Here is a 281,279-nt window from a genome sequence, read left to right as displayed (position 1 = left end):
TTTTATCCACATCGCCCAGCACTACCTACAGGGGAACAACACAGTGCCAGTTTACCATTCAAACAGGCTTCAACTGTTAATATTACAGTGGCTGGCGAGCAGGAAAGATACACTTTTCCACTCAAGCCATTTCTACGCACATAAATGTACCTGCTGGGACGCTGTATGGAGGACAAAGACGGCAGGGCAGGTAAGCCGCCAGTAGCAACAGAGTAGTGAACCAGAAGCAGCACTGACAGAGACACCAGTATAGCAGAATTGATGACCACCGCTCCCCCAACAAAGCCAAAAACAAAAAGCAGCATACGCCCGGGGCTCATGGCCCCACGTCTCAATCGTGTCAAAACGTCTGAGGGAGACGAAGCAGTGAAACGCAGCGATGGGCACCACAGAACAGATTTAACCAAAGTTGGACCCAAAATCAAACACTGTTAGCTGTTGTATAGCCTTGTAGCTAGGAGCCAGAGCAGAAAAGAACTCAGTTGTGAGGGAGACAGTGAATGGAAGCAGGCAGCAGTAACAATAACAGAAATTCGGGAGCAGAAACTAAGCTAAGCAGAGCAGCAGACAGAGAGAAGAAAATCCTCCATGGAGAGCAAGGAGAGGCTGGTTAACTCCACCACTGTCTTCCTCTGGTGAACCTGTTTTTGTTCCTCTATCCCTTTTCCTGTCCTTTGCCGAGCTGTGACACAGCAGGCACTGTGCAGTACAGAATGATCTGACGTTTCTCTCTCCCTCTCTCCCTCCCGCTCTTTCCCCCTCTCTCCATCTCCCTCTCTCTCGTCGGATGCTGATGCAGCTTGCTCCATATGCCTCACTTCAGGCAGCAGCTTCCTGGCTGCGCTACTCCCAAAATTATACGTTTTTGTCTGAACGTGGGTGTGAGACTTTACTAGTGACTTTAAAGCAAAAATAGGTTATGTGTACACAAGAGACTGAGCCATGAGGGGAATGTGATTATTTTTCCTCTCTCATAATATGATGTAAAACAGCAGGCACCAGGGTACTTCCGGGTGGCACAAAAGTGACTGACTACTGCTGACCGGAACTGAAAAAAAAAAAAATGAATACAGCAGAGCCTGTGGGAAACCAAAGGGATGTTGTAAACATCTGTACAGAGATCACAAGACTGCTTAGTAGCCAAGTAGCCACTTCTAAAGAGGGGCAGAATGGAATGTTAGCAAAAACTTTGGGGCGCTCCCATGTTCATCAGCATGTCTTAAAATGTTAAATGAAAACTAGAATGGAAAGTAGCTCACTATAGTTTGACAGTCATAAAATAGGGCCCTGCGCCACATACAGTCTGGTCGCTAATGGCTGCAGGCTGAAAAGTATGAGCTGTGAGTGATTGTTTTTTGTGATCAGGAATGAATGGCTTTGATCTCGCTTAACGATGACATCATTTTCCACGGAAATCGTATGATCATGATCAGCTGTTTGTGACTTGCGTCAACAATTTCTGTTATTTTGACTTCAAAATGGCGCCGCGAGAGTGGCTGCCTTTCCAGCAGCTCCTATATTTTGTTGTTCTACTTCTTCCTTTCATAATTTTGCTGCTGTGAATTGGGAATTTCTCCATTGCGAGACTAATAAAGGTTTTCGTTTTTCGTTAAACAGCACATTGACACAATATGAAGAGCTGACCTCTTGTTGGGCCTTACCGCATTCTCACAGATGTGCCTGCTCCTGAATCGGAGGGCTCTGCTGTTACTGTATGCTGGTGTCTCGTTCGCTCCAAGTGATCCATGTAGCTATGGATCATCTGCAAGGTGAGGTCAAATAAGTTTTCATCATCAATATGATCATCTGTTAAAATGTGACATGGTTGAAATGTTATATTTTGTAGATGAGGCTCTTGTTCATTGAACCTATTTATTTCCATTGAGGGTGTTTGCTTGCGTAGCATAACATTCCGACAAGCAATGGTTAATTTCTAACTCATTTGAATACAATGTCAAATTAAAACACAAAAACTGTTGGACTGTCACTGTAAGCGTATGAAGACGCACTTGCGTGATGATCTCATGAACTAGAATACCTCCGTGTGTCTCTGGTGGAGAGCACTGTACTCCTTCTTGAGCTCCGCTTCTCTCTCCTCAAATCTGATGACTGCATAAAAGAAAAAGACATTTTTAGAAACCAAAGCGCATATGATTTAACAACTGGTGAAAAGAAGGGAAAGAAGTGTGAAAGTTAAAAACTCAATGTGGCTAAAGTTGACTGCTGCGTTGAAAGCTCATGACCAGAAGGGGCCCCTATATCACTATTTTGCAATACACAACACCTGACTGAGATCAACGAAGCCTATCTTTTTGTATAAGTTAGAACGCTTACAAAACCTGCTAGGAAATGTCACACACACACAATTTTATGAAAATGTGAAATTCATAGAAAACGTGCCATCTAAAGAAATAAAAAATTACTTCAACGTTACACATGCTGGAAAATGGATCTTTCATTAATTGTATACAAATTGTGATTGCCCACCCATCAAGTGTTAAATATATCTATATGGATAAATTTGCCTGTGGTGGTTGTGTGCAAGTCTCAACAGTACCTTCTCTCAGACTCTCCATAAATCTTTTCAAATCATTTAGGCCATAAAAAATGACTAGTCGCTTTTTTAAAATTCATTTCAGCGTTGGAAAAGTTGCTGAAGACCGTATCGCCACAAAGCCGCTAAATTGGCGGCACCGATTACCATATTTTCTGGACACAAAAGTCGCAGTTTTTTTTCATAGGCCGAGGGGAACAATTTATACTCTGGAGCGACTTATGTGTGAAATGATTAACACATGACAATGGTACCTCTACTTATGAAATTAATTGGTTCTGGAAGAAATTCCTTAATGAGAAAATCTTGTACAGACGCGTTTTGCATATAAATGCCCTAATCCGTTCCAAGCCCCCCCCCCCACCGACATTCAGACATAAATGTTTTCTAAAGCATAAACATGCATCAAAATATGTAACAAATACATGTTACAATTATATTATTGCACAAAAGAATCGGGTAAAGAACAACAAAGATGGTCATTTAGCTTTTCACTGTGTCCTCATCTGTTTTTTTTGCCCTCTTTAGTTCATGTTCTCTCCCAAAAGTGGTTTTGCCTGGTATTTTGTAGAGAACTGATCCAAGGATGTTTCCTTTTGTCGGCTTTTAACAATCCTTGGCAAACAGCATAGTGAGCGATCGTTCGACTGGTGAACACATTTAGGTAAAGTACCTCGATTTGTTAAGTTACAGTAAATAAGAGCCTCTACAAAAGACGTTTGCTTTAAGAGCACTAATTGGACTGCACTCCAACAGCATGCTGATTTAGCACACACTGCTCCCAATTCTGCCAGCAAACAGAATGTATGACAAGTGAAACTCCAAATGTGACACAAACGGGAAAAGAAGAAGTGTCACACTGCAATATGCGCGGCAAAATGTTTCCCTTCATTTAAAAAAATAAAAAACTGTTACAATGTCTCGTCGAAACAAACAAGCGGTCACGCGCTGTCAACAAGGCAGTCATGCACGTATCATGAGGGCTTTTGCTTGACGGCCTCTGAAGATTATCTCCCAGTGTTGTGATGTTCTTAAACATGTCTTGTCCTGCATTTCTAATTGGTCAGTTTCCAAATCCGTCTCTTATTTCTGTCTATTGCGTGGTTTGTTTGCTAGTTTGTTTGTTTGACCCAGAATATTTTATTACAGTTCATGAAGTGTCCCGGTTGCAAAAACAATATTCCCCAGTGTTCTTCAAAAACACTGACGACCGTCCATCGTCCCTCTGACATAACAACCTTCCATCGTCACAAGATTAGAAATTGGCCGACAACTGAGCTTGTGTGCGCATCTCTTCCAATACAATACAGTACACTTACTTTGATCTGCATAGCTTCTTGTTTTTAGCTCCAGCTGCCGCGAGTGTGACTCTAGACTCGCCACTCGGCCTTTGAGATCCTTTCTCTCCCCATCCAAGGAGTCTTCATTTGCAATGTATCGCTGCAGATGGAGAAGAAAACAATGATCAGAGAACTGACGTTCATAGAAGCACGATCAATTCCAACGTCATAATTGTTTTTGGGGCAGAAACATTACATCCATTCATCCATCCATCCATCCATCCGCCGTCTATCATTTTTTCCCCATAAGGGTCGCAGGTGAGCTGAAGTTCAGCACTGCGGACCTGTCACCAGCAAGGGAACATATAACACACATTAACACTCACATTTACACCTATGGACAATTGCATGTCTTCAATGAACCTTGCTATCCATGCAAACTCAGACAGAACATGCAAACACCTGACAATAAGCAAGATTCAAACCCAGACAGTCAGAACTGTGAGAAAAGTCGTCACTACTAAAAAACAGTGCTGCCACTATTTTTTTATTATTTATTTATTATTATTATATATATATATATTTTTTTTTTTTAGAAAGAATGAGATCTCGGATACAGGTGGCCAAAATGAGTTTTCTCCGCAGGGTGTCTGGGCTCTCCCATAGAGATAAAGTGAGAAGCTCGGCCATCCGGGAGGGGCTCAGAGTCGAGCCGCTTCTCCTCCACGTCGAGAGGAGCCAGATGAGGTGGCTCGGGCATCTGATTAGGATGCCTCCTGGACGCCTCCCTGGTGAGGTGTGCCGGGCATGTCCCACCGACAGGAGGCCCCGGGCACGACCCAGGACAGGCTGGAGAGACTATGTCTCCCAGTTGGCGTGGGAACACCTCAGGATCCCCCAGGAAGAGCTGGAACAAGTGGCTGGGGAGAGAGAAGTCTGGGCTGCCCTGCTAAAGCTATTGCCCCTGCGACCCAACCCCGGATAAGCGGTAGAAAAACGGATGGATGGATGTATGGATGGTTAGTTCACTTTTTATATGTGGTGAGCAAGCACTGAGAAATTTTTAAAAAAGCAGCTTTAATACTTTCACTCTAGAAATTCCCTCAATGGGACAGCATTTTGCTCCTGTGACTTTAGTTGTACAAACGATTAAGCAGTGGCATGGTTCTGGCTTTCAAAGGCATATTGCTCAACCACTGTGAAATATAGTTGGGTAACCAATGGCAAAGAGAAAGCCTTTGCTTGTGCGTGAGAAAACGGGCCGCGGAGCACCTACTTTCTGTGATCAATGTCATCTAATCTGCCGCCACAACAGGTGGATGATGCCGGTTCCGGTGTGAAAGAAACCCAGCCACACAGCGAGGCCTTGTGTTCGTGTCTGATGTGGATTTGCATGTGTGAGCGACTGTGAGTGGCACATGAGTGGAGCACTGTTAATGTGGTGATAAATTCTAAACTTGGCTGAATGTGGGCACAATCATTTTATAATCAGCAGATTTAAAAAACTAAACTAGTTGCTTCTGGTGCCAACCTTTTACCCATATCGAATTTGTGTGTGTGTGAATGGATGAATGAAAGGGATTGACTTCATGCAAGATGTAAATTGTCACTTTTGAATTTGAAGTGCCTTAAATTACGAGGGCGCTGCCACATCAAATATGGCAGAGACGCTCACAAACACCAACGTATTCTATGTGACGACTTATTAATGCACTACTCTATGTTTGACTCTGGATCGATGTCTCAGCTTAGTTTCAAACTAACAGTCGACATGGTGTCTAATCTATTGCTTTATTTATTGGCTTCTCAATTAAATACAGAACGGACATTAGGTATTTGACCAGCAATAGATGAGCTAAATTGTCGAGCTAACCTCGCTAGCTTAGGTTCACAGAGCTAACTTCACCGTCATCCTCATTGGTTCTTCGGCATTGACCAATATGACAATAGACTGAACGTGGCGTACACAATCACAATGTGGTGTACAGTATTTGAAAAGTGAGAAATATTATAAAGTATATATAGCATTTCGACGCCTGCTACGTTTGCTAACTGTGAAGCTAGTAGCTGACGTCGTGTGAAGGAGTCACAATTGCTAACCTACCTGTCACTCTCAAGTCAAGTCAATTCAAGTCAGCCGTATTGTCAAATATGCTCTATGTACAACATACAGCACAGATGACATTTCTTTCCTCTCAACCCCAGTGCAAACATGCACTGCATTGAAAACACACGCAGCTAAAAATATGGGGAGTGAAACTGAACTGCATAAAAAAAAGACATGAAGACATAAATGTATAAATATAAACAAATAAAACAATAAATAGCAATCAACAGACAACCAAGGGCACTTGTGATTTTTGCGGGTTCAACTCAACTCTCAACTCTCATGCCGTTCAGTGAGGCAACTTCAGAGCAGGCAGGAAGGTTTTAGGCTATTTTAGAGGTACTGCATCTTTTGGCTTATCCTGAGTGGTTTCTTCACATTGTTGGTGTGTCGTTTTTGCGCCAATTTACTACTGCTCCAGCACGGAGGGAGACCAGCTGTAAATCCCCAGATGGGCCTCTGTGTGTGCATGGGTGTGTAGCTCCACTGCCACTCTGACCGCTACCCCCCCAAAATAAACTAAATGTAACATTGTGTAGTATACAATTAAGATATTACTGCTCCATTTGACAGGATATTTATAGCTCTGGATTATATGGTTACTTTATGGCCTATAAAATTTCAGAAAATTAAGAAAATTATCTTTTTTCCCTTGTCCCTGATCAGTTGAAAATCACATGATCGGACCTGAATTCCGATCAAGTGATCGAACTCAAACCTATTCTCCCCTCCACTTCCACTTTGCCAAGCCACGATCATGCGAGGATCAACTCTAACAGAGGAATCATTTCTGTTTATAATCTCACCCCCAACCCCAATTTATATGTATTTATTTATTAATTAGGGTAGCACTCAGAACGTGATCACGGCCCGCATGTGCGTTTTGACTGTCAGAAAAAAAAAGTACTTCAATTTAATATACAATCTGCTCTAGCGGACGACCCATTCCCGCAATTAGTTCGTTAAATCAAGGTACCAATGTATTCAATTTCATCCGATCCATTCTGGTGTACTAGATATTGCAAGTTAATGAATCATGAATTTGGCATCTGAAAGACTAAAAGTGGAACACGACCATATATTTCTCTGAAGGCAGTCCTTCATTAGTTTTCAAGTAACGAGTGGGTCGGTATTAAATCTTGAAAGTTGTGCTGGATGGTCACTCAGGAATTCAGTTCATGCGTGTTGCTTGTAAACATGCAGTCTTGTGACACGGGCCCCTATTGATATCAAGCTCTGACCTCGGGGCGGGTGTCATCTGCAGACAGATGAGGATCACCTGAGTACCTTGCCACAAGCGGCCTCTTTTTGTAAGAATATCACATTGTTGCCCTCACCAACAAAATCTCCCAAAGGGTGTTCCTTTTAAAAGGTCTGCAGCTTTTTTTTTGTGCCACACATCAAACTGTGATGTGTGTTGTGTTTGAGGATATGGCTGACTAAGAATAATGCAGCATCCCCAAAAAATAAAAATAAAAAATAAAACATTTTGTTCTCAATTGTAAACCAAGTTGTCTCCATGTTTTGTTTTTACAGTGAAACTCCTCTACAACGAAACCTACATGGGCGAAAACACCCCCTAGTGTGAAAAAATCTTCATGCATTAACACCATTCCCATTTTCCTGCCTCCCATGCAACGAAAAAAAAACCCTGTTGCGTTATACGAAATCTTTTTCTCTGCTCTTGCCTCGCGACGAGATTCACTACTACAAAGTCTAATCCAACACCGACCTCTACTGCTTCGTTCGGAAACAGCAACAGCAACCACCACACTGGTTTACACATGCGCAGTAGTCCAGGAAGTATTTGTTATTGTTAGTTTCAGACGCAGCAAGAACGTTGCATTGCTAAGATTGCTACAAAAAGCAACTAAGACAAGAAGTGGTCTGACTCTGGCAGAGAGGGTAAAAGTGATCAAAATGAAAGACGGTGGAAACAACATGAAAGACATTATCCAAGAAATTGATGTAAGTGAAAGTGAATGCTGATCGTTAATGTCGCAATTTCTTTCCCTTTTTTTCTTTCTACACTGACTATATGAAGTGTCAAATAAGTGTATGCTCATATTTATGCCCTATTGGAATAAAAATAAAGAGTACTCAATCGTTTGTGTGTGCGTGTGTGTATGTTTACATCTGAGATCAAATTTGCTACAGTGAAAAACCCCTTGTGAAAAATTTCATGCTGCAAACATGATTTCGTTGTAGAGGAGTTTCACTGTATAGCAAAACTCACCATATTACTTTCACCCTGCAGCTCATCATATGACAAAGAAAGTATGATTGCACATAAGACAACTCTCCAGAGAATGAATTTCCCCGTTGACTGTCTCTTCCTCCAACATCGCATGCATAATGCTCCTTTTGTCCCCGAGTTCCAATACACTAACACATGTGGCTCGGGCGAAAGTGCATGAATGCAACCAAACACACAGGGCACCACTGTATCGGCGCTCAATAGACATGCTGAAATGAACTCGCTTTGTTTCTGCAAATGTCTTGGTTGCTGCTGGGGTCCTTCTGGGAAGACCACAACAGGGCACAACTACTGACAAGAGGACGTTCAGTCCTGTGAGTCCGGGGAAACTGCCTCCTGGTAGCGTGGCTTAGATAAGCATTTCAAAAGACTCATGATGGAATCGTGATTTTTGCAACAACCTTCAAAAGCTACATAAGAATTTCATAACCTGCTCATTTCTGACTTTTGGCATTAAATAAAAAATATATAGATAAAGTAAAATGTGTTGTACATACTACAATACAATAGAACTAGCACTGTATTGTACTATAACATCCAGATCCATTAAAACCAAGATCACACTTTATTTGGAATATATATGGTTTTCAGAGTAGAATAAATGTGCCATCAAATCATTTTCTAACTTTACTCACATCTTTTGCAGTATTTCTAACTTTGCATAAGTTGCTCTTATAAGCTTAACTAACCAGCTCACATTCTTTCGAAAGCTCGATACCACCCTGGATCACAAGCGAACCACAAATTCATGAGCCACACTGTGAAATACATTTCAAGCTGTACAGTTACAATTTCGACTGTGAAAATGTTCAAATGTATGTGTCACTGCAGGGCATGTCTTGTCATATCTTGTCCCTTTATAATTTTTGCTGCTGTAAATTGGGAATTTCTCCATTGAGAGACAAATAAAGGTTTTCTTATCTTATATCACAAGACCACAGTCTGAACTGCAAACAGTAGCTAATCTTCACAAAACCCGGTGTGACTTGCATGAACCAAGTCATCAAAAATGCCCCTCATTATAGTGGAGTGGTGTGTGCAGAACAATAGCTTGCATTAAAATAAGTGAGTAACACAAGAAAACGAAGAGCCTCGGAATCATGCCTCCCGTCGAATCTCTCTTTCGTGCTCTGTGCATACATCACATGTAAGCTTAGTGATACCCCCTTCTTCGGATGATTCGAATAAAATTCCGACTGGCATTCCCATTTCTTAAATGTTGTCAGTAATACACCTTTTTGTGGTTTTTTTTCATCGCCATCTCAATCCGTCATCCGCGCGCTTTCTCAGCGTGCGGACTAAAATAGCAACCCGCATGCGCACATAATATTTCCTCTTTTGTTGCCAACACTCATTTAATATGTCTTTTATCAGCGTCCCAAAAATGGGCATCCGTCCAGGACGGACGGATGGACGGTTGATTTGTGCCAGGAATCAATTATGTGACATCATCGGTTGTCGCTTTGTCCAAGAAATTACGTCAATAAGGAAGATCACCGTTTCTGCAATCGTTTGTCCCTCCTTCAGGCATCGCTCCTCTGTCCATCTCCTTGACTCCAAAACGGACTTTCTGGCAGGACGTGCTAACGCGTAAACAGAGGGCACCCAACACGTTGCAAATGGAGAAATAAGATGATCCCTTACATACATGCAATAACATATTTACTTTATAAAGATTGCGCCCATATGTGACGTGTTTTTTGCGCATGTGTCACTTCGGGGACGCATGAGTTAATATTACAAGTTAGACTTTTGCAACGTGAATGAATACAGAAATAGGTGAGATTTAACAAAAATATATACAGATATCTCTGGCTCCTTCTAAGCGATGCGCACCCTTTCACGGTCGCCGGAGAGACAGTACATGGCTGCTGGAGAGGTGCCCTCAGTGGCTAGGCAACATTCTCCTTTCGGAACAGGCAACATTCTTCTTTCAAGCCAGGCAACATTCTCCTTTTGGATCAATAGCCAACGGCTGACGGGGAAATTTTGGCTCATTTCCCCATGTCAAAGCAGCACCTTTGCTCAGTTCAGCAGGCCATTGGCAGATGCTTGCGTTATCCTCACATCCTTTGGCCGTGTTGCTTTGGTGAAAAAAAGTCTTTCGGACATGAAGCAAAAATGCACTTTTGGACAATTTTGAGCCAAAAATTTCCAGTGACCGAATTTTTGGGGTATCCCTAACCATGTCCCCAATGAACTGCCTCCCTTTCAATCATTTACAAGTTTGAAAAGCATGCAAAGGTCCAGGAATGTAAACCTGTTGCTTGTTTTTCTTCGGTTTCAAAAATGAGCTTCCAAAAATTTCCATGAATCTTCAGACATAATCACAAATCAAACAGATGTTTAAATGGAAGGGGTAGAATAGTAAGTGTCGAAATATATCCAACTCCACAATCTGTAGCACCTTAACCTGTCAAAGTTGTCGGCAGTCGATCAAATACAAAGCATGTGTTGAACTGCACTTTACAGAACAATGATTTGTTTGTCTGTTAGGTAGTAGGATATCAGAAACCTGAACTGTGTATCATGTTAAATATGATACCTGATTTTGCACTCTGCAGTAAGTGACCATCTGTTGCAGGTCAGCAGACACCCCTGACTGGACAAAAGAAGTAAGGGAAGTGCTTGTTTTTCCGAAGGATTTCCTGCCTTGCCTTTTCCTTCGCTATTGAGATAAACCTCTAAATTGGAGTTAGTCCGCCGAGTTTGGAGCAGTGACAAGTGGGATTTAACTTGAATAATGCGAATGTTTGATGAAGTTAATATGATTATTTGGTAGAATGTCACTTGCCCCCTAAATGAGATTATTACAACAAAAAAAAGATATACTAATTTAACTATTAGAAAATAAACATAATACTAAAGCTATCTGGGATGTATTAAATAATCTCATCAGTAAAGGCTCTGGAAAGGCCGCCTTATTCTATAGAAAATTACATAAATACTGTTACAGTAATATGAATGATGCTGTTGATAAATTCAATATATACTTGGTAGATGTCAGACCTAATCATGCAAAAAGCATTCCTGATCCTAAGATAAATAGCAACAAGTTATTACTAGAATGTGATGTTATTTTTAGTCGAAGCAAGAGGCAAAATGCCCACCTCCAGAGATGGATAAATATTGGTGGATTTTGTTTCTAAACTCATAGTGCAAAAACACAAAATTAAACAGAAAACTATGTTTAGACTGGCGGGGGCCCATAGAACATGTTGGAAAGAATATTTTGACTTCCCAATTAAGGCCAAGTTGGGGTCAAAACTTTTTTCCCATCATAGCAAGCGTCAAAGTCACTAATGGTATAGTGCAGTGCTTCTCAAATAGTGAAGCACTCTACTATTCAAGGTGTTTGACCGACTTCAAGGTGTTTGACCGGAGAGTGCTGTGGGTTTTCTCGACATGTCCTCTCAAGAACCTCTTTGAAGTCTGGACATCAGAGTGCTTGTGCATTTTTGACTGACCGATGGAAGACCACAACAACAAACAATGGAACAAAACTGATGCTGTTAATTGCATATGTAACCGGGTTTGCAGAGAAAAAAAAAAAGCCAATCGGAATACGTGGTGGTCTACTCACTAACCTACACGAATGCTTTGGTCAACTTTATCATTACCAAGTCCTAAGCGCTGCATGGCGATCCACTCCGAAGGTGATGACCATCCATCCATTTTCCGATCTGCTTTATCCTCACAAGGGTCACGGGGCATGCTGGAGCCTATCCCAGCTGTCTTCAGGCTGTAGGCGGGGGACACCCTGAACCGGTTGCCAAACCAATCGCAGGGCACACATAGACGAACAACCATCCGCACTCACAATCACACCTAGGGACAATTTAGAGTGTTCAATCAGCCTGCCATGCATGTTTTTGGAATGTGGGAAGAAACCAGAGTACCCGGAGAAAACCCACAAAGGCCCCCGGGTGAACATGCAAACTCCACACAGGGAGGCCGGAGCTGGAATTGAACCCGGTACCTCCGCACTGTGAGGATGACGCACTAACCACTGGACCACCAGGCCGCCCTGGCCTATTTTAAAACAGTTTTCCTATATAGGTCGCACTGCATTATAAGGCGCATAGAATAGAAGCTACAATAGTGGCTGCAGTTGCGCTATGCATCCAGTAGATGGTGCTACGCTAAAGGGAATACAATAGAGTACAATAAAATTTTATTTATATCGAGCCTTCACAACCGGCCGGTGCAGCTGTAACAATGAGAACTGATCACAAACACGGACATGAAACATATACATACAAATGGCATTACAAAACAATAAATGAAAGACAAAAGTTATGAGGACAACTGATTCAACAAAAAGGCACAGAAACCTTGTGGGTTCACATCCAAAAGGGGCTAAATCTCCTTAGAAGTCTTGCTTGTCTCCTTCTTCCTTCTTTTAGTCAGTAGTTAACTCTGCTTTTGGTATTATCTTCGATTCACAATGTCTGTGCAGAGCTCACAAAGTAGTTGTCTCTGAGTGTGTGTTGGCGACTGCAGGACCCTTTTACACTACAATTGATTCCTGCTAATAATCACCACGAGATGGCATAGGAACACACTAACACTGAAACAACTCAAGAGACTGTGACGCGATACATAAAGCTTGGTTTGGTACAAAAAGGCACAACATGAAGGGGTGTGTGCTTGTGATATTTTTACTCCCCAATATCTGATTATCTGAAAATAACATCATCGGATAGGTACAACTTTACATAACATAGGAGCTAACGTTAGACTATTGCGAGAGCAGCTTTCCCAGGCATGAAGTATTTCACACTGATGCCAGAAGAACCAAAGATGACGTGAGCCTATCAATCTTACCTGACATTCTGGGGGCCCAAGGTTAACTTTCGCGCTTTCGCAACATGTCATGACAAGACAAATAATCAGAACACTCCTTCGTGACCTGTTGCACTTGTCATTCAACATCTAACTTGCAATGTAGAAGCAACAAATAGGAAAATACAAGAGTCTGTTGGAAAAACACATGCAAAAAGGCATCAAAGGGACAGGCCTTTCAATGTTCATTCCCCAATGTTTTTTCCTGCCCTGAAAAAGCAAGATGGGTTTTCCTGGGATTAATTACAAAGGGTTTGGAAAAATACCAAACCAGATTAAGTGTAACAGCCCCTGCCAGCAGTGGATCAGGGCTGTTCGAAATGCTTGATGATGTTTGTGCGTGGGATGGTCCAAACATGAGGCCCACAGAGGATTAAAAGGAGTGCACGCATACAGTCAGTGTGAGGGGTTAAAACGGAATTGTTAGAGTGTTCTAAGTGCACAAGTTTGTCAATAGCATTCATATCAGTACAACCACAGACGTCTAAGCAACTCATACTAAGATCAGCTGTCGATTCGTGATGAACCCAAGTCTCTCGAGCGGTTCATCTCACTTCGTGATCAGGATTTCCAACAGCATCAAATAACACCCCCTCAGCACCAAACCTGCACACCCATCCTACCCTGGTGCCGCTGCTTCCTGACTGGCCGGCCAACCCTTCACAAGGCATGAGACGCCTACTGCCCCCAAGGAATTTAACCAATGCAACTCAGCAGAACTCGCTTCACCCTGAAGGAACGCACCAAGTGGGTTGCACAGGATCTGTACCCCCCGCCTCCAGTCAAGTCTGACCTTCCCAATGTTGGTCACGGTTTGGGCCTGGATTCACCCTCCTTTTCCATGTCTCCCTCCTGAAGCCAGTCTCATCTAGCACCCTCGGATCTTCTTCCGTACGGCCCCCAGGAGTGTTCCTGTGTCTCGAGGTCCCTCATCCTCGACCTTTGCCTCCTCCGGAACTTCCCTCACAAGCCGAGTAGGGCACCGTGTGGCGCCCCTTGAGGGGGTGGTGCTATTATGACTGGTTTTGGCCGTGTTTTGGGTTGGATCTGTGATGTTGTTGGTTGCTATGGTCCTTCATTTTGTCAAAGAGGATTGGGCATTGGTTGATTTCTCTCAGTATTCAAGCTCAGTTACACGTTGGCAGAACATCAAGCCGCATCCACGGCTTCTGCATCCAGTCCTGCCGTCTGTTGTTACTTGGTGTTCTTGTGCTCGGCATCCAACCCTGCGCTCTGTTGTCACTATGTATTTTTGTATACACACAGGTAAGATCACACTAACATTAATGGAATAAATTCTTCCCAATCAAAAACAATTTAGATGAATAGATCTCAATAGCAACTTCTTCTGTTCTCATTCTGTGTGGACTCCATCTATGCTTGCCGCCACACTATGCCGAAGAAGCTAAAATGTGCAGGAACCGCTTCTATGTCTATTTTTAAAATCTGATTAATTATTTTAATAATCACGATTTCAATCTCAATCAAAATATTTGTGATTGTTATTTTTTATCCCATAATCGTCCAGCCCTAGTCTTAGGTGGGATGGTTACTTGTGAAGCCATCCATTGTATGACGAAGTTTGAAGAACCCTTGAGACTATTCAGAGTTAAGTCACACAAGAATTCGTTTAAAACAAACAACTTCAGCAAACCCCGGATGTAAGAAGGTCTCTCGTCTCTAAACTGCTTAGTCACGAGTGTCCAGAAAAGTGCTGATTGGATGATTCTGGATACTGAATTTACAGAGTTCCACCACCTAATTTTGAAAGTTTCTATTTATACGCGTGAATAGCAGCCAGGACTCGTCATACCACTTAGTGCTTGAATGGCGAATGTCAGACCTTTCATTCTTCATCCAAAGTCTACGCCCCACCATGCTATGCATGCAACCGATTATTGGTGCTTGTATCCTTGATCTCACTCTTTCTTCGTGGTAAGTAAAATAAGATTTGTGGTGAATGTCTTTTTACAAGCGAGTTTGAGTTGCAAATAATGCAAGCACGGGCAACTGAATGTTGCGTCCTGAGCCCTGAAGCCTTACATTTAACTTAAAAGGTGACTTCATATCCATAACAAAAGGGCAATGTGGGAGAATGGTCAAGTATCAAGTGCTGATTGGCTAGGAAACAAAACAAAAGGAAAGCACAGTGGGTCAACAAGTTCTCAGTGTGCCTTTTACTGCCATGGCTTCTGCACAACACCTGCGCACCCTTAGTGTATTTCTTAGGAACAAGGCAAATATGTGTTATAAAGTCATTGCAACACATTTGCACGACTAGAAGGAGGAATTCACTTAAAGGAGCACTTGAGTGGGCTGAACGTTGGAACTTATATAATAGGTCTGTAGGTAAAAATTATGTCAGCACTAAAATCCATCCCCCGAAAATAATCTGTTGTGATTTAAGGACTTTTTTGAGATAAGCTTGACCAGAAATTGTCCCGCCCCCTTTTGGAGCTTAGCTTCCCCCCCCCCCGTCCCCCCCCCCCCCCGCCCCCCATCTCAGCCTATCCACAGTCGCATCAAAATTTTGGACCGCATCACACTCAAAGCAAAGCCAACCTGTAGAAATTAATTTCCTGAAATGTTCTTTTAATTTAGCTAATTTTAAAATTCTCTCAAGAACATTATAGAGGGTGTCACGGTCAACCACTGGTTAGCACATCCGCCTCACAGTGCAGAGGTCAAGCACACCCGTGACCCTCGTGAGGATTAGCAGTACAGATAACTTTTTTTTAAATTACAATATACAATGGTACAATATACAGTGTTTTACTGTGTATAGATTTAATATTAATCCTTCAAAGAATAAATCACTCAAAAGTATTTACTTGGTGACACTTCTACCATGCACATTGCACAATCATACATGCACACACACTCATATTTTTAAATAAATACAAGAGCCCAAATCTTTCAATGCTCATGGTCATTTTCATGTGAAGACACTTTCAAGCTCCGACAATTAAAACATCTGATTAAAAATACCATTCACCATAGCTGATCTATATTCCAACAAGTATTAATGACTAGGGATATTCTGATCAGGATTTTAAGGTGCCGATAACGTTACCGATCATCCAGGAGTGCCATCAGCCGATACCAATCACATGGATTCAGTGTAAAAATTTTTGACAAAATGTGAATTATGTAATATCGGCCACTTTGGCCTGCTTTCTCAATATGTTTACAATGATCTGACAACTTAAATTTAGTTAATAATATTTACCACCGAAGACATTGAATATTAATATATTGCATTACCCAACCGAAAAAGTGTGAATTTGAGAAGATTCTCAAATTTACTTGGCTAGGGAAAGCCCTTAAAATTATTTTTATGGATTATTGTCGAAGAAGTGAAGTATCTCAGCACTAATAGTATTTAGTAATGCCATTATGCAATATTTAACATATCTTTTGCAAAATTTTTAAACTCGCATATTGTTGATGAAAAGCATCTCTAATGGCACTCTTCACTTCATAGATTTTGTATCATAAATAGCAAACACTGAAGCCATCATTGATTAAAAATTGTATTACAAAATTTGCTTTCAATTATTTCTGTACACCCCAGATTTACAAAAAATTGTGTGTGACAGTGTGCATGTGTGTGTGTGTGTGTATGTGTGTCCTTTTTTAAAAATAATTTACTCGACAAATACTCTATAAACTAAACACTAAAGCTAAAACTAGAACTAATAAACTCTTCTAAAATTAAGCATTTTTGAAGAAAAAAAACACTAAACTTTTTTACACTCCAATAGCTAATTGAAACCAAGTGGATTAAAAAAAAGCTAAAATCAAAGCAAAATAAATACTAATTAACCCCCCCCCCCCCAGGTACAGGGAACACAAATTGCAAAATTTGCCAGTAGAGTTTAATGCTTGTTCAATTAAATACTTTGTACGGCTGTCAAATTCTGAAAGTTACACTTTATTTTCCGTATTGTAATTCTAAAATCGGTTTCATTTAAAGTGGAGTGCAGATCTAATCTTAATTTCAACAATTAGTTGGATTATGTGCTTTACACAAATTGTGGCGGCAAATCAGAGTGTGTACCATGGAAACGCACCTCTTCAATGTGCTTTCTCAGCGATTTCTCTCGTTCGTACTGGGTGACAAGTTGCTCGTTGTCCTCCTTCAGCAGCTCGAGCTCCACTTCGTGCTCCTGGTTGACAGCGAACACTGAGTCCAAGTTCTCCAGAACGGCGACGACGAGCGGCATGAGTTCCTTCACCACGTCTTCGTCGTACTTCGCGATGAGCCGCTCGAACTCGCGGTATATGGAACTGGCCAAATCGGAGACCCGCTCGGACATCATGGTCGAGTTGCAGGAGTCGTCCTGGTAGAGGACGACGTCGTCCAACTCCATTTTTTTGGCCGCTACCCGCACACGTCTTCCCCCGGCTAATGTGAACGAGCTAGCCGCGAGTTTCGGATTGACGTCCGGAGCCTGTTCGCCTTGTTCCTCTCGAAGCAGTAAAGCTTGTTTTTAAAGCATAGCTCAAGTGTTCTGTGCTGTAACTTAGGAGAAACAGTCCGCCCTGAGCGCCAATAATGCTTGGCTTGTCCGAGCTTCTCTGCTCAGTGGACGACTTGAAGAGTTTTGCTAGCCTTGTTGTTGTTAGCAGTCCTGAAAAGACTTTACTTGGCTCCTGATTAGTTTCACTGTCCAACAGATGAGCTCCTGCTGTTGCATTGAGGAGAAATCGGAAAGACTAGGACGTAGTGAACTCCGCCGAACCATAAGCATGTACAGACAGTACACATCATGTTTGACGATGATTTTACAATTTAAGAATGCGAATCCACAAGCCCGTTTGACTAATCTGATTTAATTATTGATCGTTCTTTTTCAAGCTAAATTGTGACTGACCCACCGGATGCGCATGTATGTGTAGGAGTTTAAATAGGATTTAATATAATTTTTTAAAACATTTTTTATATTACCATTTAAGAAAATGTAATTTGACGGTACAGAGAACTATGTACAGATACAGACCTCGAAATTCTCAATTTCGTCGAGATAGAAAGTAAGAAGACTGAATTTCCGAGGGCAATGAACATTTCATGTGTTGGGGAAGGTCCCTCGCCGTGACGTCATTCTAAAGCGGGCTGGGAGGATGGAGTCAGAACTGCAGCCGATCCTTAGACATTGTGGAAACATTTATGAATGATTTATGCCTCCACCCTATTGACTCACAGGCTTCGCTTGTTTTAAGGGATTTACTAAACTTTCAGATTTTCTCATTACCTGTATTTCAAATCGTTACGTTCCAAATGCGATTTTAGAGAAATTAATAGCGGCCAGTAAGAGGATGTCAGTACATTCCACAAAAGCTTTTATTGTCATCATGTTATTGAATACGATATATAACTGGAAGATGAAAGCATCAGATGTTTCAAACCTTAATACTGTACTGCCGTTTTGGGAGTGAAAAAAAATCCATGACGTGTCAGTTTGCACTGATTTGAATACAGTCTTTCTCCTACTGTATTTGCACCAACACACGACTGAACATCAGTTGGAGAAATCCTGTGCAAGACTCAGAACATAGGAGGGTTTTTTTCTGTCGAAACAATTTGACAGACTCTTTTTACCATAAAGCATAGGCACTGTTCACCCTGACATCTCAAAAAAGGAAAACACAATTACTAGACAAAGACGTAACATTTAGACTATCAAACAAAAGACATCCCTATTAAGCCGTCATCCTTCATCATTCCAACCAGCGAGGAAGACGAGTGGTCACTTGGCGCGTTAGGCAAGGGCACAGTCTGCCAGCAAAACATCACACACACAAACATATACTACAGAATATATACAGTACAAACGTGTGAAATATTGTACACAAAGCACATTCAAGAGATCATGCCATTAAAACTCACAGAAACACATCGTAGATCTGAAACCATAAAATGATTAAAAGTGCAAAGAAAAAAATATCCAATGTGCCTTTTTCTTAAAACATTTTCCTGTCGGATTGCAACTACAACGGCGTTTCCACAGGTCTGTTGGTAAAAGTGCAACAAAATATTGGCATAGCAACAGGATCGTGGGGCACAGAATCCACTTGGAGAAAGACAAACACCTTATTTACAAATTAAATGGGACATTTGTGATGGTAGTCAAGACAGGCCTGTTTGTGTGGTACATTCAGACAACATTGTGCTGGCTGTGGTTGGAGGATGACGGGCAGAGCGAGTAGGGCTTGTCGCTGGTCAGGCTCTTGAGGGCTCGGAGCACAGCATCTGGCATGTGATCCACGAGCATACTGGGGCTGATTAAAATACTCCTGAAGGCCATTTCATTCGACCACTCGGCACGGTATCGGACCTGGGAGAAACAAGATCTGGGAGAAAAAGAAAATATTTCGAATGTTAAGAATAAATACAATCCATTGCAGGATAACCCTGTTCATATAGTTTTTTTGTTGTTGTTTTTTTTCCTCAATCACTTATGGGCGACCATAGAGCTCATGCTCATGTCAGCTTTCTGAAGCGACACAAAGTCGAAGGAAAAGATATGCTGTCACCAAGTCCTAGTCATTTACACAACCTGCTATAAAAAGAAATGTTGGTGATGAAAATGGCCAATTTTTAAGGAGGGGGAAAAAAAGGAGACTGAATATATTTTCTGTTGACAAGTTTTGAATGAAAAAAAGTAGCAGTGCTCAAGAAATCCAAGGTCATTAGTATCATATTAGTATTTTCCCCAGTGTGGGACAAATAAACGTTATCTTATCAACTCCACATGTCTGCAGGTAAGCAAGATTAATACTTCCTTATAATGTTCAGTTGTATTTAACTTTTTAGTGCAATATGTTTGCATTTAATCTTGAAGAACCATTTGTTTTTCAAATGTTATTTAGGGCAGATTTTTATTGAACCTTTATGTGAAATGCATTTTAATCAAATCATTGAATACAGTTTTTTTTTTAAATGTTCCTACATTTAAGTGCAGTGTTAATGTCCATATCTGCATCCTGTTACAGTGGCTGAGAGTCATATGAAATATACATTTTAGGAATTTTAAAAAAATCTGTAGGCGACAAACCTGCGTGTGGGCCCATCTTCTAGAATATGCAGAACACGTCCAGGTAGGAAGAAAGGCATGTGTGGCACAGTGTGGAGAGGTGAGTCGTCCGACGCCAGGCTTTGATAGGATGACGATTGGTGGATCAAAAGTGATTCTTCACCAAGCAGAGGCAGATTAAGTTCCTCTTCCCTCCTGCTCACCATTTCAGAAGGAGAGTCATCTGGTTCTCCACCAAACAGTTCATACCAGCATCCCTGCAAAAGGATGCGGTACTGCAACACACACACACACACAGCTGACATTGAGACACAACTAATATTAAGGCTGTATTATTGTTTGAATGGCTTCTTACTTTGGGTTTATTGCAATTTGATACTATCTTGAGTATTTTTCGTTTCAGATCCTCCATATTGGGTAGGCTCAATCTATATGAGGGAGGGGGGACAATATGACTTCACAATACAGTAATGACACGAGAGAATCATGTGAAAGGCTACGAAATGTTGAGCTTGTCAGTTGTCTTTGTCTCTACGCATGTAATAGCAGAGCAGTGCTAAATATAGTCCGCATTACACATGCGTCTATAAAAGTAGCGTCTATAAAAATGGACTAAATGAACACGGCGTGTTCATTTAGTCCATTTTGGGAAACTACAACACACAAGCCTGTTGCACCTTCTATGATACACAGTCCATCCAAATAATGATGTAGTGCATTGAAAAAAATGATTCAATCAGTGCAATAAGTCAACTCTTTTCAAAAACCAGTACTGGTGATGGCGACACACTTACCGTGGAACCAGGTCTTTTCCCAGTACAACAGAGACCACAAAGTCCTTGGAGTAATCAGCTAAGGCTTTACTGTATATAAAATGAATACAAAATTGTTGGTAACCTTCCATTCAAGAAAAAAAAAACTGTTTCACAGTAATAACATGAAAACAACCAAAGTAATAATAAATTACATTTTCCTGAAAATTAACCCTTTCATGCACCCTATAACCTGATTACATGATTAGCTGTCCACTGTAGAGGCTGCTGTCCCTGAAAGGGTTAATGAAAATGAACTCATGAAAATCAGTCATTACTTTATTTTTGTGGTCCAATGGCAGTAGAGTGGTACCTCTATTTACGAAATTAATTGAGTCTGGAAGAAATTTCTTCACTAGAAAATTTTGTAAGTCGCGTTTTCCATGTAAATGCCCTAATCCGTTCCAAGGCCCCCCAAAATTCAGACCTAAATGTTTTCTAAAGCATAAAAATGTAACCTCAATCAAAATCTAAATATGTAACAAATAGATGTTACAATTAGATTATTGCGCAATAAATGAGAGTTGTGCATAACGCAAAAAATAAAGAATAAAGAATAAAAATGGTAATTTAACTTTGAACTCCGTCCTCATCGTTTTTTCCCCTCTTAGTTCATGTTCTCTCTCAGAAGTGTTTTTTCCCTGCGGTTTTGTAAAGAACTGATCCAAGGACGTTTGCTTTTGTCAGCTTTTAACAATCCTTCAAAAATGTCCAAGGCAAACATCAGCATAGTGAGCGATCGCCCGACTGGTGAACACTTTTTTCTGGGTGGTTCATATTTAGGTAAAACTACCGGAACACCTCATGGCCCGAAGGGCAAATGATGAGAACGCTGCATAGACATATATCTATTAATCTATCTGCACACAGACACATACTAGAAGTCAGTCTTAGCCAATGGGATGCCAGGAAGATGCTAGGTAATAGCCAATGGCAGAGCAGCTATAAGCATGTTGCATTCAGGAAACTCGGAGTTGCAACTAGGGGACTATACTGTACTGTATTTTTACCGTTCGTATCTTGAAATTTCTTTCATAACAAGAGGCAATATTTTCCTGTTGAGGCATTTCACAACTTGAAAATTTTGTATGAAGATACGTTCGTAAATAGAGGTACCACTATATACGGTAATTAAAAATTAACTGGAAACCTTTAATATTTTCCTGAGCAAACGACTACAGCTGTCTTAGGTTTGATGGACACCTTCTCCAAAAGGCATGTTGCAGCTCCTTCCAAAGACATTCAATATGATAATATATAGATAATTGTGATTCTGGAAACAAACGTCACGAAAAATCTAATCTAATAATTGCGAGCATCCATGCAGTGTACCAAAGTGGATGCTTGGAACTTGAAGACAAAAGGCACAATTATATATATATATATATATTTTTTTTTTTTGCCCTTTCAGGATGGTACGAATGCTCCCTTCATCCTCTACCATTAAATTCAGTCCCAGGGAATCCCACCAGCCTTTCTTACCTCAGGAGTCCCCCTGGTGGAGAAAAGGCATAGCACTGAAGAGTGGGAAAGGAGTTGCGCAATAGGATGGCAAGCACTGCAGCTGCACCCGCGCCCAGGCTGTGACCGGTAATGACCAGTTTGTACTCATGCAAAACAAAACACAAAAAAAAGGCATGTATAAATCATTTTTTTCTTAACATAGGGCAAGAGAGAATATTCTCTTTCTATTTAGCGGGAGTACAGTTGTGAGAAATCAGGGCAGGGGCAAATACATTTTCACAATATTCCACTTACTGGCACAATGGAGAACGCTTGGTTCAGGATTCCATCGTTGACCAGCTTTCTGTAAATGTAAGATGCAGCCTGGCTGATGCCCTGCAAGAACCAGCGAGAAGGACACATTCAAAAACTTGTGAAACCAAAAACAAACAAGAATAAAAGAAAGAACTTTGTTTGGGGAACATGCCTTGTGAGCATAGCAGGCACCAGTCACGCCATCGATGGGCATGTTCTCACATTCGGCAGAAAGGTCTGTCAGGGCATCCTTGAGGGCAGACACAGGGAAATACACATTGGGTCATACTCTTCTATTTACCTGTGATTCTTTTTTAAGTGTCTCGGCTTGCAAACTTGGATGCATATTTCACTGTTCAGACTTATGACGCACACCACAAGTAAACTGCAAAGGAACACGGAAACACTGGGAGGCGTTATTTAACTCATTCACTCCCAAAGACGTTTTTAAACGTCTTCTCAGACTTGGTCCAGAATTAGCTGATACTGAATGAGTTAATGAGAGCACAGCCTGCTTAAAAATCCCGGAACGTGTGCTTTTCCTGAAACTTGCCGAATGTAATTGAAATCAAATAAAGCACACGTGAGGATGCGCCACAAACATTCACAGCTAGGTGGTAGCCATTTGGTACCGGGCTGTTAGACTAATGGTTGAAGACCACTCCTATTCCACTCCTCAGACTATGTCTCAGAAATAGTAAGCCACAATGATGTACGCCAGGGGTGCCTAGTATGTCGATTACGATCGACAGGTGTCTCGCGGACTGCTCGCAAGTGGATCGTGAGTGGTTTTGAGGGGAAAAAAACAATTGTCTGTGTGCGTGTTATTAATATGATATATTGTTGTGTTAGGATGCTAAGGGTGCACTGTGCACTATCAGTCTCACTTCCACAAAAAAATATTTACAAAATAAAATTTAAAAAGCAGGTCACCATTAACCTATGGTGGCGCGTGACCTGCATCACCGGAAGTTGTTAGCGGTCAGCACTCTGGAATTGCAGCTTGCATAGCTGTTGAGCTATATCTTTTATTGTTATTTTTATTCTCATTCAGTTTGTTTCATGTACAATGCACCGAGGGCACTGGCAGAGAATGGCAATCTGGAGGGCAGGGAGAAGCATTTTAAAACGGTACACGTGAGCTATAATCGGTAACACGCTGCAAAAGTCCGTCCCATTCCTCCGCGTCACGTCTCGACGAAGGTCGGCAATGATTTCTTTTTCACGAACCCTGAAGCTCTTGTGTCTACTTTATTTTTCTGTTTCGTTCATTTTAGAGGCCATTATGGCTATTGCTCATCAAAGCATGCATGTGTAAGTGCGTGAGCATGTGCACATGTGTGGTAAGGGGTTGATCGCGGGAGGATGGTTGATCGAAAAGTAGATCTTTGGTCAAAAAAGGTTGGGCATCCCTGGTGCACAGGATATCATCCAAAGATAGTCAACTTGAGACACATGGCACAACTCACCTTCAATGACAATGTTCCTCTGACAGCCACAAGAATAGACTCCCGCTTATGATCCAGCGCCACAAAGAAGGGGATCTCATATATCTAAAACACATTTGTTCAGATGACATAATGAACGGAAGAATTTCAGCAACTGAAGTCAATTCACCTTTGTTCTCGCCATCTTCAAAAAGGATGAAGGGAAACTACCTGATTGTGGAAGCTGACATGAATGAAGTCTCTGTCTTGCAATCCAGTGCTTTGCAGGATGGAAGAAAAATTACAACCCAGGTGGTCTGCCCCAACAATGTCAAACTCGTCAGCACGACTTCTACAGCTAACAACAGAATTAGATTTTGTTTAATACCAAATAATGTCGTCGAAACTTTTGATGTAACTAAAAAGACAACCTAATCATACCAGTCTCCGCTAAGTTTGCAGGGCCCGGTGAGAAGGTTGGAGTAAACGTACAAAGGCCAGCCATAGGCTGCAGCAGCAAAGTGCATAAAGTGTACGGCTTTCTCCAACTCGGACTCCAGATCTTCTTCCTTCCAATTTTCATTAATATTGCAAAATGTATCTCCTTAACATAAGCGGAACTGAATAGTGTCATTGAAGAAGTTACCTGAATATAATCTACTAGGGGGGAAAAACATTTACTTACAATGGGAGATGATGGACTGTGATCAATGGTGACATCTGGATCTCTGCTTCTTTCCATCTTGTCCTGTTCCTGATGTAGCAAAGCCAAACCGGCAGCAATGTCACTGGGAACCAAGTCTGTGTCCTGCAACACACACAAATATTTCAAGGCAGGGCGGGGGGGGGGGGGACAACGACAACAACAACATTTGAAGGTTATGAACAGCGTGCACCAAAGGATTCCGTCATCAAGTCAGGCGCCACAAGAAGGCTCTGCCATACACTGTACACCAGCTTGTAAAACAATCAAATGAATTGTTTTAGATTTGTGTCCTTGAAGTGTTTTTCCCCGTATTAGTCGCAATATTAAAACTCATTCAGTACCAGCCAATTCTAGACCAAGTCTGAAAAGACGTTTAAAAACGTCTTTGGGAGGGAATGAGTTAATGTTGTTATATTTCATTCTTTTTGGATATTTTATCATGTCCAGATTTATATTTTGAGCCCAAACGTGTAAGGACCTGCAGGAAAATGGGCTGCTATGCTGGGATAAGATGATTGACAGGTTGGCTTTATTCGTGTACAAATCCAAAATGTAAATTAAAATAAATACTTGGACAGCAATCTCACATTTAAACGTCATCTTGATAGAGTGAGTACAATCATCAAATTTACAATTGTAAATTTTAGGCATCTTCGAAATCATACGTTGACAGAAGCTGCCAAAATATACACGTTTTTCTTTATAGTAGATCATATTAATTACTGAAAACCCACCTGGGTCACTGCAAATTCTACTATTCTAAACCCGTAATATCTTTATATAAACAAGGGATGACAATTTTGGATTAAAAAAAATAATTCTTCTTCTTCTCCTTTCGGCTTGTCCCTTTTCAGGGGTTGTCATATTAAAAAAAAAATAATAATAATTAAAGCAAAAAAAACAAAACAAGATCATTCCATCATTATACATCCATCTCGTTACCTGTGCGTCTCGCGTCCTAGACGCATGATTTTCCCACGGGACGCAGAGTTCCAAATAATGTGCGTTTTTGGGACGCAAGGAAATTTCTCAGTCAAAACAACAACAAAAAAAATACGGTACATGTTTTTTTTCCAGCAACGATCGCAGTTCGACAATCGCCGCCATTGTTGTTTTAATCTCGTGTTAAGTAATCACACGTGACGAGATTTCGGTTCTCGCGAGACAAGATTGGCGAGATCGGCAGACGATTGCCAAGTTGTGTAACGTTAAAAAAAGTGTTGCGAACAGGTGTTGCGAAAGTTTGTTGCGGTGATATCACAGAGGAATCAGCTAAAGTTGGATAGTTTTTTGCGATGATAAATTGACTTTGAGAAAGCCTTGCATCATTGGAAGCAGAGTAAAAAGAGGAGAATTTATGAACTCAAAGACTCAACCATGGGATCAAATAACCTATTTCTCAGAAAATCTTGTATGCCTGAATTAAAATTTTTGCAGCATTTGTTTATAAGAAATAAACCTATTGTCAATGTATATTGTTGTTGTTTGTGTTATTATCATATGCAATTGAATAAGTAGACCATTTCAGAATTCAAAATTTGGGACTCTCTAAATGCATAATGGGACTCATACTTTTCTGATCACCGAGTCACTGGGACTCGCATGGCTCAAACTGTAAAATTATCACTGTAAATTATACAAGATCATTCCATCATTAGACAATCCTCAATAAATATAGGATACTAAGATGGGGAAAAAATTCAATCCTTTTAAGGATTTATGCCTTCTATATCATATTTTTCACAGATTAGCACCACTTCCACTCTGTAACCTTACACAAAAAAATTACACACAAAAATAATTATAGGAAAAAAGATGATTGACAGGCTAGTTTTACAATCGTATACATTTGGCATGTATAATTCCTGTACCTTGCTTTACCAGATTTGACACAACTAGTAGTGATACTCTTCTTTTTAAGAATCTGGATTTATTTAGTGATCATTTGACAAAAAATGCTAAGACATTGGCAAGAAAGAGTGGGGCTATGCTGGCAAAACACACTATTTGTCTGTCTCTCATATGGAATGAATTCAGATTTTTCCTCAAGTGTCTTTCCTTCATCAGTCATACCACATCCCACTCCTTTGCCCGGTTGTGAACAATCACGCGCGATATGAAAGTTTTGCAGCTTTTGTCTGTATGCCATTTGCTTCCAAGCTTCTAAAAACAGATTCCTCTCAGTTTCATATCACCTCTCTGAAATGTGCTCGCTCGGGGTGACGTTACAAGGAGATGTGAAGGAAGAGACTTACAGAGAAGAAGCCACTGACGAGTTGTGAGATGCTGGAGAATGCCGCTCGGTTGCTTTCGTCCTGCGGCAAACAACAGCACAAAAGTCGGAGCCTGCTCTCCCACACCTTGACAGCGAGCGAGCGCGCCGTGGAAAGGAACTGAGTTCCCCCGCCGCTCTCCAAGTGTCGCACTCCCAGGGGCTCCATGGGAGCAGCTGAAGGCCGAGAGTCGCCCATTGGGTCAAAGACAAATATTACACCCAGAGCCGTGAAGAGCAGGATGATCCAACTATATGAGGAGAAAATCTGTATTCAACATCTCTTAAAACACAACAGAATAAAGCGCGCTCATGTATCCCACCTGGCAACCACTGCTGTGACGACAACCCCCACGGTTGCTGGGTCACAACCTTTACCATCATCAGACACCCACACAGCCCCCAGACAGGCCCACATCAGCTCGGGGAGGTAAAGAAGAGCTCGCAAGTACACCAGCGTAGGCATGCAGCGTCGTGATCCAGGATTTGTTATGGTACCTGAAAACACAAACATTATCGCCATTCATGGAATTAACTTAACAGCGGCAAACCAGCAGCTGGATTTGTGTGTCGTAAGACTGTTATTAAGAAAGGCATAGAACGGAACCACCATTACTTAACACGTGGTTTTTGAAATCGGCTGAACATCTGTGCTCTCTAACCTTTGAATGTGCAGCGTGAAGTTGTTTTATGAGCCTTTAATGGCACTCCTAGGTGGCAATTCACAAACTACCCAGGATGTTAGACATGACGGAACTACCTGTTTAAGACAAATGTATTTTTAATTCTTGTACATCTATTCATTTTCTGCACCGCTTCTCCTCAATAGGATCACCATTTAACTTTAGGCAAGAGGTAGGGGTCGTAGCTGGACTAGTCGCAAGTAAATCACAAGGCATATAAATAGACAAATAACTTCCACTCACATTCACATCGAAGAGGACTATAACAAAGCATGCATGTTTTTTTGAGTCCTTGGAGAAACCATGCCACTGCGCAGCCACATTAACTAAAAATGTCAACTTCTACAGCAGATAAAATCATTCTTATGGTATGGGGTTTACCTTGAGCACTGACATATACAATGGCACATAGTGACAGAATGATGAGTGCCAGCACCACTAAGAGTCCAATAAGGTAGATGTGAAGAACACCTTTCCCGTTACAATCAAATTGACCCTTGTGATAAGAGTACAGGAGGACGGTGCCAATCCACCTAAATGAAAGACAATAGATACAGTGTGGCGTAACAAAAGGGAGAGAAACATGTCAACGACATTCACAATCCCAAAAAGTAGCAGAGTTACAATTAACGACTATGCAATAGAATTGTTGATTTCATGAATAATTTGAGGCTCATACTTACCAAAGTACGCGGATGAATAGTTCGAAAGCTCCAGGGAAAACAAGATCATCACTGGCGATTCCCCACCGACGACCAAAAACCACAATTCCAGGCATTTTGGAATCAAAACGAAGAAATGTTGCCTCGGAGTAATAGACTGCTACAAAATCTCTTGAACGGGCGCTTCGGGTCATTCATGACTCCACTTCCTGAAAGCATATCAAAATTGCCACATTGTACCCTTTCAACGTTGCATCACAAGCTCAAGAATTCTGTCTCAACACGCCATATTACATTCTCGAGTGTTTACCATTGTGACGATAGCCAAAACGTTCCGCTAATCATTTCGATGCACGCCAAATGCTACTAACCGCGTGCTTTACTGACATTAAATAATATTATTAAGGTACTTCATGGAGGTCGGGGGAATTGTTGATGTTACGTGATTAGCTGATTATCTTCTAATGTTAGCCACAAATACTAAAAATAAACCGATTCCACGATAAAAATTTTCGTTGATCACAAAACGGTTAGTTTCGACGTTTTACAAATTATTATTTCGTTGCACGGCCAACGCATTTGTTTCGAGAAATTAATGGGAACAAATTCTAAAATAAACGGACTTGTTTTTCCCACAGCCTGTCCATCCGGATGTATCAACCCTATGCAACAGAGCGTCGCTAGTTCGTTCCGCTTCTAGCTTTTTGTTTTGAGAACGGACAATTACTATTGCGCCATTCAGAAAGCACCGTCTCTTTGGTAGTTACCGACTCCGAGCCTCGGCAGAAAGCCTTTCCTGATATTATATGTTCATATATCTGTTAAAATAGTACCAAGGGTTCCATGGTGTAATGGTTAGCACTCTGGACTCTGAATCCAGCGATCCGAGTTCAAATCTCGGTGGAACCTTGATTTTTAACGTGTCATCGGTGGAATTAGAACTTTTAATTTATGTATCATGTTTAATGTATTGTTATTAAAATTAATAGCATACACGTGTTTAGATACTCATTTTGTCCCCACAGAAATGTCGAAAGTGGTAACTCGTCGGCTCGTTCGTCACTTCCGGTGACGTCAAGATAATCATGGCGGCACACATAGCTCGATGCTGTATTTTTCTTTGCAGTAATGTCCGAACTCGTTTAACCACGATTCCGCAGCAAGTAAAACCAAGGTGTGTTCAGACTAATCAACTTAACAACATTCTCCAGCCGAACGCTGGTTATGCAAACCGAGGGACCGATAACAACCAGGTTAGTCAAATAGCGTGCTACATTGAAATGATGAATGTACATTTCTAATATTTCAATGAGATTGAAACGGGTCATGATGCAAAACAAACGACTGCTTAAATGTGAACCTTTTTTTAGGGTGTTCAAGTACTCGTTCCAGTAGGTAAATATTTGCCAACCAAATCACAATACTTCCTTAAGCCTACTTTGTATTAACACTTTCTTTTCTTAAGACCGTCTGACCGTGTCTTACAGTCGAAGCAGTGGTCCTGGTGGTCAGCATGTCAATAAAGGTATTCCAACAGTCAAACTGAGAACGGTGAATTAGTGTGTGTGTTCCAACTTGACAATGCAATTTCATCCCACAGTCAATACGAAAACAGATATCAGATTCCATGTGTTAACTGCAGACTGGATCCCAGAAGACGTGCGACAGAAAATCTTGGAAAAGGTGTGCCGAAGAACACTTTCACCATATTAATGGCGAACCTGTAAATAAAACTAAAGTGTACAACATTTCAACCTTGTGATGCAGAACAAAAATCGAATCAACAAGGCTGGCGAGTTGATCGTGACCTCTGAGCTGAGCAGGAGCCAACACAGGAACTTCAATGACTGCATACAGAAGATCTCAGCTGTCATTGCAGAAGCTAGCGAGAAGCCACATGAGGCAACGCCAGAAGATATTGCCCTATGGAAATCTAGGTAACAATTTTAAACCATATTTACTCGTATGCTGTAGCGGTCAGTGTTTTTTCATATGCTGTGTTACAAATTATTGTATATGTAGGATTTATTGTTAAATAATATTAGTTTAGGTTTTTGGAGAAGATTTTTGTTTGTCTCCTCAATGTAGCCCACGGGTGTCAATTTTGACAGAATTTTTTTCAGAGCTCTAAAAAATGTTTTTTAACTGTTGTGCATGGTCATTTATAATAATGAATAATAATTATAATTGATTTTATTTATAATGCATTTTCCACAAGTTGCACAAGTGGGCACATTATCTTGTAAATGGGCATCAAGACTTGAAAGAAGTGATTTTACATTGCAGTTTGTGAGTCAGAATGTGCATTTTGTGCCTCATTAAAACACTGAATAGCAAAACTGAGAATCACAGATTTTTCAATTTTATGGTGTCACTAACCAAAAAGCTTCGCGTTGCAACATCGCCTGTGCACGGCAAGTGTGAGGTCGACGCAAGCTTGGTGCTACTTAGTAAAGTACTTTAAATACAACCCATTCAGAAATACAAAGTCAACACACAACTCCCAACATTTTAAGTGCCTCTGATGAACACCAAGTAGAATCCAGCTGTTATAGTAGGCTTTTCCGGACTTATTTTTGAAGCTTGAGGCTTTTGTGCTAATATTGACTGGTGTTTTGGAAGTCATAATAATTTCCTCTACCCTGATTAATGCCCAGGTTTCAAATAAAGAAAAACAATGCTTTGTTACATCAGCAGCGGTTGTGAAAGCGCTATATAATAAAGCTGTATTGTATTGTATTCCCTTTAGCAAAGCTCCATCGAGGGGATGCATAACGCAACTTCAGCCACTATTGTAGCTTCTATTCTAAGATAAGATAGCTTTTATTTGTCCCACATTGGGGAAATTTACAGTCTAGAGCAGCAAGATTGGATAGAAAGAAGAAAGAAGAAAAACAAAGTCTTTGCATTCACATGCACCTTATAATGCGGTGCCCCCTATATATGAACAGTTTTAAAATAGGCCATTCATTGAAGGTGCACCTTATACTCTGAAGTGCCTTAAAGTGCGGAAAATCTAAATGCTAATCAATATTTTGGGAAATACTGTGATTGTCTTTCTTTTGTGATTATGGCCTTATATGGAGAAACTGTTTTTCAGGTTAGACAACAGAAACAAGGAGAGAATCAGACAGAAGAAGATCCATTCTGCTACCAAACAGAGCAGGCGACTGGAGTTCGATTAATGTTCCAGCCCACCTTTATAACGTCAACTTTAATGTATTTATTCTATTTTCTTTATAATAAAATAGTTTTGAAAAAATTGCTTCAATATTCTGTGACCAATCACCATGTCAACAGATTTAAAAAAGAAAAAAAAATTGTGCCAAGGAATCTCAATGTAAATACTGTACTGGAATCGACAAATGCTTTACCGGTACTTTTCACCAGTGTTGAGGGTAATGAGTTACAAAAGTAACACGTCACTCTAATATATTACATTTCGACAAGAAAGTAATAGCAAGTTACTCATCATAATATTTTTAAATATTATTGCAGTTACTGAGTCCCACAACACGTCACAATTTTCTGACCGTAAGACAAAATGAATCACTTACAGCACAGGTGTCAAAGTCAAGGCCCAGGGGCCAGATCTGGCCCGCCACATCATTTTATGTAGCCTGCGAATGCAAATCAAGCATGTCAAGTTCCATGATGCTTGCTAAAGTCTGAACCAAAATTTCAAATTGTCATATGTAATCCACAATAACGGTAATTATTCTTGACTTCTGATTTTAAACCTAGTTATGCATCAATTTGTCGTGCACTGTGTATGTAATATATAGAGGTGATTAAATATTTATATGGTTTCCCAAAATTCATAACGGCCATCCAAGGCAAACCGTAACAACAATGTGGCCTGCGACAAAAATGAATTTGACACCCCTGACTTAAAGTACAGTATAGGGAAAATCAGTCCAGTAGGTCATTGACGATTGATCATGGAAATAAGCCAAGTCAAGTACAACTGTATTGTCAAATGCGCTATATGTGCAACATACAGCACAGATGAAATTTCCTCCCTCTCAAACAGACAACAAGAGGAACCACTGTGGGTGCCCGCGCCGCCATCAAAGGAACCATACCATAATGACCATCCATAACCTACTTGCCTGTACAAGTGCCTGTAGAAGTCACACATTTAACACTGTCTCGCTAGCTAGCTAGCTATCTTGTTTTGTTCGACCAATTATCAAATATGCTTCATCTATCACTATAGACCAATTATTATAATACTTCATCTATTAGTATTATTTGTTGTACCAATGATCAAGTATACTTAAAAACGTTTTTTTTTTTTAAACAAAACAAACGTTCTCGAGTGTGTAAATGAATTGGGGTATGTTGATAATTTTGTGGTGTACCGTCTGGGATCATTTATTTACTGGAGCAAATATCAGTTACAATAATTATATTTAAAAATATACATATTTATTTATATAAATATTAATCAAAGGCAGTGAACTCCCACCCACCACAGAGTCAAAACATTTCACATTACACCCTATATATAGTTGAATATGGTCATGACAAGTTAAATAAATATTAAATCTATTAAGTCCGGGTTTTAAAAAAATTATTAGTTTAGAGTAATTCATTACTCTGCATAGGTGGTAATATTGTAAAGAAACGTTTTCCTTTCAAATGCAAATAGCTATTAATATGAAATCTATAACATTTTGGAAGTACAGTAACTTCCACCAACACTGCTTGTCACTGATATGCTACCTACCGCCAACTCTTTATCAGGTGATGACTTGTTAATACAGTAATAGACATTCGCAAAACATTTGCCAACGGGACCAGAAACTCGAGTAGTATTCACATAACCGTGTTTTATTTATTTATTTGTTTATTTATTTATTTGGTTGGTTTTTTTTTTTTATGTCATGAATGACTGCTTTACTGGATTTCCGTCTGGGTGCTGGATTTAACATTTCTCAAAAATTGTATTCATGAACAACGGGATAATAAAAGTAGTTGTATGTTCACACCACACTAAATTCCACCTGAGTAGTATAAACGTTTTCCATCGGGAAAAAATAATCAGTTAGCAGAGGATGGTTTCGATCCATCGACCTCTGGGTTATGGGCCCAGCACGCTTCCGCTGCGCCACTCTGCTCTGATACCGTCTCGTGCTCAATAACACTTTATAATATAATTCATAAAATATTTAGTAAATTTGAACTGGCCGACGACCTTAATTTCTAGCGCTGAAAATACGTTCAAGCAGTTTGAGAATTTTCAATGGCTCCAAAAAATGTATGTTTAAAAAAAAAAAAAAAAAAAAATAGCCGACCACGAAGGGACTCGAACCCTCAATCTTCTGATCCGAAGTCAGACGCCTTATCCATTAGGCCACGCGGTCATACGACGCATCCAATATTATTTAACCCAAATGTACTAAACATTTATCTTCTGGCTCACGAAAAATATTGTAAAAGTATTAGCGTTTGACAATACTGTATGGATAAATGGATAATACGCGTACGGTGGCGAATTCACGTAGCATTCTAACCCAAACCCGTGTAAGATAACAATACAGTACTGTATAGCATTGCTTCTGAGCGGCTACTTTAAGCTAACATTGAACAGTACGTACGCAGTATACTACCAGTACTTTAACTGTGCATATTACGCCGTCTTGTGACAGTATTTTGGCGTCGTTTGTCCAGTTTGGTCAGACTGAAGCAGTGTAGATCGGCAAATTGATTAAACAAACAAAAAGTTGTGCCAGGTCATGTACCAATGTTTAAACCTAAAGGCGTCTGAGCCACACGTCAGCTTCGATTCGTGTGGACCGAACTCGTTTTAATGAAGTTTAATTGTTTCGTCCCAAAGCATTGTCACTATTTGGAATTGATAAAATAGTTGTTTTGAATCATAGATTTCGTGTATTCTATTAAATTAGTGATATTCCTTTTACCTTCAAGTTTACTAACGTTTTCATGTTGAATTAATCCACAATTTTATGTGGGTTGTTTTTCGAAATCTAAATTAATCGGAACGACTGGATGATTACATACAACAGTGTGCACTGAATAGGACAGTCTCGAAATTCATAATAATTTAATTTACTGTGATTTTAACCACTTGGTAAATTAGGTAATTTGACCCAACAAAGCAAAATGGAAATGATGTCAATCATTTCATAGAGGCAAATTCACCCCTAAAATAATAAGAGGGTTATGAATGACATGTGTCTTCATGCAATACGCAAATACCAAATGCAACACATTAACAAACCATGAATGCAGTGTAAGGCTTTATTATCATAGGTCATTGTTGAGACAGGGTATGAAGCTGACAAGACAAATTTAAAATGAGTCTCAATAATAGTAATAGGATAGTAAACATAAAGCAGTATTAGCAGTATGGTATGACATTGTATTAGTAGAAAATAAATACACTCATAAAATAAGTACACTTCCACAAGCAAAGAGGCACAAAACAATTCCAAATGCATCAGATGAAACAAAAACATTGATAAAAGCTGGTAGTTGGACATTCTAACTGGGTTAACAGTTTACTTAAAATGCACTTGATGCATCACAGTTATCCTATTTTATTGACTGAGGGATTTTCGTACGCTCTGATTTTCTCACCAGAATTCATTAAAACAAAATCCTGTTCTTCACAACTTCATGTTGTGGGTGACACATACGATGTGCCTGAGCCAAGTACAATGCTTTCAAGGTTGATTTTGTGTTCAACATGGTAAAAACAGTCATTAAAGTAAAGCTTTAAACTAGACGCAGGCAATCGTGATCTCAAAAAGGCATTTAATTCATGAAAAGGTTTTTCAAGGTTGGTTAGTCGGGTAGGCTGAAAGTGTAGGATAAACCGCTGGCTTCAACATGCCTATTATCAAATATGTTTTTAGAATAAAATCATATCAAAAGATGTTATGACACCACATGATTCTTTTTTTTAATGCCCCAAACAAATCATTATGTTTCTATTAGTGGTGACCCTAAAGGGACAAGCCAAAAGTCACAACATTACTTGAGCAAAGATTAAATGTGTTCACGACCAACCTGCACAGTAAATATGGTTCACTGGCCAATCGTAAGAACTTGACACTAAACATTCTGATTCAGAATGAATGTAGATAGAGGATCGCCCCCGTTTTTGCCATTTGAGTGGCTATGGGAACAAAATGCTAATTGTCCAATTGTCCAATTTTTTTGTTGCCTATTCGTATTTCATTATAGTCGTCTGCTAACAGTAACAAACGAAGTGCTTCACTATTTTTCCCCCTTTTTTTTAAAGGAATTTCTTTTCAGTCAAATTGAGTCATTCAGTCATGTTGAGAGCATTTTTGATGTGACTTCCCCTTTAATTGAAGACTATAAATTGTCCATAGGTGTGAATGTGAGTTTGAATTGTTTATCTGTACGTGCCCGGCGATTGACTGGCACCCTATCCAGGGTCTACCCTGGCTCTCGCCAAAAGTAAACTGAGATAGGCTCCATCATCTGCAACCCTCACGAGGGCAAGCGATTTGGATAATGGATGGATGAGTATCGTATTTTCCGCACTACAGTATAAGGCTGTTAGAGGAATCTATGAGCAAAATTGTATCATGTTTAAAGTTTCATTTAATTTGGGCACATCTAAATGTTTGGGTGCGTATCCAGCACCCCCAAATGCCTGTGCACAAAGGGCGGAGGGCTGTTGAAGTCCACAATTAGCACGTCAATGCAGGTGGGCAATCAGAGGAGAGAGGGCTAGACTCGGTCACAGATGGGGAATGAATAATTCGGGAACAGCGGTTGAACAACAAAAGACGATTTGAGAACACCCGTCGCGCCCAGGCGACATTGGCCGTCCGCAAAGTCTGCAACATGTTGATTCAATGTAGACCAGACAGAAAGGCGCCAGCATACTGGTGGTTCAAAGCTTAAACACAGGTAACCAATCACGACCGAGGGGCCGGACCGTGGTCGCGGCATGCAAATATCGGGGGCAGTGTTTTTCTTGTATTTTGCATATGTTACAATAAAAGGTGGAACTCGCGGTGGGCGGGGCACTGTGTGTGATCGCGGAGCAACTAAACCGTCGTTCGCTCTCAGAGATCCGCTTCCGTCGATATTGAAGACAATTTTCCCTGTGTGCCGAGTCATTTCTTTAACTTTGTCCGAGAAAACCTCTGACAAAGGCGCACCTAAAAGCATTACATTTTCAGAAAAGCGTGCCCTATAATCCGATGCGCCTTACAAATGGCGTTAGTTAGAGTCTCTTTATAGTCCTCATTTAGTTGTTTCCCTGTTAAGAGTTCCAATGCCATCTAGTGGTGATTATTAACAGGAACCAATTGTAACCTAACAGGGTTCTACCGACACTAATTGACATCTGCATTCGCCAACTCACACTCCAACAGACAACTACTTCGTGAGCTCTGCACAGCCATTATGAAGCAAAGATAATACACCAAGCATAGTTAACTACTGACGAAACGAAAGAAGGAGACAAGCAAGACTTCTACGGAGATTTAGCCCCTTGTGGATAGGAGCCCACGAGGTTTATGTGCCTTTTTGTTGAATCAATTGTCTTCATAACTTTTGTCTTTCATGTATTGTTTTGTAATGCCATTTGTGTTTACATGTTTCATGTCTGTGTTTGTGGCCAGTTATGCATGGCTTGGCTCTATATAAATAAAGCTATATTATATTGTATTGTATTCTCTTTAGCGCAGTTCCATCTAGTGCCGTGGTGGGCAAACTACGGCCCGCGGGCCGAATCCGGCCCGTTGGTCTTTTTAATCCGGCCCGCCGAAGGTTGGTCCACAATTAAGGTTCGATGTGAATGATTGCATTCATTTCAATTGGACTTGTAATGACAGGCATTTCACCGCCAGGTGGCGCATTGACTTGAAGTTGCAGAACACGGGGGGGGGGGGGCAATCTTTTCGACCACCTAGTACCTCTGTATCGCTCTACTTCTACTGGTCTGATCACAACCCATCTGCAGCGATGCACAGGCTAAAATAGGTCATCAACAACACTTTTGTCATTTAAAAAAAGTACATTAATACCGTACTTTCATGCTTTTGTTCTGTTGATGTTTGATATGGACTGTCAACAAATGCAGTTTTTTTTTTTAATGTACCATAGCTCGTGCTGACCTGGCCCTTCTGTCAAATTTTAAAAGTCAATGCGGCCCCCGAGCCAAAAAGTTTGCCCACCCCTGATCTAGTGGATGAATAGCACAACCGCAGGCAGCCGTTATTGGAGCTTCTATTTGACGCGCCTTATAATGCAGTGCGCCCTATATATGACCACAGTTTTGAAATAGAACATTCATTGAGAGTGCGCCTTATAATCCGAAGCACCTTATAGTGCAGAAAATACAGTATGACAATATGACTTGGTGCTTTGTGGATGTTTCACAACGCAGAAGCACTAAACATTGATATTGTACTACAACTGTCCTGTATAACGAGACACGTCACTATTTACTGGATTTGCTAGATTTGCTGGATTTTGTAGATTTGGAAGCTTTAATATCCATCTTGGTCTTCTGGATCCGAGAGAATATCTCCTTGAAGAGCGCTTTGTACTCTGGAGCGTTCTGTCCCAGACGCTTATCAACTGCATCCACTTGCTTGCCGATCATCTCGATGGCTTCTGGTGTGGAGGGGGACTGAGTCGGGGTCGGCGGAGGTGCAGGGACGTGGCCCACAGCACAGTCTTTCATGGAAGGGTCTCGGGAAACAGGTCGGGATGTCTGGACACCCGCGTGGCAAAGGCTTTCTTCGTGGCGCCTGCATTTTCCCAGCAGCTCCTCGTATTTTTCGAGTAATGCGTGGTACTGCTCATCGACCTCCCTGAGGATGGACATCCCTCTCTTCCTCACGCTGTTGGCGTGAAATGCGTAGCTTCCTCTCCTGCGGCCAGATGCATCCCGGGCGACGATGACGTTGAGTGCCGTGTCGCTACAGCTTTTCCTGACTGGGTTTGACTCTGGGAGAGCATCCCCGTCCACACCGGTGCCCCCCTCCGCCTTCTCCCTAACACCCCCTCCTGTGTCGCCAACATCTCCCTCCAGGAAGGTGTCGGTCTCCGGGGTGCTATTGAGGACGGTTTGGGTCAGAGTTACGCCGTCGTCTTCGTTTCCAAGAAGGAAAGTCCGAGTGCGGCGTAGCTGCTGTAGCTCCTGCAGCTCCACTTCCAACTCCCGTACCCTTGCCTGGCAACGCTCGGCATCCTTGGATAAGAATCATAAAAATCACATTGTAAGTTGGTGACTCATCGTAAAGAAATAGCGCAACAATCACCTGCACGCGTGTTTGCAGGCGGGAGAAGTCTGCAAGAAGAAGGTTGCACTCCTTCTCCACACCCTCTCGGCGGCCCCGCTCTGTCCGGATGGCCGCTCGCAGAGCTGATACCGCCTCTCTCAGGTGCTTGTTCTCCTCTTCGAATGGCTGACGCTTCGGTTCCAAAGTAAAGCTTTCAGCCCTGCCCACCACAAATTCATCCTCGTACCTGAGACAATTACAAAAACAAGCTTTGAAGGAGACATATTTGAGGGGAATTGCTTGCTTTGAGTCTCTGGAGTGCCTGTCAACCCATCAAGTGTAAAATTAAAGATGTGAATCCTTCATCTGCCTATTTTGGGCAAGTTAATCTTTCAGAACAGCGGGGAGAATCACATTCTCCATTGAAATGAATGAAATGATTAGTGCAGTGCATCCTATGTGTGAAAACAGTTTTAAAATAGGCCATTCATCGAAGGTGCGGCTTATACTCTGAAGCACCTTATAGTGCAAAAATACAGTAACTATAGCTTCCTCGAGTCACTGTTCTCAATTTTAATCACGGGCTCCTTCCTCACTTTTCTCATTTCTTTGACCGCACTCAAATTGAAAATGCTGAACGGAAGAGCTCATTGCTGCTAACAGACCACAGCGATTGCTAAAAACAACAGCATGCAACCATGTCAAGTCAATACTCAGAATGCCTTACGAGATAAACAACAATGATGAATTTGCAAATAAAGTTTCAACAAAATGTATTCATTTGGCAATGACTTTCACACATAGATGCTAATTGTTAGCTTGTGTGCCTATGGTATTTCTCACTGTATGATATCATTAGGCTAGCTGACACTATGTCGTTGTTTTAAATATACATGTAATTGTTTTTGTTTTATGTTTAGTTTGACAGTTAGCTAAAGTGGCCAAAAGCAGGACATTGTTTGTTTTTTTGAAGGATATCTACTCATGTTATCTGCCAAACTGCTGCTGCTTGTTTTGAAATAGTTGAGTCACATACCACCACACAGATTCAAAATAAAAAAACACAAAAATCGTCCCACCAGAGTAGTGGCTTTGCGCACAGTAAGTAGAAGTGCAGCGAGTTTGGTTGGATGTGCAGGTTCGTGTTAGCTAATAGTGTTAGCTAATAGTGTTAGCTTCTGAGAAGCTTCATAGATTGCTTGTTGAATTCGTCAATGCAGTGGAGCTGCAGGGTGTGTTTACAATGTGCATGCGCGCCACATGCACACTGTTTTATGTTAAATTGTATTATCTGAATTATTTTGGATTTTTGTCTGTGGACAGAACTTTGTTCCCAGCCATGGTTGTTTTGAAGTGATTCCTAAGTATAGCTGAATATGCTTTCATTCTTTTTAAGGGCGTGAACATGTTTTCCACACTCTGGGCTTGTCTTTCACAAGTAGAAGCAAGCAGATGGCCGCTGAGTCAGGCAGAATCAGAGATCGCCCAACATGGGTCAGCCCGCTTACGAGTGCCTTGTCGTATTCGCCATAAGCCGAGCAGTACGGAGGACGGGATGAGGGCTGATTTACTGATCAGGGGCAAGTCAAGATTTATGTTGTCAGGAATCACCAGACAGCAGCGGGACCACCATACCTGGGTGCTGTGCAAAGTTCCCTCAAACAAGGGAAGGAGTGGATGGTCTTGCGTCGTTCCCTCTTTTCCCTTTTGACTCTCAGCTGTTCCACAGACCGCAACTGCTCCACCTGGCCCGAAAGGGACTCCACCTGATTCTGCAACGTCTCGATTGTCCCCGTTAACCTGATCCAAAAGGCAGGACAATTTTTCTTTTTTTTTTAACAAAATGGCGCCACATTTGAGCGAGAGCGGAGGTTTTTACCTCTCTATCTTTTGCTGTGAGGCCTTGCTGTCAATCACGAGTGTTTGGTTGGTGTGTTCAAGCTCTCTTGCGGTGCCATCCAGTTGCTCGTACACTTTGGCGTGCTGTTCATTCATGTCTCGAAGGACTTCCAGTTGTTTTGACAGGTACTGGGCGATAAACACATTAACACACATATTCTTGCCGATTAGGCTTATTCCTGTATATACAGTATTATTGTTTTGTTTTTTTTGGTTCAGATTCCTGTCCCTGCGGTGATGGACACGATTTCAGCTGCCGTACACATGATTCACAAACGGTTAGGGAGAAATAACTGTGGGGTGGAATTTCAAAATTAATCTAAGATGTGCAAAAACCTTCCCAGGATTACTTTAGTTTCATCATTCATTGCTCATATTTTGGGCACGTGTACGTTCATTGCACTTTACCACGTTGGTTCACAGAAATAAAGCCACAACAACTGCCAAAGAAAATGTTTTGGTTCTTGGCTTATTTTGATTCCCATTGTTACCACTTTATCTGTGCGTATTGCATAATCCTAAGTAGATCAGAACGTCATTGTTATAGGTTGGGAACCTTGGATGTCTATTTGGATCTAAAACTAGACTAAAACTTTTTGAGTATTTGTCGATGAAAACCTTTGTTCACACACCGACAACCAACCATCCGCACTCACACTCACACCCATAGACAATTTGGAGTGTTCAATCAGCCTGCCGTGCATGTTTTGGGGATGTGGGAGGAAACCGGAGTACCCGGAGAAAACCCACGCAGGCACGGGCAGAACATGCAAACTCCACACGGGGAGGTCGAACCCTGCACCGCTGCACTGTGAGGTTGACGCGCTTACTGTATTCATTAAAAAAAGATTTCATACAGTAAATCAAAAAATAAAAATGGAAAAAAAATATCGGCAGCCATATTGCGTAAAGATGTTCATACGCTAGAGAAAAGGTTTCCCTGAATGTAGAACAGAGAGAGATGAGTTGGTTCCCGGCGCGATATCGACCAATAGTACCGCCTTTTGTTCCCCCTTTTTGTTTGCTAGTTTTTGTATTCCTCAGTTTTATTTATGACTTAAAATTTTTGAAATGAAGAAGATTATTTTCCCTTCAATTCATTCATATGCCGACCTCTTCCTGCTTTGGGGTCCAACCGCTTCCATAGCATAACACTATAATTGGCTGGCGCTTTGTCCAGGATTTACTACTCAGCCTCTCTCCCTAAATCAGTTGAGTCTCCGGATCACCCGCAACCCTAATGAAGATAAGCACTAAAATGGATGGATACTTGGGGGGTGGGAGGATTTGAGGGACTCGCCCCCTGGTAGGGCAGTGACCCTATGTATGAAGACAGAGTTGCCAGTACTGTATCGCTATCTCTCCTACCTCAATTTCATGCACTTGCTCTTCATTGGTTATGTACATCTGCTGCAACGAATCCTCCAGCTCCTTGTTCCTCTCCAGCAATGTTTTTCCCAGCTCTGCAGCCAGGTGGAGGTCTATAAATGGGAAAGATGAAGGAAGTGTTGAATAAATAATGTGCGCACCAAGAAAGGGCACCAAAGGTGAGAATGGAATAGAGCGATAAAAGATGAAACGATGGAATATTAATAGAAAGTAGGGAAATTCAGGTCGAGAAAAATTATGGGATATGCAAGTGACAAAAAGGATTAGGTGAATAAATGGGGTGTTAAACTCCCGGAAAAAAAAACAACAACAACACTGCAGCAGCTCAATTTTGATGAACTGCAGCCGTGGTTGACAGCATATATTTTTTTCATCGTTCCAGGATGTCTTTGGGTTATTTTGGACAACACCTCAAAGATTATAGGACACTTTTCACATCCTGTTTCTTGTGCAGTGAAACCTCTACTTATGAAATTACTGTAATTGGTTCTGGAAGAAATTTCTTAAATAGAAAATGTTGTAAGTAGAGACGCATTTTGCATGTAAATGCCCTTATCCGTTCGAATTATTATTATATTCGAATATTTTCGTAGCGCTTCAGCAATTGAAATTTGACAGCATTCCTACACAATGTCAAGACTACTTTAACTATTTTGCTCAAATAAAATCTGATATGCTAACTCTGCATTTGCTTCTATTTATTTCTTAAATAAACAAAATTAAAAACAAAAAGCTGCCTCAGATGAGCTCGCACCACAGCCGAGTCAACTAAAGGAGATTTAAAGCAAACAAACAAAGAGGGTCTCAGCATCTATCAGTCCATTTGTAATTTCTCCTTTGCTTGACAGAGGCAAACAGCTGAAAGCATAAGAGCAAGAGAAAAGGCGAAAGACGAAGCAGACCAATCAATACTAATAATTGCATTCGAAAACATTACAATCGATCGTTGCCACACACTCACGTGCGTTTGCTCCAGAGAGGCCTGAAGCGGAAGCCACCGCAGCTCAAAGAGTTACACATTATTGAATCATGCTGAAAATATTCATTTCCTGAACTTTTCCCCTCATTCTTCTGATTGAATAGCTGAATGAAAAACGACAACTCTGAATCGTGTGACGCACATAACATGTATTTCTATTCCCCTGTTGATTTCTTCCAAAAGCATTATTACTTTGGCGCGCAGGTCACCCCGGTGACTGGATTGTGGAAAACAAGACATCTTCCGTTCTTCCTATCTTGTGATGCAGGCATTCATTTTGTGTTATAGATGACGAGTAATTCTGTATACCTCCCCTGATCGTGATGTGTTGAAGCCCAGTACAGTGACATGTAGATGCTCTGTCCTTGCTCAAACATAAACACTTAAACTGGAGCACTGAAAGAGCCTGGGAGGCCTCTTATTTGATTTCAACCAAAGTCGGTTCTCGGCTGGTACAACGGCCAAGCATTTGCTTCCTGGAATTCAGCCAGTCGAGATTCTGGCAGAAACACACACACACACACACACACACACACACACACAGACACACAGACACACACACACACAGACACACACACACACACACACACACACACACACACACACACACACACACACACACACACACACACACACACACACACACACACACACACACACACAATAGGCCCAAACAAAGATGCATGCTAATGACAAGTCCAACACTCTGTTGTTTTCCTGCTTTTAGAGCTGTAACGTGTGCCGCAACAACCTCAGCGATTCCAAAGATAATCAAATGTTTTGCTTCAAGTACTTTAAACACTTTATTGGAGACGTACTATGCAAAAAGGAACCGGTGGATTGAGATTAAAAACACAATCACCATCCACCTAGCAAAAGACATAGTTCCAGTTCATGAAGTCGTAAAAGGATTCAGGCGGGTGATCAGGATGCTGCATTATAGGTATGAAATACTGAGCAGAAAATACTTGAGCCAAGATGCATTCTTCAACTTGTCACAGAAGTACAAAGCGCGAAACAGACCTCTCCATTTGACAGTAAAAACTGATATGTGGTCTGGTCGCACAATGGAGCCCGACTTTGGCATTCGGCAAGGTAAGTCGCCTTAATTTATGTAGCACATACACAATACGCTTCACACAACATCAAAAAGCATTTACAAACAGGTTGATGACATTAAGAAGAAAAGCAGAGAAAACAAAACTATCCTGCCAACGTTACGAAAGGAACGTACAATGACAACAGTTAAAGATGAAGTCAAGTCAAATTTTTTCTTTCCAATAGTATGTTCCAAACACCCCGACTAGCCAAAACATTTTGATCAATATTGGGTTGTGGGATATGAATTAAGCAGCAAAATCTACCCATTTTCTCCCTCTCACGGGGCAGCCATTTTGTCACTTGCTGTCAACTGAAAATGACATCACAACTGCTCAGGGCTCAGGTAACGACTAATCACGGCTCACCTGTTTTCTGGATTTGGTCATGTGACAAATCGTGAGACTGTTCAATTGCACTCAATAACTACAAGTATAGAGCAAAGTGGGGCAGTCAGGGCCTTATCAAAAGCACATATCTACATTTACATCTTACAGCTCCTTTGTGTCTTTTTTGTTTTCATCCAATCACATTTCAATTTACATGTGTCGCCATGTAAATGTAATTTGCCAGATGCCTTCAGAATGCCAAGAACTGGCATTGAACACACACGCACACTTTGAAATGGCTGACTTCGATTAATATAATTTTACATTCACCGCTCTATGCCTTTGTGAAGGCGCAGAGTGACATAAGCATTTTGTTCCATCTTCTGGTTGGAAAAGGGGGGCTCGCTGCATCTGGAAATGTCGCAAGATAAATGCCACGCGGTCAAAGGACAGAACTGACAATGCATCTGTTCCATCACCTAAACACAGCACACTTTGACACACAGCCATTTTATCCCATGTGAGGCTTTTTGGCATCCGCTGATAGTCATTTTGGTGCAGTGCATGAGCCTGTGTAAGATAGATCCATCCCATTGCACAGTTTCTGCATCAGCACTGGTTCACCTTCAGGAATATATTATTCTGATGTCTTGGCACAGTGACTGAGCATGAAAGAGAGACTGGAAATTAGGTAAGTTGGGTTCAGCATCACAGCATGAAGCACTGGCATTGCCTTTTTAACCCTTTTAGGGAAAGCACTTACGACAGTGGACAGATTCTCATGTTATCAGGTTACAGGGTTCATGAAAGGTTTAATATCACTGGTCAACAGCAGATTTTTATCAGAGATGGCTTTATGTGTCCCTCAACATGTTTTTGACTCTGACTTAAAAAATGTCTTGACTCTTTTCGAGCATATTAGGTCTTTCAGACAGATACTTCCATCGCATGAAAACTTGCACGATACCGATTTTATGACCATGCACTGCAATTTATAGCTATGATGTTTCCGAAAAGAAAAAAAAATCCACCTGTTGCTGAAACCAATCTTTAATTACTGGAATAAATATTACTAAATTTCTTTCTTCGGGCCGTAGTTTGCCCACCGCTGTCTTATCCTGACAAGATTCGCGGTGCGTGCTGGAGCCTATCCCAGCTGTCTTCGGGTAGTAGGAGGGGTTGCCAGGCAATCGCAAAACATTGAATTATATTGTGTATGAAATGCGGTATATACAGAAAGCTTCCTTGCCGTGCCTTGAAAAACACTCACACACAAAAATATTAAATGGAAAAAATATTTCGTGTTTGGTCACATCATTTTGGCTGCATTTTTAATGAGAAAAAATGCACACATGAACAAAAAAAAATCATGGCAAATAAACAGCGTGTGTCTTTTTCTGGAATAGTGGTCGCATTTGCACAGAATAAGTGCATTATGCTATACAACCCTGACCAATAGGCTGGACCCGTTGACTTCGGCAAAATGTCATTCGTTAACTAGTTAGCAGAACATGAGTTTATATTTATGTTAAATTTATCTAAATCTACATTTCGAATAAAAAACACAAGATACTGAGACTGGTCACTTCCAGCAAAGCAAATGCTCTCCTTGGCAGACGTTCAATGCTTTGTTGTGGAGGGAGAAAAAAAATACAGCCACGCACGCTGCCTGCTTTTGAGACATGTTTAGGGCTCAACTAAAAAATACTAATTTTGACTACGCCACAAAAAAAAATTTGAATGCAAAAGTTATATTCCATTCGTGCACATGAGAGCCTTTGTATTGCGGGTGCCACTGAGAGATGCACACCGACCGGCGGCCGTTTCCTGCTGGGATGCTGCGGCCAAAGAGGAGGATCTTACCCTGCTCCAAGTCCCGCTGGTCGTACCAAGGCTCTTCCTCCTCGGTAACGAATTCGTCCATTGTTCCTGAGCTTAGCATCGATGAAGACCACGTTTCAAACAATAGAGACTACGACGAGATCCACCGAGGCCATTCAAGACATCAAGCCGGAGCTGCTTATTTCCTTCCTCTCTTCGCTATTTCCTCCGTCACTCCCGCTCTCTCCCTCTCATCCCCCACAGCCCATCCCGTCTGCTGCTGCTGCAGAGACGTGGCAGTGATGTTGCAAGAGGAGCACTTCCTGTCATTGCAGTCAGGCCAGCCTCCACTTAGTTTTCGAGTATCTGTGTTTATACTCGGAATTACGGTAAGCCGCCGAGAACGTTGTGCGGAAGTACATTTCAAAAGCCTGAAATAAATATGGGGACGTCGATGCGGTTAAATTAAGTGGTAATTTAGGAATTATTTTTTGATATCCCTCTGAAATTGTTGACATGAATGTCTTGCGTACATTTTAAAAATAGATTTTATTTTGAAATACAACATTAAATCTGACTACAACTTCCTGCCTGACATCCTGGGACAGTCTCGCGTGTCCAGAAGTACTGTAAAATGTTTGTGTTGTTCGTGTGATAACAGGGGAATTGTTTTAATATCCCTCTGAAATCTGATTGAAATACAGTCAAACACATTTTCAAAAGACTCGTATTTTCAAATGCACCATCAGATCTGAGATATTAATATGGGAGGGTTTTCGTTTTCTGTTCCCCAACAGTGTATGCTCTTGCCTGTGCGTGTGTGTAAGTGCATGTGTGTATACTTAGGCTGAACAATTAATCAAATTCAAATACACATTCAAATTCAAAGATACGTGTTCTGGATTGTGCCTTAAACTGGATTAGGATGTGAGCCATTTGAAACAGTAAAGGGATGGGAAGCAGCCTGGAGAAGACCCACGAATACACAGACCGCAACCTTCAAAATGCTCCCTCCCCACCGACCTGGGGTCACTGTAGCCGACAAAGGAGTTAATTTCGAGGTCGTCCTCTGCTTACGGCAATACTACCCTGAGGAAGTATACCAGCAGTGGCGGTTCTAGATCAATTTCACTGAGGGGGCCTTTTGATAGAGGGGCACATTCAACCCAGGGCAAAAAAAGACAAAGATTTGAAATCTTATTTGACTTTTTATTTCCATCAAACTCTTAAAACTTTGCAGACATAACATTACAGAGACGATGAAAAACAGTATAATAATCACAGTAATACTGAATTAAGTGCTGATAAAAGATTCATATGTTGGAAAACCAATCAATAAGTGATTCAAGATTCAGTGCTATCGACCTCCGAGGCTCAATGCTAAATACACCAAGCTTGCTTAATCTATCATCATTCATAGTGGACCTGAGGTATGTTTTCACAAGATTTAATGTGGAAAAACTCCATTCTGCATTGGCGGGTCATCTTTACTTTTGTTGATGTCTGTGGAGAAAGACAAACTGAATAGATGTAAATGTAATTTCTGCATGGACACGGCATATACAACAACCTGCTACACTTACACTGCTTAGGCACTCAGACACAAACAATTGTCTAAAATGTGTTTGTGAATGCTATTTATTAATTGCATTCATTAATTTATTCTCTTCATGAAAGCTCAGCAGGGCCTGGTTAGTACTTGGATGGGAGACCCCCTGGGATTACCAGGTGCTGTAAGATTTTGCACCCACCTGCACACATTAACACTCTTTCACGTTATTTCGTGCTTTCATTTTTCATTATTTTCACCTCAGCCTTAACTGGGAGACCCACACCATTTAGCTGACTTTTAAAGTTTTTTGCACCTGCACTGGAAAAGTCAACTTTCCCAACAGACATCAAGTACAGTACTGCAGCTGCGTGCTCGCAGCGAAGCGGATGCGAGCCTGACAGGCTCAAAACGCCAAGAGTGCGCGGCCCTCGTCCGTGGAAAAGGGAGGAGGGAACAAATTGCGACAAATTCGCCCGACCTGGAGGTGCTTGTAAACTATAAAGAGGGAAATTTCGACTTCGTCCTTCGCTTACGGCCATACTACCCTGAGAACGCCCGATCTCGTCCGATCTCGGAAGCTAAGCAGGGTCGGGCCTGGTTAGTACTTGGATGGGAGACCGCCTGGGAATACCAGGTGCTGTAAGCTTTTGAACCCACCTCCAATTCACGACACCAATCAACGCCCCTTTCCTATTAATTATCGCTTTCATTTCTCATTCAACTTTCACTTCTGCTACGGTTTGAAATCGTTTCCGTAACATTGATCTGACTGAGCAACGTCTTGTTGTAATACTATTATTTTCCAGAAGAGGGAGCCCTCTGCACGGGGATCGATCATGATCGCACTTGGATGGGAAGCAGCCTGGGATTTCCGCCTGCTGGATGCTTTTGCACCTTCCTATACACATAAACGGTCTTTCACGTTATTTCGTGCTTTCATTTCTCATTATTTTCACCTCAGCCTTAACTGTGAGACCCACAACATTTAGGTGTTTGAATTTCTTCAACAATACACGTGAAGGGCGCTATTCATGCCTGTGATATCGAGTCCTTTTGACAGCCTGAGCGTTCCCTCCTGTGGTTACTTGATGTATTTTCTGTTGTTGACAAAACCAGAGGAGTATGGCAAGCTCAAATGGCTTGCCATAGTGGAGCCCAAAGTGTTCGGACACAACGCTGATCCGTTCCCGTTACCTTGTTGAACGACAATCTTCGTAAGTTGAGGGGTTCATTGTTTTTAATAGATGGCTCTAATTTACTGGCAAAAGGAGAGATGTAATCCTTTGAATGCAGTTTTATTAAAAGGGAAAAAAAAGGTCGTCCACACCGCAGCACGATCGAGAATACCTCGGCAAACAAAAATCACTTCTTGCTTTCCCTAACTTCAACAGCCAATCAGAATCTATCAACATAAAAACATGTCAGTTATTATACAACAGAATCCAATTTAACATGATGCTCAAACATAAAATTATAATTAATATAATACAATTATATTCTTATATATTATATTATTATTATATTATATTTATATAATATAACATAAGCTTACAATCTTATTTGTTTGTACCTTGAACAGGAATTGACCACAAGCACATGTGATGTTAACATAATAATGTTGACTATTTGTTTTTGGTGAAGATGATGTATTATGGAAAAATTGACCATACCATGTAACTTACTTTTAGCATGAGACAGTGTGTCGTGTGTTGGTCAGCTTGGCCTACGGCACATTTGATTTTTCTATTTTACGACCGCCTAAATAAGGTTAATGGTCAAGGTCATTGTTCAGGTAAACCAGGCCAAGAAGACATCCAAGTCTGTTTAAATGTGTTGATTTTAATTCACATAAAGCAGTAAGCATAAAGTTGAATTTTATTGATGAAAAATGACATGAAAATAGAGTTTCATAGGTTGATCTGAAATCAGTTTATGCAAATCAATTATGCACATTTCAAATGACTTTTTATTCTTAAAGGTGGCAAGAGATATGGACAAAAACATTGTTTTATATATCATGGTGGTCTAGTAACTGACACAAATGTTTGTATGATTTTAAAAGTGTTTGCCCACCTTTATTTTTTAAGCTTTCATTTGAAATTGGTTTACGTTCATAACGTGTTGCCGTAATGCAGAGTCCAGTGAAAAAACACTGAAGGCGTTCTGATTTCTTATTTTTATAGATGGTTTCTTGACTTCCTTTTTATTTATTTATTTATTTAACAGATTATGGACATCAATTCAATATTCTTATTGTACGGATAGCGTGAAATGACTTGGAACTGTTAATGTAATAGAACGTCGCCCTCTTGTGGCTGTAGCAGGGTATTGTTTTAAGAGGACGGAAACACGACGAGGATTTCGGCGTTTGAAAGCTAGCTACAACCGCGTGGTATGCCTTTTCAATATTGGACCTTTCCATGTCTCAACTGAAAGCGGCTACTTCTCTTGAGGCAGGACTAAGACGTATCACCGAAGCCTTCCGGACACGTACGGCGTAAGCAAAACCCCACAAACGACCGCGACCCACCAGAACAAGCCGTGTTCCATTGTGTTTTAAAATGGAAGTCAAGGAGCGGAAGTAGTAGCATTTGGGAGTTTGTTGGGGCAAACGACGCGTTGTTGTTGTCCGCACTTAGCTGAAAGCACTTTGTAAATGTAAATTTCGAAGTGAAATGTTTTAAGTTTGAAGACCGCTCTGGGTTTCAAAAAAACAAAAACAACACGAAAACCAAACCATTTGGTTGGTATTATTAGCAGCCGCTTTGTTTATTTCCAGAAATAAAACACTGGTTATCGTGCATGTACTTTCGAAATAAGAGCGTTTTGTTTGATTTTGTAGTTCAAATAAACGCCCGTTTCGAGGAAAGGAGATGCGCAACGCTGTCCTTGCACACACAAAGGGATCTAGTCATCTTGAATTATGGCAAAGAAGGATGCAGAAGAGGTACCCGGTTCTTCTGGCATTAACAGTGGCGCTAGTTTGAGTCTTACTGCCAGCAGAGGTTTGCACGGCCTCGGATGCTTCCCTTCCCCAGCCGCCGCTCGAAGACTGCAGTCCCTCCGAAATCGGGATTTGACACTAGGGGGTGCCCTGAAGAAAACAAAGGTACAGTATCTCGTCAAATACAACGTCATCTGCATAACTGTGGTTTAAAATGGTAAGACGCTTTAAAATATGCACGCAAGCTAAAAACAACGTCCCGATCCGCGAGTAATTTAAGCCTGTAGAGTGACGCTGCAAGAGGTAAAGCACTGCTTTTGTCTAAATTAAGCTCCCCCCATTCACTTCCACATATCGTAGTGCCAAAGCGATATGCAAAAATTCGTTCGTGACATATGTCATGTGTTTTTAAACAGTTACAATTCAGGGGTTTTAATGTGCGATATTGTAAAAATGTTCACTTCACCCTATTTTTTAAGACCCCCATTGAAATTAGCCTGTTTTTAGGGGGTAGTCCCGTCTCACTGACCCAGGACAGAACCACCGGGCTGCTATTGTCTACTTGTGCGGCCGCACTCAATTTGAAAAGTGATCAAATAGTCAACGCATCAATTCTATTTTCACTAATAGAGGCAGAACTTCATCACCACACACATTCAAATCCCGCTGGGCGCCAGGTGAGTTATGAAGGCTGATAATGCTATTCGCGAATGTGGAGACGCTATTAGATAATTCTAATGTGTGTATCCAGCAACACTATACTTAGAATAGTGTTTCAGCTTGTTCACATACATTTTTCCGGAAATACAGTAGCCCACTCACAAAAATGTTGTTGCGCAATTTCACACTTGATAGCTCTGTATGCACTCCAGAGATCTAGTTGTGTTAGAACTTCCAAGTCACAGTCGTCAGGTGCTCGAAAATCCTAGGCAAGATTTTATTTGAACAAATACTGTCATATCTGCCATATTTCATACAGTTGTTTCATGTAACATTTTTTTCTGTTCTCCTCAGAAAACCTTTGAGCCAAACATCAATGCTGTGAGGAAGAGCAAAGATGAGTAAGTTGGATTGTAGCAGAGTCCTATATATGGGTGGTCGAGTGGTTAGCGCATTGACGTCACAATGCAGAGGTTGTGGGTTCGATACCGGCTCCAGTCTGTTTGGAATTTGAAATTTCTCCCCGTTCCTGCGTGGGTTTTCTCCAGGTTCTTCGGTTTCCTCCCACATTCCAAAAACATGCATGGCAGGTTCATGGGACACTCTAAATTGTCCCTAGGTGTGAGCAGGAGTGCGGATGGTTATTCATCTCTGTGTGCCCTGCGATTGGCTGGCCACCTGTTCAGGGTGTCCCCTGCCCACTGCCCGAAGACAGCTAGGAAAGGCTCCAGCACCCCCCACGACCCTTGTGAGGATAAAGTGGGTCAGAAAATGGATGGATGGATGTTCTATAACACTGGTCAGAAGCAAATTTGAATCAAAGATGGCTTCATGTGCCGCTAAACATATTGTTGACGCCGATTAAAAAAAAAAAAAGAAAGAAAATAAAGTCTCTAATTTGTTCCGAGCACATCAGTTTCTTGAGAAATTTTTATTTTTTGTTTTTAAGTTTGGTCGATAAAAGCTTGGGCAATAACGGTTTTTACCATGCATTCTAATTGAAAGCTGTGATTTTTCAGAAACAAAATTCCACCTGTTTCTGAACCTAACCCAAAAATCAATATAATTAAATTGGACTAAATATATTACTATATTATCTGTATATATTAAATGAATTTATTGTAGATGTATTATGATCATTATTGTTATTATGATTATTATTATTATGAAAACCTGATGTGCAAGGGGAAAAAAAACGAGGAAGGATTTGGAATTGGCACCAAAAACTGATCTAGACATTTACTTGCATCTCCGAAAGACAAAAAAAAACAAAATCTAAAAAGTTGTTGACTAATATAAATCGCATTTACCCACCTCAAATACTTTTAATTCCAGATTAAAGGAAGAGGCTCAAGTGATGCCAAAAAGGGAGCGGAAACAGCGGGATAATAGAAGAGGAGAAAACAGAGGCAGGAGGAAAGAGAAGCCGCAGACTATCCAGTGTCACTCCATCTTTGAACAGGGCCCTGCCGACACGCCGCGGAAAACAGGTTCATGTCGATGATATTTTGTGCAACGTTGCGTCTTCGCTTACACCTCAGACATTTTCAATCTCGCAGGCTCGGTTGCTGCTGCGGGAGTTTGTGGTGCCACCGCAATTCCTAATTGTAAAACTGTAAAAAAAGAGCCGCAGGACTTCGATGATGAAGATGAGCTACTCAGAAAACTGCAGAGAGATGATGTGAGTGACCATTTTCATTCTGCATCATGGAAGTCTTTGTTAATCTAACAAAAGAGAAAATCAATTTCTCTACCTCACTTATCAACATTGTTTATTTATTTAAAAAAAATCATTGTCTGTCTGTACATCCGGCAGTTCATAAGTGACCCGAGTTTGAGGAATGACGCCAAGCTGAAACCTATCCAGTTACCTTTGTGTCAGACAAGCACAACCTGTAAGAAAACCAACTGCTATGCAAACACCTTACAGTGGCATGCCCATGACCTCATTTTCCTCTGCTCTTGGCTCGCGTTGTTTTTAAAGCAAGCCAAGAGAAGCCTCTTCTTCTCGCATCGCCATCCAGTGGACCTCAGCTTAAAACAGGCCATAACAGAGACCAGCCATCTTTAGTGGAGATCCTGCAGTGTCTCTGCCTGTCCGGCAAGGAGGAACTCTTCTTCATACAGTTACCCGACTGTATGCCTGTAAGAGAACAAAAAGCAGACCCCAGTCCTGGACCGAGATTTGAGAAAGTTACCAAGGACAAGAAGCCTCTGCATGGGAAAGCACAAGTTGCGCCAACAGTGGGTATTTCACAAATTATTTGTGACACATGTAAGGTTCATGCACAAAAAAAAAAAAAGACCAAATTGACACACCCACCCGCAAAAGTGGCTCACTGACCCATTTTGGGTGGGTGTTTTTCTTGAAATTGGCTATTCACGTTGCCAAACTTTTAGAAAAGACAGACTGGGACTGGGTGACGGGATATCTTTTCCTTCCGCTTTGTGTCACTTCAGAATTATGTTTCGCCGAAAGCACACATGAGCCTCCCTGAGCGTAGCCCATAAATGATATTTTTTTTAAAAAACATGTAAATGAAACACCTAAGGCAATGGCATGGCAAAAAACCGTGTTGGGCTGCACTGCATCATTAAATTTAGATGTCAAGTAGGGGCCACAACATATCATCCTGAAGGCCACAAATCACCCCCCCCCCCCCCCAGTACATGATTTTGAGACCATTCCACTGTCAAAAGTGCAAGAAACTGGCAGGATTTTACAACGACAAGCAGTCAATAGCCTGATACCTTGCATTTGAAATACTTTATAATTCAGGCCAGTCCTCGTCTTAATTCCTCACTAACAGCAAAAATCGGCATATAATTCAAGTCCACTGAAATGTATCTGTGGGGGTTGTTGTTGTTTAACGCATTATATATATACACTATATATATATATATTTTTATTATTAATCATCCAATTAATCAGTAATCTGTATTTTTTTCCTGCCAAAAAATCGGCATATAATTGACATCTACTGAAATGCATTTGTGGGGGTGTGGGGGGTTGTTTTACACATATATTTTTTAATTAATCGGTAATCAATTTTTTTTCTGCCAAATAATCGACATATAATTGACGTCTATGACGAAATGCATTTGTGGGGGGCGTTGTTGTTTTATGCATTATATATATAATTTTTTTTCAATTAATCGTCTGATTAATCGGTTACCATGTGAAAATTGGCATATGATTGATGTCCACTGAAATGCATTTGTGGGAGGTGTTGTTGTTTTATGCATTATATATTTTTTTAATTGTCCGATTAATCGGTGACCTGTTGTTTTGTTTTGTTTTTTGCCAAAAATTGGCCTTGGCCTAAAAAAAAAAAAAATCTCTTTCAGTCAGGTCCTAGTATACAGCATATAATATTTTGTACTCCTCATCCATGAATTGCTGTGTCAGTCCTTGCTTCTTTCCAGGAGTCGCCTTCAGTGAACTGCTCACCTGTTCTGTCCGAATTCCCAGAGGGATTTCTGGGCAAGCTCCGAATACGAAAATCTGGAAAGGTGGAGATGAAGCTGGGTGATATTGTCATGGACATCACTGATGGAACTGCTTTGTCATTCCTCCAGGTAAATAAAAAGGGGTATTAAGGTGATCATGTTCGGTTTTCAATGACACTGTCGGAGAGGTACAAAATAATAGACATGATGGACTTCAAAAAATGAAATAATTTGTGGTTTGCTGTTTTCAGCAACTGGTGTCCGTGAATCTGGCCGACGGTAAGACCGGCGACATGATGGTGTTAGGGAACATCCAACATAAACTGGTCTTATCTCCAAATTTCCAAACATTATTGGAGGAATCAACCCAACAGCAACAAGGATCCTGATCACCTCATCAGCAGATGAGATCACAGACTGCATGACCGAAGTGTATTTTTGTAGTTTTGGATTCATCTTTTTGGCAGCCTACAGTGCTTACCTTCAATAATCAATGTTCCAACGTTAAAAAAATGTGAAAAATGTATTATATGTTGAAAAATGTATAAAGATGTTGAATCGGTCTCAAGTGTTTAAAACTGTTCACTTTTGTATCAAGCGTATTTATTAGAATCTTAATAGTACCGTATTTTCTCTTTCATCTATAACTGCTTCAGACAACAAAGTGCATGCAGAAAAGTGGTGAAGATTGCACGACTGTCTGTGTCCTATGTGTTGTGTTGTGTTATTTTTGTTATTTTGACTTCAAAATGGCACCGCGAGAGTGGCTGCCTTTCCAGCAGCTCCTATATTTTGTTGTTCTACTTCTTCCTTTCATAACTTTGCTGCTGTGAATTGGGAATTTCTCCATTGGGAGACTAATAAAGGTTTTTTCTTTCTTTTCTTATTTTCCGCACTATAAGGCGCACCTAAACGCATTCAATTTTCCCAAAAGCCGACAGTGTGCCCTATAAGCCGATGTGCCTTATACATGGTGTCACAGTCTCTTTATATTCTGCATTGAGTTTTGTATCAAACATATTTATTAGAATATGTATAGTACCGTATTTTCCGCACTATAAGGCGCACCTAAAAGCATTCAATTTTCCCAAAAGCCGACAGTGCGCCCTATAATCCGATGCACCTTATATAAGGTGTCAGTCTCTTTATATTCTGCATTGAGTTGCCCCTGTTAGTGTTCCTCTGCCATCTCATGGTGATTATTAGCAGGAACCAATTGTAACCGAAAAGGGTTCTGCCCGAAGCGCAACCACAGCCACTATTGTTGCTTCTATTCTGTGCGCCTGATAATGCGGTACGCCCTATATAATGAAAACAGTTTCGAAATAGGCCATTCATTGAAGCTGCGCCTTATAATTCGAAATAAATTCGCTTTATCGTGCAGAAAATACGGTAATTGTTTGAAATGAGAATATAAAGTTGTCTAGCTGTGAGCTGTTTTTCCACTCCACTGGTTTTTATTGATATGAAGTTTTGACCATGGTATCGTTTTTCAGGATTGGTATTGAAGTCAAAATGCCAATGCTTTTTTTTTTTTTTTTTTGCTCATTCAAATGTTCAACCGTTAATGTGTTTATGTGGAGTCACATGCGACGGTTTTAAAATATTGACTCCAAACATTCTTAAACTGTTGGGGGGGGGGGGGGGTGTTCTGTGCTGCAGAGGATTCATTTAAAGATGCTTGCTGTACATAATTTCTCACTGTCCAGTACTCCTTTTTAGTGCATATTCCGCAGTGGTTTCTGTCTTGATATTACATTTTTCAGATGTCGTCTTTTGTATTTCACTACCTTTGCTTTGATCAGGTTTTGTACAGATGGTAGTTTTGATTTGTGATAAAAACATTGTAATGGTGGTACAGAACTCTTCCCAGAAACGTAAAATGTTTTTTTTTTTGGTCTGGAACAACAAGCTGAAAAAACTGGAGTGACCGCCAGGGCAAGAACAACCAGTTGCAACAATACTGCTACATCAAACATGGATTTGTAAAATATTCTATGATTGTCTTTTGATGGGCACTTTGTAAATACTGTTTATAATTTTCATTCCAGATTTTTTTTTCAGTGCTACTTTAACGGTTCTTATCCTGATTTGAATTGTTCTCAATTTTTTTTTTCCTCATGCGTTGTGTCAGGGCAATGACATTACAACATCAAGTGTATGTAAATGTTTATTCAATACACAATACAAAAGGTCAAATTCTAAGAGTATGTTCTTAATGGCGGTGACTTAACGTTATTGAAGACTCAAACCCCCCCCACCCAAAAAACTAGAAAACCCTAAAAGACAAATTTCATGAAATGTTGAACATCACTTTTCATCTTTTGGATAAAAGAGAATTAAGGAAAATATAAGCAACAAGCATGTTTTTGTTTTTTTATGGGGGGTGTTGTGTTCCCGCGTGATCAACGGTATGGATGGATGGATGGATGTTAAGAGAGACATTTGATCATTTCTGTCACATCTGCACGAGCTTATGTCACATAAAAACGAGTTCAGAGCAATGATACCGACTTCAGTCAAGTTGCAATTCTTGCACACACTCCCAGTCTACCGAGTCTGGAAAATACCGTCAAGTAAGACCGAACTAGCTGCACCGCATGCCGTATACATCAAAAATAGGAAAATATTCCAAAACCTCCAATCTAACAAAATGACTGTCAGCACTTACAAAACTAAATGCAACTTTCAAATCAATTTTGATCCAATCCCATACATTATTCTTTTTAATATGTATACATTAGTTTTATTTCAAGACTCCATCCGCTTTATCCTCACATGGGTCGCGGGGCGTGCTGGAGCCTATCTTAGCTGTCTTCGGGCAGTAGGCGGGGGACACCCTGAACCGGTTGCCAGCCAATCGCAGGGCACACAGATGAACTACCATCCGCGCTCACACTCACACCTCGGGACAATTTAGTGTTCAATCAGCCTGCCATGCATGTTTTCAGAATGTGGGAGGAAACCGGAGTACCCAGAGAAAACCCACGCAGGTACGGGGAAAACATGCAAACTCCACAAAGGGAGGCCGGAGCTGGAATCAAACCTCTGCACTGTGAGGTCGACGCGCTAACTACTGGACCACCGGGCCGCCCTTATTTCAAGATTCTTTTCTGTAAATTGCTAATTTTCCAAAAACCATCAATCAATATACATTGTTAAATGAATACCTTTGAGCGTGATATTTGTAAAGTCAGAGCGTTTTGTACAACAAGATCATGTTAAATGCTGAATGATGTTTTGGCCATTGAGAGATTATGGCAGCTGCTCTCGATTTAGATTTTGAACCGTTGAATGCACCCTGTAACCTGATAACATAACTGTCCACTGCTGTGCCCGAGAGGGTTCATGTTCCGTGGTGTCCTTCAGGCCAATGTTGGACCATAACAACTAAAGAGACGACCTCGAGCTTTAATTCACTTGATCACTTCAATTACATATCCAAACCTCACAAATTAGTCAACCGACCAAATTAAGTCAAGCCTGTACGGCAAGAGGGTGGATGTTGATAGCCTTTAATTTGTGGAGAACCTGATAACATTTGTGCCAGTCTAAACGAGAGGAGAAAGCAACAGAACACAGATTTGTATCCTCAGAACATCTGTCTAATAGTAGTCTGTAAAACGCGAGACCCCCCCCCCCCACCTCCCAAAAAAAAGATTAAGTCTTTTTTGTCTTTTTGACAACTTTTGTCACGATGCTTTTTGTCTTCTTGACAGTTCTTGACTTGGCTTTGGCGGCGGCGAGCTTCTTTGCTGCCTCTCTCTTTTTCTTCTTGGCCTTTTCGGCTTCGGCGGCCTTTCTTCTCTGGCTCACAAGAGTCTTGTCTCTGAGCAGGTCGCCTCGTCCAATTTCCATCATGTGGTCTTCCCATGACGTGATCTCATTCTTGTAGCGGATTTTATCATCCTCAGCCAGCTGCGTATAAACCTGGAATGGTGAACCAAGTGATATTTAGAAACTGGGCAGTTTGCAAAAATAAAAATAAAAAAAGGATCGTGAGGGCAAAAAAAGCGTATGTCAAGTTATTCAGGCCTACCTGTTTCTGATTGCTGAAAAGTTTCTTCCAATCGCTCAGCAAAGTCTTCATCTTTGCCTAGAACGCAACACATGACATACTTTTTATCTAATATAAATTCATCATGATGTGTCAGGAGGTAAAAAAATAAATAAATGTTGGCCATGGGGGTTTGAGAGGCCTATCGTGAAAAACCTGTTGCCAAGTACAATAGAAGTATCATTGTGGAGAATTAAAAGTAAGCAAACACACATAGATCAAATCGGTTGCACCGTTGATACTAACCTGTGTGTTTTCTCCTTTGGCTTCCACAAAGTGTTCGGACATAAAGATGTTGAATGCCGTGCGAGGACGTTTTGGCTTCCCCATGACGGTTGCTTCCTAGATTACATGAAAAACATTCAAAGTTCAAATCGCCAACCAGCTGTGGGACGATATCATATGTCACACAATAAAAAAATAAAATGGAAACTTGACGTGAATTTCTGACAGCAAGTTGCGAGTTCCCACAAAGCACAGAAATTCCAAATCACTTTGCTACGCTATGTTCGCTCTCCGCGGCATGATGCTCAATTTAGATTTGTTTTTCTTTTATACGACTTATAACGTGAATGCAACGCGCCCGTGATGCGAGGTGCATGCGCGCAAAGCACGACGGTTGAATGAGGTGGACAAAAGAAACAAACAAAAATAAATAAATACAATAACTACATTACATGGCACAGTGTTGATGGATGTCAATATGTATGTAGGGGCTCATCTTATCATCTCATATCGCCAAGATAAATATTTTGGGGAAATGAGACGGCACTCCTCAATATCATTTCATCTCAACCCAACTGTATTTAAAACAACCACCGCTGTATACAAAGTGCTGTACATGGAGCAAATATCATATATATGCAGTAATCCCTCGCGATAACGCGGTTCACCTTCCACGGATTCGCTGTTTCACGGATTTTTTTTAGTGCGGTTGTTTTAATGCTTTCTTTTAAACAGTGAATTGTGTTCTGCATCCTGATTGGCTAAGGGACTGACCGACATGAACAGTCTCCACACCTCGTCTCTGTACCTTTGCAAATTTTTGGTCTTTGGTTTCATTGTATCAGTGGCGGATGCTGGTCTGTCAACGAGGGGAAGCTCAATTTCGGCCTACATGATAAAATGTGTCCGTTTATTTATACGTGAATTCTACTCTCCGTTCCTTTTCAAAAAAAAAAAATGAAAAGGATGCCTTCACCATAAGATCGGTTTAGTTCTTGGTACCTCTAGTAGTATTTGGTCCGCAGACCTGAGGCAGGTGCGTCGGGGCGGAGGAGCTCAGACAGGTAAGGTGGAGCGAGGCCATTTAAAGATTTCAAAACAAATAATAGGATCTTAAAAAGAACTCTAAAATGTATCGGGAGCCAGTGAAGGGATGCCAGAGTAGGAGTAATGTGCACCCTCTGCCGCATACCAATCAAGAGGCGAGCAGCAGCATTCTGGACCAACTGGAGACGCCTAATGGAGGATTTGCTGACTCCAAAGTAAAGAGCATGGAGACGTCTACTAAAGATGACGTCATGGCATTGCCGGATGTCATAAACGAACCGCCTGCGTGGTTGAATGACAACTTTCACCACGTGTCAACTTGATGACAACTGTCAGTCGTCTCCCTGCCGTGCACTCTCCCTCGGCTGCGCTTTTGATGATGTGTAAGGTCGCGTGATGAGCGTTGATACTGCAGACGCATCGCTTACATATCTGATTTACATCCACATACGAAAGATCGCATTTGGATCGCAATAAATAATGGAATTGTACCGTTCACACCGCATGAAAAACAAAATTGCATTTGTCGCATATGGGCAAAAATCAATCAATCATTAAATACATTGAAATTGCGCGGCAATGTCAAGCTAGCCCTTCCTTACCCTCTTCTTGCGGAAGGCCTTCCTTTTGGCCTTCCTCTGCCTCTTCTCGAGCACTTGCTGCTCGAGCTCTGCGGGGGTCAGCTGGGCAAGGTAGTGCTGCAGATTGATCTTAAACTGCTCCTTCTCCCGCAGGAATGCGTCTTCAAACGGCTTCGAGGGAGAGACCAACCAGGTGATTTAGCACTACGTTAGCTCATTTCAGCATTTACACGGTATTAGGACGGAACGATTTTGAAAAACACGCATTTGATTTCCCCTCAATATTGTGATAGTGATTCATCCCCCCGCCCCCAAAAAATCCCTTTTCCCCATATATATTTTTTTAAACAAACACAAGCAATAAATTAATCAGTATTACAATAAACAATATCAGATATTATACGTAACTGTTTTGGTCTTAAGATTTAGTCTTTAGCTAAAATAAATGCAAATGAACCCTGAGTTTTTAACAAGAGACAGTCAGAGTTCTTCACTTACTAAACACTTTGACTTACATTCTTTTAAGCGTTCATGACAACGTCACAAAACTCCACCAAACCCGTATGGTGTCAACATCAATCACTTTTCAGTCACATTTCAGATTACAACAAATCTGGCTGGATCGCTTCCATTTTTCATGTTTCGCGAAAGAATCATATGAAAGCATGTTGACTGAACTTCTTAAGCACTAAACGTATTTACACACGATATAAATATAATACGCATAGATAAAAAAAATAAAGCTTGCTTGATTAGAATGAAGCATTTTTAATTTTTATTTTTAATAGCCTTTGCGATGTGAACATTTCTTTTTACGACACTGCACATACGGTGGCACCTTTAAAGTTGAAAAGAATCCCTGAGGTCGTACACAATGGAATTTGACAGTATGTGTAAGTATTATACTGTTTTTACGAATGCGCGAATTTCCTTTTCAACATGGGCGACGCTTTCGTTTGATTGGGAATTTAAAAATGTGACTCATGCTGTGCCTGTACAGATTTAACCCTTTCTTGTACCCTGTAACGTGATAACATGATAAGCTGTCCACTGTAGTAACCGCTGCGCCTGAATGGGTTCATCATGACGCAACTTTGATGACGGATGATCATTACCAAATTGAACCAAGTCAGTCTCCTTGAATGGATTATTTTCCGGTTCTGATGAAGCGATGAAGGTGAAATACCTGTTTCTGCTCCGGTCTCATCAGTTTCCACTCCTGAGCTAGCTTCCTGATGGCCTCTACATGTTTGAGTTCTGAAGGAAACAACAAGATTACATCGAACAGTTCTATCAGCGTCAGTTTGAAATTGCATAATCTTGGGGGAAAAACCCCCAGCTGCAGCAGCGCAGAAGAGCGTCACACTGCGTAGCTCCTTATTGCAGACTGAAAGAACGTGAGGTGCATGTGTTGAACCCTACCTGGGTTCTGACTCACAACGACCGGCTTCTGCTGCAAAATGTATCTCATGTATCCATTGAGAGGCCTCTTTGGGGGGCCGCTGGCTTCGGTGGACAGGCATTTAACCGGGTTCCTGTATGCAGCATGGGTGACTCTGGTACACCAAAGACACAAATATTAGCGTACAGGGCACAATTAGTCTGGGACAGGAAGTGTAAGTGCGCAGTCGCCACACCGCACGGCTATTCTGTAAACAATAACAGTGCAGGTGAGCCACTGGCCTATGGACATCATGGCGAGCGATTTGACAAAATTAGCAACTTCTAGCATTTAAACAGCACTCTCATGTAAGGAATGCCAGTGACATTTTTTTATCTTAATAATTCAGACTGCTACTGTGATTGATGTTGCAGGTTCTTAAAAAGAAGAGCACAGAGCCAAGACTTAAGTAAAATATTGTGACAGTACTTTGTGTGATTGTGATATTTCATTTTCCAAGATCAATACAGTTGTCATGTTCATGCTCAGTTTCTTAATATGGTCCTCTGAAAGGCACTTTGAACATATAAGTACATGCTAAGGCAAAAAATTATCATACGCAAACAGTATCGACTATTTTTTTATTGTCAATTTTTTAAAAATGGGTCACGATTTATCGACAGTAAGAAAACCCACTTCCCACCGAAGGTTCCAACAATGAGAAGTGGAGAACAATAATTCGATAATTATCGTATCATAACTTTCGTGATTTTGTATCATGACGTTTCGATAGTTTTACGTCACGGTTCGTTACACCCCTAATGTAAAAATACACAGTGCTTATTTCTGTTTCAATATATCAATTTAAAAAACAATTGATCAAATAATGTAATTTTCCACACATCACTCGGGGACATTTTGTTAATACGGCAACAGAAACGAAATGCAGATTCACGATTCAAGATGAACAACTCGTGGTTGAGAGTGTAGACTCTGGTGCAGAAGTGCCCTGCATCACACCGGGAGCTGTGTCAAGTATATTAATCATTTTATTTTGCTATATTGGACCAATCTACAACATTAAACAGTAAAATGTAATGTACATCTAGTCAAAGACAAATTACCCTCTCAACGAATGCACAAAGACTGATGCGGTTCTCGGATGGCCCACAAACACCCTAACTTGGCAGGAACTGACTTAACTACAGCCAAATAGTGCACTCACCATGCAAAATACAGTTTAAATTCGATTTTATTATTGTTGTGGAGATTCTTGGGGGTGGGGGGGCTAGCATGCTGCACATCAATAGCCTACAACCAATGATTGGGCTAATGTTAGCTTTGTCGCCAATCCTAAAAGTACTACTTCTACTAGAAGCTATTAAAGTACAAATTTAGTTGCAGCAAAATTAGCTACCTTGCCAGAGTGCTTGTGCAAGTGAAGACATTGAAGGACCTCGCCAGAAGACCGACACTTGCTGTCACTAAGCCGAAAGGAGCCATGCCGGCGTTGTTGGCACCTAAAATGACGTCAGCAGGAGCAAACAAAAACAATCGTATGACTTAAAAAATCCACGGCGATATTATAAGAATGCATACAGTAGCTCTCAATCATGCACACATGCAGCAACCCAAATTGCAGCAAAAGGCGCCTTCAATCGTCCCGGGTGGATTGTGGGTATGAATAAAAATATCTTCTTCCTTCACTACCGCCACCAACTGTTCCGGAGGGTAAAACACAAATCAGTGGACGCCATTATTCTCGGATAATAGGTCACGGTATAGAGCGAATTTTTTTTAACCAAAAACGTCTTGGGGAAAAAACGCTGATGAACCACGGAAGAAGATTAGGGCCAATGAAGAAAGAAAAAATAAGGTTGGCAAGATTCTCACTTTAGTCTCAGAATTCTGACTTTACATGTATCTTATTTTTTCTTTCTTCATTGGCCCTCATCGTTTTCCACGATAAAACGGAAAAAAGCAAAAAAATAAATAAAAATAAATAAAACAAAAAAGAAAAAAAAGTCTTTTAAGATGCAGAATTCTGTTCAAAGGATGACCGCACGAGGGCGACATTACTAACAATAACCACTAAGCGAGTCACATAAACTAGCTCAGGCTAAATAGTACCATAATTAGGCATCAAATACAGTAGTTAAAAAAACCCCCACCGAGGATAATGATAGAGCTAATAGGGAAGACTTGATCATCTTGATTCTATTTCGCTTTCTTGGCCGATATCTCATCTCAAATTAGGTATTTTTAAAATAGAAAATGCCCTGCGATTGGCTGGCAACCGATTCAGGGTGTCCCCCGCCTACTGCCCGGAGACGGCTGGGATAGGCTCCAGCACCCCCCGCGACCCGAGTGAGGATCAAGCGGTTCGGAAGATGAATGAATGAATGAATGAATAAAATATAAAATGTGAAAGAAACGCTAATTATTATTTACTGAGCGCTACTACACAATGTCTAGTATGAATGGTGATACAACGTTTTGCTTTGGTACAATGTTAATAACTTGACAAAAATAGTTGATGTTGAATTTTGGAATTTACATCGTCAAGTCACTCTATAACTGGAACAAAACACGCAAATAAATTCAGTTAATGGTTGTGTGATTCATTTCAATCATTCTCTAACTTTAAAGTTAACATATTTTTCAATAGTGAAAATTAGGGAAATGAGGTGGGATTTCTACCTAAAATCAGATCAGCTCTCTAAAAGGTATCATATGACTGGGCGTTGATCACGTGGGTCACGATATATTGCTCCTTAAAATGCGATGCGTTTCCTTCTTTTGATTGGCTACAAGTTATAAACCAAAACGCAAAACTTCTTCTGATTGGCTAGTAGTTCCCAGGAACGAGAAGCTGTCTGGTTAACTCCAAATGGAGCGATCGTGCTGTTTTTAAACCGGATCTGCGGTGGGAAATCCGTCGTAGGGATCGAAATGTCTGGCAGGGGTAATTGCAGCCTGTTTGCCGTTGTCGTGCTCTACCTTTGCGTAACTGTTACGTGTACATTTCCCACTTTGGATCACTTGAAGGCGCAAGCTAGCGACAAGACACAGGGCAGAGCTGTGGTCGAGCTGCTGAGACGCCTGCTGGGGAACAGATCCACTGAGTTCATCGTCATAGTTAACAGGAGTCTCTCCAATGACAGCCTGGATGTGTGTGAGCTCAGGTCGACTAAAAACAACAGGATAGTTGCCACGGGCAACACCGGAGTGTCCGTGGCCTCTGGGATTTACAATTACTTGAAATATTTCTGCAACTGCCACGTTTCCTGGTCCGGTGATCAGTTGGATCTTCCCCGTCCTCTTCCTAAACTCTCCGGTGTGCTCCGCATCAACACCCAGCACAGGTCAGTGACCCCCGTGTCCTATCCGTGTCGACTGTCAACACATTGACGCGTGGGTACTGTATGTTCTGACAAAACTATGTAACTCTTATCAATCGTGCCTTTTCAACAACGCCGCTAATTTTTGTTTCCTTCTACTCTAACGTGGACTGATATATGCTCGTGTTAGCAATTTGTAACACTTTCCTTCTCAGGCCAGTAGTTTTAAGTAATTCATTAAAATAGATTTTATTTTTTAACTGTCAAGGGTATTGAAAGAAAACGAACGAAATCAGTAAAATTTGGAAAAAAAAGGAAACTGACACCACATAATTTTAGCTAAAATGTCCCTCGTTTTCGTCTACGTCAATGAACATTGTAGCCACGCATTTGTAAGCTTATGTTATATTATTAATTATTATCATTTTATGTTTGAGCATCATATTATTTCATCTTAAGAATACCTAAATTATACTGTGTTGTTTAATAATTGCTTAGACATATTTTTATGTTGATAGGTTCTGATTGGCTGTTGAAGTAAGAGAAGCCGGAAGTGATTTTAGTTACGAGGAGAGTTGTGTTCTCGAACGTGCTGCGGTGCAGACCCCCGTTTTCCCCCCTTTTAATAAACTGCATTAAAGAATTCCATCTCTCCTTTTGTCATTCGTAAAGTAGAGCTATCCACTAAAAACAACGAACCCCTCAACTTACATATTTAACAGCATGCTTGTAAATACAGTAGTTGTATTTTGTCGTCTTCGGTTAAAATTCCGTCATTATTTGGTTTCTCACACGTGTATCTGTGATGTCTTTGAGATGACGAGCAAAGCAGAATCAAGAAGGGTAGAAGTGCCATAATAAGAAGCTTGAAGACGGACATAATAAGCAGGCAGTCAGTTTGTTGGGTGACTGGGCGTGAGCTGTGGCTCACAGCAGCTCCTGAATGAATGTGGATTCTGTTTCCGCTTGTGGGAATAAAGCAGCTGAAGAGCTTCGGCAACTGCGTCTAGCGTTTAAACACAAACAAGGGTGTTACAATATCATACATGAGCTTTGGAGGTTCATTTTAAATGTATTTGTTTAGGTCTTGTTGTATGTTTCTTGGCGGCCCGGTGGACAACTGGTGGGCACGTCGGACAACTGGTGGGCACGTCGGCCTCGCAGTGCAGAGATGCAGGGTCCTCTGTGGAGTTTGCATGTTCTCCCCGTGCCTGCGTGGGTTTTCTCCGAGTACTCCCAAATAGTTCATTTTTATGAGATGTGAAAGACAGGTCAGTGTTGCCTCTGGGCATTTTCACCTGTCAAATGGCAAGATGTGAGCAATGGGGCACCCATCATTGCTCCTGAGTACATTTAAAAAAAAAACGTGTGCATGACAAAAATACAGAATTGTTAATCCTTATGTTTCATTGTTTACAAAGAAAACCTGCTGCGACTATGTCCTTAAAAGGACTATTTCTCTCAATTAACTGTTGGGAATTAGACCCGCATCAGCTCACCCCAGTTATGTCATGTTGTGCAGACTGAAAAAGCCATGTGAAGCATGGCAAAGTGTGGCACCATTTGTTTTTCCCATGACTGGATAATAGTCGAAGGCAGGGGCATCAGACTTCATGGTTCATAGTCTTGGTTGTCCTCAGGGAGTTTGTTATGGTGTGGTATGCTAAATATCACCTTTTTTCCCCCAGCATGTACCTTGTTTCAGTTTTGTAAGAGATTCCATGCATGCTTTCTTCCAGCATGTCAAGAGCAATTGACATTAATTGTAAAACTAACACACATAAAACAATTAAACATTGTGTATTCAAATAAATAAACAAACAAACAAACAGCACATATGCAAGCTAATGGAAATTGGCATCTAATGTTGCTGGAACAATTGCTTCGTTGTACTTGTATGTATCTATATTTTGTGAGTTTCACAATGTGGTTCAGTAAGAACCAAAAACAAGTAAGATTAAGATATCCTTTATTTGTCCCGCAATGGGGAAATTACAATCAGAATTCAGAAAGGAAAACGCTGGGTAGGGAGAGGGAAAAAAAAACACGCTCGAAAAAAAGTAAAAAAGTACAGTCATACCTTGGTTTTCGACCATAATCCGTTCCAGAAGGCTGTTCGAAAACCGATTTGTTTGAAAACCGAAACCACGCTCATTAAAAAAAAATCTTGATTGAACACGTCTGCTCACAATGGAACGCTACACGAGGAAGCGTCACTTCCTCGTGTAAGGAAGGCGAGAGGAGTCAAGTGGCGCATTCAAGTGCGCTCAGTTTGGTCGAGAACCGATCTTCGGTCGTAATCCGAGGCATAAAAAACTCGAAATTTTTGGTCGAAAACCAATGTGGTCGAGAACAGAGACGTTTGAAAACCGAGGTTTGACTGTACCGGCACTAACTGGATTTATTGAGCTCTGATCTTAACTGAATTGAGTAACATAAGCAGTGGTGAGACCAGAACTGTCAGGAAGAAAGGTCTTCGATCACAGTAATCTGTCATTGTGTTAGTTTAAAAAAACAAACAAACAAACGTACTAGTGTTATTGGTGCTCAGTACCAGGAAGTACACAAAATTGAATACTCATTTGCATATTGGTCTGAGGGGAAAAAAAAGGAAAAGTGGTCTTGAACATCCCTGATTAAGTCTCCCTACGAGGGTCTTTTTTTTTTTGGAACTCCTACGGGATTCCCATGGGATGACAGGATAAAAAAAAGAAAACCTGCTGCTCTTTTCTTCTTCTCATTTCATTTATGAATCATTGCCTCCAGTTATTGAGGATTTTATCTGGTGGCAAATTCCTTCATCTGTAATCCAACGAAACCTCGGAAATTGAATACAATCCGTTCCAGGGTGTTGGTCCTGGTCGACCTCAGATTTGTGCGACTGTCGAATCATTTTTTACAAAACAGCGTCCACGTTTCATTTTGTGTTTATGAACATTTTTGTCTGTGTCCAGGTTTCGCTACTATCAGAATGTCTGCACCGTTAGCTATTCGTCTGTGTGGTGGGACTGGCCACGGTGGGAGAGAGAGATTGACTGGATGGCTCTTAATGGGATTAATCTTCCACTGGCTTTCACTGGTCAAGAGGCCCTGTGGCAAGAGGTAAGCGCGAAAACCTTCGAAAGCCAAGTCATGATCTCTCGATCTGGTTCACGCAAGTTTCAAGTTACGGTGGCAAAAATCAAGGAAGACAACTCAAATCCACAGGCACAGCGCCAGGATTTTTTTTTAAGTCTTCCTGTGACCTGGGGAGGCTTTGTGAACTTCATGTTTTTAACATCTATGAAATGAATACAAATCTTATAAAATGTAAAATACAATGCTGAAGGGACTTAACTGGGGCTACACAGATTTCTAACAGGGCTATAGTGGCCCCTATCCCCAGTGTGGAGCCATGCTTGAAACATTTTGCTTGATCACAACATACATTTTAGTGATCATATTTTTTTATTATTCACATCAGAAAAAGTTCATATAAACCTTTTTTAAGGTTAATGAATATAACGTATGCAACACCAAACCACATTCTGCACATGTAACAACAGTGTGGCTTTGTAATAAAAGAGTGAGGGTACGAGACTGCCCTGCCAGCAGTCCAGACCTGCCTCCCATTCAAAATGCATGAAGCTTAAAATATGATAACGGAGAAACTGGGACTTTTAAACAGCTGAAATTGTACATTAAAAAAAGAATGGGGGGGGGGGGGGAACCCCACCTGCAAAGCTTCAACAATTTAGTGTCCTCAGTTCCCAAATGTTTATTAAATGTTGTTAAAAGAAAAGATAATGGAACACGGTGGTTAACATGACCCTTTCTCAGCTTTTTTGGAACGTGTTGCAGTGTTAAATCCTAAATTAACGACAATATGCTAAAAAACAATCAAGTTTATCCGTTTGAACATGAAATATATTGTTTTTGTAGTGTAGTCACCCTGCAACCTGATAACATGGTCAGCTGTCCACTGTAGGAACCGCTGTCCCTGAAAGGGTTAAATATGGGTTGAACATGATTTACAAATCATAGTATTCTGGGGGGGGTTTTGTTGTTTTTTTTTTTAATGTTTAATGTCTAAACGTCATTGGAAGTGGAAATTATATGCCAGTACAGGATTCACCGATTGCACTGATTCACTAGCATGTTCCTCATGCACCTTTTAGGTTTACCGTGCTCTTGGTTTGAACCAATCAGAAATCGAAGAATTCTTCTCCGGCCCGGCATTTCTGGCTTGGAACCGCATGGGAAACATGTTCAAGTTTGGTGGACCGCTGCCACAGTCCTGGCATGTGAATCAGCTGACCCTCCAAGTACTGTCACCTTTATACGTCACACACACTGATGTTATTCTTCAATCAATATGATGTAACCAACTGAAAAAAAAAATCAATATATAGCGTTCAATACAGGATTCAAACTTGTTGTCCGGGAGATGTTTTTAAAATATAGTTTGCTTATAGATGAGGCCAAAATGATATATAACCTTTAACATACAGCCATTTACAGTAACCTTTGTCTGATTCAAATTCTTAAGACATTCTCTTAATTTTTTTCTTTCAGTTTAAAATCTTAGAGCGAATGAGAGCATTTGGCATGATTCCAGTGCTGCCAGCCTTCTCCGGGAACATCCCCAAGGGAATCCTCAGGTAAAAAAAAAAAAAAAAAACCAAAACAAAACATTTACCTTTTCCTGCCGCCACAAACACTTATTACAATAAATTATTTTTTTCAAGATAAATAAAATGATTGATTTCGATTTAAAAAAAAGAAAACATTTACTCACATTTAAAGTGGTTTATAATTCTACACACGCCTGTTCAAATGCCAAGTCTTTTTTTTTTAAAAGATAAGACTCGGATCAATCATTAAAATCAACCCCCAGCTCCCATTCATGTGACTTATAACTTGTACAAATTAACTGGAAAAAAAACCCCAAATATCTTTTCAAGAGAGGATTTCATAATAACCAACAGTGATAATGTGTTGCACACGTCCTCCATGAAAGCAGACCAATTATATTGGTGATTAATCAAAATCAAAACATGGCTTTTACTTTGAAAAACAACGATCTATATTTTTGCCTATTTTTCAGATCAAACCAGAAACTGAATCTTTATTACTTTATGTCTGTGCATTTTCTGCCATTTGAAAGAATGTCCTCTTGTTGAGTAAAGGGATGAAAATCAAAACACTTTTGTTGATCTGATTCATTGATTAATCGACCTGTCAATTGATTGAAATAATTGGGCCCACTTCACCAGACACCTTCCTGCGATGCTTCATCTGATTAAATGGACTTTTATTTTATATATTCATTTGTTTAATGCGTTTAAATTATATTATGTACTATATTACGTGTAAAATGTTGCCCACTCAGCATTCATTGCAGTCTGGCCATCCTGGAATAGGGATTCCCCTATCTGCAACCCTTTCTCAAGGATTCTCATTTTTTTGCCAGAATTTTTTTTTTTTAGTCTTCCCTTGCTCTCCTGGGAGTTCATATTAGGGCATGTCGTTAATATTAGTCAATTGCGGACACATAAATCCCTTTAAGACGCTATAAAAATAAGTTTGAATTGACTCAAAAACTTGCACAAAGTTGTTGCACTTGTTCGCTTGTACCACCCACATACATCAAAATAAAAGCGGCAGATTCACAATAAAAGCTCTGCAGATTTCATCAGTTTTATTTTAAATTTATAAAGACCGGCGCCATAGTTCATACTTTGCCCCGGCCTGCTCTATAGCTTGTTAATAAGAGTTTTTCTGCCACATTAAATGCTAAAGTACCTTTAGTGAAGCTATTTTGAATTTCAGGTTGCATCCAGAGGCAAACGTAACAAGATTGGGGCCATGGTCTCATTTCAACTGCAGCTTCTCCTGCTCGTATATCTTGGACCCGAGGGACCCGCTTTTCCTCCGGATTGGTTCCCTCTATCTTTCCCAGGTGGTCCGACAATTCGGGACGGATCACATCTATAGCACGGACACCTTCAACGAGATGATCCCTCCCTCCTCAGACCCCGCTTACCTGTCAGCTGTCAGTCGATCCGTCTTCGCCGCAATGACTGCCGGTGAGTTTTGGCATATGAATAAAAAATGAAGTACGTGTAACAGACATTCATGTGTCTGTACCGAAAGAAGTATTATTAACCAGTTATCTTCCAATGCCGTTGTGCTGAAGACTCGTTTTATCCTGTCTCCTGAGGCAATTCTGAACAGGACAGTCTAGCATGGTTATGTTGGTACCCCCGTATTTGCGTTGCAATGCTAGGTCGCTAAATCTTCGCACCACCAAATAACATAACTGAAAGTAAAGCGCAGATTTACTGGGACTGACGTTGGATTTTCAAAGGAGTTAAAAAACACAGTGCTTCCATTTAAACTTGAAATTAACTAATTTTGTGTGCCGCCAAATTTAAATATTGAAATCAGGGCATGTCATGAATCTTTAGCCATTGGCAGTAGTAGGTCAAAAATGGCATTTATACAGTTTAAGACAGTAAAGATAATCCCATGGGCTGAACTTGTCAAAAACATCAAGCAGTGTCAGACAGTCGCTATAATTACTGACAGTGAAATGCGCTGCAATTGGTAAATAGGTACGCACCATTAAATGATATAAACGTCCGTATGTCCAAACAGTCACAACCTGTATCACCACCAAATACAAAGAAGACAGAAGCAGCGGCAGAATTTTTTTTAGGTGGGACTCAAATAGATTTGCGCTGCGGTCATGTTAGCTGGCTAAAGCTAACGTACAACACCACTAAATGACATAAACGTTCGTGTGTCCACACAGTCACAAGCCTGTATCCACCAAAAACAAAGAAGACAGAAACAGCGGCAGAAAATGTTTATGTGGGCGGGACTCAAATAGATTTGCGTTGCGGTCATGTTAGCTGGCTAAAGCTAACGTAATCATAAGATAAGATATCCTTTATTTGTCCCACACTGGGGAAATTTACAATCATATGGATACTTCGATTTCTATTGTGCCTTTTACTGAACCTACGGATACTTCAAGTAGCGATGTGACAAGATTTCCCCCAAATCACAGGGTTCGCCGTTCAGAACTGTATTTTAGTGAACTGAACTTTGGAAAAGTGGAATCCGTGGCTCAACTATACTGCCACGGTTTGTATGAGTGAACACAATTTAATTTGTTATTTTTCAAGTACAATTAATTGTCCCAGTTTGGGGACCCCCAGATGACCTGTTGTGTTACAAAACGTACCCCTCTTCAAAAACTCCCTACTGAGTAAAATATTTCATCCATGTTTTAGAATGGTCCCTTTCTTGTACCTCATGATTTTTTTTTCTCTCCATAGTTGATCCTCAGGCAATTTGGCTGATGCAGGGATGGTTGTTCTTTAATGCTGCAGCTTTCTGGAAGCCTGCCCAGATTCGGGCCCTACTACACGGCGTGCCCCTTGGTCGGATGATCGTGCTAGATTTGTTTGCAGAGACTGAGCCAATTTTCTCCTACACTGAGTCTTTCTACGGGCAGCCTTTCATCTGGTGCATGCTGCAAAACTTTGGTGGCAACAGCGGTCTCTTTGGCACAGTGGAGAGTGTCAATTCGGGGCTCTTCAAAGCCTTGCTTTTCCCGAACTCCACCATGGTCGGCGTAGGCATGACACCCGAGGGCATCGAGCAGAACCCCGTCATGTACGAATTAATGAGCGAACTGGCGTGGCGCAAGGAGCCCGTCAACTTGCTCAAGTGGGCATCTCTGTATGCCGTACGTCGTTACGGCACCACGCGAGACAGTCTGATCACCACGTGGAGACTCCTGTTTTCCAGCGTCTACAACTGCACTCTGCCGCACTATCGAAATCATAACCACAGCCCACTCGTGCGCCGGCCTTCCTTTCACATGAAAACCGATCTTTGGTACAACCCGGCGGACTTGTTCGAAGCGTGGAAACTCATGATCCAAGCGTCTCCTTCTCTCATGTCAAAGGAAACCTTCCGGTATGATCTCGTCGATGTTACTCGAGAGGTCTTACAAGTTTTAACATCATCGTTTTACCTGGATCTCACCGATGCCTTTCATCAACAAAAGTTGCCAGAACTGCTAACTACCGCAGGGGTGCTCATATACGACCTTTTGCCGGAACTCAATCATTTGCTGAGCAGTGATCGCCATTTCCTGTTGGGGAAATGGCTGGAGCGGGCGAAATCCTTCGCTATCGACGAGAAGGAGGCGGAGCTGTATGATATGAATGCCAGGAACCAGGTCACTCTGTGGGGCCCCAATGGTGAAATCCACGACTATGCTAGCAAAGAGTGGGGAGGCCTCATGGAGGACTACTACGCCCAACGATGGGGCCTGTTTGTCCAAACATTGGTGGAGTGTCTGGACAGCGGGCGGCCATTTAAGCAAGATGCCTTCAATCAGGCCGTTTTCCAGGTCGAAAGGGGATTTATTTATAACGGCCGAAAGTACCCCACAAAGCCTCAAGGTGACACGTACGAGATCACCCGCAGGATCTTTCTTAAGTATTACCCACTAGCCCTGAAAACCTTGAAAGGACTATCATGATCTGCAGAGACTACATTTTTGCTAAAAAAAGAAAAAAATGTATGCAGCAAGAGGAATGTAAATTATTAAAGAGGTATCCCGAACTTTCTGATGATGAAAATCACCTGTTTGTCCATCCAGTGAACCATGACCTGAAATTATGCAAACGCGGGAAGAAAAATGTCCTATTTTGGCTAATAACACAACGCAAAGAAAAAAAAATACCCAAGTGATATTTCTAATGTGAAAAACTCACAAGTTGGTGCACTCGAAGGCAAGGTACCAATGTAGCTATGGTATGTACGTATAAATATAAACCCTGTGTCCTGTGGACAACAGAAAATCCAAATTACAATTCATGCTACTCAATCCTTTTTTTTTTTTTAAACTAATGTGCATGCGTATCATTCCACCCTGGGACAAAAATGCATTTAAATAAGTCAAAAGCTTCAAATCAATTGTTGCCTACGATGATCAGATCTTTTTCTGACCGCAGCTGTAAATGTCGTGTGCTGGAGCTACTTTTTGAATGCCGCCAAAAAGCAGCGGAGAACCATGCAGAAATGTGCAAATTTACATGGACGTGGGATCAACGACAATGAAAGTTTGGTTAATTTAGTCTTCCCCCCCCCCCCACCCCAAATGTTGATATATGTTTCCAACATGAGTTAAATGAAAATGTGATGGAGTAACACCTTAGCATGTGAACTTAATTCCACATGGTTAAGTCTTCCTTGCATGTTACAGTAAAGATTAGTTATAAATACACTAAATGCAACATGTTTTTCTTCTCCACTTTATTTACAAATTCCAGATTCCATTCTTGACAAAACTGTCCTACTGATTTGAGCAAAGCAATCGTGTTGAAAGTTCACTTTTCAATATGAACGATGAAGATGTTTACTCCAACCCTGCCTTTGAGTGGATGCTGATGTAAAAGAAGTTAGATGTTAAACTAAGATGTCACCTCTGTATGTCTTGTAAAATAATTCTGGAAAGAATAGAGAAGTTCAAAGATTTTTTTGGAGCGACTGATCATATGCCAACCACTGATGTACTCCTGTCTTCGTCATCTAAATATATATTTTTATGATTAAATTAAATTATGGTTGTATTTATTTTTTTTAACTCAGGCCTGTAATCAGACTCTTGCAGGTTATGGGACTAATGCAGTACCGTATTTTACGCACTATAAGGCGCCTCGTTGTATAAGGCGCACCTTCAATGAATGGCCTATGTTAAAACCGTTTTCATATATAGGGCGCACCGTATGATAAGGCGCATAGAATAGAAGCCACAAAAGGGGTGTTCACACGGCACACATTTGCTCCGGTGCTGCACCGATGTATTTTATTGCAATATATTTTACACCGGAGCAAATTTTGTGGAGCGGTCACACGTACAAAGCCGCTGAGCGTGTTAACCCTGGCGTAGCACCGGTGCAAGCGCCACTTGCGGTCACACGGCAGTTTCTGCAGCAGTGCAAAACGATAGAAAACAAAGAGTTGTCGTGTTGGTTCTTTTTAAAACATACACAACTCAAGCAACTGCTGTAACAGGCACGTCCTTCTCGTTCTCGGTCTCCATGCCTTCTGCTCGAGAGGCGTTCAATGACCGCCCCCGAAAACGTAAATCAACGATGACTTCAATGACACTCAGAAAAGCAAATGTATAATGCGCCAAACAGAAAATCAACAGAGGAAATCACAAAATAAATTCTATGGGTGGCGGGGGGGTTGTGAACACACAACAAAGGAACAAACTACACAAACAACTCCGAGACAGTCCAGTCTCCTACAAAAGCAAAGATGATGTTTGGGGACTATTCCCCCTACCCGAAGTAAGCTGTTTTCAGGGGCTACACCGGTGTAACTTTGCACGTGTGACCGCTCTACTGGGGTAGCACCGGCGCAGCAAATGTTGCCGTGTGAACACCCCTATAGTGGCTGTGGTTTTGTTATGCCTCCACTAGATGGACCTATGCTAAAGGAATACAATTCAGTACAGCTGTATCCTTCACAACCACTGCAGCTGTAACAAAGTGCTTTACAGAACATGTGAAATACTACATCCAAGAAATCTGAATATTGATCCATATACAAGGCGCATCGGATTATAAAATGCACGATCGTTTTTTGAGAAAATTGAATGCTTTTAGGTGCACCTTATAGTGCGGGCAATACAGTAATTTTAATCTCCACATTGTGGTACGTGTGCTTGGTGCATTGTTTTTGTGCCATCTGTATCAAAGGTCACATTGTCATCTATGCATCAGGTTTTTTCTTTTTTTTAATCAACAAGCCATGACAGTTATGTCAGCTTTCGGTCCGAACATTGTGCTGAATGGGTGTTGGATGGATGCAAGATTTCCTTTCAGTGAAACGACAAGGTCACCCAGTTCATCTCGGGAAGGTTATACTCAACCTGAACATTAACCCCCCCCCCACCCCAAAAAATCTAAATCAAAACAGCCATTAAAAAAAACAAACACGATCGCAATGAATGCAAGAACAACAACATCAATTTAAATGTCATTTTATTGTTAAAATAATTAGTTTTACAGCCAAGGAGGGACGTTTCAATTTCCTCTCCACTGATCATTTACATGAGTCAATTTTACAATGCATAAAATCCAATATATTCAAATTAAAATGTATTTTCACACACAAGAGCAGGTTCAATTCATTGTTGGAACATCATTTTTCCAGCAGATAGCTGATCTTTCAGCACTGATAAGAGTTAGTTAGACCTTCCATTGGTTACTGGTTTCAAAATAAAATCCTGCCAGCTGAGATCCGGTCACCACTGTTAGTTTTTTTACAAGATTTGAGTGGCCTTCCACAATCAGCAAACCCAGATTGCACAGTTATACCCGAAGGAGCAGTCATCATCACATGAGGACACTTGGATCAGAACTTGGGAGCTAGTCCGAAAGACATCACACAGAGCAGGGGGATTGACAAATATCACAAAATGATTGCAAAGGATTGATTGTGATCTTTCCATTTTTTTTTTTAACCTGACTCCCTTTTTCGCTTGAAACGCGCACATACACGCAAAACATTCGCTCAGATATCAAAGTAGACTTGGAAATGACACATTTACAGTAATTGCTCTTTCAATTCTTTAAAAAAAAAACAGACAAGACTTAATCAAAATCAGCAAAGTAGAGCGCAATATTTATTTCAACGTTAAAGCTTATTTACTGTACGTTTGTGCGAAGGAGCGACTTGGAAACCAGCATAAGTGAAGCGCATGATAAACCACAAAAATGTGTGATTCCGCATTGCCATTGTACTTCTGTTACTGTATGTTTTTTTTTGTTTTAAACATACAGTAACGTATTGCCATCAAAATTTGAATATTACCATTAAAACCTGCCTTTGCTTTGCTGTATTTTATCTGCTTCGAAACATTTAGCGCATTTCTTTTGAGTTTTACCTTGCCCCCAAAAGTTCTGAATGGGAATACGGTGATACTAGTTCAATAGTGTGGAAATAAGTGAAGTGATACAATAAAGGTGGCATAATTATAATAGACTGTAAAGTTGGAAAGTCAGATGAACCCTTTTAGGGACAGCGGTTACTCCAGTGGACAGATTATGCCATGATTGGTGCCTGAAAGGGTTCAAGAATGAATGGCAGAAAACCAAACATATTGGCAGGTGATTGACCAAAAAAAACACCTTCAGTCTAAGTATCCTTATTAACTCATTCAGTACCAGCCAATTCTGGACCAAGTCTGAAAAGACGTATAAAAACGTCTTTGGGAGTGAATGAGTTAATGGGACATTGTACAGTGCTGTGAAATAGTACAAGATTTGCCCCCCTCCCATTTGTTTCTTTTTATACTTAAAATGTTTCAGATATAACAATGAAGGGGCTGCGGGGGAAATCCAAATTTAACTGGCCCTTTGTGAAAAAGTAATTGCTCCTCCCTCGTCAAAGCATGTCTTAACTGTCATTCAACAGTTTTTGTTAAGCTGAGTTCTATTTCACTGGCCACATCCAGGCCCGATTATAATCAGATTTGTTGAATCATGGAATGACTTGGGGCTATGGGGATCTTAACAAAACAAAAAAAAAAGTCAAAATCCTAACAAATCTGGTTGTAATTTCGAGGTCAAGAACACTTGGGTTATGCAGCAGGGCAACAACCCCAAAACATCCGAGCAAGTCCACCTGCGGACGGTTAAAAACGATCAACAACATATTGCAAACACTCGATTGAGTTATTGCTGCCAAAAAAAATGGCACAACCAGTTATTTGGTTCAAGCAATTACTTTTTCACATGGGACATGATAAACTTGTATTTGTTTTTTTTCCCTGCACAAAAATCATCATTTAAAAACTGCATCTTAGATTTACTTTGTTGTCTTTGTCAGACATTAGAATTGGATTGAGGATCTGAAAAATTTTGCTCTTTTCACAGCACTGCATATATATATGTATATCTGACGACATGACAGTGATAACATGAAAGAGAAATCCAGTATGCAAAATTGAACTTAAATGATTAATGTTTAATTCTGGCCATGAGGAAAGTAGGTACAGTAAAATGTAAACACATAAGAGAATTGTCCAATTTCCTGTATGTTTCAATGTATTTACTGTCCATTGTGGGGCTATGTACTTTCTGAAATTAACTTTCAAGATTTACATTACACCATTAGTGTACCACATTTAAAAAAGATATATTTTATTTCTAGTTATTACTTGTTGGCTCGGCTAAGAACAGGCAGCAATTTTGTTTTTAGATTTTGGTCGATCTGTTGGGTGATTGAGTTAAAAAAAAAAAAAAACAAGCACGTTGTACAATGTATGTTTGTTTTTTTACCCCTAAGCACAAACATAGTGCGAATTCTGCAAAGGCATATTCATATGTCAATGTTGTTGTTTTTTTAAGTAATGCTAGGTAAACAATTTGTAATAATAGAAAAAAACTGCCAGTCTTAGTACCAAAACCTGATTGCTAGACTTCACACACTGGTTACAAGTTGCATTACTGTCATTAAACAAAGTCATTTATTAACGATTCCCTGTGTAAATACGCACGATTTGACATTTGTTAGCTTGCAAGCAAAACGAACAGACCGATTAAAGCTGCCGGAATGAACAAACAATGTTCAAAACACAAAAGACAAAAATCAAGTTATTAAAAATGACATGAGGCAGTTACATGACAATAATAGTTAATGCGTGTAAACACCCACGAGGGCTCCAAAAATGTGACTCTGATCAAAACAAAAGGAACCAAATTCAGTTTTTGCAGTCTAGCTGTATATAGGATCAAATTAGAATGACCATGCACTTAATTAGGTCAAATGACAAATCAAAACGGTTTACATTTTTCATTGTCACGCTACAGTATAAGCTGGAAAAGGGCCGTGCATCATCAGTTCACCAAAAGTGGGGCACCGAGTCTCATACAAACATTTGAAGCGGCCTGTAATGTTGAAACACAATAATGAGCCAGTTATGTTTAAAGAAAAAAATAAAAGATCAGCAGCAATTTAAAAGCACAATGAACACCCTTATATTTCCCTTCAAAAAATATTATATGCATTATACCGTTGGCGAGAGGACCAACACGATATGCCATTCCGCCGGCAAAGTTAAAAAGAACTGAATTTGAATTAGAAAGAGTTTGGTCTTGATGAGGGTTGCTTTGGGTTACATCGTTCGTTGCATTCCATCTGATTTCATATCATCCAATGCGTGTCAAATTTTTGCAGTTGTCAGTCCAATGGCTCAGCCTACAAAAATTTGATCAAAAGTATACAACTGCAAATAAGAGTCAAACGGCACAAAAAAATAAAATAAAAAAATCACTTAGTCTGAAATGATGTTAAAATGACTCCTTGAATGCCATCTACACAAAAACAAAAACCATAAGAGGCCGAGTCCTATTGAGAAGCGCTCTTTCTTGACTCCAATTTTAAAACTCCACCATGAAAGTTGCAATCTTACCAACGCCATCTCAATTGCTACCGCTTTACGATAGCAAAAATGACAGGTCATATTTGTCGCGTCAATGGCGCCACTCGCGAAGACACGTTTTTGCTTTCTATCAGCGAGAATTAAGCGGGAGTGCAAGGAAGCAACTCTCCGAATCGCGACACTGATTCGACTTTAAGGTGTGACAGTCAGCCACGTTTAAATGATCCTAAAGAGGGTGAAAGGTCAAAAACGGATCACGTCTTCCGACGCTGACAACCTTCAGCGGCCGTGTGGAGACAGCGCAAGGATCAAGCAGAGAGGAAAATGGCGACGTGGTAACTACCGAATGTATTCGTGGGTGTTCATTACCTGAGATACATCCCTGTTGAAATGGGATACAGGAAAGGAAAAAAAAAATGGCAGCCTATTTTAGAATAGCAAGAAATTGCATGGCAGTAAAAAGTGTGCCAGTTTAAGCTTGAAAAAGGTTGTAGTTGCATTTTCAAATGAACGATGAGATTCAAGCAACTCAAGTTCCAGTTGGTGGTTTGCTAAGTAGAAGAGTTGCTTTGACACGCATTTAACAACAGTTTAAAAAAAATTAAATTGCGTAGTTGTGTTATTCGGGGCTGTCGTGTGAATGAAATTGCTTTCTTGGGATTCACTCAAAAACTCATTTTCAAAATGGAACACGCAAACGCCAAGTCAAGTATTGCTACGCTAACTTATCCAATGTTAGCGGATGGAAATAACGGGATCAGTGGAAATTATGGATCACTATACAAAGGCGGGTATTATCTTCATATGCCATAAAACGACAGTCAATTATGCAGAAATTGAATCTTCGGAAGAGACTTCTCTTTATAATCATTTCAATCGCTGCCTACAAAACAGCAATTTCCTCAAAAACTCAAGGTGACTGCTGAGAGATGCTCGATCGTATGGTCAAATGGAACGTAAGGAGAAAATGTAGCAGGCTAGCTGGGATGTAAACAAAAACTGGCATATTAAAAACAAACAAAAAAACCCCTGTAATGTTTGCGTTACTTTTTTTTTTTTTTTAAACAATGTCGGCATGTGTCAGTTGAGCATTTTCCGTTTTTAATTTGGCCTTTGTCCAAAAAAAGAAAAAAAAGCTTTGGAAGCAATCGTTTTTAGGGTCATGTGAAATTAACAGCTCACCAAGCAGAAAGTTAGTGGCACGGTTAAGAAGGTTCAAAAAGCAGAATGAAAAAAATAAAAAAAATATATATATATTCCGATACTTTATGGCAGTGAAAGCTTGTCTCTCAGCATCCCACCCAAAGAACCCCAAAATCTAAAACCTAAAACTTCTATAAATAGTATCAAATAGTTACGATGGTTAAAAACAAGACAGAAATATCTCTGGCTCACTCAGGATTTGAGATGTTCTGTTTTTCAAAACAAACCTAACCATTTTTTCACCCCCCCCCCCCCCCCCCGTGACCTCAATATAAAAATAGACTTGTCAAATCCAGTGCATTTCAGTAAAACGGGGGTCACATTTTAGAGCTTGTGTAATGTGAGTCAGTCAATGGCTGAGGCAGAGGGTCCTAATGCCTTCGAGGGATCGCTTAGTGCATGTAATGGTCAGCCTTCTCTACTTCTGACTTCCACTTGGAAAAAAAAAAAATATTCAACTCCCGCACACGCACACATCGCAATTATGTGAGATGATGATGGCGGTTCCAAGATTTCCGGAAGGAGAGTGGACAGGTAGGCGGGGACAGTGGTTCACTTGGAGCAAGTCGGAAGGTGAAGCGCGGGCGAGCCTAAGCCTCGTCCGAGAGGATCTGGTTCAATACGGTCAGCAGGTGCTTGAGGCCATAAATGTAGCCGCGATCGAGGCTCTTGCTGGGGAAAACGTGGGCAAAGTCGATCATCTTGACCTCCACCTGCGCGTTGCCTTCGCTCAACCCGGTCACCTCGCCTCCGCCTTGCACGAGGTCCTCTTCCCTCCCGCCGCCCTTCGCTCTCTCGTCGTACTCGCCCTTCCTTTCAAGTTGGAATTTGTTCCCATTTCCGTTTGGGGGTTGCCGGGACAACCAGGTCGAGTTGTCTTGCGGCGGCAATTTCTCGACAGAACCCGGCTGGCGCGTCGTCATTCCTAAAGTGCCATCGTCTCCGCTGATGCCTTGATGATGAGCCTTAGCGCACAGATGGAGGCCAGCTTTCCTGTGATTGCTGCAAATGGGGTCTCGGGCGCAATCGTAGGGCGCCGCCGCTTGAATGTTGTTGTTGTTGTTGTACTCTGCCATCTTTTCGTTTTTTGCACCTACCTCCTGGCTCCTTTCGTCCTTGCCGTCCCGACTCCTGCCGACGGCGGCCGGGCTGTTCGTGGGGGTGCCGATGAGAGGGAAGCTGCTCGAGGAGGGCAGGCCCTCATAGACAAAGAGAAGAGAGCTGGCGTAGAAGACCAGCTGACGCTGCGACTCAAACCAGCGGAGGATATTCTGCACTCTGCGAATGCTGGCGACCACCGCATCCTTCCTCAGACAAACACCGTTGTGAAAGAATTTAGCCAAGCCTGAAGAAGAGAAAACGGAAAAGGACTCGTTCAGACTGCAGGCACATCCACTTCGGCTGAACCGGTGGTGTGAGTTGCAAGTGACGAATGCTCTCAAATTTGCACGGATGAGAACATTTCATGGTTCTTTGGTTTTCAATGGTGAAATTGCATAATATGCAAACTGCAACTCAAGAGGTGTAAGATTGAGAGTTAGGAAGTATTGGTAAAATGTGTGTGGTGGGGGTGGGGGGGGGGTTGATTTGAGCAAAACAAAACAAATTACTCATGAAAGACAAACGTACCATCTTTAATAGTCTCCTTCAACAGTCCCCTGCCATAGTGCTGGTCAAACATGTCAACAGTGTCACTGCAAAGCTTGTAAACCTGGAAGAAAAAAAACAATATATCGATATATTTAATGTATACTGTACAAAATATTTTATACGATTCCTACAAAGGGCAATAAAAAACGTTTCAAATGTTATCCACTAACTTTCTTCACGTCTGGAGGGATACAATGAACTGTGGTGTTAGTGCCACCTAACGGTTTCATACTGTAACTACGTGCACACGTCTAAAAACGACCCCAAAAATAAAAAATAAAAATCAAATGAACTTGCGTTATTCAACTGACGTCAGCATTATGGCTTTGATAAATACTCACACACAAGCCCTTTATAAATCAACGTTCAATGCACCTGAAGTCATCGAACGGTCTGACCGGCATTCTTTTGAGAAAGTTTCCTCTCAGGTTGCAGAGTTTGAACCGCTATGGTGGAAAGTCTCACAGGAAAGGACAGTATATCTCACATGACAACAAAGTATTAACTCTGGGCATGTGTAAAGGATTTTCCCTGAGATGTTTGTGCCTTTCCGTAATATTGATACAAAAGGGAGAATCACGGTGGGGTGAAGTGGAAAACTATGAGACGAGAAAAATATATCCTGGAAGCATAATTTACTCAGGTCGGTTCCAAGCGTTGGAGCCAGAGGCAAATGAACGAGACAATCTAAAAATAATAGTAAGAATAATCTTGCACCTGCGCTAATTAAAGACGTGAAACCAGCCATCGCATTTCGTCTTAGGCAATGTTCCTTCAACTTTTCCATCCGTCTGATCATTCAAAAAAACTCCCTGAGCATTCATTGGACCATGGTGAGCAACGTCAGACATGCCCAAGGTGTCCAAACTAGGTTTTTTTTTTGGACAGGTGTGATACCTGTCCAAAACCTGTGGTCATAAGAAGGTACGTGATATAGTATGATATGAAAACATTCAAATTACCTTCTATCAAAATAGAAAACATAATCGAATGGTGATTCATGACATGAATAAAATTGGCCCAAGTTTGTTACTTTTATTTGAGCACACAGGTCATTTTAAGCTTCATTAAGTCAGTCTGTATAACGATGGTCACACATTGTCCGCTCATAAACAATGGAAAACAATGGTTCAGGGACACCCTGAACCGGTTGCCAGCCAATGGCAGGGCACACAGAGACAAACGACCATCCGCTCTCGCTCTCACACTCACACCTAGGGACAATTTAGAGTGTTCATTCAGCCTGCCATGTATGTTTTTAGAATGTGGGAGGAAACCGGAATACCTGGAGAAAACCCACGCAGGCCCGGGGAGAACATGCAAACTCCACACAGGAGAAGGAACGATTGGAGAAATGTAGTGTGTGGTGCGCGCCAGCTGTCACCGTGTATGCTGAGCGGGTGAAAGAAGTGCGCAATTGCTCATGCGCGCAGCTTTGAGGCAACATTGGTCTTGGGTTTGCTCAATCTCCCCTGCCGCAATTTGGATATGCTCTGCTTAGGGGCAATGTGGCCATCTGGAATTTCAGGAACATTAATACGGTATCTCTATTAAATAGGTCCATTTAAAATTATAACTATGGTTAGGTGCTGTTGTAAAACACACTGTGTGCACAGCACTGGATATACTGTATTTTTATGGGTTGGCTACAGTAAAATGCTTCTAGTTCAATTTCAAGGAGTTCAGTTAATGTTACTGTATATGACAGGTTTTTAGATTGCTAAAAGTATGAAGTAGTTTTAACTGCATGCCTTCATTATTTCATTGTAGCGACAACATATTTCTGGTCAGGCTTTTCATACAATAACTCGAAGGCTGAAGATTTAGAGTTCAGGGCAGTAGTCTTTTTACATAAGAAGCATTTGCCGTGTCTTGCTAATTGTACAACGCTCTGGATGAAAACTGCAAGCACACATTAAATGTTAGAAACATCCAGAGCTGATGTTCAAAGACTGTTAATGTGCCATTGAAAAGCCTCTTAGTTTTTTTGGAGTGAAACAAGATGTCAAACCAACCAAGTGCGGACATATTTTCTGAATATCCCAAAAATTTACCGTTAAGACTTGGCCCAAACCTTGTAACCTTATACTGAGACAACTGCAACTGCTACAAGATTTGTTGTGTTTGTATACTGAGGATATCTGAAAGCAAGCAGGAAACGATCAAGATACAAACAACGGAAGGGAAATGGAAACAAAGTTTTAAATATTTTACTTGCTTCCTTTCGAAAAGATAAGATGGACTATCAGTCTTTCCTGTATTCTCCCACCCCTGTGGACCAAGTAATCCGATTCATATAAACGGTGTGTGTTAAAGTTTTCACTTGCTGATCAGCTGCGCGTGTTTTCTGCGAGTAATCGGTTACGCACCACGAGAACTTGCATTTGGTGGGGGCGGACCATTTATGATTTTAACAGAATTTGGGGGTCTAAGCGGATTATTACAGATCAGTGTATTGTTTTTTTTAATGCTGTAATAAGTATCAAAAGTAGCAGAGGTCAAATACTGGACCAGCGAGAATGCAAATTCTCTGTAAATGATCACACATATCCATATTGTACAAAGCGTAGTGGCTCTCGTTCATTTATCTGACAAAAATGTCAGATATTTCAGATATGTATCAGATATGGACCATGTCGTATACAATAACAGTATACAGATATCTGTATATTAATGATATACAGATATGTCAGATAACCTATTAAAGGTTGTTCGCACAATCTTCCAGGGTTTTCATGAGCAGGATGAGGTACAATCATGCTTTCCTCAAGGGTAGAATGAGGAATTATGAAATGACACACCGTATATTCCTATATTTACATTTTTCAAAAGTGACCTTATAAATCATACTCACCCTCATGCCAAGGACCAGGAAGCCCATCTCTTCCATCAGTGGGTATTTTCTGATCTGTTGCTCCCTTTTCTCCTGCGAGGCAAATGGATCGTAACTTCTCTGGCCCAGCTTCACATCCATGATGCACGGCTTGACGAAGCGTCGAGTCACGTCCTCCAGCTTCATGTACAGCTCTGAGATAGTGACAGACAGAGAGATGATGTGGTCTATGTGGCAAAGCGGGCAAGGCTGTCCATGACGCCAAACTCAAGAAATTGCTTGAACGGATAAACACTAAAATTATGATGAAAGTTATCACCTTCATCATGTTTTGTATATTGTCGCCGATACGTACTGTATAAGCAGATTTGCAAACATAGTTCCATACCATTTGGTGCATCAGGAGAGGACAAAGTGCCGTAATATTTTGGGAGATGTGTCTGGAGCTCCAGAAGACACGGGTCATGGCAATCGTCTGCATATACCTAGAAAACGAATACGGCCACATGTATTACCGTATTTTCCGCGCTATAAGGCGCACCTAAAAGCATTCCATTTTCTCAAAAGCTGACGGTGCACTTTAGAATCCGATGTGCCTTTTATATGGATCAATATTCTGATTTCTTGGATTTAGTAGGTTCTGTGAAGCGCTTTGTTTCAGCTGCAGCGGTTGTGAAAGTTCTATATCAATAAAGCTGTATTCCCTTAGGGTAGCTCCATCTAGTGGATGCATAACGCAACCGCAGCCACTATTATAGCTTTTATTCTATGCGCCTTATAATGCGGTGCGCCCTATATTTCTCCATTTCTAATCTAATCTAATCTAATCTATATGAAAAGTTTTAAAATAGGCATGTCACTGAAGGTGTGCCTCATACTCCAAAGTGCCTTATACTGTGGAAAATAGGTAGCTATATTAATAGATCCATATGAAATTACAACTATGGTTAGGTGTTGTTGTAAAACAATGTGTGTACAGTACTGATATAATGTGTTCCTATGTCTTGGTGGCGGAAAATGCGGGACTCAGTTGTGGGGGGCGGGGGGTTGTTTGGGTTTTTTTTTTTTGCATACACTGTATGTGCGTGCATGCGGACGAGTACTATATTACCATGCTGTAAAACTGCATCTCCCTTGGTCCTCTTGGTGGTGGTTGCAGTTGCTTCAGGACTGTTCCATCTGGATGTTGCAGAATCCCTTCAAAGAAACAAACAAATCAAGTGTATGGATCTCATAACACAGTCAAGCCATTTGACTCAGTATTGTTAGTGAAGCAATAAGTGTATTGAAATACATAATTTGTAAACACAGAGGAACACAGAATCAACGGTCAATCAAAGAAGTGGAAATCTATTTGGATGGAAGTGACAATTATTTTACAGTAGCTTGAGAATACAATTCTTATCAAATCTGTGTGTGAATTCGAAAGGGCGGGCTGGCAACTGAAATGTCGTAGGTAAAGTAAAATATGGGAAATGTAAATTGAGTACTGTACAGCTAAAATCAGTGCAATCGATGAAGATTTGATATCGACTCCCGTATTTTCCAAACATTTTCTGATGTGAATTGCGGAAAATGCTAATTGCCAGCTGTAGGCATGCTAACATACGTCAACGTATTGTTTACTGTATTAGCATAGTAACATGAAAATGAAGAACAAATGTTCCGAATCATCGGCACGGTTGGAATGGCTTAAAGTAGTTGCGAAATCTGGAAAGGAGGAGGAACTATGGAAGGTATTTCTTCTTATTATTATTATTTAAATTTTTGCGTAAAATGTGGAATTCTGAAAAATTGTTCTCAAGGTGTCTCCACTGAGATCAACATTTTAAAGTTGAATGGCTTGAATCAGGTGATAAACATGGACGAATTGGGTAATCTTACCATTTTTGTTGCATTCGTTTGGGAATTTTGTATTGGAAAATGTGGAACACTGAAAAAAAAAACGGGAATTGGGGTAATATAAAAACTGTTCCACATATTTCCGTTTTTAAGCTTGAATCGTTTAGATCAGTCGAGAAATGTGAAAAGATTAGAATATCTATTTGATTTTAGTCATGTCAAAAAATGCTTTCCAAAATGTCCTGAATAACCTTTGTACAGTTGGAACGGTTTGAATCAGTGGAAAATGTGGAAGGATGAGGCGTACAAATTGTCACATTTCGGCATCAATCTGGAAACTTTCTCATGGAAAAAAAATGGAACCGAGGTGGAAAAAAAGACTTTCCAAGTCACAAATGATCTAAGCAGTAGAGAAATATGGAAATGTCGTCATTCACTTCCATCCGGGAAAAATACATATATATATCACACACACACACACACACACACACACACACACACACACACACACACATACATACAGAATTAACTTCAATTTTAATTATTGGATTGCATTCATATGAGTCCAAATGATTTCCAAACACATCTGCGGTCAGCTACGCCCCCTTCCAGTAAGTCAGCTAAATCCGGACGTGGCCTCTAAAATTTAGATTTACTCACGGGTCATCTGACCAGATGAAATACTGCTGACATAAGACGTGAGCCCATGACATAAGTAAAACGCATTCATACAGTATGTCATCTTTCAATTCTGCGGCTGTTGCAGATTTTGCGGAAGCAAAGCCAAATCTATCAGTTCCTTTTTTTAAATCGACACAGTACCAAATGGTTTGCTTTGGTTGGGTCTTTCTCAAATAGGACAATATATCAAGTTGAAAGGACAAGAGGAAGAAGCCATCGTGGGAATGTGTGCGCTCTTCTGTACTGATGGGGATGGTGCCTCAGCCACACCGCAGTTTGATGTTTGTGTTTCATCATTTTTGACAAAGCAGCATTTTTCTCCTATTGATGTAGAATGATGTGCATGGAAATCTTCACACGATATTATTGTTAACAGGCTATCGATGAGTAATGCAAAGCAGGTACAACAGGCAACCTCTTGTTACTCTTGGAGGTGGGGGGGGGGGGGGTGAAAAAATGTGTTCTGATTACTCCTACGATTATAACCGCATTTTCATTTCAGCAGTCATGCTGGAGTCTGTGTGGGAAGACAAATGCAGATTCTTATGTATTCTGGATATGTTGCCGATTACATTTACATAGGAAACGCTGAAAGTGTTGTCAGGCCATGATTTATTATCAGGAATGGTTTTTTTATGGCTAAGAAAAAGATTTACGGAGATAAACTGGCACGGGGTTTATTTTGCACAAAGGAGAAGTGGATGTTTGTTACGGTTCTGTTAGCAAAGGAATCTTGTCGCAGGCTGACTGGTATACTGTTTATTTTGTATATTCCACTGCAATGTCAAAGAATCCCTTTCCACCTTTTTTTGGAGGGGGGGGGTGATTTGTTACATTTTACACAAATAAAAATGCATAACTTGGAAATTGTTACAGACAACTGTTGACCTGCCTATCAATGATTTACACTCGGTGAAGAAGAAAAAAAATTAAGGTTTTAATTCCAATCATATAGAGTACACACCTATCCTGAAAAGCACATCTTTTCAAAAAAAAAAAAAAAAAAGTTTAATAAAATTTTTTTTTAAATTTTAAGTATTTTCTTTCATCTTTGAAAAAAAGGGTTCTTACTGAAGCAGTCCAAAGGTAAGGCTTCAGGGCTTTGCCTGATGCTTTTAAACCACCGTTGTAAACGTTCAGGTGGTATAAAGCAAATACCGTGTTAAAAATGCAGGTATTATAATACTTGAGATATCTGGTCCAAAAGGGCCAAGGGCAATCATCTTGTTGCTCCTGGCCACCCTCTTCACAATTATTAGGCCCTGGAAGTTTAGAATTCAAAGAAAAGGACAATCATTACCACCCAGACATGATAAAAAGAAATGAATCAAATTTGACAAGTGAAGGTGTTTTTCAACAGACTTACACATCAGTCGAGGGTGGAACAAATTGTGGAACAAAAAAGTGCCCATTTACTGTATACCTGCACATATGTCACATGATATGACCATCACATGGTCATATAATATTTCATATCTACCGTATTGGCCCGAATATAAGACGGCCCCGATTATAAAATGACCCCCTCTTTTTCCAAGACTCGTTTGAAAAAAAGACTTTTTGAACACCAAATTGATTTTTATACAGAAAATAATTACAGTACATCTGAAAAAAATGATTATAACAATATATTTGAGAGAAAAAGCATGTTATTTTGCCTCATTCAAATCTTAATATCTGAACATTTAAATATGTAATGTGCAATCACATTCTTAAATTAATGGGTTCTGGTTTTTGAAATGTAAATGACATAACTTCTCCTCAGCTGCCGGTTAACCTGGCCGATCTAAAACCCACTTTTCTCCAGATTGTCGCTACGTTTCTCCATTTTCTGTTATCTCTATGATTTTCTTCTCTTTTCTTTCTTACCGCTATTTTTTATTTTTCTGCTTTGTGCTACTGCTATTTTTATTTTTATTCTTCGTGACAGGGGTTCATTTGGCCTGGGGAGTCAAGTTCATCATTCGCTTCAATGATATCTGGCGCCGTCTAGCGTCGTGAATGGGTATAATGTCTAGACCCGAATATAAAACGACCCCCATTTTTTCAGTCTTATTTCAATGCAAAAAACACCGTCTTATATTCGGGCCAATACCGTATTTATGATTACAGCCTAAAAAAAGTAATTTAAGTGGCTCGCCAGTGCAAATTTATCCCACTATGACCGCTATAAGAAGGTAGTCTGGACCAAAGAAATGAACGACATCAACTGGGGCTTCCGTCTAACACGGCAGGAATTCATGAATGTAGAACATGGCAAAGATGTACGTAATCTTAAATCACATCGCTGCTTTGCATACAAAAGCAGTACTGTATTTTCCGGATTGTAAATTGCTCCGGAGTATAGGTCGCACCAGACATAAAATGCATAATAAAGAAAAAAAAACATATCTAAGTTGCACTGGAGTATGAGTCACATTTTGGGGGGAATATTATTTGATCAAATTCAACACCAAGAACAGACATGTTATCTTGAAAGGCAATTTAAAATAAAAACAAAATAGAGAACAAGACTGAGTATGTGTATGACATGCTAACGTGACATGACGCGCAAACAACGAACTGAGAACGTGCCTTGTATGTTCACGTAACATCCATCCATCATCTACCGCTTATGGATGGGTCGCGGGGGCAACAACTTTAGCAGGGAAGCCCAGACTTCCCTCTCCCTAGCTACTTCTTCCAGCTCTCCCCGGGGGATCCCGAGACGTTCCCAGGCCAGCTGGGTGACATAGTCTCTCCAGCGTGTCCTGGGTCTTCCTCGGGGTCTCCTCCCGGTGGGACATGCCCGGAACACCTCACCAGGGAGGCGTTCAGGAGGCATCCGAATCAGATGCCCAAGCCACCTCATCTGGCTCCTCTCGATGTGGAGGAGAAGCGGCTCGACTCTGAGCCCCTCCCGGATGACCGAGCTTCTCACCTTATCTCTAAGGGAGAGCCCGGACACCCTGCGGAGAAAACTCATTTCGGCCGCTTGTAACCGGGATCTCGTTCTTTCGGTCACGACCCATAGCTCGTGACCATAGATGAGGGTTGGAACGTAGATTGACCGGTAAATTGAGAGCTTCGCCCTTTGGCTCAGCTCCTTCTTCACCACGACAGACCGATACAACGTCCGCATCACAGCAGACGCTGCACCGATCCGCCTGTCGATCTCCCGCTCCCTCCTGCCCCCACTCGTGAACAAGACCCCAAGATACTTGAACTCCTCCACTTGGGGCAAGATCTCCTCCCCGACCCGGAGGGGACACTCCACCCTTTTCCGACTGAGGAACATGGTTTCAGATTTGGAGGTGCTGATCTTCATCCTAGCCGCTTCACACTCTGCTGCGAAACGCTCCAGTGAGAGTTGGAGAGCCCTGTTTGAAGGAGCCAACAGCACCACATCATCTGCAAAAAGCAGGGATGCAATACTGAGGCCCCCAAAACGGACCCCCTCAACGCTTCGGCTGCGCCTAGAAATTCTGTCCATAAAGGTTATGAACAGAATCGGCGACAAAGGGCAGCCTTGGCGGAGTCCTACCCCCACTGGAAACGATTCCGACTTACTGCCGGCAATGCGAACCAAACTCTGACATCGGTGGTATAGTGACCGAACAGCCCGTATCAGGGGGTTCGGTACCCCATACCCACGAAGCACCCCCCACAGAACTCCCCGAGGGACACGGTCAAACGCCTTCTCCAAGTCCACAAAACACATGTAGACTGGTTGGGCGAATTCCCACATACCCTCGAGGACCCCGCCATGGGTGTAGAGCTGGTCCACTGTTCCACGGCCGGGACGAAAACCACACTGCTCCTCCTCAATCTGAGGCTCGACTTCCTGACGGACCCTCCTCTCCAGCACCCCTGAATAGACCTTACCAGGGAGGCTGAGGAGTGTGATCCCTCTGTAGTTGGAACACACCCTCCGGTCCCCCTTTTTAAAAAGAGGGACTACCACCCCAGTCTGCCAATCCAGAGGCACTCTCCCTGTTGACCACGCGATGTTGCAGAGGCGTGTCAACCAGAACAGCCCCACAACATCCAGAGCCTTGAGGAACTCCGGGCGGATCTCATCCACCCCTGGGGCCTTGCCACCGAGGAGCTTTTTAACCACATCGGTGACTTCAACCACAGAGATAGGAGAGCCCACCTCAGAGTCCCCAGGCTCTGCTTCCTCCAAGGAAGGCGTGTTGGTGGAGTTGAGGAGGTCTTCGAAGTACTCTGCCCACCGGTTCACAACGTCCCGAGTCGAAGTCAGCAGCGCCCCATCCCCACTGTACACAGTGTTAGTGGTGCACTGCTTCCCCCTCCTGAGACGTCGGATGGTGGACCAGAATCTCCTCAAAGCCGTCCGGAAGTCGGCTTCCATGGCCTCACCGAACTCTTCCCACGCTCGGGTTTTTGCCTCGGCGACCACCGAAGCTGCGTTCCGCTTGGCCAGTCGATACCCGTCAGCTGCCTCTGGGGTCCCACAGGCCATAAAGGCCCGATAGGACTCCTTCTTCAGCTTGACGGCATCCCTTACTGCTGGTGTCCACCATCGAGTACGGGGGTTGCCGCCACGACAGGCACCAACCACCTTACGGCCACAACTCAGATTGGCCGCCTCAACAATAGAGGCACGGAACATGGTCCACTCGGGCTCAATGTCCCCCGGCTCCCCCGGAACATGGGAAAAGCTCTGTCGGAGGTGGGAGTTGAAACTCCTTCTGACAGGGGATTCCGCCAGACGCTCCCAACAAACCCTCACAATACGTTTGGGTCTGCCAGGACGGACCGGCATCTTCCCCCACCATCGGAGCCTACTCACCACCAGGTGGTGATCAGTTGACAGCTCCGCCCCTCTCTTCACCCGAGTGTCCAGAACATCCATCCATTTTCCGAACCGCTTGATCCTCACTAGGGTCGCGGGGTGTGCTGGAGCCTATCCCAGCCGTCTTCGGGCAGTAGGCGGGGGACACCCTGAATCAGTTGCCAGCCAATCGCAGGGCACACAGAGACGAACAACCATCCACGCCCACACTCACACCTAGGGACAATTTAGAGCGTCCAATCAGCCTGCCATGCATGTTTTTTTGGAATGTGGGAGGAAACCGGAGTACCCGGAGAAAACCCACGCAGGCCCGGGGAGAACATGCAAACTCCACACAGGGAGGCCGGAGCTGGAATCGAACCCGGTACCTCTGCACTGTGAAGCCGACGTGCTAACCACTGGACTACCGGGCTGCCCCGTGTCCAGAACATGCGGCCGCAAATCCGATGATACAACTACAAAGTCGATCATCGAACCGCGGCCTAGGGTGTCCTGGTGCCAAGTGCACATATGGACACCCTTATGTTTGAACAAGGTGTTCGTTATGGACAATCCGTGGCGAGCACAGAAGTCCAATAACAAAACACCACTCGAGTTCTGATCGGGGGGGCCGTTCCTCCCAATCATGCCCCTCCAGGTCTCACTGCCCACGTGAGCATTGAAGTCCCCCAGCAGAACAAGGGAGTCCCCAGCAGGAGTACTCTCCAGCACACCCTCCAAGGACTCCAAAAAGGGTGGGTATGCTGAGCTGCTGTTTGGTGCATATGTACAAACAACAGTCAGGACCCGTCCACCCACCCGAAGGCGGAGGGAGGCAACCCTCTCGTCTACCGGTGTGAACCCCAATGTACAGGCACTGAGCCGGGGGGGCAATGAGCATGCCCACACCTGCTCTGCGCCTCTCACCTTGAGCAACTCCAGAGTGGAAGAGAGTCCAACCCCTCTCGAGAGAACTGGTACCAGAACCCAGGCTGTGTGTGGACACACCAGCTCGGGCTCCTTCCCTGCCAGAGAGGTGACATTCCATGTCCCAAGAGCTAGCTTCTGCAGCCGAGGATCGGACCGCCAGGGTCCCCGCCTTTGGCTGCCGCCCAGCTCACATTGCACCCGACCCCTTTGGCCCCTCTCATGGGTGGTGAGCCCATGGGAAGGGGGACCCACATTGCCTCTTCGGGCTGTGCCCAGCCAGGCCCCATGGGTGTAGGCCCGGCCACCAGGCGCTTGCCAACGAGCCCCACCTCCAGGCCTGGCTCCAGAGGGGGGCCCCGGTGACCCACGTCCGGGCAAGGGAAACTTGGTCCATATATTTTGTCATCATAAGGGGTCTTTGAGCCGTGCTTTGTCTGGCCCCTCATCTAGAACCTGTTTGCCATGGGTGACCCTGCCAGGGGCATAAAGCCCCAGACAACTTAGCTCCTAGGATCATTGGGACACACAAACCCCTCCACCATGGTAAGGTGACGACTCACGGAGGGGAGTTCACGTAACATATTAAGAGTTATTCAGAGAAGTACAGCATAAAGCACATACAGTGATCCCTCGCTTATCGCGGTTAATGGGGACCGGGAACACCCGCGATAGATGACAATCCACGAAGTAGTAATAATGTGTTTATAATTTCACACATAAATCGCACCCCCACCCAAATTATGAAAAAAATAAAATAAAACAGTGATCTATAATCCAGAAAATACGGTAATCGCAGATTTAGTGTACATTTTAATCCTAAATGTTTATGAAAACCATCACATAGGCCAAGCAAAATACATCTTTGTATGATACCGCTTCAAGAAACCTTTCAAAGGCCCATTTTTCAACAATACCTACGGAGGGCGACGCAAGTGTCGGCCTGGGCAAACAGGCAATGGGAGGAGCGCTCTCGTGTTCAGTCAGCACCAATACAGGATGAGCGGGATTCCACTATTTGGTCAACATAGCAAGGTGTAACATTGCCTGCGGAGTCTATGACTTCCTTGTATGCGACCGATGTGTTAATGATTATTCAAGACCAAGCCCAGGGATAAAGCAAGAAAACATTGGGCTGCTGAACTCAATGCTGCTTTGTTTTCGACAGATAGAAAGGAGAGACAGGCAGGTATCCCTCTCAAAGAAAAACAGATTTAGTTTGAGACTGATTTAATCATTGTTCCACGCTGTTTGTGAGCAATATGAAATATGAGCAAAAAAAAAAAAAAAAGTACTTCATTCATTCATCATTGAAGTAACCTTAGTAGCAGTCACCCAGACACTAAGTTGCTAACAGAAGCGAGTCCCCGAGCAAAATGCTTTTCACATGCAGCGATCACGTTTAGATTAGGTGGAACATTTTCCTTGACGTGATGACCTATCGAACCATACTTGGCCAAAGTGACTAAATCCAAACTATGACTCAATACTGACTGCCATGTCCTAACATGAAGCATTACAAAGAACATGAGATAGCCGCTAAAAGGTGGGACTGGGCAATTAACTCATTCAGTACCAGCCAATTCTGGACCAAGTCTGAAAATACATTTAAAAATGTCTTTGGGAGTGAATGAGTTAATCGACTTAATAAATGAATAGCCTCCTACTCCACCACCACCCCAAAAAATAAAATCTTCAAGTTTTCATTGTGATTGTCTTTTGCTCCCCCCCCCCCCCCAATTGAAGTGGCAAATAAATTAAATTAAAATCAGAAATCAAATTTGGTGGATAAAAACCTCTGGGAATTTAGGGGCTGACCAATATGGATTTTTTTTTCAAGGCCGATGCCGATTCCTGACATTCAGCAGAAGAATATTCCGATAACCGAATCATCATATTATTTATGGCGGTGAAAAAAATTAATAGAATATTTTTTTGTGGCTCTCTTAACTCTTCCAACAATAAAGATATGAATTACAGGTAGAACATTTGACTGTTTTATCATAATTTTTCCTTCAATATTTGTTCATCTTTACAATTGAGAAAAATCTGCAAACATTTGCAGGGTGTTTTGTTGTTGTTGTGGGGGGTGTTTGAATGTCATTATCTTTGTCTTATATTGTAATGTGTCAATCAAATAAAAACAAAACAATCCACAAAAATCCACCCATTTCACAATAACTAATATTGCCCAATTAGCCATTTTAGCAATGTACCGTCCGTGCTGCGTCTGAAACAAAAAATAACAAATACTCCCTGGACTACTGCGCATGTGTAAACCAGTGTGGTGGTTGCTGTTGCCATTTCCGAACGAAGCAGCAGAGGTCGCTGTGGCATGCTCAGGTTGGATTAGACTTTTGCGGAAGGATTGTTTTCGTTGGAGTGAATCTCGTTGCGAGGCAAGAGCAAAGAAAAATATTTCGTACAATGGAACAGGGGGACTTTTCGTCGTAGGGGGAGCAGAAAAGTGGGAATGGCTTTCAAGCATGAAATCTTTTTGACACTAGGGGGTATTTTCGCCCATGTAGGTTTCGTTGTGGAGGAGTTACCGCTTATCCGAGGTCAGGTCGCGGAGGCAGCAGCTTTAGTAGGGAAGCCCAGACTTCCCTCTCCCTAGGCACTTCTTCTAGCTCTTCCCGGTAACCCGAAGCGTTCCCAGGCCAGCTGGGTGACATAGTCTCTCCAGCGTGTTCTGGGTCGTCCTCGGGGTCTCCTCCCGGTGGGACATGCCCGGAACACCTCACCAGGGAGGCGTTCAGGAGGCATCCGAATCAGATGCCCAAGCCACCTCATCTGGCTCCTCTCGATGTGGAGGAGAAGCGGCTCGACTCTGAGCCCCTTCCGGATGACCGAGCTTCTCACCTTATCTCTAAGGGAGAGCCCGGACACCCTGCGGAGAAAGCTCATTTCGGCCGCTTGTATCCAGGATCTCGTTCTTTCGGTCACGACCCATAGCTCGTGACCATAGATGAGGGTTGGAACGTAGATCGACCGATAAATTGAGAGCTGAGCCCTTTGGCTCAGCTCCTTCTTTACCACGACAGACCGACACAAAGTCCGCATCACAGCAGACGCTGCACCAATCCGCCTGTCGATCTCTCGCTCCCTTCTGCCCTCACTCGTGAACAATACCCCAAGATACTTAAACTCCTCCACTTGGGGCAAGATCTCCTCCCCGACCCGCAGGGGGCACTCCACCCTTTTCCATTGTTTCAGATTGGGAGGTGCTGATTTTCATCCTTTCCGCTTCACACTCGGCTGCGAAACGCTCCAGTGAGAGTTGGAGAGCCCTGCTTGAAGGAGCCAACAGTACCACATCATCTGCAAAAAGCAGAGATGCAATACTGAGGCCACCAAAACTGACCCCCTCAACGCTTCGGCTGCGCCTAGAAATTCTGTCCATAAAGGTTATGAACAGAATCGGCGACTTGGCGGAGTCCTACCCTCACTGGAAACGATTCCGACTTACTGCCGGCAATGCAAACCAAACTCTGACTTGATTCATTTCTTTCTCTTGCTCTTCTCTCGCAAAGAGCTGCAGCGTATGATTATTTGATCAATGTCAATATTTTTTTTTCTTGAAGACTCGGACCCATACCCACGAAGCACCCCCCACTAAATTCCCCAAGGGACATGGTCAAACGCCTTCTCCAAGTCCACAAAACACATGTAGACTGGTTGGGTGAATTTTCCACTGTTCTACGGCCGGGACGAAACCACACTGCTCCTCCTCAATCTGAGGCTCGACTTTCTGACGGACCCTCCTCTCCAGCACCCCTGAATAGACCTTACCAGGTAGGCTGAGGAGTGTGATCCCTCTGAAGTTGGAACACACCCTCCGGTCCCCCTTTTTAAAAAGAGGGACTACCACCTCGGTCTGCCAATCCAGAGGCACTCTCCCCGTTGACCACGCGATGTTGCAGAGGCGTGTCAACCAGGACAGCCCCGCAACATCCAGAGCCTTGAGGAACTCCGGGCGGATCTCATCCACCCCTGGGGCCTTGCCACCGAGGAGCTTTTTAACCACATCGGTGACTTCAACCACAGAGATAGGAGAGCCCACCTCAGGGTCCTCAGACTCTGCTTCCTCCAAGGAAGGCGTGTTGGTGGAGTTGAGGAGGTCTTCGAAGTACTCTGCCCACCGGTTCACAACGTCCCGAGTCGAAGTCAGCAGTGCCCCATCCCCACTGTACACAGTGTTAGTGGTGCACTGTTTCCCCCTCCTGAGACGTCGGATGGTGGACCAGAATTTCCTCGAAGCCGTCCGGAAGTCGGCTTCCATGGCCTCACCGAACTCTTCCCACGCCTGAGTTTTTGCCTCGGCGACCACCGAAGCTGCATTCCGCTTGGCCAGTCGATGCCCGTCAGCTGCCTCTGGGGTCCCACAGGCCATAAAGGCCCGATAGGACTCCTTCTTCAGCTTGACGGCATCCCTTACTGCTGGTATCCACCAGCAAGTACGGGGATTGCCGCCCCGACAGGCACCAACCACCTTACGGCCACAACTCAGATTGGCCACCTAAACAATAGAGGCACGGAACATGGTCCATTCGGACGCTCCCAAATAAACCTTAAAATACCTTTGGGTCTGCCAGGACGGACCGGCATCTTCCCCCACCATCGGAGCCTACTCACCACCAGGTGGTGATCAGTGGACAGCTCCGCCCCTCTCTTCACTCGAGTGTCCAAAACAGGCGGCCGCAAATCCGATGATACAACCACAAAGTCGATCATCGAACTGCGGCCTAGGGTGTCCTGTTGCCAAGTGCACATATGGACACCTTTATGTTTGAACAAGGTGTTCGTTATGGACAATCCGTGGCGAGCACAGAAGTCCAATAACAAAACACCACTCGAGTTCTGATCGGGGGGGCCGTTCCTCCCAATCATGCCCCTCCAGGTCTCACTGCCCACGTGAGCATTGAAGTCCCCCAGCAGAACAAGGGAGTCCCCAGCAGGAGTACTCTCCAGCACACCCTCCAAGGACTCCAAAAAGGGTGGGTATGCTGAGCTGCTGTTTGGTGCATATGTACAAACAACAGTCAGGACCCGTCCACCCACCCGAAGGCGGAGGGAGGCAACCCTCTCGTCTACCGGTGTGAACCCCAATGTACAGGCACTGAGCCGGGGGGGCAATGAGCATGCCCACACCTGCTCTGCGCCTCTCACCTTGAGCAACTCCAGAGTGGAAGAGAGTCCAACCCCTCTCGAGAGAACTGGTACCAGAACCCAGGCTGTGTGTGGACACACCAGCTCGGGCTCCTTCCCTGCCAGAGAGGTGACATTCCATGTCCCAAGAGCTAGCTTCTGCAGCCGAGGATCGGACCGCCAGGGTCCCCGCCTTTGGCTGCCGCCCAGCTCACATTGCACCCGACCCCTTTGGCCCCTCTCATGGGTGGTGAGCCCATGGGAAGGGGGACCCACATTGCCTCTTCGGGCTGTGCCCAGCCAGGCCCCATGGGTGTAGGCCCGGCCACCAGGCGCTTGCCAACGAGCCCCACCTCCAGGCCTGGCTCCAGAGGGGGGCCCCGGTGACCCACGTCCGGGCAAGGGAAACTTGGTCCATATATTTTGTCATCATAAGGGGTCTTTGAGCCGTGCTTTGTCTGGCCCCTCATCTAGAACCTGTTTGCCATGGGTGACCCTGCCAGGGGCATAAAGCCCCAGACAACTTAGCTCCTAGGATCATTGGGACACACAAACCCCTCCACCATGGTAAGGTGACGACTCACGGAGGGGAGTTCACGTAACATATTAAGAGTTATTCAGAGAAGTACAGCATAAAGCACATACAGTGATCCCTCGCTTATCGCGGTTAATGGGGACCGGGAACACCCGCGATAGATGACAATCCACGAAGTAGTAATAATGTGTTTATAATTTCACACATAAATCGCACCCCCACCCAAATTATGAAAAAAATAAAATAAAACAGTGATCTATAATCCAGAAAATACGGTAATCGCAGATTTAGTGTACATTTTAATCCTAAATGTTTATGAAAACCATCACATAGGCCAAGCAAAATACATCTTTGTATGATACTGCTTCAAGAAACCTTTCAAAGGCCCATTTTTCAACAATACCTACGGAGGGCGACGCAAGTGTCGGCCTGGGCAAACAGGCAATGGGAGGAGCGCTCTCGTGTTCAGTCAGCACCAATACAGGATGAGCGGGATTCCACTATTTGGTCAACATAGCAAGGTGTAACATTGCCTGCGGAGTCTATGACTTCCTTGTATGCGACCGATGTGTTAATGATTATTCAAGACCAAGCCCAGGGATAAAGCAAGAAAACATTGGGCTGCTGAACTCAATGCTGCTTTGTTTTCGACAGATAGAAAGGAGAGACAGGCAGGTATCCCTCTCAAAGAAAAACAGATTTAGTTTGAGACTGATTTAATCATTGTTCCACACTGTTTGTGAGCAATATGAAATATGAGCAAAAAAAAAAAAAAAGTACTTCATTCATTCATCATTGAAGTAACCTTAGTAGCAGTCACCCAGACACTAAGTTGCTAACAGAAGCGAGTCCCCGAGCAAAATGCTTTTCACATGCAGCGATCACGTTTAGATTAGGTGGAACATTTTCCTTGACGTGATGACCTATCGAACCATACTTGGCCAAAGTGACTAAATCCAAACTATGACTCAATACTGACTGCCATGTCCTAACATGAAGCATTACAAAGAACATGAGATAGCCGCTAAAAGGTGGGACTGGGCAATTAACTCATTCAGTACCAGCCAATTCTGGACCAAGTCTGAAAATACATTTAAAAATGTCTTTGGGAGTGAATGAGTTAATCGACTTAATAAATGAATAGCCTCCTACTCCACCACCACCCCAAAAAATAAAATCTTCAAGTTTTCATTGTGATTGTCTTTTGCTCCCCCCCCCCCCCAATTGAAGTGGCAAATAAATTAAATTAAAATCAGAAATCAAATTTGGTGGATAAAAACCTCTGGGAATTTAGGGGCTGACCAATATGGATTTTTTTTTCAAGGCCGATGCCGATTCCTGACATTCAGCAGAAGAATATTCCGATAACCGAATCATCATATTATTTATGGCGGTGAAAAAAATTAATAGAATATTTTTTTGTGGCTCTCTTAACTCTTCCAACAATAAAGATATGAATTACAGGTAGAACATTTGACTGTTTTATCATAATTTTTCCTTCAATATTTGTTCATCTTTACAATTGAGAAAAATCTGCAAACATTTGCAGGGTGTTTTGTTGTTGTTGTGGGGGGTGTTTGAATGTCATTATCTTTGTCTTATATTGTAATGTGTCAATCAAATAAAAACAAAACAATCCACAAAAATCCACCCATTTCACAATAACTAATATTGCCCAATTAAATCGCCCTAATTTTAAGGCGGTATCCCCCCCCCCAGCCCAAAAAAAGCATTGAATAATTTGGTTAGGCAGAGGAACACTTTCAGCTTTCTGTCTGGATGTGAACTGTGTAAAAATTTTCCCCCTCATGCACTACATTGAGGACTCACAAAAAGCTCCAGAGAGACAGTTGTATTTTAGTACAAGATGGCTGCCTCCCGAAACAAATTTTTGACCGAATGACACTTAAACTACTAACTGTGCACATTTTCAGTTCAGTACTCTGCTCGGCAGCGCCTTATAATAATGCTCATTTACACACCAATATATATTTTAACCCTTTCAGGAACAGCAGTTACTACAGCGGGCAGGTTATGTTATCAGGGTAAAGGTTATGATTATTGGTGAATGAAAGGATTAAATAAACTTCAATTTATTTATGTGAACCCCCCCCCCCCAAAAAAAATTTTTCCAAAAAGGTTTCCTTGATATTAATGCCCCACATCCAACCCATAAATGCAGAAATAGTTTGAGAATTCATATTTCATACAACGTTGCTGTATTGTTATTTTCAGGTCTGCAATTTCCTAGAATTCAAGATCACTTTCTGCCAGCGACTGTGCACTACACGCCTCTCTCAAAACAAAGGTGCGTCTATTCCGATCTCATAGTGACATTATGGTCAACAGTGCGACGACATGAGTAATAGTTGTGCTGTGATTGGCATTTCTTCAAAATGGAAGACTGCTTTCTATTAAATGTGCCCCTTCAGATTTTCTGCAATACAAATTTAGTTGAATCGTTGAATAGAAAACGAATTTGGCTTTGACAGAAGGGTGCTCGGTGAATTAAAGTCATTTCTTCTGTAACCACATTCCAGTAACGTCAATGTGTTGGGCTAACGCTGAAGACCATATTTAGCTACCGTACTTTTATGTGTGTATACACTGTAGGATTAGTTCAAAAAAAAAATGTCGATCAATAAGCCACACTCATGAGTGCGCATTTGGAGTGGCGTTCACTGCGTTCGGGTTTTTCATCTGACCAGCATACACAACTAGCACAACTTGGCGATTTCTGCAAAGATCCAGTTGCTACACCTCATGTAAGTTTTTACAAATTCGTAGTTGATGAACTCCTGTCAAAAACCTAGGTAAGGCCATTTTTCAAATCCAAATGTTTCTATGTAGTATATATATATTTGTTTTCTGCTCCTACCAAATATGCAATAAATTAGTTGACTTACAGAGACATTTTTGGACCGATGTAGTTTCTAAATTATCAGAAGACCTTGGCCATAAATTGGTGCATTTATACCAGTTTTAATGAGTCATAACTGATGATGCTCATGTGCCGGTAAATCAACTGATCCTTTGAAATTTTACAGACACACCAACACACGTGGATGAAAGTAATGTCGGGGTGGAGCTATACTTACCCACTTTATCCACGCCATACTTGTGACCGGCAACCTGATGTGACAGCGGCACGCAGCCATTCAGATGAGCCGGTCCTTGTGTTCCAATTGGCCGGTGACCGCTCATCTCTTTGGTGGAAGCAGCCGGGGAGATGCACGGGGTCATGTTGACCCCGACAGCGGAAGTCAGGTCCAGTCTACCAAGCGCTAAAGATGACTCCATCATTACTTGATGATGGTGACTTGCTGACATTTGTAATAAACGACGGGGCCCAGCAATCTTCGTTCTCAAGCAAAATACATATATATTTTTAAAAAAGTTACTGTATGGATTCACATACTTATGACGTGACCAGCGCCCTAGATGCAGTTGCAATAAAGTGTTGGGGCGTGAGGTTGTGAAGTCTTAAGGGAAGTGGCCCAATCCAGACGAAAGCAAAGACACAGCGGCTCCGTTCGCTGCTTTCGATTCCCGGCAGCAACTTCAGGGACGTAGGACAAAACTGTTATCCACGCTGTTACCGACGTTGAAGCAGAGCTCCCGAAGCGCGCTGATTCTATGATTTTCATATCTTGATCAGCAGCATAAATACAATTTGGCCACATCCCACTTCCTGACAGCGTCAATTACAGGTGAACCAAGCACGATTTCCGCTTATGGATTTCAAAATAAAACCAGAGAGGTGTCGTGCAATACGCACGACGTGTCAGTATCAACCATTACAACGTATTGCACCATTCCGGTTGTAACATGTAACATTTTAAGTGTCTTTATGAAACAATATTATCCCATTGCCAATAGAATGTAGGAACTTTCACCAAGCCCGTTCCCCTTTTCACCTGGCGCTGTTGACGCTCCCGTAGACTGATGTTGCGACACATTAAGTTTAGAGTGGTTTCCATCAACAAAATCGAAAGCAGGCTACACTAACGAAGAGTAAAACGTACCGGAATTACGAAAACACTCTAGTCCACCTTCAAAATGAAAGCCAACCCTTATCAGTAAGACGAAACGTGACCCTCGTCAGCCTTAAACCTCGATTTTAGCATAGATGCGTGGGATACAGGTAGGAGACTACTTTCGGTTCAAGTGACGATATCCAATGAGTTGCGACAATTCCATACTGTCGCAAAATAATACTTTCACTGCTTTACGGCAGCCGTTTAACGTTTTTTTTACTCCTGAACTTTATTGTATCAACAGACGTTTACAAAACACATGAAAAGTGGCAGATAGCTAATGAGATTGTGTTCATAACATGATTATAATTTTATAGCCTACTGAAGAACACGTAGACGAATAAATATATATATATATATATATATATAGAGAGAGAGAGATAGATATATATATATATATATATAGGGTAATTTAATATATTAGTACAAACCCAGGTATGTAGCCCCCTTATTCCTATGTCCCATGAGCCTTTGCCTGAAAAATGTGTGTGACTTCCAGTAGGAACCAGAACTGGAGATTGGTTTACATCAGGGGTGATCAACCTTTTTTGACCGCAGGTCTATCTTTCAAGCTGCCAACCTATCGCGATCGACCCGTGACCACACGTGGACGCAAACACTTGAGCATCTTCATGCACACACATGCCATGATGAGCAACAGCCATAACGGACCCAAACATGAAGGAAACAGAAAAATAAATTAGATAAAAGACAAAACAGCTTTTAATAAGGAAACCACTGCCTTCCTTAGTGTTGTTGTTGTTGCATTTTTAAAGAGAAAACATTTCAAAACAGCTTTCTGCTAATGTAGCAGGGTAAGAGGATGGCATAAAACCAGTGCCTAGCAGCAACGAACACTCGCATGTTTATTAATTCTGAACTATTTAGCTTCAGACGGCGAGGCAATGAGGAATCTCAAAAGCTCAGAGACGTAGCAGTATGTCCACAGTAATAAAGTTGCTTGTGTTTTGTTCAGAGGTTGGACGCAGTCTTATTGATCTTAAAGCAGACGTAGGAGCCAGCCAAACAAACTACTTCCCACTGAATGGCAACCACATGACCGGGACAGTCTAACACTCCATGTCAAAAAGCTTCATGTTAGTTGATGTTACAAAACTGCCATCACTTTTCACCAGAATTTATGTGAACATCTATCTCTACCTATGTCAATTTCAACCGTTGCAAATATTGCCCCAGTATTTTGCTCACAGATTCAACTTCTTTTGCTTGCTAGTACAACCGCCAACAGTGCAACAAGTTGGCAAACTATGCAAGTCATTTTAAAATGCTACAGTGGCTTGTGATCGTTAAAAAAGATCAAGAAATAATAATCAAATAAACCGCTCTATGAAATGAAAGCTGCTGTAACAAATGGCTCTTGTACTACTTCCAGTGTCGTACAGGAAGTCGCGCACATAATCCTTTCTCCCATGAGAGCCCTCAGGAATAAGGCGGATTGTGTCGTAACGGCTGCTGTGGACCTCTGTTCAGCGCGATTATATATTTTTCCTAAAACCGGTTTTGTTGTGGTGCAAAATACACAGACAAATCAAACAACCTCAAAGTTGTCGACCATATTAATTGAATTCGCAATTATATTTTCTAGTATCACTTTCAATTTAAAACACGGAATATCCTATATGGAGAAAAATAAATTAACGTATTTTCCACACTGGATTAGGAGGCGCACTGGATTAGGAGGCGCACTTTCAATGAATGGCCTATTTTGTAATTTTCTTCATACATTGGGCGCACCACATTATAAGACACAATCTACAATGCATCCACTAGATAGAGCTACGTTCAAGGAAAAGCCAACTAAACGATCAGATGTCAGTAAAACGTATTTAATAAAGCAGCGACACAGTTGACTTAACCAACAGCAAGTTATAACATTGACTCGTTAACATTGAACTCTCTTGCCGCTGCTCTATTTCCATGTTCAACTGCGTAACCGAACGCCTTAAGTTTGAACTCTGCGTTGTCAGCATGTCTCGAGCAAGGAGCCGTTTTGGGGTCGAAATATTACCGTAGTGACCATACACAAGGCGCATCAGATTTTAAGGCACACTGTGAACTTTTAAAAAAATTGAAGGCTTTTTGGTGTGCCTTTTAGTGCGGAAAATAGGGTACACTGTATAGAGTATTTTTATGTTAGGTCAGGTTGTATGTATGTGGACAGATAAAGCATACAACAAAGAACTTACGATCAAAAACATGCTATCAATGAATCAGAATCAGAATCATCTTTATTGGCCAAGTATGTAGAACGCACAAGGAATTTGTCTCCGGTATAACACGCTGCATTAGTATCATCGTAAACAAGGACATAACAAATAGGTATGGAAGGACATTTAAATGAGGACATGACATCATGACAAACAAGGACATGAGATCATATAAATACATAATGGGTATCCAACAATACAAATAATGTATATACAGTATTCTCAATACATCTAAAAGTACATGACAGGTATGATCTTGTGTAGATTGTTCCTCCCACACCCTTTGTATTTATTCATGCCCTTACTTATTTTATGTTGCTAACTTGTGTAAATACAGTAACATTTCCTCTATATTTTCAGAATCGGCCGTGAGAGATAAATAACGTTTTTTGAATCTAAATTGGGCAGGTAAAAATATGTACGGGTACATTTTTTGGGAAGGGGGATGTGTTTGATATAATAAATTTTTAGTTAATAATTGAACATTGAATTGGTCCCTTTCGCCTTGTCGGAAGCTAATCACTTTCTGCTGTTCAAATAAGATAAAGTGTTCTAACATCCTGACAAAGTGGATAACTTATCTCACCCCATTTCTCACAAATTACCATGTTCCCACACGAGTCCACCTCTGTAATTGCATGGACAATTATACTTATCTGTTTGAAATGCAATCCACTCTAATTGGGATGAAATTTCACAAACAAAGATAATGAGTAAACACAGTTGACAGGGAGTGTACTGTATGCATTTGTCCATCACAACATAATGAGGTTTTTGCATGCTCCTGTCTGGCATTACATAAAGAGTTGCTCCAGTAAAAATGATCATTTAAATATTTCCTCTCAGAGTTCAGAATACTTCTCAAGTGGGATTCTTGAAGACAACAGCATTGTGTTTTTAACGTGTCATGTTGTTTGAATTTTGAACTGCTCAAAGTATTAAGAAAATGTACATCCCAGTTCATGTTGTTTTATGGGTCATATTGCTGGAAGGGCCTTCAAAACGACACTCGGATGACAATACTGCGAGTCAAAGTGTTGTGTTCCCCGCATAAATGGTCATATTTGCTTTCTTTTGTTGCATCACTCATCATTAAGAATAATTTAATCTCACTACAGTTTGTGTGAATAGGTTTATTGTCAAGTGCAAATTGCCTTTGTTGCATAATCCTATGTACTGCTTATGCAACTCACAATATATTTTATGTAATGTGATTTACAGACGTGCTAATTTATATCATACGGGGAATATAGTTACTCATTTATCAGTAGCTACACTTGATGTGGTATTCCTATACTGCACAATGTAAAGAAATCATTGCAATTTAAACGCCAATGCTGCATCACAATTAAAAACGTCAACGCGTGTTTGTTTTCCGGTTGGAGCTCGTAAACTCCATTTCCCATAACCCTCCGAGGTCTCGCCACCGTAAACTGAAGGCGGAAACAAAAGAGCTCTCATAAATTCACAAACCGTAAACCGGCTGTTGGACAAGGAAATGAACTGTAATTGCTGATTGTGACAGCATCTATATCGAAATTGAAACGGGAAAAAAAGTGACACGAAGTATTTTGAAGTTCGGCTACACCAGTCAACATGGCACTGAAGAGAATAAATAAGGTAACTGACTAGCTTTGCTAGCGGCAGATAAATGAACCGTCGAAGGCTCATGATTGGACAGAGTTGCTGTTACTAATGTTTTCTCGCTTTCCCGGCATTTAAAGAGCTGCTGCAGAGCTCAGTAACGGTTTTAGAAATGATCTGTTTGTTGACACCGCCAACAGATGAGGCGGACAATGTCAACTTCAAAGTTTCGGGTTAGCTTGCTAAGCTATGCACAATTGACACATACCTCCAAGTGTTCCTGTTGGACCACTTTTGCTCGGAAAGTTGAAAATCAAGCTTCAGGTATCTGTCATCAACAGCATTTAGCTATATTTTGGAAGCTTACGTATACTGCATAGTAGTACACAATGGACTACAAATTAGTTTTACTAGCTCCGTTTCACAAATCCTGTTTACAATTTTAATTCGGAAACTGTTGTTTTGTTTAGCTTTTTTTAAACGTGAAATTGTCAGTAAGTGACGTCAAGTACCTTCATTGAGGAACTGAAATGATGCTGATATCAGATCCATTCATTTCTTGGAACAATTAATAAACAAAACTAAGGAGTTGAAAAATAATCAGTGGAGGTTTTGTTCAGGAGTAACCATAGTCATCGGCCATGCGGTGTAATGAAATTAAAGTAAAATGCTACAATGTAAATCATCCACTGAATGACTGACAGCAGTATTGTGTGTGTGTGTTTTTTTGATTAGGAGCTGCAGGACCTGCAAAGAGACCCTCCAGCACAGTGTTCTGCTGGACCCGTGAGCGACGACTGTGAGTAAACACATTTCAGTTCACCATTCACATTGAAGGAGTTCATTGGCAAAGGTACATGTTCATTGTTGCGACATGAGCGGACTTAATCAAAGGAAGGATGCAAATGAGGGGTTTGCTCAGGAAATATGAGATTTTGAGAGGTTTATTTTAATATACACAGGAATAAAATAGGACTGAAGTATTTTGAAAAATAATCAAATTTTTTTCCAAGGTCTTCAACCTATATATTGTTTGACAAACACATGCAATACCTGTGTTACAATCTTATTGGTTAGTTTTATGTTTAAATAAAGGCAAATGAACCGCAAATTCTTATGAAAGACATCTTATTTGTCAACTTCAATTGGAGTTAATTTACTAAACACCAGCTTGCAGCCTTTTAAGGACTCACCAAAATTCTACCCCAAAAAGTGTGGCACAAACAAAAGGGCCAGCATAGCCAATTTCAAATGTCTCCATCTTATATTTGTCTCCCGTTTTGATTGCAGTGTTTCATTGGCAGGCGACAATCATGGGCCCGGTGAGTATAACACCATTGCTTCATTACTTTCAAGTTTTGGCTCCACGAAACAGTGAGTCACGAACCAGATACAAACGCAGTGCCAAATCACACTTCTCATGTCGTTTTAGCTCATGAATAACAGCTACTTTAACTTCTTAACATTAAAATGTACATTTTGAAGTCGGGTTGCAATGACATTTGCGGGTATACCTACACGTAATTTTGTGGCCCGTTCTCAACGATGAGTTTGAAAGGAGGGTTGCTTTGTTTGGGAATATGTACGGGAATGCTAAGAATGTTTTGTTTAGTTTTTTCCCCAAAAGAGAATGCACACTGCTGATGCCTACAATTACGAAATTTCAATGACATTTATGTCAGAATGTGGATTTATATTTGTGACTTTGCGAATAATCATGTCATTCTAAAATAGGATTTTGAAACAAACCCCCATTACAGAATCATGGATTTGTGGTGTGAAAGCATCTTCAACAACATACAGTAACGGTTTACTTTTTGCAATTTACATTCCAGCCTTTATTAGGCGCTTTGCACACACAGGTTTTAAGCCTCCATTATAAATTATATTCAGTTGAAAATTTACAGTAGTTGGCGGTAAACCAGCCAACCAAAAACAATTTGACACAAGATTACCAGTGACCACAATTGAAATTGACCATCTATTGAAAGTTGCTATGTTTTGCAAAAAACATCACTTCTAATGGGGGGGCGGAAACATGAGCGCAACTGGATGTACATCAAAACGAAGCATTGCCATTGGTTCGTGGCGTATGCGCAGTAATTTGCAATTTACAGTAGTGCAGAGCTGCGTTTGTGTGCAAGTAATCTGGCCGTCTCGCTCACCGTATCAGATTGCAACTAAAAAGCTTTTATTGTGAAATGTCTTACCAATTGTGTAATTTCTTCCATACCTTTGTCAGTGTGACAGTCCTTACCAAGGGGGCGTTTTCTTTCTCACAATCCACTTCCCCACCGACTACCCCTTCAAGCCACCAAAGGTGAGAGGGATTGTTCTTTTTCCAAACAATGATCAACAAAACATCCAAGTTCAATACAGTCTTGCTTCCAAAAATTAGATAATGGGGGAACCTCTAAAATGTCAAATGACCCCCCCCAGTGATGCACAATTTGATATTTCCCGTGGATAACCGCTAAAAAGTCACACAAAATGACAATGTTTCAACCAGTGTCACACATTACACCATTTTAAGATGCCAGCAAATGTTTAGTGCCCTGAATTAACTCCACACGCGTGTTTTTGCCCCAAGACCTTCATGTGCCTACCACACTTGAATTTAGTGGCCGTCAAAAGATGAACTTCATTTACTTTCCTGATACTTTAATTCAGCATCCTGATAAGGCACGTTGCTCATCCAGGTCAAGGTAGAGCATCTTTTTTTTTTTTAAGCAAAAAAAAAAAAAACACTTATGAATGTTGAACAAAAATTTAAAAATGCCGTTGCATTCCAACCCCCCCCCCCCCCCCCCCGCAAATCCCTATGGGACAGAAAATTGATGGATGGAAACTTGACTGCAGTTCACAAGCACTAGTGATGAGCACCGATCTTCCTCCAACGCTGTACTGTACAGTATATTGATAAATAGGTGACATATGCCCTCTAGTGGCTAACATAAATATTGCCAGAGAACAGCAAGCAAGGGCTCTACAAAATAACCTGGTCCAGGTCTTGTTTACTGGAGAGGATTGTTCACGTCCCACCAAACCTTATTAATACACAGACGAAGAGCTGGTGATTAGGTGAGTAAACATTTAAGGGCGTGTCCCATATTTGCATCTTTACAAACAGCTGGGAGTGTTCCAGTCGATGTGGATCTTAACATTCTCTGCCAAGTCTCGTATTTGTCAGTACCTTGTAACTGTCAATGTGATCGCCGCCACTTTTCTAGGTAGCGTTCACGACAAAAATTTATCACCCAAATATCAACAGCAACGGGAGTATTTGTTTGGACATTCTACGGTCGCAGTGGTCTCCTGCACTAACTGTGTCAAAAGGTACTCGCAGTCGATGTTTTTTTTTGGTTTGTTTGTTTGTTTCCATGTTGTGTGTATAGAAAATAAAGAGAGACAATTGTTGCATCTCATGTGTTTTTCAGTGCTATTGTCCATATGTTCTTTGCTGTGTGATCCAAACCCGGATGACCCTTTAGTTCCAGATATAGCACAGCTGTACAAGAATGACAAAGAAAAGTTAGTATGCACGCACCCAAAGTCTACAGTTTTGGATTTGAATGGAACTTAATCTTCCCCTCTTCTTCTCTCTCTTCAGATACAACAAACTAGCAAAAGAATGGACCCAAAAGTATGCCATGTAGCAAAAACAAAGTTGCATTTTAAACACGTTTTTTTTTTCCCCTTTGTATTTTTGAAGTCACAAAACACTGTAAAATATAGGAAGGAATTGAATAATCTCCAATCAACAGTACAATGACATTATTCACACCCCTTGAGGCTCACGCAGTTCAAGTAAAAGCAGCATGTTTCAGTGCTTTTTAGTCATTTTAAAAAATCTGAAAGTTTTTGTTGCGAATCGTAGCATTCTTCTCGTTCGAGTAAAAACGATAAGCTGCCCTTCAGCCACAAGGAGGAATGCCAAATATGCTATCCCTGATTTAACTGTATTTCTAGAATTCAAAATGGACACTCTTTATTATTATATTTTTAATCTCCTTTAACAATGTAACTTGGACATAGGTTTTTTGACTTTCTGTATGCAATTACACTGAATGGAACAATTTACAGGTGCTGTCCTTCCAAAACAAACCTGTTTAGAAATTAATAACTCATTGCTGTCTTGTTTTTGTTTGGTATTTTGAAAAAGTATTCCTATTTCACCAAATTGGGATCATCTACCTGTCAACCTGCAAGTGAAAAAAATTGACTTTTCTCCCCTGAGAATTGCTCAGGTGTTTTTTTTTCTTTTTTGATTCAAAACGGATCATATTTGTAGTTTGTCTTATAGGTTAAAATGTGATTGACATTTTTATCAAAGTTACAGAAAGTGTGAGAAGCTTTTCGTTGTGTTCCTGTACAAATTGTTTCATGTGTCTGACGCCTACAGGGCAAATTTTGTATTAAAATAAAGAATGGTACAGTCCAATTGTAGCTTTCTTGTCTACATTCAAGTATGGGGAACAGAGACAAACATGAATTAAAAGCAATTTGCAAAACTACTTTTTAATACACCATGTTCTTTGCCCTCCAAATGAGATGAAGCATATAAACATGCCCTATTGTACAAATGTCAGCAACGAAAAGTAATGCGGTGAGTAGACTTCTAAATTCCAGTTATTTTATTTCATTAAAACTAAAAAAATATATATTATAAGCAACTACATAAAGCAGATGTCAAACTCGAGGCCCGGGGCCAAATCCGGCCCGCCGGGTCATTTAATGTGGCCCACAAAAGCAAATTTCCTGTGTCAACCTGCTAAAATCTATACCGATATGTCAAATTACCATGTGTAATAAATAACGTTGAGATTTTACAATAATTTTGTTACCCAGTTGAGTCACTTGAATAATAATTGAACAAACCATTATAATTGACTGATTTCAAAACAAGTAATCTATTAATTTGTTGTGTACCAGTAAGAATTTTGTGGTTTCACTGTCATAGCGGTCCTCCGAGGGAAGACGTATCTCCAAATTGGCCCGCGACTAAAATGAGTTTGACACCCCTGACAAAGTAATAGTGACAAAGTATGTTGGCTCACATTTACTATCGACAGGACTAAAGTGCCGTTGTTTGGCGGTTCTGTTCAGTTTTTTTTATCCACGGGACATCCCTTTGTTGAGCTTTCTAGGATTGATGTGCCAGATGCTGAATCGTATTGTACTTTACCAATCCCCAAAGTATGGCTATGGCTACAGATGCAACCTGAAATATTTTCCTACGAATCGATTGTAGACAACCACAATGTTTTCAGCCAGAAAGCCTTCCTTAAAGAAAAAAAAAAGTTTTCAAAATTGAACGCTTGGTTGTATCATTGCTCACGAATAAAGGTACCCTTATGATGTATTAGTATTTTCCCCAGGTGTAATTTGTACTCCCCCGAAACACAAGGTACTCATTTCTGGTTTTAATGAATTATATAAAAAAATATTTACATTTAAGGCCACGGTTGCAGCGCCAAAGGCAAAACTCAATCGTGGATTAAACTCAAGCGGCAGCTTCTGATAGAGAGAACGACAGCTTTTATGATCGTCCCTTTATACACCCGCAAAGAAGTCTATTTACCCTTTCCAAGTACGCCACAAAAGTTGAATTACAGCGAACGGACTCTTGAAGATGTTACACCTTTAACCCAGAAGTCTTTTAGTTCTAAAACTGCTACTGAGGGTGGCCTAAATGGTTATAAGGATTCGGGGCCAAGTTCTCTTTCAAACTCGGCCAGGTAGCTTGGAATATTTTTTTCTTCCCTTTATAAATAAAATCACTATTTAAAAACGGTGTTTTATGTTTACTTGGTAGTAATTCCTGTTACTTATTCTTTGTCAATCAAATTCCATTCTGCAGGTGTACAAAGGCAAAAACCATTAAAAAATTTCACATCTTATGCGTTTCAAATTCCATTATGGAGGTTTACAAAGGCAAAAAAAAAAAAAAATCATTAAAAAAAATGTCTGTCAATATCCAACTTCGGGCAAGCTAACTTACCGGTTATTTTCAACAGTACTGATGACAAACATACAAAGATGCAGTACATTGAGAAGAACAAAAAGACAGTCAAGCGTCCATGTTATTCAACGAACGGTGGCCTGTAATTATGACGGGTGGTGTTGGAATCAAGATATTTAGTCATAATTTGATCACATTTACTTTTGGTTGGCTATACTGTAGCTAAAAATATCCCATAGTTAGATACACGGCCCAAAATTACATAATATCCAAATTATATGTGCATAAAAGGAACAAATGCCACATTAAAAAAAAAAACAACAACAACACACATTTGGCCACTTAAGAGTCCAAAATTAATGTTTTTTTCCTCCATCCTTCTCAATAGGCAAAGTGATATATTTTTGTAAAACTGACATTGAATATCTCTTTTAACCAAGTCCATTTTGAACGAGTTGCATTAAAAAAAAAACGTGCATTTTAAGTGCCCTTTATTATATGTATCATACAAATGATGCAGAAAAGAAATGCAGCATGGTAAGAGACATTCATTTTAAAGGGCGAGTTTGCCCTTCATAAGGCAAGGAACCATATTTGGTAATGCACTTCTGCTTATATTAAATTGAGGTCAAAATGAAGGTCCATACAAAAAACAAAAGTACTCAAATTGTGATTTCTTCCAGCCAATTAAAAAAAAGGTGAAAGTCAAAACAAACCGATAGTGTAAAAGATTTAAAAAAACATTTAAAACTATTATCTCAAGGGTTATATACTGTATGAAATCTGGCATTTGAACATGGGTGTGTAGAGTTTTTAGAGCCACTGTGTGCATCAACTGCATTTATGTCTGCTTTTATACAATACAGGTGCTCGTCAAAAATTTAGATCATCATTAAAAAAAGTTGATTTCTTTCAGTCATACTCTTCAAAAAGTGAAACTTGTGTAATGCATGCATGCATGCATTCATTCAACACAGACTGATATACGAGGGTCATTCAACATTTTTTTTTCTTCAAACCAGTCTTCCAGCACTGTCACACACTTTTCCCATCTGTGCACAAGCTTCCATATTCCCTCAGCGTAAAAAAAAAAATCTTTGGACTGACGTCTCAGCCAAGTCGCTCGCAACACTTTTGACTTCATTGTCAAACTTGATGCCGCCTACTGTGAGCTGCTGTGGCAGGTCAAGAAAGACAAAGAACAAACTCGGCGGTCATCAGTTAGGAGTCATCATGCATCATAGCAACACAAGACCTCATACAGCAGCTCGAACTGCTGCGGACCATCAATGAGCTGGACTGGGAATTGGTCCCTCATCCTCCTTCCAGCCCAGACGTTCCAGTTTGGTCCCTTCAAAGCCTTCATGAGAGGCATCATCTAGTGGATGCATAGCGTAACGGCAGCCTTTATTGTAGCGTCTATTCTATGCGCCCTATATATGAAAACAGTTTCGAAATAGGCCATTTAGTGAAGGTGCGCCCTATAATCCGAAGCGCCTTATAGTGCGGAAAATACCGCACATACTTTCCATGTTTACACTTTTTGGTCGGCCAACATTTCTAAACTCCTTTCTATGTGTAGTATTATTATAATATGTACATATATATATATATATATATATATATACACAGTATATATATTATTCCATTTTTTGGAGACAGAATTATAAAAAAGGTTTTCAAATATTATCATCTAAATTAAAATGAATTAACACTTGAAATGTATCAGTTTGTGTGGATTGAACATATGCATTCACTTTTTGAATAGTATGACTGGAATAAATCAACTTTTTCATGATATTCAATTTTTTTGACAAGCACCTCTATGTATACATATTTATGTAGAGCATGTGTTCGTAAGTGTATGTATAGGTGTCATACACTTCAACACATTGCCTGTAAAATTGTAAATCAATCTCCTTCCAGCAAATTGAATTTGGAAACTGCGATCTCCAGGTATGCCGTGACTTTTACTTTTTTTTAAGTTAATGTCGTCACAATTCTGCATGAGAGAGATTCCCATTTTAAAAGAAACGTACAGCATACTTTTCAGAAAAATGAACGCTTGCTTGGCGGTACACGAGTGGTTAGTACTGTACATTCACCTCACATGGTGAGTCCGGGTTCCAGTCCTCCTGTGTAGAGTTTGCTTGTTCTCCCCATGCCTGGGTGGGTTTTTCCTCCAGACACTCCAGCTTGCTCCCAAGTTCCAAAATATGCTTCTTTGGTTAATTGAAGGCACACGATTGTCCTCAGGTGTGAATCTGAGCCTGAGTGTATATTATTGTCTACGTCCCCTGTGATTGCCTCATAAAGTCAGCTTTCAGCGACCCTGTTTGCTCCCACGTTTAAATCATCATATACTTGATAGATTTAATTTACAAAAAATACTGACAAATATCCGATGTGAGAAAGTGACGAGTTTTACCATTTAGTCACACTGCACTTGAGCTTGAAAATTGCTGTCGACCCGATTAAGGTCTGTGAGGCACATGAATGTGATGTTTATGTCAAAGGTAGCCCTGTTTCAGCTGTGTAAAAAAAAAAAGAAAGAAAAAAAAGCCCATTTACAGGCACCAACACTGCTCTCCAGGTTCGAAACAAGACTGACGTGTGAGCGCTCTTGAATAGCACCAACATGTTCGTGCCAAGAGCTTGTCTCCTGCAAAACACGTACGTCGAATATCTGACCGTTTTTTCCCCAAAATTCAGTGGATTGGGTACATCGCGTTCAGGACTGCTGGCTGCTCCACTGGTTGGTCATGGGCCTCCGCAGTAGCTCCTCCACATGCCGAGCAACGTCCATGGTGTCGTCCAAGTCGAAGTCTCCCTCTGTGTCCAACATGGCGTCCCCTCTAAGAGAAAAGCAACAGATGCCACATTTAACCTTTTCTATGATGGAACTGAGTTTGACTGACAGGCGCAAAAAAAGATCACAAGACTCATCCTATCAGTCATCCCAATCTAAAAAGAACATAAAAAGCATAATTTGGTTCAAACCTTTACAGTTTCTATTTTACATCCTATTTGGGTTTGGTCTGTGGTTTTATGGGTTGTGTCTATTGTTCCGGGAGTCTCCAAATCACTTTCATCAGTTTTCTGTCTTTGTCTTGCTTGGGACTGCTCTAATTCGCGTCCAGGTATGCCCACTTCAATATTCTGTGTGTATTTACTCTGCCAAAATTAGGTTTAGATTTTGCTTGGTGTCATGTAATTTTTTTTAAATTTGCATTTTTGATGGTTGCCCTCCATTTCATAGTTTTTTAAATAACCATGTAATTTTTTTAAATTCCTGTATTTGGGTCAAGATTCTCCTCCACCATTACACGTGACAAAATAATTTATTTACTGTGTAAACCACAGGTGTCAAATTCAAGGCCCAGGGGCCAGTTCTGTCTCGCCATATCATTTTGTGTGGCCCGCGAGAGCAAATCAAGCATGTCAACTTTTCCATGATGCATGTACAAAGTCCGAATCAAAATTTAAAATTGTTATATATAATCCGTCATAACAGAGATATTGCAAGTATAATCTTGTTACGTACTTATTGCATTAATGTAAATGGCTGCACAAACCATTATTCTTGACTTCTGATTTCAAAACTAGTTATCCACCAATTTGTTGTGCACTGAATATGAAATATGTGGAGGTATTTAAACATTTATATGATTTTACAAAATTCACAGTCTTAATGACCTTCTCAGGGAAATCGTAACTACAACGTGACCCGTGACAAAAATGAGTTTGACACCCCTGATGTACATGAATAAAAATAAGGATACATGCTTACATGTGGTAGGCAGCAAAATTGTTGGGATTAACCACAGAAGGAGAAGCTGTCTGGTCCATGAACGTGGGAGTTGTTCCACTGGGTTCAGGATTTGGAGTGGTGAATCTGTCAAAATTCAAAGTAGACTTAAATATACATGATAAAAAGCAGATAATACTTTAAATATTACCCACTATTCATTTAGGTATTCAACAAGACAACTCACTCTGGGACAACTTGTTTGATCTGTGGTTTTACGTAGCCATCCACTGCTTTTGCTGCAAGACGAACGAACCAAAGTCATCAGGATCAATTTTAATAACTCAATCTGCATTTGACCATCTCTTTTGTTCAAATTTAAATTCAGAATTTTTGATTTCTTCAACTCATTTAATGCCAAAACATAAAATTACGCTTGCAAAAACCTTGTCATTTAGTGCCAAAACGTAAAATGACGTTTTTTATTTTGAAAAATGTAATGAAAGTGCGATTGGCTGGCAACCGGTTCAGGGTGTCCCCCGCCTACTGCCTGAAGACGGCTGGGATAGGCTCAGCACCCCCCGCGACCCTAGTGAGGATTAAGCGGTTCAGAAAATGGATGGATGGATGTAATGAAAGGTTTTGCGCAGATCCTCAAGAAGTATCAAGGCTTGAGGAATGATTTCAGTGTACACACACACACACACACTTCAACGTTCATGCATCAGTGCAGTGTTTTTCTTGCAAGAAACATTTTGTAATCAAAGTGACCTTTTTGTTTTGTTATTTAGTAGGAAAGCATTGTTTAGATCCTTGAGGTATCACAAATGCAATATATATATATATATATATATATATATATATATATAGCATCAAAGTGAATGTTCTGCTTGAAATGCATCCTTTCACAAAAAAGCTTTTCAGTTAAATGTTTTTCCTGATGAAACAAGAGGGATAAAGCTTTCTTTTGGTCGGTTCTGTGCTTGTATCGCGACAGAACTCAAATTTCTGTCGCCCTTAAAAAAAATGGTGAAAATGACCAAAAATGGCTGGCAACGGCGCACCCAATTTGAGAAATATGGCTGGCATTAAATGAGTGAAGTAGACATGCATTTGCAGACATGTGTATTGAGTTAAAAAAAAAATACACCATATTTTCCGCACTATAAGGCGCACCTAAAAGTATTGAATTTTCTCAAAAGCCAACAGTGCGCCTTATAATCCGGTGCGCCTTATATATGGATCAATATTCTGATTTCTTGGACATAGTGTTTTAAATGTTCTGTAAAGCGCTTTGTTACAGCTGCAGCGGTTGTGAAAGCACTATATAAATAAGGCTGTATTGTATTGTCTTGTATTATATTCCCTTTAGCGTAGCTCCATCAATAGTCGATGCATAACGCAACCGCAGCCAATATGATGCGGTGCACCTTATATATGAAAACTTTTAAAATAAGCCATTCATCGAATGTGCTCCTGATAGCGCGGAAAATACGTAAATGAACATGTACACAAGCTTCATCGCTGATACATACAGAGTGGTGGTGTGTAGTACTTTGCAAAGACCTCATCTTTGGGTCGGTCGGGATAGAGAAACAGGAGATGGTTCAGATCACTGATACGGTCAGCCAAGGAGCGAATGGAGAAATCTTTGGAGGTGTAAGGCAACAGATTCCATACCAGCCTTTCACCTGCTCACCAAAAGGAACAGCATCAAATTATATTCACCACTTGTGCAACTCAGTGTGCTTTATACAGCGTTTCCAAAAATCACATGGACACATGAGGGATGTAATGATAACAATGATAACGCGATATTAAAAATGTCACAATATCGTTGTCACGTTATGATATTAAAAGCATCACATAACCGCAAAAAATAATAATAATAACGTGCTCAGTGTGGCAAAAAGATCAATGATAATCGAACAATTTAAGTGGATAAATTCAATATCGTGAATATGAATTAATCAAAAATCATGAACCGGTTGATTTTATTGGAATTATTTATGAAACTTACTGGCCCAGATGGGCCAGCGTCAGTGAACTTAATTCAGGTTGCCGTCTACTCTGAATGTAGAAACCTGGTAAAAGACTTTATAATGTGCACTACATTTGATACCTGCTTTGTTGGGGTTCTCTGCAACCCAGGCAATGGTGATGCCACCAATTTCAGAGTCACTGAATCGCAGAAGGAATGTCCCATTGGGTTTGGACAGAAGCATATCCTGTGCCTGCTGCTTGTTCACAAAACCCAGGATGGCCCTGCAACGGGAATATGCGGAGTTATTTTTGCTTCATATCACATGAAATAACAGATTCTGCCAGAGATGCACTAAAACTTGTGGAATGTGCAGAGGTGACTTCACACGTTAAACAGATGTGATTTATGATACCCTGAATAGTAACTCCCAGTTTAAGCAGGGCAGAATGAGATGTGTCGTGGCCAATTTATGATTACAGTTTAGTTAGGTGAACTGTTTGATGCTTTCTACAGTTTATCTATAAATTCAACACGAAGTCCTGACTGTTGTAAACGGACAAAATATATTCCTTGCCCGTCATTCCAATGAGGTTTGAGATGTTTCTTCATAAGTTCCATGACTCCATCAAACCACTGCCAAAAGGTGAAGTTGCGTCCAGGTAGGCTCTCCTGTTCAAGAGAGTTGAGTTGAGAGTTGCTGGGCAACAGTGAAGCGGAAACTACGCTTCAGGAGCAGATTATTTTCCATATATTACCGAAGAGAGATTTATTACTATAGTGATGAGATGCAGCCCTCACCCTGTTAAACTGGGCCCACGATATGGTCATGTTGCGGTATTCCTCTGGGTTGTTACTTGTAGTTGTGAAAGCTTTCTGCGCCAGGAAGACCAGGTTATTCTCCGACAGGCCACGGCCACTGTGCATCTCTGCCTTGTACTTCATATCAAGGGCGTCACATAGCTGGGGCCAGAGTACCTTGTCCGGTACAATGAATGGAACCCGGCCCTGAAGAGACAAGAGTAATTAAAATGAAAGCGAAAAAAAATACTGCCATATTTATTCAATGTAAGCATTTGCAAATGATGTTTGTTTTTTTTCTTGGCAAATAGGGTTGTACTCGTAGGTTGCAACCAGTGGCGCCACTCATGTTCACTGTCTGCTACCACCACTTGAATGCAGTGATGCGAACAACTGAAAGTTCTCGCTCACGAATGTGCGAAGGATAAAGCACACCAAAGCCATCTTATTGAAAGGTTTATCATCAGATCCTATCGTGGAATGTTTGCAAAAAATACTGACTGTGGTGAAATCATGGTAGACAGAATGGAGTGTGGACAAACTCTTTGGAGGTCAATAAAACTAATGCAACGGAAATAAGACCACAGGATCCAACTCACTGGTTCGGCGAAGGCATTGTCCCAAAGTACTGTCGCTGTGGCATTGTTGTCCTGACTACCGTGGACTATCACTACTACGGGTAGTGATAAAGTCTGCGGGTTGAAGCAAAAGAAAGAATGACAAAAACCCCAAATTTGTCATCTCCAGAAATTATGATATTACGGAAGAAACAGCATGACTTGTAATATGGCAATTCGGAAGGCTTCTTTCAAGCCATTTTCCTCATTTAATGAATCTGTATGAGATTCTTTTCTGATTGAACTGCTGAAATGGATTTATTTTCTATCACATTCAAATTTATTGAAATACATTTGTATCCTTAACCACAAGTTAAACCCAGTATCCCAAAAATCCAATTTAAACCCACGGAATTAAAAGGGGAATGAATTACAGTTCGCTTACTTTCACATGGAAGACCAGTTCATTGCCTCCGATGCTGAACTGTGATTCAAAAAGAACCGTGAACTTTTCCTCAGTTACTGACTCTGCACCTCGACGATCCGAACGCTTGATCCGCTTCAGAGACTAAACACACAAAAAATAGATTGATAAATTATAACCGAAATTCTTCACATACGCATGCAGTTGCAGTGTAGGTAACAAAGAAAGTGACCATCCACATTTTTAAACTCCAATTGCATTCATCAGCAGTATCGCAACGCACGTGTGTTGTATTTTCAAATAATCCATCCATGTCTTGATATAGCTCGAATTTAACAATATCGCCTCATTTATTTTTTTAAAATCGTGCTTGTTCTCATTTGGTCACGGTTGGGCTGGAGCGGATCTCAAATGACTGTTGGGTAAGAGGTGGGCTACAACCTGGACCAAAGCCATATGGACTGGGTACCAGTCAATCACAAGGAACATATAAATAACTCGGTCACATTCACACCTATGGGACAGTTTCGAGTCTTCAGGTTACCTAAGCTTTTTGGGGGGGAGGGAATGTGGGAGGAAACAAAAAGGAAAGTTTGAGGTGAAGATGACACTTCTTATACTATAGTACAGTGGTACCTCTACTTACGAAATTAATTGGTTCTGGAAGAAATTTCTTAATCTGAAGATTTTGGAAGTAGAGACGCATTTTCCATGTAAATGCCCTAATCCGTTCCAAGCCCCCCGCCCCCATTCAGACATAAATGTTTTCTAAAGCATAAAGCATAATTTGCTTTTGTCTACTTTTAACTTATTCAGTACCAGCCAATTCTACACCAAGTCTGAAAAGACGTTTAAAAACGTCTTTGGGAGTGAATGAGTTAACAATCCTTCGAAAATGTCCAAGGCTTATAAGGCGCTGTCGGCTTTTGCGAAAATTGAATGCTTTTCGGTGCGCCTTATAGTGTGGACAATATGGTAGATAAAGCGCTATGTCAGTGCAGTCCATTTCCCATTTAAAGCATTCGACTTCTTTTACAATGAGCTGCTCAACGACATTTCATGATATAAATGACAGGCAGTTTAAACCATAAGCCTACCATGTTTCTGAAGTGTGCACTCAGTGTTCCTGTCGCCTGTTGATACTCCATCACACAGTTGTTGTTGAGGATTTCACCGCTACTTTCACTAACAAACCAGGGGGCGAGTTGAGGTGGGTGGGGGTGTAAAAAGTGAATAAACCAGACTTTTCCAACAAAGCAGAACTGTACATGTCATCAAAGTAACACTTTGCATCCACAATTTGACAAAGCAGAGCTTATTCAAATCCAGAATCTACACTATAGTCATACAACCATAACAAAGTCAGGCTCCCGGAGTTTAATCTCACCTGTGTGTGCTTTCATTTTTGAGGAGAGCTTTGGCCTGTTGCTCACTCACAATGACAGCCTTGACTTGAGGTGGATTCATGTGGACGTTGAGCTTTCCGCCCACCAGAAGTCGCACCGTGGCAGCAAACTTGGTGTGCGTTCTTAACACCTGGGGCGGTTGCTTTTCAATGATGAAGGTACTACAGAGAAGAGGACATGAAGTGACTTATCGAAAAGGAATGAGACCCGCATCCATAGCCATTTGAATTATCGTGTGATTTGGATTCATGTTGATGAGGCAGCAGAGTTGAAACTTAACACTTATTTCGTTCAACCGTTATGTACGACCATCTGTTTTTAATCACACAACTATTTCCCCCCGCAACTTTGAATGAAAAACATCTGCCTTTTTGCACTACGAATGTGACGAGACAGTGACTTCCCTTGTTAATGCCATTGTGAGCGATCTGAAACAAATCACTCAATTGTTCCAGTGCCAGTCTGCAAGCAGCACAATGGTCTTCCATATAGCTCAGTAAGGATGAGGTCGGAGGTTTTTTCACCTAGTGACCAAGGCAGAGATGATATCAGTGATGTCTGAATTGAGTTTGTTCAGTAGATCTTCCATGGGCCCTGGCAGAGGAAGCTGCTGAGTAAGATGTTCACAGCGTCGAATCTGTTGTCGATTTGTCCAGATCAGATCTGCCAGCTTTTCACACCTAAAAAGAAAAGGATATGGTCATAACATGCTCGACACATTTATTTGTACAACAATTCCATCAACATATGAGTGTGGATGAAGACAACATTCATAACAAAACACTTTTTTTTGGGGCAAGTCAAACGTAACCAAAAGGGAATCCTAAATTCATACCAGGACTGGAGAATATCGAGTCCTCCCTCATGAGGACCCCCATTTCCAGCTAACTGCTGCCGCCTTTTCCACTGGATAAGCTCCTCATCGAGGATCAATGTCTGTTGTTTCCTCAGAAGGGTTAGGGTCTTTTGGTGTTGTTCTGACAGGTCCTGCAAACAGATCGTGACCCGCACACTGAGAACACAAGTGTGATATAACACTTGCACAAAAAATAGAAATAAATAATAGAAAGGTTATACAAAGGGTCTGTTAAGAAATTTCCCTCACGGAATTCAAAAAGTGATGGCCAAACCCAGTAGAATATCAGTGCAGTAATGATCAATAATATTTTAAAGTCATGTCATGTCAGATCAAACTGTGCATGGCCTGCTATGCCTTCTGACAGTGATTTTAAGGTAAGAACTGAAGACACAATTAATAATTTTAACAACTGTTTACTATTACAAACCTGGAGCTAAGTCCATGATGTTTTTATTTCGCTCTCTTTATAATAGTGGCCATTTGAAAATACCTTCAACATCAAAAAAAAGATGTTAACTCTCCTTGACAAACCAAACGAATACAAAATGCTAGCAAAAAAATAAAATAAAATAACAAATGCTAAATGCTTGATACAAGGTTAATAAAAACAAGTTACCGCATAAAAATCAGCGCTACCAAGCAAGTCTATTATAAGAAAAGGCTGTATGAAACTAAAAATAATATTAAAGGAATTTGGAATATCCTGAACACTTTAATAAAATGTGGCTCATCCAAGTTTATCTATCCAGAGTATGTTGAGGATGTTTGACAAATGTTGGCCTGGAGTTGGGCGCTAAAATTTCAGATCATAGTACCATTGAATATGGGGAATGCAGTACACACATACCTGTCAACTTTTCGGAGCGCCAACCTGTATAAACTACCCAAAAAATCCTTATAACATACCAAAGCATTTTATATGTCAAAATAACGGCAGAAAAAAACCCACGAAATTTTCAATGATATTTATTGTAGATCTCCATAATACACGTGATTTACTGGAAATGAAAGCATTCGAGTAGACTAGCACCATTCTGGACAAAAGCAAATGGAACTACCTGTTAGGGGGAAAAAAAACCCCCGGAAATGTTCAGAATCCGTATGATTTGTGCGATACGGCCATATACGTAAGATTCACCACAAAATCCGTATGAACTATGGCTAAACCGTATGAGTTGACAGGTATGTACATAGCAGTCACTAGTCCATCCTCGTCTTAATCAAATCAAATGAATGAATGAATGAAATGAAATCAGTATTAGAAAAAAGATATCGACAGGAACTGCGTCCTTTCCAGGACATGTTTGTATCAATGTTGTACGTTGATTGCATCTCTTTTCATTTCAAAAGCCTTGCTTAGTCCATCATGGGTGCTTCTTACCACTGCTTGTCAACCATCCACTGATGCATTCAACCCGCACTTTATCACCTTCCCCACTTGTGCATTTGTTTTTCAATGTGCCATTGTGGTGCTACCCCTTTTGAATTGTCTTTGTTGTGTCTGAGCTAGCTTGCCGCATTATTTGCCAAATTTGGACTCCACTGTGTGTTATTGACCTTCGGACCTTCGCCAGTTCATTATTTAATCTTTTTCTATCCAGTGTGAGCTCCACTATTTAGTCCACCAGCTGTGGACCCTCAGGTCATGAGAAACGAGAAGGAAGGGGCAACCTTATACGACAGAAATCTGGCATCTTTTGAAAATGGCTGAGCCAACTAAAAGATCCAAACAAGCAGTGTCAACGTGATTGTGCTCTATGGATCCCCTAATGGAGACCATTGAGAATTTCCACTATAGCACAATATTGAGAGTTAATTTTGACAACAACATTCGAAAAGATGAACGAGGGAGGGAAATAACATTTTAAAAAACTGTCAAGTCACCCACAGAAACAGTGAAGGAGTTGGGAGAATTTCTGCCAAGTACTGGCACTGACATTGTGTTTACGTAATGTTTGGAAATTGTGCACGTTTCGAAACGGAATTTCGCAATTGGGGTAACTGAATTGCTTGTCTATTTACTGAGTGTTGAAGTACGATGTGTGGATTCAGAGTCAGACAAAAACATGAGTTACTCTTCTGCAGGTAAACAGGGAGTTGGTCACAAAACATAGCTGAAGAAAGGAAGGCAATTTAGAAAATGTACTTTGTAAAGTAAAGGCTACATTAAGAGAAGATTTACTGGGAGACAAATACATAGTCACATAGATTCCCAATTCCCAAAGTAAGGACCAAGTAATAATAGTCAAATAACATGCTTGGATACATGACAGCTAAAATGTTGATAGACGAGAGCAATGGTTCTTAACCTGGGTTCGATCGAACCCAAGGGGTTCGGTGAATCGGTCTCAGGGGTTCGACGGAGCCTCTGCCATGGAGGTTAAGACACACCGGACTCAACATATCAATTAGTTATGACACGCCTGCTACAGATGATCACATGACATTGCTTGTCTAATCAGTGCTGTGGGAAATTTAGTTTGCTTCGTAGTCAACGTGTGATTGTCGTGATCGTACGTCGATCAATTTTTTTTTTAAAGTATACATATCCCTTGAAATTTTATTTACTTTTTTTTCTGTTTTTAATAAACGCGTTTTTTAAAATATATATTTTGAATTTGTGAAAAAAATATACATTTCTTTTTCACTATTGAAGGGTTCAGTGAATGTACATATTAACTGGTTGGGTTCGGTACCTCGAAGATGGTTAAGAACCACTGGACAAGTGGGAGGTGAAAAAGAATTAGCAGAACATCTTGAAAGCTCTGCGGTGTGAGGTGACATTTAAACCAATAAACCTGCTAGCAAAGAAAGTATATGAAGTGAATACTGAATATTCATACAAGCCTGTATTTCTGTAACGTGCTGGCCTCTCTGGCGAGCCAGGCCTCCACGGTGGCCCTCTTGCTTTGGAGTGTGGTTTCCCTCTGGGTGCGCTCAGCTGGAGGCAAGGAGCTCAGACTGCTCAGTTGGGCTGACCAAAACAGAAGCAAGATTAGAGCCAGAGAGAAAACTTCACAAGGTGGGAATGAAAAGCACTTATTTTGTTAAGTTATTTAACCATAATTGATTCAGTGAGTAGCTGCTTGTTTCCTGACGAACATTTCCAAAGACTTGGACCGGTGAAAATCTGTTATTTTATTGCAGAACACGTGATTAGATTAGGCTGAATTGAGCAAAGGATAAAAATTAAGAAGACTGATGAAACTATTGATATTGGTTTAAGACAGGGGTGTCCAAAGTCGGTCCTCAAGGGCCGCTGTCCTGCCTGTTTTCCAGCTCTCCCAGGAGCAACACACCTGATTCAAATCATTAGGATCATTCTAATGCTGCTTCAGAGCTGGCTGATGAGCTGATCATCTGAATCAGGTGTGTTGCAGGCGGGAGAGCTTGAAAACAGGCAGGACGGTGGCCCTCCAGGCCCGGAGCTGGACATGTCTGGTTTAAGAACTATTGTCATCTGTAAGGAAGAAAAGTTGCTGGAATTTTTTTTATCGATTGGAGATGCCTTGCAGTTATCAAAAATAAAATTGTATAGCTCAAGTCATAACCATGTTCACGGGTACGTAAATTAAAGAATGTTTTGACACAATCCAAAAAGAAGGCTCCGATTTGCTCAAGTAGCATGAAAGTGGATGCTGGAGCAAACAAGTGTATACCTTGGAGGCGCAGGTTCTCCTGGTACTGGATGATGAAATACTCCTGGCTGTGCTGCAGCTTTCTCAGTTCATTCTCTGTGTCCTGCGTGGCTAATCGAAGCTCCTCGAAGGCCTGGTTGATCTGTTGATGGCGCTGGGAGAGGCTGTCTATGGCCTGGCCCCCACTTACACAATTTGCCTGTACACAAAACATTTGAATTGTTAAATGGGGAATTGTAATTGATGAATACCAGACACCGCCACAGTAATCAAGAAGCTCGACTCGACTTTCTTCGACAAGTAGTTGCAATTTTATTTTTGACCGCGGCAGTCTATTCCTTCTGATTCCAGTTTCACTTCGACACTTACATTTGAAGCTTCTTGAACCAATCGCTGCTCGGAGCACAGGATGTGTTTGATGCAGCGCACCAGCTCCAAAGGACAGCGGTCATATGTGCTCTGCATTGACAATTCAACAAAAGAGGTTTATTATTTTTTTCTAGAATTATCACACATTTGAGTTGAAACGTAGGGATTTTGATGGTCAGAAAATTCAAAAACAAACTCTTGAAAATGTGTTCGTTTTTTGTTTTGTTCCATTATTATTAAGGTAATTAACGGTGAATCTGCTTTGCTCGTTTACCTTTAGCTGATTCGCATAGTGTCCAAGCTTGATCTTCAGAAGAAAGCCATCCTCTCCTCCCTGGAGCTGGGCTTTCCTCTGAAGCTCTGCCACCAGGTTGTCCAGCAAACGCTTGGCTTTGGCTTCCTCTGCTGGGTTGCCCAACTCCACTGAATCCCTTTGATGGCACATATTTGATGGATATTTTAGCTAACAGCAGACTACATGTCATATTTGAGTGAGGCTTCAGAGTCAAGGAGAATTCTCCCCCCTCGCCCCATTCTCCCTCAGCAGCTTGCAAATTTTATTTTCAGCTGCACCATTGTGAAATTAGGGTGCCTGTGCAACTAAATTGGGTGCACCCGACAGCCCTGGAGTGCGCAATCTGAGGCGAGGTTGGCTGCTCGCTGTCGCACTTTGAGTCTCGCCCATTCATTTAAACAGGAAATCTGCATATTCTACTATTATTTGAGTCAAAATACAATCAATATAAAGAGCAAACCAGGATTAAAATTCAAAAGAATTTCATGACCTCATAATTTATTTATTTGACTATTTATGTGGCACGACTTGCATCCTCCTTGAATGTGTATCATGGGTCCATTATCAATATAGCTATGGCATGGATTTTTGGGGATTTTGAACACAAATTGAAATTACCAGAGTTGGCTCTCAATCCACTGGGCCAAGTAGTGCCGCACCTCAATGGGAAAGTGTTGGCCATACAGTGCCTGCATCTGGTGTAAGGCATCGCCCTGTAGCTGCTGGGCTTGGATCCACATTGCCATGGTGCTCCTGTGGAAGGGGGCGGATTGGATGAGGGGGTGTGGTACAAATGCGAAACAGATAGGGTTTAATCAAAAAAGTTTGAAACTCGGGTTGCATATAACAACGGAAACTGAAAAGTACAATTTTCAGTACTTTACTGATGTTTATTAAACATCGGGGCTTTACTTTGCAAAGCAATGTTAATAGCTTCTACTGGACTGAACAACTCGGATTTGAATCCGAATAAGTTATCAGATGTTGGCGTGTTCATTCAATTCACAATATACCTGTAGTACACGCTGAAGAGAGATTTTGTTCTTGGACGGATATTTTAGCTTGCTAACGATCGTGTTAACGCACACTTGGGGATTAGCACGCAGATGACACTCAGTTAAGAAATATGTTTCATTGAATATCTGAATATTGTTGAACTCGTATTCTTATTTACATGAATATTGCACGGATTTGTAGTTTCTTTTTTTTTTTTACTTAGGTGGGACGAGCACTGTGCTAGCTAGGGAAAGTATGCTACCATCTTCGCTAGCGTCGTCGAGTTCAGTGCATAAGGTTGTCAAGTTACAGCGTACGATTCAAACTTCAACTCCCCGACGTCACTTGACACTTTTACGGTTACGAATGAACCTCACCTCTTAAAGGCTGCAGAACAGCTCACAGAAACACCATGGGAAAGTGGCGGACGAAAAACATGTAAATACAACTTAAACGTCACTGTTGTTGACGTTCGCGCTACATTCTGCGATACCAGCTGTTGCTGGGACGATGTATCAAATTGACAACATTAGGGAGAGGTTCCGTTTACATCTTTCAAAATAAAACATTCACCCTCTTTACTGTCTTCATCAAAAATAATGTTTTAAATTTATTTGATTAATTTCCATTATTTAATTTTATAATGTAAATTCTTTTTAAGGTGCTGTCGCCGACCTAATAGGAGCACGATCCATAGACATCAAATTCAAACAGGCCTATGGGGCTGGAACCCCCAATTGAGGCACTGATTTCTAAAAGTAAAATACAGTGTATATGTTTATTTTTATTGATTTTTTGTATTTTATCACAGTATATTTTTAGTGTTAAGAAAATACTAGTTTTGAGTTTTCTTAGTTTATCACTAAGACAATACAAATATAAAGAAACAATGGTCTGATTATATTTTGATTTATCGCCAATCTGAAATTGGATTAATCCTATTTGGATTGTTCCAGGTGCAACTTCGAAGCGTTCAAGGCTAATGTAAACAACAAAAAATGGCTGGCTCTGATAAATTGTTTGTTGTTCAGGTTTGTCACAACACATTTTGACCTCCAGCAAAACTTCTAAATGTATTTACAGTAGATAAATATAAGAATGATTTTATCTCAGACCTCGTTTGATATACTTTGTGATATTTTTAATCATTAAAACGTTGCAGGGCTGTAAACAACATTGTTCTCTGTGTCAAATTTACAAGACATATTTGTTTTTGCTTGACTGAGTCTCTCTATCCAATCTATAATAAACAGATCCTGAAAGGTAGATGTGGATTTTCTGAGGGGAAAATACTGGACATATAATGAAGGGACTATCTTAGGAGAATGTTTGGCCTTTTTTAATTAGACCTCAAAGTTTCATTTTGCTACATTGTCATGATTACTGAGTGCTCTGATTAGGACACCAAAGGTGTGAAATTATAATAATAGTGATATTGACCCGAGACCAGGGGTGGCCAACCAGTCAGAGACGAGGAGCCAATTTTTTTACTGAGTTACTGCAAAGAGCCACATCATACCCTTCCTCGCGCACGCTCGTGCACACGCACACGCGCGCGCACACACTTTTTTGGCCAAAGAGCATACACATGCACGCGCGCGCTACGCACTCGCGCCGGTGCCCAGCAGTGCGCTCGCGCACATATGCACACACACCACGATGAGCAACAGTCGGAACGGGCCGAAAATGAATGAAAGCTCAAGATACAAACAAACAAACACATAATAATAATAATACATTTCATTGATAAGCGCCTTTCAAAACACTCAAGGACACTTTACAATCAAAATAAAACCACAGATAAAATTATAAATAATAAAAGGAGAGATGAATTTAAACTAAATATGCGATTTTAAATAGTTGACGCCGGCAACATCGCCGTCGCGAGGAGCACTAGCCGACCCAACCTGGTCGGCCAACATGCCGTGGTCCGCGGATCGGCCGCCGTTTCTGCCGTTGTCTCTGCGTGGCCGGCGGGAGGACGACCAAAAGAAGGTGATACCCTGGAGCCATCGAGGTGGAAGCCCCGACGAGATCCGTGGCGGATGCACCCCCGGGAAGGACGAGGAGCGACGCCCGGGAAGCGGTGCAGCGCAGGTGGGGAGCCCGACCGAGGACAACCGTGCGACGACCAACGGTCCAAAACCACAACGAACCGCGACAGGAGTGCAGGGACTCCCCCATGACGAGAGCAAACCGCAGAAACGACAGTAAACCGCAAAAAAAGAATAATTGCTGGTGAGCGGCGGCAGCCAGACATGCCAGGGTTCACTCAACCCGGAAGTGTGTGTTCCCGATGTTAGATGCCATGTCAGACTTTTTTCTTTAAATCCTTTTTTTCCCCACGCATTTCCTCCTCTCGCCCCTTGCGGTCGACTTGGGACCAGTACGCTGGCTCCCGGTCTATTCTGATCGACGTATTGGGCACCGCTGCCTTAAAATCAGAGGTAATTCGCTGACTAGTTTAGCACTTGGCCCCGTTGTTTGAGCATGAGCGGTGATGCAGTCATCTGATTGGTTGCCCTCTATGTCAATCAAGAACTATAACGGGATTGACGATATGTTGACGAGCTTCACACTTAGCGCCGTTGTTTGCGCATGAGCGGTGATGCACTCATCTGATTGGTTGCTCTTTATGTCAATCAAGTTACGGGATTGATGATAGGCTGACGGAGTACGTTCTGGGAAGTTGGCGCCTTGTTCGAATGGCATCGCCGCTGCCGAGGCGTTTTCGACGCTTGCCCTAGACATTTTCTCAATAACTCAGTGCCTGTTTGGGTTACAGCACATTATCCAGTTCACAGCCAAAGGATACATTTGTGTCATGAATCCAAGCAACAGAAGAGAGAATTAGCTGGTCCAGGGGTCTTCAACGGACGGCTCCAGAGTCACATGTAGCTCTTTCATCCTTCTGCTGTGGCTCTGTGAGACCTTGGAAAATAATGAGTACTTCATTTAAAACTGTTGGTTTTCTAAATGCAATTGTAAATATGAAGATTTTGGTGCTCAAACTATTTTTGTCACTGAAAACATTTATCACAAGCCCTGATGAGCTGACGCAAAGATTCAAGCTACCGGTCCTTTCAACCCCGGTGAGTGAACCATAAATCCAAGAAAAGAGAATTTTCTGAAGAAAACAGAATGCTTTTCTTACTTATATTTATATTATTAAAAACTAACATCATTGACATAGCCTCACAGATAGTTTGCAATCATGTGTTTAGATGAAGGTGACGACTTACACTCAAGATGTGTCGATTTTATACGCTAAAGTTTAGGAGCAAAAATCACATTAACCAGGTAAAAAAAAAATACAAACATATATTTGAATTGGCCATTATTTTTGTGAATACATATTTTACATTCAGTGAAATGTCCTTGATTCAATTGGACAGCTGACTGCACCATCCACATTTAATAAAATGATGACAAAACAGATGGAATTTTTGGTTAGCATTTTTGGGTGGCTGCAGGTGAATAATTTAAGTTAGCGTCTAATTTCATGAATAAGTGGACTACTTGAATTGACATTTTATTATTTTTACATATATTTTTTTGAATGCAATGTTATCCTCACTTTAAATGCCAAAAGGTTTTTGTGACAGTCTGTGTTTTTTTTCCCCCTCTGGATGATGGTCAAAATGGCTCTTTGAGTATTGAAGGTTACCGACCCGCGAGCTGGTCCGTCGATAATCATTTTATCTATGACTTGTTTTGAATTAACTGTTTAAATTGCTGTTGGCATTTTGTCTTCCTTGAAAGCAATTAACCTCACCCCCCAAAAAATAATAACATTTTTTTTTGACTGTATGTGTAGATGGACGGCGGCTATTCTATACATCACTCAGACATTAAAATAAACAATGCCGCATCATGTCGCAAACAGAGGCGATTGCTCTCAGACTGCAAGGGAAGCTCAGCTGCCCCTAAAATGTCCAAAAATAAGTGATCAAATACATGTGTGTACATACAATTGTGTGTACATGTCATTGACTAAATATGCGCTACAACCCGCTCAACTTTTTTCCGAATCAGCTTCTTACTACTGGTTACAACGCGACTCTCTTCTCATTCATTCCAGCAGCTTCACTGCACTTTAAACTGTGTGGACGGTGAGCGTCTACAGCGCGGATGCTGGGCGTCTCGCGAGTTCAGTGTCGGTTGTCCCAATGCATTGAAACGAGACGAGTCATTGGATAAATGCTGGTTTGGTCCCGCCCATCGGACGCTCAGCGTCTCTGGGAGTCTATGGACAGTGGGTGTTATGGGCTGGCCCGGATGCTGAGCTTTTCTGCATGATGATTGGATGATCTGTCTGAGGCTGAATCTCTTTTTGATTGACAGTGAAATGATCCAATCATCGATTTCTTTGGTGTAGGCATTGTGGGAGCATTTTTCAATTCTCATTCTGTTCTGAATTGAACTGGAGACTTCTTCTAATCATCTGAGCAACACTCTCTTTGTTGAAATCGACTAGCGACAAATGAATCTTTCATTTCTGGTGGGTTTTATTGTAGTTGCTGTAGTTGTAGGACACTAGTTAAGTCCCTGGAAAAGACGCCTTGGTCTGACAGGGTCACAGATAATTTTCTTGAAAAGGAACGGAGAGTAGAATCCACATATAGACAAACGGACACATTTTATGATGTAGGCCGAAATTGAGCTTCCCCTCCTTGACGGACCGGCATCCGCCACTGGTCGCAAAGTAGATTCTAAGTGTGTGCGTGTGTGTGTGTGTGTGTGTGTGTGTGCGTTTTTGGATTCGAGCCATGCATGCATGTACGCACGCGGTTGTTTATAGGATAATAATAATCCCCCCACCCCCATGCATTTCATGTGCCCCTCGAAAGACTGAGGTTCGGTGACGGGTCTACATGTAACATCCACCTTATCCTGGTCGCCGGAAGATGGACCCTATCCCAGCTAACATCGGGGGGAAACCAAATTGCACACTCGCTGTTTGTGAGCTGATGTAAAGAGACAGACAAGCATGACCGCAAACAAACACTGTCACTGCATTGGGAATTGGAACCACTGTTGCCTGGCTGGTAAACTGCAATAATATCAGTGACTTGATTAAGCATGTGTGACAATTAAAAAAAAAGCACACACACACACACACACGAAACCAACACTGAACAAATTAGCTTTTATTAATTCGTTAGTGGTTAAGTAAATGAAACATTGTACAATAATCGATGACAACAATGTTAATTCACTTTGAAGTGCCCATCATTAAACCACTAAGATAAATTGTGCATTAAAAAAAAAAGCTAGAATATTTCATTTTCTATGACAAGCGTGACAATTTTGGCTCAAGAAACTTCTAAATGCATGGTACAGGTATGTGCCAGCAGCTTTATGCATTACGCTCTCTGGTATGCAAAATGTTTACGCATTATGAACTGCATTGTGATTATTTACAAAAAACAAACACAATTTCAACAAGTTTCTGTGCTCGAAATAATCTTGGACAATAAAGTATTGCTGAACTTGTCACTTAATATATTTTACACGTTCATTGTATTACCGGCCTAGGTGGTTTCCATCTCCCCTCTTCTATCCCATGTTTGAGTTACATGGAGAAAAAAAAAATCACTTGCGAATTGACTTTTATTTTTATGTCATCGCAGAACATTCATCATGAGAATACATGAATTTGACCCCACAATTTGCAATGATGACCAAATCAAACAACTCAACACGCGTTAGTCAAACAAATGTGAGCACGGTTAAATTTAGGAAAACCAATTTGACTGAAATGCTTGGAGAAACATTTGGAAAGCTGCAGACAAAACCATAACAAAATGATTGAGCCCCAGGGGGCAGTAGCGCTCTGCAGCGTTACACAATCTTGGCAATTTATTAACTATCAGGTTTCTTAAGCATACTCAACAGTAAACACTCTATACAGTGTTATGATACTTGTTCGACATATTGGTCCTTATCTCAGTTTATTATTTGAAAAACCGAGAAAGAACGTTTTCAAAATGATACACAGACATGTGGAACTGAAACATAAACCTAGGACATTGGTCTTAGCTGGTCTTAAATCTTCAGAAAATAAAAAAGAATTAGGGTTGGTAATCAATGAAATGGTAGTTAATCCTTTCAGGGACAGCGGTTACTACAGTGGACAGCTTATCATGTTATCAGGTTGCAGGGTGCATGAAAGGGTTGTTGTTTTTTTGTGTTGAATACATTTTTGGTTTGAGGCAAAATGGACTGTATGGCCGCTATCAGCCGACTGGCTGTTGATTCAGACTTAACTTGTTTGCCGTCAATTTGGCGGCAGCTGCTTCTTCTTTTTAGAAAATGTTGCTCATAAAATTTGTATTATTCTTAACCACGGCTTTACTCATAACCTGGTAAAACCTCTTCTTGGAAGGTCCAACTCATCAGTATGGGTAGTACCCCTTGTTGGATCAAAACCTTGACCGGATGTGCCAGGTCAAATCTTTAGCAAGCATTGGCTCAGTTCCTTTGGGGCCACTGTTGGGTTCGCCATCCATCCATCTGTCCATCCATTCATTTTCTGATCCACTTTTACTCACAACGGTCGCAAGGCGTGCTGGAGCCTATCCCAGCTGTCTTCAGGGAGTAGGCGAGGTACACCCTGAACTGGTTGCCAGCCAATCGCAGGGCACACAGAGACAAACAACCATTCACGCTCACAATCACACCTAGGGACAATATATCGCATTCCATTAACCTGCCACGCATGTTTTTGGAATGTGGGAGGAAACTGGAGTACCCAGAGAAAACCCACGCAACTCCACACGGGACGGCCGGAGCTGGAATCGAACCTTGCACTTCTGCACTGTTAGGCCAATGCGCTAACCAGTCAACCACCCCAATTGGGTTTGCTATTTCATTCAATTTGGGTTGCTTTTAACCCAGCAGTTTGTGAACTATTTCTCGATTTGTGATTATACGAAGCATAATCATTGCTGATGCTCTTTTACAGGTCATGAAAAATATCCTTGTGGATAGTTCTTAAATGGAATTTGAAAGGTAATGTTGGAAAATGAAATGAACAAGATGGAGAATTCAATTTGAGCCTTGAGTTGTCGTGTGGCTGTTATATTTCCACTTCCGGGGGATATCTCATTATGTTCGTCCACATAACTAGAAAATATCCATTGTTTGCCCACTTTCCATTACTACTTTGAATCTCCATGAATATTGGTATTTATTTACAACGCCAGTGGATCTGTAATTTGAATTAGTTCCATTAGCTCAGTAAGGAATATTTTTGTCAATTGTTTTGTAATTTTAAGCTTCTGTTCAATTAGCTCGCTGTGTTGAAGATGCCACATCATGTTTGTTTGTGGCATTGCACATCACTCTGTTTATATACATACGCACATCATGTAAATGGCAAGACGTCATTCTGAGAGGGAAAGAATACTGCTGTGGCAACTTTTGGAGGCTTGGTAGTTGTCGACACTGCAACAGAAACTCTTAAATGTGAAGGCAAGCGAGGCTTGAAGAGAATAGAAAATGGGAGACTAGACCAAGTAAGGCTTGAAGAGAGTAAAAGATGAGAGATTGGGAGGCAGTTAAAGGCAATTGATTTTTTTTTTAAGGATTATGATCACGGTTCTCTCGATTTGTATTTATTTTGTTGCCCAATGCTTCTCTATTACCTACACAAATGGCTTTACTCTACTCAAGCGCTCTAAAAACAGTTGGGCCGGAAGTAAAAGTCAAAAATGGACCGACCCAACTTTTTCGCTTAGTTATTAAACCTCAAGACCTTTTTTTTAAAATTAAAATTCCTTTCAAGGACAGCGGTTACTACAGTGGACAGTTTATCATGTTGTCAGGTTACAGGTTATCATTGTTGATGCATGAAAGGGTTAAACTGAAAAAGTTGGGTCACATGAATAACTCACAAAACAACCAATTTATGAGGTTTATTTTGTGAGTTTTTCATTTGTGGGTTGTTTGACCTTACCCCTCCAAATTGGTTTGATTTATACAAAACAATCCTCCAAAATCGGGTTGTGTCGTGTAGTACTCATTTGACCCAAATTTTGGGGTTAAACAAATATTTGACCCAGCTGCTTTATGAAATTTCGGAGGACTTCGAAAAAAGAACTTACAGCGGCTTAAGCGTGAAACAAAATGTGAGGTGAATTAGGACAATCCATCAGTTAAGGGAAGTTTACAGGAAGCAGGTTTTCTGTTGTGTATTCTGACCATGTGAAGCAAAACCTAATGGTGTCAGAGGCATTGGGAATAGAATAGTCAAACCCTGATAGGGGTTAGTTGTCAAATAATTTGCTGTATTTTCCACACTATAAGGCGCACCTAAAAACTTTTTTTTTTTCCGACAGTGCGCCCGATAATGGCATGCGCCTAATATGAAGAGAATGCAAACTTTATATTCCCCGTTGACTTGTTTCCATGTTAGTGTTCCTATGCCATCTTGTGGTGATTATTAGCAGGCACCAATTGTGACGTAAAAGGGTTCTGCCCGACACTAATTGCCACGTGCATTCGCCAACACACACTCAAACAGACAACTACCGGTACTTTGTGAGCTCTGCGCAGCCATTATGAAACGAAGATACTTTAATACCAAAAGCATAGTTAACTACAGACTAAACGAAGGAAGCCCATGAGGTTTGTGTGCCTTTTTGTTGATTCAATCGTCTTCATAACTTTTGTCTTTCATTTATAGTTTTATAAAGCCATTTGTATTTGTATGTTTCATGTCCGTGTTTGTGACCAGTTCTCATGGCTTTGTTGCAGCTGCAGCGGTTGTGAAGGCTGCGGATAAATAAAGCTGGATTGTATGGTATTGTATTCCTGTATCTAGTGGATGCATAGCGCAACCGCAGCCATTATTGTCGTTATTTTTTGTAATGCAGTGTTCCCTATATATGAAAACAGTTTTTTTAAATAGGCCGTTCATTGAAGGTGCGCCTTATAATCCAAAGCGCCCTATAGTGTAGGAAATACGGTACTCAGAATCTTTGCCAGCTCTCCCGGTTTAACTCGGCATGGAGGCATATTATGACATCCCGAATGAACAAAAGGAAACAACGATAGTCGGATCAAATTGAAGGAAAATAAAAGCCATCTGTTCAATCCCGAAACTGTATTCAGTTTTTACAAAATAACCTCTGGGTTGGTTGTCAAAGACTTTGGCAAATTCCTTATTCTTTATCTAGTCGCTGTCTCTGTCTTTATCCTCGTTATCCTCAAGGACATCATGGCTTTCCTCCTCTTCATCTTCATCGTCATCATCATCTCCACCATTCATCATTTCCATCTCGACCTCCACCCCCTCTCCCTCGACTTCTTCATCCACTTCGTTAAAGGGCTCGGCGTTCTGGGAGACCTCCACCATCTCGGTGCCTTGGACCACCTCGACGGCGCCGTCACGGACTTTCTTGACATGGAAAGTAAAAGGGGGCACCTTGTACACGGCAGTCTTGGAACGTGCATAAACCACGTGGTCTGGCGTGAAGGCTTTCTGCATCTTGTTGCGGGACGTCTGGAGCTTCTGCTTGCGCTCCGGATTGACACTCATGCGTGTTCCAAGTTTTCCCATCTTCTTCTCAATGTTGTGTCGGGTTTTCTCCAGGTTCTCTTTCGCCTTTTGCTTTGTATTCACGATGTTCTCCTTAGTTTTCTGCCTGGTCTTCTCCAGATTTAGCTTTGTCTTCTGCTTTGTCTTCTCCAGGTTCTGCTTGGTCTTCTCCAGGTTCTCCTTGGTCCTCGCCTTAGTCTTATCCATCTTCTCCTTGGAGAATACGGTCTTCAGGTTTTGAACACGCTGCAGACTGCTGCGCTTGATACGTTCCGCACGGGTCTCGTAAAGGACGTCCTCGATCGCCACGCCCTCCTCATCTGAGGAAAGGTCGATAGTGGGTTTGTTTTCCTTCTCACCCTCTTCCGCGTCCTCTCCGGGCTCCTCCGTAGCTTCCTTGAGCTCGAGCACACTTCCTCCTCTGCTTCCTGATACAGACTCAGAGACCCGCATGGACTTGGAAACGTTAAGTTTGGAGGGAACTTTGACTTCATCCTGTAGAGAAAAAACAAACAAACAAAGAAAAACCCGTTAAATATGAATGCAGTGAACTGCCAGATTTAGAGCAGTTATAACATTTATTAACAATGTTTAAATTCTGGGAACCACTCATTGTTCATGAATCATGGTTTTAATTACAGAACAATTTCGGATCTTATAGATTTCTTTCTTTTACCATCAAACTGTGTTTGCGAACTGCAGATTCATTTGACCCCAGGACAAAGGGTTACCATGGATTTGAAGAAATTATTGATCTGGAAGAGAGGTTGACGTTTAAACTGATGATGGAATTTATTTTCTTCAGTTCACAAGTTTAATGTTACAGAAAGCACTGTTTTAAATTTTCGATAGGGGGCAGTAGAACGAAAGGAAATTGAGCAAGTAAATCAACCATCTGCACGTCAGGTCCTGGTAAACTCAGACTAGATTGGAGTGTATAATTTATAATGTAGGTAATATATAATGAAGATTAGCAATAAAGGCAAAATAAAAAATTGAGTGGTGCTGATAAAACCTTCAAATATAGATTAAGTTTAAGGTTTTTTCTCACTCCCCCAATGTTTTGTTTTGTTTTTTTGGGAGGAGAAAAACTCTTACTTAGCTGACCGTGTCGGCTGTCACTTCAGCTCAAAAAAGAAACCTTAACCGAACTCAACAAATAGCACGACTCAAATATGGAATGAATGTGACAATATGATGCATAGTCGCTGCAAATGAAACGCAGTGTCAAATTGCAGGTGTGTGTGAGAGTGTGCATGCACGTGCGTATGCTGTGCATATGTGTTTCTTGCTGTCATCATTCTGTCCAAAAAGAAAATCTGCAGTGTTAATCCATCTGCTGTTTAAAGCTGGTTGAGTGCATTCTCATTAAAACAGTTGCAATCGGTATTCGTCGGGAGAATGGAACAGAATAGACATAAACTTGATATAGCTGTGAGAAACTCCAGATCATGTTTCGTCATTCTTTACAAAAAAAAACAAGTGAGCTTATAGTCAAGTTTGACTCATCTCAGTCATGCCAAAGAGGAAAAAATTATAGAGCGAAATGTACATTAACATTGACAGAGCGATCAGGCAATGGAAACATCCCTTTTGCTCAAGTGTTGCGAAAGAACATCACCTCCACAAGAAAAGCTGCACCTCGAAGCACTCCCCAATGCTCAGTTTAATATATGGTGTGACAACAGTATTACCTTTTGCTTGTCTATGCATGCTAGGATGGAGGTAAAGCAATTTTCTTCGAGTTTTTTGCAGGCTCACTTGGATTTACCACGTAATATAATAACAGACTTTGACCTAACAGTAGATGGATTAATTTCATGATATTTATGAACAAGGTTGACTAAACATTGCATAAATTCCTCCAGGGTATGTAAACATCCATTAACGATCAGATCCGCTTCTCCCAGCTGTCTTCGGGCAGTAGGCGGGTGACATGCGGAACTGGTTGCCAGCCAATCAGTCAATCGCAGGGCACACCTAGACGAACAACTATCCGCGCTCACACTCACACCAAGGGACAATTTCAAGTCCCCAATCAACCTGCCACGCATGTTTTTGGAATGTGGGAGGAAACCGGAGTACCCGGAGAAAACCCACGCAGGCACAGAGAGAACATCGGGCCCGGATTCGAACCCACAGCCTCTGCAATGTGGGGCGGACATGCTAACCAGTTAACCATCATGACGCCAGTATGTAAACTCATTAATTGAAATCTTTATTTTGAACATAATTTACGAACAGTAAAATAAATAAATAAATAAAATGTTACAAAACAACAACAATTATAATCCATAGTGAATTACTGTAAATAAGAAAACAATGCATCCATCATTATCGAAAAGGAGTAGGTAGAGGTGAAATACTAATTTAATCCGACCCCCTAATTTATTTTTCATTATGAACTAAAGTGTATATATTCTCCAGTGGCACGGTGAGCGATTTATTAGTGCAGAGGTGCAGGGTTTGATTCCGGCATGGCCTTCCTGTGTGGAGTTTTCATGTTCTCCCCATGCCTGCGTGGGTTTTCTTTTCACCGTGTACGCTGGTTTCCTCCCACATTCCAAAAACACGCATGGCAGGTTACTGGCACGCTCAACATTGTCCCTAGGTGTGATTATGATTGCAAATTTTTGTTTGTCACTATGTGCCCTGTGATTGGCTGGCAACCAGTTCAGGGTATTCCCCACCTACTGTCCAAAGACAGCTGGGATGGGCTCCAGCCCACCCTTGTGAGCATAAGCGGATCAGAAAATGGACGGATGGAGGTGTATATTTCTCCGGGTATTCTTGTTTCCTCCCATATTCCAAAAACACTAAAGGTGTGACTGTGAGTGTGAATGGTTGTTTGTCAGTGCATGCCAGGATGTAGGTAAAGCAATTTTCTTCTAGTTTTTTGCAGGTTATGTGTGCCCCGCGATGTATACATACATACATACACACACATACACGCATGCTGTATACACACACACATATACATATATTTTTCCATATAAGCATACAAACTTACCGACACAGTTTCCTACACATTAGTCTATCTACATTAGTATGGGTGTACCCAATGACGTATGACTTGATATATGAATATCAAGACTATATCAAATTGTATTCATGAGAAAAACAACAAAAACCTAAAATAGCAAACAAACATGAAAACAAATTTTCATACGAACACATTAGTTCTTGAAAACTCGAGATTTTCCATTGGAGTGACAGACTATAAGTCAGCTCACCTAGGATAGATGGTTGGATGGAAAAATAAAGAGGAATGCAGAAAGACCATGAATTACTACCTCCACATACCTCAGCAAAATGACTTTCACATGGTACAATGTTTTATTATATTTTCAAAATTGCAAGAAGGCTGATCAAGAGGGCCCGCGGCTGTAGAGTACAGGGCTTCTCTCTTGTACAATATTCACGTGTTCAGACAGATAGCAGGCGACGGGGCAAGGTCATTTATGTCTGAATTTTGGTTTTCTAGTTAAGACATTTCTTTAAGAAGCAATTAATTTCGTACGTAGAGGTACCACTGTACTTTGTTTGTCCCTGGCTTGCTCTCAAATCATCACTTGCAGTGTAATCCTTCGCCCATTTAATCCCACCGGTCACATTTGTGAAGGACAACAATGATTTAATTTACAGGGCTCTATAATTCTTTTTTTATTACCGATTACTTAAAAGGGCTACCAATGACACCTGATTTTGCCTTTTAAATGTCTGGGAAAATTTTGGGATTAAATGGGTTAATATGCAGAAATGACCACACCGATGAAGAAGTCCATAGCACCGCTTGTTTCTCTTTTCCTTCTCTTGTTGCCTTCGTTTTCTTGGCTCATCAATCAACTAGCAGCTATTTTTCTCACTTTTGCACCAGGATTTTCCCCTTACGTGACGCTTTACCTTTGGAATACAATGCACTATAAATTGTTAATGAAGGGATGGAACAGACATGAAAAGGGCGGAGGGGGATTTCCTTGAAGGTGGACGTACTCGTGAAAAGGCAACAAAACAGGAACACAACCAACGTCACAACAAAAGACACAAGCAGATAGGCTGTTGTGCTGTTGCATGAAACAAGTCCCAGCACAAGCTGGATGATCCTTCACAGAGGTGGAAAAAGTGGAAATCTGCTTAGCAGGAAGATGATCGCATCAAAGGCCAGGAGCTGGAGGCAAGGGAGAACGAGGGTGGGGCACAGAGTGGAGGGGGGCGGGGGGGCGGTCTCCATTCTATTGTTTTCTGTTGAGGCTTGATGGCGGTTTTATGAAGGTATTGTATTGCAGTGTCTTGGGTAAACTTGACCTTGAAAGAGGAATTTCGGCTTTCCTGACCAGCTGTGTTCAAAGGAAAATGGAAAATATTTGCCTCACTGAAATTCTTGCTACAGTCTTGATAAAATGTCAGTGGGTTTTCTTAATTGGTTGAGCCACTGTTGTTAGCAACGACTGTCTATCGGGTCAAAATGTCTTTTCACATCAACTTTGGAGTTTTCAATCCACATGAAAAGGAAATTCCGTGAGGCCATGAGCGTGCCGAACAATATGCAATGCTGTGACCTCTAATTGTAAGTAATCTTAGCCAAACAGAGGCCACAAGAAAGGATGACTGGAAAACGACATCATATACAGAACAGTCTCACAAATAGGGAAAATTGTCTTACAATTTTAAAGTGTTGTTCCCTGAAAAAAACGACTGCTAATTTCCATAAAATATATGGCCACCCATTCTCAATTTAATCGCAAATTGCTATGACTTTGACTACCAATGTCAGTCTCTATTGTCCAGTCATCTCAATGGAGAAGTTAAGTCACAGTGTTCTTTACAATATGTTCCACGCACCCCCCACTGGTCTAAAAAAGTTTTTTTTTAAAGTATTCAAATTAATATTGCAAGTGTGGAATCTGAACTAATCAGTAAAATCCACCTGTGATCCATATCATGGGGAGGCCTGTACCGCTAGTTGCTGTCAACTAAAAATGACATCATGGTGCCTAAAGGCCCAGCTTGTGAAAATCACATGACCAAACCAAAAAAAAACAGGTGAGCTGTAACGGTCGTAAATTTAGCACTTTGGCACAGAGATGTCATTTTCAGTCGACAGCGAGTAGCAGTATAAATCAAAATGGCGGCCCCCTGAGACGGATATCAACAGGTGGATTTTTCTGCTTACTTCATGTTCCTCAAATGCAATATTAATTGGAAAACCATGTTTCGACTATTTAGGGCGTTATACAATATATTGCAACAAATGTTTTGACTTAACTAAGTCATACGTTATGCGCCTGGGAGAGCTCATTTTGGCAGCTGACTGTGCTTCACTGTTTTGTTTGGATTCAAACCTGCATGGATGTGCGTTCAAAGCTTATACATGCACATACATCATGAAACATGTAGAGAGTATGTGGGAAAGTTCAAGCATTCCCTGCGTGTTGACTTCCTGAACCTCCGAACTTAATGAGACATTGTTCTCCGTGAAGCTTCTGGGCCAAAGGCAGGAAGGTACACACTCTGAGCCATGGAAAATAGACAAATGAGGTATGCAGTGGTGGAGTGAGTGTGTGTGTGTTTGTTTGATTGTCTCGACGGGGCTGCAGAAACAACATGTTCTCTTTTGTGTTAGCAAAACAGGGAAAATAATTTGATTTGCACTCAAACTACTTCGACCTGAGAAAAATTACAATAGTTACAAAACCTATTGTACCAAAGCTTGTGTTGGTGTGAATGTATTGAATGCAAAAGGGTTGAATCTCATTTTTCTTTTCTGTCCCCGCATACAAAGTATGATCTTAAGCTAGCTATATGATTCATATTTAATCACATATATGAGCATGGATGAGAAGTCCTGCACCTTAACTCCTTCAGGGACAGTGGTTACTACAGTGGACAGCTTATCATGTTATCAGCTTCCAGGGTGCATGAAAGGGTTTAGCCACAACATTCTGATCATTTTATTAAATATAATTTTGGTTCATTTTCTTCCCCTTAGAAAATAGTGGCAATTTAATGATAAACACTCATAGGGCTTACTGTACAATTAGAGGTTATAGCGCCGCACATTTTTGGTCATGCCCTTGACAGCATGGACATTTCTTATCATGAGGCTCTGAGGTTTCTGAAATTGATGTGGAAACAGATTTTGACCCTATGGCCATCAGTTGCTAACAACAGTGTTTCAAGCAATTAAGACAACCCGGTGACTTCTTATCAAGTCTGAAGCAAGAATTTCAGCGAATCAAATAATTCTCTTTTTCCGTTCAACACAACTAGTCAGGAAAGCTCTCACTCATATTTCTGAAAGATTCTTGAGTTTGAATCAAACTATGAAAGTAGAACCGAAAATGTTTGATTTTCATGATTAATGTAAAGCAAAACTGGAATTCTTCCCAAGGCCAATTGTGGTAGATGTCTGAAAGTGTGTGCGCCACAACGTTTCAGTCTGAGCTGCTGAGATCAGCCGGATGATGTGATCAGCACCGCACAGCATTTCTCTTTCATGGTGTGTCTGCATGATGCCAGTATCCATCCACCATTTCCCACCACACTGCCTTTCAGATTGTGACTACAAATTCTCATGAGTCATTTGGTGTAATTACAATTATTTGATAACATGCATTATTATTGAAATATCTACGTGTGAACCATTACTTTTATTTCAGGCTTCAAATGTATACAGTGCTCCCAGTTTGAATAGATCTGCCAGTCTCCTGAATTGAATCTATCTAGCTAGCTAGGCAGCTCGCCAGATAGCTATCTATCTAGCTAACTAGCTCGCTAGCTAGCTATCCATCTATAATGGGGAGAAGGCAATGCAAGTTAAACATATAAAAAACAAAGCCCATCCAGGATGTGTTTTATGAATAAAAAATAAATAAAATAATTGGTTGACTTTTTAACCTTTTCATGCAACAATAATGATAACCTGTAAGCTATCCCTGAAAGGGTTAATTAGAACAATACTTAGTGACCTTAATATGACCTATTTTTAAAATCTTGCGCATTAAAAAAAACAAAACTAATACAAAACCAACCAAATGTGAGCTAAAATAAAGCATTTTTGAAAGTATACAAACTTGCTTAAAAAAAACAAAACTAATACAAAACCAATCAAATGTGAGTTAAAATAAAGCATTTTTGAAAGTATACAAACTTGCTTTAAAAAAACACTAAACTCACTGAATTAGAAACACAAAGGTCAAAAACGAAATATAAACTAACTATCATGAAAAATTGGAGACTATTATCACCCTGAATAAGGATTCATATTAGAGACTAGAGACGTTTTGGGGAAAACATGTAATAAATGCATTTTATGTGTCCCAATATAGCCATCTTTATGTTGGCACTGAGTCCAATGAGTCATTGTGGTATTTAATCAGTGCAGGAACTTAGCGGCAACAATAATTTCCAGGCATGTTGGATACTTGTGCCATCTGTGGCCATGTGGCCATGCACCCTTTCAACTCAACATCATGGAGGAAGAAAAAAAAAGTCGTATTAAGTTGGTACAAATCTAAAAAGAAGCTATCATATCAACCAAAATAGTTACTATCATCACTTATGCAAGTGATATAGGACAACCTCTAAATAAGCATTTGTTTGATAACTTCTGAGTTCAACTTGTGCGTGAGTCACTGTGTAGTTTGTACACTCTATGGAAGCTTTCTACCCTGAGCCCACACTGCAACCTCTCATCAGCGCTGCGCAGAGGAATCCCGCCATAACACACCCCTCTCTGTTACTGTTTTCCTGTTTAAACTTCAGCTACCATGAACTCCCCTGCTGCTAAGCCAAAGCCAGATGTCTTTGTGAGTGTGCGTGCATTTAGTGTACCTGCATGAGCAACATCAGTTCTGTCCAGTGTAGGAGTACACATTCCATTACACGCCTTACACACAAAAACAGTCTCACACACACACACAGTGTCACACACATAAATGCTGAGGGATTTTCCAGTAAATCCAGCAAAACACTGAATCGTCATAACTAGTGATGTAAAGAGGAACTGAATGCGTTTCAAGAGGCAAATGGGGACACCGTATTTCCATTTTATACTGCCCAACTAAATCAGCCCATTCAGTCAACTCTTTTTTCATTTATTTATTTTTTTGGAACATCAGAGCTCATGTGCAATGACATACAGTTTGCCAAGTGGTGATGGAATTGTAGGCTTCACGCGAAACGTCCGAGTTTCTTAAAGCCAGATTGAAGGTTGTAATTTTGTTTGGATTGAATAAGATTTTATTTTAAATTTATAATGACTTTATGATGGAATTTTATTTTCCTCACAGTGATGAGCCATTTGGTGGCTAAATTGTCAAGCATTTCTTTTCATGCATTCTACAGTGTGTGTGTGTGTGTGTGTATAACTAAGGATTATATATATATAGTTCAACTATAATCATCAGAGAATATAGTTGTGTATTATCTTTGCAGGGTGTTGAGTGTGTAGACATGCGTGGCTTTTTGTCCACAATTCTCAAGAGAGCACCATGGGAAAGCGTGTGACGGTCATAAGAGGGAATCTTGGGAGGGAACTCATTATTCCTCTCCCTATTTTTCCAGTCGTTCCCTTCAATCAGAGACATGGGACCAGAGAGAGCAAGATTGCTATATAAAGTGATGGCATGCCACAGCTCCCCGCGGGGGGAGTGCAAGGGATGAGTCACTCGGCCTGGTGTTGCACTGGAGCACGGTAGCATGCTCTTGCCCCATCCCCATACTCCACCCCCTGATATTGTTACAATCATTTTTTCTGTCTGCTGCTCTTTTTTTTCCCCCCCATTTCCTTCCATCTGCACAAATTCCCTTCATTCTTTACCCTTACACACCTGCATTTGTTTTCCTATTCCTCCGTGGTTACCTTGTAGCCGCTGTAGGAAAGAAGACTAAATGTAGCATATGAGAACAGTGTGAACGAGTCAGATCAGCATCACCGCCATGGCAACATAACAAATATTTCTCTGTGTTTTAGTTCCAGATAACCCCAACGGCTGCAGATAAATTTTCTCTCCACTTGTGGTGTATTTTTACAGCCATTGGCCTAAAAGATTGCGCTAACCTCCAGAATGTTGACTCAGGCCAACACAGTTTGCATACGCTTATCATGTGGACTTAAACAGGGCAACTTTGTTCTTATGCATCCATGAATCTAACACAAAATAAAGATTTCATGAAGTGTTTCCAAGGTTGCAGACATGCTTAAGTGAGGAAGCTGTGGAGTGTTCACTCTTTGCTCCTTTTAGCTTTCCCTGCAAGACACAGCTTGCCATTGTCAGCTACCACTGGAGGTTGTGGTTACCACATACTTTGGTTCAGGGGCATTCTGATCATGTACTTTCATGTCGGGACATACAGATACAAAAATATAAACAAATTCACGTGCGCACATGCAAATGCGCTCATATTGACACATTCTAACCTTTGTAATGATCTAAATAAACAAACTTGAACACATTTTGATGTATTATACATGTGTGTAATTGTCAATTGCTATTTCTGACCAGTACTATACTAATAAGTTTTATTAATGGTTTTGAAAAGCAGAGGCGTACGTATATATACTATACATTTCTTTCTTCCAAAAAAAAATTAACGGCAAAATGTTTTGACAGTTATGAACCCCGAACTAAGTTTTGTGATTTTAACATGTTTTCTGAAGATGCTAATTATATTTGGATATATAGGATCTTTGTTTTATTGCCTAACGTGTTTTTATTTTTGCATGAAAATTAAACCAAATTCATTTTAGTGTCTTCAGGGTTTCTTTTTTTTTTTTTTTTTTTTGGTCCCTCTACAATTAGTCTCTCATTTTCACTCAAACTAAAGTGAATTAATGCTACTGTTGAAAGCATTATTTGTTGTTGCAAAACACCAGAGGGATCTGTGAGCTCAAGTGTCAAGGCAACCCATTTTGCATTTACAAAATCGTAGACAGCAAAATAAATGTCGTTATTTATGAGATGTATGACTGTTGGAGCTTTAGTATGTCTTTACTGTTACTATGATCATGCACAGACAAGATACACTTTTATCAGGAGAGTTTGAAGGGCTACACATGTAAACTGTGCAACTTACACAATTTTTATGAAGCTGTTTTATGTCTTCATTGTGATGTTCTGAAACAATCTGCATTTGCAAAAGACAAGGAACGAGAAAACGTAAATTGCTTGTCAGCTGAAAGGACAAGCGAATCCAAGACATGAGAATACAAAACCGAGACTACACAGTAATGCAAAAATACAAAAGAAGCACAATGAAAACTATGAGGTCATAAATCGAGAACCTCTCGAAAATTGAAGCGCTTGGCAAGAGAGTCGTGAGCAAGCCTTAATAATCCGACAGCCAGCCGGTTGTCGGCGTGGCAGCTGGTAATCAAGCGTGATTACAGACGGGTGCAGCTCACGAGGGAAACCCCTCCGATGCCACCTACTGGAGGAAAACAGAAACACGATCCTGACATTTATGCACTTCTGTCTTTACCGTTATGCAAGAAGTGCACTTGCGTGTCCCACCACCATTTGCTCTGTCAAAATTGTCTTTTCGATGAACGCCTAAAATTTTTTATCATCAATAAAATTTGGAAATATGAGCTTTTCATGCTGTTTCAGCATGGGAGACTATTATCCATTTAACCCTTTCATGCACTCTGTAACCTGATAACATGATAAGCTGTCCTTTGTAGTAAATGCTGTCCCCGAGAGGGTTAAAAGCAAGGCAGGAATAAAAAGCTAAATTAGGATTTTTTTTTCTTTACCATTACTGTTTTTATTTTCTTTACCAATATTTGCCAATATTATAGGAGAATGACCCATCCATTACATATACTGTGTATTTTTAATCCTTCCATCCTCTGGCCCTGACTTGACCGATACTGTATTATGTACATTTCCTCACGCTTGACTAACAGTGACATGGAGCCAGAGTGGCATGACGGTGGCCGTTCCCATGGCCACCTCATGTTTGTCTTTTCAATAACAATGGAGGAGCTTGGCATTTATGGTGAGATTTATAAAGCTCAAAAAGAAAGTGGCTTTCTTCGAACTGCTATTTGTGTTTGTACCCTAGCATTTTAACATAACAGGAATGTAAGGTCCCCAATCAAAGCATGGAATTAAAAAAAGGAATTACTGTAGTAAGATCAGTGACCTACTGTAACCCATGGTTTCCAGTCGTTTTTTAGCCCCTATCATCTGAACCTGCATCAGAATCAAAATTTTCACCAGTCCAGTTAGCTTTTATGATTTTTTAGGACGACCGTATTGAAGTCAAAACAAATCTTTCTCAGTCCATGGAGTAAGCCACATCAGTCTATAGCAGGGGTGTCAAACTCATTTCACATTGTGGGCCACATACGGCCTCAGTAGGTGTCAAGTGGGCCGGACCATTAAAAATTATACCATACTCCGCTATAAATAACCAAAATAATATGTCTTTCCTTTGTTTTGGTCTAACGAAGCACAAGAACACTAGGGAAATGTTGAAATTTAATGAACATATCTTTTACAAAACATTTCATGAAGCACCTAAGATTTCCTTAGACAAATGTGCAATTTACTTTTATCATTCACATATATGCATTGCAACTGATCCCACTGACTGTACAAAGGCACAAAACCTTAACAAGTAATTGGCATTGAAAAATATAGTGATGCACTTTTAAGATTAAACGAGATTTATAAAGAAAGGATTTTTTAAACCATTTACACAAGCATATAAAATCTAAATGTAATCCCTGCCTACACCTTACAAACTAAGGAGAGTGCTATAATATGTGTAAAGAATAAAGTATTCACATGTCCTTGATAGCGTCTGCTGTGTTGTCTCAGTGACAGACTGAGGCTGCTGTTGTCTTCTTCTCTGATCAAAACAATGTTGTCTTTTCCTCTGATCAAAACAGTGTGTCCCCCTAGCAGATATTCCATGAATTGCACCTTATTAAAATATTCATTCCGTGTCTTTTGTGCATTTTTTCACTTTTAAATTGTCCTGCGGGCCCGCTCAAACCTCCTTGCGGGCCGATTCCGGCCCGCAGGCCCTATGTTTGACACCACTGGTCTATAGGAAGGAAGAGCATGACGGTGGTCCGCATCTCAGAGACGTCGTCACCATAATCACACATACAGTACATTTGACAATAAAGTTTATCCAATCCATAAAGGGTTTCTTAAACAGGTAGGGGAGGGGGGCTTCAAGACCCATTCTCAAATATGTTTTCAGGTTTCAAAATGTAAAATGCATTTTTGTACATGTAAATGGACAAAAGATGTCAACTTTAATTTGTTTTTTAGCTTGCACCTGTGGAAGTGGCGTTATTCCGTTGCGGCGGAAAACCAACATGCTAATAAACTAGTTTAACACTAAAGGCATTTAATATGTGTATGAAATGACATTTGCACTCAAGGGAATCTGAAACAACGCCACTTGATTGCTCTTTTCAAATTAACAACGTCCTACTATTTTGAGTGAAATTAAACTGCACCTTAATCTGGTTCATCACACAATTAACAAAGGTAAAGTGAGGAAATCATGAACTAATGGGCTGGCAAAAAAAAGAAGGAATGACTAACACACTGGGCACCTGGAAGGATTAACAACACATACCAAAACTCTTGCAAGCAGGAAAGTTTAAAGAAATAAATAAACTGACTCAGTAACTTGGCAACACCCAAACAACAAAACTGGATTTGACAGGAAAACTGGGCTCATGAGGACCAAATATTGAATATTTGAAAATGAAACAAAGAAATAAGGAATCAACTCAATAATTTAAAACCGTGGAAAATATATCAAACCAAATCAGGAGTCTAAGTCAGACTGTGAAATGATCTCAAATATTTACAACGACTTTGTCCTCACAAGATCACAGTCATCTGACTTTTTAGTATTTCAAAGGGAGTCTCATTTGAGAAGCATGATTATTTCGGAAGATCTGTCTTGTCGCTGTCAGAGCACATATTATTTCCTTCTTAACAATCAAATTAATATTTGAAAATACAGGAATGTGCTTTACAGCCACACTGTTTTGGCCCTTTTAGTCCAGTTTCTGAGAATTTCTGATCAACATCACATGAACAATGGAATCCTATGAGGAGACAAAATGTGATTTCGTTTTTCCGTGAACACATCTCGGGAATGTGAGTCATCTTCATCTGACTTGGGTGGAAAAGTCAAGAGATTAAAAAGCATTTTGTGTAAGAAACTGTTTCATTACACAAGACAAGCACAGTCCAGTCCTGTTAACATTTCTGGTTTGCCAATTTTGGAGTTGAAAAAAAAAAAGAGTGTTACTGCCCCAATATGATAAACTACCTCCATCTAGCTAGCTAGCTAACTAGCTTGTCATAGTATAGTGTGGAAAATTGATTTTAATCTGCATTGCAATGTCATCACGTGAGTGTCTGACAAGCGGGACCCAGTCTAAGTTTTTCTAACAGTGTTGCTCAATAGCAGCTTTTTACAAGACAAAGTCAAAAATTATTTGGAAAAAGTTTCTGTCTTTCAGTTCATTCTTCCGGGTAACTGAAAACAACAAACATGGATGGCGAGTTCAATGGGATTTTACTTTGAAATTGGCTTGAAATACAAAGACATTGAATCTATTCTTGAGCTTAACCACAGTTTCCAAGTCCTCCTCCATTATTCTCTCTTTCTCCGAACTAGTGTCGTTTTGTTTTTTACTTCCATGTCACTTTAGGGGCACCGTATCAACCAGTATGCCAGGTGCTAAACTTTTAGTTGCTTCTGTGGTTGGGTTGGTACCCGACAAGGGTACTTAAAAGTGTTATGGTATGGCTCAGCTCTTGAGAGCTGGTACCCTTCACACATTTAACATTGGAAAGGCAAAACCTTGCATGCTATTCCAAATTCTCTAATATTAATATTAAATGGCTGTTTACATTAATGAGGACATGCTGTTTAGAAAATGGTTAGATAAAATGGTAGGAACCAAAAATATCTATATATTTTTTGTCAGCATTTTACATGGAACCTATCTAATTCCACTTTCACAGGCTTGCGCAATACAAAGTATACTGTATTAGACTCAGGAAACATTTTATATCAACAATCCTATGTTGTGGTGTAGATGTCAACAAAAGTTCTTTAGGCCCTGCATCAGATCTTCATGACCAAACAGGAACACAGTCCCACTGGCTCTTCCTTTCTCACAATTGAACAAGTATGTGATAGGCGCTATTTTTAGACATCTCTCTCTTTCGTTGTCGCCATACTCTGATTCTTTATCCTCTCACCCTCTTTCTCAATTTTGCCCACATACTTGACTTTGACCCCCAACTGTCACACACTTTAGTACCTAACGAAACTTGGAATAAACACACAAAAAAGTACTGGTCACTGTCGAAAGAACATTTCACACAATCTGGCTTGTAAAGTTAGCCCAGAGCTTTTCAGACTATGATGTCCATATATGGGCCTGGGTCGACCTGTGAAAGAGGAGGGGGTTTGCGCATGATGCGTTTTGAATTATAACTCCCAGGCAGTGTGTTCTTTCCAATGTAGCAAAATGCTTTGTGTACTTTTTGCAAAGCTTTCTGGTGATTTCATGTCAGGAAGTGGGACAGTGAGCCACACCAGATGCAGCTATGTTACCATAGTAAAAAAAAAAGTGTTACCTTTTCGGGGGAACACAAAGAGAAATTTTGTTTCACATTTCCAGTTCAGTCTTTTCTTAATTTATCTGTATTCTTGCTAATTTATCTTACATAGCTCCTTCCTTTCTCCTTGAATGCAGATTTCTAGCTCGGCTTGTATTATCACTTTCGCGCTTTTCTGTTGATTTGCAACTTAAAATGTACATTACTTTTTTGAGTTTAATTAATGAAAAGACAGATTCCGGTTTAGTGGTTCCGTTATTTTGCTGGTTTGTTTGGTCCAATTAAAAATCATTTTGGTTTTATTTATTTGTGGATCTAATTCCACTTCTGACCACTAGCTGGTGGCACACGACTGTGCTTAGCACTAAAATTTAGAGAAGAAGATTAAACAGGAATTGCCATCTTAATTTTTGCTCATGAGATTAAAAGGCATTATTGAATGTCTGAATCCTCTTCCATCCTGTTTTCAATGCCTACAGACCGCAACATGCCTACAGACCAGACACGGAGGCATTCGACGCACTTTTGCACTGTGTTAACTACGTAGATCGCGTGTACCGTTTTAAAATGCTTCTATCGGCCCTCCAGATTCCCATTCTTTGCCAGTACCCTCGGTGAATTATATAATGAAAGGCTGTTTTTTGGGGGGAGGGGGGAATTACAACAGCCACCGGCCTGGCATCCTGCCCTGCTAATAGAAACTTGTGTCGCAGGCTATGATGCAAATCTTCGTTGACAGAAATGTTGAAATTTAAATTCCATTCTATACATTTTTACAAAATTAGAAAATGTTAAGAATGTTTGTGTCATGTTTTTCCTCCTACATAAACCATTTTAAAACAAAATATATATTTCTCTCCCCCATCTTTTTCAAACATTTTTGAAAAAGCTTCGGTGAGCCATTAGGGCGGCGCTAAAGAGCTGCATGCACCCACGGGTTGCCGACCCACGGGCTAGTCCAAGGTACTCAGCGGGGATGGGCTCAACCAGGCCCCTGATCAGGATAAGTGGAGGGAAGAGGTGTGCGTTAAGTCTTTGAACTACAGTGTGTAGCACTATTTCACATTAATAGCAGCTGAGTGAAAAAAAAACAAGCCTGGAAAAAGCAAGTAACTAAATTCGAGGAGAGGAGTAGGAATGAGGGCGATGGGATGTGGGGTAGAGTGGGTTAGGGCGTGGCAGCTTGAGGAGGAAAAGATGTGGAGTGAGTTCTCCACATGGGTGGGGGTGCTGAGAGGGAGGAACAGCGTGATCAGGGCTGGAACCGAACTTGTTCCACACGAAGATGAGTAGGCAGAGAGAACAATAGCTGCCTGTGCAATGAATCAGCTGTCTAAATATGGTCTCTTGCTCCTAATCAGAACACACCCATGCTCGCAGTGGGGACGGATTCCTTCAACACCTTTACATCGACCTCCCACAGTTCAGCGTTTTGACCCATCACGGTGAAGTGAGGGGAAATCTCGGGTCACGAATTCTTACAGTGCACTTCATTGTCCTCACGTCTTATCTCATCTTATCAGTCCCTATTGGACAGTGTCTGTCTCGCACCGAGCCATATTTAGGACAAAGACGCATGCTTGATCCCCCCCAAGGCGCATCGGCATTAAATAGTAATGCAGGACACGGGTGATCGTTCATTTGTGCTCAAAAATATATTACAGTTCTGAAATAAATAAAATAATAAATAAAAATAATTCAGACAAGTGAGTATGGTAAAGGATTAACTCCAGGATTGCTTTCACAATTGTATGATGACTTTTGATTGGCTTTGTTTTTTCTCATTATGCAACCATTATGTAAGTTGTTGTTTGCCAAATTGGAAGTGCTCGACTTAATTTCACACCCGGATGATGTGAAATCTTCTTATGCACGAAGTTGATTTGTCTTCAGGAATACCCTCTCGTGTTGGCTATGCTAACGTCACGTGTCATCAAATGTTGAGTAGTTTAGTTTCGTAATATTAGGTGTGATGGTTTTTGTGATCATGGTTGTTTGAATAGATTGTTGTTGTTGTTTTTTTTCCCCATTTCTATTATTTGAATGATAAAATATTTTTGAACCACTCACAAATTATATTCATTTTACCAGTACTTACTGGGCTTTTGTAGCTCTCCCTTTAGGGATCGGTGTTGAACTCGAGGCCCTACAGGTGTTACAAAACCCTTTATTGAAATAAATTGAACACATTTTGAACATTTTCCTTTGGATTGCAATAGTAATGAACTCATTCACTCTCAAAGACGTATTTAGATGTCTTTTCAGACAACACGCATTTAATCCCAGCTCCTCATTTTATATTGACTGTACTTGAAAAGGGTCTGAAAGGGTCTGAAAATAGCCATTTTCAGACCCTTTTCAAGTACAGTCAATATAAAATGAGGAGCTGGGATTAAATGTGTGGCGTCTGAAAGGGACATCTAAATACATCTTTGGGAGTGAATGAGTTAACCATCACTTTGTTGTGTAGGTGCACTAATTATATTGAGTTAGACATTCATCCATCCATCAATTTTTTTGATGCTCGAGCCTGTCCCAGCTGTCCATGGGCACTAGGCGGGGTGCACAAGTTAGACATACATTTATTTGCTTTTACAGCCATAACCGGCTTTTAAGGGAAACCCGAACCCAGGGATGGGCAACTGGCGCCCCTCGATTGTTTTTGAAAAAGAAAATGTTGACTGTAGCGGAACAGTTTTAAGTTATAAAAATAATGTTCCGCACAAGATGACAGATATTGCTTAAAAAACTCCTCCAACTCCAAGACTATACTCTTACTTCAGAGAAGAAGAGAGAGTGGGTCTGGAAAGAAGCCAGAACCAAATTAGGTCAAGAAAGTGATGCAGTTCAGGTAAAATAGAAAGCCGATTCAAACCGATCTGCCAAGTTTTCAGTCATGAAAGATGACAAACTATAACACCAATCTCACACAAACAGCAATTTTTTTTCACACGAACCGTTGATAGTTCGTTTGAAGTGCATGAGGAGCTACTAAATGTGCGCCCTCCAAAAACATGGATACATTCGAGACTTCATATTGTGACAAACACATATTCTTGCTAAATTGGACAAGCGACTGTTGTAACGGATGGCTGGCCCACCCTTGATGCACGAGGAACAAACTTTTTTTTTTAATCTTGAAATTTTCCCATCCCTGCCTTAGTGGCCTGTCACAAAAATGAGATCCACATGTCTTCTCAAGGGCCCCCCTGCTACACATTTTTCATCATTTTCTATAATTATGCCACTCCAACATGAAAGTTCGGAAAAGAAAAAAATGACTTCATTCTCTCCATTTACTCTTGAATGACTTCATACATTTAGATAAATAGAAACAGAAAGTGCAGTCTAACTGCGCATGGGTGCGTAGACGTGCTAGCTACAGTAGAAAGGGGGGTTTGCGCCATTGTGGGAGCGAATAAGGCAGCTTCTTTCCCGGCCAATGGAAGCAGCTCCCTTAATCCCCTTAAAATTAGCACAGCAGAGGTGCACCGTGAACATTGCGGAAGAAGACATCGACGTCCATGTAGGGTCGGTGCGCGCAAACTATATTTAAAAGGAACTGCAAGAACATCTCCACTTGCGGACGACGTAACATTGCTGCTGTGAGGTTCCGTTTTCTGTTAGGCAAAATATTTGACTCCGCATGAACACGGCATTGTTTTTGTGTTTTATGGTGTTTGCTCTATTTAAGTTAGTGGTTTTCTGTTTTTAACTGCTATTGCATGACTGATTTTTACTTCATCTAGCAGCGCTTTGTATGCAGCAAAGCTTGTTTTAAAGTACTCTATAAATTCATAAAGTTGATTTGAGTTCCACTACAAAGCCCCGATCATGCTGTGTACTCCCTGCATGTACAGGCGGTCTCATGCAATAAACACCACTAAGTAGCTGGGTGTTTTTATTTGAAGTACCGTAGTGTGCCGGTGCAGGGTATTTTCTGTATGTAGAACAGCTTCAGTTGTCATCAGGGTTCTAATAGTTCGGGATTTTATATTACAGTTTATTTTACTTCATTTTGACTGTTGGTTTTAAATTCACTTAGTTAATTTAATTAGTTTAGTGCTCTTAATTTTTTTCGGTTTTCTTACGTTTTTCCGGTTTGGTATTAAGATGAGATATCCTTTATTTGTCCCACACTGGGGAAATTTACAGCCTCCAGCAGCAAGAATGTGGGTAGAAAGAAGAAAAAACAAACAAACACCGTTCAATTAAGTGCAATATAAATACAAAATTGATAAATCGCAGTGCTATTTACAATTGTTTTTCACACATTATTATTGTTATTTTTTTTATTGTTTTTTATTGTAAGATTCTTTTTTTTACTCCATATATATATATATATATATATATATAGCGACTTGTGCTCAAGAGGCAGCCTCAAATCTGAAGAAAAAAAGAACAAAAACAGTACAAGTATAGATTAAATTTTCACTCATGGAGGCAGCACTTCGTCACCAAGGCGTGTAATTACACGTGTCAATTAGCGGGCGGAAACTGTGACGCATGCAACGGACTACCAGACACAAATAAACAAATAATGAGTGCGTGTTAGTGTTGGACTCACCGCGAACTTTGCTAGCGTGTGAGGAACAAAGTATAAAGTGCAGGGAGAATACGGTTTTAGAGGTGAGTCTCGATGCTCACTGCATTCTGTTCTTCTTTGAATATTATTGTTCATTTATATTTCCAATTATACTGAACATCCAGGACAGAGACAATGTGTTTGCCTTTCTTTTGTAGTTCCATGGAAAATGGGTGGTCGAAAGCTGAAAAATATTCATGCCATTGCTAGCAAGTTTATGATTTGCGTCTGCAGTGCTGCATGCACCACATCCACAGGTCAGCACAGAAATTGACAAGCGTATGAAAGGTCGAGTGTGAAGAGCTACCTCAACGAGCGAGAATGCTTTTATTGTCTTAACAGGCTTTCTTTTCCACATTCTGGGCACCGCTTTCACAAGTGAAAGTCGCCGGTCTCCTCCCGCTCCGGGTTGTCATGGCAATGCAAGCAGTCCTTTTTGTTTTTCTGGGTATGCAACCAGGAACCATGATAATTACATCTCACTACAGGCTACAGTGGTGACTTTGAAGTCGTGATTTAGAGGAGGAACAAACCCCAATTGGTTGCTGCAAAACGTTGTCAGAGCTAATTACCATAAAATGGCCCAGACTTCACTCCCAGTCATCTGTTTTGCAAAATCACGTTTGAAAAGTAAAAAAAAATAAAATAAAAAATCTAAAGAAGAAAGGAAGTTGTGAAGTTCTTTCATCTCGCCGCTTGAGCTTGATGTATTTCCTTATTTTGCGTATTTAAAAATGCTGTTGTGTGTAAAAATGTTGTTGATCTGTTGCAGTACAGTACTTCACTTGTCTGGCATTCTTGGAGTCTTTTTGCAGTTCAGTGGGATTACAAAAGAATTTGAACATTCTCCTGATTTTTTTCCCCCCTGTCTCTGAAGAGAATGAATCAAAAGTTATGACATTGCTGGCAGCCACACGTGAAGATCTTAAAACTAAGCATAAAGGGCCAACCATCTTCAACATTTTTGGTGTGCATTTCACTCGATTTGATGCAATTCTGAAGAAATTGCGACGTTCTCTTTCGCGTCGTCTCTCATTTTTGTGCTCCGCAAAGAAGCCAAACTCCAGTCCATTTGGCAAATATCTGTGTCCTTTATATGTTCACAGTTAGTCTGGACTGCCTCGAATGGAGCTCTCATTTGAACAGCTGCATTTCGGAATGAAAGGAACAGAGAGCGAGGTTGGTCCAAGACATGATGTCTGAGTCAAGGGTGGAAACTCTGAATGTTCTTGCGCCGCTGTGCAAAAAAAGCTGCAAGCCATTACACATCACACTGCTGCCTCACAGGCTAAAAAAAGAAAATAGGGCTCCCCTGAACTCTCTTCAAAGCAAAAAAATTAATACATAAAAATGATTTCAAATTCAGTATAGTACAGTACTGCATTTGCCCTCCTCTTTTTCTCTCCACATACAAGCCCCAACCACAACCCGCAACACACTTCTGGTAAACCTTTGTTTGAGAAATGGGCAAAGATTTGGGAGAGAATTGACTCCCCAAACGGATTATGTATGAATTTGACAACCGGTGAGCATTCTCACATGTGAAGACTTGTATTCTTCAGGTCTATCCATCATGTGCGATGGATAGGAAAATATCTGGAAGGCACCTGGAGTGGATTCCAAGAGCTGAACCAATGCAGACGAGGGGTGGGGCAGGGGGGCTGGGGTAAAGCAACAACTGGGATCGAAAACCAAATACAGTACATGGTAACTTGTCTACTGACAGAATTCAAGTATGCATCGTATTGGAAAACAAATTGCATGCAAATGCTGTGTTGCTTTGTATTGTAACTGTGTCCTGTGTCTGAGTTCAACTTGGGAAGAATACTTTTCTCATGCTGAGCCCTCTCATGCTTTTCGAACTGCAAGCGCTGAGAATGTTAAAAACGCTGTTCTGAGTGAAAGAGTTGAGAATGGGGTGTTGATCTGTTACATGGATAGTACCGGTACTTGGGGGGCAGAGGGGGGATTACACAATGGACCCTCCCTTACTTTCAGTTCAGCACCTGAAGATTAATCTATTAACCCTTTCACGCACCCTGTAACCTGATAACATGATAAGCTGTTCACTATAGTAGCCACCGTGCCTGATAGGGTTAACTGATTTTTTTCCCCCCGAATATTTAATTATTATTATTTTTTTCCCTTTGGGATTTGTTTCTATATTACAGTTTAGCAGCATTTTTACATGAGTGGTTTGGGTTTAAAAAATGCATCTTAGCAGTGATTCTTTTTTTTTTTTTTTTACGATGTATTTCATTGGGGATTTGGGCTATTTTCTGGTTGTATGCTTGTTGTTGGTTGTTTTCTTATCTTATGCAGTATGTATGTATGTGTGTGTGTGTGTGTGTGTGAAGACAGCACCGTCACTTGAAGACATGCCAGCGCGATGTACTCTAGCCACACCCTTGTAGGTGTCTTCAGTAAATTGACTTCCATCACATTCAAAACCTGCATTTACAGTCATTCAATTTGCATGCAAAAAAACAATTTATTGTTTCCAGATTTCAGGTTTTTACTTTCATTCGATGTTAAGGGCTTGAAAGTTGACATTTTGATCATGGCCACACCCATTCATCCATCGTGATAGCTTCTTACAGTCAAACTGAGACAAGCACTCCATAGAAATAAACTCTCAAATACCTGGTAGATCATGACTTTAAAGTTGCGTCTCTTGAGCAGCTCGGCCTCGTTGGTCTCCAGCTTCTTGATTTGTCCCGCTTGCTTCTCTAAGTTGGCTCTCACCGTCTTGACGTTGACGCTCACCTTCCGCACTTTCTCCATCATCTTGTTGACACTGTTGGATGTAGTGCTGTGGTTCTTGGTCAGCTTCGTGAGCTCGCCTTGGATATTGGTCACCGAGCGCTCCATCTCCTGCTGCCTGGATTCCAGCCCGCTCTGGGTCTGTTGGATCTGATCGACGGCACCGATGATCTTGTCCAGCAAAGACAGCACCAGCACTCCGTTCACCTGCTGGTCCGATTTGCCTGATTCATCCTTGTCTTCGGCAGCTTCGCCTTCCGTCTCTATGGCGGACAGCTCTTTCTTTGCCCCTGCCAGTACATCATCTTCATCTTCTGAAAGAGGGATGTTGACTTCGTCATCTGAGATCTCCGTGAGGGATGGTTTCTCTAGCTGCGCGCTTGACAACTCCAGTGCTTCCATTGCTGCCATGTCAGTGTCGTTGAAAGTGTTAGGTTAGGAGATCAAAGTTCTTCAGTTGGTCCTCTTGGTGGCTCCTGCTGGATTTTTCTCACTTGCTACTCGGCCTCTCTAGCGAAGATCCTTTTCTGTCTCAGGCATAAATGCTCTCTCTCTGTCTTTGTCAAACCCCCTGCTGTGTTCAGGCCACTTTGTAGGTAGTGCCAAGCAAAGCTGCACGTTACCACATGAGCTCTGGGACGTGAATGCCTCACCAGGCAGAGAAACCCTTAAGTCAAGCTACAACCAACGGTGTTTTCTCTCTCTCTCGCTCTGGCCACTCTCCTTTTTTTCCATTCGGCTCTCCCCCTGTCATTAAACCCCTCCCTTTTCCCCTCCCATACACAAATTTGGGATGCACACAGTCGGGGGAAAAAAAAGACTCCACGTTAGACTCCATGTAGGTCCTCCCCTTTGGTTCTATCAGTGTGGGTGGAATAGAGCAGAGCAGAGTAGAGCTGATTTGTGTATACAAATGCCCAGACCCAGCAGAAACAGGAATGTATGGCATTAGAAACGCTTTTTAACTCAGAAGAGTGCTCCTCTCACTCTAAAACACTGGTGTCAAAGTTAAGGCCCGGGGCCCAGATCTGGCCCGCCACATCATTTCATGTGGCCCGCGAAATCAAATCAAACACGGCAACTTTCATGATGCTTGCTAAAACATGGACCAAAAAATGTAAATTCTCATGTGAAATAAATAAGAGAGTTCAACAATAGTTGAATAAATTGTTATTCTTGACTTCTTCATATGATTTCAGCCATAATTGTCATGATTCGGTTTGGGACCAACAGGTGGCACTGTAGCGCCCCCCCTGCAGCTGCACACCTGTTGGTCATTAGGTAACTAGTTCTTCAAAAGGACTCCCAGCCCGAGCACTCATGGTCGGGTCATTGTAGCTGTTTGCTCTTGGCTTCTGTCATGTCTGTTTGTTGCTGTTTGTTCCTGTCAGGTTTGTTTTGGTCACGGCTCTGTTTTAGCTTCAGTTGTGATTTTTGTTTGCTACTTTGGACTATGTTTGTTTTGGATTCAGTTTTCTCTGTTTTATTAAACATAATTCGTCAAGTTCACCCTGCTCCTCCCTCCTGCCTGCTTTTTGGGGTCCACCACCACCGTGCAACGTGACAGAATGACCCGACCACCACCTGGACCCCGCAGGTACTAAGGACTGGTCCCTATTCCACCATGTACCTGGTGGAGCATGTCTGCGGCCGACACCCTTTTCCCCTTCAGGCAGCGCTGGTGATGGGGCTGCCCTGTTTTCGTCTCGTCAAGCCGTGTCTATGGTGGGCCACGTTGAGCCGAGCCTCGTCACGTGTCTGTTCGAACTGAGTCACAGTCACGTCGACGACGAGCCGTGCCACGTCCACGCCCACGTCAGGCCGAGCCCCTGTTCACGTCCGGCTGTCCCATGTCCCCCGTTACGTCGAGCTACGTCCACGTCAGGCCACGCCCAGCCAAATGATTGCCGTCGCTTTTGTTCCTGTTCTCCGGCGAGGCGAAGGTCGCCATCGCTTTTAGTTCCCGTTCCCCGGCGAGGCAAGCCTTCTGGACAACTTTGGGACGTCTGGGACCCGTCCCTTGAGGGTGGGGTACTGTCATGATTCGGTTTGGGACCAACAGGTGGCACTGTAGGGCTCCCCCTGCAGCTGCACACCTGTTGGTCATTAGGTAATGAGTGCTTTAAAAGGACTCCCAGCCCGAGCACTCATGGTCGGGTCATTGTTGCTGTTTGCTCTTGGCTTCTGTCATGTTTGTTTGTTGCCGTTTGTTCCTGTCAGGTTTGTTTCGGTCATGTTTCTGTTATTGAGTTTTTAGCTTCTGCCATGGTTTTGTTTGTTACTTTGGATTCGTTTTGTTCTTGGGACTTTGTTTTGGATTTAGTTTTCTCTTTTAATACAATTCATCAAGTACAACCTGCTCCTGCCTGCTCTTTGGGGTCCACCACCACCATGCAATGTGACAATAATGGCCCTCCAAATCTCCCTTTTTTTTATAAATTTATTTTATTTTATTTTTTTTACAGTATATTGTGGGCAGAAGAGGCATGGTTCACACTGTTGAATCATAGCAAGACATCGGCGCAAACATTGCAGCTGACTGTTATTTTTATGATTATCAATCCATTTTCTACACCGCTTATCAGAGGTGGAAAAAGAACTCTCATTCACTACTCAAGGGTAGTACTACAGATAGGGTTTCAGAAGACTTCTGTCAAAGTTAAAGTATCAACTTTAGCTTTCTACTCAAGTAAAAGTGTAAAAGTAATGGTTTCCATACTCTTTAAAGTATATCTTCAGGTTGGCAGGTGAGTACTCTGCCTGTAACACTTACAAGAATGGTTCTTGTGCACTTAAAACACGCTTTTATGCTCAAAATTGCCAACTTCTGCCTACATCCCCATAAAATGCTTTGCACTTCGGGATCAGTGTTTCCATCCTATTTTTTTTTCCGATTGAACATATTTAATATTGATATTGATCACAACACATTTCTATTGCGATACATAATGATATTGATTGATTGCCCCACTCTATGTCCAACTCCAGCATGATTTATCCTGATAGGGTTTTTTTGGGGGGGTGTTTATAAACAATGACAAGTAGGAATGAATACAATAAAAAATTAAAAAGGCTTTTTTTAAATGTAACAAGTAGAAAGTATAGAAATTTGCGTGAAAATGTAATGAGTACAAGTAAAAAGTAGGCTGGAAAAATAAACAGCTGAGTAAAGTATAGATACCCAAAATATCTATTCGAGTATTGTTACGCAGTATTTTTTACTTTGTGACTTGCGACTACTGATGCTTATTCTCGACAAACAACCATCCACAGGACACTTTTGAAAGCTTTAATTAAGCTAATATGCATGTTTTCAGGATGTGGGGGGAAATCCACGCAGGCAGAGGGAGAACATGCGAAAGTCCACAAAGGAAGGCCAAAGTCTGGATTTGAACCCGCGACCTCTAAACTGTGAGGCTATCCAGTTGTCCTTGCTGTCATATTCATTCATTCATTACTTTTTTATAGCCGTGTTTCGACTGATGACTTTCAAAATAAAACGGTGTATCGTCAGCCGATTTAATCGAATAGCATAAATAGACTTTACGTGCCACAAAAACCCCCATCTTGCTGGCCTTATTATCAATTCTCGAGACCGTGTTCTTGACAGAAAACTGAAATCAATATGCACGGTCGATTTACTTTTATTTTGATTTCAGTTGCGGATTTCCCATTTCTTGTTTAGTGTGTCACACTTGACGCACAGTGAAGGACCGGAGCATCCCGCATCCACAAGGCTTGACAGGCCAAAAAATAGTCGAATTGCACTTTTCAGTGGTAAGTCTAATAAGAATACATACATCGCTAATTGTTTTTTATGCCGTGTAAATTTTCATGAACATATCGTTCAACTCCAGTGCCTTATTTTCAAATATCCATAATGTTTGACGTATGAATTGTAAGGACGACACTGCGAAACCGAGTGATGTTTTCAGCGGTTCGGCTTTTTTGGACATCATTGAACGTGTTGCGGGTTCAATGCTCGAGCGTGTATGAATTGTAAATACTTACAATACACCTGTAGTTTTTCGCGAGATGGCGGTTGAGTACAAATGTAGAGGCTAGAGATGCTGTCATGAAAACAAGTAGCGTCATGGCGTCCTTGAGCTGAAGGGCAGCGCTGCAGTAGGAAGGATGCTCACGACAGATGGCCTCGACTCTGTTTTCACTCGGCTCCGATCAAGCTTAACATGCAAACACAGAGTAACGGTGAATTGATGTTCCCCTCTCTTATGCCTCGTTTGGTCTTTTGTGTCTCTGTGTGTTGCCGTCTGGTTTTACATCAGCTATATACATTTATTCTGATGACGAGAAGGGTGTGGAGTGTATGTCGTCGCTATTATGACATGGTAAAAGGTAACAAACTACTTAATGAAACCCTACTGATTAAAATGCCAAAGGCGACCTTAATAAGGACAAATGTCTCAAAAAATGGTTTAATGACTGGATAGATCGATGTACATTTTGTTATTTGTGTCAGAATGCTCAAATCAGCTGTTAGTGTGGTTCTACAGCCCTGAAAAAAAAACAACGGCAATAATAGTCACATATTTTCATAATAAAATTGCAAATAACAAATTTTTGCTGTGTCAATCAAAACTGAGCATTGGAAAGAGGGGCGAAGCCAGACATTTTTCGGTGGTGTGGCCAGCGTGACAAAATAACTTACTAAGGGGCGGCCATAAGATGACACGTGTGTGGAAAATACACACGTACTGTATACCAGGAGGGTGGCCCGGTACCCGGTCCCAACGTTATTTATTACACATTTCAGTACAGATTTTGGCAAGTTGACACACATGATTTGCTTTCGCCGACCACATAAAATGACCTGGCGGGCCTTAAGTTTGAGACCTGTGCTCTACACGTTTGGGGTGGCCAATGATCCGAAGCGCCACCTCTGATTGAAAATGCATTGGATGGAATTCAATTTTGCATAGATGTGTTCCTGTTGGCCAGTGAGCGTGAAAAGTGGCTATTTTCAAACGTTTTCATCATCTAATAGATTGTATCTTACTGTCATGTGTTCAGGGTATCTTAAAGCTGGTTGGTCATCATTATGGGGGAACTATTCAGGAGTGAGGAAATGACACTGGCCCAGCTGTTTCTCCAGTCAGAGGCAGCATACTGCTGTGTCAGTGAACTGGGAGAACTTGGCATGGTCCAGTTTAGAGATGTGAGTAAGAATGCTATTGTTAAATGTGACTTTTTTTTTCCTTATCCGTATCTTCCCACAACACTTGTTTGTTCCAAAATGAAAAGCATTCCAAACTACTGACGGTCCTGTTGGTGGATGTGACATAGATTTCTTCTTGCTTCACAAAGACGTTTGTTTCTGTTGACAGCTCAATCCGGACGTGAATGTGTTCCAGCGAAAGTTTGTGAATGAAGTGCGGAGATGTGAGGAGATGGATCGAAAATTAAGTGAGTAATTGAGAACATGAACATTGGAAATTGAAATTTGGATTCGTCATAAATTTGCTTTGAATGAGGCTCTAAGACAGTGGTGGGCAAACTACGGCCCGCGGGCCGAATTCGGCCCGTTGGTCTTTTTAATCCGGCCCGCCGAAGGTCGGTCCACAATTAAGGTTCGATGTGAATGCTTGCATTCATTTCAATTGGACTTGTAATGACAGGCATTTCACCGCCAGGTGGCGCATTGACTTGAAGTTGCGGAACACAGGGGGGGCGGGGTGCGGGGCAATCTTTTCGACCACCTAGTACCTCTGTATCGCTCTACTTCTACTGGTCTGATCACAACCCATCTGCAGAAATGCACAGGCTAAAATAGGTCATCAACAACACTTTTGTCATTTTAAAAAAGTATATTCATACCGTACTTTCATGCTTTTGTTCTGTTGATGTTTGATATGGACTGTCAACAAATGCAGTTTTTTTTAATATACCATAGCTCGTGCTGACCTGGCCCTTCTGTCAAATTTTAAAAGTTAATGCGGCCCCCGAGCCAAAAAGTTTGCCCACCCCTGCTCTAAGATGAATCTGGACACACACACACACACACACACACACACACACACACGCACACAACTGCTGTAAAATGTTTCCTCACTGTTTGGAACAGGGTTTGTGGAGAAGGAGATCAAGAAAGCCAATATCCCAACTATTGACACTGGAGAAAATCCTGAGGTGCCTTTTCCAAGGGATATGATCGATTTGGAGGTAAAATAACTTGATATGGGCATTATTTAAATAAAATCAGGTCCAAATAATGTTAAGGGGTTTGTAGTGATGGTGGCAAAAGTGGAGGATGAAATTAAAAAAAAAAAGGATTTGTTTTCATCAACACTAAAAGACAACTCAACATACATGGAAAAGTCCCAAACACTAAAACAACAATCCCAAAAATCAAAATAGCAAAGAAATACAAGCAACCAAAAACATTCACCATAACAGGAAACATGACAGAACTGCAAACACGCTTTGCAGCAACGGCGATGATCTGACAAAGGCTCAAAGGAAGCAGGGAATAGAAACAAATACAAATTGATGAGACAAAGAGGGAGATTTGAACAAGACACGTGATTGGTCCACGCAAGGAGCAGGGCTGACAAGAAAAAGTGGTGACAAAAGCCTGACGGGGAGACATAACATTAAAAAAGAAAGATAGAAGAAACAAGATACAACATCTGTTGTGGTGATGGAAATCATGAAACAAAATAATCCCTAAGTGCCATTTTAAAATCTTTAACCAATACAAACATTTTTTTGAGAAGTCTTGTCAAATCACACAAACTTAACGTAAGTGACAGCACATTCGGGTGATATTTTCGGACAAACCTAGAATTTAGAGTCTGTTTTGTTTTGCAGGCTACCTTTGAGAAATTGGAGAATGAATTGAAGGAGATCAACACCAACCAGGAAGCTCTGAAGAAGAACTTCCTGGAGCTGACGGAGCTCAAACACATTCTTCGTCGAACGCAGCAGTTCTTTGATGAGGTTTTGACCCTTTTTTTTTTGGGCTCTCCATGTGGACTGAACCAGATGATTATGAGATTTCATGAATTCAAAAGCTCTTCCTTATCTTTTTGTCAGATGGAAGATCCCAACTTGTTGGAAGAGTCGTCAGCCCTGATGGAGGGCAACGAGGGGGGAAGAGGGGCTCCGCTTCGACTGGGGTAAATTCTGCTTTTGAAATATTTGTGACGGCTAACGTTCATCTCGAAGCATGCATGTAAAACAAATCAAAATCGAAAGAAAGATTTCATTCAATGAATGATCCAAGATTGTTCACCAATTTGTGTCTCGTGATGTCGAAAAATTCTTATCACAGAACACAGACAAACGTGATACTCAACATACATGTTTTTCTATTATTCCAAATACTTACTTATTATCATTATTGTTGTTGTAGATATTATTATTATTATTGTGACAAGTCATTCATACTCGAAAGCAATAGACAGTCTCATAAATATCCTGCAAATTCATATTATTTATTTAGTGGTCAAATTAAACGTAATGTATTTATTCCTTTTTTAAAATCAGTATGATTCTGATATCCTTCCATGTCATGAGACTCCGTTTAAAGTATTAGAGCTTTTTAAAATCATAATATAGTGCCAAAATGAGAAAAACAAAACAAAACAAAAAACAGCTCGAATGAGCAGAAACAACTCGGGTTGCTTTTCGTGCAGATTTGTGGCCGGTGTGATCAGTCGAGAGAGGATTCCAACTTTTGAGAGAATGCTGTGGCGGGTGTGCCGTGGTAATGTTTTCTTGCGGAAAGCTGAGATCGAAGACCCGCTGGAGGACCCCGCTACAGTCAGTACTCAAACCTACAGTACAATGATAAAAATGACACAACATGGCCTTTTTTTTTTTTGTGGGTGGTCATAAATGATTGGAAGGTTTTAAAGGAGCATTATTCTTTCCAACAGGGAGACCAAGTCCACAAATCAGTCTTCATCATTTTCTTCCAAGGTGATCAGTTGAAGAACAGGGTGAAGAAGATCTGCGAGGGGTGGGTGTCTTAAACCATTTATTTTGACACGCAATGACTATATGAGGAGACTATTTTGTGACTGTTTTTTGAAAATGGCGTAGCAGGCTAAACGTAAGCTTTTTTTCCCCTACAATTTAAGAGGAAACAGTTTTTTTTAATAGTCTGTCTGCAAAAGTATTTTGTCAAAAGTGCCCCAAGGATCAAGAATTATAGCACACTTTTCACCGAATGAGATTTTGAAATTACTCACTGTGGTCCAGCACAACATAAATAAGATGCAGAGCACCCCCCCCCCCGACCCCCTGCAACGTATGCTATTTGTTACCATGGTGACCGGTGGTGGAGTCAGGGTGTTGCGATTTTGTGGTTTTTCGAGCAGCCCAGGGTTTATAATCGTTTGTTTTTGTTTTTTCATTTTAGTTAGTTTATATATATATATTTTTTTTTAAAATAAAAACAAAATCTGTCAGTTATTAGTTCTTCGAGTATTTTTATTTATTTTTTGGGTTTTATTTTTCTCAGAAATGCTTTGTTTTCATTTTTATTAGTTTTAGTATTCGTTTTTAACATATGGAGGATTTAAAAAAAAAAAGTTCACTACGTATTGTGTTTTTAAGTCGTTTAAGTTTAATTAAGTAACGTAAACTAAAATTCTCAAACGACAATGTTTGACTTTCCTTCTTCATACATTGATTCCGAAATAAATAGGTTTAAAAGGAATCCCGAAAGCTCATATATGATATTCATTCTCAAAGATGGAAGCAAAGGATACTTTCGCAATAATTATAGTTTGTTTTAAAACTGTAAGATGAAGGTCCAGTTTTCTTTTTTTTAAGCATTTAAATTTTGATTTTGTGAATGATTTTTTTTTCAATTTTAGTTGTTATTTTGTTAATTTTCGTTAACTAGATGCAAGACCTCATATGGATGAAGTCAGTGTATTTTCACACGCCGAACTGCAATTGGCTGCTTAGCTTTTGTCACTCGCAAATAAAAAATCTCAGACACATTTTTGAAGATATTTATTGAGTTTACTTTGTAGTTGAATTTCACACTTTATGTGTGCAGCCATTGCAGAGTCCCAACTATTTTTTAAACAATTTAAAAGTACATTTTCCAAAGGCTGTCCCCTTTAACATCACTGATGTGAGTTGACTGAGTTGCATGGTGTATTTTTTTTCCAGGTTCCGTGCCTCTCTGTACCCTTGTCCAGAGACTCCACAAGAGAGGAAAGAGATGTTGGCTGGTGTCAACAGCCGTATTGACGATCTCCAAATGGTACCTTTTCCTTCACACTCTCACCTACAATGGCAGCGAGTACAGCGCAAACTTCACCGCACTTTATGAATAAACAAAAACATACAGTAGAAAGAGTAACAATAATAACACAACACAATGACATTATATATTATGTCCCACCTCTAGCATGAAACATCAATCTGTTTGCTGCAGACACAAAGGGGCTGGTAACTGCAATGCACAGCAATTTTTTTTTTAAATCGGATCTCCAAAACATCCATCCATCCATTTTCAACATTACTTTGCTTACTTTGAACAAATTCATGGGAGGGTGCTCGAGCCAATCCCAGACGACATCCTGAACGCCAGCCAGTTGCGGGCCACAACCATTCACACCCACCTTTACACCATCCCTCAGTGGGAACCGATCCCACACTGCCATACCCAAGACAATAGACTGTAAACTTAAAACTAAATACCTCGGTCCGCTCTTGATTCCATATCGATCCATCCATCCATTTTGTAGCTTAGCCTCACGAGGGTCATGGGCGTGCTGGAGCCTATCCCAGCTGGATTCGGGCAGGAGGCAGGGTACACCCTGATGAACTTGTTGCCAGCCAGTCACGGAGCACACACACAGAGACAAACAAAAATTTGCGGTCACAATCACACATTGGGACAATTTAGAGTGTTCCATTAGCCTGCCGCGCATGTTTTTGGAATGTGGGAGGAAACCGGAGTACCCGGAGAAAACCCATACAGGCACGGGGAAAACATGCAAACTCCACACAGGAAGGCCGCAGCCGGAATCGAACCCTGCACCTCTGCACTGTGAGGCGGCCATGCTAACCAGTAGCCCACCGTGCCGCCCTTGCTTCCATATGTTAACCAAAAATTTGAGAAATCGTATTAGTGTAATAAGGCTAACTAACGAACGGAGGGTCATGCGGATTGACTAACAATGACCCAATAAACCAAGCAAATATCAAACAAAACATAACCTCTTGCCTTGGTAGAAGAATTGTGCGAAACAGGTCAATAAAAATAACAAAGAGACAGTCAGTTCCGTTATTTGGCATAAAATAAACTGTCGCGATACAAAGTATAGGGAACATTCAGTAATACTTTGAAAGGGGCTTTCTTATTCTTTGGTGGAAAGTTAACTTCAAAACAACTTTGTGCACAACAGATAATTTGTCTTCAGGCTCCTGCATGCTGCTTACCCCATCCAATAAAAAAAAAAAAAACAACAGAATCCATTGTCATGTCAACAGGACTTTTTTTGTGCTGAGGGTCTTATCTGCAAAAGAGCTTTGTCCAGTATCAAAACGTTCTGCTGCCCAGCGATTGCCCTTATATAGTAAAGGGAAAAAAAGCCGGGGGTTCTGCTTGAGTGTCTGCACATGTGTAAGCATGCCAAAAGTAAAATATATTACACTCATACAATAGCACATTTGGCTCAGCTTTTCAAACAACCTAATAATTTGCCCGAACCATCAACTCAGTCTGTGAGTCACTATCGGGCATACCTCCATACATTTTTGAAATCAAAACAGAAAGAGCCATTGATAAAAATGCACACAGCTAAACATGGAATCTCATGGCTATGGAAAAGTTGACTTTGATGACACCCGACTCACCATTACTACATCCGGCGACATGAGGACAACATCCATGAAGATCTCATCCTTTCTCTTGCCAACGCAGGTGCTGAACCAGACCGAAGACCACCGTCAGCGAGTCCTGCAGGCCGCCTCAAAGACAATGCGGGTTTGGTTCATCAAGGTTCGCAAGATGAAAGCCATCTACCACACTCTGAACCTGTGTAACATCGACGTGACTCAGAAATGTCTCATCGCTGAAGTGTGGTGTCCAGTCTCAGATCTGGACTCAATCCAGTTTGCCCTACGGAGAGGAACGGTGAGTTTTTGTTTGGTCATGGCGAAGTTATATCTTGCCTCAACCTGCCCCCAAGGTTTGTCATGATTTGGTTTGGGACCAACAGGTGGCACTGTAGGGCTCCCCCTGCAGTTGCACACCTGTTGGTCATTATGTAATTATTAGTTGTATAAAAGGACTCCTGCCCGAACACTCGGTGTTGGGTCATTGTTGCTTTTTGCTGCTGTCATGTTTGTTTGTGGCTGTTGGTATGCTACTGTCATGTTTGTTTCAGTCATGTTTTGGTCATGTTTTTGTTATTGAGAGTTTTTAGTTTCTGCCATGGATTTTGTTACTTTGGATTAGTTTTGTTTTCATGACTTTGTTTTGGATTTAGTTTTCTGTGTTTTATCAATACACTTCTTCAAATACACCCTGCTCCTCCCTCCTGCCTGCTTTTTGGGGTCCACCACCACCTTGCTACGTGACAAGGTTATTGCAATTAATGAAAACTAATGAAATAACTACATCTATAATTGAAATAAAAATGAGCGAACTGAATAATGTTTTTGGATTCCAGAAATGCAGGCTTAGAAAAAATGCGATAAAAATTTCCAGAAAAGCGCACCGACAATAGTACAAATAGAAATCACTGGTCACAAGGAGCCAGGAGAAACAGATGCGCTTGCAAAAGGAAAGGTACTAGGCAGCACCAAGAATAAACAAAATGTCAAAAGGCCTATAACGCGAACCAGAAGATCAAGAACAAAAAAAATAAAAATACTTAAAAATTGGAATCTATAAAGAACGAGAGCAACTATGAAGACTATCAAGAGTTCTCGAAAACAACACTTGAAGCGCTACAGCAAGCAAGGTCAATAATCTGACAAGACTCGGTAGCTTGGCAGGCTTGATTGGTAAATGCGTAACAGGTGGGCCTGTTGGAGGGAAATGCCCTCCACTCCAGCTGGGGCTGAAAATGAAACAACCAGACAGACATGACAGTGTGTCTCTAAAACTAGACGATACTAACCGAAACTACACTTTTATCCTTTGTATTAGTTTTTGTGAATACATAAGCTCTTGGGGTTTATTTTAAATGTATTTATTTAGTTATTACTGCAGTGTCATACAGAAGGAGGAAGGTCGACCAGTCATTTGGGAATTGTAATTCACTTTACTTTACTACTTTACAATACTTAATTACCTTTGTTTTGTTAGTTTTTTAAATCTAATTGTAAAGTAATAATTACAGCTGACTTAATTTATCCCTCTGTGGACCCAAAAGCGAAGAAGAAAATAAAACAGTTTGACCTCTCTCCTAGTCGGACACACGCAACCTGTATGACTCTCAGCAACGAGTTGACGGAACAATGATGGAATTAAAATAATAATAATAAAACAAACATAATAAAGACTAACTACACACACAAAAAAATCGAAGCAATTATAAGTATTTGTCACAATGATAGGAGACAATAATATGTCTGGTGAATGTATGTGAAACTTTTTTAAAAACTTAAAAAATTACAGTGTTCGCTCTGTGGAAGAAAATTTGTTCTCTATAGTATTCTAGTTAGAGGCAAAGATAGGTTGGCTTTTGTACACCCAATGAGGAAAATGTTCACCCATGCTTCCCATTCAAAAGTGTGTCGCCTGATTCCTTTGTGTACAGTCCCTGGTTTGGAGCTGGGCTACATTTTTTTTCTGCACAGAGTTTCTTTTAATCATGACAGCTTGCTAATAGATTGACATTTTGTTTTCTCACAATGCAAAGTGAATTTGTGTTGCATAGCACAATGATTCACATTAAGGTGTCAAATGTTTCTTCAAGTCCAATTGGTTCCTCCTGGGCGTTTGCCCCAAACAACTAATAAAGTTAATTGTTGCCTTAAGTTACGAGTTTAATTCATTCTGTGACCATCATCGTACCTAAAAATACTCATCCCCATTGAAATGAATAGAAATGCCATTAATCTGTTCTGCCCCCCTTCAAAAGAATATCATGTGTTTTTAACAAGGAAACTAGCAATCTATAATATTACACTTTATAAAAACAATTTAATAATATAATTGAACAGAATGTAAAAAAACTCTCTTAATTGATTGATTGTGCTGCTCCTTTTGGTATGACCGCTTTGGCCAATGGGAAGCAGTATATATAGTACAGTGATACAGACAAATGAAGAAGGGTCACCACTACTCTCAGAAACTCAATGAGTTGCAATATTATTAGTTTTCATAGAGGACAGAGAATACATGATATGCTTGTGAGTCATGTGATATTGTCCATCTACATGTGCCACGCCACCATTTTTGTTCAGATACCTATTTTCGAAAGGGTTATAACACTGCGACTATCATTGCTGAGCTTTAGCATAACTATCGATGCAAATCGCTAATTGTTAGCATTTTGAATTATGTGTTCGCATTAAGCTAGAGGCGGCATTCTTATGGCAAAGTTTCTTGGTTGTTTGGGATATAAAACCGGAATGAATTACTGACAATATTCAGTTAAGAAGCTGTTTTCCTTTGTCGATGCGCAACTGTTTTATTTGGTCAGCTTAGTACTCATTAAAGACAAGTCGCAGTGTTACACATTCATATTTTGTGTGGATTTCACAGGAACGAAGCGGTTCAACTGTGCCGTCAATACTCAACAGAATGCAGACCAAGCAGACTCCGCCCACTTTTAACAAGACCAATAAGTTCACCTCCGGTTTTCAGAACATTGTGGATGCATACGGCATTGGAAATTACAGGGAAATCAATCCAGGTAGTATAATTTGGAAAAAAGACCCAACAACACACACACACACACACGAACAAGTGTGCTGACTTTTTTTTTTTCCAACTTAATGGTTTTGTTTTTCAATCTTATTACATTTCTGTATGGGTGCGGTGGATTTCGAATCATCAAATAAATATTGTGAAATTTTCTTTTTCTTTTTCCTCACCTCTGCAGCTCAATACACCATCATCACCTTCCCTTTCCTGTTTGCTGTCATGTTTGGTGACATGGGTCATGGCCTTCTATTGACCTGCGCTGCTCTCTATTTAGTCATCCGAGAAAGTCGGCTCCTTGCCCAGAAGACTGACAATGAGGTACTGGCACAAATAAGAAGAAACATTAGGGGGTTTGTTGTTGGGGTTTTTTTGTGCTTGTATATTCCTCGTGATGAGGATGTTGATGTTGATGAATCAATACGGTAAGACATGCCTTCACCTCTGTCTATCTCCTATTTCCCCACAGATGTTCAATATGGTGTTTGCTGGTCGCTACATCATATTGCTCATGGGGATCTTCTCTGTCTACACAGGCATCATTTATAATGATTGCTTCTCCAAATCACTGAACATGTTTGGCTCTGGATGGAGTGTGAGGCCAATGTTTGGGCCCAAAGGCGCCAACTGGTCGTAAGTCACCGCATTCTGCGTGGACATTGATTTTATTTAACCCATTCAGGGACAGCGGTTACTACAGTGGACAGCTGATCAGGTTACAGGGTGCACGAAAGGGTTAAGGTTGTAATATCATTTTTATTGTAGGTACCCTTATGTTTTTGTTTTTCCAAGAGCGCTCCCGTGTGTATTTTTGTAAAGACAAAAGTCAGTGACAAGAACCGGTTTTAACAGTACCCAGTACATTGGAGCAAGCATACAGGTGTAGCAGTAGAATAACTGAGATTGTCTCTCATTTAGCACAGTAAAAAAAATGGGAGTGGTGTCCTTCAAAAGGTATTGTGAAATGGGAAAGGGGAATGTAGCAGGGTCTGGTAGATGGTGGTGAGTTACGGTGGGTGGAAGCTGTCTCTTGAAAAAGAACGGCAAGAGGACGAACTAAACTCTAGCTTGCTGCTGAATCCATGTTAGTTTAAATCGGTGGTGTCAAACATACGGTCCGCGGGCCGGAAACGGGCCCCAAGGAGGTTCGATCAGGGCCGCAGGATAATTTAAAAGGGAAAAAAATTATAAAAGACACGGAATAAATATTTTTAATAAGGTGCAATGCATGGAGTATCCGCTAGGGGACACACTGTTTTGATCAGAGAAGAAGACAACAGCAGCCTCAGGCTGTCACTGAGACAGACCCAACACAGCAGACGCTATCAAGGACATGTGAATACTTTATTCTTTACACATTTAATAGCACTCTCCTTGGTTTGTATGGTGTAGGCAGGGATTAAATTTAGATTTTATATGCACATGTATAAATGGTTTTAAAATTCCTTTCTTCATCAATCTCGTTTAATCTTAAAGTGCATCACTATATTTTTCAATACCAATTACTTGTTCAAGTTTTGTGCCTTTGTTCAATCAGTGGGATCAGTTGCAATGCATATATGTGAATGATAAAAGTACATAACACTACACTAAGGTGCTTCATGAAATGTTTTGAAAAAGATATGTTCATTAAATTTCAACATTTTCCTAATGTTCTTGTGCTTCTTTAGACCAAAACAAAGGAACGACATATTATTTTGGTTACTCATAGCAGAGTATGGTATAATTTTAATGGTCCGGCCCACTTGACATCGACCGAGGTCGTATGTGGCCCACAAATGAGTTTGACACCCCTGGTTTTAATGATCAAGTAGGCGATGGAGCAAATCTCAGTGAGGAGACAATATTGTCTCTCGAACAAGATATCAGACTAAAGGTGACAGAGATAGAGTTTAGCAGTCAATTGTCTCCAAAATGTGGAATACAATTTTTGTTTCAGCAAAGAATTGCCTTATCTGTAGACATTTGAGCATAGCAGTTAAAACGTCTGTTAAGGCAGCCAGTCCCGTTCGACTTTATTGTTTCTTTTTCTTATATCATCTGTATAATCTTTCTGATTGTGTATTTTACACCACGTAAAATATCTTAAGCCCACTTTGCGAGAAGTTATCTCACATAATAATCATGGCATGCAGCGCTCATTAGCCGTGATGTTAGCATACTTCCCTTTTTCACCTCCGTTACGATTGGATGCCTTTAGAGAAGCTCTTGAAAAAAACTGTATAATGCACCTGAAAGAGCATGTTTGTACACGTATTAAATGACGAGAACTTGCTTTCTTAAACCACAACAATAAATATGAAGAGACACGCTCTTTTTGAGCTTCTGTCGTCGACGATGCTAAGCTAATGTTCATGCTTTCCATTAGTTTTTTTTCCCACAAATTATTTTAGGGAATCGAAACTGAAAAAAAACAAAAAAACAACAACAATAATAATATATTGTATTCCTGTCTTACTGATGTGATCCAGGTTTGAAACGCTTGAAGGAAATGCGGTGCTACAGTTGGACCCTGCAATTCCTGGTGTATTCAATGGACCTTATCCTCTCGGAATTGACCCGGTAAAGCACTCACAAACCCCTCCCACCCCCCCAAAAAAAGACTAGCCTATTTTCTTGTCATTGAAAATAGGGAGTAAAATGATACCGTTTAGTTTCCTGCTCTTCTCTGTGTAGATATGGAACATTGCCACCAACAAGCTGACGTTCCTCAACTCATTTAAAATGAAGATGTCTGTTATCCTCGGTGTAATCCACATGCTATTTGGAGTCTCTCTCAGTCTTTTCAACCATTTGTAAGTACTGCTGCCAGAACCACTGCTTTATTACTTTCACCAGTCTTTGTTTTGTTCATTGGCAGGATTATGTAAAATTTATACCAACAAATATCCCTTACGGGCAATCATCTTATGTTATACTTGGTATACTGTTTTGAGTTTCTTTGTGTTTTGTTTCAATTCAAAGACTCCAAGACAGAGATTAATTAATAGTGTTGAGGTTCCCAAAACCCTTATGTTGTTTTGTTTTTCTCAACAGAGATGTTGGATAAACCGAGATAAACCACCCTGGAGTTCAGTGACATTGAGTTAAATTTGCTTCATTTGCATGTGGCGATGATTGTGATAACAAAAGAAAAACGTCTCATGTACTGTAGATTACAAACACAAAGTGTATCGAGTTCTTAAAAAAAAAATCACGATTTAATGAAAATAGGTATGAATAGCCACATTCTTATGTATTAAATTTAATAAAAAGATTTAATAAAAATAATTTAATTTAATAAAAAGGAACCTCTGCCTGATAATTCCAAATCGATGCCTTCAGATCATGTTTTCATAGTGCTTGGTACAGACGGGCATTTTTATTTTGTTTTTTTGCAAAAACTGCTGAACCGGAAGTACCGTATTTTTGGCACTATAAGGCACTTCGGATTATAAGGCGCACTTTCAATGAACGGCCTATTTTAAAACTGTTTTGATATATAGGGCACACTGCATTATAAGGCGCATAGAATAGAATCTACAATAGTGGCTGCGGTTGCGCTATGCATCCACTAGATGATGCTACACTAAAACGAATACAATATAATACAATAAATATATTGCTTAAACCCATACGGAAACATTTTCCGTATTATTGCTTAAACCCATGCACTTAAAAAAAACCTTAAAGGTAACACGCCACACATTGCCATTTATGCATAGTTCCTGCCATAGTGCATGCTGCTGATTGCACAAATTGCCTTTGTTACAATGTGGATGAAAAAAAAAATCCAACAAATGTTTTTCACACAGGGTTTCCCTTGTTGCAAAGGCTTTTAAAAGTAATATATCTCACATTGCAGGTACTTCAAGAAGCCTCTGAACATCTTCCTGGGCTTCATTCCCGAGATTGTCTTCATGTCTAGCCTGTTTGGTTACCTCGTCCTGCTGGTCTTCTACAAGTGGACAGCTTACGATGCATTCACCTCAAAAGACGCGCCCAGCCTGCTCATCCACTTTATCAATATGTGCCTCTTCAATTACAGTGACCCCACTACCAAGTCCCTCTACGCGGGACAGGTGCTCCTTCCCGCATCCTGTTCTTCTCCTCGTTTTATTTATTTTTTCTATCCTACCCACGCATACACAAACTCACACTAATCACAGTATATCACGTCGAGGAGACATCCATTTATCAAAAATAACCACACCACCACAAAATTGGAACGTTGCGTCTCATTAACATCTTCTTGACATCATAATAAAACGAGCCTTGTGCAAACACCACAACTAGTCAGCCACACGGTTTAACATCTCTCTGTTCGAATCTATAGATGGGGATCCAGGTTTTGTTGGTGCTCATTGCCCTTGCATGTGTACCCTGTATGCTGGTTGTGAAAACTATGGTGCTTCGGCGTCAGCACCTGTGGAAAAAGCACCTGGTATGTCAATTTCACCCTGCCTACAAACTCGAAACACACTTCCAACTATTCTCCTCTGCAATATAACCTTTTATTTTTGCTTCTATTCTGTCTTTCAGTGAACGTTGTATTGTGTACTGCGCTTGGTTGTTTTGCCATGAAATGACATAATGCTTAAAGCTTGCCTTAAAAGCGCTCTGAAAATCTGGAGACCAAGCAGTCTGAGGGCACCCTAAAAACAGACCATCTCAATTCTTCAGATTATATCCACTAGATGTGTTGAACGTCCAAGAAGTAGTTTTCACCACAAATGAATGCAATATTAGATATAGAATATATCAAAACTGCAGAAAGGGTCAAGAGCAATGGAATGGTCAGTAACTAAACTTTAATCGAGTTTCAAAACTACCTATTTTCCAGATTATAAATCGCTGCGATGTATAAATCGCACGAGTCATAAAATGCATAATAAAGAAGAAAAATACATGTATGAGTCATGCTGGAATATAAGTCGCATTTTTAGGGGAAATTTATTTGATAAAACCCAACACCAAGAACAGACATGTCATCTTAAAAGCCAAATAAAAATAGAGAATGACAGACTGAATAAGTGTACGATATGCTAATGTTACATGACGTATAACGCAATGAACGGAGAACGAGCCTGGTATGTTCACCTAACATATTAAGAGTTATTCAGATAACTATAGTATAACAAGTTTAACAAACCATCAGTGTCACTCTGAATCACTACAGCCAATGTACCGGTAATCTTCATCCTCTGTGTCACTTTTAAAGAACTACACCAACTCCAGAGTTAGAGGATGCGGCGCTTCCTCTCCTTCGTCGCTTATAACAGAGTTATCATCAGTTAGCGCCAATGTGGAAGGTATCAACACAGGTCTAGAGCGCCTTCTTGTGGTTTAATGTAAAAATAACGTGAAATGATATCATGTGTTAATAATTTCACACATAGGTCGCTCCAGAGTATAAGTCGCAACCCCGGCCAAACTTTGAAAAAAACTGCCATTTATAGTCTGGAAAATACGGTACACTTGTATTTATTTGTATTTATAAGTTTCTGTCTACATTTCACAAATAGGAAGTTCAAACTCCAAAAAGAGGCTTAACTGAATCAGTGAGGGGGACTTGTGTTATTAAAAAGCAATTGATTATCATTCACTAAAATGTGATACTGAAAATCTATTATCTGCTAAGATTTTTTGGTAATACTACTTTGTCAGTGTTACAATTCGAGAATATAGTTCACTAGGAAACACAACACTTCGATATCTGTTTTAGGGTGCCATGTTTACTTGACCAGCTATGTACAGCGTGCCAACTAAGGCTTGCTTTAAGCCCGACAAAGCTCTTGTGACTTTTGTATCTAGTCACAGAAGATGCAAGAAACCCCTGCAGAGAATCTAGAGCAATCTTTAGAGCGAACAGGCGTGTCCTCATCATGCACCGGACTCACCCAACAGGGCACGCAGAAGTTCGGAGGAGTGCGGGTGGGCAACGGGCCCACGGAGGATGAGGCTGGCATCATGGACCACGACCAGCTCTCTCAACACTCAGAGGAGGGAGATGAGGTGAGCGCATGAAATCACTTTTCACAGTCTGACAGTGTGATTCAGTCTCTCAGTTTCAAAGTTAGAATATGATTTTAAAATGTATTATATATTGAGGAGATTAATTTGTCTGTACCTGTTTAACTTGTGGCAGCAATTATACAGTGGAATCTCGACAGACAAATTGAGGGACGGGCTGTTGTCCGTTTCACTGAAGAACTTTTTTTTTCACTCTCTAATACCACCCAATTCAGTATGAAATTGATTTGTGTTTTTTTTTTTTGTCACCTAAAACTGCCCAGAACAGTACAAATATAAATAGGTCGATACGACATGCTCCTTGATAAACTACTTGCCTTTGCAAATCCTAAGCGAACCATCTCTGTTCCATTGGATTCGAAGGGACTCTCTCCCCTGCCAAAATGGCTGCCACATTGATGTGCTTTTTAGCCTGCGCTAGTCTACTGTAAAGTCTATCGCTGACAAGAGAGCAGAACAAGCCGGAAACACATGACCAGTCTCTGTCCATTGCTGGAGCCACAATGCCATTTACTTGCATTGTGGCGAATTGCGGTCAATTCTGGAACAGGATGGTACAGGAACTGTACAAAGCAACGCCTTTAGTGGACTGGACACAATTTTCCGTCTGTTGAATCTGGCATCCATTGGTTCCAGCTCATTGGAATTGATGTTCCACTGTTTTATATTGTAATAATATTAGTTTTAAAGAAATGCATTGCTTCGATTGTTTGGGTTACGGGTAGACAACCCGTGACCTCTGTCATCCTTCTGCTGTGGTTCTCTGTCTTTATAAATAATGAGTACTGGTATTCAATTCAAATTTGATTTGATTGTAGCATGTTGATTCTTCAAACATTATTCTAAATTTGAAGAGTGTGGTGAGCTTGCAATGTTTACTTGCTCTGAATGTGTACCACTCACAACTGTCTAAAACCTGGTGCCATTTTTGTAGCTATTTGACCCCCTCTAGGTAAACCATTGATAAACCAAGAAAAAACATGTTTAAGAAGAAACCAGAACGTTTAATGTTGCATCCTATGGGAATAACAGTGGACCGCTATATACTCGTGGTTCAGCACCCCCCGGATTTGGATATTCATGGATTTAAAAACAAACAAACATTAAAACGTTTTAAAAATATTTTTCAAATACTGGAAGAGTTTTCGAGCCTCCCCATTTACTCCCCGTTTACCATTTTTTGGTTAAAAAAATATATATATTTACCGTATTTTCCGCATCATAAGTCACACCCAAAAACATTCAATTTTCTCGAAAGCCAACGGTGCGCCTTATAATCAATCTGGTCCGCCTTATATATGGATCAATATTCTGATTTCTTGGACGTAGTATTTCAAATGTTCTGTAAAGCGCTTTGTTACAGCTGCAGCGGTTGTGAAGGCTCTATATACCGTATTTTCACGACCATTCGGCGCACCGTGTGGTTGGGCGAAGTCTCAGTAAGGGGTGCTATTTCTGTATTTGACACATACACAAAACGCACTGTATTATTGGGCGCAGACAGGCATGGTAAAACATACGCCAGCTTAAACATACGGCATGCATGCACGCACGCTAAAAACACGTTTTTAAAAAGGCAACAGAAGCAAAACTGAGTTCGGTTGTACTTTAATTCGCCTTTAATACGCCTCAGTACTCACGTGACTGGTACCTGCTAGGGGCGTGCCTTTAGCGTCCTCTTACACGCCCACCCATCACTCATTGGCGACTGGTACCTGCGAGGGGCGTGCCTTTAGCGTCCTCTTATACGCCCACCCATCACTCATTGGCGGACTTCCGCATGCCTGTCGTCACTCACTCCGCCTTTTCTCTCTATAAAAAGCTTGTCGGCCAGAGGTGCTCTCAGTCAGGCTTTGGAACTCGGCGCATACACTAGACGCTCCGCATTATAAGGCGTCCTGTCCATTTTGGAGAAAATTTAAGACTTTTAATGGCGCCTTATAGTCGTGAAAATACGGTAAATAAAGCTGTATTGTATTGTATTGTATTTCCTTTAGCGTAGTCTCCATCTAGTGGATGCATAACGCAACCGCAGCCAGTATTGTAGGTTCTATTCTATACGCCTTATAATGCGGTGCGCCCTATATATGAAAACTGTTTTAGAATAAGCCATTCATTGAGGGTGCGCCTTATACTCCGAAGTGCCTTATAGTGCGGAAAATACGGTATTTTTTTTTAAGCATTTCAGTGGCCGTCATTTATACGCAGATTTTCATTGTTCGTGGGCTAGCCCAGTCTCTATCCCACCACAAACATTTTGAGTCCATCACATACTAAAAACAAACATTGCTGAGGCAACTTGACACAGATGACAACTTGCAATCGTGTGTGAAGTTGAACGTGCCATCTTACTACCCAGATGTGCTGACGCTGTGAGCTGAGGGTCGGGAACAACATTCACATTAACCAGGTCAAATAAAGTAGTATTTGAATTGGCTATTCTTTTGAAAATATACAGTATATTTGACAAAAAATGAAATAGTTGGCCCGGTGGTCCGGTGGTTTGCGCGTCGACCTCACAATACAGAGGTACCAGGTTCGATTCCAGCTCTGGCCTCCCTGTGTGGAGTTTGCATGTTCTCCCCGGGCCTGCGTGAGTTATATTACTCAAAATGAACAGTACTCATACTTCACTACAATTATTGACTACTCTACCCACCTCTGCAACGTTGTATGTGTTTTGCACGACTACCACACAGTTGAAAGGTAGTTTATTTCAGTTTTAATTTAATAATTCACTTTTATTTATTTACAACTCCTGTCAATCAAATGATTGTGAAATTGAACGAATATTCAGTTGATATTTCCAAACATTAAAGTACTGTACACAGATTATAACGTTCCCTCCTGGGGAGTAGGAGGAGATGGTGCAACCAGCGCTTTCATATAGAAAGGGAGGCCTGTGATGGACTAGAGCAGATAAGAGTCGGATTTTCCATTTCAGAAACATAAACACTGAGGTGTTTTTCATGAGAACCAGGCAATGGAATTTCTGAAAATACCACCCAGTTGACTCAGAGGTTTGGTGTCCCCCGGCGCTGATGCGTACTACATCTGAGTGTTTGTGTTGTGATAACATATTGCATAACTGTAATTTAACAAGACGACATTCATCCCAATTTTTCCAAGGCAGCGATAGTCCATGTAGACATGCTTATCAACACGGGAAAGAGGAGATTAAGGATTTTAATATTGCCTTAAATTGCAACTTAGTCAGTCAGTCAAAAATATCCGACTGGCAAACACTGCTAATATTACATAAAACCCAGGGGCTAGTTCCTAAATGCATTTTATGAGCTTTACTCACTGATCTGTAACTGGTGCTCAATTTCTTCTTCAAATCTCCACTCACAAATAAAATGCGTGAATTCAAATTGATAAATGCAAACGATTTCCTGCATGTGTCTTTTTATTCACATTTGACAAGACACAAGGAGTTTTATTTGGACTTGATTATGATGTGATTGTCCGGTTGGTGGGACATGTTAGCTTTAGTGAAATATTTCATCTTTAACCCTTTTGGGGACAGCGCTTACTACAGTGGACACCTTATCAGATTATCAGGTTACAGGGTGCATGAATGGGTTAAATTTGAACCAAAAGACAGTATTAACATGCACCTCAGATTGAGTTATGGCGTCACGATTGTTATCTGTATTCATAGCTACAGTTCAGTGATTATGAATTATGTAAAATAACGTGAAAGGCTACAACGGATTAGCAACCATTAGTTACCAAAATCTGACACTAATCTTTCACCTTTGCTTACTTTCAAGCATGCAGAGGAAGAGCCGGTAAGAGACTGTGTCATATTTCAGCATGCTTGGATGCTGCCGTCTTGCGGATCTGTGTTTTTGTGTTGTGTTATTTTTATTTTTTTTCAAGCATGCCTGCAACCCTCATGTGGATGAAGCACTTCAGATAATTCCGTTAAAAGGGCAATATTATTTGTAACTTTGTACTGTATAGTGTCAGCATAACTATGAAAGTTAAAGCTATGCCTTGTGATGTCAATCATTAAGAAACAGCTTTAACAAAAATAACTAAATAAATAACTGGGTCTTGAGGGACACCACGCTTCTCAAGACTCGCTATTAAAAGATGCAATTATGCTGACTAAAAAACAATTCTGTCAAACAACATTCAAGTCCATAAAAAAAAAATGTCTCTGAGAATCCAACCAAAACGTGCATTCCGTCTGACAAATTTTCTTGATCCACTGTGTCAAAGACTGCACTCAGAACCAATAACAGATAGCCTCTGTGCATCCATACGGAACCTGAGTTTCTTGCCAACCTTGACCAGTCCAATCTTGGTCATATGATGGAATCAAAAGCCAGACAAGAATTGTTCAAATATATGACAGAAATTCATAAAATAATTCACTTGATTGAAAACAAGACTCTCGAGTTGCACTTAAAAATGGAAAGTTTAGAGCTGTCCTGTAATTAACACAAGTCATGTAGTTATTTATTTTTCACTTATATATTGATTGATTGATAGGGTGGACAAACAGCACAACAGTTCAGAAGTTGGGGGTTCAAATCTCAACTCCGGCCTCCCTGTGTGGGATTTGCATTTTCTCTGTCAGGTTCAGAACCGAAACGAATAGTGTTTTTTTTGGATCCCAGAAATGCAGGCTTAGACAAAATGCGATAACAAAAAAATATTTATTTCAGAAAAAACACACCAACAAAAGTACAAACAGAAATCGCTGGTCACAAAGACGCAGGAAAAACAATGCACAAAACAAAAAAAACGCTTGCAAAAGTTAAGATATTAGTTGAGCCGAGAATAGAAACAAAATAAGAGCAAGACAAAATAATATCAATACAAACAAGGAACTAGAGCGCAAAAAATACTTTGACGAACTGGAGGGATCTAGAAAACAACACTTGCGACAACACAGATGCGCCTGCTGGAGGGAAACGCCCTTCACTCCAGCTGGAGCTGGAACAAAAACAAAGACAGACATGACATTTTCCCTGCGCGTTCTTCAGTTGTCTCCTCCCACATTTGAAAAACATTTTTCTCAGGTTAATTGAAGACTTTAAGTTGTTTTTAGTTGTAAATGTGAGATTGAATCAGAGTTAGAATCATTTTGGACTTTTCACTATAATTATTTTTTAATCCCATTTTTATTAGTTTTTAAAATTATTATTCTTAAAGGCACATTAGTTTAGTTTTTATTTTTCAGTCTTAGTTTTAGGGAGTTTTTTTTTATATATGGCGTATTTGTGGACATGCAAGATAAAAAAAAAAAAAGGTAGCTAAGTATTGCGTAATAAATTAAAGTACAATTCCCAAATGACGGCCAAACAATAATACCGATCCCGAGAGTTCATGTTTGAAATTAAATAACAGATGAAAGCAAAGGAATTTTCGATATGACCGTTTTATTATGATAAAATGTCGTTTCAGTTAGTTGTCATTTTTATAAAAGCATTTTTATTTTTTATTTTGGTCACAAAAATGTTGTTTTTTTGTTTAAGATTAGATGTACCGGTAATAATTTCTGTCATTTTCGTTAACTAGAGCTTTGGTGTAAATGGTTGTTTGTATATATGTGGCCCGTGATTGGCTGGCGACTGGTCCAGGATGTACCCGCCTCTCACCCAAAGTCAGTTGGGATAAGCTCCAGCTCGCCCGAGACCTTAGTGAGGATAAACATAATAGAAAATGGATGGATAGTTTGATTGATATGTTCAAATAACACTTGAGACACAAAATAAATAAATAAAACATTTCGACCACTGTCACATTCCTTGACAGTTTCCGTTTGATACACAATGTCACCATTTTTATTCATTATATGTGCCACTTTTTCCTTCTTGTCGGTGTAGGCTTTTGCTGAGCAACTTGAAATGTTCTCCCATACGGTTCGTATCTTGTATCTCAGATACCATCAACCTTAATATGTTTTGCCATTACATCATACTGGCCGGTTTTGTTTTCTCTAGCCACTTACATTGTAGACCCTTTGAATGGGAACAATGAAGCTACTTCCATGAACTCAATTCCATGAGTCCGAGAACAAAAGACAAGCATGGAAAGAGGAAACCCGGTTAGCACCGAGCCAAATTCAGCAACCGCACCATAGAACCTAAAGCCCTGCCCACTTTATACAGGAAAGGCTTGTCTTGTTCCAGGATGGAGTGAATGGAAGGACAATACACAAACATGTCAAGCTCTATGATCCTGCAGTCCAAACAGTCTCAAACAAGTTTGCGACAAACCACGATATTCGTGATCAAGCTAACCATGCAGTTGCATTTGTTTTGTCTCGGTTTATTTGTTTGTACATTAACCACTGAAATTTACATTTTGACCTTAATCCAGGAAGCTGGACAGAATTTGCACATCCATCCATCCATCCATCTTCTACCGCTTATCCGGGGCCGGGTCGCGGGGGCAACAGCTTTAGCAGGGAAGCCCAGACTTCCCTCTCCCTAGCTACTTCTTCCAGCTCTCCCCGGGGGATCCCGAGGCGTTCCCAGGCCAGCTGGGTGACATAGTCACTCCAGCGTGTCCTGGGTCTTCCTCGGGGTCTCCTCCCGGTGGGACATGCCCGGAACACCTCACCAGGGAGGCGCTCAGGAGGCATCCGAATCAGATGCCCAAGCCACCTCATCTGGCTCCTCTCGATGTGGAGGAGAAGCGGCTCGACTCTGAGCCCCTCCCGGATGACCGAGCTTCTCACCTTATCTCTAAGGGAGAGCCCGGACACCCTGCGGAGAAAACTCATTTCGGCCGCTTGTATCCGGGATCTCGTTCTTTCGGTCACGACCCATAGCTCGTGACCATAGATGAGGGTTGGAACGTAGATCGACCGGTAAATTGAGAGCTTCGCCCTTTGGCTCAGCTCCTTCTTCACCACGACAGACCGATACAACGTCCGCATCACAGCAGACGCTGCACCGATCCGCCTGTCGATCTCTCGCTCCCTCCTGCCCTCACTCGTGAACAAGACCCCAAGATACTTAAACTCCTCCACTCGGGGCAAGATCTCTCCCCCGACCCGGAGGGGGCACTCCACTCTTTTCCGACTGAGGACCATGGTTTCAGATTTGGAGGTGCTGATTTTCATCCCAACCGCTTCACACTCGGCTGCGAAACGCTCCAGTGAGAGTTGGAGAGCCCCGTTTGAAGGAGCCAACAGCAGCACATCATCTGCAAAAAGCAGGGATGCAATACTGAGGCCACCAAAACGGACGCCCTCAACGCTTCGGCTGCGCCTAGAAATTCTGTCCATAAAGATTATGAACAGAATCGGTGACAAAGGGCAGCCTTGGCGGAGTCCTACCCTCACTGGAAACGATTCCGACTTACTGCCGGCAATGCGAACCAAACTCTGACATCGGTGGTATAGTGACCGAATAGCCCGTATCAGGGGGTTCGGTACCCCATACCCACGAAGCACCCCCCACAGAACTCCCCGAGGGACACGGTCAAACGCCTTCTCCAAGTCCACAAAACACATGTAGACTGGTTGGGCGAATTCCCACATACCCTCGAGGACCCTGCTAAGGGTGTAGAGCTGGTCCACTGTTCCACGGCCGGGACGAAAACCACACTGCTCCTCCTCAATCTGAGGCTCGACTTCCTGACGGACCCTCCTCTCCAGCACCCCTGAATAGACCTTACCAGGGAGGCTGAGGAGTGTGATTCCTCTGTAGTTGGAACACACCCTCCGGTCCCCCTTTTTAAAAAGAGGGACTACCACCCCGGTCTGCCAATCCAGAGGCACTCTCCCCGTTGACCACGCGATGTTGCAGAGGCGTGTCAACCAGGACAGCCCCACAACATCCAGAGCCTTGAGGAACTCCGGGCGGATCTCATCCACCCCTGGGGCCCTGCCACCGAGGAGCTTTTTAACCACATCGGTGACTTCAACCACAGAGATAGGAGAGCCCACCTCAGGGTCCTCAGACTCTGCTTCCTCCAAGGAAGACGTGTTGGTGGAGTTGAGGAGGTCTTCGAAGTACTCTGCCCACCGGTTCACAACGTCCCGAGTCGAAGTCAGCAGTGCCCCATCCCCACTGTACACAGTGTTAGTGGTGCACTGCTTCCCCCTCCTGAGACGTCGGATGGTGGACCAGAATTTCCTCGAAGCCGTCCGGAAGTCGGCTTCCATGGCCTCACCGAACTCTTCCCACGCTCGGGTTTTTGCCTCGGCGACCACCGAAGCTGCGTTCCGCTTGGCCAGTCGATACCCGTCAGCTGCCTCTGGGGTCCCACAGGCCATAAAGGCTCGATAGGACTCCTTCTTCAGCTTGACGGCATCCCTTACTGCTGGTGTCCACCAGCGAGTACGAGGGTTGCCGCCACGACAGGCACCAACCACCTTACGGCCACAACTCAGATTGGCCGCCTCAACAATAGAGGCACGGAACATGGTCCACTCGGACTCAATGTCCCCCGTCTCCCCCGGAACATGGGAAAAGCTCTGTCGGAGGTGGGAGTTGAAACTCCTTCTGACAGGGGATTCCGCCAGACGCTCCCAACAAACCCTCACAATACGTTTGGGTCTGCCAGGACGGACCGGCATCTTCCCCCACCATCAGAGCCTACTCACCACCAGGTGGTGATCAGTTGACAGCTCCGCCCCTCTCATCACCCGAGTGTCCAAAACATGCGGCCGCAAATCCGATGATACAACCACAAGGTCGATCATCGAACTACGGCCCAGGGTGTCCTGGTGCCAAGTGCACATATGGACACCCTTATGTTTGAACAAGGTGTTCGTTATGGACAGTCCGTGACGAGCACAGAAGTCCAATAACAAAACACCACTCGAGTTCTGATCGGGGGGGCCGTTCCTCCCAATCACGCCCCTCCAGGTCTCACTGTCATTGCCCACGTGAGCATTGAAGTCCCCCAGCAGAACAAGGGAGTCCCCAGCAGGAGTACTCTCCAGCACACCCTCCAAGGACTCCAAAAAGGGTGGGTATGCTGAGCTGCCGTTTGGTGCATATGCACAAACAACAGTCAGGACCCGTCCCCCCACCCAAAGGCGGAGGGAAGCAACCCTCTCGTCTACCGGTGTGAACCCCAATGTACAGGCACTGAGCCGGGGGGCAATGAGTATGCCCACACCTGCTCTGTGCCTCTCACCATGAGCAACTCCAGAGTGGAAGAGAGTCCAACCCCTCTCGAGAGAACTAGTACCAGAACCCAGGCTGTGTGTGGAGGCAAGTCCGACTATATCCAGTCGGAACTTCTCTACCTCACACACCAGCTCGGGCTCCTTCCCTGCCAGAGAGGTGACATTCCATGTCCCAAGAGCTAGCTTCTGCAGCCGAGGATCGGACCGCCAGGGTCCCCGCCTTTGGCTGCCGCCCAGCTCGCATTGCACCCGACCCCTTTGACCCCTCCCACGGGTGGTGAGACCATGAGAAGGGGGACCCACGTTGCCTCTTCGGGCTGAGCCGGGCCGGGCCCCATGGGTGTAGGCCCGGCCACCAGGCGCTCGCCAACGAGCCCCACCTCCAGGCCTGGCTCCAGAGGGGGGCCCCGGTGACCCGCGTCCGGGCAAGGGAAACTGAGTGCCATCGATTTTATCTATCATAAGGGGCTTTGTGAGCCGTGCTTTGTCTGGTCCCTCACCTAGGACCTGTTTGCCATGGGTGACCCTGCCAGGGGCATAAAGCCCCAGACAACTTAGCACCTAGGATCATTGGGACACACAAACCCCTCCACCACGGTAAGGTGACGGCTCACGGAGAGGAGAGGAGAGATAGAATTTGCACACGCCAATGAAAATGTTGAAGCAGTATCTTGTAGGCAGTGGTTAAATCTTGAATTTAGACTGAAATAAACAATGGGAGCACGTTTATTGGCAGGAATTGTGTCATCATGAACAGTGTTGTTTAATTATGGATACAGTAGTAGTAATTTAGATTTAAATAGCACCTTTCAAGGGCTCTTTACTTTTAAACAAAAATGGAAAAAAGAATTTACTCATGCTGCTGCCTTTTATACAGTATTTCTAACTTTCATGAGAATGTAATATCCATTTGAAATCTAGAGTTTATTACAATACACGAAACACATTACAAAAACGAACTAAAATCAGAGAGCACCTACTTCAAAACTGCTGATGAAAACCAGGACTAGTTTTGGTAACCAGACCGGTACAATATGGGTATGGGGTCTTTTACAATCCGTGCATTTGTAGGATAAGCAATGCACATCTCGCCAGTCCATAGAATATTCTCCCCAAATTCTTGGTAATTATTCAGGTTTGTATTTTTTTTCAAAGGTAAAGTGTGTGTCTCGCTACATCTGGCATAATGGTTAACACAGCGTTTCAGAAAAAGAACATCATACCAATAGTAAAGCATGATCGTGCTCGTGTGATGGTCTGGGGTTGCTTTGCCTCTTCAGGACTGTGACAACTTGCTCTGATTGATGAAACCATGAATTATGCTTTTTACCAGAAAATCCTAGGGTAGGATGTTTGGTCCTACGTTTTGTGACCTGTAGCAGAAGTGCAACTGGGTTTTGCATGAAATTACCCGCTTGTGGGGAAATGTTGTGTGAAATTGTCAATGTGCTACTCAGATGGGTTCGGGTTGCGTGATGTGTGCCTGGTTAAAGAGTTGAAGGGTGTGAAAAGACAAAAATGTTCTGTTGCAACACAATAAACTTAGACTATGTGACTTTTGTAAGTTACTCCTCAAAGTAAAAACTTGAACGATTCAAAGAATAACGCTATTGCGTGCTAATCATGTTTCTTCTCCCCCACAGTTTGATTTTGGTGATGTGGCTGTCCATCAGGCCATCCACACCATAGAGTACTGTCTGGGATGTATCTCCAACACGGCCTCTTATCTCCGTCTCTGGGCCCTCAGCTTGGCTCATGCGCGTGAGTAACAACACGCACAGCGCCAACTTTATCCACCGGTGCCTCGATACGATTGCTGTATGGCGGCAGTGAACTCGGCTCACTTTACAACAGGCAGCAGTTTGGCGTACATCTTCAAAAGAGAAGCCACTTCCGATTTGTTGTCTGTCAGACTAATCATTTAACAAAGAGAGTTACATTGTGTATTTCAAACAACCACATAACGTTGCCTTGAAGTCTGCTAGCGTAATGCTAAAACAGATTGGGAAACATCAAAAGCGGGTTAAAGAATCGCATCTCAGATGTTTGAGCACAAATGGTGGAGCAATCTAACAATATTCACAGGCATATATTCTTTATCCATCATAAAAAAGACAAATGATGCTGCAGACAATTCTAGGAAGAGGGTCTACCGGATTTTGGTGTGTTTGTGCAACCGGCAAATTAGTGCTGTTGTTAAATCCATCTTTTTTTGTCTTGTAAAGCCTCTTCTTTCACAACAGCACTTCAAAGTATTCTTTGTCAGCTCGATTACTGTAATGCACTTTATTATGGAGTCAGCCTGTCCTGCCTGTTATGTATAACTGGGGATCTTTGAGTTACAATGGGATCAACATACAAGGTTTCAAGTTTACAAACAGCAGCGAACTCATGACCGAGTTTGCGCAGCAGTTTGAGAAGACACCATCAAGCACATAAGGATGACAAGACAGCAAGCTCAGTTAGCGCTTTACTTACTGACATGTTTTTCATAAGAATGCGATGGTTACTACTGTGTTGGAACAGGTCAGTGAATTAGAAATGGAACTTTGTTGTAAACAGAGGATCATTTGAATAGAAGAGACATCTGTAGCACTTAAATCAAAAACTGATTATGTTTGTTTCCATTCCTTTTTATCTGTATGTATTCAGAGCTGTCAGAGGTGCTCTGGTCCATGGTAATGCACCTGGGTTTGTCCTCCCGGAGTGGTGGCGGTTTTTTCGGCCTCACAATCATCTTTGCGGCGTTCGCCACCCTCACCGTTGCCATTCTGCTCATCATGGAGGGGCTGTCTGCCTTTTTGCATGCCCTGCGTCTTCACTGGTGAGAAACACAAACACCCACAGGATGTGCCCATGTTTGTTTATGACGACATTTCAGTGTACCAGGGATCTCCTAAGCCAAATACAATTAATCCTACACTGACAAAAAACATGCACAGTAAGCTGTCATTTTTCAACTCTTGAACCAAGTATCTCTGCCAAAGAGCAGCTTGACAAGTACGTGAAGAATGAACGGAACATAAAACATCCCTGACCCAAAGTGGTTTACCAAACTGTGAGCTCAAGGGACTGAAAATAACAGAGAGCTGCTTCCAGATCCATCGCGCACTTGCACCATCTCCATCATGCCGATACAACCTGCACCGTTGAGTACACACAGGTCAAACATTAGCCCATTAGAGTACATTACCAACATTGCTGGAATCTAAAGGATTGCCAGGAGGATGATGACAATTAGTGATTGCCACTATAAAATACTTTACAGTTGGGAAATCCTTTATTTTTTTTCTGTCACATTTTTTGGGTTGAGTGGGTGGGCAGCAAAAGAAAATACTTTTTTCCCCAACTGCAGGATTTACAAAACCTTGATCTCTCGATCTATCTAGCTAGCTAACTATCCATATAGGTAGCTAGCTAGCTATATTTTGGCAGACAGGCACTTGTGCACTCTGCGTAAAAACGGGGTGTAACATTTTCTCGACAGCATAGGTATAGTCTACTGTGCTCGGGGCCATGTTGCCTAGCAAAATACCAAAAGAAAGAAAACTAGGACCCAAAGTATTTAATAAGTCAACAACTCTTAAATGAAGTAGATAAACAGTCTTCCATATGAATTCATGGTTCATTTCACTCCATTTTGTCTTAAACCTAACCTATATGACCAAAACATGTGTGTAATAAATCTGATATTGTTTTGTAATGCAGATTCATTTATTGCTTGCGTTTGTTAAAAAAAACAGAAACTATCGTACATCCCTGTGCCGTTTTAAAGTGATTCTCCTGGCGCTCCGGATTCCCATCATTTTCCAGTGCCATTAGTGAATTTGACAAACTTTGAATAATAATAATCATCATCATCATCATCATAATAAAATCTAGTGTATTTTGCAACTGCTCTGATCGCAAGCTGCAATTGCAGACTGTTGCCCACGAACAAATTCCGGTGATGCATATCATGGGCCACCGTTGGTTAAAGGTGACCTGCTTTTTGAATTTAATTTTTGAAATCAAACTGATAGAATGCTGAGGGTGAAGTGCACACCAACACAGAAATACAGAATCTTAATAACACACACAGACACACAAATCTTTTTTTTTTTTTTCCCCACATTTCCCCCTACACCCCTCGCGGTCGACTTGGTACCAGTCCGCGGGCTCCCGGTTGATCGCGATCGACATACTGGGCACCCCTGATATAGATTATACATATGGGTAGACTAAGCAAAATAACAGCAGCTGACATCTGGGATTGAGAGCAAGGTTTAGGGACTCCTGAGCCAAAGATGAACCTTTTCCAAAAGTGATGGAAAGGCTAAAGGTTCAAGAATGGAAGGATCTGCTAATGATCCCAAGTACACACACACACACACATACAGTATGTGAAACCCAGTGTCTATCAGTTGAAAGAAAGACACAGCTAAACGGGTTGGGAGATCCTTCATCATGCGGCAAGATAATGACCCAAAACACACTTTCATAACGACAACATGAACTCGGGGGCAAGAAGTGGAATGTTTTAGACTGGCCAAGTCAAACATAAGACTTAAACATTATGGACAATATAATATAGTGTAATATAATATCATAGCATGTATCATTTCATACAATCTAAATATAATATAATGATAAAAAAAAATTCTGCTCGCGTTTTTATGGTTCCCATATTGTCATTTGGGTGGCACTTGTTCAAATGATTCAATAGGATTGCTATGTTGCCTGTTTTTGAGGACAGACCTTGCTCAATGGCTTCATTTACACCATGTACACCATTTCGCCACACAAGTGATAGCTAGGAACTTGTCAAAATAGCTCCATTTTCGGAAGACAACGCCAAGTCGCGGATACCCACCAACTGCGTGTTTAGCTGCATGTTCGCTCATTGTTTACTATTTCTTCTACTGAAGCTGGACTACTTAATGCTGGACTCCGATTGGCTGCTGTCGCGGACATTTCTGCCACGTCTGATTTAGGAAATACGATCACAGCTAACAGCTGCTCATGGTAATCTCAGAATTCTCAATCATGCCAGCGCTACATGTATTTCCCTTTGGAAGGTAACAGCTGCGATTGGCTGGCAACCTATTCAGGGCGTCCCCCGCCTACGTCCCGAAGACAGCTGGGATAGGCTCCAGCACGCCCCGCGACCCTTGTAAGGATAAGCGGATCAGAAAATGAATGGATGGATGGATGATTTTGTATACAAACTCAAATCCAAGGGAGATGAAATTCCAAGGCTTAAATGAAACAGTGGGCGGTACACTGGGTAGTCGTTTGGACGTCTGCCTCCCCAAAAATGATCTGTGACCGTATATAATCAGAGTCCAGTAGAAGAATGCTGTAAAATGTTGCTTGGTTAATAAATCAGAGACTTATCAGCTCAACATGTATCTGCAGCTTGTATCTTCAGGCTTGCCCCCAATACATCAAATGCATCTTTGATCCTATATGTCAGTCCATACATTACACTCCTAGGAGGGGAATGCAGCAGAACGTTACTTGGTTCATAACGCAAAAGTGTGTCAGCTCAACAGGTATCCGCTAAGGTTAAAAAGAGTCCCGGAGTATTTTTCGCGGATATGAGTGAATGGAAATAGTTGTGCTCAGAGTTAACAGCAGTCAACATCGACCCTCTGCTTTGGTGCCTGCTCTTCACACGCACATGCTGATGAGTTGTCTGTACACGTACACACATATACACGCACACAAAAGACGACGAGGCCGGATTGGTGCGTGTGCGTGTGTAAAGCACAAGAGATTTTCCATTTCCACAGATGTGCGGGGAAGCAGATGAGAGGATCTCTCATTTCTTTCCACGTTTTAAGTGTTGCCCTCTCACAGCTCTAGGAGACCAAATATTTGCCACGACTTGGAGACATTCCTGGGCAGCTCCCCTCTCTTGCTTAGGCCAGGAACTAAAGGGAACTGACTCCCCACTCGTAATGTTTTCCTTTCAACTGAAAACATGAAATTCATAATCATATTCACTTACATTTACATTACATTATGCCTTGCAAGGGATCCACGGGTTTTTTTTATGCACATATGTATACATTAGAAAGAATCTGTATGTCAAGTATACATTGGTCAAATGAGATCCAAAAGTGGTGTTAATTCAACACCATACTGTGTTAATTATAACACCGGCAAAGTGCTTATAGGTATTCACACTCTCCGGTGTTAAAGTCACATTTAGTCAAGTGTTACATGTTTAACGTCCAGTAGTGTAGCATAATGTAGTGCTGACATTGCTGTATGACACTATTGAGTGTTTCATGCCAACCCTGTTCAGTGTGGGCCAAAATATCCCGACTACCTTAAAGTTCAGATGTCAAGTAAACTTGGTCAAACATCTTTTGAGTAATACTAAGGCTAAAACTATTTCAAGCATACTTTCGTTAGTTTGGTTTTTTTTAACGCAACCCACCCAGGTTCAGAGTTAGACCCATAGCAACGAGCTTAACAATTTTTGTCCGGCGATCCACGGCCAGTGACGTCATTTAAACGTCAGCCATCATAATTCATTGTTGATTGTCCGGGTAACTGCTCTTTACCATTGTTAATTGTTCGAAATGCCTCGGCCCGGTTTGGCTTTACACTGTTCACATTCAGGCAAACAAACACTTGTTTGAGTGGCCAAAAGAAAAGAACTGAAATGGACCAGAAAATTGGAACGCTACAGTTTCCTTCTCGCAAAGCGAATGAATTTCATGCCGGTGTCGACGAGCGTTCTTTGTGACAAGCACTTTGATGACCTCTGTTTTTTCAAACGGATTTGGAAAAAAATACAAACATTTGATTCAAAGTATGATACATGTACATGGGTGGAATCGTGTACAAAAACAGAGATTTGGTTTTCAGCTGTGAATTTTTTCTAATTTAAATAAAGGTTGGAAAACACTCAACTATTGAGTAGGTTGACACAGATGTGATGCCAAACAATGTAATAACATTCTTCCATGTTTTTATTTTTATCATCCTTGTGATTTTCCTTTTTTTCCCCACTCTTAGCGTTGACACATATTTCCACATGCTTATTCCACTCAATTCTTTCTTTTTAGGGTGGAATTCCAGAATAAGTTTTATTCCGGCCAGGGCTTCAAGTTTGTCCCCTTTTCATTCGGGAGCATCCTGGATGGAAGATTTGACGAATGATCATCTGGAGTCCAGTCTTCTCTCTTCCCATCAGTGTCAGTGTGCATGAACCCTCGTGCAAACCTCTGTGTCCCTCTAGTGGCATTCCAAAAACCTTGATTGTTTGTGGTATTAGAAACATGTCGAGTTATTTGAAATCATTTCAAGACCCAGCAGTCTGCATACTGGAACTCATCATGCTCGCAGAATTTCCATTTATTATTATTATTATTTTTGAAAGCTTCAGCGAGGCTTGTGAAATATGGTGTCATTTCCTGTTCTGAGTCAAAATCCTCCATGTTTTAGATGCGGAAAGGTTCAAGTACAAAATGTCTGTGTACAACTTTCAACTTAGAGGCTGTGGAAAACCTCACTGAATGGAAATAACCACAAGACCAGAATGCGCCTGTTTGACTGGCACCGTACTCATCCAATCGTCTCTTGTACTGTAAACCTGCGCGAATGGAATTGGTCAGTGCAAGGAAGCATGTGAAGGGGTAATATTTCGGCACAGCGGAGGGAAATGGATTGCATCAGTCGCCAGAAAAAAAAAAAACAGTTGACAAATGAAAGTTGCTCTTAACCCTTTCAGGGACAGCGGTGACTACAATGGACAGCTTATCATGTTATCAGGTTACAGAGTGCATGAAAGGGTTAATAGCAACAAACGGGTAAAAGAGAGGGTTGCTTTGATATGTACATGATGTCAGGCATTAATCGCTATATTGGTTGGGAAGCCATTTGTCATCTGAATTTCAATATTATTTTCCTACAAAAATTATACAGAGACATTGTTCGTGTTGAATACCGTGCAGTTGTTTTTCATGTTTTAAGGAGAAGGAAAAAAAATAGCTATCTCTGGCAAGATTGAGTATTACCTGTTGTCTCCTGCATGTCTTCTGTCCAAATTGTGAATGATAGTTTGTGTTAGATCAAGGAAGCCCCAAATCTGGTCCTCAAGAGGCTCTATCCAATCTGCTTTTGATGTCTCCCTCCTCCAACACATCCGTTTTAAATGATCAGAATTGTTATTGGGCTTCTGCAAAGCTTGCTGATGAGCTTTAATCAGGGGTGATGGAGGAGAGAGAAATCTAAAACAGACTGGATAGGGGCACTCAAGAACTGGACTTGGGCACCCTTGTCTTAAATGATCATATGTGTGGTGACACACATATGATCATGGTTCATTTTACTCCATGAGAGTTAATATATATAAAAGAATATTACTATTGTAAGTTATTGGTGATGTGGAAGGTTAATGTGCCAGCGTGATGTGATCAATAAAGATTTGGGGTTTGAATGTCGATTGTGTTTTCTGTCTTGTTCATTGTTTTTTTTTTGGTCTTCTTCAGGCTTAGAAACGTGTTAGAACCTTGATTTATGTGAATCTGTATGATTCATCCTTAGTTGACGTACACATGCTCATCTCACGAAATCCCATGTTGAAATGCTTTATTCTGATATGTTTTGCAGCTGCAGTTAAGTCAGGGCCCCTCGATATTGTATGATTAGAGACAACGAACCATGTTCGTGAAAAATCAAAAGAAATATAGTATTTTAGAATACAATAAATAATAATAAAAACAAACAATGTTTTTCTGCTTTTGTTGTTTTATTTTTACTCAATTATTTTTATTTTATTATTATGCTTATATCTTTTTATTTATGTGCAGTTACAATGTGTGAACAGGAAGTAGTACAGTAGAAAAAATAAATATGTTGGCTCAACAACACCTGGTATGGACTTTTTAAATCGGTGCAATTTAGCCATTCTTAAGTAACTGCAACTTTAATTATCTAGTTTGTCAATTATTTTAGTTTAAATTAAACATGAGTTTTTCTTTGTTCCAGACAAGCTGTTTAAAGTTGATAACTTTAATGTACTTCATTTAAGTAACTCGAGTTATTTAATTATTTAATTGCGCTTTCATTCTACACTGAATTACTAATTATTTAATCCTACATTTCAAACAAGCCTCCCCCCTCCCAAGTATGAAACAAAACCGTGCCACTTGTTATATTTTGAAAGGTATACCGGAAGAAGTACTTTTTATCCCGAAAACTTGTTCCAAATACCGATACTGAGTGGAGAAGCAGATCTGACAACAAGAGAAACTAACTTTGTTTTTGTCTTTATATAAGATTGTATTCACTTGAAACTATACGATTGAATCAGCACGGGTGATCAAGTAAACTGTTCGAGATTTTAACACATCATAGAACATTAATTGGAAGGCATTGAGAGCGAACGGGGGCGAGGAAATCGTCTCACCTCCAAACTTCGTCGCGCCCGAGGACAGTTTTCTCGTCAGCTAACTTGGCTAAGTGTTGGAGCTAAAATTCCACATTTGTTCCCATTCTCCTGGGTGGCACTAGCCATACAGCGTCTCATTACAGAATTCAGATGTACCATCCGATATTTCGTGGTAAGTTTCTATTTAGACCAACTGCCAGGCTTTGTGTATCGTTCTTTCGTAGCAAAAAAAAAAAAAAATTCAGTTTCGCATCGGTGTCTTGAACACTTAAACTCAGCGCTAACTTTCCAGTCACGTAGAGTAGCGCATCAATGACTACAAAGTTTTGATTTCAATCGAACGTTTGAAAAGTGACTAATATAAACGAGAAGAGTCACCATTCGGGTGTGATTGACATTTTGGAGTGACCCAGGGAGAGTAAACTTTGATTCATTTTGCTGTTCTTAACGGAAGTTGTATCTTTGTTAAATACTGAAAGGGGAAAAAAATGACGATTGTCCTAATAGGGTTCATACACGATACTAAATGTGAAGGTGGGACTGGAAGAGATGTTTCAATGAAAATAATCTACAGCTGTTAAAATGTTACTACAGTACGTTCCTTCATGGTTGAATAATTTAACACTTAAATTATTCAACCATGAAGGAACGTACTGTAGTTTGGAAAAAGCAAAGCTCCATAATCATGGTTCAAGGTTTTATTCGAATTGACTTGAATTTTTGCCTCACCCTCTGTCCCATGCACCAACTTGCTATTTGTTGCACGACTACTAAACTGTCTTTATCTCTGTATTACCACACAGGAGTGGTAAGACCGAGTGATGGACTGATGATGACATTTTGAGATGGTAGACTGACGGTGACGGACTGGCAAAGTTTAGTGACACGCCCACCTCTGGTTATTCTAAGCATAACCACATCTCCAGTCAGAAAGCATATACAGTAAAGAGTTTTTGTATTTTGACTCATTGCAGGATTTCTGACTAATTGTGAATTAGTCGCAAGTGAATGCATCATACATCTGTTCCAATATGTGGTACTTGTGGACTCTCCTGTACGCATGCCATGTTTTGTGCAACTCGAGAGACAGTGTCACGCTACTGTCTGTCTAAGATTGAATACCTTATCTCCTGCAGATTTCAGTGTGATGGAGTGAGAATGGGACGAGGCAGCATCGAAAGTGACTTCAGCCCTGGAGGCTGATGCACGCTCTCCATCGGCCCGCCAGAATGCACATAGCATCGGTTGGCGTCAGTAAGGTCGGCTTCCTGTTTTCCCTTGCGCTCGGCGGCCTCCTCTTGTTGCTCATCCCAGCTCTCCAACCCACGGCCCGCCAGTTGGACCTGCCACAGCCCAGACCTCAAGTGAAGACCTCAACTTACACTTTACAGCACAATACTGGGCCTCCCACTGTGTCCAATTCTACTGGGGACACAGAAACGGCCACGGGGTTAAATATTAGCTCAGAAGGGATGAATGGTACCATAGAGACTGAACCTTTTGAGAATGATGACGACAAGGAGACATACTCTGAAAAAAATTCTGAAGCGCTTTCCTTGCCTGAAGGACAAAGTCGAATACTTCCTGGACCTGGTTCACGAGACCCACTGGAATTAAAGGACATTTTTATTGCAGTTAAAACCACCAGGAAGTACCACAAGTCCCGAGTGGAGCTGCTGATTCAGACCTGGATATCTCAGGCCAAAGAACAGGTGAGAATAGCTTAACTTTCATGGTACAGGAGTAATTTGTTTAGAAGTAATCACGTTTGAAATATGACTCCGTTCTAGCGTGTGATCCACCTTTTGTCAGGATCCTAACAGTTTGGGATTTTTCATTACCCGGTAGTTTTAATTTTGCCCCCCCCCCCCCCCCCCCCTATTATCATGACCGCCATGTCACGTGCCGTATCAATGTTAGACCCACTGTGGTCATTGCGCAGATGAGCGCAAACTGGCGGATCTTCACTGCTGTGGGAGTGGTCCAAGTTGACCTTGATCATAGCCAATCAAAGCGGCTCCTTTCATTCTCTTTAAATGCAGTAGAGTAGTCCCGCACTAGATTCTTGACATGGCACTTGGTGGCCGCCCTCACCTTTTTTTATAAATGTTACTTTGTTGGATTGGACACAATTGTTGGAGCGTGTTGTCTCATCTGATTATTTGTGTGCCCCCCCCCCCCCCCGACCCCATCCCCTTTTTGCTGTGCCGCATATTGGAATGATTAAAAATACAATACAATACATGTTGATTTATATAGCGCTTTCACAACAGCGGCAGCTGTAACAAAGCACTTAACAAAACAGTTACATAAAGTAAAATAAATAAACACAACACATAACAGAAAACACGGACAGTCGTGCAGTCCTAACCACTTTTCCGTCACACGCTTTGTTGTTTGAAGCAGTTTGAGATGAAAGAGGAGAGAATCAAAGTGTCCTTTAACCAGTGGATGAGAGACGTCATGCTCAAAATGTGCACACGTCGGCTACAAGCTAAGTTTCAAAGTCAACAAGAAGCTTTAGCATCCATTGACGAAAAAAGAGATTGGTTCACTTCTCCTGTCCCATGAAAATCCATTTCAATTCCAAGCGGCGACTCTCGGTTCCGAATACGCATCGGCGCTCTGCGCCAACGCTCCTCTCTCCTCATCCTCAACTTCAGCAGCCATCCATCCAGACGCACCAACGCCGACTGTCCAACAGCGCCGACATCTCCACTGAACAAAACGGGGTTGTGAAAAATGCTGCCCATTACAGGCGCAAAAAACACAAGCGCCCCAGGTCTGTCCAGCACCAACAGTCAATGGCGCCGTCATTCCTCCCAATCAAAATCTGTGCTGGCACAGGCGTGCTGCCGAGAAGGCGCAACCACCAAGCACAGATACTTCTCCTTTGACGAATGTCGTGGCCCAAAAACGCTGAAAACAGTCCATATCAGGTCCACACGATGAAACAACAAACATCATGTGACAAAACAAAAGACAAAAAGAACAAAAAAGCAAGGCTCTTGAAGAGCACTTGCCGAAGGCTGCCTACTCGGGCGCCATCTTGGAAGAAAAAATAAATAAATAAAACGATGCCCACTGTTCACTAACTTGTGAATGAAATACAACTAACATCCACCACACGTCCGCAGAGCTCAGTATTTTTCTGCCTATGCCCCAATCAAATTCACCAAAATCACATTAGGCTAAAAAATGCGGTCAAGGTCTACTGAGATCACAGACACATTCCGGTGTTATGATAATATCATGCAGGATGGCAGTTCAAATTTTGAAACGTAGTCAAACTTTGGGATGTATTTTTTTCCCAACATTTTAGTGGTATTCTTAGTCCTTTGAGCCATTTTTTACTTCTTGCTACCTCTTTCATCCGGCGTAGAAAATGGGCCGATCGTTTGAGAAGGGTTAACAGTGTGTCTTTGTCTCTTCCAGACCTATTTATTCTCAGATGGTGAAGACAAAGAGCTGCAGATGAGAACAGGTAATTCTGCCAAACTATTAACGAATGGAGAATTGGGGGAGAAAAAAGACACATTTTAGCCATTAAAGTTATGAGCATTAATTGGATGACTTGATGGTTTTAGAGAGAAATGACATTCTATTACTTTTTTTCTTTATAATCTTTTTTTTTTTTTTTTAAATAGGTGCAAATATTATTAACACCAACTGCTCAGCGGCTCACACTCGACAGGCTCTCTGCTGCAAGATGTCTGTTGAGTATGACAAATTCATTGAGTCTCAAAAGAAGTGAGTTATCGGACAAAAGCCGGATTTGAGAACAAGACCTCGACACACAGTTTGTTGAGTAATATTTTGTGTGCTGCAGGTGGTTTTGTCATGTGGATGATGACAACTATGTGATCCTACCTAGCCTGTTGCAACTGCTGTCTTCCTACCACCACAGCCAGGATGTTTATCTTGGTCGGCCCAGTCTTGATCACCCCATAGAAGCTGCAGAAAGGGTCAAGAGCAATGGAATGGTCAGTAACTAAACTTTAATCGAGTTTCAAAGCGACCGTATTTTCCGGGTTATAAATCGCTGTGGTGTATAAATCGCCCCAGCCATAAAATGCATAAGAAAGAAGAAAATAAACATAAAAGTCACATTGGACAATAGGTCGCATTTTGGTTTGAAATTTATTTGATAAAATCAAACACCAAGAACAGACATATCATCTTGAAAGACGATTTCAAATAAAAATAAAAGAGAACAGGCTAAATAAGTGTACGATATGCTAACGTTACATCATGCATAAACAATGAACATGCCTGGTATGTTCACATAACGTATTAAGAATTATTCAGATAACTAAAGCAGAAACAACATACGAACAAGTTTACCAAACCATCAGTGTCACTCCAAATCACGAAATCCAATGCAATTTTCATTCTCCGTGTCACTTTTAGACAAGTAGGGAGGGTAGAAGATGCGGTGGTGCTTCCTCTTTTACGTTGCTTCGGGCAGACTCATCATCGATTTATCAACACAGGCCTAGAGTGCCCTCTTGTGTTTAATGTGAAAATAACATGTAAAATGTGTGAATAATTTCACATATAAATCGCTTCAGAGTCTTAAATGCACGGCCAAACTATGAAAAAATTGCGATTTATAATCCAGAAAATACGGTTCTCTGAATGGGAAATATTGTGGATTCAAGAACTGTTAAGACACAAGTTTTCTTCTACGTCGCAGCTTTTTGTAGTATGATGGAATCATGTTTGTGCTTGCTCCAGCGCTTCTCAGCCATACAGTACAGTAGACTGTGCATTTGGTAATTTGCGTAGACTACCCTGGAAAATACAACCCTAAGTATGTCTTGGAGAAAACATTAAAAATCTTTGCACAAGCACTTCACACACCCATGCAATGTAAAGGGTTCCGCTGGTCCGCCAATATTAGACTAGTGTAAACCGAGGGCTTTCTAATCGAGTGTAATCGATATTAATGGATATGAATGCTTCGTATTTTACTTACAAATAAAATCCTTTTCTCATTTCAGGTGTCAGTCAAGTTCTGGTTTGCAACAGGCGGCGCGGGTTTCTGTATCAGCCGCGGTCTGGCGCTGAAAATGAGTCCGTGGGCCAGGTAGGTCCTGTCTTCTCATCATCACGCAGTTCTTTTCATCTGTTTTACTGTATCAGGTTTCCACAGGATCTGAAAAAGTCTCAAACACATTGAATTCCTGAATTTAGAAATAATACCTCTTGAATATTGATATCAGGGTCTTAAATTGCATGCTTTTTATGCGACTTTCGGTTGGCCAACGGATGGCTTGGACGCCGAAATGTCATGTGGACCGAGCCATGCCTTTTCTTTTTTAGTTGTACTTTTACTACCGCTACTGGATACTATAAATGCGTGGACTTAATCCGCGTTGGATGACAGTACAATTGACAAATGTGAGCGTTTTCAACATCCCGGATAAAATGGCTCTCCGTGGATTGTTTTCAAGTCTGGCAGGTGCCACAGTTGGCGGAGGGACAGATAACGTTATGTGTGCATGCGGGTTGCTATTTTAGTCCGCAAACTTGAGGAATCGCGCGGATGAAAGTTTGAGATGGCGGCGAAAAAAACTCACAAAGGTCTACTAATTACGACATTTAAGAAATGGGAATGCCAGTCTGATTTTTCGTATGAATCGTCCAAAGGGCGTATCACTAAACTCACCTGGGACGTATGCACAGAATACGAGAGCGAAATACGACGAGAGGCACGATTACGAGGCCAGTTGGTCATTAGATCTATAAGATAATCGCTATGAAAAATATGATGAAACAGTACTGTATTGGTCATTCTATAATTTACTGGTTGTAGCATGGTAACTTTATGAATAAAACATTCGTCACAAGGTGCAGAAATGCTAATGTTAACTCTTGGTAGAACTAATGATGACTCAGACTGGCATTCCCATTTCTTAAATGTTAAATTCTTTCGTCAAATTGATAGTAGATTACACATGCATCGTCTTGGGAAGAGGATGTCAAGCCACATCAATACTTACCTGTATTAATGATTACCAGTAAATTAATCTTTGCAGTGTGAGATTGGAAAAAATACTCTGATGATGCCACATGAGTACACCAGTTTTTGATCCATTTATTTTTTGGAATAAACCTGGAATACACAGCTACTGATGTAATGTTCATTGTTAATGAATAGTTTTCAAACATTTACCCTTGAACATTATACTTTTGAGTTTCAGAATTCTTGATTATGAATATCAGTCAAAATAGAAAAATGGGTTCCCATGATGAACGTTTACGGAACCCAACATTAGTTACCGTGGTTTCTCATTGGGTAATCCGACGGAACCGAAAAACGGTTACCATGAATTTCCGAAATCCTCAGGCCTGCTACTGAATTATTTACATTTTTGCAGCATTTGTTTATGTTGTTGTTTGTGTTATTATCATGTGCTATTGAATAAGTAGACCGTTTCAGAATTCGAAATTTGGGACTCTCTCAATGCATAATGGGACTCATACTTTTGAGTCAGTTTTGATCAGCGAGTCCCTGGGACTCACTGCCGGTAAACTGTAAAATTATCACTGAACCTGCACTGCCAAGTTCTCTCTGCTTCTCCAACTTTTGTTACAATTCCCGGGAAATTGCCATATGTTTGGGTCTGTTGCATTTTATTAATCATGAAAACATGGCTATACACCTTCAGTGCAACCAGAAAAATAGGCAGCGGCGCAAAGTGAAGTTTCCTCGCCAGATCATTATGTCCAATATTGCGCAGACAACAACGAACGAGAACTTTATTGCACGGTCACGATCCTTGCGGCTCACAAAATGGTGGCTGGATCAGAAACACAAAAGAGTAATTAACACTTAACAACTACGGCTTGTTGAAGTGCAGCTATGGTGAGTGATAGTTTTAATTATTTGTTTGTATTTTGCTCCTTGAAATGTTTTCGCAAGACAATGGCCATTAGCATTAAAAAGTTTGGGGTCCGGCCTTTATCCATCCATCCTTTTTCTAATCTGCTTCTCCTCATACGGGGCGTGGTGGATCCTCTCCCAGCTGGCTTCGGTCAATAGGCGGGTTACACCCCGATGAACTGGTCCATACAGTCGCAGGGCACACATAAGGGGTGTTCACACGGCAACATTTGCTCCGGTGCTGCGCCAGTGGAGCGGTCACACGTGCAAATTTGCTCCGGGGTAGCCCCGGAAAACAGCTTACACTGAAGCAAATTTGATCCACCTCAGGAAGATGGTTTAAAAATTTGCTCCAGAGCAAATGCTCGTTTGCGGAGCAGCACCTATGTAAATTTGCACATGTGAACTCTCCAATTATTTGCTCTGGAGCAAGTGTTCGAAAAGAGTTGATTACGTACGGCGAGAATGCGTTGCTTTCGTGCTCTGTCGGACTTCCGTCGTGTGTTTGTTTAATAACGACACAAGACTTGGCTGGTAACAGAAGCAAGCACCTCTTGGGTTATACCATCTCAACTAGAACGGGGGGATAGTCCCCAAACGTCATCTTTCCTTTTGTAGGAGACTGGACTGTCTCTGAGTTGTTTGTGTAGTTTGTTCCTTTGTTGTGTGTTCGCAACCCCACGTCCCCCATAGAATTTATTTTGTGATTTCCTCTCTTGATTTTCTGTTTGGTGCATTACACGTTTGCTTTTCTGAGTGTCATTGAAGTCATCGTTGATTTACGTTTTCGGGGGCGGTCACTCTTGAGCTGAAGGCACGGAGACCGAGAAGGAGAAGGACGTGCCTGTACAGTAGTCGCATGAGTTGTGTAAAAAAAAAAAGAACCAACACGACAGCTTATTTGTTTTCTGTCGTTTTGCTCCGCTGCAGAAACTGCCGTGTGATCGCAAGTGGAGCAGCACCGACGCTGCGCCGGTACTGACACGCTCAGCGGCTTTGTACGTGTGACCGCTCCACAAAATTTTCTCCGGTGTAAAACATATCGCACCAAAATACATTGCTGTAGCGCCGGAGCAAATGTGTGCCGTGTGAACACCCCTATAGACGAACAAGCATCCTCGGACATTTTAGAGTGTTCAATCAGCCTTCCATGCATGTTTTTGGAATGTGGGAGGAAACTGGAGTACCCGGAGAAAACCCACACAGGCACAGGGAGAACATGCAAACTAGACACAGGAAGGCTGGAGACGGAATCGAACCCTACACCTACACTGTCCTACACTGTCCCGCCGGCGTGCTAACCAGTTGACCACTTTGAAGCATTATTATAAAAACATTATTTTTTAAATGATTTATAACACCCCACAAGTCATGTCTTTAACAGAATTTCAAAAATATAACAATTCACGTAAATTGTTCAGGAAGTGGTGGCCCGGTAGTCCAGTGGTTAGCACGTCGACTTCACAGTGCAGAGGTACCGGGTTCGATTCCAGCTCCGGCCTCCCGGGCCTGCGTGGGTTTTCTCTTGGTACTCTGGTTTCCTCCCACATTCCAGAAAAAAACATGCATGGCAGGCTGATTGAACACTCTAAATTGTCCCTAGGTGTGAGTGTCAGCGTGGATGGTTGTTCGTCTCTGTGTGCCCTGCGATTGGCTGGCAACCGATTCAGGGTGTCCCCCGCCTCCTGCCCGAAGACGGCTGGGATAGGCACCAGCACCCCCCGCGACCGAGTGAGGATGAAGCGGTTCGGAAAATGAATGAATGAATGTTCAGGAAGTGAATTTCTCAAGGAAGGCAGCTCTGTGAATGTGGTGTGGTCAAAACCTTTGCTGGAACTTACTTTAGTGCTGGTGCAACCGAGAAAAAATGTGGACACGCCAGTCCCACCAGTGCAAAAGGTTAGACCCCCGCGCTACGTTTTTCTAATAACTGTGTTTTTCCATGGAGAGGCCATAAAGGGAACTTGGCGTTACTGTCTGACCTTGATCAAAAGATCGCTGCTGAGAGTGTGGTGCTAAGGAGATGACTGTTCCTGATCTTTATTTTATCTATTTATTGTTGAGTTCCAATTGACATTATGTTTCCCCGATTTCAAGATTAGCCATTTGGCTGAACACCTTACATCGATGCACATGTCCCTTGTTTTCCAAGATGGTCGTTTCAGCATTTCCATGGAAATGTTGTTCTCAAAAACATCTACATACTTGGATAGCCATTTTCAAAAGCTTGCACTTTAAATACTGCCGTTGTTGTGTCGTGTAAACAGTGATAGCTGCAGATGTCAGTTGAAATGGCCCCAGGAGGATTTTTCTTTTTCACCTTCCCCACAATCCACGCACTGGTTAGTTGCACAATCAGCGGCGAGCTCATTAACGATAGCACATGCTGCAAGGCAGGAATCTCTGCGTGGCAATAAAGTTGTGGCCTGTAACTCGATGTTGTGGTTTCAGTTTGGGGAATTTCATCAGCACGGCAGAGAAGATCCGCCTCCCGGATGATTGCACCATCGGCTACATTATTGAGGCTCTTCTGGAGGTCGCCTTAATACACACACACCTCTTCCACTCCCACCTGGAAAATCTCCAAAAGCTGCCCACTGACAGTGTGTTGGAGCAGGTTAGCGCGTTTGTGTTCTTGGCCTGTTCGCATAAGAAGGGAGGAGTACCGTATTTTCCGCACTATAAGGCGCTTGGGATTGTAAGGCGCACCTTCAATGAATGGCCTATTTTAAATCTGTTTTCACATTTAGGTCACACTGCATTATATTACAGTTTTAAAATAGGCCATTTATTGAAGATACGCCTTATAATCCGAAGCACCTTAAGGTGCGGAAAATACGGTATATATTATAGCTTTGTCTTACAGCTAGAACAGTGGTTCTTAAGCTGGGTTCGATCGAACCCCAGGGGTTCGGTGAATCGGTCTCAGGGGTTCGACGGAGCCTCTGCCATGGAGGCTAAGATACACCCGACTCAACATGTCAATTAGTTATGATACGCCCGGTTGGCCATCACTGGCTGCAGATCACATTACATTACTTGACAAATCAGTGCTGTGGGAAATTTAGTTTTGGTACCTCTCACAAGGTTAAGAACCACTGACCTAGAACCTGGATTTTTCATCTGTATGTGAAAGCTTCTGTTGAAAGTTTCTGTCCGAACAATGACCTTGAGTTTGAGACGGCCAACTCCACAGATGCTTTTTTTTCCCCTTTTTTTTTTTTTTAAGGTGACGCTGAGCTATGGAGGCTATGAGAATCGACGGAATGTGGTCAGCATTGTCGGAGGCTTTTCACTGGTTGAAGATCCAACAAGGTAGAGGCATGAATAATCCAACACCTTGGTGTTCCTCAGCTCATATATTCATGAGATGATGCATTAACAAATAACGATTACAATTCCACAGGTTTAAGACGGTACACTGCCTACTCTATCCGGATACTGACTGGTGTCCAAAGCCTAAACCTCATGGAAAGTGACTTCCGCTCGACCTTTTTCCGGCAGCTCTAAATTAAAGTGCTGCCCCGTTATGCTGAGCTCAAGCGACCTTGAGTTGGGACTTTCTCACAACTGATGCTTTAATTCAAGCCATGCTCGACCTACCTCATGAGAGTTTGAAATGATTCATTCGCCAAAAGTCATCCTGAATACAGTGCTAAGCCTTTCAGAGCCAGAATAACGGAAATGAATCAGAAGTGGTTCGTGGTGTCTGGAGTATATGAAGATCCTTCTGGAACCCAACGTCAAATTGCGCACATTTTCTGCTGTGATGCTCAAGTGAGCTTACCTAAAACCGAAGAAACAATGACTCGAATACACATAACTGAAGTCTTGGAGAAAGGACATATGTTGTACCTCTGTGAGGAGAGCATTTATGGCTGCCGCTAAAAAGGACCCTAATTCTCTTCGCACTTTCGGTTGCAGTTACAACCCCCATTTCCATTGAAGTTGGGACGTTGAATAAAAGGTAAATGAAAAACCAAATACATTGTGGGCAATATTCACTCATTTTGAATTTGATGCCTGCAGCATATCCCACAAAAAGCTGGGACAAAGACAGTCAAGGAATGCTAAAAAAATCACCTGTTTGGACATGAACAGCTTCACTGGAAAACAGATGAGTCATGATTGGGTATGAAAGGAGAATCCCCAAAAGATCAGTTGTTCACAAGCAAGGATGGGGAAATGGCAGCATAAATAGTCCCAACAGTTTTCAGAAAGTGTCTGAACATACAATTGCAAACAGGTTTTAGGTTATCTCAGTTCTTTGCTACACCTACAAATGCAAGTTAAAGGTCAACCAGTCAAAGCAAAGGCCTGACATCAACAACACCAGGAAACACAACAAACAACTCGAGACCTGAGCTCATCTGCGATGCGCCGACAGTGGAAAAGTATGCGGACTAATGACTCCACATTTCAAATTGTTTTTGGATGTCGAAGGAGACAAAGGCCAGCTGGATTTTTATTACCGCAAAGCTAAAAAAAAAATTATGCACATATTACAACAGCTTGGCTTGGTAGTAAACGAGTGAGTACTTGACTGGCCTGCCAGCAGTCCACACCTGTCCACGCATTGAAAATGTGTGCGCCTTTTTAAATTTCGATACTGGTTTTGAAGCAACACCCGATTCCATAAAACCAATGTCATTTTCAGAGAGTGCTCTGGTTATTTCAGCAAGACGATGCCAACCCACATTCTGCACGTATTACAACAACTCGGCTTGGTAGTAGACCAGTGAGTACTAGACCAGCCTGCCAGCAGTCCACAACTCTCCACGTACTGAAAATATCTGCGCTTTATGAAGCGCAAAAATGCGACAACGTACACCTCAGCCTGTTGAGCAACTGAGGTTTTACATCAAGAAAAAAATGGGGAAGAATTCCAACGACAAAGCGTCAACGATTCCTGTCGTCAGTTGCCAAATACTCCCAGCTTTTTTGGAATATGTTGCAAGCATCAAATTCAAAATGAGTCAATTACATATTTGCACAATAGAGTATATCAGTTTGATTCTAGATTGAAATGGATTTGCAAATCATTGCATTCCGTATTTATTTATGTTATACGCAATGTCCCAACTTCATTGGAATTGAGGTTAATACGTGTGTACATATGAGCAGATTAACATGGGGGCGTGCGAGGGTTTAATGTTCAGAGTTGCAACGTCAAGAATGTTGTACTTGGTGTATTTACTGTAGTGTGCTACGAAGAATCATCACAAAGGCATTGTGTACATAATCAAGAACCAAAGTTAATCGCTAATTAATCACTAAAGTAATTTTCAGCAGTTATGCAACACAAACACAAATCACATTCAAATGAGCCTCATTATATTTGCAAACACAGTAGCCGCAATAACGCAAGTGAAGCTGGATGCGACATCACACTGACGCAACCAAATAACACAAGCTGTTCAAAGGACATTTCAAACGCAGATGGAAAAAGACCATGATTGACGTGAACATTAATGTGAAAATGTACGACTTTTCCTCAATGTACACCTTTTGCCTTTATACTGTTTAACTACAGTATTTGAAAATACGTAGTCATATTTACAGTATTTGAATAAATTGCTAAAAAGACATGGGAATGAAGGAAGATAACTCAAGAATGAAACGATGAGGTACTTTGCATGTGTACAATGAATTACTTTGGGGCGGGGGGGTTTACGATCCAATGACAGCAAAACGTGCAAACTTTTGTGTTTTGGTGTTTTTTTTTTTGTTTGTTTGTTTTTATGTGACACATCTACATAAATGTCCTCCAGTTGTAACTTTGGCATTTGTGTTACAGAGCCACATTTATTGTTTTTGCACGGTGCACGTACAGTATGTCGTCGGATGATCTTTTCCAAAGTGATTCCCCAACTACGTACGTTAACGGGTTCAAAGTCCAAGTTTGTGTAAATGTACATAGTCCTTTTAAAATGTAAATGATAAATAACCTGGATGGGGGGGGGGGGTTGTTTTTTTTAAACCGTTTGGATGTTGTATTTAACAGATTCGACTGAACAATGTCAACAATATTTTCATGAAGTTGGATCAATTTTGGCAGTTCGACTTTATTGTGAAAAATAGATGCTAAATTTACATTGTGTGGTATGCTCATTGATGCAGCGTTAGCTGCTTCATGTTTTCTCTGTACAATTTGTCAAAAATCCAGTTTGAGATAAAAGTGATGGTTTTTGAAGTTAGAAATTGAATTAAAGATCAGCCTTGTCAAAGATTTAATATTTTTTCCATTAATGCAAATTTTCCAAACATACCAATCTGAGTTTATACAAATTTATTGGCCAGGTGAGGACACATTTGCATTGTATATTTGGTGATCAGGCTTGACAGCTCCGGTAAGACAGCTCCGGTAAATTTTAAATTTCTACTTGTTTATTTCAGTTGAATAATTTTTCGCTAGTTCTTTGTATACAAGCCTAGAATAGCAAATTAAAACGCGTCACTGCAGGTCAGCGCGTGGGACTGTGATGTGAAGTCTTGTCATTGATGCAGTGTTGTTTGATTTAAAAAAAAAGTGTCATGTTTCAAGACTCGATGTTCTTAATTTCTCAAGAGGCATATGACCACGTCACCAAAAATGACCGACTCTCTAAAGGTAGCATTTGGAAGGGTAAACTAGATTGACACGGTTATTAGAAAATGCTTAAATACGAAATACGAAATGACTTTTAATAGGGGAAACATCCACATGCCAAATTGTTATGTATGTATTTTTAGTGACTGTCAATGTAGAGTAAGTGTTAATAGATACTGGAGAATCTGTTACAGTTGCCAAACATCGCAACGTTTATCATAGCCTATGACAAAAACAATAAATAATAAATAATTTGTTTATTACGTGTTTTTATTGGAGGTCAAACTTTTTGTGACCGTCTTGTTTGGTGATGTGCTTTGATTTTTTTTTTCTTGTGAAAATAAAGCAATAAATGGCTGAACCTAAGACAAAGCGGTGTGGACTTCCATCCATCCATTTTCCGAACCGCTTAATCCTCACTAGGGTGGCGGGGGGTGCTGGAGCCTATCCCAGCCGTCTTCGGGTAGTAGGCGGGGGACACCCGCAACCGGTTGCCCGCCAATCGCAGCGGTGTGGACTTAGCAACGGTAATTTGCACATACTAATGTCATTTTTTAAGATTATGATCGTGATAATTTACCATTGGTGGTAAAACCGCATCATTTTGCCGAGGGGTATCGTTAGTGTCGTTTCCAGAGGCGTGTATCTGTTCTGTCACTGAATGATGTATATGCTTGTTAAATAACGACTGAAGTGCGCAACAGCGCACAGTATGGCACCAGCTTCCCGCCGTAGCTCAGTCAGAGCTACAGGGAAGTGGCGGGGTAAGTCGCATGTCGTTGATGTTCCAGATTCATTTGTAATTTTTTGACAATATCTCACTTTGTTTTCTTTTTCTACTGTGCTGTGTGTTTAATTAGTTCTCTGATTTGTTCTGAGTCCACATTGCTTTTTGTATTATTTAATTTTCGTTCTGCTGAGTGAAAGTTTTTACTGGTTCAGTTGATTTGAAATTGTTTTTCTGTTGCGCAGTCATACCAACGACCGAATGCGACTTGACCATAACTCCAGCACACTGTGTTGCAGGCGATGTTTGTTTCTTTTCAGTTTTACTGGATATAGTTGCCCGTGTCGTTTTCATTTGGCCGTTTGTGTTACTGGCGTGTGTCCGCAGTTTGTCACAGTCGACATTATTGTTCATTGCGCAGCTGTTTCTGCTGCGTGTGATGCGTTTATTGACACCCTGTAAATTCTGTAAATAGTTATACGATCACCCATGTTGTGGACAGGATTTTGTTGTGCATTTTGTCTTGTTATGGACGATGTTTTGTTAAGTCAGAGCTCCATGGAAGTCGCTGGTCATACCAATGACCGAATGCGACTTGACCATAACTTCAGCCACACTGTGTTGCAGGTTAATAAAAGAAAGAAAAAGCCACAATCAGAGATGAAAGTCCTCCGGATTTTCCCGGAATTCCGGGTTTTTCAAATTTCTCTGGAGAATTGAGGAAAATTTGCCTAAAATTAATCCGGATATTAGTTGACAACATTGAACGAAGACGCGTTTGAGTTCGTTGTTTTGCTTTCACGAGCGTAGCCATGTTGAGACACTGTAGCGGCAACTTAGTATCCTTTTGTTGCTACGTCAGCAGGGCATGTAGGTTTCTGACTCGTGCTTTTCGTCGACGGGCCTTTCCTTTCCACGACGACGACAAGGAAAACATGAGGCCGCCATCGTTGATCCAAAAAAAAAGATTTGCTTTATTTTCTTGAACACAAATTAAGGCTTTATCAAAATGAAAAAAGAAAACTTCTACAATACACTTAAACGAAATACGAAATCAGTTCACATGAAGTACGGTCAAAAAAAGGTGCTGCTCCATGCCCTACTGTCTTCCTAATAAAGCTTACATAAATCTAGCCTCTTAACAGACTAAATACAGGACAACCAATGGAGCCCAGATACTTTGTTTATCGATATTCTTAATGAATTTGTTCTAAATAAAATATCAAATATAAACCAAACTGCTTGCATCTATTAAATTCTAATTATTCAAAAAGCTACATATATAATTTAACCAAATTTTCCTTATGGCTCTAACAGACACTAACACTAGTAAAGAGATTTTCATCTTTTTATAAACACACTTGCTAAACCCCAGTGAAACGAATAAAAGACACTGTGGACAAGACAGTTGTGTGTGTGTGTGCGTGTGTGTGTGTGTGTGTGTACATATATACAAAAAAAAAAATCCTCATCTCATCCCTCGGGTGGTGTCCGTTACATCCACTACAACTGCTTTCCTCTGCCCTTTATCTATGATCACGATATCTGGTTGGTTCGCCATTACCATCTTGTCAGTCTGGATGTGGAAGTCCCACAGGATCTTCGCTCTGTCATTCTCCACCACCTTCGGAGGTGTTTCCCATTTTGACCTTGGGGTTTCCAGTCCATACTCCACAGATGTTTCGGTAGACTATGCCAGCCACCTGGTTATGGCGTTCCATGTAGGCTTTCCCTGCCAGCATCTTACACCCTGCAGTTATGTGTTGGATCGTCTCAGGTGCCTCTTTGCACAACCTACACCTTGGGTCTTGTCTGGTGTGGTATATCTGGGCCTCAATGGCTCTGGTGCTCAGGGCCTGCTCCTGAGCAGCCAGGATGAGTGCCTCTGTGCTGTCCTTCAGGCCAGCCCTCTCTAGCCACTGATAGGACTTCTTGAGATCGGCCACTTCAGTTATGGTCCGGAAGTGGCGGTTCTGGGGGGGGGGGGGGGGCCAGTGCCCCTGTAGCACCGATTCTGGCCCCCCCTGTAGCCCCCCCTCCGAGCGCAGATTACGCAGTCGTGCCGAGTCGCCAACGCGAAAGGTGGAACCAAAGTACGTGATTTACCATTCTAGTCGGACCCTTTAGTGCGCTGCGCCATTTAAAAATGAGCGGGAAAATGAGAAGCAGTCCGCAGAGAAGGAAATTACCACGACATGGTGCTATTTGCGTGTGTGTGCGTGTGCGCATGCGTGTGTGTGTGTGTGTGTGCGCGCGCGTGTGTGTGCGTGCGTGTGTGTGCGCGCGTGTGTGTGTGTGTGTGTGTATAGAGAGAGAGATTTTTTCCGGAATTTTCAGAAAAGTCAATTTTCAACATCTGCACAATCCATGCGTCTGGTATTATCGAGGCGGCAGCGATGTGGAGCTCAAGACAGTCGCAGTTGTGACCCCCGTCACACATGTTGTATCAAACCTCATGTTTCAGTGAGGGTAATAAACTAGATGAGATAGCTCTGTTGAAATTTATCAAAATCTGCACGTGGCAAATAAACAAAATAACTTGGTGGGTTGTCGATGACTGTGCGAGTAGGTTCAAGCTCACTTTGACCATTACGTTTAAACTTTAAATTTGGTAGCCAAACGGAACCGTGTGACGCCTCTTCCTGACAACTGCGTTACAGGCCAGCCTCTTTTGTGTTTGCACAACTTTGGTGAGCGCTATAACTCTTACATTTTCAGACATCCATAAAACACACATATTCTCTGTTGAAATGAGCATTTAAGGGAGCGATTTTGCAGTTTTCGTCGCGTATCATCACGTTATAGTCCAACTTGTCGCTTCTGTCCGGCCGAAAGAATGACATGTTCTGCTCTCATTTGCAGTTGATTTTATTTGGACTTGTTTCGGCATGGAGATTTCATTTGAAGGCAAACACGCTCTGGTCACCGGAGCAGGAAAAGGTAAACGCAAAACGCAAAAAAAAAAAGACTCTCCTTGCGGCTATCGTGGTGTTTAGCGTCCCCACTGGATGGACTTGAACACCACGATCAACGTGTTCAACCCCCTCATCTGTAATAAAATACTATAGGCTTCTCTACTAAGTAAAATATATTTCAATGTAATCCGTGCTACTCTTACATAAATGTATGCAAAAATATATTGGTACGATGTTCAAATAACGGTATGACAGTACTCATTGGTTCCTTTTTACCTTTTCAAACAACTCTGGTGCATTTTGATCATATATAATTAACTCTTGTTCGTTTGGAGAATTTTATTGTATAGCGAGACTGTGCAACAATAATACAATTATCGTTTCTTGGTGAAGTTTTTGCAGATTAGGTTATATAAATCGTCATGCCAAATTTGTCTTTCTTACGAGAAAATGTAACGCCTTCCTGAAGGGAAGACTTTGTTGACAGACTGCAGGTGTGTATTTTGTTTGCACTTTTTTCCCAAAATGATACGAATTCATGTCAAATGAATTGATTATTCATTTGTGCCTGTGACCCAAGTGAAGATAAAACGGTTCAGATAATGGCTGGATCTGTGTTTAAAATGACATTCATCCCTGAATTCAATTTTTGTCACACCGCGATGAGGGTCGTTTGTGTTTGTCGTCTCACCTCCTGCTTTATTTTGAAAGACTAATTCTCCTCCCGTTTCAGGTCACTTACCCTTCCTCTTGTGCCAGCCTGATTGTCAACCCCACTGTGATTGTTTCCACCTGTTGACCCCTTACCTTGTGTTTAACCCTTTAATACGCAACATGGGTCATACTCATAAGTGACCCGGCTGAGTTTTGATTTTCAATATCTTTGTTGTAAATTAATTTTATCAATCAGTCTTCAAGGTGTTCCTCAATTAACTTGTTTTTGACCCTCAGACACAATTATTTTATATTTTCCTTTCTTACTTTTTGAATAAAGAACATTTTTATATCACTACCCTGCTAATGCACAACAATGGTCTAAAATGACCCATTGATTTACTAGCTATTGCATTTGGAGAGAAAAGACATTTCACAGCTCTGCACAAGTCCCTTTGCCCATCTCTAAGACAGGTAAGTATTGTTTTTCAATTCCTCTAACGTTGCCTGAAAAAATATTTGGTGAGAAATTTAGGAGAGAATGTCACCCAACAATTGTGCTGTGGAATCAGACAGATCAGCGAATATACAGGACAATGGCGAAAGTAAGTTTTAGCACAATGCCTACATCAAAATGTATTTTGTTTTTTATTTGATTTGTTTATAGGCAGAATCGAATAACATGCAATGCAGCCAGTTGACAAAGTTGTTAAACGATGGATACAGCTCAACTCAATAGTTGTGTTCTCTGTTATCAAAGCTATGTGACAAAATGACAAATAAACACATTGCAAATATGAAACACAAATGTTTGGCCCCCTTCACTGCTAAAATAATGACTTGAAGCAAATTATGATTATAGTTTTGAGTCATTTAGTCACACTTGGATGAATGGGTAAATCCTGACCCATGTGTGTAAACTTTATGAACAAAAATAGTTTTTTTATTATGACATTAAGTATGAAAAGAAGAATATAAATAATGATCGGTGGTAATCAAAAACAAGGTATCTAAAGACCCCTTGGAATATCTGATGATAAAATTAATTGATTTCAAAAGATAGAACAAAAAAATACTCACCCAGCATGAAATAACCTGGAAAATGAATGCGGGTCATTTTTGACCGATGTTATGCATTAGAGGGGGTGTGGTTATGTTGTGCATCAAAGGGTTAAATGGTTCTTGTCTCCCTTTGTCCTGTGCCAGTGTGTTTCGTTCTTGTCTTCTTGTATATATTGTTGTATATATGATATTTGCTCCACGTACAGCACTTTGTATACAGCGGTGGTTATTTTAAAGTGCTCTATAAATACACTTGAGAAGAGTTGCGCATCCACTCCAGCCTCTCGCCACAGATCTGATCAGTCCTTGCGCTGTTTCCACAGCCTTGCCGTTTCGAGTTGTCAGTGGCTGATCCTCAAATAAATCTTTTTCACTTTGAACGATGCAACTATGTCCTGTCTGTGTCCAAGCCTGGTTCTGACAGTTATTGTTTAAGCCGGAACAGTAGTTTGCGTTACATTTTACGTTGGGTTATATACATCATTGTAAATAACCCAACGTTATATGGGATATACTGGATATACATCAGGAGACACCTGATACACGACTTCCGTCTAAGTTCAGAGGTCATGAGTTCATATCTGGGCTCCGCTAAGAGGTATAGAAAATGGATGCGTGAATCTGTAAATTTACATTACAATACTAGGGTTATATTAACACATTTTAATATAAAAAAATCCTAACAATGAGTCCCTATTTTGAATATATGATTAAGTGGTCATATTTACATTATCATCGCTTTTCGATTATTTTGGGGACTGTGTGGTCCTAAACATTCAACAATTTGTTTTTGTTGTATTAATTCACACTCCCATAGATTTTGTATGTACTGTCCCTCAGGGATTGGCCGGGCCATGGCTTTGTCGCTGGCGCGTTATGGTGCAATTGTCACAGCGGTCACCCGGACGCAGTCCGACCTGGACAGTCTGGTGCACGAGGTACAGGATTAGTAGTATTCAAAGTATTCCAGTTTACTTTTTTTTCCTCCTGCATCCATGTGTCTCTTTTCTGGTGTGTTGCCATAGTGTCCATCCATCGTCCCTGTGCGTGTCGACTTGGCAGACTGGGGGGCCACAGATGCCGCCCTCAAAAACATCGGTCCCATTGATCTACTCATCAATAATGCTGCATGTGTCACACTCCAGCCATTTCTTGAGGTCACACCTGACCAATTTGACCAGTAAGTCAATTCGTGAACAAGGTTATCATGAAACTAACAAAATAACTCCAACTGAAATTGGAAAGTGAAAATGTGGCCAAGTAAGTCAATGAAGTGTCTTCTTCCTAGGTCCTTCACTGTGAATGTGAAAGCAGTGCTGCATGTCTCCCAGGTATAAATGAAGAATTGACTGTTTTTGAGCAGCATGTTGAGGAGCTTCTTTTACTCCAAACCGTTTCCACCGAATATAAGAAGGCTACCGTATGTGTGTGGCAGGTCGTGGCACGTGGGATGATAGCCAGAAGATCAGGAGGCTCCATCGTCAATGTGTCTAGCCAGGCGTCACAGTGTGCCCTCAAAAACCATACTGTCTACTGTGAGTAAACCAAAGGTCCATATTAGTAGAACTGACTTTTTAATTGTTGCTAAGAAAGAGCAAGTGACAGACAGCAAGGATAGAGTGACAGAGAGCATTCCCAGGGGAGAGAGAGAAGTGATTGGAGCAGACTTAAATCGTCATGTAGGGGAAGGTAACAGAGGTGATGAGGAAGTGATGGGCAAGTTTGGCCTTCGAGATAGGAACTTGGAAGGACAGGCACTGGTAGACTTTGCCAAAAGACTGGAAATGGCCGTTGTAAACACCTATTTCCAAAAGAGAGAAGAACACCTGATAATTTACAAGAGTGGAGGCAGGTCCACACAGATAGATTATATCCTATGCAGAAGAGGTAATCTGAGGGAGGTTAACGACTGTAAGGTGGTTACAAGAGAGAGTGTAGCCAAACAGCATGGATAGTCGTGTGCAAGCTGACAATGGAGGTGAGGAACAGAAAGAGGGTGAAGACAGAGAAGAAAATAAAATGGTGGAAATTGAGGAAAGAGGACTGTTGTGAAGAATTTAGGAAGGAGGTAAGGGCAGTCCTGGACAGCGTTGAGGATTTCCCAGATGATTGGGAGACTACTGCAGCAGTGATTAGGGAGACGGGCAAGAAGGTGCTCGGTGTGGCCTCACGACAGAAAAAGATGGACAAAGAGACCTGGTGGTGGAATGTTGAGGTTCAGGAAAGTGTACAGAGGAAGAAATTAGCGAAGAAGAGATGGGATAGTGAGAGAACAGAAGAGAACAGGCTAGAGTACAAAAAGATAACAAGGGGAGTGAAGAGAGAAGTGTCCAAGGCCAAACGGAAGGCATATGAGGAGTTATACGAGAGGTTAGACACAAAGGGAAGGTGAAAAAGAATTGTACAGGTTGGCGAGACAGAGAAATCAGGCTGGGAAGGATGTACAGCAGGTGAGGTTGACTAAAGACAGAGAGGGAAATGTCATTACGAGTGAGGAAAGTGTGTTGAGGAGATGGAAAGAATACTTTGACGAGTTGTTAAATGAGGAAAACAATAGGGAACGTAGGAATGAAGAGCCAGAGAGGATGAAGAAGAAGGTCGATCAGGTTAGAAAGAATGAAGTCAGGAAAGCATTAAAAAGGATGAAGAGTGGTAAGGCGGTTCGTCCAGATGACATACCAGTGGCGGTATGGAAGTGTCGGTTGATTTTCTGACTAGGTTGTTTAATAGAATATTAGACACAAACAAGATTCCTGATGAGTGGAGGAAGAGTGTCCTGGTATCAATTTATTAGAAGGGAGATGTACAGAGTTGTAGCAACTACAGGGGGATAAAGTTGATGAGCCATACGATGAAGGTTTGGGACAGAGTAGTTGAAGCCAGGTTGAGACAGGAAGTGGAGATTTGTGAACAGCGGTATGGTTTCATGCCGAGGAAGAGCACCACAGATGCAATATTTGCCCTGAGGATGCTGATGGAGAAGTACAGGGAAGGCAGGAAGGAGCTGCACTGCGAATTTGTAGATTTAGAGAAGGCTTATGACGGTGCCAAGAGAGGAATTGTGGTTCTGTATGAGGAAGTCAGGGGTTGCAGAGAAGTACGTTAGGTTGGTTCAGGACATGTATGAGAATAGTACAACAGTGGTGAGGTGTGCAGTTGGATGGACAGAAGACTTCAAAGTGGAGGTAGGACTGCATCAAGGATCGGCCCTGAGCCCCTTCTTGTTTGCTATGGTGATGGATAGATTGACAGATGAGGTCAGACAGGAGTCGCCCTGAGAGTAGGCAGCAGCTACAAGAAAACCTAGAAAGGTGGAGGTTTGCACTAGAGAGAAGAGGAATGAAGGTCAGTCGTAGTAAGACAGAGTACATGTGCATTAATGAAAGGGAGAGCAGTGGAACGGTGAGGTTACAGGGAGCAGAGGTGGCGAAGGTACAGGAATTTAAGTACCGAGGATCAACAGTGCAGAGCAGCGGAGACTGTGGAAGAGAAGTGAAGAATAGAGTGCAGGCAGGATGGAACAGCTGGAGAAAAGTGTCAGGAGTGATTTGTGATAGAAGAGTGTCAGCTAAGGTGAAGGGAAAAGTTTACAGAACAGTTGTGAGACCAGCCATGATATACGGTCTCGAGACACTAGCAATTGGCAAAAGACAGGAGGCAGTGTTCAAGGTGGCTGAGTTAAAGATGCTGAGATTCTCCTTAGGAGTGGCAAGGATGGACAGGATCAGAAATGAGGTCATCAGAGGGACAACTCAGACAGGAACGTTTGGAGAAAAAGTGAGAGAGGCCAGACTGAGATGGTTTGGACATGTACAGAAGAGAGACATGGATACATTGGTAGGAGAATGTTAGAGATGGAGCTCCCAGTTAGGAGACAGAGAGGAAGGCCAAAGAGGAGATTCATGGATGCTGTGAGGGAAGACACGCAGGTAGTTGGAGTCAGAGTAGAGGATGCAGAGAACAGGGAAAGATGGAAATTAATGACTCGCTGTGGCAACCCCTGAAAAGGGACAAGCCAAAAGGAGAAGAAGAAGAAGAAGCAGCTAAGAAAGAGCACAATGTCTCTTGATTCATCTTGTATTTGATACACCTTTCAGGTGCCACGAAAGGAGCACTGGACATGTTGACCAAAGTCATGGCTCTGGAGCTGGGACCCCATCAGGTACTCTGCGTTATCGGATGCATAGTAGCATTTACCGTATTTTCCACAATAGAAATGTTGACTTTCTTCCGCAACCACTATTTCTTTGTTATTAGGTGGATGTAGCTCCTAAGTAACAAAACGAGGGCACGGTTTCCAAATGACGGGTGTTTAATTGTGTCTAGGGTTGCCTTTGTACAGCCAACACCGCGAAAACTGTTGGTAAAATACATTCAGCAATTTATAATAGAGATACAACAAATGAGGCTAATACAAAAATGTGGGCTAAAGCTAACCTCATTGCCGCCTGCCACTTCGGAGGTCTTGGGCAAACAAAAAAAATACACTTTCGGGTTCTACATGACAAAATATAACAATTACAATCAGGTCTTGCATTTAGTTTCATATACACAACCAAATAAATCACAAATACCTTCAACAGCGAGTGAACAGTCCTTGTAGCTGCTGCTCTTCGTATGTCTTGCGTTCAAGTGTCTGCACGTGTCTGGGCAAAACCACCTTACCACAGCGCAAGTCTCGCGATCATAGCAATAAAATCAAAATAACGAAACTTAATTGTACAAAATAAATATTTCACAACGTGAATAAATAATGTACATAAAACAAATAAAAGATGTCCTCTTTGCCTTGAAGTTGAAACAAAATACGATTCATTTCCAATTAAACTATTGTGATGACACTTCCAGTGGAATAATAATAACCCTTTCTTGCACAACAAATGATTGGTGGACGAGGGGTCATTGTACCTGACTTGCATCGTAGTACGGTTGTATTATATACACTTTATCGCTGTTATTATGAAGTCTTACCGAATGTCCCGTCTGGCCTTTGTTGTCAGATTCGCGTGAACAGCGTGAACCCCACCGTGGTGTTGACGGAAAGGGGCCGTCGAGGTTGGAGCGAGTCGGAGAAAGCGAAGACCATGATATCCCGCATCCCGCTGGGCCGTTTTGCAGGTTGGAGTCGGCAGTCTTGACTGCTCCTTTGCCTTGATCGCAATTAGCCTCTGCTTGTTCAACGTTAATGTTCTATAATATCGTACATCTGAAAGCATGTTTTTTTCCCCCCCATCACATTATCTCGGTTGTTAATTTTTACAACCATCGCCGATTTGATTTGAAAGCAATTGTCAAGTAAGTAGTACAGCTTGTAGGTCACATCAAAGGTGAACAACGTTTGAAATGATTTAACTTGATCTCTTTGTATGATAATAACCTCGCATTTGAACAGGGGGTGTGTAGACATTTTAACATTATCAACCACATAGTTTGCTATGCCAGCCCAAAAAACAAACAAAAAAAATCAATTACAGTGATCCCTCGCTACTTAGCGGTTCACTTATCGCGGTTTCAGTGTATCGTGGATTTTTCCAAAGTACTGTATTCAGAAAAAAAAGGCTGAATGACTCGGAGGTTTTGTACATGCCTGTACTGTAAATCCAGCGGACACTCATTCAAGGTTGGTTCCGGGTGCGACATCGGCCAATGACAGCACCGATTGGATTTATCCCATGAGCTGATTGGCTCCGCGTCTTCACAGCCCCGCCCAGCACCTTCAGTCTCATCACGCTGGTGACTGTCTGGCATACTGTCTCTTCTGTTGCTTCTACATGCGCGTCAGAGAGAGAGAAAGAGGGGACGGGTGTTGGCCTGCCCGAAAGCAGCAGCACCACCGTCTCTCTTTGCCTCCTTGTTATGTTCAATAAAACACGTGGAGACTGACGGTGCTCACTGCCGTTTATTGTCAGTAGCCACCTTTTATATCAACACTTTTCGGCAACCGTCCACTTTACGGCCATGATGTCACGCCGTCGTAACATGACCCTGTGACCCGATTAATTGTCTTATTATGATATATTCCCCTCCGTGAGCCGTCACCTTACCGTGGTGGAGGGGTTTGTGTGTCCCAATGATCCTAGGAGCTAAGTTGCCTGGGGCTTTATGCCCCTGGCAGGGTCACCCATGGCAAACAGGTCCTAGGTGAGGGACCAGACAAAGGACGACTCATAAAACCCCTTATGATAAATAAAATCAATGGCACTCAGTTTCCCTTGCCCGGACGCGGGTCAGCGGGGCCCCCCTCTGGAGCCAGGCCTGGAAGTGGGGCTCGTTGGCGAGCGCCTGGTGGCCGGGCCTACACCCATGGGGCCCGGCCGGGCTCAGCCCGGAGAGGCAACGTGGGTCCCCCTTCTCATGGTCTCACCACCCGTGGGAGGGGTCAAAGGGGTCGGGTGCAATGCGAGCTGGGCGGCAGCCAAAGGCGGGGACCCTGGCGGTCCGATCCTCGGCTGCAGAAGCTAGCTCTTGGGACATGGAATGTCACCTCTCTGGCAGGGAAGGAGCCCGAGCTGGTGTGTGAGGCAGAGAAGTTCCGACTGGATATTGTCGGACTTGCCTCCACACACAGCCTGGGTTCTGGTACCAGTTCTCTCGAGAGGGGTTGGACTCTCTTCCACTCTGGAGTTGCTCACGGTGAGAGGCACAGAGCAGGTGTGGGCATGCTCATTGCCCCCCCCGGCTCAGTGCCTGTACATTGGGGTTCACACCGGTAGACGAGAGGGTTGCCTCCCTCCGCCTTCGGGCGGGGGGACGGGTCCTGACTGTTGTTTGTGCATATGCACCAAACAGTAGCTCAGCATACCCACCCTTTTTGGAGTCCTTGGAGGGTGTGCTGGAGAGTACTCCTGCTGGGGACTCCCTTGTTCTGCTGGGGGACTTCAATGCTCACGTGGGCAATGACAGTGAGACCTGGAGGGGCGTGATTGGGAGGAACGGCCCCCCCGATCAGAACTCAAGCGGTGTTTTGTTCTTGGACTTCTGTGCTCGTCACGGACTGTCCATAACGAACACCTTGTTCAAACATAAGGGTGTCCATATGTGCACTTGGCACCAGGACACCCTCGGCCGTAGTTCGATGATCGACTTTGTGGTTGTGTCATCGGATTTGCGGCCGCATGTTTTGGACACTCGGGTGAAGAGAGGGGCGGAGCTGTCAACTGATCACCACCTGGTGGTGAGTAGGTTCCGATGGTGGGGGAAGATGCCAGTCCATCCTGGCAGACCCAAACGTATTGTGAGGGTTTGTTGGGAGCGTCTGGCGGAATCCCCTGTCAGAAAGAGTTTCAACTCCCACCTCCGACAGAGCTTTCCCATGTTCTGGGGGAGGCGGGGGAAATTGAGTCCGAGTGGACCATGTCCCGTGCCTCTATTGTTGAGGCGGCCAATCTGAGTTGTGGACGTAAGGTGGTTGGTGCCTGTCGTGGCGGCAACCCCCGTATTCGCTGGTGGACACCAGCAGTAAGGGATGCCGTCAAGCTGAAGAAGGAGTCCTATCGAGCCTTTATGGCCTGTGGGACCCCAGAGGCAGCTGAAGGGTATCGACTGGCCAAGCGGAACGCAGCTTCGGTGGTCGCCGAGGCAAAAACCCGAGCGTGGGAAGAGTTCGGTGAGGCCATGGAAGCCGACTTCCGGACGGCTTCGAGGAAATTCTGGTCCACCATCCGACGTCTCAGGAGGGGGAAGCAGTGCACCACTAACACTGTGTACAGTGGGGATGGGGCACTGCTGACTTCGACTCGGGACGTTGTGAACCGGTGGGCAGAGTACTTCGAAGACCTCCTCAACTCCACCAACACGTCTTCCTTGGAGGAAGCAGAGTCTGAGGACCCTGAGGTGGGCTCTCCTATCTCTGTGGTTGAAGTCACCGATGTGGTTAAAAAGCTCCTCGGTGGCAGGGCCCCAGGGGTGGATGAGATCCGCCCGGAGTTCCTCAAGGCTCTGGATGTTGTGGGGCTGTCCTGGTTGACACGCCTCTGCAACATCGCGTGGTCAACGGGGAGAGTGCCTCTGGATTGGCAGACCGGGGTGGTAGTCCCTCTTTTTAAAAAGGGGGACCGGAGGGTGTGTTCCAACTACAGAGGGATCACACTCCTCAGCCTCCCTGGTAAGGTCTATTCAGGGGTGCTGGAGAGGAGGGTCCGTCAGGAAGTCGAGCCCCAGATTGAGGAGGAGCAGTGTGGTTTTCGTCCCGGCCGTGGAACAGGGGCGGTTCTGGATCAATTTCACTGAGGGGGCCAGGCTGGGGCCAGGGGTTTTGATGGGGGGGCACATTCAACCCAGGGCTAAAAAGACACATTCGAAATCTTATTTGACTTTTTATTTCTTCAGACTTTGAAATTGTAGTCATAACATTACAGTGATGAGAAAAAAACAGTATTAGGAGGGCTAAAATGTCTGCAAGCGTAACAATACGCCGTGTCCATCTGTTGAGAATATTCAAGCCAGGGGATGATATGGTACCAGCCTGCCGGGGACAAAAATTGCAAATACACTGAAGCTAGATGTTTTACATGCATATAATCATCCAAATTTTAAAAGGCAATGTCTTATATATTGATCCTGTTAAATTAAAATAAAAAGGGAGACTAAAAAAGTTACACACACACACACTCACACACCGCGCACACACGCACACACACGCAAATAGCACTCGTGTCGTGGTAATTTCCTTCTCTGCGGACTGCTTCTCATTTTCCCGCTCATTTTTAAGTGGCGCAGCGCACTAAAGGGTCCGACTAGAATGTTAAATCACGCACTTTAGTTCCACCTTTCGCGTCGGCGACTCGGCACGACTGCGTAATCTGCGCTCGGAGGGGGGGCCACAGGGGGGGCCAGAATCGGTGCTACAGGGGCACTGGCCCCCGTTGCCCCCCCCCCCCCCCGAACCGCCACTGCCGTGGAACAGTGGACCAGCTCTACACCCTTAGCAGGGTCCTCGAGGGTATGTGGGAATTCACCCAACCAGTCTACATGTGTTTTGTGGACTTGGAGAAGGCGTTTGACCGTGTCCCTCGGGGAGTTCTGTGGGGGGTGCTTCGTGGGTATGGGGTACCGAACCCCCTGATACGGGCTGTTCGGTCACTATACCACCGATGTCAGAGTTTGGTTCGCATTGCCGGCAGTAAGTCGGAATCGTTTCCAGTGGGGGTAGGACTCCGCCAAGGCTGCCCTTTGTCGCCGATTCTGTTCATAACCTTTATGGACAGAATTTCTAGGCGCAGCCGAAGCGTTGAGGGGGTCCGTTTTGGGGGCCTCAGTATTGCATCCCTGCTTTTTGCAGATGATGTGGTGCTGTTGGCTCCTTCAAACAGGGCTCTCCAACTCTCACTGGAGCGTTTCGCAGCCGAGTGTGAAGCGGTTGGGATGAAAATCAGCACCTCCAAATCTGAAACCATGGTCCTCAGTCGGAAAAGGGTGGAGTGCCCCCTCCGGGTCGGGGGGCAGATCTTGCCCCAAGGGGAGGAGTTTAAGTATCTTGGGGTCTTGTTCACGAGTGAGGGCAGGAGGGAGCGAGAGATTGACAGGCGGATCGGTGCAGCGTCTGCTGTGATGCGGACGTTGTATCGGTCTGTCGTGGTGAAGAAGGAGCTGAGCCAAAGGGCGAAGCTCTCAATTTACCGGTCGATCTACGTTCCAACCCTCATCTATGGTCACAAGCTATGGGTCGTGACCGAAAGAACGAGATCCCGGATACAAGCGGCCGAAATGAGTTTTCGCCAGAGATAAGGTGAGAAGCTCGGTCATCCGGGAGGGGCTCAGAGTCGAGCCGCTTCTCCTCCACATTGAGAGGAGCCAGATGAAGCCTGAACGCCTCCCTGGTGAGGTGTTCCGGGCATGTCCCACCGGGAGGAGACCCCGAGGAAGACCCAGGACACGCTGGTGAGACTATGTCACCCAGCTGGCCTGGGAACGCCTCGGAATCCCCCGGGGAGAGCTGGAAGAAGTAGCTAGGGAGAGGGAAGTCTGGGCTTCCCTGCTAAAGCTTTTGCCCCCGCGACCCTGCCCCGGATAAGCGGTAGAAGATGGATGGATGGATGGATGTCTTATTATTAACACATTGGCTGCGTGGGGATAGCTGGCCAGGAGCTTGCTGGAGGCTAATGAGGGCCTTCTACGCCACCAGCGCAAGTCTCTTCGCTTCTCTGAAGGCAATGCTGACGAATGGTAATTACTGTATAAGGTTTTATAATTAAAGATTTAAGTAAATATGTGTACTGCTATAGTCTCTGTCTCAAATATGTCAAGAGTAAATACTTTTTACATATTTTAAACATGCTGGTACCCACAAACCCTGACACCAAAGTTCCTAGGGCAGGGCAGCTCCTACTTTGCAGATCTTCGGGGGGGGGGGGTTTGCGCGCGCGCGGGGGGGGGGGTGTTCTGGTCCGCATTAACTGAGAGAAGTGAGGGATCACTGTTAACAAAAAGGGTAGGAGTGCCGTGTCTCACCAACAGAGGGGAACAAACACCACAACCCTGCATCCTCCTTATGATGGAGGCCAGCAAATTTACGTTTTGACTTCCATATCGGTACTTTCAGACGCACATTTTTTTTCATGCAGTTAAAAAACTTGAAACCCCACATTTTTTTTATGTGTGTGTGTCTGTTTGTGTCCAGAGGTGGATGAGGTGGTGAACAGTATTTTGTTCCTGCTGAGTGATAAGAGCACAATGACAAATGGAGTGGCCCTCCCACTGGACGGGGGGTTCCTGGCCTGTTAAACCAGCACAACATCACCATCAACTCTTCAGCAGTCGTCTGTTTGGTGTCTCGTCAACATTATATTTAGACTCTCTTAAGGTAGCATTTGGAAGGGTAAACTAGATTGACACGGTTATTAGAAAATGCTTAAATACGAAATACGAAATGACTTTTAATAGGGGAAACATCTACATGCCAAATTGTTTCTTTTTACTGAAAAATAATGTATTTAGTGACTGTGAGTGCAGAGTAAGTGTTTATAGATATGATACTGGAGAATCTGTAACAGTTGCCAAACATCGCAACATTTATCATGGCTTATGACAAAACAATACAAATAAATACATTTTATGGTTCATTTCGTGTTTTTATTGGAAGTCAAAACTTTTTGTGACCGTCTTGTTTGGTGATGTGCTTCGATTTTTTTTCTTGCGTAAATAAAGCAATTTATTAGGCCGAACCTAAGACAAAACGATGTGGACTTAGCAACGGTAATTTGCACATACTAATGTATTTTCTTGAGATTATGACCGTGATCATTTACTATTGGTGGTAAAACTGCATCATTTTGCCGAGGGGTATCGTCAGTGTCGTTTCCAGAGGCGTGCATCGAACCTCATGTGTAGGTGAGGGTAATAAACTAGATGAGATAGCTCTGTTGAATTTATCAAAATCTGCACGTGGCAAATAAACAAAATAACTTGGTGGGTTGTCGATGACTGTGCGAGTTGGTTCAAGCTCACTTTGACCATTACGTTTAAACTTTAAATTTGGTAGCCAAACGGAACCGTGTGACGCCTCTTCCTGACAACTGCGTTACAGGCCAGCCTCTTTTGTGTTTGCACGACTTTGGTGAGCGCTATAACTCTTACATTTTCAGACATCCATAAAACACACATATTCTCTGTTGAAATGAGCATTTAAGGGAGCGATTTTGCAGTTTTCGTCGCGTATCATCAAGTGATAGTCCAACTCGTCGCTTCTATCCGGGACGAAAGAGTGACATGTTCTTACATGTTCTGCTTTCATTTGCAGTTGATTTTATTTGGACTTGTTTCGGCATGGAGATTTCATTTGAAGGCAAACACGCTCTGGTCACCGGAGCAGGAAAAGGTAAACGCAAGACGGAAAAAAAAAAAGTCTCCTTGCGGCTATCGTGGTGTTTAGCGTCCCCAGTGGATGGTTTTGAACACCACGATCAAAGTGTTCAACCCCCCTCATCAGTAATAAAACACTATATGCTTCTCGACTAAATAAAATACAGTGTATAGTTAAATGTAATCCGTGCTACTTTTACATAAATGTATGCCAAAAATATTGGCACGATGTTCAAATAACGGTATGATAGTACTCATTGGTTCTTTGTTGCCTTTTCAAACAGCTCTGGTGCATTTTGACTATGTATATTTAACTCTTGTTCATATTTTAGGATAATCCAAAAAGCCACACAACATTTGGAGAAGCTGACCTTTATTGTATAGCGAGATTATGCAACAATAATTGAAAGACAAAACAATAAATTATCGTTTCGTGGTGACGTTTTTGCAGATTAGGTTATATAAATCGTCATGCCAAATTTGTCTTTCTTACGAGAAAATGTAAAGCCTTCCTGAAGGTAAGACTATGTTGACAGAGTGCAGGTGTGTATTTTGTTTGCACTCCCCCCCCCCCCCCAAAAAGATATGAATAAATGTCAAATGAATTCATTATATGTGCCTGCAACCCAAGTGAAGATAAAACGGTTCAGATAATGGCTGGATCTGTGTTTAAAATGACATTCATCCCTGAATTCAACTTTTTGTCACACCGCGATGAGGGTCGTTTGTGTTTGTCGTCTCACCTCCTGCTTTATTTTGAAAGACTAATTCTCCTCCCGTTTCAGGTCACTTACCCTTCCTCTTGTGCCAGTTTGATTGTCAACCCCACCGTGATTGTTTCCACCTGTTGCTCCCTTACCTTGTGTTAAAATGGTTCTTGGCTCCCTTTGTCCTGTGCCAGTGTGTTTCGTTCTTGTCCTCTTGTATCTATTATTGTAAATGTGATATTTGCTCCACGTACAGCACTTTGTATACAGCGGTGGCTGTTATAAAGTGCTCTATAAATACAGTTGAGAAGAGTTGTGCGTCCACTCCAGCCTCTCGCCACAGATCTGACCAGTCCTTGCACTATTTCCACAGCCTTGCCGTTTCGAGTTGTCAGTGGCTGATCCTCAAATAAATCTTTTTACTTTGAACCCTGCAACTTTGTCCTGTCTGTGTCCAAGCCTGGTTCTGACAGTTGTGGTTTAAACTGGAACATCAGTTTGCGTTACATTTCACATTGGGTTATATAGATCATTGTAATCCTATCAGGAGGCACCATACACGACTTTCGTCTAAATTCAGAGGTCATGAGTTCATATCTGGTCTCCGGTAAGAGGTATAGGAAATGGATGCGTGAATCTGTAAATTTTCATTACAATATGAGGGTTATATTAACACAATATTTAAAAAATACAATGAGACCATATTTTGAATGTATGATTAAGTAGTCATATTTACATTATCATCTCTTTTCGATTATTTTTGGGACTGTGTGGCCCTAAACGTTGAACAATTTGTTTTTGTTGTATTAATTCACACTCCCTTTGTTTTTTGTACTGTATGTACTGTCTCTCAGGGATTGGAAGGGCCACGGCTTTGTCGCTGGCGCGTTACGGCGCAATTGTCACAGCGGTCACCCGGACGCAGTCTGACCTGGACAGTCTGGTGCACGAGGTACAGGATTAGTAGTATTCGAAGTACTGTATTCCGATTTGCTTTTTTTACTCCTGCATCCATGTGTCTCTTTTCTGGTGTGTTGCCGTAGTGTCCATCCATCGTCCCTGTGCGTGTCGACTTGGCAGACTGGGGGGCCACAGATGCCGCCCTCAAAAACATCGGTCCCATTGATCTACTCATCAATAATGCTGCATGTGCCACACTCCAGCCATTTCTTGAGGTCACACCTGACCAATTTGACCAGTAAGTCAATTCGTGAACAAGGTTATTATGGTTGCCGAGAACTAGCGAAATAACTCCAACTGAAATTGGAAAGTGAAAATGTGGCCAAGTAAGTCAATGAAGTGTCTTCTTCCTAGGTCCTTCACTGTGAATGTGAAAGCGGTGCTGCATGTCTCCCAGGTATAAATAAAGAATTGACTGTTTTTGAGCAGCATGTTGAGGAGCTACTCTTACTCCAAACCGTTTCCACCGAATATAAGAAGGCTACCGTATGTGTGTGGCAGGTCGTGGCAGGTGGGATGATAGCCAGAAGATCAGGAGGCTCCATCGTCAATGTGTCTAGCCAGGCGTCACAGTGTGCCCTCAAAAACCATACTGTCTACTGTGAGTAAACCGAAGTCCCATATTTCTAGAACTGACTTTGTAATTGTTGCTAAGAAAGAGCACAATGTCTCTTGATTCATCTTGTATTTGATACACCTTTCAGGTGCCACGAAAGGAGCACTGGACATGTTGACCAAAGTCATGGCTCTGGAGCTGGGACCCCATCAGGTACTCTGCGTTATCGGATGCATAGTAGCATTTACCGTATTTTCCACAATAGAAATGTTGACTTTCTTCCACAACCACTATTTCTTTATCACCGTATTTTCCGGACTGTAAGTCGCAGTTTTTTTTTCATAGTTTGGCCGGGGGTGCGACTTATGTGTGAAATTATTAACACATGGCCTGCGTGGGTTTTCTCCGGGTGCTCCGGTTTCCTCCCACATTCCAAAAACATGCATGGCAGGTTGATTGGACGCTCTAAATTGTCCCTAGGTGTGAGTGTGGGCGTGGATGGTTGTTCGTCTCTGTGTGCCCTGCGATTGGCTGGCAACTGATTCAGGGTGTCCCCCGCCTCCTGCCCGAAGACGGCTGGGATAGGCTCCAGCACCCCCCGCGACCCTAGTGAGGATCAAGCGGTTCGGAAAATGGATGGATGGATGGATGATTATGTCATTTCACATGTTATTTTCACATTAAACGACAAGAGGGCGCTCTCGGCCTGTGTTGATAAATTGACTATGAGTTTGACGTAAGCGACGTAGACGAGGAAGCGGCGCATCGTCTACCTCCCGAGTTGGGGGAGTTGTTTAAAAGTGACACCAAGGATGAAGATTTCATTGGATTTAGTGATTTGGAGTGAAAGTGATAGTTTTGCAATCTTATTAGCATGTTCTTTATGCTAGAGTTATCTGAATAACTCTTAATATTTTTACGTCGTTACTGACATTACCAGGCATGTCAGTCATGTAACGTTAGTACACTTATTCAGCCTGTTGTTCTCTATTTTATTTTAATTTTAAATTGCCTTTCAAAATGACATGTGTTTTTGGTGTTGGATTTTATCAGATAAATTTCCCCCAAAAATGTGACTTACACTCCAGTACGACTTATATGTTTTTTCCTTCTGAATTATGCATTTTTTGGCTGGTGCGACTTATAATCGGAGCGACGTATAATCTGAAAAACACGGTAAGTGGAATAATATTGACCCTTTCTTGCACAACAAATGACAACCTGTCCACTGTAGTAACCGCTGTGCCTGAAAGGGAACGTAATAAAATCGGCTAGTAGTTTACGTTAAAAAATATGTTTAGTTTTGAAAAAAAGAAAGCACAATAAAGATCCATTTAAAAACACAAACAATATTTCATGCTTACAGAGCCCCTGAATGAACATTGGTGGACGAGGGGTCATTGTGCCCGACTTGCATCGTAGTATGCTTTTATTGTATACACTTTGTCGCTGTTATTATGGAGTCTTACTGAATGTCCCATGTGGCCTTTGTCAGATTCGCGTGAACAGCGTGAACCCCACCGTGGTGATGACGGAAATGGGCCGTCGAGGTTGGAGCGACTCGGAGAAAGCGAAGACCATGACATCCCGCATCCCGCTGGGCCGCTTTGCAGGTTGGAGTCGGCAGTCTTGACTGCTCCTTTGCCTTGATCGCAATTAGCCTCTGCTCGTTCAACGCTAAATTAATGTTCTATAATATCGTACATCTGAAACCATGTTTTTTTCCCCATCACATTATCTCGGTTGTTTTTACAACCTTCGCCGATTTGATTTAAAAGCAATTGTCAAGTAAGTAGTACAGCTTGTAGGTCACATCAAAGGTGAACAACGTTTGAAATGATTTAACTTGATCTCTTTGTATGATAATAACCTCGCATTTGAACAGGGGGTGTGTAGACATTTTAACATTATCAACCACATAGTTTGCTATGCCAGCCCAAAAAACAAACAAAAAAAATCAATTACAGTGATCCCTCGCTACTTAGCGGTTCACTTATCGCGGTTTCAGTGTATCGTGGATTTTTCCAAAGTACTGTATTCAGAAAAAAAAGGCTGAATGACTCGGAGGTTTTGTACATGCCTGTACTGTAAATCCAGCGGACACTCATTCAAGGTTGGTTCCGGGTGCGACATCGGCCAATGACAGCACCGATTGGATTTATCCCATGAGCTGATTGGCTCCGCGTCTTCACAGCCCCGCCCAGCACCTTCAGTCTCATCACGCTGGTGACTGTCTGGCATACTGTCTCTTCTGTTGCTTCTACATGCGCGTCAGAGAGAGAGAAAGAGGGGACGGGTGTTGGCCTGCCCGAAAGCAGCAGCACCACCGTCTCTCTTTGCCTCCTTGTTATGTTCAATAAAACACGTGGAGACTGACGGTGCTCACTGCCGTTTATTGTCAGTAGCCACCTTTTATATCAACACTTTTCGGCAACCGTCCACTTTACGGCCATGATGTCACGCCGTCGTAACATGACCCTGTGACCCGATTAATTGTCTTATTATGATATATTCCCCTCCGTGAGCCGTCACCTTACCGTGGTGGAGGGGTTTGTGTGTCCCAATGATCCTAGGAGCTAAGTTGCCTGGGGCTTTATGCCCCTGGCAGGGTCACCCATGGCAAACAGGTCCTAGGTGAGGGACCAGACAAAGGACGACTCATAAAACCCCTTATGATAAATAAAATCAATGGCACTCAGTTTCCCTTGCCCGGACGCGGGTCAGCGGGGCCCCCCTCTGGAGCCAGGCCTGGAAGTGGGGCTCGTTGGCGAGCGCCTGGTGGCCGGGCCTACACCCATGGGGCCCGGCCGGGCTCAGCCCGGAGAGGCAACGTGGGTCCCCCTTCTCATGGTCTCACCACCCGTGGGAGGGGTCAAAGGGGTCGGGTGCAATGCGAGCTGGGCGGCAGCCAAAGGCGGGGACCCTGGCGGTCCGATCCTCGGCTGCAGAAGCTAGCTCTTGGGACATGGAATGTCACCTCTCTGGCAGGGAAGGAGCCCGAGCTGGTGTGTGAGGCAGAGAAGTTCCGACTGGATATTGTCGGACTTGCCTCCACACACAGCCTGGGTTCTGGTACCAGTTCTCTCGAGAGGGGTTGGACTCTCTTCCACTCTGGAGTTGCTCACGGTGAGAGGCACAGAGCAGGTGTGGGCATGCTCATTGTAAGTAAGTAAGTAGTACAGCTTGTAGGCCACATCAAAGGTGAACAACGTTTGAAATGATTTAACTTGAACTTGAGCGAGAGAGTGGGGCGGGTGTGGGCCTGGCCGAAAGCAGCAGCACCGTCTCTCTTCGCCCCCTTCTCATCAACACCGATTAATTGTCTTATCATTAACACATCGGCTGCGTGGGGATAGCTGGCCAGGAACTAGCTGGAGGCTCACGGTGGCTACGCCGTCAGGCCGTCAAATGAGGGCCGCCTTCTACGCCAGGGGTCGCCAACCGCCGGTCCGCGGACCGCTACCGGTCCGCAGAGCATTTGGTTCCAAGCCGCACAGAAAGAACTTGCCTTAATTCCGTTTTATTTATTTCAGAATTCGAAAGATGTATTATTTTGAAAAATTACCGGATTCTCCGTTACATCCGTCTGTGTCACGCTTGACACACGTCAAGCCACGCTTCTCCGTCACGTGACCGATTACGCTAAAAACAAAACGCCGGAGCTCGCAAAATGAGTTAAAAAAAACTGCTGGAGATCACAAATGACAGCGGCCTTAAAAGTACGTTTGAGACAACTGGATTAAAGTTATGGCTGAATACTCGGAGATCGCCACAATAGCACTGTTGCTATTTATGACATCCTACCTGTGTGAGACGGGGGTTTTCTGCAGCAACTAAAACAACATTACGAAGGAGACTGGACATAAACCACACACTTGAGGTGTCATTGTCTCCTATTACCCTGAGATGGGACCGTCTGGTTGCAGAAAATCAAGCTCGGGGCTGTAGTGAGTCGTCATTTTCATGCACTTTGAATTTGCGATGTTTCGTATTTTGAATGCATTAAACATTACCAGTGTTGCGATCAGTGTTGCGGCCAGATTCGACGCTCCTTGTGTTTATTATTATATTTCGAAAACACCACAGTTTTCATGCAGCTCATACCATATTATTTTGTTGTATTATTTCCGCCACACTTTAAATGCCGGTCCCTGAAAATAGTGTCTGACATAAACCAGTCCGTGGGGCAAAAAAGGTTGGGGACCCCTGTTCTACGCCACCAGCGCAAGGCTCTCTTCTCTCTGTCAGCTTCTCTCTGAAGGCAATGCTGATGAATTTTAATTACTATATAAGGTTTTATAATTAAAGATTTAATTAAATAGGTGAACTGCTATAGTCTTTGTCTCAAATATGTCAAGTATAAATACTGTTTACATATTTTAAACATGCTGGTACCCACAAACCCTGACACAAAAATTCCTAGGGCGGGGCAACTCCCACTTCGCGAATTTTCGTCTTTTGCAGGGGGTTCTGGTCCCTATTAACCACGTTAAGTCCATCCATCCATCCATCTTCTACCGCTTATCCGGGGCCGGGTCGCGGGGCCAACAGCTTTAGCAGGGAAGCCCAGACTTCCCTCTCCCTAGCTACTTCTTCCAGCTCTCCCCGGGGGATCCCGAGGCGTTCCCAGGCCAGCTGGGTGACATAGTCTCTCCAACGTGTCCTGGGTCTCCCTCGGGGTCTCCTTCCCGGTGGTACATGCCCGGAACACCTCACCAGGGAGGCGTTCAGGAGGCATCCGAATCAGATGCCCATGCCACCTCATCTGGCTCCTCTCGATGTGGAGGAGAAGCGGCTCGACTCTGAGCCCCTCCCGGATGACCGAGCTTCTCACCTTATCTCTAAGGGAGAGCCCGGACACCCTGCGGAAAAAACTCATTTCGGCCGCTTGTATCCGGGATCTATTGCAGAGATGCAATACTGAGGCCACTAAAACGGACCCCCTCAACGCTTCGGCTGCGCCTAGAAATTCTGTCCATAAAGATTATGAACAAAACCGGCGACAAAGGGCAGCCTTGGCGGAGTCCTACCCTCACTGGAAACGATTCCGACTGACTGCCGGCAATGCGAACCAAACTCTGACATCGGTGGTATAGTGACCGAACAGCCCGTATCAGGGGGTTCGGTACCCCATACCCACGAAGCACCCCCCACAGAACTCCCCGAGGGACACGGACAATCGCCTTCTCCAAGTCCACAAAACACATGTAGACTGTTTGGGCGAATTACCGCGTTAAGTGTATAACAAAAGGGTAGGAGTGCTGTGTCTTACCAACAGAGGGAGACAAACACACCACCACAACCTTGCATCCACTTTATATTGGAGGCCAGCAAATTTACGGTTTGCTTCCACACCCCATTCAATACGGTACTTTCAGACGCACATTTTTTTTCATGCAGTTAAAAAACTTGAAAACCCACATTTTTTTTATGTGTGTGTGTGTCTGTTTGTGTCCAGAGGTGGATGAGGTGGTGAACAGTATTTTGTTCCTGCTGAGTGATAAGAGCACAATGACAAATGGAGTGGCCCTCCCAGTGGACGGAGGGTTCCTGGCCTGTTAAACGAGCACAACATCACTATCAACTCTTCAGCAGTCGTCTGTTTGGTGTCTCGTCAACATTATATTTAGTCTTTCACGTCAATTGTAGTTCTGGTTAATGTACCCTTATTTGTATCATCTTTGTCTATGTAAGCGTTGCTGAGTGAGTGAAAGCCTGCGTTTGAAGCTTCTGTGAGACATGTTTTACTTTCAAAACGTTATTGCCGTTTTTTTTTTTAAATCAATCAACGGACTTGATTCTTTTACTCGGTGTGTTGGTTGTGTTGCCACAAGTGACTATATAACTGAAAACAGTTTCAGCTGAAAAAGCATGCTCGCTTCCCAAGTCTTGCATCGTCTAAATTTCCTTCATTACCATATCGTGTAGTCAAGCGCTGTGGCTGTGCAACAGTCCGGCTGTATTTCTGGCAGATTAGGTTATATAAATCGTCATGCCAAATTTGTCTTTCTTACGAGAAAATGTAAAGCCTTCCTGAAGGTAAGACTATGTTGACAGAGTGCAGGTGTGTATTTTGTTTGCACTCCCCCCCCCCCAAAAAGATATGAATAAATGTCAAATGAATTCATTATATGTGCCTGCAACCCAAGTGAAGATAAAACGGTTCAGATAATGGCTGGATCTGTGTTTAAAATGACATTCATCCCTGAATTCAACTTTTTGTCACACCGCGATGAGGGTCGTTTGTGTTTGTCGTCTCACCTCCTGATTTATTTTGAAAGACTAATTCTCCTCCCGTTTCAGGTCACTTACCCTTCCTCTTGTGCCAGTCTGATTGTCAACCCCACCGTGATTGTTTCCACCTGTTGCTCCCTTACCTTGTGTTAAAATGGTTCTTGGCTCCCTTTGTCCTGTGCCAGTGTGTTTCGTTCTTGTCTTCTTGTATATATTATTGTAAATGTGATATTTGCTCCACGTACAGCACTTTGTATACAGCGGTGGCTGTTATAAAGTGCTCTATAAATATAGTTGAGAAGAGTTGTGCGTCCCTCTCCGTGAGCCGTCACCTTACCGTGGTGGAGGGGTTTGTGTGTCCCAATGATCCTAGGAGCTAAGTTGTCTGGGGCTTTATGCCCCTGGCAGGGTCACCCATGGCAAACAGGTCCTAGGTGAGGGACCAGACAAAGCACGGCTCACAAAGCCCCTTATGATAGATAAAATCGATGGCACTCAGTTTCCCTTGCCCGGACGCGGGTCACCGGGGCCCCCCTCTGGAGCCAGGCCTGGAGGTGGGGCTCGTTGGCAAGCGCCTGGTGGCCGGGCCTACACCCATGGGGCCCGGCCGGGCTCAGCCCGAAGAGGCAACGTGGGTCCCCCTTCTCATGGTCTCACCACCCGTGGGAGGGGTCAAAGGGGTCGGGTGCAATGCGAGCTGGGCGGCAGCCAAAGGCGGGGACCCTGGCGGTCCGATCCTCGGCTGCAGAAGCTAGCTCTTGGGACATGGAATGTCACCTCTCTGGCAGGGAAGGAGCCCGAGCTGGTGTGTGAGGTAGAGAAGTTCCGACTGGATATAGTCGGACTTGCCTCCACACACAGCCTGGGTTCTGGTACTAGTTCTCTCGAGAGGGGTTGGACTCTCTTCCACTCTGGAGTTGCTCACGGTGAGAGGCGCAGAGCAGGTGTGGGCATACTCATTGCCCCCCGGCTCAGTGCCTGTACATTGGGGTTCACACCGGTAGACGAGAGGGTTGCTTCCCTCCGCCTTCGGGTGGGGGGACGGGTCCTGACTGTTGTTTGTGCATATGCACCAAACGGCAGCTCAGCATACCCACCCTTTTTGGAGTCCTTGGAGGGTGTGCTGGAGAGTACTCCTGCTGGGGACTCCCTTGTTCTGCTGGGGGACTTCAATACTCACGTGGGCAATGACAGTGAGACCTGGAGGGGCGTGATTGGGAGGAACGGCCCCCCCGATCAGAACTCGAGTGGTGTTTTGTTATTGGACTTCTGTGCTCGTCACGGACTGTCCATAACGAACACCTTGTTCAAACATAAGGGTGTCCATATGTGCACTTGGCACCAGGACACCCTGGGCCGTAGTTCGATGATCGACCTTGTGGTTGTATCATCGGATTTGCGGCCGCATGTTTTGGACACTCGGGTGAAGAGAGGGGCGGAGCTGTCAACTGATCACCACCTGGTGGTGAGTAGGCTCCGATGGTGGGGGAAGATGCCGGTCCATCCTGGCAGACCCAAACGTATTGTGAGGGTTTGTTGGGAGCGTCTGGCGGAATCCCCTGTCAGAAGGAGTTTCAACTCCCACCTCCGACAGAGCTTTTCCCATGTTCCGGGGGAGACGGGGGACATTGAGTCCGAGTGGACCATGTTCCGTGCCTCTATTGTTGAGGCGGCCAATCTGAGTTGTGGCCGTAAGGTGGTTGGTGCCTGTCGTGGCGGCAACCCTCGTACTCGCTGGTGGACACCAGCAGTAAGGGATGCCGTCAAGCTGAAGAAGGAGTCCTATCGAGCCTTTATGGCCTGTGGGACCCCAGAGGCAGCTGACGGGTATCGACTGGCCAAGCGGAACGCAGCTTCGGTGGTCGCCGAGGCAAAAACCCGAGCGTGGGAAGAGTTCGGTGAGGCCATGGAAGCCGACTTCCGGACGGCTTCGAGGAAATTCTGGTCCACCATCCGACGTCTCAGGAGGGGGAAGCAGTGCACCACTAACACTGTGTACAGTGGGGATGGGGCACTGCTGACTTCGACTCGGGACGTTGTGAACCGGTGGGCAGAGTACTTCGAAGACCTCCTCAACTCCACCAACACGTCTTCCTTGGAGGAAGCAGAGTCTGAGGACCCTGAGGTGGGCTCTCCTATCTCTGTGGTTGAAGTCACCGATGTGGTTAAAAAGCTCCTCGGTGGCAGGGCCCCAGGGGTGGATGAGATCCGCCCGGAGTTCCTCAAGGCTCTGGATGTTGTGGGGCTGTCCTGGTTGACACGCCTCTGCAACATCGCGTGGTCAACGGGGAGAGTGCCTCTGGATTGGCAGACCGGGGTGGTAGTCCCTCTTTTTAAAAAGGGGGACCGGAGGGTGTGTTCCAACTACAGAGGGATCACACTCCTCAGCCTCCCTGGTAAGGTCTATTCAGGGGTGCTGGAGAGGAGGGTCCGTCAGGAAGTCGAGCCTCAGATTGAGGAGGAGCAGTGTGGTTTTCGTCCCGGCCGTGGAACAGTGGACCAGCTCTACACCCTTAGCAGGGTCCTCGAGGGTATGTGGGAATTCGCCCAACCAGTCTACATGTGTTTTGTGGACTTGGAGAAGGCGTTTGACCGTGTCCCTCGGGGAGTTCTGTGGGGGGTGCTTCGTGGGTATGGGGTACCGAACCCCCTGATACGGGCTATTCGGTCACTATACCACCGATGTCAGAGTTTGGTTCGCATTGCCGGCAGTAAGTCGGAATCGTTTCCAGTGAGGGTAGGACTCCGCCAAGGCTGCCCTTTGTCACCGATTCTGTTCATAATCTTTATGGACAGAATTTCTAGGCGCAGCCGAAGCGTTGAGGGCGTCCGTTTTGGTGGCCTCAGTATTGCATCCCTGCTTTTTGCAGATGATGTGGTGCTGTTGGCTCCTTCAAACGGGGCTCTCCAACTCTCACTGGAGCGTTTCGCAGCCGAGTGTGAAGCGGTTGGGATGAAAATCAGCACCTCCAAATCTGAAACCATGGTCCTCAGTCGGAAAAGAGTGGAGTGCCCCCTCCGGGTCGGGGGAGAGATCTTGCCCCGAGTGGAGGAGTTTAAGTATCTTGGGGTCTTGTTCACGAGTGAGGGCAGGAGGGAGCGAGAGATCGACAGGCGGATCGGTGCAGCGTCTGCTGTGATGCGGACGTTGTATCGGTCTGTCGTGGTGAAGAAGGAGCTGAGCCAAAGGGCGAAGCTCTCAATTTACCGGTCGATCTACGTTCCAACCCTCATCTATGGTCACGAGCTATGGGTCGTGACCGAAAGAACGAGATCCCGGATACAAGCGGCCGAAATGAGTTTTCTCCGCAGGGTGTCCGGGCTCTCCCTTAGAGATAAGGTGAGAAGCTCGGTCATCCGGGAGGGGCTCAGAGTCGAGCCGCTTCTCCTCCACATCGAGAGGAGCCAGATGAGGTGGCTTGGGCATCTGATTCGGATGCCTCCTGAACGCCTCCCTGGTGAGGTGTTCCGGGCATGTCCCACCGGGAGGAGACCCCGAGGAAGACCCAGGACACGCTGGAGTGACTATGTCACCCAGCTGGCCTGGGAACGCCTCGGGATCCCCCGGGGAGAGCTGGAAGAAGTAGCTAGGGAGAGGGAAGTCTGGGCTTCCCTGCTAAAGCTTTTGCCCCCGCGACCCGGCCCCGGATAAGCGGTAGAAGATGGATGGATGGATGGATGGAGTTGTGCATCCACTCCAGCCTCTCGCCATAGATCTGACAAGTCCTTGCACTATTTCCACAGCCTTGCCGTTTCGAGTTGTCAGTGGCTGATCCTAAAATAAATCTTTTTACTTTGAACCCTGCAACTATGTCCTGTCTGTGTCCAAGCCTGGTTCTGACAGTTATGGTTTAAACTGGAACATCAGTTTGCGTTACATTTCACGTTGGGTTATATAGATCATTGTAATCCTATCAGCAGGCACCATACACGACTTTCGTCTAAATTCAGAGGTCATGAGTTCATATCTGGTCTCCGGTAAGAGGTATAGGAAATGGATGCGTGAATCTGTAAATTTTCATTACAATATGAGGGTTATATTAACACAATATTTAAAAAATACAATGAGACCATATTTTGAATGTATGATTAAGTAGTCATATTTACATTATCATCTCTTTTCGATTATTTTTGGGACTGTGTGGCCCTAAACGTTGAACAATTTGTTTTTGTTGTATTAATTCACACTCCCTTTGTTTTTTGTACTGTATGTACTGTCTCTCAGGGATTGGAAGGGCCACGGCTTTGTCGCTGGCGCGTTACGGCGCAATTGTCACAGCGGTCACCCGGACGCAGTCTGACCTGGACAGTCTGGTGCACGAGGTACAGGATTAGTAGTATTCGAAGTACTGTATTCCGATTTGCTTTTTTTACTCCTGCATCCATGTGTCTCTTTTCTGGTGTGTTGCCGTAGTGTCCATCCATCGTCCCTGTGCGTGTCGACTTGGCAGAGTGGGGGGCCACAGATGCCGCCCTCAAAAACATCGGTCCCATTGATCTACTCATCAATAATGCTGCATGTGCCACACTCCAGCCATTTCTTGAGGTCACACCTGACCAATTTGACCAGTAAGTCAATTCGTGAACAAGGTTATTATGGTTGCCGAGAACTAACGAAATAACTCCAACTGAAATTGGAAAGTGAAAATGTGGCCAAGTAAGTCAATGAAGTGTCTTCTTCCTAGGTCCTTCACTGTGAATGTGAAAGCAGTGCTGCATGTCTCCCAGGTATAAATGAAGAATTGACTGTTTTTGAGCAGCATGTTGAGGAGCTTCTTTTACTCCAAACCGTTTCCACCGAATATAAGAAGGCTACTGTATGTGTGTGGCAGGTCGTGGCACATGGGATGATCGCCAGAAGATCAGGAGGCTCCATCGTCAATGTGTCTAGCCAGGCGTCACAGTGTGCCCTCAAAAACCATACTGTCTACTGTGAGTAAACCGAAGTCCCATATTTCTAGAACTGACTTTGTAATTGTTGCTAAGAAAGAGCACAATGTCTCTTGATTCATCTTGTATTTGATACACCTTTCAGGTGCCACGAAAGGAGCACTGGACATGTTGACCAAAGTCATGTTTTTGGTGTTGGATTTTATCAAATAAATTTAGACTCCAGTGCGATTTATATGTTTTTTCCTTCTGAATTATGCATTTTTTAGCTGGTGCGACTTATAATCGGAGCGACGTATCATCTGAAAAACAAGGTAAGTGGAATAATATTAACGCTTTCTTGCACAACAAATGTCCACTGTAGTAACCGCTGTGCCTGAAAGGGAACGTAATAAAATCGGCTAGTAGTTTACGTTAAAAAATATGTTTAGTTTTGAAAAAAAGAAAGCACAATAAACATCCTTTTTTTTTTTTAAGATAAGATAACCTTTATTAGTCTCGCAATGGAGGAATTCCTAATTCACAGCAGCAAAGTTATGAATGGAAGAAGTAGAACAACAAAATATAGGAGCTGCTGGAAAGGCAGCCACTCTCGCGGCGCCATTTTGAAGTCAAAATAACAAAAATAACACAACACATAGGACAGTCATGCAATATTCACCACTTTTCTGCATAAACGTTGTTGTCTGAAGCAGTTCTAGATGAAAGAGGAGAGGATCAAAGTGTCCTTTCACCAGTGGATCAGAGATGTCATGCTGAAAATGTGCACATGTCTGCTACAAGCTAAGTTTTGAAAGCAAACACGATTTAAAAACACAAACAATTATTTCACGCTTACAGAGCCCCTGAATGAACATTGGTGGACAAGGGGTCACTGTGCCTGACTTGCATCGTAGTATGCTTTTATTGTATACACTTTGTCGCTGTTATTATGGAGTCTTACTGAATGTCCCATAAGATAAGATAATGTGTCACACCTACATGCGTCCGGATAAACATCGGGTTCAAATGAGAACGCAGACGTGCCCTGCGAGTGAAGTCCCGGCACACGGTGTCTTACTCGTAGACAGGGACCGATCCGGATGCGGCCGCAGTTTTTCTCTCCATTTGTTTCGGCTTCTTGAAGCCAGCCTCCAGCCCTTCTTTGACTTTGGCTGCAATCCTCCACAGAGCCAGTCCGTGCAAGCCGGTGTCTGGAGAATTTGCCACAGACAGCATCCGGGTCACTAACATCAGAAAGGTGTAGTACAAAACTACAACCGCGATAAAATAAAAACGACTTGCACTTAAAGTAAACATGTAAAACTATTCGTTAAGAAAAAATAATAGGGGGAAGAAATTAATTTTGAGACAAATGACTATTTTCCTAATCGTCAAGGCTTTGTCCGAAACTTGGCATTCTGTAAATAATCGACGGGTTCGCGACATTCACTAACCCTTTTGCAGCAGCAGGTACTGAGCGCCATCCCCGGTCTTTTGGAGAAGATGACCGGATGTTTCTGTGGTGTTCAGAGCCACTGTGGACCCAATCTGAGCCCCTGTCTTCCCCGAGAGGAAGACCAGCTGAGTCTACAATTGAAAGAAGATTTAGCTTAGGAAATAAAAAAGGAGGGTTGAAAATTTTAGGAGGGTGTTCAGCAACAAGTCAACCTTGGGTCGCCACCCTCACATTCTACAGTGTATAGTATTTCAAAGTCGATCTTAGAAGACCTTGTTTTCGGGATACAACTCTCGCATTGGACCCGTTTGGATACAATGTTGTGTGCGTTGAGTATCTGATTATTTACCTGCATGCCGTCAGATGCCACGTCGCTGACCTTGTCCCCGTCCAGATCGGGGACGCTGAGCACGGGCAGGCTGCTGTGCAGACCAGGAGGATGCGGCTGCTGCCACCTGACCTCGCCTGGTAATACACACGTGCGCATGTTATCAAACTGTTACTGTTGTGGTGCCCATTGTTCTCTTAACATCTCTACCGGTCGCTCAACCTCCATTTTAAATGTACCTCATTAGATTTCTTGGACTTTTAACTTTTAATCCTGGCATTTGAAAACAGATGTATTTTGTACCTCTTACTGATTCATCCATCGATGGTGAAACAACAACACCCCCCCCCCCCCCCCAAAAAAAAGTGATCACCATTACCATTCTATTTGTCCAGCGCCGACAGTCGGTCGGAATGAAACAGCAGACAGTCCCACTTCTCTCCCGTGTTTGTGTCCAGGCCACACTGGGCCCAGTGGAAGTCCGGATCCAGTGGACGCTCCCACAGGGTTTCCCCGTCGGTCCCATCCACCGCCAGCATAAACACGCACGGCGACGGCAGACCTGCGGTAATGCACAAAGACCAATTGTTCTCTCATTTACGTCCCCAAAGTTTTGATTTCAATCGTTAAAGCTTTTGGAGGGCATCGTGGTGAGGTAGTGAAACGCACATCTGCCTCAGGATTTTGGCCTTATTTTACCTGCATTTGCACATGTATTGTTCAGGCTGGTCTCGGAGGCCTTGACCACAAGCAGGACGACATCCATCACTTTGTCGTTGCTCGCATCTTGAAATGCTAAGAAGTCATCGGTTTCTGGAGCAAAAAAAGAAGAACATTCAATCCCAAATTGTGATGACACTATCAAGAATTGGGGGGAAAAAACACACACCCGCGCCAGTGAATGTCCTGTTCCAGGAAGCGAGATACTGTGGTCTGACAGGACACGGAATAATGCAGGAGAAGGCAAAGACCACGGTGAGGCAGAGGAACAAGGAGAGGAAGAAGACGGCCGTGCGCCAGTGGGTCCGTTTGGAAAGCCCCAGCACTTCCTTGCAGCCTCTTTTCAATTCGGTGGCTGGAGGCGCCGTCTCCGGCTCCACTCCGTCCTCTCCGCTCTTCAGGGGGATCACCCTCGGTGGGACAGTGCGTCGTCTCCATGGTCCTTTTTAGTGCATCGCTCTGCGCAAATGTGCTTGACACAGGCAAAATTCAATAATCATCTGTGGCACAACATCAAAACTAACCCAGGCTGCACAGTAGTCTATGTGAGATTTCCAGCTCCTGCTACATCTACTGTACCTTTGTGAATGTTGGCCTATTGATGCAAACTAAAGGTCACTCCAGATACTTCCCAGCACAGGTCAAACGTGGACTAGCATAACTTGTATTTGCAGGCGTATCGAAGAGATCGATTACGTTAGACATATTTGGAGTACCCGAGTTAGTAGCTACGCTTCTCTGGTGACAAATCATTGAATGCACGGCCACGACGCTTGTATTTTGGAGTTTGCGGCTTTGAAGAGTTTACGTTTGTGCAGTTTGCTAACTTGTTGAGCGAAAAGGCCAACCCTCACCCCCCTGACCTCCCCTCCACTCCCCTCAACGCCACACGACAGCTGCAAGACGAGCCACCACGAAAGATCCCGTCATTGGAACGTGAGTTCAAAGTTAAAATCAACATGTTTTTACTCGCCTTCAAGCGTAGTCTCACGAATCTTTGGCTAGAAGACAGGTACGGCTGTTCCCCGTACGCAAGTGTTAGTGTGTGTGGGGGGGGGGGGGGTCAAATTTTACCTAGCGTGTTACCATGAATTTGTCTGTAAGGTCGACATTCCTTTTGCAATTCTGAACACATTTTCAGATTGATTATAATTAATTATTCTCAATCGTAGTCACACAATCACACAAAGTGACATTTTATACGGCAACGCATTACACAATCCACAATATCTGACATAAGCAATGTTGCCTAAAAAGTATGACTCAGGGTAGTATACAAAATTTACAGGAAGCTCCGCTCCGCTCTGATTGGATAAATGTATACTCATGCTCAGCAAACTCCGCATTGATTGGATAATATTGCTGTTCTCGAACGCTTCCATGCTCCATCTAACCCCAAAACGGAACTTTGACAGTAGTCGACGTAATTTCCCCTTAAAAAAAGAACGCTTAGAGAACGTCTGGAATCGGCGATGCTCGACCGTATAACAGTTTTTCACTCCTACAATTAATCAGAAGCTCCCATTTTTCTGCCGCTTCCTTTGGTAACAGCGCCGTCGACGAAAGAGCCAGCAACAATGTCAGCCCAAGCTCAAATGCGAGCTTTGCTCGACCAGCTGATGGGAACGGCGAGGGATGGTGAGTGGCTGTTTGCATGCTAGGCCAGCTAACTTTAGCCCGCTAGCCAAGATGGAGCCAGTGGTGAGGCAGGCCTGCGTGAATGCAAACGAGGCAAACTTCATTATTACATGCGCACATGACGCGGTTTTATGTTTGTATCCATTGGTCTTTTTTTCTTCTTCAGTAAAATCGAGCGATCAATGACGACTCTCCAGTTACCGTGGGGTTTTTTTTTGTGTGTGTTTTAGCTTTAGCAATTGGCTAACGGTGGAGCGCGACCAGAATCTCAGAGTGAACACTTGAAGGGCTGCCAATGGATAAAAATGTTACAACCTTATCTCGTGATTTTATAGCTATACGATATCTATCCTTTATTTTTTATCTTTGAAACTGATCTCAATTTGTGATCTTTTCTCCATGCTTTTATCAAATACATATATTTTTAGACCACACAATTAAACGTTCAAAATATTATTAACCAACATCCAGTGACCAAATAAATACCATTCAAAATATCTGGTGGTGCAACAGCTTTTGAAGAAATGCAGTATCGTGAAAAGAATTAAAGACCGATTGATATAGACATTTTGAGTGTGATTCTGATCTTTGGCAGTATGAATAAAAATGTAATTTTTGGTCCCATATTTTATTTTTTACCAAGATTCATCTATGTGATATGTCCTAAAAATCTAACCTTTACTGATTTTTAAAAAGCTAATATCGGTGCGTTGAATTGGCCAGTCGATTAATCGGTTGGGCCCAATGATACTATTCAAGTATCATTTAAATATACTTCCTACCATTCATCCAATAAAATTATTATAACCCCGAGGAAAATAAATTACAGGATTCCCTCAATAGCCGCAAGGGCAATCTATCGCTATAAGCGATAGAGGATTATATCTCACTACAGGCATTTGATAATATCTATTTACAAGTCACAGCTCCAGACACTTGTCAGAAAACATATATGTAATAAGCACATCCATGAACAAGCAGCTGACAACAACGTTCAAACAGACGGCTAACAACACTTTTCATTCACTGACGTCACTCACCAGGCCTGGCCCTGCCTTGTAAAGACACACATGCACGCACACACACACACAATACGGTCACAGATATGACTGTAGAATGTGGGGATGCCAACCACAAGTGGATGAAAATAATACAGGCACCTCACATGCACATTATTGTTTTTAGTAACGTTGTGGGGGGGGGGGGGGGGGGTCCAGTATCGATGAATTCTTTTGAGTCAGGTTGACGGTTTTTCATTTGTATACGCCAGTCTAAAATTGAATTGCGTTTTCCGCCATTTGGATACAAACATGACCACAGAAAGGACTTGCTGAGTCCTGTAGTAGGCCGAAAACGAGGTTCATCCTAACCGTTTGTAGCCCTGTGGATCATCCTTATCAGTGTGAGTGAATGTGAGCGTGCGTGTGCTGAAATTATCAACAAATTCTTCCCATGCATATGTTGCATACAAACTGAACAATTGTGGCCCCTTTATTTTATTCATTAAGGTTCAGTGTATCTTTGCCAGCCTACATCAATCTGCAAAGGAGTTGCAGAAAAGCCTCATGTTCATCGAGCCGTGAGTCACACATAATTTTTAAAGCTGTTATGATCAATATATCCAAACAGTATGTTTGCCTTTCGGGAGTCATTGTAGTCTGTTTATTTTTCCCTTTCTTTTATTTTTAATTCATTAATTTTTTAAAAAGATATGAAATTTGGAGTAGTGCTAAGCTGCTAAAGACGTCTGGTCGCGCTGAATGAACATTTAAAAAAAAACCTTCTCGGCAAACCAGTGGACGTCTTTTTTGGTTTATTTATTTTTTGAAACGAGACGAGACAAACACTTTACACACATCATTTTCGCTCTGACTCTTGTATGACTCCCAACTTCTTACCGCAGGTTTGGCAAGAAAACTGTTCCCCATTTTTACTTTCCCACAGCCGGTTTAAAATTCTGCAGCCGAGGGCTTGAAGATGCAGAAGGGTACAGTATGTGGTGCAAATCGCAGTGTGTATAAACCTACTTTCTGTCACTGTTTGATGTCTGTAACTGGCTTGGCCCGGGAACACACGCCCGGATTGATTTGCATTTGTAACCTCTGCGTTGACGTACCAAATGATGCGCATGACCGTGTGGACGCCGAGTCTGAAAATGAGCTAAAGTGAGACTCGAGGCCCCGCTGCCATCGTGATAATATCATTGAGGCCAGGTGAAGTCACGCAATGAGTGACAAGACAATGACGTGTTGTCAAAAGTGGCAGTCAGATAAGTCCAAAGCTGAAGCCTGGCCCTCACCGACGAGTACGTGAGGTCGTTCTCACTGGCCGCCTTGTGGACTCTTTCAGGGGACGAGACGCGGCAGAGGGTCAAGTACTCGGACGAGCGAGTCTGCAAAAGTCACCTTCTCGACTGCTGCCCGCACGACATCTTGTCAGGAACCGTGAGTGTCAAGCTGCCGTAGGGCGTAACCGTTTTGACCCTAATTGCAATTTTCTCCCACAATCAATATTGTGATTAATATGCACTTTTTTTCACTTGGTTTGCAAAACTGTTCATCGATTCCTATTCAAGTGTTGTTTTGTGTTTATTTTTTTTGCTGGACAGCGCATGGACCTGGGAGAGTGTACCAAGATCCACGACCTGGCCCTCCGAGCAGACTATGAAATTGCTTCCAAGGAGCGAGAGCTGTTTTTTGAGCTGGACGTAAGTGACCTCGCCACAAGGCGAAAAATAACTCGTCAAGACCCGTTTCTCTTCGTCTCTGCGCCGCGGGTTGCGTATTTTGCCTTTTCTTTTGTGTGTGTGTGTGTTGTTTCGTGACTGACTCATGGCTCTCCTTCCAAAGGCCGTCGATCACTTGGAGTCGTTCATCGCCGACTGCGACCGCAGGACAGAACTGGCCAAGAAGCGCCTGGCCGAGACTCAAGAAGAGATCAGCGCCGAAGTGGCGGCTAAGGTTTGTCTTGTGCGGCGTCAGATGTTTGTTTTGGTTTTTATTTCGTCTCTCTGAGGTGACAAATAAGGGGCTGTTAAATGGGCGCCACAGGCGGAGAAGGTCCACGAGCTGAACGAGGAAATCGGGAAGCTCCTGGCCAAGGCCGAGCAACTCGGAGCGGAGGGCAACGTGGAGGAATCCCAGAAGGTGCTGCAGGAAGTGGAGAAAGTCCGCAGTAGGAAGAAGGACGCAGAGGTGTGGGCAAACACATTCTGATTTTTTAACTCTTCTTTCCAATGTTGATATCATTGTATTAAAAAAAAATGTTACAGTACATAAGTTAACTAATTATTTAATGATAACCCATAAAACATTTGAACAGTTGAATGAGCTGATTTAAAAATAGATTTTGATGTCACAATTTTGACTACCGTATTTTCACGACCATTCTGCACACCGTATGGTTGGGCGCAGTCTCATTAATGGGTGCTATTTCTGTATTTTACACATAGACAAAACGCACTGTCTTATTGGGCGCAATTTTAAAGTGGTAAAACATACGCCAGCTTAAACATGCGCGCACGCTAAAAACACGTTAGCTTGAAGCATACGGTAGCATGCCAAGACATACAGATACAAGCTAAAAACACGTTTTTAAAAAGGCAACGGAAGCAAAACTGAGTTCCGTTGTATTTTATTTAGCCATCGTACAATGTACTCACGTTTTTCGATCAATCATCACCCCCAGAAATCCATCAAAGTCCTCATCCTCTGTATCAGAATTGAACAATTGTGCAAGTACCGGCAATCCATCAAAAACGCCGTGTTCCCTCTCGTTGTCAGTCACTCTCATTGCCACGTGGCTCCACAGAAATGATGCCGGCTTTGCCAAAAACTCGAACAACAGTGCAAGCAGACACGTTCGTCCAAGCAGCCACAATCCATTCGCAAATTGTGGCGTAACTCGCCCGGCGCTGCCTCTCACTCTTTGTAAAGTTGTGTTTGCCATCGATCATTCATTGTTCCCATGCCGTTCACAACTTTACTTTGAACGCCCGGTTGATGCCGATGTCCAGCGGTTGGAGTTCTTTAGTCAAGCCTCCGGGAATAACGGCAAGCTCAGAGTTCATTTGCTTGACTTGGTTTTTCACCGCTGCTGTGAGATGGGCACGCATGCCAAAAGCATAACCGATGGCTTGAAGTTTGAACTGAGCTTTGTAGGCGTGTCTCTTTGTAGAATTTATTTTCGGGGGTTCTTAGAAACCAAAACCGAAGTTGTTTTGCAACAATGCACATAGCCACACTCTATACAGGTGTTGGTACCTGCTTGTAGCGTCGCTTTAGCGTCCACTTACACGCCCACCCTTCACTCATTGGCGGCCTGCTTCCCCGCATGCCTGTCACTCACGTCTGCCTTTTCTCTCTCTCTCTCTCTCTCTCCATATATGTGTATATACACGCCCACCCTTCACTGATTGGCCGACTTCTTTGCCGCATGCCTGTCCACAGTCACTTCCGCCTTTTCTCTATATAAACAGCGTGTCGGCTGTCAGTCAGGTTTTGGAACTCAGCGCATACACAAGACGCTCTGCCTCATAAGGCGTCCTGTCCATTTTGGTGAAAATTTAAGACTTTTAATGGCGCCTTATAGTCGTGAAAATACGGTAATTGTCCTTTTACAAAATCGCAAGAATTTCACGGACCGTTTCTGATTTAGGTTTTCGTTGCTTCGACTTGACTCTTGACTCCCTCTTGTCACCTTTGCGTGTTCCACCAGGAGGAATACAGAAACTCCATGCCGGCCTCCAGTTTCCAGCAGCAGAAGCTGCGCGTTTGCGAGGTGTGCTCTGCTTATCTGGGTCTCCACGACAACGACCGCCGCTTGGCCGACCACTTTGGCGGCAAGCTCCACCTGGGCTTCATCCAGATCCGAGAGAAGCTGGACCAACTTAAGGTGTGCGTCGCGATGACGCTCGCCACGTGACCGCAAAGCCCTCCGTGCTTCATCCAGAAGCTTTAAAAATAATTGTTTTTGATTGTTGTCAGAAAACCGTCGTGGACAAGCAGGAGAAACGCAACCAGGATCGTCTCAAGAGACGGGAAGAAAGAGAGAAGGAAGAAAAGATGAAAAAACGGTGAGAGAGTTTGCAACTGGATTGTCATAATAGTTTGGGATTTTTCTTTGCAGTTGCTTTTTATTTCATTTTGACTTAAAAAAAAATTCGCTCGTTTTAATTAGCTTTTAGAGCAGGTTTGTACCTTTTTATTTTTTGACAATGCTTCATTTTAGTTTTCGTATTCGTGTTGGTTTTTTTTTGCTATGTCACTGACAATATAATTTTAAAAAACGTAAGATGTTATTTTCGTTTTCTTAAGCACTTTTGTCAGTGGAAATTTGTATTTTTTATTTTTTGTCAGCTATAATAATTTTACACAGATTGCAACGTTGATTATTTTGTTCAGGAGCACAGAAGCTGACGTTTACATGTTTCTAATTTTTTTTCTCCTATTAACATCTTGTATTGTCTCCACAGGACGAGATCCCGCAGCAGAGAGCATAAAAGGTAAGCGACTCAAAGAAGGCCACTTGTACTTGGACTTGTAGCCCTCAGACGTCGGTCTTCCTTTTAGGTCTCGTTCTCGTGACCGAAGGAGGCGCCGCTCGCGCTCCTCGTCCCGAGACAAGCGCCGCTCGCGCTCTCGCTCCAGGGACAGGAAGAGGCGACAGAGGTCCCGCTCCCGAAGCCGAGGCCACCGTCACAGCCACGAGCAGAGCTCCAGACACAAGTACGAACATTTTCTTGGATTGGCCGTCATGACATGACCGATGGGCATTCTTGGGGGGAGGCTGACGGCTACTTAAATGGTGTGTGGGTGCGTGACTTTGGTGCCAGGTCATCCAGAGACCGCGATCGCTCGTCCAGAGACGCGTCACAGGGACGCGAGCGGCGGGACGGCGTCAACGGCAGGTCGGATTCTCGCAGGGCAGATGACAGAGAAGACCAGTGAAGGCCAACGTCCATCTCGCACCGCACCCACCATCTCGTTTGTCCGTTTAGCAGTGTTCCACATAGTCCTCCATCACCTCCCTTTTACTTTGACTCACACGAAACCCCAATCTGCAATCGGAAAACAATCGGACATCAAGCCGCCGATGCTCACCTTAGCTCTGTGATTTGCCGGCCTTCCTTTTATCGGATGAACAGTAACGCGAACACAGAAATCATACATTTGTGAATACTATTTTATTATCTTTCTTTTACTACAGAATCGGACTTTGGAATGCGCGTTTTTGTTTCCTAGGAGCTCTCCTTAAGGTCCTTTACATGTCAGCCATGTTTGTTGGTTTGCTTTTTTTCCCACCGTAGTATGTTTTATTTTGGAGGAGGTGGCCAGTAAGTAGTGAGAGTAAATTAAAATATAAAGTCTGGTGGGGCAAAAAAAAAAAGAGTGAATTTGTTGGAAATGTTTGTGAGTTATCTGTCATGTTTTGTTAATTGATTGGAAGGGGGGGGGGGGACTTTCTATAAATACAAACGTTGACCATTCATAGAATGTTCCTTTGAGTTAGTGTTGGCAAGTGAAGCAGAAATGTGTACACACCATTAAAACTAAAACAATGCAACAGACGTGCTTTGTAATTACATGCAAACAGATTGTAACGTCTTCATCGCTTTACATAAGGCCATCATCCGGTTCTACTGGGATTCATTAAAAAAAAAGTCTTCTCAATTAAACCATATTAAAGTATATGTTGCATTTTGGTCATTTCTGACACACACTCGCACACAAAGACATTTTGATTTTGGGTTGTGTTGCTAACCCAGTCGCTGGGTAGTTGTGGAATTTGAGCAGATTGGGTTCCTTTTATTTTGACCCAGCTCATTGGTTAAAACTGGAACGTGGCAGGGCTCCGCCGGCAAGTGCTTCTGGTGTCCAAACTAAAATGTCCTAAGGAGTGAGTGTATTTGAATTAAGCTGTGCATTTCATCTACTCGGCGTTACTGTGAATGGATGGCAAAACCAACATCGGCATGATAAGTTAGCGGCGTATACGTGCGTGAAATACAAAACTGAAGTCCAAACGACCACTGCGGCACGGTGATTCTCACAGGCAGAAGCTTGCGTCACGGCCGCGCACGATTTCGCAGGTATGTACGGTCTGATATTCTAAATAACAATGCTACCAAGTCCATCCCGCGAGCCATCCGCTCACAGCGTGCTGCTCTCCAATTTCAGATCCACCTTCATTTTCTGTTTCTCCATGACGGCCTCCAGCTCCGTGGCCCTGCAAGCATCCTGCAGATGAGGCGGGAGAAGTGACGGAGACCCTATTAGGACCGAAGAGCACCGCTGAAATTGCGGCGGGACAAAATCCAAGGTCACCTCCAGCAGCGCGCGCTGCACCGCCATTTGGCTGTACACCCGAGCGCCTTCGTCGGGGATAACTTCGCGTAGCTCGTCCTTGCTGAGGGAGAAGAGCTGAGCGCCCGTCAGGACCCCCAAACATGCCACCGTCCTACGAGAGCAACAGGTTAGCGGAGATGACTTAAGTGGCCACCAGATAGCGCCAGAGCAAGTCACTCACGGTTCACTAAAGCCTTTGCCAGCCAGCCACGACGCCACCTCTTCAGGGTTGGAGTGGTAGTCGAGGGGGAGAGAGGTTTCCGTCGAGCGAGGGATGAACAGAGGCTTGCTGTTGATGGCCTTTCCGTTGGTCAGCCTCTGGAGCAACTCGTCGTTCACCAGCATGACTGGGAAGGATGCGCACGAGTCGGGTTTGTCACGCCACCCGCTGCCTCAAAAGTTTGAACGCCACCTCTACCTTTGTCATCCTCCGTTGCCGACGCATGCCGGTTGTAGGCGGGCGCGCTGTGCGGCATGCGTTGCCCAGTCGAGTTTGGGCGCAGAGTGGCCAGGCTGGGTGCGGCTGGGGTGAAACTCTTGGCGAGTGGGGGCGGGGGCGGAGCTTGGGGGATCTAAAGAATATTTGCTATGTCAACGTCTTATTCAGACAGCCAGCGGATGCGTTTGGAATCGTTGGCGTGGAATAAGCTGTGAACACGGCCGGAGTGAGGACGCGTGTTTGTGCGGGCCTTACAGCGGGGGGCCTGCTGGCGACGGGACTCTCCACGTGAGTGAGGGGCTCCAGGATGTTGAAGGGAACAAAGCCCACCTGGTTGAAGCGGTTGCGACACTTCCACCAGCGCTTGGATGACTCCAGCACCTGTTACACGCAAGCGGGAAATGAGACCGACCGCCAGATGGTGAGCAGTACTCCAAGTCCCAAGTCGGTGGCGGGCTGCGCGTTTGCTACCCCCACCTTCAGTAGGGGCTTCGTCGGCCCGCTATTGTGTCACAATGGCAGCGATTCTCCACGTACCTCCAGCGTCTCCCCTTGTTGCACAGAAAGCTCCGTGTTGTTCCTGGCAATGAAGTCATAACTGCAACTGTAGACTTTTTCGGACTCTGGGGGTCCTCCTGTGTCTCTTTCAGGAGGAAGGGGACATGCTGATGTCACATCGAGACCAATATAGTGATCCCACGCCATAAACCTTTTTTTCTTGACTTGAAATATGATTACTATGTGTCTAAAATCATATTTCACCAACCCAGGGATCCACTCATAATCCTAAATTAAACGTAGCTACCACGGTCACCACTAAATGCAATGAGACATTTTTTTAAGACATAAATCCTTGCAAATTGTTTTGCAGATGCCCAAGTTCCCAATCGATGCTTGAAAAGAGGCCTTACATTTCATCACTGATGTGGATGTTGAGATGCTGCTGCTGCTGCTGCTGCTGTTGCCAAAAACGGAGCACATGCAAACATCGCGGTAAGAAAGACGTCATGGTGACAATCAAGCCTAAAGCATCATTGTGCACCTCTTGTTTGAGCCGGAGGGCCTCGTGCTTGTGCTGCGACTCGACCGGATCCTCCCAAACCCGCCCGTCCGCCCGGAACGCGTCGGGCTTCCAGCCGTCGAGGAACACGGGCGTATACGGAGCGATGGGCCCTCTGAGCTCAGAGCTGACGGCACACGAGGAGCACTTTAAATATCATTCTTTCCATTCTATTCAATTGGATCATGATGGTATGCCCCCACCCCACCCCCCAAGTAGTACTGACCGAGAATGTGTCCAATTGGGACCCAGGGACGTCCACAGTTGCCTCTCCTCCACGTTCAGGTTCTCTTGCAGGAGGGACACGGCAGCGCTGGTCAGGGCGGGGCTGGACACGGAGGCCGCCAACGCCGGGCCCCCTGTCGTCTTCACCATCTGGACACACCCAGATAAGACAAACAAACCACTGTTCACATGCCTGCTCTGATAAGCAATCCGCTAGGTTCACACACACACACGAACACTCTTTTCATACATGGCAGCACTAAAAGCTAAATATAAGGTATCGGCGACTGCTGCTGCCCCAAAACTGGGGCAGCACAGGCTGGGATAGGCTCCAGCACAGCCGCCATCCTCGAGGAGTTGTTGTTATTTTTGCTTCTCAATTTAAATGTGTCATTTACATTCTTTTATCCTAGAATTTGACATCTTTATGGAGTACACAGTACGGTGTATCCTGTAAACCCCTCCGCTACACGACCACGGTGCAGGACTGTCAGCAACAGCCAGTGGCAAATCGCTGGCGTGTTTCGCATACTTGGCACGTAAAGTGATCATTCTCTTGTGAGATGAGTCGTACTCTTTGGTTGCTGTAAAAAGGGAGAGGATGAAATATCCACTCACCATATCCAGAGGTTTAAATACGTGATGAACAAGCTCCTCGGAGGAAGGATTGGCGATGATTGATTTCAAACGGGCCTATGCAAAAAGAAACGATCAAAAATCAAGCAGAAAAAAACAAACAAACAAAAAAAGTCCCAAAAGGAGTGATGTGGTTGCATACAGACCAACAGACTGAAGCAATACTTGAATTTCTGGAAGATGTCGACAAACTCCTCCTCGGGTGGCGGCCTTGCCCTCATGGTAAGTAGATCTTCTATTTGAACAAATAAGCAGAGGTGGCAAAAGTACTTAAGTAGAAGTACACGCCCTTGAGTTTAAAAAAAATTAAGTGGAAGTACTGATTCAGACGATGAAATGTACTGCAGTACAGTCTCAATCATTTATTTCAGATGAGAGAATTTTCTTTGCCCAGATCAGTCAAGCGTGTGCGATGACATCATTTTACCTTCCGCACTCTGCTTTTTGCTTTTCTTCTTCTTCTTCCTCTGGTTGAGCACAATGGCGGCCTCGGCAGTCTGCTGCAGTTTGGACATGAAGCTCTCGATGTCATCGAAGCAGTGATTGAGGATGTCCTGGCCGAGAAGAAGTTGCTCTTTTAACACTTGAATTGCGTGTGAGGCGACCATACTGCCCCCACCCTCCAAAAAAAAAAAAAATGGAGGCCTACCACTTCTCTCTCAGCTCGAAGCAAGGAGATGTCAGGGCCTCCGTTGGCTGCGGTGAGAGAGGTAAGACTTCCGTTTATTGACTTCCAATGTACAAGTACATGTCGCACCTTGACTTGGCGACCGCACCCATTTCCCACTTTTTCGAGCAAAAGTTGGACTAAATGGAGCCGAACCGAGCTGAGAAGTCAAGATGCCACTGTGCAAAAAGAAAAAGGTGCTTTTCTGACCTCTCGGTCCCGGGTAAGGCGGGGGGTTGGTTGGAGGGGCATTGGGAGCGTGCGCGATGGGGGGGCTCGGAATGCCATAGGGGTCGATCATGTCTGCGCCGTTGTGGGAAAGCCTTCAGGGAAGAAGATGAGATGGATATTCCACAGTGTTAAGACTTGCTGATGATGATGATGGCGGTTGCTGACTCGGCACTGTAGGTGAGCTTCAGAACACACTAAGTATATCACTAGCCTAAACACAAAATTGGCGGAGTGATCTCACTGGATTGTTGCAATATCAACACAAAATGTCCTTGCGAACACGTTTTTTTTTTCCTTTGTCGATGTAGAGTCTCAAATATTTTGCTGTCACTTGTGGGAGGTGTATATACACGAGATATATGCATGTGTGGAACGTCTCCCCTGCATTCAACTGGAGTTCATTGTACACCACCAAAACCCTTCATTGAACCACCAGTGGACATATTTTACACACACACACACACACAAAAATCTGACCAAATCAAAATCACAAAAACCTGAAATAGTGAGGATGTCTTCTCAATTGGCTCACAAATGTACTCACTCCACTCAGAGTGAAATCTTTCCGTGCGTTGACTGACAACAGGTGGATACACAGGTTATTTGGGATTTCTGCCATTTTGTGAAAAAGCATTTCGTTGCTCTGCCTGTCACGATACGTCGCCGGCATCGAGGCTGTCCATGAGCGAGCATTTGTTAGTTGTAGTGAATGAATCATCATATTTGGACCAATTATGTGAAATTGGATAATGAGATGTCTCACATCGCACTGGCGCGGCGATCGCAAGTCACTGGTGTCAACACAACACAAAAGGCCTTGCGTAGGCAAATGCGTTTAAAAAAAAATAATAATAATCAGGGCTAGGGAGCGCGCAGAGCTCTACCTTCAGCGTACCGATGCAAATATCTGTGAGCAATCGCTTCCCACCTTTGAACGACTCCCTACCCAGAAGTACCGCATCGAGCTTTCTTACCCCGTTAACGGTCCCTCCGCTGATCCTTTGAAACACTCTCAGCAGGTCATCCGTAATCCAAAGCCGAGCACCCTGAAACTATTCCGAGGTCACCCCCCGCTGCTCCTTGTTCCTTTTTGCCACAGCGGCTGGGCTGTCTCTGTCACACCTTCTCGAGTTATGTGTGAACCGGTCCAACAGGTTGCTCTCTGTCAGCTGTTTGCACTGCCCTCCCTCTCGAGCGTGCACGCGCGCTAAACATACACACACACACACACACGCAGCGACGGTAACTGTGGCACCGCTTTGATTCGGCCTAATGGCGGCGGGAAAGCAAAGTGGTGAACAGGAGGTGGCTCGTTTTTGTTTAGCTATTCACTGACCGCTAAAAAGAAAGTGGAACAACAACAGAAGGTGTTACACACCCACGTCATCTCAAAGGTCCAAATAAGGTTCCAAACTGGGTTTCAAGACAGAGCTTTTGAAAAAGAGACGGCAAACGGGCTCGTTGAATGTGCGCCGGGAGGTCATTCTGTAGTTTGAGACCAGCGACAGAAAAAGCCCGATCCCCTCCAAGCTTCCGCTTGGACTTTGGTACCTCCAGGAGTTACCGGTCAGCTGACCCGAGAGAAGTGAGGCGGAGGCGGCGAGAACCATTTCCATTAGGTATGGGTTGGTTAAAAAAAAAAAAAAAAAGTCTAATCAACCGTTGTATCCAACTGCTGCCATTCGTAAACAAAAACTAAATACATTTGTGAGTGAATTGAGGCAAGAGCATTCTTTCCATTTGTCTACTTTTGGTCATGGTTTTGTCATTTATGTCGCAGCTCGTGATGTATCCGGTCGAAGTGTGTGTACCTGATTGGATCGGGGATGGTCTTGCTCCGGCCGGACCTGGAAACAGCCTGCGTGATGTTGTTGCAGACTTGTTCTGCCTGCGAGAATGCCCAGCTAAAAGTAAAAACCGGAGCCACTCAGGTGAAAACACAGTAGCTTTTTTTTATGGAACTTACCTGTATGTTCTCACAGTTGAAGAAGAGAATATCCGGTTTCTTCTCATTGGGGCTTTGGCACACGAGGAGGAGGAGAGATGGAAAGCGCTCCTCCGAGTTGATGGACTCGCAGCGGAAGATGGAGGTGAAGGTGTACTTCTCCAGCTCCTCCTGCATACCAAAATAATAATAATTGTAATGATCAGCCATTTTATGCATAAATAAATATCTCATATTTTATATCTAAATAATTTACGCCGTTGTGGACGTGAAGACAGTTGACTTTGAGGTCGAAGCGTGCGACCTATGTGTGCTTAGAAGTATGTGCAGACCTCCACGGAATGCATCACATCTACCCACCTTAGTCTGTATATCTCTGAGATAAACGGCGTCAGATCCGACATCCAGCAGCATGTGTTGACTCCACAGCTTGTTGTCCTGAGCCAGCAGGAGGAGACGAGACTGGGCCTCCTCCACGCTCTTCACCTCTCCTCTCTGGAGGGAGAAGGTGATCAGGTGCTGGACAAAGAAACAAAAAGGACAAGTTAGTCACTGGATACACAATGTCACACGGGGGGCAGGGGGGGGGCGGGGTCACATGACAAGACTCACCTTGACAAAATACCGTCTGATGTTTGTCATCCTTCGTCCTTGTGTTCATGTGTGTCATTCACTGTGGATGACAACATTGTTTGCCTCAGAGTTACTGAAGGGTCTTTTCGTCACCTCAAATGAGTAAAATGTAAAAAAAAATAATAATAATAATAACAGAGGTTGCTAATTGCCTATTGACACCACACGATGCCACCAAAGTACTACTTTCATGTTGGATAGCGCTTTGGTCTAATTCGGCAAATGAAAGAAATTCACCTAGCATTTTATATATATATATAGCATTCCCGCAACGTCTCGTATTCCAATTTGGAGTCCCTGCTGTATTTGACACAGGTGGAACGATACAACCTAACACTTTAGTGGAAACAAAACAGTCCTTGAAAAACGACGTCATTCATTCATATGAAAGGCACACTAAATTCCCTCAGTCTTATCTGTCCGTAAATGCGTAACCAGGGCTCACATTGTGCACTTGGGCCGCCCAACCGGTCTGACGACATCACAGTATTTTCCGATCCACCCTCTCATCATCAGCACTGTACTAAAATCAGCCGGTATCACTCACGCTCATTCGTATCGCTCACACTTCCTTCGCTAGGCACTTTTGGATTCCGGCTAATCCGTCTGAGGAACTCTTGGGGCACAAATATGTGGCACAAAAATAACAAGGATAGTAAAGGCGTTCTACTTTTTGCGATACTGTCAAAGCACACCTGACTAAAAATAGATCGACAACATATGTTATTGCTGTACACGTCACCTCCTCCTTAACCTGGCCCACTGCCTGTTTCAATAAATTGACAGTCTGTCAAAATGTATGCGGAATCAGTCAACTTACCAAGGCCGACAAGCTTCCAATAACGTTTTTCCTGACCTCCAAAACGATGTCTGTGTTATTAAACGGGAAAAAAAAAATGCCCGCTGAGAGCGCAGGTATGACACTCCCCAATGCTTTTAGCAGAGCAGAGGTGTGTCAATTTTTGCAGTTCCCACCCTGCCCTGCCCGCCCTCACTGGAATCGTGTACTCGAATCTGGTGTGTTGTGTTGACACATGTTTTGGGGTTGTAGCCAGGGGCGACGTGCAAGGGAAGAAAGTTGATGATGCTACGAGAGGCCCACGACTGGTGGCGAATAGAAAAAGTTTCCCCAAACTTGATGGGGCCAAAAGCTACTCCCCCCAAAAAGTTAGAGATATTTAGCTTTCAAGTGGACATTTCTGGATGAACTGAAAATGCAGCTGAACATGACTTGACAGCTGACCTGACTCTTATCGACTGGAGCAAAAAAAAAAAAATTATTTTGAATTGATGACTCAGAGAGAAGAAGAAGCACCCTCCCTCAAGCCAAATACACACCTCATGTACACACTCCCTGACCACATTAGAATGAACTAAATTACACAACAAGATGGCAAAAAATATATATATATATTTACTAAGGTTATGAAAATAAAATCTTAGAGTTGTGAATTCTGCTTTCCTTCGACGTGCTCCCAAAAAGTTAGTGATGTGAAATTTCAAGATGGGCCTAAAATGTACTGTAACCTTTAGAGGTCAACTTGAGTTGACCTTCTTGAAACTTTTGAATGTCCAACTGATCCATGGTAAGGACTTTTTGCGCATTTCAAATTTTAGATTTGTTTGAATGCCTTGTTGGTGATGAAACCGTTTTTCAGATTTGGTCAATCCAAAACTGTTATCGTTATTATTATTCTCTCGTATGCATAACCGCAGTTGGATACACGTGAATTGTATCTACTGCCCTCTAGTGGAAGGACATTGAATTGTTCTACATTCCACTACAGGTATTCATCGCGGATATAGATACAAGAACATTATTTTTAGTCAGTAAATCGTTTTTTCCAAAAACCGGAAATGAGTTGCGTAATTTCCAGCCTGATCTTTCACGTCACACCTTTTCGTCATCAGATTGGTTTCTCAGAGCAAAACCTGCCTGAGACCATCAAAACACGTCTACAGTGATCTTTATAATCAGCTACCGAATGTACAGTCCGGAGACATAAGAGTTTGGAACTGATGCCATCACATAGCAGCGAAACCAGTGTTTAAACCCCTAAGTGGCATATTGGCATTCTGTTTGCCTGTTGCTTTTCATATGCTCAGATGTACCATACAGCACCCCGCTCTATATTTAAGTTCTCCAGTCCCCCCAAAATATTTCATTTGTTAGTGTTCCAGTGCATTTTCTCGAGGCAAATGGAATTTGTGGTTGAGTAAAGGTGGCACTTTTCACAACAAGCCTCCATAGTGCACCAATGAAGGCGATAGGCGGAGTTGGGCGAAGTGGCAGCAAAGAAGCGTTCAGATACTAAGACTTTTTTTAAAAAGGACATTTCCCCAAATTCTTCCTACGAATACAGGTACAGTATGAACGCCGTTTTGACACGTGCAAATGTTCATGATGGACCGCGTGTGTGATCCACGTTCTTCCGAACATTGTTTTGACTTTAAAAAGCGGCATACGTGGCAGTGCGTGACGATGCAGACAATGCGCTCCGTGGAATTCACGCTCTCACCACACCGAAATTGACTTCAAAACGTTTTTGTTTGCTTTTTTTTTTATAATTTGGAGGATGGCATTAGTGATCGGATGTGGTAAGATATGCCTCTTGTTGCGTCAGTTTACGTATTCGTGTCGTTTCCTAAGAACAACAAAACGCAAATCATACAAAGATGATCTGATTCATTTATTTGTTTATGTGACGAATTTCAAATCTTTAATGATGCAGGGAACTCAACGTTATTTAAAACGCGCACAATTGAAAGCGAAAACACGTTTTCGAGTTGTCAAAATGGAATACAATGTGACGAAAATAAGATTCTACGTGGTCATGTTTTCAACAATGATACACGCGTTAATTTAGTTTATGCGTTCATGTTACATAATGTAAACGTAATCGGATGTTTTTGATTGTGCCCCCTTCAGGGACGCAATGGGACGTGAGGATATTTGCGTTTTCAAGGCGAGCTTTCGACTAAAACTACTAATTGCTACAAGTACAACGAGCAATTTGCGAATAGATGGAACCGCAACCTTCTAGGGTAGCTAAATACAATAGAGTACGACAGCTCCAATACACTTGAATACTTTCTTCCTTGAATCACCGCTTAGGACGATGACTGATATAGTCAAACAAATGTCTTTGAACGCAGTACGTGTGCGAGCATTTTAACGTATGCGTGCGTGGTAGTAGTGAAGTGTGTTGCTTTCAGGCCCCACCGTACGTAGGAGCTTTGGTCTTTCAATGCGTGCAGTATAACGAATTGCCACAGGTATACCCTTTTGTGTGAAATTTTCAAGCCTTTAAGGGAGTCTAATAATACAATAAAAATACGAGTTTAATGGGAGCGAGTAATGCTACGCTGTAAACTTTCCTCCGTGACTCACTTCTGACAAAAGTGCTAACAGCCACCAAAGCTAGTAAACGCAGCACGTAGGCGAGGTCTACACGCGGTTTGGAGGGTTTAGAAAAAAATCCGGTAACACTATTGTCTTGGAATTGAATCGAGTATTGCACTGCAACAGTGTTTATCATTTTGTTCTACCGGTAGCATATTTCCATTTGTTTTTAAAGTAACTGACGACGGCGTCGCCTTTTGAAACTGCAGCTGCACCAGCGTCCTCGTCAAGATTTGATCAAGATTTTTCCGCATTTCTACTCTTGGTCTTTTTTTTCGCCTACCGCGAAAGTTCCATCTCCTGAGGTTAGTTTGGTACACGTTATCGGGACTGTAGTGAGCTCTGTGTTTTTGTTAAAACGCGCAAATGGATATGTTTTTTATTTCCGCGAAATGACGTCAGTAGCATAACAAATTTATAACCATCTTGCATACCTGTCAACGTTTTGGAGCGCCAACCTGTACAAACTACCAAAAAAATCCTTATAAAGAGCAAAAAATCCTTATAACATACCAAAACATTTTATATGTCAAAATAACGGCATAAAAAAAACACGAAATTTTCAATGATATTTATTGTAGATCTCCATAAAACAATGTCTGGTTAATATCTAATCATCATTCAACTTAGTGGCATTACTGTGTTCAGAGTTGTATTCCTGCGTTACTTTTTTCACCAACTCCAAATCATTTGGAGTTGGTGAAAAAAAACGGAAATGTTCAGAATCCGTATGATTTGTGCGATACGGCCATATACGTAAGATTCACCACAAAATCCGTATGAACTATGGCTAAACCGTATGAGTTGACAGGTATGATCTTGTGACTTCTCAGTTGGAAAAGAAAAATATGCCTGCGTAAAATTTACTTTTGACTAATTACGTGGAAAAATGTGTCACGTGAAGTATTAGTCTTTAACTAGTACAGTCCTTAGTTGTCAAACGTTTTCCACCAACCACCATCCAAAAAAAACCCCGAGTGAACTATCCCAAGTTTCACTACCTTGACCAACATCAAAATTAGCAGCAAAAATACAAGGCTGAGATTTTCTTCGAATATATGTAAATAAAATGGAGTTGGCAAGGCTAATTCTAATTTTCCAAAGTAAATATCCACATTTCCATTCATTTTCACGATATCACCGATAAATGGGTGTGGAGCAGAAGTTTGTTACCAACCAAAAATATTTAAAAAAGACTAACCAAAAAAAATAAAAAATACGTAGTTGCACTGTCTCACATTTTTGAGGCAAAATGCCTCAATAACACACTAGCCTCCATCAAGGAACATATTTGAAAGTCAAGATGACGCAACTGTTAGTGTGACATGGGTGTGAAGAAGCCTCTGTTTTCTGTAGTTTTGTCTTCATAGATGGAGAAGCAGCTTTCGGAGGTGGAGAGCAGCTGTCAAGAGGACAACCAAGATGCCCCTGAGCCTCAAGCCCGAGCCGGCTGGAACAGTAAAATCGAGTACTTTTTGGCTCAGGTGGGGTTTAGCGTTGGGCTGGGTAACGTCTGGAGGTTTCCATATTTGTGCCATCAAAATGGAGGGGGTGAGAATATAGCTATTTTCAATGGCTTTTTTTTTTTTGTCTGGGGAAGTATGACTCACTGCCCCCCCCCTCAACCCCCCAGGATCTTTTTTGTTGCTCTACGTGCTGTTGATGTTGGTCGTGGGCATTCCCTTGTTCTTCCTGGAGCTGGCTGCCGGTCAGGCCATCAGACAGGGCAGCATCGGAGTGTGGAAGTCCATCTCCCCCAGGCTTGTAGGAATTGGCTACTCCAGCTGTGTGGTAAGATCAAAATGGTCAATTTCTGCCGATAAGCTTCATATTTTATCCTGTCGGAACCCATTTGTTACTATTCTAAATCTTGATGACAAGTGAATTGTAGATGAAATGAGGTCCTCATTTTCTCTGCGCGCGGTGGTACCCCGACTACAAATAAACAATTCACTCCTATGCCAAGTTTTCTCCTTGAAATGAGTTCAAGTGCCATTGATTTGTTGCAGCCGTCATAAACCACTGGGAAGATTTTCAAGAATGCTCGGTCTTGTTTTCTCAGGTGTGTTTCTTCGTGGCGCTCTACTACAACGTCATCCTCGCGTGGAGCCTTTTCTACCTCGGCAACTCCTTTCAGTCGCCTTTACCTTGGACGACATGTCCAGAAGTGGGCAACGGAACAGGTGCATGCACTTCTCATGGGCGATTGGAGCAGCAACTTACTCATGAAGAAGGAGGAAAAAAAAGCCCTTCTCATCGCAGTGTTTCCTTTGCAGTTAACGGAGAAGAAGAATGTAAGGCCAACTCCACCACGTCCTACTTTTGGTACCGTAAAGCGCTGGATATCACGGACAGCATCAACGACACGGGCTCCTTCAACCCGTACATCGTTGGCTGTCTGTTGGCCGCCTGGGCAATTGTGTGCCTGGGAATGTTCAAGGGGATCAAGAGCTCAGTCAAGGTACCCCAGCGAGCGTCTTGCCTTTCATACGTCTGAAGCGATTTTCCACACTTACGTTTGGTTGAAATAAACAGGAAACTGACCGTTGTTGCTCCAAATGTGCTCCTTTGAAACTTCTTAGGTGATGTACTTCTCCTCCATCTTTCCCTACGTGGTGCTCTTCTGCTTCCTTGTGCGGGGTCTTCTCCTTGAAGGGGCCTTGGAAGGAATCACTTACATGTTCTATCCCAAGGTGACGGCAGACGACGCTTTCGATGGTGGCGCGGCATTTTATGGATTTCATTCAATTTTTTCACGATTTTGTTTGTATCGGCCCACGCAGCTGGAGATCTGGGGAAACATCCAGGTGTGGCGGCAGGCGGCCACGCAGGTCTTCTTCGCTCTGGGCCTGGGCTTCGGTTCCATCATCGCGTACTCCTCCTACAATCCCAAGAACAACAACTGCCACCGCGATGCCTACACCGTGTCCTTCATCAACTTCTTCACGTCGGTGCTGGCCACGCTGGTGGTGTTCGCCGTGCTCGGTTTCCGTGCCAATAAGATCACCGCCGAGTGTGTTGTGAGGTACGGTTGACACCTCGCATTTCACTTTTGCATTTTACATTTGCGCCATTTGTTATGAATTAAAAAAAAAAAAAAGAACGTGAACATGTTGCTTGCATAGCGTGACTATAAAAATGTCCACACACACACACACACCTGCTTGCTTGCCACATTTTTGTGAGCGAGACCAAGACGCCCACACCCAAACTTTTTTGCCATTAGCGTGACCTATAACAGGTACACCTTAATTACAACAATTTCTTCAAATGTTGTTGTTGTTGTTCTGCCACACCTAAGAGTTGAACCAATTGGCACGGGAGAGGCTCATTCAGACCGAAGCGTGAAATCAGACATTTGGGCTGCAGGGAAAAGGTTCAGTCGATTTGTTTCCGTCTTTCCTCAGCAACTTGAAAGTGCTGTTGGCACAGGCGCAAATGGGCGATTTGGACCAAAGCGTCTTGCCAACGTTTAACCACTCGGACCCCGCCTCTTTTGGCCTGGAAGCGTACAAGAAGTGGTTTGAACAGCACGGAAGCCACGTCCGGGTCAACTTATCCGTCTGCGACCTGGAAAACGAGATGCAGAAGGTGCGGCGAGTGATTTTTTGGTCCGGCGCACGGCAACCGTCAAACGGACGCCCGCCCCCCCCCCCCCCCCCCCCCCCGTGTTTGTTTGCAGGGCGTGCAGGGCACCGGCCTGGTTTTCATCGTCTTCACGGAGGCCATGTCGCTGTTGCCCGGCAGCCCCTTCTGGTCGGCTCTCTTCTTCCTCATGCTGCTCAACTTGGGTCTCAGCACCATGTTCGGCACCATGGAAGGCATCCTGGCCCCGCTCACCGACCGCTTTAAGACTCTGGCAAACAACAAGACGAAACTCACCGGTGAAGTCCCGCTCCACCTCCGGCCGAGGCTCTGCTCACAATTTACCATCAGAAACAAATATTTGCTTGTGCGCCGTGACGTTTCCCGTTTACCCTCAAACAGTTTTCAGCTGCCTCGTCGGCTTCCTGATCGGCCTGCTCTTCACCCAGCGCTGCGGGAACTACTTTGTCACGATGTTTGACGATTACTCGGCCACCTTGCCTCTCATCATCGTGGTGGTGTTTGAGAATTTCAGCGTGTCTTGGCTGTACGGGGCCGACAGGTGAGGGAAATGCGGCAGAATCTCTTCCCCTTCATCACATCCGTCGGTGCGAGTGTCAGATTGAAGCGAGTACGCTAACTAATACTATCGTGAATTTGCCGCCATCTCACGCCAAGGTTCCTGGATGACATCGAGGCCATGCTGGGTTGGCGCCCCTCCGTGGCTTACAAGTACCTCTGGAAGTACATTTGTCAGCTGGCCATGTTGGTGCTGCTGGCGGCCACAACCGTTCGCATGTTCATTGAACCGCCAACGTACAGGATTTGGAAGAAAGAGATGGTAAGAAGCCTGATGCCGCTAGCCCCGCCCCCTACGGCAAATTCTTGTCCAGAACCGGTCGAAATTGACAACACAATAAAGCACTCGTTGCTGAGAAGAAGTCCATTTCGGTATACGCCAAAGGCCGTTTCGTTGCCCCTTCCCTCCCAAACCTGAATTGTCTTGAGTTTTACGTTGACCAAATACAAATTCAATCTTTTCCTCTCGCTTATTGTCGTTTGTTGATTTTCCAGAATTCGGAGGTGGCCGTGCAGTACCCGGGCTGGGCTCTGGCCGTCTTAGCCTCGCTCATCATATTTGCAATGATGCCCGTGCCGCTGGGCTTCTTCTACACTCTGCTCCGGGACAGGAAGCGGGCCGGCTCCGGCGGCGTACCCGCTGACGACTACACCATCGTGAGCACCAAGTGCGAAACCCCCTTGACCGACATGTCCGACGTCAGCCAATGGAACCGGGGCAACGGTTCGGCCTAAGATGCGCTTGTTGGGGTCACAACATCACTTCCGCTTGTTTCAACGGGACCTCTCCAAAGTTGGCATTTGGATCTTGTTCTGTCGCTGGTATTTATTCACGCACAATGCTAACTTTTTATTTATTTTTTGGGGAGGTGGGGTGTTCTCGCATGAAATTTGAAAGCCTTCATAGGTAAGACAAATACCTAAATGCGATCTTTGAACAACACGCCATCCTGCCGTGCTTGAATAACACGGAGCCGGAATTTCAGCGGCCACGCGACGCATCGCACTCGAGTGCGTTTTCCCAGTTTCACCCGTCGAGATGGTTTTCCCCCTCAGTCTTGACCACGTGACCGAACACCAACACGACAAACTCTTCTCTGATCTCTGTAAGTTGATAGTTAACAGAAGGGAAATGAAAGCGCCAGCCTTTCGCTTTTGTGAGCTCGAAATGCAAATGGAACATGGCGGGCCTTCTTTGGATCAAGCCGTCCTCTTCAAGCTTTCAGGGATTCTTGTTCATCTGTCCAAGGAAGAAGCATATTTATTTTGGAACACATCAGTTTCATTGTATTGGTCTTAGATTGGATTTTTCAGGTGCGTTGCCCGTGTGACATTTTTTGGGTGATATTTTCGACGTCTTTTTTTGCCATGGCATCTTTTATACGAGCTGACGTGTCGTTTCACGTGCACGGTGTTTACCCCAAAAGATGAATTTCTGAAAAATGTGCTTGAATGCTGCCAATGTACAAATGCCAAGTGCCTTGTCTTTTTCAGGAGGGAAAAACTATTGTGGCTTGTACAGTGTTGAACATTTCTTGTGGATCATTTTCAAAGTGTACAGAAAATGTAAAGGAATGCCTTCCTTTTATGTAATATATTGTTCTTATGAAAACATTTTTTTCATACTGTGTACAGTTCATTTTTCTTGAAATACTTGGTTTTTCTTTTCTACTTCCCCCTCCCCCCTTCAATTTTGCTGCTGGAGATTGCAAATTTCTCCATTGTGGGACAAATAAAGGTTTTCTTATCTCAAAGCAGTTCTTTGAACACTTATTTACTCCCCCCCCCCCCCCTCACCTGATAGGTAACCCTGGGTCATCATTGAAATCCTTGAGCATTTTTGTGTCCTTCGAAGGCTGTTATCTTTTTTTGTGTTTGCTTTTGAGGTGAATATCAAGCGGAAGGATTTTAAGGTGGCTGCCTTGCGTCTGCGATGGTGTGCTTGTTGTGCGGGGAAACGACTCGCAGGTGGCCCCGGTGGAAACTCGGCTGTCCTCTGGGAGTTTCGTTGCCTTGGATGCGTGGAGCCTTCTGAAGTCAAAACAGGACGACGCCGGCACCTGCTTCCACCTCGGGTAGGCACACTTGCAATTATTGCCTTCAAATTTCCAAAAGTCGGCGTGCGTTCCAACTCCTCTGCTTGTCAGCGTTCTTCTAGTTTGATCTCCATGGCGGACCCGTTTTTGCTGGTTGTTCTGCTGCTGCTTCCCGCGAGCGGCAGCCTCGGCACCCACCGGGACCCGGCGGCACCGGCCAGCATCCCGGCTCCGCTGACGGACCGAGAGACGAGCCATTTCAAGCCAAAACCAACGCGTGAGTCCAGAATGAGCGGTTGGCAGTTTCACAAAGGACTTGGTTACCTCCTCGCACTCATACAAGTGATTTCGCCGTTGCGTTTACCTCGACAGACACCCGTGTCGACCAAGACAACAGCAAGGTGGGCCTCTTTATCGCCGCGGCGGCTGGAACGTGCACCCTGATGGCCGTTGTGTACTGCATCTACAACAAGTTCTACAACAAACACCCATATCTGCATACCCAGCTTCAAGAAGACCCAGGTTAAAAAAAAAAAAAAGTCCAAAAGTTCTTTATTGCACACAGATTGTCTTTGATTTACAAATACTAACAAGCAGAAGAATGAAATAAGTGATCCACGAGATGGCGGGAGGTCCAATGGATATTTAAAACATTGTAGATGGCTCGTAGAACAATATTCACATGCTTGTATTCTTTATCCTCTGCAAAGAAGAGGTAGTTGAATTTAAACAGTGAGATGACTTGACAAAACAAAAAAAGCACAAAATATTTTTGTCTAGATCCAATGGGTTCTCCCTCGATGTATTTCCAAGGCTCCAGTGAGGCGGACGTGCGACGCGCCGACTACGGTTCCCTTTCGGACACGCCCTCCGTCATCTCTGTGCCCCCTTATTTGTCCCCCCCTCCTTCGGCCATGCAATTTCCTCGCCTCCTCGCAACCTCCTCATCCTCGCGTCCCTCTTCGCGCTCCCTCAAAACCATCTCGGCCCAAGACCTGCAGCGGAGTTGTATCTGAATGGCGGCGGGGGGGGGGGGGGGGGGCTGGGATGATGTAGCCACGCGCACTACTACTGAGCACTCATTTGCATGATCAAGAGGCGCGTATCTATTTCATAGCTGTTAGTGTTTAGAATTCTTGTACCCGTAGCTGTCATTTTTGCCCCAACAGGCGTCTTGTGCACATGAACTGTGTCGTCCTTTGTGCGGCGCTGTAAATGCATTCGTCGTCCCAATAAACACGATTCCACAACAAGAGTTGTGCACCATTAATTGCACGCGCGCTCCAACCGACCACTTGTAGAGATCAAAATATCATTTGTCAATACAGTTGTCTGCCAGTCTATTGAGATTTCTTCTTCAAGCAATGAGGTCTTTTTTTTTCCTCCACACTTCTTATTTGTTTCATTAGCATTACCCGATGTCTGCTTTTGATTTCAACTCCTGCCATATTTCCTTCTACTCATCTTTCCATCCCCACCGCAGTGCTTCCTCGCTATTGTCCCCCCCGTCTGTCTCCTTCGTCCATTCATGGCGTGTGCGCTCCAAGAATAGCGCGACGCTTCATGGCCTGGTGGTGGTGGGGGGGGGGGGGGGGGCTCACTCGATGCGTCCCACTCACTCGGGGAGATTAGGCTGCGGTAATCTGGATTCAGGAGAAAGAGAGAGACCGACATCAGCCATGACTCCCGTCCAAAGTTGCCTCCCGTGGGCGTCCCGCGACTCCCAACAACCTCAAATCATTTCTTGATATTTTCTACCTTGGCGACCTGGAGGACAAAACTTGGACAATGTTTTGGAAATCACTTTTACTCCAAGGCAGCTAGAGGTGGGTGCTTCATCTGGATTTCAATCTTATTTTTTTTTCTTTCTTCTAAAATAAATGTGGGGGTTTTTTTTTTGTCCTTTAATCTGAAGTTTAAATGTGTTAGTGGGAGCCGGGAGGCGCGCGCACCAGCATAGGACTAAGCTGTCGGCGGCGCGCACGGGCTGGACTCGTGAGGATGGAGATTCGGCCGGACAGGTTCAAGGCCGTGGCTGCCAAAACTCTGGGCAAAATATACGGGTATGTACATGAAATGATCTTTTTTTCAGCAACTCTTTCTCACTCACACGCCGTACATCACCAGCAGACAACGTACGGTTAATACTTGTCGTGCTAAGCAGAAAATCTTTTAAGTTTCAAGATATGCAGGGGAAAAGTGAGATCATGGTCCCCACCCCCCTCACCTCCTCTTCATTTTCTTCAGTCCCACTCGATGTAAAGTATCGCAAACGAGAAACTGGCATCAATAATTGATTAGTTTGCAGTCGTGCAAGAGCTCGAATAAAGGGGAAGAATAAAATGGGGGGAAATTACACGCAACAACATGAAAGCAAATTCGTTTATAAAAGTCACAGTTTTTGCTCTCAATGTGAGACAATATTGTTATGCACTAATTCAATATCCCAAATTTTGAGCATTTCTGTGTTATGTATGTACAGACTTTTTTTTGTGGGGGGGGGGGGGGGGTCATCGTCTTTTCATGAAATAGAGGTCAGCTGGGAAAGACGCCCGCGAGCTTTCGATAATGGATGGTTGGTGCAGGTGTACCTCATAAAGTACTCTGGTGAATGTTCATTCAAGTATCCAGCAGGGGTGGGGCCCCAGGACCATCCCTCGATTACTGGACACGAATTCGTTCATGTGTTCAATTGAGTTCCTTCATTAAATGGGCAAATATCCCATAAAAAACGATCAATGGCGTCTTGCTTGATTTCAAGCAATTATTATTTCAATCTCGATTCACACATTTCATCTTCTGACTGCTCGTGACCATTCAAACCAGTCCAGACGTTCAAGGGTACAAAGGGTCTTCTCAGCACAGTGTGACGAAACAGGGCAGTTGTCTTCGGAAATGATCTCTGACGCGGCGTGGGCGGGTTGGAGTGTGACCGGTGACTTGCGGATGGACTTCCTTTCCTTTCCTTTCTTTCTGTGCGGGATTTGATCTCGTGTCTAAACACTTAAATCCTGTCCAGAAATAGCCTCCCTCTCCTCCAAGCTGTCGAGCCACGTAAATCCTCCCGGGGCCCGTACACCTTGCCCCACCCTTCCCTCCCCGACCCAGTATAGTTCGTCATGGCGTACCTAAACCCCCACCGGGCCCAGGATTAGACGAGCGGACACTTGATGTCCACGTGGCCCTCTCGCTTTCGTGCGTAACGCGCTCCCACATGCACGCCACTCCCGGATGAAGGGAGCGGGCCTGGATTTCGACAAAAAAAGGACATTGGAGAGCCAAATCATTCTTGTGAATCATAAGCACGGGAATGAAGTATTTGTAGTCGGTGACTCGTCACCACCGACAGCGTTGGAAGTGACGCGACACTGATAGTGCGTACATTGAAGTACTTCGCGCACTCCAATAGGACACAATTGATTACAGGAAGAAAAAGTGTCGCACGTATGCAAATGAGCCCACTATTTGCCAATGTTTTCGTTCTTATTGGATGAAAAAAATGTATACGATTTCACTCATGAGTTTCCTTTCGACGCACCGAGAGATGGAAGTCGGTGGGAAAAAAAAGTTGTTGAGCGTCCAAAATATGCCCTCGTCGGGGCGGGGAAGCTCGGGTCAAGTAACCTGCAAGGATTACAGCGGATTGTCTTTAATTCATGCTCGAGGCATGACGAGCCAAACCATAGAGAGCGTGCAGCATCGCGTCACAGTACAGGAGAGTTGGCAAATGAAAGGGAGGGGCCGGCTTGCGTTCAAGATGGAAGAGAGGGGGGAAAAAGTGTGGCGAGAAAGACAAAAATAGTTCAAGGCATCCAGTGCTATGAATAATTCATACTTGAGAAAATCTATTAATACTTGATCAGCATCAATGACTGCAAGAGTGTGGACTCAGTCAAAGAGCTCATGCTGGAACCTCTTGGCTTTGCTTTTGTCTCTCACTGCTCTCAACGACAAACTTTATTTGAAGTGCAAGTAGTTCCGCAGTGGATATCAAAAGTCACAATAATGGTGAAAAAACTTTTGAAATGATCGTCATTATTATTCTTTCTTGAAAAAAAAAGTCACAAAACGAGGCATTTGAAAAGGCGTGTGTAGAATTTTTATATCCACTGTCGATACATAAAGTACCCAGTCACAATAGTTGACGTTGTAATTTATTAAATCTTACCTAGACTTGTTGAAAAAATATTCCCTAGGGCCTGTTCTCACTCTCCCGCTGTTAAGAAACGGGATCATATAACATCACGTTGCCCGACGGCAAAGAAGACTCACTCGCACGGTTCTCCAAATAACAGGCGAAGCGTGGTTGCTTCAGGCTGTTTGTTTCCTGTAAAATGACACAGAGAACAGAATGAACCAGACCATCTTAACGGAAGTCTGGCGGCTTAATGCTAACTACGATGCAAATCGTAATAGACGGAAATGACTGCGAATTCCGTTCAACTCGTTCCCAGAGCTCTCGAGAAGAAGCAGGAGAATGGCGAGACCATCGAGCTGTCGGCCGAGGGTCGGCCGGAGCTGGTGGAGGAGAAGGAGATGCCGGTGGTGGATTGCACGTGCTTCGGCCTGCCCCGCCGCTACATCATCGCCATCCTCTCCGGCATCGGCTTCTGCATCTCCTTCGGCATCCGCTGCAACCTGGGTGTGGCCATCGTCAGCATGGTCAACAGCCACACCGTCTACAGGGACAACAAGGAGGTCATAGTGGTGAGTAGAGGAAAGAGATGCCGTCTTAAAACTCAACACGCAATGCGAAACGCCATAGACGGCGATGGATATTTGACCACAAACGGTGCCGTAACTCGTAGACGGAAAATGTAACGATACTCACGGGCGTGCTTTCTTTATCCCCTGTGAAGAATGACTTCTTTTGGTGTCTAACCACCCCCGCCCCCGTGTCGCTGCAGAAAGCTCAGTTCGACTGGGATCCAGAGACGGTGGGAATGATCCACGGCTCTTTCTTCTGGGGTTACATCGTGACGCAAATTCCCGGAGGGTTCATCTGTCAAAAGTTTGCTGCAAACAGGTTGGCCCCCGACGCCGCTTCTTTGAATGTCTTCGTCTCGCGATCCTTCCTTCTTCCTCGCTCTCTTCCTTCCAGGGTGTTTGGCTTTGCCATCGTGGCCACTTCTTTCCTCAACATGCTCATCCCAGCGGCAGCTCGCATGCACTTTGGCTGTGTCATCGTTGTCAGGGTGTTTCAAGGCCTTGTGGAGGTGACGCGCTCCGATCCCGCAATCCGTCACAACTTCATATACAATGCTGCTATGCAATTCAATCGCTACTCTGTATTCGTTTGAAAAGATTCTCGTTGTTGCTAGGCAGAATTTCGATGATTGCACCCCAAAGCGCAATAAAAACGATCACACGCTAAACACGTTGATCATCCTGTTTCCTTGGCAACTGAAGACAGAGAGCTCACTGCCCCACAAAGCAAAGAAAGGACAGAAAGAGGGCTGGGGGGGGGGGACTCACTCAGATATATTTTTCAATCCATTCGCAAGACGTTCACACTTGAATCACTGCTCAGCATAAAATAGAAGAGCCAATTCCCGTCTGTGTTCATCTGTGTCGCTAATCCTAAACGTCCGACAGGGGGTGTCATACCCGGCGTGTCACGGCATTTGGGCCAAATGGGCGCCCCCTCTCGAAAGAAGTCGCCTGGCGACGACGGCCTTTTGCGGTACGCCTTATTCAATTGTTGTCGTTTGTTTTCAGATATGACGCCACCAGATGGCGCCAGTAGTTCCCCCGATAGAAAAATAGTGATTGATGTCAAGGAAGTATTGCTGAAGTGGGACATCTCGACCGAGAGACTAATGCTGCTGTTTATCAATTGTACAGACTAACCAGTCAATGACCTTATTTATTTTATTTGCAAGGTTCTTACGCGGGTGCCGTGATCGCCATGCCATTGGCCGGAATCCTGGTCCAGTACTCAGGATGGTCCTCGGTCTTCTATGTCTACGGTAAGCCACTCTGAGTTCACCTGAGTCTTGGTCGCATGAAATTCAAGCCGACGCTAGCTAGCCAGCGCATTTCAGGTGACAAAAACTAAGGGGTGAGATATAAGAATTTAAGGCGGCGGGCAGCTAAAGGAATGATGAATCCTTTGGGTCTTTTTGACCTCCTTCCACCCGCCAGGAAGTTTTGGCATCATGTGGTACTGCTTCTGGATCATGGTGTCTTACGAAAGTCCCGCTGCCCATCCCACCATCACGGAGGAGGAGAGGAAATACATCGAAGAGAGCATCGGCGAGTCGGCTCAACATTCGGTGACGGTGAGTTTTCTGTCATCTCCTCGCGCTGTTCAGCCGCCGGATGTCAATAACCGCCCGGTTGTGCTGCGCTCCAGAAATTTAACACACCGTGGCGGGCCTTCTTCACATCCATGCCGGTGTACGCCATCATCGTGGCAAACTTCTGCAGGAGCTGGACCTTCTACTTGCTCCTCATCAGCCAGCCCGCCTACTTTGAGGAGGTGTTCGGCTTCGAGATTAGCAAGGTGACCGTTTGAATTTCGAATGAGCGAATTGCGCGCTTTTTGTTTGTCAGTTCATCACATTAGTAAAGCCATTGGCGCATGTTCCCATGAACCTTGTTCTGGTAGGATGAATGGCTGGTCAACGCTAGCTACCTCTTCATGTTCTCGGCTAAAACAATGACTTGTCGGGAATGCGGCCTAAAAAAACAAAAAAACAAAACCAATAGCTAATTTAGTCAGTGCTGATTTCTCTCTCTATTTGTGGTTGATGCAGGTGGGAATCGTGTCAGCTCTCCCCCACCTCGTCATGACCATTATTGTGCCAATCGGAGGCCAGCTTGCCGACTACCTGCGCTCCAGCCACATCATGACCACCACCAATGTCAGGAAACTCATGAACTGTGGCGGTAAGGAAAGCGAAGCAAGCAAGTTACAGCTAGCTTGGCTTGCAACTTAAATTCGTTGCCTCACCAATTTCCTCACTCACTTAACTCGGATATAAAATCAATTTTACCCATTGAAATGCCTCGAGTGCGTAAAATGCACATTTTGACATTTTTCATTTCAGACTTTGTTGTTGGGGTTTTTTCAATGTTGGGTTTATTTTGGGCTAACGTCAATATTATTGTCAATTCATTTTGCATTTTCTGTTTAATATTCAGAGTTCGGTATTTTTGGGCTGTTGTAATCAAAAATATATTTTTTGATACTTGCCAAATGTCTTGGCATTTTGTTGGGCTAATGTTTTGCCGTAAGTCTACATTACGCAATAGAATTGAGTTTATTTAGCTGTGCGGAGGGCACTGTGACTCGGTGCGTGTTACTTTTCGCACAGCAGATGGAATCAATAATGCGGTGAAATGGAGAACATTGGCAGTTCAGTGTGCAGGAAGCTTGAGGTCATTGCCAACAGTGATATCGACTCGTCTTCTTTCTTTTTTTTCTTCTTCTTTCTTCTTTTTCCAGGCTTTGGCATGGAGGCCACGCTTCTGCTGGTGGTGGGCTTCTCGCACACAAAGGGGGTGGCCATCTCCTTCTTGGTTCTGGCTGTCGGATTTTCGGGCTTTGCAATCTCAGGTGAAGTCACCCGTTTCATCCACTAAGACAAAGGTGGCGAGCATAATCACACTCTGTACCCAAGTAAAGGTGCAGCTATTAAAAAAAAAAAGGACATGTGAAATAAAAATACTCGTACTAATTCATTTTTTTTTTCTTTCTTCAGGTTTTAATGTCAACCACTTGGACATTGCACCACGCTACGCCAGTATCCTCATGGGCATCTCCAACGGGGTGGGCACACTGTCTGGTATGGTTTGCCCACTTATAGTTGGTGCGATGACAAAACATAAGGTAAGCAACAATTGCCGCGTATTTGTTCATACTTTGCACACCCCTGAGCAAACGCTTCTTCTGAAGCTCTTTTCCTTTTTCCTTGTAGACCCGTGAAGAGTGGCAAGGTGTGTTTCTCATCGCCTCTCTTGTTCATTACGGAGGCGTCATATTTTACGGTATGTGGATACAATGTTGCCACACTCTGTACTTGGGTTAAAAGTACAGATACTAAAATTGAGATTCAACGAAGTCATTATATTTCATTTCATAAAATGCTTCACAAAGCTCTAGAATACACTGCCCTACGGTGTTCTACAGGGTTCCCTTTTGGGGCCCCAGCTCTTCACTCTATTGCCTCTACGCATTGTTTTCCTTTCACTGTTAAGCTAATGAGTCAGAGTCTTGTCCGATGAAAAAAAATAAGAGTGCTTTCTCAGTCAAACTGCTTTCATTGTGTCTCAAAGGTATCTTTGCATCCGGCGAGAAGCAAGCCTGGGCCGAGCCGGAGCAGCTGAGCGATGAGAAGTGCGGCATCCTGGACGAGGACGAGCTGGCCAACGAGACAGAGGAGCTGTACCACACGAGCGGCAGCGCCGGCTACGGGGCCACCACCCACGGGGCCGACCCCAACGGGGGCGCGGGAGGTGGCTGGGTGTCGGACTGGGACAAAACGGAGGAGTACGTGCAGCCGGCCGGACGCAACAATTACTTTTACGACGGAGAGGCGGAGCTGACATAAAAAACAAAAAAAAGGGCATCAAGCTGGGAATGTTTACAGCAACTAGAGCAGCTTCACTTGGTGGCGGGTGGAACTTTCAAATGGTTTCCATTCCACGTGGATCCGTTTTCTGTACAAGTCTGCCCGCAAATATAACTGCCTGGTGGAGGGAGACTGCACAATGGACATTAGTCAATGTACGATGTGTGTTTGTGTGTGGTTGCATCGTGTCTTAGGCTTTAGAAGGCCTGTGTATCTGTAACTATTGTAGACATTTCTAATTGAACAAACAGGAGGGAAATCTCATCTGTATGCCTCGAGCAATATAAAACCACTCGGTTATTTCAATGAGAGGCTTTGGGGGGAATAATGGTTTTCGTTTTTGCCTCCTCGTGCACAATTTCAAGACATCTTGTGCCAATGATAGCCATGTGGTTTGCACGGTACTTTGAAGTTTACGATTCGGACACACCAGCAAATGGTAGTCGCGCGTCTTTGTGAGGTTTAAGTCGAGGATTCTCAAACTGTTTTGAATCCCCCCGAACCCAAGTTCGGGAACCTCTTGTTGAACTGACTGTTTTGAGGTGCAGGTTTTTAATTTTGATGATGGAAAATCACGCTGATAAAACAGACCAGAAAATAGTTTGCCACTTTCAAGGAACCTGAACACGGCATTTGACTTTGTCCTTGTCCAAGCAGCATTAATAATGCACGCTTTTCGTATGTTAGAACACATTTCAAATAGCCAACACAAGCAGCATTACTTTGTGTCACATTCCCTCCTCAAATTAAGTTGTACAACGGCAAGAAATGAATAGACAACAAATCTGATTGTATGACAAATGCTCTTTTAGGAGCTGTAAAATGTATCGTCGCCCCAAACTAAGGTTTTGAAATCAAATCTATTCTGTTTGACATTTGAGAATCGTATCTCTGTTTAACACTGACTGGATTATGAACTGTTAAATGTTATTTTTACCATTTTAGTGTTCATTTCTTTTTCCTTTATCATTTTTATATATATTTATATACTACAGTGTTCATTTCAATATCTAAAGCTAACCATTCGAAGTGATCAGTACTGCGTCGTCGTGCACTGCAAAGGCACCATCCCCTCATTTCTCATCTTTCCGCTTCTTTTTTGGGGTGGTCTTGGTTTTCGCTTTCCCATAACGCTGCCCATAACGTTCCCTCGACAGCAAATTGATCGGCAAGCTGAAGCATAAGTGTGTGGCTATGTGAGAAAGGGAAAAATAGATTATGATGGCACTTAGGCTGCGGCTCAATGGCTCACCTTACTGTCCTGCTCTGAGGACGGAAATCAATGGGATTATCCTGCGCATTCATCTGGCAAGGGGAAGCTGACAGAGTTGAACCTGCCATGCGGAGTTGAACCTTGGCGCACCATTGACGAGGATGATAGTCAAGTACAGATAGATGTGTAAGGAAACTCAAAAACAGACTTGAAATGACATCTTTAAAAGCCCACTTCCATTCTGTCATGGTTTCCATCCCTCATATTTCCTGCTTTATGGAGTAATCAACTTTATGGCCAACAGAGGCCAGCATTGCGCAACTGTTCATTGACAAAGCAACATTTCAATACTAGGAGACTGACTACATGGTAAGTAATGTAGCCTGACGCAAAGCAAACAAGTAAATTGGTATTTTTGTTTGTTTGTTTTTTTTTAAACAAAAGTCCAAACAGGGTGACCCTTGTGTTAAAGAGCCCCTTTAATGCATTCTGACTCAGCATTGCGTCACTCACATCTTGTGATCTATTACAAGGATGCCTTCCAAGCAAACGCAATCCCATTTGCTGCAAGCTCACTCATCTGTGCAGTCGCTGTCTTCTCGGATTCACAGCTGTTGAGGAGAGTCAGCTTTTCGTTTGCTTCTTGCTCTCCTTGGACACAAGTCCTTTTATACCTCTGTAAGGTGGAATAAAGACCAAACACCACGTCGTACTTTTTCAGTTTATCACAGCACAGCACAAATCGATTTGGGCTCCGAGAGTTTCAGATTTCTTTCGGAAGCCCCAAAGAAACACATTCATGAGATTATATAGAGACAATATGATAATGAGAGGCGGGGAGGTACGCCTCTCATGCAAATCCCTGAAACAAAGAAAGTAACATGTCATCTAACCCGGCGTGGCTGGAAGAAGTTGGGAGCGGTGGGGTTCGAGGGCACTAAAGGTGATTGTAAACACAGCGAGCAGAAAATACCTTTAACAGCATTCTACATTGTTTCTCTCAAGTGCCTGAACAAACACAACTAGCAGAGAGGAACAACACCATAACCATTAAACCTACCTAAGCAAAAAACTAGAGACAAAGAAGGTCAAGCAAAGTTCGACCTTGAAATGATGACGAAGTATAGACCACTGCTGTTGGTCACAGATCTTGAGATTAGGGTTCCTCTTTGAGGGCACTTGACAGCCTTCAGGGATTTATATGAGGTGGTGGAGGCAGGAAAACCCTCGGGGGGCTGTTAATTAACCAAGTGAAAATAGGACCTAAACTTCACACTACATTCTTTGTTTTAAGTACTTCAGCAGATGTTCAGGACAGAGACTAGTGTCAATAGTTCTCATAGCAAGATGAAATTCCTTAACAATGTTCTACTACTACTTCTAGCGGAATATTTCCTTAACAAATCCCTCTCTTGATCACAATTAATATTGTGATCACAAAACTTCAGTGCCAAAATCCGTCGTCAAAGCGGAACAACAAATTCCCCCTTGTGCAAGCATTATCAAACAAACTACAGCCGGAAATAACAGTCTCAGTGAAGCCTGACACCAGTGCCCACATTAGTAGAGAAATAGAGACCAAAATAACCAGTATAATCAGAAAGATATGTTATTAGTTCTGGGCCCCCTGAGAACTTTGTCTTGGTTTCATGTCCAGTTGTCCTTCCGAATGTCACTTTGAAGTTGGAGATGCTTCTTGGGGCTGACGCATTCCTTCCCGGTAGACAGCATGATGGGTCCTTTGTGTCACTCTGCGTGGTCCCATTCATCTCGGCTGATGCCACTTCCGCTTGAGGACCCTTAGATACACCTGCTCCGGATACGTCTGTGGTTTCACGCCTGGATCGTTCGGGTGCCCACACCCGAGTGCAGTCTGCTTCTGGAAATGAGAGACGAGAACACTCAATGAGTCCATGTATGCTTTATGGGGAACCATCTGTCGAAGAGTGCCCTGGTCCATCGATCGCCACGGACCAGGGAACTCCTGGCCATGCTCCAGCTCAAAAGGTGTGAAACCTGTGGCAGAATTAATGGTGGACCTCACAGCAAGTAACGCGATCGGCAGCGCATCGACCCAATTCAGTTTTGCCGATGCCATTATCTTGGAAAGTTTTAGTTTGAGTGTTTGGTTCATTCGTTCAACCAGTCCTTGCGATTGTGGATGATAAACCGTGCCAAATTTATGCTTAAGCCCCAACAACTGCTCGACTTGTTGGAGATGTTTATTCTTGAAATGAGTACCATTATCCGATCGAACCACACGCGGAAACCCATGCGTTGGAACGTAGTGGTTTACCAAAATCTTAATTACAGCCATCGCATCTTCTTTGCCACATGCGTAAGCCTCGGGCCATCGCGTGTAAGCGTCCACCATCACTAGAAGGTA

At 42.6% G+C, this 281,279-nt stretch overlaps 20 protein-coding genes, 2 long non-coding RNA genes, 3 other non-coding genes and 2 pseudogenes across 50 annotated transcripts in view; 16 read left to right on the top strand and 11 right to left on the bottom strand.

Annotated features, from left to right (window-relative positions):
- spag9b (sperm associated antigen 9b) overlaps positions 1–17,707 on the bottom strand; it is a 42,805-nt gene extending 25,098 nt beyond the window's left edge. For both annotated transcript variants that reach the window (XM_086138319.1, XM_086138320.1), the window contains exons 1-4: positions 17,117–17,707; positions 3,874–3,994; positions 2,039–2,109; positions 1,662–1,762 (exon numbers count right to left, since the gene is read on the bottom strand). In XM_086138319.1, the coding sequence (XP_085994445.1) occupies positions 1,662–1,762; positions 2,039–2,109; positions 3,874–3,994; positions 17,117–17,416 (593 nt within the window). In that variant the 5' untranslated portion in view covers positions 17,417–17,707. The remainder of the gene's footprint in view (positions 1–1,661; positions 1,763–2,038; positions 2,110–3,873; positions 3,995–17,116) is intronic.
- Positions 17,708–18,369: 662 nt separating this feature from the next.
- daglb (diacylglycerol lipase, beta) lies at positions 18,370–29,168 on the bottom strand. 5 transcript variants are annotated; one of them, XM_086099201.1, is made up of 16 exons: positions 28,711–29,121; positions 28,422–28,609; positions 28,120–28,271; positions 27,379–27,553; positions 27,039–27,306; positions 24,763–24,885; positions 24,519–24,646; positions 24,309–24,435; positions 24,120–24,203; positions 22,823–22,900; positions 22,651–22,731; positions 22,375–22,499; positions 20,875–20,943; positions 20,436–20,508; positions 20,102–20,355; positions 18,370–19,397 (listed from the first exon to the last, which is right to left on the bottom strand). In XM_086099201.1, the coding sequence occupies exons 2-16, from the start codon at positions 28,592–28,594 to the stop codon at positions 19,202–19,204; spliced, it is 2,106 nt and encodes a 701-aa protein (XP_085955327.1). In that variant the 5' UTR covers positions 28,595–28,609; positions 28,711–29,121; the 3' UTR covers positions 18,370–19,201. The 5 variants fall into 5 exon arrangements, with proteins under 5 accessions (XP_085955327.1, XP_085955326.1, XP_085955324.1 ...); XM_086099200.1 differs by having other exon boundaries at positions 22,375–22,502; positions 28,711–29,120; XM_086099198.1 differs by having other exon boundaries at positions 22,375–22,502; positions 24,509–24,885; positions 29,024–29,168.
- A 69-nt stretch (positions 29,169–29,237) lies between these two features.
- Positions 29,238–29,309, top strand: trnaq-cug (transfer RNA glutamine (anticodon CUG)). The gene has a single exon. It is a non-coding gene; the product is annotated as a tRNA-Gln (tRNA).
- Positions 29,310–29,475: 166 nt separating this feature from the next.
- mrpl58 (mitochondrial ribosomal protein L58) lies at positions 29,476–31,645 on the top strand. Its single transcript, XM_086138788.1, has 6 exons — positions 29,476–29,653; positions 29,771–29,795; positions 29,866–29,925; positions 30,001–30,083; positions 30,168–30,337; positions 31,501–31,645. The coding sequence occupies exons 1-6, from the start codon at positions 29,486–29,488 to the stop codon at positions 31,583–31,585; spliced, it is 591 nt and encodes a 196-aa protein (XP_085994914.1). The 5' UTR covers positions 29,476–29,485; the 3' UTR covers positions 31,586–31,645.
- Positions 31,646–33,696: 2,051 nt separating this feature from the next.
- trnar-ucg (transfer RNA arginine (anticodon UCG)) lies at positions 33,697–33,769 on the bottom strand. The gene has a single exon. It is a non-coding gene; the product is annotated as a tRNA-Arg (tRNA).
- An 884-nt stretch (positions 33,770–34,653) lies between these two features.
- LOC147190243 (cerebellar degeneration-related protein 2-like) lies at positions 34,654–46,481 on the bottom strand. Its single transcript, XM_086138019.1, has 6 exons — positions 46,199–46,481; positions 41,909–42,021; positions 40,521–40,669; positions 40,277–40,441; positions 38,681–38,888; positions 34,654–38,610 (listed from the first exon to the last, which is right to left on the bottom strand). Exons 1-6 carry the CDS (start codon positions 46,275–46,277, stop codon positions 37,855–37,857), a joined length of 1,470 nt encoding a protein of 489 aa, XP_085994145.1. The 5' UTR covers positions 46,278–46,481; the 3' UTR covers positions 34,654–37,854.
- A 1,754-nt stretch (positions 46,482–48,235) lies between these two features.
- Positions 48,236–48,354, top strand: LOC147190242 (5S ribosomal RNA). The gene has a single exon (XR_015097559.1). It is a non-coding gene; the product is annotated as a 5S ribosomal RNA (ribosomal RNA).
- An 866-nt stretch (positions 48,355–49,220) lies between these two features.
- Positions 49,221–56,967, top strand: LOC147190241 (DNA-directed RNA polymerase III subunit RPC4). Of its 2 annotated transcripts, XM_086138020.1 has the most exons (9): positions 49,221–50,205; positions 50,551–50,817; positions 51,667–51,713; positions 52,648–52,802; positions 52,872–52,993; positions 53,129–53,207; positions 53,297–53,556; positions 54,739–54,891; positions 55,014–56,967. In XM_086138020.1, the coding sequence occupies exons 2-9, from the start codon at positions 50,632–50,634 to the stop codon at positions 55,149–55,151; spliced, it is 1,140 nt and encodes a 379-aa protein (XP_085994146.1). In that variant the 5' UTR covers positions 49,221–50,205; positions 50,551–50,631; the 3' UTR covers positions 55,152–56,967. The 2 variants fall into 2 exon arrangements, with proteins under 2 accessions (XP_085994146.1, XP_085994147.1); XM_086138021.1 differs by lacking the exon at positions 49,221–50,205 and adding an exon at positions 51,932–52,071 and having other exon boundaries at positions 50,666–51,713.
- tfam (transcription factor A, mitochondrial) lies at positions 56,920–63,713 on the bottom strand. The gene is made up of 7 exons (XM_086138023.1): positions 63,471–63,713; positions 62,095–62,228; positions 61,859–61,929; positions 60,694–60,843; positions 59,066–59,161; positions 58,802–58,858; positions 56,920–58,692 (listed from the first exon to the last, which is right to left on the bottom strand). The coding sequence occupies exons 1-7, from the start codon at positions 63,554–63,556 to the stop codon at positions 58,423–58,425; spliced, it is 864 nt and encodes a 287-aa protein (XP_085994149.1). The 5' UTR covers positions 63,557–63,713; the 3' UTR covers positions 56,920–58,422.
- Positions 63,714–64,900: 1,187 nt separating this feature from the next.
- On the top strand, positions 64,901–74,019 carry naglu (N-acetylglucosaminidase, alpha). Of its 2 annotated transcripts, none has more exons than XM_086099509.1 (6): positions 64,901–65,418; positions 68,349–68,496; positions 69,552–69,698; positions 69,949–70,034; positions 71,263–71,462; positions 72,720–74,019. In XM_086099509.1, exons 1-6 carry the CDS (start codon positions 65,006–65,008, stop codon positions 73,934–73,936), a joined length of 2,211 nt encoding a protein of 736 aa, XP_085955635.1. In that variant the 5' UTR covers positions 64,901–65,005; the 3' UTR covers positions 73,937–74,019. The 2 variants fall into 2 exon arrangements, with proteins under 2 accessions (XP_085955635.1, XP_085955634.1); XM_086099508.1 differs by having other exon boundaries at positions 71,206–71,462.
- Positions 74,020–81,306: 7,287 nt separating this feature from the next.
- ipmkb (inositol polyphosphate multikinase b) lies at positions 81,307–103,625 on the bottom strand. 3 transcript variants are annotated; one of them, XM_086138434.1, is made up of 7 exons: positions 102,870–103,625; positions 102,550–102,735; positions 86,653–86,738; positions 85,930–86,026; positions 85,563–85,735; positions 82,688–82,769; positions 81,307–82,403 (listed from the first exon to the last, which is right to left on the bottom strand). In XM_086138434.1, the coding sequence occupies exons 2-7, from the start codon at positions 102,692–102,694 to the stop codon at positions 81,649–81,651; spliced, it is 1,338 nt and encodes a 445-aa protein (XP_085994560.1). In that variant the 5' UTR covers positions 102,695–102,735; positions 102,870–103,625; the 3' UTR covers positions 81,307–81,648. The 3 variants fall into 3 exon arrangements, with proteins under 3 accessions (XP_085994560.1, XP_085994559.1, XP_085994558.1); XM_086138433.1 differs by having other exon boundaries at positions 102,550–103,010; positions 103,369–103,625; XM_086138432.1 differs by having other exon boundaries at positions 102,550–103,625.
- Positions 103,626–107,140: 3,515 nt separating this feature from the next.
- Positions 107,141–111,741, top strand: LOC147190237 (ubiquitin-conjugating enzyme E2-17 kDa-like). The gene is made up of 7 exons (XM_086137735.1): positions 107,141–107,336; positions 108,036–108,099; positions 108,591–108,622; positions 109,543–109,620; positions 110,531–110,636; positions 110,738–110,831; positions 110,911–111,741. The coding sequence occupies exons 1-7, from the start codon at positions 107,313–107,315 to the stop codon at positions 110,954–110,956; spliced, it is 444 nt and encodes a 147-aa protein (XP_085993861.1). The 5' UTR covers positions 107,141–107,312; the 3' UTR covers positions 110,957–111,741.
- A 61-nt stretch (positions 111,742–111,802) lies between these two features.
- Positions 111,803–131,141, bottom strand: LOC147190236 (signal transducer and activator of transcription 5B-like). 2 transcript variants are annotated; one of them, XM_086137733.1, is made up of 19 exons: positions 130,244–131,141; positions 127,959–128,093; positions 127,320–127,476; positions 127,046–127,135; positions 126,698–126,875; positions 125,882–126,012; positions 123,015–123,166; positions 122,704–122,859; positions 122,161–122,340; positions 121,871–121,958; positions 120,795–120,917; positions 120,392–120,484; positions 119,793–119,999; positions 119,569–119,663; positions 119,133–119,275; positions 118,546–118,701; positions 117,258–117,309; positions 117,053–117,157; positions 111,803–116,117 (listed from the first exon to the last, which is right to left on the bottom strand). In XM_086137733.1, the coding sequence occupies exons 1-19, from the start codon at positions 130,594–130,596 to the stop codon at positions 115,994–115,996; spliced, it is 2,718 nt and encodes a 905-aa protein (XP_085993859.1). In that variant the 5' UTR covers positions 130,597–131,141; the 3' UTR covers positions 111,803–115,993. The 2 variants fall into 2 exon arrangements, with proteins under 2 accessions (XP_085993859.1, XP_085993860.1); XM_086137734.1 differs by lacking the exon at positions 130,244–131,141 and adding an exon at positions 128,714–128,826.
- Positions 131,142–133,468: 2,327 nt separating this feature from the next.
- Positions 133,469–160,543, bottom strand: LOC147190235 (caveolae-associated protein 1-like). The gene is made up of 2 exons (XM_086138674.1): positions 159,724–160,543; positions 133,469–138,375 (listed from the first exon to the last, which is right to left on the bottom strand). Exons 1-2 carry the CDS (start codon positions 160,252–160,254, stop codon positions 137,515–137,517), a joined length of 1,392 nt encoding a protein of 463 aa, XP_085994800.1. The 5' UTR covers positions 160,255–160,543; the 3' UTR covers positions 133,469–137,514.
- Positions 160,544–163,509: 2,966 nt separating this feature from the next.
- On the top strand, positions 163,510–197,263 carry atp6v0a1b (ATPase H+ transporting V0 subunit a1b). Of its 2 annotated transcripts, none has more exons than XM_086138431.1 (22): positions 163,510–163,620; positions 164,875–165,019; positions 165,189–165,267; positions 165,926–166,023; positions 166,672–166,800; positions 166,897–166,979; positions 167,499–167,625; positions 167,742–167,824; positions 168,991–169,084; positions 170,753–170,965; positions 173,549–173,699; positions 173,889–174,028; positions 174,177–174,340; positions 176,179–176,269; positions 176,384–176,502; positions 177,552–177,768; positions 178,023–178,130; positions 179,594–179,701; positions 183,496–183,513; positions 190,469–190,586; positions 191,478–191,649; positions 195,887–197,263. In XM_086138431.1, the coding sequence occupies exons 2-22, from the start codon at positions 164,903–164,905 to the stop codon at positions 195,978–195,980; spliced, it is 2,523 nt and encodes an 840-aa protein (XP_085994557.1). In that variant the 5' UTR covers positions 163,510–163,620; positions 164,875–164,902; the 3' UTR covers positions 195,981–197,263. The 2 variants fall into 2 exon arrangements, with proteins under 2 accessions (XP_085994557.1, XP_085994556.1); XM_086138430.1 differs by having other exon boundaries at positions 179,501–179,701.
- Positions 197,264–199,415: 2,152 nt separating this feature from the next.
- Positions 199,416–209,086, top strand: rfng (RFNG O-fucosylpeptide 3-beta-N-acetylglucosaminyltransferase). Of its 2 annotated transcripts, XM_086138435.1 has the most exons (9): positions 199,416–199,925; positions 201,649–201,697; positions 201,861–201,963; positions 202,043–202,196; positions 203,217–203,302; positions 207,370–207,444; positions 207,554–207,719; positions 208,332–208,417; positions 208,509–209,086. In XM_086138435.1, exons 1-9 carry the CDS (start codon positions 199,416–199,418, stop codon positions 208,579–208,581), a joined length of 1,302 nt encoding a protein of 433 aa, XP_085994561.1. In that variant the 3' UTR covers positions 208,582–209,086. The 2 variants fall into 2 exon arrangements, with proteins under 2 accessions (XP_085994561.1, XP_085994562.1); XM_086138436.1 differs by lacking the exon at positions 207,370–207,444.
- LOC147190233 (uncharacterized) lies at positions 200,449–202,157 on the bottom strand. The gene is made up of 2 exons (XR_015104036.1): positions 202,084–202,157; positions 200,449–200,931 (listed from the first exon to the last, which is right to left on the bottom strand). It is a non-coding gene; the product is annotated as an uncharacterized LOC147190233 (long non-coding RNA).
- A 3,329-nt stretch (positions 209,087–212,415) lies between the features above and the next one.
- LOC147190230 (L-xylulose reductase-like) lies at positions 212,416–228,056 on the top strand. Its single transcript, XM_086138437.1, has 9 exons — positions 212,416–212,455; positions 215,281–215,358; positions 217,890–217,987; positions 218,075–218,229; positions 218,338–218,380; positions 218,485–218,584; positions 221,147–221,211; positions 222,050–222,167; positions 227,668–228,056. The coding sequence occupies exons 2-9, from the start codon at positions 215,307–215,309 to the stop codon at positions 227,769–227,771; spliced, it is 735 nt and encodes a 244-aa protein (XP_085994563.1). The 5' UTR covers positions 212,416–212,455; positions 215,281–215,306; the 3' UTR covers positions 227,772–228,056.
- LOC147190231 (uncharacterized) lies at positions 219,007–221,053 on the top strand (annotated as a pseudogene).
- A 494-nt stretch (positions 228,057–228,550) lies between the features above and the next one.
- Positions 228,551–242,688, top strand: dcxr (dicarbonyl/L-xylulose reductase). Of its 2 annotated transcripts, XM_086099439.1 has the most exons (13): positions 228,551–228,603; positions 228,787–228,864; positions 230,410–230,507; positions 230,599–230,753; positions 230,870–230,912; positions 231,017–231,116; positions 231,220–231,284; positions 232,567–232,684; positions 241,531–241,628; positions 241,720–241,874; positions 241,991–242,033; positions 242,138–242,237; positions 242,465–242,688. In XM_086099439.1, exons 2-13 carry the CDS (start codon positions 228,813–228,815, stop codon positions 242,557–242,559), a joined length of 1,122 nt encoding a protein of 373 aa, XP_085955565.1. In that variant the 5' UTR covers positions 228,551–228,603; positions 228,787–228,812; the 3' UTR covers positions 242,560–242,688. The 2 variants fall into 2 exon arrangements, with proteins under 2 accessions (XP_085955565.1, XP_085955566.1); XM_086099440.1 differs by lacking the exons at positions 241,531–241,628; positions 241,720–241,874; positions 241,991–242,033; positions 242,138–242,237; positions 242,465–242,688 and adding an exon at positions 236,530–236,852.
- A 551-nt stretch (positions 242,689–243,239) lies between these two features.
- On the bottom strand, positions 243,240–246,239 carry LOC147190228 (protein FAM234A-like; annotated as a pseudogene). The gene is made up of 6 exons (XR_015097514.1): positions 244,851–246,239; positions 244,661–244,774; positions 244,341–244,523; positions 243,983–244,098; positions 243,632–243,764; positions 243,240–243,388 (listed from the first exon to the last, which is right to left on the bottom strand). The product of XR_015097514.1 is annotated as a protein FAM234A-like (transcript).
- On the top strand, positions 245,575–253,008 carry luc7l (LUC7-like (S. cerevisiae)). Its single transcript, XM_086099441.1, has 12 exons — positions 245,575–245,617; positions 246,233–246,319; positions 247,828–247,898; positions 248,669–248,763; positions 248,928–249,026; positions 249,169–249,279; positions 249,370–249,513; positions 251,036–251,212; positions 251,305–251,393; positions 251,793–251,822; positions 251,890–252,045; positions 252,153–253,008. The coding sequence occupies exons 5-12, from the start codon at positions 248,931–248,933 to the stop codon at positions 252,265–252,267; spliced, it is 918 nt and encodes a 305-aa protein (XP_085955567.1). The 5' UTR covers positions 245,575–245,617; positions 246,233–246,319; positions 247,828–247,898; positions 248,669–248,763; positions 248,928–248,930; the 3' UTR covers positions 252,268–253,008.
- Positions 252,879–260,425, bottom strand: LOC147190225 (epidermal growth factor receptor kinase substrate 8-like protein 1). Of its 4 annotated transcripts, none has more exons than XM_086099436.1 (19): positions 260,322–260,425; positions 259,481–259,541; positions 259,229–259,387; positions 258,890–259,039; positions 258,735–258,811; positions 256,903–257,015; positions 256,675–256,721; positions 256,453–256,579; positions 256,172–256,260; positions 256,008–256,082; positions 255,391–255,539; positions 255,147–255,291; positions 255,016–255,062; positions 254,642–254,747; positions 254,360–254,485; positions 254,084–254,237; positions 253,847–254,012; positions 253,645–253,777; positions 252,879–253,557 (listed from the first exon to the last, which is right to left on the bottom strand). In XM_086099436.1, the coding sequence occupies exons 2-19, from the start codon at positions 259,508–259,510 to the stop codon at positions 253,471–253,473; spliced, it is 1,980 nt and encodes a 659-aa protein (XP_085955562.1). In that variant the 5' UTR covers positions 259,511–259,541; positions 260,322–260,425; the 3' UTR covers positions 252,879–253,470. The 4 variants fall into 4 exon arrangements, with proteins under 4 accessions (XP_085955562.1, XP_085955560.1, XP_085955561.1 ...); XM_086099434.1 differs by having other exon boundaries at positions 252,879–253,546; XM_086099435.1 differs by having other exon boundaries at positions 252,879–253,546; positions 255,016–255,059.
- On the top strand, positions 256,256–259,055 carry LOC147190226 (uncharacterized). Of its 3 annotated transcripts, none has more exons than XR_015097515.1 (3): positions 256,256–256,735; positions 258,704–258,833; positions 258,906–259,055. It is a non-coding gene; the product is annotated as an uncharacterized LOC147190226 (long non-coding RNA). The 3 variants fall into 3 exon arrangements; XR_015097516.1 differs by lacking the exon at positions 256,256–256,735 and adding an exon at positions 256,962–258,542; XR_015097517.1 differs by lacking the exon at positions 256,256–256,735 and adding an exon at positions 256,962–258,630.
- A 1,281-nt stretch (positions 260,426–261,706) lies between the features above and the next one.
- Positions 261,707–268,825, top strand: LOC147190224 (sodium-dependent neutral amino acid transporter B(0)AT2-like). 6 transcript variants are annotated; one of them, XM_086139118.1, is made up of 12 exons: positions 261,763–261,864; positions 263,080–263,209; positions 264,261–264,455; positions 264,538–264,695; positions 264,967–265,365; positions 265,487–265,597; positions 265,688–265,929; positions 266,312–266,495; positions 266,587–266,788; positions 266,892–267,051; positions 267,168–267,330; positions 267,564–268,825. In XM_086139118.1, exons 3-12 carry the CDS (start codon positions 264,275–264,277, stop codon positions 267,801–267,803), a joined length of 2,040 nt encoding a protein of 679 aa, XP_085995244.1. In that variant the 5' UTR covers positions 261,763–261,864; positions 263,080–263,209; positions 264,261–264,274; the 3' UTR covers positions 267,804–268,825. The 6 variants fall into 6 exon arrangements, with proteins under 6 accessions (XP_085995246.1, XP_085995244.1, XP_085995243.1 ...); XM_086139117.1 differs by lacking the exon at positions 261,763–261,864 and adding an exon at positions 262,693–262,777; XM_086139119.1 differs by lacking the exon at positions 261,763–261,864 and adding an exon at positions 262,727–262,777 and having other exon boundaries at positions 263,114–263,209.
- A 411-nt stretch (positions 268,826–269,236) lies between these two features.
- On the top strand, positions 269,237–270,120 carry LOC147190223 (uncharacterized). Its single transcript, XM_086099257.1, has 3 exons — positions 269,237–269,381; positions 269,477–269,626; positions 269,885–270,120. Exons 1-3 carry the CDS (start codon positions 269,237–269,239, stop codon positions 270,118–270,120), a joined length of 531 nt encoding a protein of 176 aa, XP_085955383.1.
- A 625-nt stretch (positions 270,121–270,745) lies between these two features.
- LOC147190222 (vesicular glutamate transporter 1-like) lies at positions 270,746–278,619 on the top strand. 2 transcript variants are annotated; one of them, XM_086138043.1, is made up of 14 exons: positions 270,746–270,930; positions 271,034–271,167; positions 273,559–273,811; positions 274,012–274,130; positions 274,206–274,320; positions 274,700–274,787; positions 274,987–275,073; positions 275,249–275,385; positions 275,460–275,609; positions 275,863–275,995; positions 276,555–276,665; positions 276,811–276,938; positions 277,027–277,096; positions 277,385–278,619. In XM_086138043.1, exons 2-14 carry the CDS (start codon positions 271,106–271,108, stop codon positions 277,657–277,659), a joined length of 1,728 nt encoding a protein of 575 aa, XP_085994169.1. In that variant the 5' UTR covers positions 270,746–270,930; positions 271,034–271,105; the 3' UTR covers positions 277,660–278,619. The 2 variants fall into 2 exon arrangements, with proteins under 2 accessions (XP_085994169.1, XP_085994168.1); XM_086138042.1 differs by having other exon boundaries at positions 271,020–271,167.
- Positions 278,620–281,279: the final 2,660 nt, after the last annotated feature.

The sequence above is a fragment of the Hippocampus guttulatus genome, chromosome 19, assembly GCF_054856545.1.
Source record: "Hippocampus guttulatus isolate MCC_2025c chromosome 19, RoL_Hgut_1.0, whole genome shotgun sequence".
NCBI lineage: Eukaryota > Metazoa > Chordata > Actinopteri > Syngnathiformes > Syngnathidae > Hippocampus > Hippocampus guttulatus.
Note: the sequence above shows the minus strand (reverse complement) of the source record. Positions and strands in the feature narration are given on the sequence as shown.

What these genes read in the sequence shown, in the direction of transcription:
- daglb (XM_086099198.1), bottom strand. Translation starts at nt 28,594, where the DNA reads ATGACCCGAAGCGCCCGTTCAAGAGATTTTGTAGCAGTCTATTACTCC. An exon ending in TGTATATGTCAGTGCTCAAG is followed by an intron (nt 27,554 to 28,119) that starts GTAAACCCCATA and finishes TTGTGTTTTCAG; the next exon opens with GTACCATAACAAATCCTGGA. An exon ending in ATGTCAGCTTCCACAATCAG is followed by an intron (nt 24,204 to 24,308) that starts GTAGTTTCCCTT and finishes AATGTGTTTTAG; the next exon opens with ATATATGAGATCCCCTTCTT.
- mrpl58 (XM_086138788.1), top strand. Translation starts at nt 29,486, where the DNA reads ATGGCGGCACACATAGCTCGATGCTGTATTTTTCTTTGCAGTAATGTC. An exon ending in GAGGGACCGATAACAACCAG is followed by an intron (nt 29,654 to 29,770) that starts GTTAGTCAAATA and finishes ACCTTTTTTTAG; the next exon opens with GGTGTTCAAGTACTCGTTCC. An exon ending in GACAGAAAATCTTGGAAAAG is followed by an intron (nt 30,084 to 30,167) that starts GTGTGCCGAAGA and finishes CTTGTGATGCAG; the next exon opens with AACAAAAATCGAATCAACAA.
- LOC147190243 (XM_086138019.1), bottom strand. Translation starts at nt 46,277, where the DNA reads ATGCTAAGCTCAGGAACAATGGACGAATTCGTTACCGAGGAGGAAGAG. An exon ending in CCAGCGGGACTTGGAGCAGG is followed by an intron (nt 42,022 to 46,198) that starts GTAAGATCCTCC and finishes TCCCATTTATAG; the next exon opens with ACCTCCACCTGGCTGCAGAG. An exon ending in TCACAGCAAAAGATAGAGAG is followed by an intron (nt 40,442 to 40,520) that starts GTAAAAACCTCC and finishes CTTTTGGATCAG; the next exon opens with GTTAACGGGGACAATCGAGA.
- LOC147190241 (XM_086138020.1), top strand. Translation starts at nt 50,632, where the DNA reads ATGGCAAAGAAGGATGCAGAAGAGGTACCCGGTTCTTCTGGCATTAAC. An exon ending in GTGCCCTGAAGAAAACAAAG is followed by an intron (nt 50,818 to 51,666) that starts GTACAGTATCTC and finishes TGTTCTCCTCAG; the next exon opens with AAAACCTTTGAGCCAAACAT. An exon ending in AAGCACAAGTTGCGCCAACA is followed by an intron (nt 53,557 to 54,738) that starts GTGGGTATTTCA and finishes GCTTCTTTCCAG; the next exon opens with GAGTCGCCTTCAGTGAACTG.
- tfam (XM_086138023.1), bottom strand. Translation starts at nt 63,556, where the DNA reads ATGGCTCCTTTCGGCTTAGTGACAGCAAGTGTCGGTCTTCTGGCGAGG. An exon ending in CGTTGTGAGTCAGAACCCAG is followed by an intron (nt 61,930 to 62,094) that starts GTAGGGTTCAAC and finishes TGTTTCCTTCAG; the next exon opens with AACTCAAACATGTAGAGGCC. An exon ending in TGAGACCGGAGCAGAAACAG is followed by an intron (nt 60,844 to 61,858) that starts GTATTTCACCTT and finishes TCTCCCTCGAAG; the next exon opens with CCGTTTGAAGACGCATTCCT.
- naglu (XM_086099508.1), top strand. Translation starts at nt 65,006, where the DNA reads ATGTCTGGCAGGGGTAATTGCAGCCTGTTTGCCGTTGTCGTGCTCTAC. An exon ending in CGCATCAACACCCAGCACAG is followed by an intron (nt 65,419 to 68,348) that starts GTCAGTGACCCC and finishes GTCTGTGTCCAG; the next exon opens with GTTTCGCTACTATCAGAATG. An exon ending in AAGAGGCCCTGTGGCAAGAG is followed by an intron (nt 68,497 to 69,551) that starts GTAAGCGCGAAA and finishes TGCACCTTTTAG; the next exon opens with GTTTACCGTGCTCTTGGTTT.
- ipmkb (XM_086138432.1), bottom strand. Translation starts at nt 102,781, where the DNA reads ATGTCAGCAAGTCACCATCATCAAGTAATGATGGAGTCATCTTTAGCG. An exon ending in CTCTCCTGATGCACCAAATG is followed by an intron (nt 85,736 to 85,929) that starts GTATGGAACTAT and finishes TCACTATCTCAG; the next exon opens with AGCTGTACATGAAGCTGGAG. An exon ending in TCCTGGTCCTTGGCATGAGG is followed by an intron (nt 82,770 to 85,562) that starts GTGAGTATGATT and finishes TTTTTCTTCCAG; the next exon opens with GTTTACAAGCTTTGCAGTGA.
- LOC147190237 (XM_086137735.1), top strand. Translation starts at nt 107,313, where the DNA reads ATGGCACTGAAGAGAATAAATAAG. An exon ending in CACTGAAGAGAATAAATAAG is followed by an intron (nt 107,337 to 108,035) that starts GTAACTGACTAG and finishes TTTTTTGATTAG; the next exon opens with GAGCTGCAGGACCTGCAAAG. An exon ending in TACAAGAATGACAAAGAAAA is followed by an intron (nt 110,832 to 110,910) that starts GTTAGTATGCAC and finishes CTCTCTCTTCAG; the next exon opens with ATACAACAAACTAGCAAAAG.
- LOC147190236 (XM_086137733.1), bottom strand. Translation starts at nt 130,596, where the DNA reads ATGTCTGGCTGCCGCCGCTCACCAGCAATTATTCTTTTTTTGCGGTTT. An exon ending in AAAAATGAAAGCACACACAG is followed by an intron (nt 121,959 to 122,160) that starts GTGAGATTAAAC and finishes CTGGTTTGTTAG; the next exon opens with TGAAAGTAGCGGTGAAATCC. An exon ending in AATTTTGCTGCCTACCACAT is followed by an intron (nt 116,118 to 117,052) that starts GTAAGCATGTAT and finishes CTTTTCTCTTAG; the next exon opens with AGGGGACGCCATGTTGGACA.
- LOC147190235 (XM_086138674.1), bottom strand. Translation starts at nt 160,254, where the DNA reads ATGGCAGCAATGGAAGCACTGGAGTTGTCAAGCGCGCAGCTAGAGAAA. An exon ending in TTAAAGTCATGATCTACCAG is followed by an intron (nt 138,376 to 159,723) that starts GTATTTGAGAGT and finishes TTTTCTCTACAG; the next exon opens with GATGAAGTCAAAGTTCCCTC.
- atp6v0a1b (XM_086138430.1), top strand. Translation starts at nt 164,903, where the DNA reads ATGGGGGAACTATTCAGGAGTGAGGAAATGACACTGGCCCAGCTGTTT. An exon ending in GGGGCTCCGCTTCGACTGGG is followed by an intron (nt 166,980 to 167,498) that starts GTAAATTCTGCT and finishes CTTTTCGTGCAG; the next exon opens with ATTTGTGGCCGGTGTGATCA. An exon ending in ATCCTCTCGGAATTGACCCG is followed by an intron (nt 176,270 to 176,383) that starts GTAAAGCACTCA and finishes TTCTCTGTGTAG; the next exon opens with ATATGGAACATTGCCACCAA.
- rfng (XM_086138435.1), top strand. Translation starts at nt 199,416, where the DNA reads ATGCACGCTCTCCATCGGCCCGCCAGAATGCACATAGCATCGGTTGGC. An exon ending in TATCTCAGGCCAAAGAACAG is followed by an intron (nt 199,926 to 201,648) that starts GTGAGAATAGCT and finishes TGTCTCTTCCAG; the next exon opens with ACCTATTTATTCTCAGATGG. An exon ending in AAAATGAGTCCGTGGGCCAG is followed by an intron (nt 203,303 to 207,369) that starts GTAGGTCCTGTC and finishes TCGTGTAAACAG; the next exon opens with TGATAGCTGCAGATGTCAGT.
- LOC147190230 (XM_086138437.1), top strand. Translation starts at nt 215,307, where the DNA reads ATGGAGATTTCATTTGAAGGCAAACACGCTCTGGTCACCGGAGCAGGA. An exon ending in TGGACAGTCTGGTGCACGAG is followed by an intron (nt 217,988 to 218,074) that starts GTACAGGATTAG and finishes GTGTTGCCATAG; the next exon opens with TGTCCATCCATCGTCCCTGT. An exon ending in CAGTGCTGCATGTCTCCCAG is followed by an intron (nt 218,381 to 218,484) that starts GTATAAATGAAG and finishes TGTGTGTGGCAG; the next exon opens with GTCGTGGCACGTGGGATGAT.
- dcxr (XM_086099439.1), top strand. Translation starts at nt 228,813, where the DNA reads ATGGAGATTTCATTTGAAGGCAAACACGCTCTGGTCACCGGAGCAGGA. An exon ending in ACACCTGACCAATTTGACCA is followed by an intron (nt 230,754 to 230,869) that starts GTAAGTCAATTC and finishes TCTTCTTCCTAG; the next exon opens with GTCCTTCACTGTGAATGTGA. An exon ending in CAAAAACCATACTGTCTACT is followed by an intron (nt 231,117 to 231,219) that starts GTGAGTAAACCG and finishes TACACCTTTCAG; the next exon opens with GTGCCACGAAAGGAGCACTG.
- luc7l (XM_086099441.1), top strand. Translation starts at nt 248,931, where the DNA reads ATGGACCTGGGAGAGTGTACCAAGATCCACGACCTGGCCCTCCGAGCA. An exon ending in GCGCCGAAGTGGCGGCTAAG is followed by an intron (nt 249,280 to 249,369) that starts GTTTGTCTTGTG and finishes TGGGCGCCACAG; the next exon opens with GCGGAGAAGGTCCACGAGCT. An exon ending in AGAAGCTGGACCAACTTAAG is followed by an intron (nt 251,213 to 251,304) that starts GTGTGCGTCGCG and finishes GATTGTTGTCAG; the next exon opens with AAAACCGTCGTGGACAAGCA.
- LOC147190225 (XM_086099434.1), bottom strand. Translation starts at nt 259,510, where the DNA reads ATGACAAACATCAGACGGTATTTTGTCAAG. An exon ending in TCAGACGGTATTTTGTCAAG is followed by an intron (nt 259,388 to 259,480) that starts GTGAGTCTTGTC and finishes TTCTTTGTCCAG; the next exon opens with CACCTGATCACCTTCTCCCT. An exon ending in GGCAACGGAGGATGACAAAG is followed by an intron (nt 254,013 to 254,083) that starts GTAGAGGTGGCG and finishes CATCCTTCCCAG; the next exon opens with TCATGCTGGTGAACGACGAG.
- LOC147190224 (XM_086139120.1), top strand. Translation starts at nt 264,275, where the DNA reads ATGGAGAAGCAGCTTTCGGAGGTGGAGAGCAGCTGTCAAGAGGACAAC. An exon ending in ACCGCCGAGTGTGTTGTGAG is followed by an intron (nt 265,930 to 266,311) that starts GTACGGTTGACA and finishes GTCTTTCCTCAG; the next exon opens with CAACTTGAAAGTGCTGTTGG. An exon ending in CAACAAGACGAAACTCACCG is followed by an intron (nt 266,789 to 266,891) that starts GTGAAGTCCCGC and finishes ACCCTCAAACAG; the next exon opens with TTTTCAGCTGCCTCGTCGGC.
- LOC147190223 (XM_086099257.1), top strand. Translation starts at nt 269,237, where the DNA reads ATGGCGGACCCGTTTTTGCTGGTTGTTCTGCTGCTGCTTCCCGCGAGC. An exon ending in TTTCAAGCCAAAACCAACGC is followed by an intron (nt 269,382 to 269,476) that starts GTGAGTCCAGAA and finishes TTACCTCGACAG; the next exon opens with ACACCCGTGTCGACCAAGAC. An exon ending in CCAGCTTCAAGAAGACCCAG is followed by an intron (nt 269,627 to 269,884) that starts GTTAAAAAAAAA and finishes ATTTTTGTCTAG; the next exon opens with ATCCAATGGGTTCTCCCTCG.
- LOC147190222 (XM_086138043.1), top strand. Translation starts at nt 271,106, where the DNA reads ATGGAGATTCGGCCGGACAGGTTCAAGGCCGTGGCTGCCAAAACTCTG. An exon ending in ACAACAAGGAGGTCATAGTG is followed by an intron (nt 273,812 to 274,011) that starts GTGAGTAGAGGA and finishes GTGTCGCTGCAG; the next exon opens with AAAGCTCAGTTCGACTGGGA. An exon ending in CGGAGGCGTCATATTTTACG is followed by an intron (nt 277,097 to 277,384) that starts GTATGTGGATAC and finishes TGTGTCTCAAAG; the next exon opens with GTATCTTTGCATCCGGCGAG.